This window comes from Drosophila tropicalis, unplaced genomic scaffold (assembly GCF_018151085.1).
Source record: "Drosophila tropicalis isolate 14030-0801.00 unplaced genomic scaffold, ASM1815108v1 contig_593, whole genome shotgun sequence".
NCBI lineage: Eukaryota > Metazoa > Arthropoda > Insecta > Diptera > Drosophilidae > Drosophila > Drosophila tropicalis.
In genome coordinates, this window is record NW_027173070.1 from 2,042,073 (window position 1) to 2,329,096 (window position 287,024).

At 36.7% G+C, this 287,024-nt stretch overlaps 25 protein-coding genes, 4 long non-coding RNA genes, 2 other non-coding genes and 1 pseudogene across 35 annotated transcripts; 15 read left to right on the plus strand and 17 right to left on the minus strand.

Annotated features, from left to right (window-relative positions):
* The first annotated feature begins 5,303 nt into the window (after positions 1-5,303).
* Fatp2 (Fatty acid transport protein 2) lies at positions 5,304-12,514 on the plus strand. The gene is made up of 6 exons (XM_068290348.1): positions 5,304-5,528; positions 6,871-7,055; positions 9,665-9,909; positions 10,297-10,938; positions 11,001-11,202; positions 11,264-12,514. The coding sequence occupies exons 2-6, from the start codon at positions 6,963-6,965 to the stop codon at positions 12,203-12,205; spliced, it is 2,124 nt and encodes a 707-aa protein (XP_068146449.1). The 5' UTR covers positions 5,304-5,528; positions 6,871-6,962; the 3' UTR covers positions 12,206-12,514.
* LOC137577909 (uncharacterized) lies at positions 9,057-9,533 on the plus strand. Its single transcript, XM_068291499.1, has 2 exons — positions 9,057-9,228; positions 9,293-9,533. The coding sequence occupies exons 1-2, from the start codon at positions 9,145-9,147 to the stop codon at positions 9,434-9,436; spliced, it is 228 nt and encodes a 75-aa protein (XP_068147600.1). The 5' UTR covers positions 9,057-9,144; the 3' UTR covers positions 9,437-9,533.
* DCTN3-p24 (Dynactin 3, p24 subunit) lies at positions 12,399-13,352 on the minus strand. Its single transcript, XM_068290351.1, has one exon. The coding sequence runs from the start codon at positions 13,197-13,199 to the stop codon at positions 12,609-12,611; it is 591 nt and encodes a 196-aa protein (XP_068146452.1). The 5' UTR covers positions 13,200-13,352; the 3' UTR covers positions 12,399-12,608.
* A 104-nt stretch (positions 13,353-13,456) lies between these two features.
* LOC137576994 (zinc finger protein 277) lies at positions 13,457-14,957 on the minus strand. Its single transcript, XM_068290350.1, has 2 exons — positions 14,679-14,957; positions 13,457-14,622 (listed from the first exon to the last, which is right to left on the minus strand). Exons 1-2 carry the CDS (start codon positions 14,932-14,934, stop codon positions 13,511-13,513), a joined length of 1,368 nt encoding a protein of 455 aa, XP_068146451.1. The 5' UTR covers positions 14,935-14,957; the 3' UTR covers positions 13,457-13,510.
* Positions 14,958-15,235: 278 nt separating this feature from the next.
* On the plus strand, positions 15,236-22,483 carry l(2)k09913 (lethal (2) k09913). 4 transcript variants are annotated; one of them, XM_068288982.1, is made up of 6 exons: positions 15,236-15,366; positions 16,371-16,574; positions 16,719-16,906; positions 21,028-21,309; positions 21,379-21,792; positions 21,859-22,483. In XM_068288982.1, the coding sequence occupies exons 2-6, from the start codon at positions 16,457-16,459 to the stop codon at positions 22,033-22,035; spliced, it is 1,179 nt and encodes a 392-aa protein (XP_068145083.1). In that variant the 5' UTR covers positions 15,236-15,366; positions 16,371-16,456; the 3' UTR covers positions 22,036-22,483. The 4 variants fall into 4 exon arrangements, with proteins under 4 accessions (XP_068145083.1, XP_068145081.1, XP_068145085.1 ...); XM_068288980.1 differs by having other exon boundaries at positions 15,292-15,439; XM_068288983.1 differs by lacking the exon at positions 15,236-15,366 and adding an exon at positions 15,539-15,554.
* Positions 22,484-23,233: 750 nt separating this feature from the next.
* Positions 23,234-23,315, plus strand: TRNAS-UGA (transfer RNA serine (anticodon UGA)). The gene has a single exon. It is a non-coding gene; the product is annotated as a tRNA-Ser (tRNA).
* Positions 23,316-23,732: 417 nt separating this feature from the next.
* Positions 23,733-23,814, minus strand: TRNAS-UGA (transfer RNA serine (anticodon UGA)). The gene has a single exon. It is a non-coding gene; the product is annotated as a tRNA-Ser (tRNA).
* Positions 23,815-24,560: 746 nt separating this feature from the next.
* On the minus strand, positions 24,561-26,346 carry Fib (rRNA 2'-O-methyltransferase fibrillarin). The gene is made up of 4 exons (XM_068289603.1): positions 26,212-26,346; positions 25,855-26,139; positions 25,640-25,788; positions 24,561-25,377 (listed from the first exon to the last, which is right to left on the minus strand). Exons 1-4 carry the CDS (start codon positions 26,222-26,224, stop codon positions 24,799-24,801), a joined length of 1,026 nt encoding a protein of 341 aa, XP_068145704.1. The 5' UTR covers positions 26,225-26,346; the 3' UTR covers positions 24,561-24,798.
* Positions 26,347-28,979: 2,633 nt separating this feature from the next.
* Positions 28,980-30,653, plus strand: LOC137577145 (tektin-B1). Its single transcript, XM_068290539.1, has 3 exons — positions 28,980-29,324; positions 29,384-29,815; positions 29,874-30,653. The coding sequence occupies exons 1-3, from the start codon at positions 29,113-29,115 to the stop codon at positions 30,529-30,531; spliced, it is 1,302 nt and encodes a 433-aa protein (XP_068146640.1). The 5' UTR covers positions 28,980-29,112; the 3' UTR covers positions 30,532-30,653.
* Art7 (arginine methyltransferase 7) lies at positions 30,594-32,942 on the minus strand. Its single transcript, XM_068290538.1, has 3 exons — positions 32,744-32,942; positions 31,114-32,676; positions 30,594-31,056 (listed from the first exon to the last, which is right to left on the minus strand). Exons 1-3 carry the CDS (start codon positions 32,828-32,830, stop codon positions 30,649-30,651), a joined length of 2,058 nt encoding a protein of 685 aa, XP_068146639.1. The 5' UTR covers positions 32,831-32,942; the 3' UTR covers positions 30,594-30,648.
* A 3,446-nt stretch (positions 32,943-36,388) lies between these two features.
* LOC137577863 (putative gustatory receptor 59b) lies at positions 36,389-37,197 on the plus strand. The gene is made up of 2 exons (XM_068291425.1): positions 36,389-36,973; positions 37,033-37,197. The coding sequence occupies exons 1-2, from the start codon at positions 36,389-36,391 to the stop codon at positions 37,195-37,197; spliced, it is 750 nt and encodes a 249-aa protein (XP_068147526.1).
* A 197-nt stretch (positions 37,198-37,394) lies between these two features.
* On the plus strand, positions 37,395-38,498 carry LOC137577868 (putative gustatory receptor 59b). The gene is made up of 2 exons (XM_068291433.1): positions 37,395-38,279; positions 38,334-38,498. The coding sequence occupies exons 1-2, from the start codon at positions 37,395-37,397 to the stop codon at positions 38,496-38,498; spliced, it is 1,050 nt and encodes a 349-aa protein (XP_068147534.1).
* A 5,759-nt stretch (positions 38,499-44,257) lies between these two features.
* On the minus strand, positions 44,258-44,509 carry LOC137577870 (protein suex-1). Its single transcript, XM_068291435.1, has one exon. It carries the CDS (start codon positions 44,507-44,509, stop codon positions 44,258-44,260), a length of 252 nt encoding a protein of 83 aa, XP_068147536.1.
* Positions 44,510-49,066: 4,557 nt separating this feature from the next.
* LOC137577717 (paired mesoderm homeobox protein 2A) lies at positions 49,067-54,136 on the minus strand. The gene is made up of 4 exons (XM_068291264.1): positions 54,063-54,136; positions 53,776-53,954; positions 50,093-50,298; positions 49,067-49,526 (listed from the first exon to the last, which is right to left on the minus strand). Exons 1-4 carry the CDS (start codon positions 54,134-54,136, stop codon positions 49,134-49,136), a joined length of 852 nt encoding a protein of 283 aa, XP_068147365.1. The 3' UTR covers positions 49,067-49,133.
* Positions 54,137-63,370: 9,234 nt separating this feature from the next.
* LOC137577872 (putative gustatory receptor 59d) lies at positions 63,371-64,888 on the minus strand. The gene is made up of 3 exons (XM_068291437.1): positions 64,016-64,888; positions 63,895-63,960; positions 63,371-63,565 (listed from the first exon to the last, which is right to left on the minus strand). Exons 1-3 carry the CDS (start codon positions 64,886-64,888, stop codon positions 63,371-63,373), a joined length of 1,134 nt encoding a protein of 377 aa, XP_068147538.1.
* Positions 64,889-65,509: 621 nt separating this feature from the next.
* LOC137577873 (putative gustatory receptor 59d) lies at positions 65,510-66,755 on the minus strand. The gene is made up of 3 exons (XM_068291438.1): positions 65,897-66,755; positions 65,721-65,839; positions 65,510-65,662 (listed from the first exon to the last, which is right to left on the minus strand). Exons 1-3 carry the CDS (start codon positions 66,753-66,755, stop codon positions 65,510-65,512), a joined length of 1,131 nt encoding a protein of 376 aa, XP_068147539.1.
* Positions 66,756-68,307: 1,552 nt separating this feature from the next.
* On the minus strand, positions 68,308-71,301 carry LOC137577875 (putative gustatory receptor 59d). The gene is made up of 4 exons (XM_068291439.1): positions 71,178-71,301; positions 69,183-69,352; positions 68,517-68,783; positions 68,308-68,460 (listed from the first exon to the last, which is right to left on the minus strand). Exons 1-4 carry the CDS (start codon positions 71,299-71,301, stop codon positions 68,308-68,310), a joined length of 714 nt encoding a protein of 237 aa, XP_068147540.1.
* A 450-nt stretch (positions 71,302-71,751) lies between these two features.
* Positions 71,752-73,004, plus strand: LOC137577877 (putative gustatory receptor 36a). Its single transcript, XM_068291442.1, has 3 exons — positions 71,752-72,203; positions 72,412-72,793; positions 72,852-73,004. Exons 1-3 carry the CDS (start codon positions 71,752-71,754, stop codon positions 73,002-73,004), a joined length of 987 nt encoding a protein of 328 aa, XP_068147543.1.
* Positions 73,005-81,279: 8,275 nt separating this feature from the next.
* LOC137577937 (uncharacterized) lies at positions 81,280-81,727 on the minus strand. Its single transcript, XR_011032506.1, has 2 exons — positions 81,656-81,727; positions 81,280-81,604 (listed from the first exon to the last, which is right to left on the minus strand). It is a non-coding gene; the product is annotated as an uncharacterized lncRNA (long non-coding RNA).
* An 18,681-nt stretch (positions 81,728-100,408) lies between these two features.
* Positions 100,409-102,656, minus strand: Klp59C (Kinesin-like protein at 59C). The gene is given in 2 exon segments (XM_068289688.1): positions 100,409-102,291; positions 102,293-102,656. Coding segments are annotated over 2 exon segments (1,899 nt in total). The 5' UTR covers positions 102,488-102,656; the 3' UTR covers positions 100,409-100,587.
* A 1,258-nt stretch (positions 102,657-103,914) lies between these two features.
* Positions 103,915-104,692, plus strand: LOC137577589 (uncharacterized). Its single transcript, XR_011032433.1, has 2 exons — positions 103,915-104,052; positions 104,113-104,692. It is a non-coding gene; the product is annotated as an uncharacterized lncRNA (long non-coding RNA).
* Positions 104,693-105,982: 1,290 nt separating this feature from the next.
* Gpdh2 (Glycerol-3-phosphate dehydrogenase 2) lies at positions 105,983-107,546 on the minus strand. The gene is made up of 7 exons (XM_068290635.1): positions 107,219-107,546; positions 106,953-107,159; positions 106,699-106,887; positions 106,460-106,643; positions 106,253-106,406; positions 106,107-106,199; positions 105,983-106,048 (listed from the first exon to the last, which is right to left on the minus strand). The coding sequence occupies exons 1-7, from the start codon at positions 107,435-107,437 to the stop codon at positions 106,018-106,020; spliced, it is 1,077 nt and encodes a 358-aa protein (XP_068146736.1). The 5' UTR covers positions 107,438-107,546; the 3' UTR covers positions 105,983-106,017.
* A 5,322-nt stretch (positions 107,547-112,868) lies between these two features.
* Positions 112,869-115,009, minus strand: LOC137577884 (ficolin-1 pseudogene; annotated as a pseudogene).
* A 5,066-nt stretch (positions 115,010-120,075) lies between these two features.
* LOC137577792 (uncharacterized) lies at positions 120,076-120,622 on the plus strand. Its single transcript, XM_068291338.1, has 3 exons — positions 120,076-120,305; positions 120,363-120,443; positions 120,506-120,622. The coding sequence occupies exons 1-3, from the start codon at positions 120,200-120,202 to the stop codon at positions 120,532-120,534; spliced, it is 216 nt and encodes a 71-aa protein (XP_068147439.1). The 5' UTR covers positions 120,076-120,199; the 3' UTR covers positions 120,535-120,622.
* Positions 120,623-120,998: 376 nt separating this feature from the next.
* Positions 120,999-122,832, minus strand: LOC137577162 (uncharacterized). 2 transcript variants are annotated; one of them, XM_068290558.1, is made up of 5 exons: positions 122,646-122,832; positions 122,515-122,586; positions 121,707-122,105; positions 121,338-121,645; positions 120,999-121,282 (listed from the first exon to the last, which is right to left on the minus strand). In XM_068290558.1, exons 1-5 carry the CDS (start codon positions 122,717-122,719, stop codon positions 121,026-121,028), a joined length of 1,110 nt encoding a protein of 369 aa, XP_068146659.1. In that variant the 5' UTR covers positions 122,720-122,832; the 3' UTR covers positions 120,999-121,025. The 2 variants fall into 2 exon arrangements, with proteins under 2 accessions (XP_068146659.1, XP_068146658.1); XM_068290557.1 differs by having other exon boundaries at positions 122,640-122,832.
* A 2,308-nt stretch (positions 122,833-125,140) lies between these two features.
* Positions 125,141-128,047, plus strand: Klp59D (Kinesin-like protein at 59D). The gene is given in 5 exon segments (XM_068291277.1): positions 125,141-125,423; positions 125,547-125,834; positions 125,898-126,044; positions 126,104-127,263; positions 127,265-128,047. Coding segments are annotated over 4 exon segments (2,166 nt in total). The 5' UTR covers positions 125,141-125,423; positions 125,547-125,584; the 3' UTR covers positions 127,874-128,047.
* Positions 128,048-138,040: 9,993 nt separating this feature from the next.
* On the plus strand, positions 138,041-138,318 carry LOC137577688 (uncharacterized). Its single transcript, XR_011032451.1, has 3 exons — positions 138,041-138,059; positions 138,122-138,190; positions 138,267-138,318. It is a non-coding gene; the product is annotated as an uncharacterized lncRNA (long non-coding RNA).
* An 11,603-nt stretch (positions 138,319-149,921) lies between these two features.
* On the plus strand, positions 149,922-153,866 carry LOC137577236 (RNA polymerase-associated protein CTR9 homolog). The gene is made up of 6 exons (XM_068290641.1): positions 149,922-149,929; positions 150,339-150,371; positions 150,429-151,966; positions 152,020-152,236; positions 152,290-152,747; positions 152,808-153,866. The coding sequence occupies exons 1-6, from the start codon at positions 149,927-149,929 to the stop codon at positions 153,382-153,384; spliced, it is 2,826 nt and encodes a 941-aa protein (XP_068146742.1). The 5' UTR covers positions 149,922-149,926; the 3' UTR covers positions 153,385-153,866.
* Positions 153,867-156,095: 2,229 nt separating this feature from the next.
* Positions 156,096-205,544, minus strand: side-V (sidestep V). Its single transcript, XM_068289492.1, has 14 exons — positions 204,880-205,544; positions 189,904-190,361; positions 171,536-171,671; positions 166,692-166,900; positions 166,351-166,595; positions 163,772-163,844; positions 162,792-162,943; positions 162,523-162,730; positions 162,334-162,464; positions 162,069-162,222; positions 161,170-161,952; positions 159,747-160,046; positions 159,166-159,566; positions 156,096-157,454 (listed from the first exon to the last, which is right to left on the minus strand). The coding sequence occupies exons 2-14, from the start codon at positions 190,022-190,024 to the stop codon at positions 156,855-156,857; spliced, it is 3,513 nt and encodes a 1,170-aa protein (XP_068145593.1). The 5' UTR covers positions 190,025-190,361; positions 204,880-205,544; the 3' UTR covers positions 156,096-156,854.
* A 7,679-nt stretch (positions 205,545-213,223) lies between these two features.
* Positions 213,224-214,716, minus strand: LS2 (Large Subunit 2). The gene has a single exon (XM_068290681.1). The coding sequence runs from the start codon at positions 214,589-214,591 to the stop codon at positions 213,224-213,226; it is 1,368 nt and encodes a 455-aa protein (XP_068146782.1). The 5' UTR covers positions 214,592-214,716.
* A 1,610-nt stretch (positions 214,717-216,326) lies between these two features.
* LOC137578366 (uncharacterized) lies at positions 216,327-217,124 on the plus strand. Its single transcript, XR_011032604.1, has 3 exons — positions 216,327-216,347; positions 216,410-216,514; positions 216,595-217,124. It is a non-coding gene; the product is annotated as an uncharacterized lncRNA (long non-coding RNA).
* A 25,921-nt stretch (positions 217,125-243,045) lies between these two features.
* LOC137577130 (uncharacterized) lies at positions 243,046-244,426 on the plus strand. The gene has a single exon (XM_068290522.1). The coding sequence runs from the start codon at positions 243,189-243,191 to the stop codon at positions 244,104-244,106; it is 918 nt and encodes a 305-aa protein (XP_068146623.1). The 5' UTR covers positions 243,046-243,188; the 3' UTR covers positions 244,107-244,426.
* The last annotated feature ends 42,598 nt before the right edge of the window (positions 244,427-287,024 follow it).

The following is a 287,024-nucleotide window of genomic DNA, read 5'->3' on the forward strand; positions in this document are numbered from 1 at the left end:
CCATGTATATATATATATATGTATATATATTCATCTATATGTATAAATGATATCCGATGGCAACCAGTGAAAAAAGACAACTCCAAGGTATTAAATTATAGTCGACCAGAAAGTACTTAGTAGGGAACTAGAGTAAATATGTATATTAGACAAGGCAATGTCCAGAATACTTTGATAAGGAATTAGGCTATATAACAAATGGATTTCCCTTTCTTAAATACCTAAATTAACTCAAAATAGTCCAAAATGTCTGGGAGGAAATCAGAATTTTAAATTTATTTGGTTTTCCTCATGGTTTCAGACTGTGCCACAAAAGATTGCACCACTTTATAGATATTTGTATACCATAAGGCCAAGAAAGTTCCAACAATCATTTGCAATTAAGAAGAATTTAAGTCGTTAGTCCAAATGCAATCTCAACTTAATTATCAACTAAATACTTAATATAGCTATGACTATGAAGGGAAGTTTTAATAACGAAAGGGCGAATTTGAGGGGTGAAACTCAATTCATTAAGATTTGCTTTGCTTTTGGTATTTGTTAGTATTTACTAGTTAAGTCAACTATCGAAATAAGTAAATCGTTGAATTCAAATTTTGGTTATTTATAGGATTCTTCTTGGTTTTGGAAGAATTAGCCAAATCTTTTGCCACAGAAGTCAATATGGGGAACACAGAGAACTACTGAGAAAATGAGACTGACCCTATCATTGAGAGGATCAATTAACTAGCTTAGTTTCTATTTACAAAATTTACGGTCACGCTTTCGTCTTATATACCCCAACTAGCCAAAAGGGTATTGAAAATGTTTAGATACCCATCGAACATCGAAACATTGATTGCCCGTTGGTGATGTGAGTTTTCCACGCCACGCTTTTCACGGTCGCATCCGTCAATGCCATAGCGTAATCCAAGAAGCCATCATAGAATGTAGGGAAAAAGTACAACATACTAGAAAATACATTTCTCTCTCTCTCTCTCTTTGTTTCTCCCTTTCTCTCTGTAAATCTCAGGGTCTTGGCTGAAACAAATGATTAGGCGTCAGCGAGTCTTCTAAAACTAATCATGTGCCAAGAGCGGAGACATAAAACGACACAAAAACGAAATGCTATACAAAATAATACAGAGTGTGTATCCCTTCTCCAATTCTCTATGGCTGCTCTTTAGTACTTCATTATAGTCACACTAACGATGTTGTTTTAATGATCGTTCGAGCTCGACAAAATCCACTTGACAAAATGCAGGCAGCAGGCAAATGAAAATAAAATAAACTCTCTCGTCCAATACTCAAGTGTCTCAACCGAAAAGGGGCCAAAACTGCAGTCAAGAGAAGTGAAGGGCCTGCGAAGGGTAGCACATTTACCATATACACTCAAATTTATATATATGTATATACTTTTACTTGTATACAATTTCGCAAAGACATTTATGTCTCTTGCATCTGTAAGATGTGTGAAAAAAACGCACACGAACGAATTGAATGTCTCGGGCATATCTTTGGAGCCTTGTTATATAGTACATACAAATATTCAGTGGAAAAAATGGGAAGTGGAAGAAAAAGGGTGCCAAAACTGTTGATAGGCAAGAGCCTATAAAGAATTCATAGGGGATTGTGTGAAAAAACATGTTCGAGAATTGCCATTGAAAGTTTGTGTTGAAAGATGGAGAGCCAAAGTAATAATCAGACAGGTGAGAGATTGAGGAACCCCAAAAAAATCTTCTAAAATTCTTTATTAATGGAAATGTAGGCATCTTGAAATTTAGTTGGCGTTTGACTGATATTCAACCTTATTCGCTAACACCACGTAAAGCAGAAAAAGAAAAACATATTCCCAGTTATCTTTAGAAATATTCATTGTTTGCCTTAAAACATTCTAAATTGCACAAGAAAACAAAAGATATTTTAAGCTAAATTTACAATTGAATATCTTGTATACGTATATATATATATAAGTATATGTCATGGTTGCTTCTAATTTGATTTTTACTTCTGGACATGTAACTCGATCACTCACTTGTTATTCCTTGAAAGGTTCTCAAATTCCCTTCAGATATTGACTCGGAGTAGGCTTATGCAAAGTGTCAAGTGATTGAAATGAAAAGGGTTTTCAAGTCTATGTTATTTTTAACATTTATAAGGATAAGCCGGTTTACTTTATTGCAATCTTCACAGCCAAAACTGGTTGGGAATCACAACTGAAAAATCACAAAAAGATTTGCAAATCTTTTCATACATTTCCTTAAATAAAAACTTAATGATTTCGTCAATTTCACTTACCTAAACTATATTTATTTTTGAATTTCTTATGATTTAAATTAAATTTAATCTGACAGAAAAGTGTCTATTAGGCTACAAAGTATCTTGCAGTCACCAGTAAACTGCTAATTAATGAATTACAACTAGTTAATTATATTTAACAAGGCTTTGGGCCAAAGTTCTTATCAGATAGTTATATATACGAATTGAACTTTTATATATATAAAATGCAAGCTTGTAAAAGCCAATAAAGCTTTGCAATTGTTATAGCGTAACTAATAACTAAAACTCACATTAAATTAGTTGTTTTCCAACTAAAGACTTGTTTAGATAAGAAAGTATTTGCATAAGCAAAGGATAGCTATAGAATTATAGGTCAAAGGAATCTAAATTACTATACTTTAATATGTATATTGAACGTTCTATAAGTTTTTTCCGATTGAATTAAGATTTATCCGTAACTATTGATAAGTAACTATATTTACTATAGAGAAAATCTATAGTTTGTGGATTGATTATAATCATTTAGAGAACTTTTAATTAATCTCTTCTTATATATGAGATCAATCTATTGGGTAAGATTACACAAACCTAGTTACTTTACATTTAATAAAAAAAATAAGTTGTTATAAGATATTTTAAACGAATTTCGAAACCCGAACCCTTACATAATGACGCACAAAAGAGAATTTCACATTCTTTCCATAAAATTTTTATATAAATCTTCATTAAATCTTTAACTTTATCAACTCTTTGTCAGACTTGAAGTTCCCATTGAATCTTATGGACACTTTTTGAGCTGAACAAAACTCCTTCGTATGGTCAAAATATTATGGTTAAAAGCTCTTCTCAAAACCCGTCTTTCAAACAATTTGGCCATTAAAATTTACAAAGTTTTGTGTTGGTTCCTCTGATTGTTTACCAGCCACGTTCACCACGTAAATAAACGCCTCCTATAATAAAAATATATACTGTAATTTTGCAATACGCAATTAACCCCGTTTCATAATAATCTCCGCCATAAGTACTCGTCATATGCATGTATGTATAGGTATATTTATATAGTATATACTACTGAACATTCAGATAACTTAACTCTCTGGCCCACTCGAGACAAATTTCGATTTAGCCAAGTCATGGCAAACATGCGAACAAAATGAACAAATGAAATCAGCATACAAAATTCTGTGTCTTGCACTTGTCTCGTTGGAGTTCATTGGGGCAGAATCGGAGTATTGGAGTCATGCAACGCTTCAATTGCTCAAGTCAACCCAAAGACAACAACGACGACAAGAGTCCAAAGGCAAAAACACGTGTTCTGAATTAAATGCCCTCCCCCTTATACATACACATAGACATTAGAGAATTCTTCTCTATGCGTTGCTTTGTGGTGTCTTGTTGAAATGTTAATGGCCAGCCACAAGGGAAACTACAAACTCGTACATAATAAAATGTTGCATGCTGAACAATTCACGTGTTTGCAAAACAACAGAAAAACGAATGAAGAAAAAAAGTTAAAGTCATTAGATAAACATCAGTGACAACGACTCGGAAATACACTATACAAACTCGTAGTTAGCCCTTGTTTTCAATTTAGCTTATTTTACTACTATCTTTAGGATTGGGGACTAAACAGGTCCTGTGCTTCTATGCTGAGTATGCTATAACAATTTCATCAGTTTATTCAGTGTCAAATCTGCGAGGCCAAATGGAAGGTGCTTTAACTTCTTGTAAGAAATAATCTATAAAAGTTAATAATAATGATGAAGACTATCCAAAAGAGGGAATACATAACAGATCCATGAACTTCAATGAAGGCCTTTAGACATCTGAAATAATGCCTTCTACATATGTATGTAAGGTCTGAGCAATATAAATATGCCCATTTTGGTGAAGAGTATAATAATGGCAAAGCGAAAGAAAATGCAGGGAATACAAATATGCATATAATTGCTGCCGGTATACATTTAATAGCAATGCAAGTACATTTACACTGAAAGAAATTACGTGCTCCATTCGAAGATGGAGAGAGCTTATAAATTAAGTGCTAAATGAAAAGAAAAGTTTAAAAGAAAAAGTTACTATTTATAAAATATGCCCATCCAGAATTTGAAAACTTAAATCACCCTGATGAGTCTATTTCAAGCCCTCTTCTTGACTTAAAAATCATTATTTTGATTTAAAGAAGACTCTTATTTATATGAAGTACTGATTGATTGAAGATATGACTCTGAAAAGAGCCGAAGCGAATTAATTGTAATCAAATGTTCAGCTCATTTATGACTATTTTTGACAGAATTCAATCAGAGGATTCAAATTAATCAGATTAGGGTAAAATGTTGATAGCATTTTGACCCATTTTCTATGCCAGAAATACCAAACTGCTCCAAATATGTTTAGAAAAGAATAGAAAACGAATTCAAATACATATTACAGTGGGCACTCGGTTAGAAACGCTCATTGCATGTAAAATTTCTGTCTCTGTTTAGCATCGAATCAGGGGAAACCCCGTATACACAATATAGTGATCTCCAGTGTGACCGTTTTATCTTTATTTGGCAATAATTTGCAGGTTCAATTAACATTGACTTAAGATGCTATCCTGACTACTATCCTGACTCCCCCTTTTAATGGGTAGAATCCTATTTATTTTCATTATCGAATTGATATACAAATTGTTAACATTCACGATAATACAAATCATATACCTTTATATAATTTACTATTGTTTTTAACAACTTTTATCCAAGTGAAACTTCCTCATATGAAAATGGGAAAATTTGTTTATAGATTTCTTATCGGTCATCTCAGCCCATAGTTTGGATTTGTTACAGTGTACCCACTCTACAGGTTGAGCTTTAGAGCTTCAGCTGTACTTTGCGTGGCTTGACTGTGACGACCTGTTGCTGTCGACGTCGCGACGTCAGCGTCAACGTCAACAGCGACAGCAACGCAGCTTTTGTGTTTATTGTGCGAAGGCTTCAAGCTTCATCTGCTGCTTTGGGCGCAGTCACCGATTTGAGTTGCTGGCCTAAAGACGCGTCCGGCTTAAACACATACGCACACACACACACACACACATACTCAGTGTGTCGGCCAAATTTGGCTTTGATCTTGCCTAAACAATTTTAAACAAATGTTCTAAATGCGTGCAGTGAATTAAACAAATTATACAAAGTGTTGCTCAAAACTCAAATTCATTTGTGAAATTTTTCCTAAATATCATCTTGAAATTTGTTTATATGTGGTGGCTAATTTATAAACAATTTATGGTAATTTCAAGTTAAAAAAACAAAAGAAAGAAAGAAGCTAGTGAAAGTGATGAAGAAGAAGAAGATGAGCCATGACATCCGCATCTCTAATGATGTGAGATTGAGATGATTGTTAATATTAATCATATAGAGAAAGAGATGAAATGGGAGAAAGAGAAAGAGAGAGAGCGATGCAACAACAAAAGAAGTTAACTATGGAATCGCAGCTTCGATAAACTATAAACCATAATAAAAGCGAAAGTGAAATAGTTGAAATTTTTTTTAAACATTACAAGGAATGAAGTTTTTCAAAATGCAATGTCAATGAAAATAAAACTCGAACACGTTCCTAAAAACAAAATTTCAATTATAAAGGGCTAAAATTTTAATTCATTCAATTTGTTGTAATTTTAATGCTAATATTTTAAATTCCAACAATAAATTCATCACAATTTAATAAAAAGTTAAAAGTAATGTAAATATATACAGTCGACGATCTACAAATAGAACCACTAAAATCTTCAGAATTTTTAAGTATTTGATAAAAACTTTTAATTGTTATCAATTTGCTTAAATATTGTTTATAAACAGATTTAAATTTTTAAATTTAATTTTTTAAAAATTTAAAATTTCAATTAGTAAGCATCTACTGCAAATTGAATCAATTATCTATCTATTTAATAATTGGCATTTAGAGAATTGAAATTTATTTGGTGGTAATGAATTAAAAAATGCCTTGAAAATGTTTAAGAGATAAATAATAAAGCGAAAGCTTGAAAGCCGAGATTATATTTTATCATCATCAGTTTTAATATTTAAGATTATAATTAAAATTGAAACTATATACCATTTTAAATCGAAATATAAGTACTTTTTGTAATACAAGTTGCACTGCTTCTGAATTGTTTCCTATCATTAAATTCTTAAGTTTCCCTAAATGTTTTCCAAATTACTTCCTCAGCCATAAATCTGAGTCAATTGCAAGACTTTACGATGTCTTGGAAATAAGTTGAAAATTGTTAGGCATCTAAACAATTTAAATTGCTTGAAGTCCAACACGACAAGTCATCCTCAACCAGTCCCTTAGCCATCCATCTATCCATCCGTCCGCTTGAACAACAAGAGAGACCCCAAAAAAACCATAAAAGAAAACAAAAACCAAAAAGTACACATATAAAAATCTCACCTTGAGCATTCCAAAAGATTTTTTAAAGGTACAAAAGCTGCAGTCAAAACGAAGTCAGGCAATTTTTCTTTTGTGTCATTCAATTGTAAGCAACAATTGCAACTCTCTTGCTCTCTCTCGCTCTCTCTCACTGTCTTTCTCTGGCACCTTTAATTACTTGCAATTTCATTTTGAAAGTAACAACAACAAATCAACAAAAGCTGCTGCAACCGCAACGAACTTAATTGGGCTCACAACAAACACACATACATACACCGAGTTAAGGCAAAATGAGTTCTGCCACTTTGAACGGCGGCAACATCAGCAACAACAACATCAGCAACAACATCAACGCTGATTCAACAGCCTTGAACTCCGCACAGGTAAAAATGACATATGATCAACATTTTGTTGGTTTTTCTTTTATCTACAACAAACAAATAATAATAATACTAGATTTTGCCATATCACAAAACCAGTTTCAAGATTCAACTTCACTCATACATACATACATATTTTTTTGGGGGACTAGGTCTTGGTCTTCAAGTAGAATGCATCTTTGTATCTGTAACTCTCTGCCCAAACGGGTTGAATTATTTTGCCTCTTTATTTTTATTTAATTATACAATTTCAAGTGCTTATTGTTGTCGCATTTTGTTTTTGTTTTTTATGGTCGATTAAGTTTGAAAGTCAAGTCCATGGGCTCAGGTCAGGCGAAATAGGCGAAACAAAATGCTTTTTGCTAAAGCGTATACAGGGACTCACTTCAGTCATGCCGAAGTTTGTATACCCTTACAAGTTTTTTAATTAATTACGAAAAATCTGTAAAAGAGTGATTCTGTAAATACTTATTTTTTGACCGATTGTTCCCATGAAAGATATATGATATAGTCACTCGATTTTAATGAAATTTGGCACAGCCATTATTAGGTGGATAACACTCTCAATAACAAAGTTATTGAGAAAAGTCACTAATAGTAGTCTTGAGATTTCCATGAAATCCTTTTGAACCCGATATATACAGAGTTGCCGTATATGGAAGCTCTGCTTTAACGGCATATGATGAGATTGCATACATTCAGATGGAGGGATCTGACATGATCTATGGTCTCTTCAAGCTGAGTAATAATGAAAGTATATACCTTATAAGGTCGGAGATGCTTCATTCTATGCTTTGCAGCTAATATACCCTCTTTACATGGGTATAAATAAACCCATTACCAAGGTCAAATATACATAGTTCATTGCTGACCCATTAAAATTGATTTTTTTTGATTATTCATAAATATATAGTTTCGATTCGTAATAAAGAGTTTGAAAACAGAAAGTAAATTTGAGAGGATATTTTAATATATTTGCTTAAGATTAATAAAGAAAGTAGTTTTACTGAATACAATCAGAAGTTATATGTATGTACATAAACACATAAAGTGATGACAACTATCTAATATGAGTGGGACTTATGTGAAATTCAATAAGTTTTATAATTTGGCTGAGAACACATAAATATTGCCGTGTTTTGTAAATTTTTCGCATCCGACAGTGGTAATTCAATTCCTGAAACTAAAAAGTGCTTCAAATTGTCCGGTGTGTCTTGTTGATCCTCGCTTAAAAAGAATGTTGAAAGTTGGTAATAAATTTGGATTTTTAATTTTAAGATTCACTTACCCAAAGTACCAAAATTGTTTTCTGAGTTGAAGCCAATTTGCAAATGTGATCTTTTCCTATATTCTATGCCCATAATATTATAATTGTTCTTTTTTTTTGAATGCAAATAATCATTGAATGATTTAATATTTATTGACAGTATTTTTAAGTCTCCTCCAGAACTTTAGACCAATTTTATATTCTGCCGACGAAATCTATGTTCTCCTTTTGAACATTGAATATTTCTTTGGCACCTATTTTTTGTAGTGACTGTAAAAGCCAAATATACTAGATATTGATAACCAACCAATAATTTCAAGAATTATTAGTTAACAAATTGCTTAACTATTTTTTATGCAAATTTGCATTGATTTTCTAAAGCTCAACTAAATTTCAAATCAAATTTGTTATTAAAGAATAGGTATTAGTTATGAATATATGGAATCTGAAATACTTTTACTGGTTAATGATTATTAAATACTTTTTTATAGTTTAGCAATTATCAGTTAAGGAGTGATAACAGATATTAGTTAGTGACTAAATTCGAAAAGATCTCAAGCAAACATGACTAATAATATCATGAACATCTGTCTGATGGCAATTGAGTAAAACAACAAAAGTCAAGATCAAAAGGTGATCATGTTGATCAAGCGTAAATAAGCAAGCAAACCGAAGAGGGTAAAAAATTATTGATTGTATCTAAACATTTGACTTTCCTACACTTTACTGATCAAACTGTCAAAAACCAGTCAAACTAAAATAGAAAAAAAAAAACTTGATTAAAGTTCATAAAAGCCAAGCAAATATTTGGCCCAACGATCCATCATGATGACCAGCAGCGACAGGGAACTCTTGGTGGAAGAGGGCGGAGATTTAGGCCCCCAGGCACGCCTTACACTTGGCCATAAAGTAAATGGAAGGAATTTGGAATGTATCCCACAAATGTATCGTTCTCAAATAATTCTCTTGTTAGATTCTCTTCTTTATGCTGGGTCTGCTATCGGCCCTTACCATTTGTGTGCTCATACGATTGTCCAATAACCTGACCGCCGATGCTGAACACAAGTCTTTGATGCACTTTAAAGAGATCTCGAGTGGTCGACGCTTTGGCAATTAGCATTAATATTATGTATTTGTATTCATATTTTGTATATATGTATACATACTTCCCCCTTTGCTTATCAAGTGTTAAATGATTTGATGCGGAAAAAGTTACGCCGATTTGTTTGTTTTTCAAGTGCAAATTAAACAACTAGCAATTAGCAAAAGATCACGAAAATCGTCTATAGGGGAAAGGGGTCAATGTTTGATCTTGACTATATTCAATATTTGAAATGTTTTCTAGCTCCCCGATGTGGAAAATGCTGTAAACCCTCCTCAGATACCACCCAAAAACAGGAGCAGATGGCGTGTTTGGCTACTTCTGTTTCTCGGACCAGTTTTGACAGCTGGAACTGCTGCTCTTTGGTACTTTCAAGGTCTTTGGTATGGCTTGGGGGCTCTCTATGTCAGTTTGAGCCTTTTGCTGTTGATTAAGCCCGGATTTCGTTGGTTCTACATAGCCGCAGTAACAGGACCCAGAGATACCAAGTAAGTTCCGTTTAATCTGAATTTATAACATTTTAATCAATATTCGAAATTCCATTCCATTCTTTGGCAAACTTCCAAAACTTCCATCCAAAAGTATCCTTGGTACTTAAAAATTTAGACCGAACCAAAATCTCCCCCAAATAAACATGGGAGAAAGCGTAATTTCGATATTCTAAGCCCATTTCCTTTGTAATGCACCAAGAAGGTGCAAGCTAGAGGGAACGATAATATATAGATTCTCTCTGTCGCCTCTTCTCTCAGTCAAAAGTTATATTAATTATAAATCGATGGAAAGCCTTTATATATAGCCCAAATTATTCACATTTCGATGCTTAAAATGTTATCCCTAATTTGTTTGCTATTAACCAATTTGTCCTTTCCTCACAGGGCTCTTATTTCGTATATACGAGTTTTAATGTTTGTGAAACGTCAAGAGCGCAAAAATCTCAATATTGGGGACATTTTTGAGTCGAATGTGGCACGTCATCCGGATAAATTGGCCATTGTGAGTGAGACTCAGCAATGGACTTTCCGTCAAGTGAATGAACATGCGAATCGTGTGGCCAATGTCTTTCATAGTCATGGCTACAAAAAGGGCGATGTGGTTGGTCTCTTGCTCGAGAATCGTCCTGAATTTGTGGCCACCTGGTTGGGTCTATCCAAAATAGGTGTGATTACGCCTCTTATCAACACAAATCTACGTGGACCCTCGCTCCAGCATAGCATCAAGGTGGGTCAGTGTACCGCTCTCATCTATGGAGCTAACTTCAGATCGGCAGTTATGGATATAGCCAAAGATTTGCCAGCTCATGTAGGACTCTATCAATTCAACGATGAGGTATCGACCGCGGCATCAACTGAAGGACTAAGTCAGGGCTTGGCTCAACAATTGAATGGTCTACTGGATGGAGCAGCCAAGGACAAAGTTTCAGCTGGCGCCAATCGAGCTGATCATCATGATAAACTGGTTTATATCTATACATCGGGCACCACAGGATTACCCAAAGCTGCTGTCATTACCCACTCGCGGTGAGAGGATATCATCTCATGTATTTTCCAGACCCTCTTGACGAATTTTGATCTTGTTTTAGTTACTTTTTCATAGCCGCTGGCATACACTATGCTTTGGGTTTTCGTGACAAGGATGTGTTCTATACCCCTCTACCACTCTATCATACAGCCGGAGGTGTGATGAGCATGGGTCAGGCTCTCCTCTTTGGCTCCACCGTGGTTATACGCAAGAAATTTAGTGCCTCGGGCTATTTCGCCGACTGCGCACGCTTCAACTGCACGGTAGGATTAGCTGAAAAGCCATTAAGAGATCTCTGGATACTACAACTTGTGTTTTTTTCAGATTTCTCAGTATATTGGAGAGATGGCACGATATATATTGGCCACGCCAGCAGCTTCACATGATCGCAAGCACCTGATACGCATGGTCTTTGGCAACGGTTTGCGTCCACAAATTTGGCCACAGTTTGTAGAGCGTTTCGGGGTTAAGCAAGTCGGAGAATTCTATGGAGCCACAGAGGGTAATGCGAATATCATGAACAACGATAGCACTGTGGGAGCCATTGGATTTGTGTCTCGTATCCTGCCACAAATCTATCCTATATCCATTATACGTGCAGATCCTCACACTGGTGAACCGTTGAGGAATAAGAAGGGCTTCTGCGAACTCTGTGAACCCGATGAGCCGGGCGTGTTTATTGGCAAGATTGTCAAAGGCAATCCTTGTCGGGCTTTCTTGGGTTATGTGGACACCAAGGCCTCCTCGAAGAAGGTAGTACGCGATGTCTTCAGCAAAGGGGACATGGCTTTCATTTCGGGCGATCTACTCGTCTCCGATGAGAAGGGCTACTTATATTTCAAGGATCGAACCGGAGACACATTCCGTTGGAAGGGTGAAAATGTCTCCACTAGCGAAGTCGAGGCCCAACTAAGTAATCTTGCCGCCTACAAGGATGTGATATGCTATGGTGTGGCCATACCACACACAGAGGGCAAAGCTGGCATGGCAGCCATCTATGATCCAGCCCGGGAAGTTCAACTGGATAAATTGAGTGTGGAGATAACAAAAGTCCTGCCCAGCTATGCACGTCCGCAGTTTTTGCGTTTCCTGCGTAAAATCGATTTGACGGGAACCTTCAAACTGCGCAAGGTAGAACTGCAACAGCAGGGCTATGATCCGGCCACCATCGAGGATGAATTATATTATGCCAAGAGCGATGGCAGCTACGCCCCATTGACGCCAACCGTATACGACAGCATTCAGCGTAGTGAAGTGCGGTTTTAGGCGACTCTCACTCTCTCTTCCCGTTCTCGTCTTTTATTCCTTTTGGGGAAAAATCATACAGGAATATATAAGATTAGCAAATGGAGGACCTCTTTAATGGAAGGGAGGGGAAGTCTACTTTTAATTGATCTTATAGTTCAGTTAGTGGTAGTCTTAACCCTTTCTTAGCCTTAGCCTCTACTTCTTTACGGTGGTGCTATCCTACGGAATCGTTAGATGGCTTAAGCATTTATTATTATTAATGGATAGATTCATTTTATTGTGCTAAGTATTAAATAAGTAATAAAAAATCAATCTTACAATTGGAGGAAAAAATGTCTAAATTTGTTGCTCACAGAAGGAAACTTTCTCTCTCCAATTTAAGGGGAGATAGAAACGTGAAATACTTTTAGATCAAACTTGGTTATTCCTTTACCGGCACATCCTTGGTTAGTTCGGCTTTCTTCTTTTGCTCCATGCGTTGTTCCACCTGCTCCAGGCGCTCACTCATGGCGTCCAGGGATTTGAGTAAGCCAGCTTGGATTTCGCCATAACGTTTCATGGCCAAAATCAGACTCTCCTCAATGAGTTCACTCTGCTGGGCATATTCGCCATTGTTGGCTGTGATCTGTTTCAATTGATCCAAGCACTCGCTGGGAATGCTGCGAAAGTATTCGGCCCCAAGAGCCGGTTCCAATTGTTTAATCCTCTCAAGCTGCTCAGCTTGCAAATGCAAATCGGGAGCCACTGCATTAAGGTAGACTTCTTTGGAGCGCACCTGTTGCTGTTCTTCTAGGAAATTGGGATCCAAATATTTCTCTAGCTCCCCACTCCGCGCCACACACTTTTGGAGCTCTGTGCGTCCAGTGGTGGCTTCACTTAGCATGGAGTTGGCGGAGCACAGGGTATCCACAACATTGGCTGTTTTATCGCTACTCGAGTCGCCGTCTGGGAGGGGCCCCAACACCCGTGTCAGTGCATCAATGCGCTTCTCCAATATATCCAGAGCATCCATAGTTATAGTTTACAATTAAGTTTATTTATTATAAAATTATTAAAAATTAACTTTCTGTTTTGTTGATGATGTCATATGTTCGGGTCAAGTCCGCTTGGAGCGCTGCTGAACTAAATAATAATGCGTTAACAAGCTCAAAATGAGTTAACAGCTGTACAAAGTTAACAGTGCGGTTATATACAGGGTGTCAGAGGATTGAATTTTGAATGGCCACTAGACATAAGATTAAATTGGTTCATCTTAAATCAATCAATTAATTAAAATAATCAATTAATTTAATAAAAAATTACAATGATTCCAATTAAATTGATTCACAATTTAAAATTCTCCAAGGACAAACGCTCCGCATCTTTGTTGATTTCGGCCATACTATCCTCCGATATGATGCGCACCATATCAACCTCCTCTTCATCCGCTCCCGTATCATCCAGGACACACAATACACCATCATTCTCCAAGTAGGGAAAGAAGAACTCTGGTTTATCCCAGTTCGAGCGCCGCCCAATGCCACAATGCAACTCCTGGGTCATGTGTTCCTTGAGTAAATCAAATTCATCGAACTGAAGATCACAGCTAACACATCTCAGCATGCAAATTTGCCTCCTCACATAATTTACAATTTTGACACGTTCATAGAAGTTCAGGGATTTGGTTTCTCTCTCGAAATCCAAATGATGAATCTCATTCATGTGCTGCTTGAGATCCACAAACTGATTGTCCAAATGTGGGCAAAAGAGACATTTAAAGGAATTACCCTCAGCCTCATCATCGCCGGCCCAATCCGACCAATCGGAGTCGTGTTCTCCATCCGAATCCTGGCGAGCGAAATGCTTATCAAAGTCCACACTTCCCTCCTTCTCCACAGTGGAATTGGAGCATTTTCTTCTTGGGGTCTGTCTCTTTTGATGGCCTTGACGGGATTGCTGTGGCTGTGATCCACGATTGTAATTGATGAGGAAATATTTGTCATAGTCTTTGCGATTCGGATTGATGCGTTTGTGACCCTTCTTGCGCATGTGCTCCTTGAGAGTGGGTCGATCTTTGAACGTCTTCTCACAGAAGAGACAAATCAATTTATTGAGATTTTCCTCCAGTTGATTGAGCAGCTCATCGACATAGACCAATTTTTCGGGTTTGCCCACAAGCAGGAAATGCTTATCGAACAGATGATCCAAATAGTCGGCACGTAAGCCCTTGATCACAGTGCGACAAAAGAGACATTCCTTGCTAAAATTTCGATCCGTCAGCTCGTAATGATGGCGTTCCAAAGCAGATTTCAGGCGCTGCTTCTTCAAGCTCTGCCGCAATTCATAGTCCTGCGGCAGGATATCACAAAGCAGATAATATTTCTCATTTTTGGCATAGGTACCATCTGGCAGTTGGTCCAGGAACATGGTCGTACAATATTGCTCAAATTCATGGTCTGCCAAGCAAATAACTTCAATTAGACAAATTTTAATAATTCAGTCTCACACCTACCCTGAAACTTCTTCTCCCAGTATTGCAAATACTCTTCCAACATTGCTATATCTTCTACATCGGCTATAACCAGACGATGCTCCAGATACAAATGGGCTAAGCAATCATCTCGATCTGCTGGAAAGATGTAAACTTTTTCACATTTCAGACACTTGATGGCTGTATTGGCCGATGGTTTAAGGTGGGATTGTTCGCTGGCAGTGGCTTGCAATGATGAACTGCCTCCTGGCACCGAGTCCATCTCCGCGTGTTGCATTCGACTAAACTGAAAAATTTAACAACACAAAACAGCTGTGCTTGCTTAGTGTGACCAAATATTAGGTTTGTGTTAATTAACAGAACCACTATTCTGCTAATTAGCATGCTGTTAACAGTTCTACATTGATACCCATCACTAAAAGAGTATATCTCTCTGGAGTATTGCATTGAAAAACGTTATTTTAGACTTGTTTATAAACAAGAATTATTATTTTTCAAGTCCATTTGCAACTAAATGCTCCAACTCTTGAAAAACATATTACAACTGACTCAATTTCACCATCGCTTCCTGAGAATGACTAATTTAGAGGGTGCTGTCTAGTCGGTCATTTGAATGTTAAACATTTAACAGAGTCTGGGGGTGGAATATAAATTAATACAAATTTTTTGTTCGTCCGCAGACAAAGTAAACAAAAGCACGTTCTTGAGCGTAAGTCTCGCGTTCCGTTCGTTCGATTTTTTTTGTAAATCAATAAAAGGCAAACAAAAGCCACCACGCACAGGTCGGTGGAGGAGAAATCAAAAATTTATTAATTTAAAAAATAAAAAACTCTACTTGCAGCAGCGGCTTTTTAGGCTGTGTGTGTGTGTGTGTGTATATGTATACTACGCATTTAGGTACAAAGTTCATTTTGTGTGCAATGGCCTGTAGTTGTGTTGGTAGAGTTTTCGTTATGTGTGTGTGCGTGTGTGCGAGAGACTGTCTGGGAAGCAGATGATTGCGTTTCGTTTATGCGTTGATCAAAATCGTGAAAAAGTTTCAAAAATTTACAATTTCCAAAAGAATTTCATCAAAACTTCATACACTTGAAATATTTCAGAGGAAAAGTGATTGTTACAAAAAATTTGAGTTCGAATTACAAAACGATAAATTAATAAAATAAATAAAAATCAAGAGAATAAAATGAAGTGGCAAATGTTCAAATTTAATCAAAAAACTTATAGCTTAAATTTAAAAAAAATCTCAAAAATGAGTTAATTGGAATTACAATTAAATAACAGAAGAAATTAAATTATTTCAAAACTTTTTATAAATTTAATGTTTAGTTAGGTGTTGAAAGAATAACAACCTATATAATATTCATAAATTATATTAAATACAGAAATTGAAAATGAATATTGAAATCCAAAATGATAAATTTTTATTGAATATTTAAAGTTAATCTAAATCTACATTTAACACAAACTCTTTAAAGTGTTTACCTAAAAATAAATTTATAATATAATACTATACACATGTTATTGAATTGTTATAACAATTAAAATTACAAATAAACTCAATTGAAAGAGAAAAAAATTTGTTAAATTGCAGTTTATCGATTGATAGATCACGATTTTGGTATACGCATAAACGAATATATTTTTGCGGACGTGGATATTGTTTAAATTAAGAATAAAGCATTATCAATTTGTGTATGTCTTTGGTTTTTGCAGTTTCACTTGTGTCGCCTCTCGCCCGGTTTTAGGCTACTTTGCAATCGATTACAACTGACTAACTAAAAAAAAGAAAGGAAGGAAAAATGGCATACAATTTCTTTCGCACTGCATTTTATGCAACTGCCGGAAAAAAATCAATAAGTTTACCATTTGCTGCCGGTCGAACAGCCGCTACTTTAGCCGTGGGCCTATCCTTTGGCGGTAATAATAATATTATTAATAATCTTTCACCCAGTTTCTCTGTGAATACTCGTTATTATTACACATTAATTGTGTATTGAGTATATTAATGTATTTATTTTTAAATTGATTGCCCCATTAATTGCACCTCCTTCCCTGTCACAGCGCAAAATAGTCGAAGTGCAGCTGTTCCCTATGAGAATGCATTTGCGGATAGTTTCTTTGGTAAGGGGCCGATGATGCAGGAGGGTCTTCTTCGGCCAGCTGAATATCGGGAATTGCAGCGACCCATTTACCGTAATTTCTCAAGCCTGCAAACTCCCATCACCAAGGTGGTGACCCCGACGCAACAAGTAAGCATTTTGTTTTTCGTAATTATCTATCGAACTTATTTACATATTATTGTAATTTTGACCATTTTGCCCCAAATTATATTCCTAATTATATTTCCTAAACTCAATTTATTCCTATTGCTCCTATCTCTCTCCCTCTCTCTGTTTTCCTCTATGCTTGATTTGAGATGTTTGATTATTGATTTCTGAACTTTGTACTTGCAAATTCTGTGTACATATATTAAAACCTTTATAAATTTGTTTGACTACATTGTTGACTAGCCGGCGAACGATTTGTTTCTTAATTGCCCTGTACTATAATTAACCAGTGGCTCGTTTAATGCATGAACTAACCTTAAAATTACTGATATTAAAAACATAACCTTCGTTTGTATTTTTCTTTTATTTACCACAAAAAAATATATATACAAAATAAAATGATTTCATAAGGCTTTAACTATTTACTTTTCTAGCTACTTTAGTTAGAATCTTATCAGCTAAATTAAATCTTTCTTAACTTAATATTTAAGTCAACTTTTCTTTTACAATCCACTGAAAGTTCATTCTCTAAAAGTTGAAACTTCCAGTAATTAGGTTTTTTTTTTTCAAAATAAAATGTTTGAGTCTCGCAATTGTTTAATTGATTTCGGTTTATTTTTAAACTTTAAATTGTAAGGTGACAAATAATACATTTCAAAAAGAAATTTTGCAAATTTACTCATTTCCTGATACAATAAGTCTTTGAATTATTCGATTTTAACTTGATCCAAGTTTTTACAGTTTCCGTGTGCTTTCTAAAAACGTTTTCTATTTAAAATATAAATAAATCTTTGAATTAAAATCAAATTTTGTCAATCCATTTGTTTACAAGAGAAATTAATGGCTTATCTATTAAAGTTTTCTATCAAAACTATTGAAAAAACGCAAGCAAACATTTTCTACTTATAGGAAGTTTTTTGTTACCTTTGGTCATGATGTTGATTTGCCAGCTGTGTTTATAACTTTTTATATATACATACATATATATATGTACAGTTTTATATAGACATATTATCTTTATCAACATGGCAAACAAAGTTGACTCAGCCTGTTACGTGCTTAGATTATTAAATCAACTCGGAATAATGCCTCAGCTGTCAATAATCAATCTACAATTCTAAACCTAAACTTCTATATCTTATCTGATATTTTGAAACGGATAGTTCGGTTTTTAGACTAAATCAATGGCGAATCCTGTTAATTAAGTCTTGGGTATCGGAATCTGAACAGTTTATAAAGGGAAGAAGTTCCAGAGAGGACAGTATTCCACATAATATTGTAATATAATACGAATTGGGAAAGTTTAAGTTTCTAAATGAAGACAACGAATTTCACCCTTACCCAAAATCTACAACTATATTCGCCAGATACTCTTATCATCTGTGTACCATGTACTTAGTTGCATATTGTGATTAACTATGCCATTTGATTTCACCTCAAGTGAATAGAAACTATTTTTAGAATATTTTCATAGAAGAAATCAATTTGTAATTAGAATTTTTAATGAATTTCCGCCGGGTTACAGTAACTTTTAAATAAAGCACTGAATTTGTTAACAAAAACTGAAATCTTGTTGAGAAATGATTTCAATAAAAAACTTTATAAATACTTTTATGGAACGAGAATTTTGAGAATTTATGCTAAAGACAAATTAAGGACGATTCCCCAGAAATTTCAAATTGTTCTTTAGAACAATAGGAACTAAAAAATAAAAAAATCCATATTAAATATATGAATGAGAAATATTTCTCAAAAAAAAAAAAAAAATCACTAAAACTTTGAAAATTGCCAAAACATCGAAAATTGCCTTGTAATGGAAGATTTTTTTATGCTCTTTTAAACATTTTTAAACTCAAACTGAATGGAAAATTTTGTCGCTTAGTTGTCTCCGATGCCTCTGATCTCTTGAGCCACCCTGGAGCAGAGCTTGGCTGCTCAATTGAGGGCAGCTTTTTACGTTTGTTCTTTCTTTTTTTTAGTTTTGCTGTAGTCATAAATCATAAATGACGCTCAATGTCAAGCTTTCATTCAGCATGCGAAGAGCTGAATCTTCCAGCTGAACTAGTGGATCAACCTGGGGGAAGGGGGTTTGGCTTGGGGTTGCACTCTTCCAGTGCCGCAATGTAATTCAATCTGCCGCAGAAAAAACTACAATTCTAAATCCCCCACACTCAAACATTTGTACATTGGAAGATGAGCTTTAGTTCTCTATCCATGATCATTCCATTGGGTAGGTAAGTCACTCAGTCAGTCAGCTAGTCGGTCAGTCGATTTCACCTGTTCTTTATCTATTTTTGTTGTTTTTTCTTATGATTTACAATGTTGGATTTTGCAATTGAATTATTATTATTGGCCATGTTATTGATTGTATTACTTAAGGCCCATCGTCATCTGAAACGTCGTGTGAGTGGTTCAAGTTCAAAATGTCAAACAATAATTCCAAAGAACTAAAGTGAAAGTGTTTGCTCTCCCTCGATTGAGCGTGTGTGTGTGTGTGTAGATGTGTCCAAATTTGAATATTCATACATGTGTATGATATAATATATTCCTGCTAAACTTGTTCTTTGCCTTGACCATTGTCATAATCTGAAAAAGAAATTGCAATATTCTTATCTAATAGATTTGGCTTTGGTCTATCTATGAATCCAAAGTTCTTGACCAGCTGATTATGGTTAGCAACGGCAAAATTTCAAATTCTACGTTCAGTCAACTGCATTTAAGTCAATTTGACGGTCAATCAAGTTGTAACAAACCATTAATTGGAATAATAACGTGTTTTTTTTTAGATAGAAACTAAAAAAGGACTAAAGTATGCAGAATTGCTTTTAAACTGCTTTGAATTTATACTAAACTAGATTTACTTTGAGTGTCTTAAGAGTTTTCTGTGTGAAGAGGCCTTGAACTATCATAAGATCATAATATTGATCTTAAATTCTATAAACTTGATCTAAATCAAGTTCAAAAGAGTTTACAAAGAGGTTTTTTTCCTTCCAGAGTGGCTGATGGATTCTGTTCCTAATTTTTACATAGTTTGGGAAACTCGACATTAAACAACTGTGTTAAAATTTAGCAGTGATTGACAAGTTGGTAAAAGACTTTGTTTTCTTTGAAGTTCTGTTCTATTTGAGTTGAGACGTTTGAAATTTTTAGATCCTTTTTGACATCTCTTTTATCTAATTACTATTATTATCGCTTTCTGTGTGTGTGTGTGTTTGTGTTGGCAAATAAAAATCAAGTGAACTAATTTGCATATAAACCACGCCACGCTTAATCCCATATCTAATCGTTTAATGGTCCGATAAGTTCACAATGATCAGGCCATACGAACAGGTAATATTCAAGTGCACAGTATGCAGATAAGATTTGTAGTTTACCCTGGACCTATCCGAACTATTCATATAAAATAAAACTAAAAACGACTCATTGTCTAGACGTTTAAAGTTAATAGATTATAGAATAGAAGGGTCTAAAAGCTTATCGATTTCAACAACAGATAATGACTACTACTAAACAGTAGAAAGCACTATCTAACGAAGGGCACTTGAAATGGTAACCTTGAGTTTAAATACAATTTGAATCATTTGGAAGAGTATTTCTTTGATTGTCGACAGAATTGTTCTCCTTTTTCTATCAGTTTCTTATTTAAACTTTTCAACTCACTCACTCACTCGTATAAACAAGTTTATGTCCTTTTTTTCTAACACTTTTTACTTAAATAATTGTCTCTTCAGGTAAATTCATTAATTATTTTAGTTAGGGCAGATCTATTTCAACTTAGACACTGAGAAAATAATCTCGTTTAAGAGTTCGGGAGCTGATCTTTAATATGAGATAAAGATGCTAAGGATTGCTTATTTTTTTCTGGTATTTTATAGTTGATTGCATGTTTACCTCTGGTATTAACTGATAAAAGACTAAAAGGCCATCAGTCGCTTGGAAGTCCCTCAATTGCCTGTGCATTCCATTGGTCTTTATCTTAAGTTTTTATAATCTTTCTTTCTTTCTTTCTTTATCCATTAACCACGTCAATAAATAACCACCTTATTTCCTTTATCATTCGAAACTAAAACATCTTAAACAATAATATTTCTTGCATTTTTCAGAGCGCCATGGCTCCAGGACAGAATCCTCGCAATATATCCTCCAAGGATATTACCAAAAATATGACGCTTTACACGACGCACAATGGCGACATTGAAATAGATCCCAAGACATTGGCCTTTAAGAAGCCAACGGGTAATCCTTTGGTTCTAATGATGGCCTGGCTAATGGCCAAGCAGAAGCATTTGAAGAAATATGCTCAGATCTATACAGAATTGGGTTTCGATGTGGTTGTTGTCCATATAACACCTTGGCAATTGTTGTGGCCCGCTAAAGGAACGCAGGTAAGTCAACACAAATATATATATATCATTATGATCCGATATCACTATAACTATATATTTTGATTCTAGGTTGTGGCCGCCGAGACTTTGAAATTCCTAGAGAACAACAAGGCTTATGAGCCAATTGTGATGCATGGCTTCTCGGTGGGTGCCTATCAGTTGGGCGAGATAATGTTGCAGATGTCAAGGGATATGGAACGTTATGGCAGCATACTGGATCGTTTCGTTTGCCAGATATGGGATAGTGCTGCCGATATTACGGAAATACCTGTGGGTCTGCCCAAATCCATATTTCCCAAGAACGCCCGGATGCAGAGTGCATTGAGAAATTATACGCTTTACCATATGAAGACATTCCATAATCAGGCGACCATTCATTATATGAGATCGAGTCAAATGTTCCATTCGACTCTATTGAAGTCGCCAGCCCTGTTCTTTGTCTCCAAGAACGATCCAATCGGTCCACCATCATCGAATCATGCGGTGAGCAATTTACATTTCTAATTGGTTTAATAGTTCTGTAACTAACTAACAAATCCTCATACTCAGGTCCGCGAGAATTGGGAGAGAGCCGATATTACGGTCACTTTCAAGTGTTGGGATCATTCGCAACATGCTGCCCACTTCATGAAACATCGGGATGAGTATCTGCAGATCTTGTTCCAGCATCTGGAGACATCGGGGGTACTCGAGGCCATCGGAGTGCCAAAGAGGGCCAAATTGTAAGCGGCGACTCCTGTGAGACGGTGATATAAAATGCAACGCGATTGATTGATTTTACTCCCTTTTTAGTTTCTAAGTTTCAAAAGATTTCAATTAATATTAGCACATTCATATATATATATACATATGTATGTGTCTGCACCGATTTATATATGTGTGTATGTGCATGTATTTCTGTGTGTATGTGTTTCCTGAGGCAGAATCTTGAAGCGAAAGCGAATCTAGACTTAAGCTATGAATGTCGAAAGTAAGAGGAAAATGCTCTATATTATATATTGTTATATTTGGAGAATCACTAAAAAACATTTAAATAAATAGTAATTTAACGAATAATAAAAAAAAATTAATACTAAAAGCAAACGCTGTCATTTGAAAATATTCGCATTGCGGACGCGATTTTTGAAAGCAATTAATATTATTTAAAATGTTAAATAAATCAAACAAAATCAAATTTTTCTACAATTTATTACTTATTAAGTTCTTAATTGTATATTGAGAGGACCGATTTCTATCTTTTGAGATGAAATCGGCAAACTCTGTGAATTGTGTGAGAATTTTTAACTTTAAATCATTTTTGCTTATTTCGGAAATGTCAAACTTTACAAAACTTTTCCTGTCGTTGTAAAGAAAAGGACTCCTTTGGGTCACTTGCGCGACGTAGTCTAAGGACTTCTGCTTACCACAATAATAAAACGATATCTATGACGAAAGAAAGATTAAACTACAACAAAAGCCGAATATCCCTTAGCATTCCTTAACGGAAATTTTTAAATCAGAAGTTTAAAAGTTATGTTGGTATGACTAGCAGAAAACCATGGAAGGGTATACAAGCGGAAGTTAGTCTGATCTCTAACCAGTCCCTTAATTATATTTTCTCTTCTCTTAGCTCATTGTCAGATGTCACTTAATTTTTAGTTCAAGAAATAAAAGAGTTTCTTTTTTAATAATTTCCTTTATCCCATCTTTAGCCTCATTCAAATGATGTGACCATTGGTCAGAAAGGATGTGACAATTCCCTAAAGACGAAAATATTACAATTTTTAATTTTTCCAATGAATTTTAGTAAATGAGCCCACTGTGCTTCAAACTTGTCGATTTTCGCTTTGATGAAACATGTTGCAGCCAGAAATGTACAACAAACAACAAACAAACCAAGACACTCATATAATCAAATGAGTCATTTGACACGGGAACATCAACAGCAGTTGTGGCCGAGTGGTTAAGGCGTCTGACTTGAAATCAGATTCCCTCTGGGAGCGTAGGTTCGAATCCTACCAGCTGCGAACAATTGGAGTTTCTTTTTTAATTTTTTTTTTGTTTTTTCACATATAATTTTGTAGAATAAAAATCAAATAATAAACTCATTTAAAAGATGTTTAAGAGTTGTAATGCAGTTTTATATTTGTTTATAGTCAAAAGCTGAAGAAATGGTTATGTAGTGTAGATTGCATAGACTCTCTTTATTTAGATCTCCGTGGAGTCCTTTCGAAGTTGGGAGTTTCATTTAAAAGTTAACAGAAACTAAAACAAACAAAATAATAATACATATAATAATAATAATTTTAAAGAATGTAAAAAGATATTATGGCATACAAATCACAAATGATTTCCTGAAACTAAACTTTATACCTACTAACAATTTGAAATTTTTAGTAAAAAATAATTAGAGAAAAAAAAGTAAAAAAGAAACTCTAATCGTTCGCAGCTGGTAGGATTCGAACCTACGCTCCCAGAGGGAATCTGATTTCAAGTCAGACGCCTTAACCACTCGGCCACAACTGCTGTTGGGGTTGGCTGCTCAAAAGACCAACTAGAACTTTCGAGGGTGAGTAATGGGTTCTAACACGCACGAGAGAACAATTGAATTCGAAACCTGTTGCTTTCCATTACTATGTTATTGTTTACAATTTCATTGTTAGAATTAGAATTTCGATTACAATTTATAACGAACTTTTACTATGAAAATACAACACTAATCTTTTGCTTCATAGCTTCTTGAATTGTTTTAAAAACTTTTTAAACAAAAATCAAAATTTTAAATAAAGAATACATATTTTTACTTAAATGTAAATTGGTTTTGTGAGTTTTTTCAAATTTCAGTTTTTCTTGATTTTCGATAATAAAAAAAAAAAACATTGGTCATCCTTGCGATTTAAAATTTCTTAATATAGGTTTCAAAAATATTTTTCAAATTTAAGAAGTACAATGAGCAATTTTCATTTGAATTTGTCATATTAAATCCAAATTTTCTAAGAATTAATATATCCAAAAAGTCGATTTTTAGAAAACAATATTGCAATTTTTGCCCCTTAGAGTCAAATTTATAATCTCAAATTCGTTTTCTTTATTAACCCATTTTCAGAAATAATCAATTAATTTTCAATCTTTTCTAAAATGAAAAACAAAAAAGACAAAGTCATATGAATGGAATTGTAATATTATTTTAATCTAATATTTCAACGCATGAAATCGTCCTAATTTTTCTTAAATGGATTTTCAAAATAAATTTTAAATATATTAATCAGTGGGCAGTTTTTTTTGGGTTTTTGTAATTTTTTTCTGTATTTTTTTTGTACGTAAATTACAAAAATATTTTTGTATTTTTATCATTTAACTTTAAAACTATGGTTTTTGATTTAATAATAAAAGTGAAACTTAATACAAAAGTCTGTATTAGGTAGTAGTAGTAGTAATAGAGCCTTAACACCTAGCCAACTGCATCATCTCTTCCCAAATTTCAAGGAGGGACTGATCCATTATCCCTTTCTACTTGGGTGGTGGCCTGTAGACGCCAACAACAACCGCATGATCACGCTCGTAGGGTTCCAGTGTCAATTGTTCTTGGGGTTTCAGTTTGTCGGCCTGCATCTTTTTGACTTCGGCGGCAAATACCGCTTCGGGTTGGGCTGTGGAATCAATGCAGGATGCCTTAATGGAGATGACAAAGTGGCCACCATTCTTAAGGAAATGCTGAGCATTTAGGGCCACAATACGTCCCTGATCGGGTTGGGCCACATCGGCGAATATTGTGTCAACCATGCCCACTAACATGCGATATTTGTGTGGGTGACGTGCATCCTCAATGATGGGTATAATATTTGTACGTTTTTTGGCCACATTAATCAAATCTCGACCAGAACGATGGGAGAATTCAACGGCATAGACAAGACCTTCGGGTCCAACGACATCAGAGACATGGGAGACGGTTGTACCAGAGGCTCCGCCCAGATAGAGCACCTTTGAGCCAGGTGGCATGTGTATTTTCTCAACGCCTCCCAAAATGGCAGCAGCAAGCTTGGACCGGAAGGGATTCCACACACGGTACTCAATCTTTTCGCCATTGGTCTGAGGAAGAAATAGAGAAAAGATTTAGTTACGGTTAAATTTCTAAAAAGACATCAAAGCAAAGGACGAATCTCTCTCAGTTGTGTTTAGATTTACGCAAAACAAAATGCCATCAGCAACTGCTTCAATGTGCACCCAAAGTCCACAGCAGCTGCCAGATGAAACACATGTTTGCTCATGGCCACATACTGCCATGTTCTGTACCCCTGCGCACAGCTTCATCATTGACTAAGAGAGATCGGTGTGGGGGATGAATGTTTACCTCAACAGAGATGCGTTTCTCGCCATAGACCTCAGAGCCGGGCACGAAATTTCTGGTCACCAAAGCATCTTCCTTGCCACGGGCAATGAACACTCCCTCATGACGATGTGGCTCAATGGTCACGGTCTTGCCGCCCTTGAAACCTCCAGCTGGAATGGAAAAAAAATATTAAGATAAAAAAAAATTTTTAATTTCTTTGTTTCTATCTTGTTTACCTCCGCCGCCGCGTCCACCGCCACCGCGACCACCACCGCCGCGTCCACCACCACCACGACCTCCACCGCCGCGCCCTCCAAAACCACGTCCTCCTCCGCCACCTCCACGGCCACCGCCACCGCCGCCACCACGACCTCCAAATCCGCCGCCGCCACCACCGCGACCGCCGAATCCACCACCGCCGCCACCGCGACCGCCAAATCCACCGCCGCCGCCACCACCACCACGACCACGGAAGCCACCGCCTCCTCCACCGCCGCCGCCACCACCGCGTGGACTAAAACCTAAAAAAGAGACAAGAAATGAGATTTTGCCACTTCCAGGTAGTTCATTTTGGCGATTGAAGTTTCACCCACCTGGTTTGCCCATTATTGTGAGGTTTTTTGGTTTTAATACAAGATTTTATTTCAAAATTCAATTCCTGAGAAGCACGCGGCACAACCAATGCTGTACCCGCAGACGTAAAGAAGAAAAACACGTGTGAAACCCAGGGATGCAACGTAAATTTGAAAATATCGATAGTAGCGCAACAATCGATAAACTAGCACAGATGCTACAGATTAGTTATCGATATTTATGAGCGCCATTCCTTAAATTCAAAAGCATTTTGTTGGCAAATATTAAATTTAAAATATTTTGTATTTATTAAGTGATTTCCAGTTGAAATAGTTTAACTTATTAAAGTTTTCAATTTTCCTCTATCAATGACTCCTTGACAACATATTCATGCCGTCAAAAAGTAACCCTGACAATGACCCCAAATCAACCTGGCAAATCAATATATATTTGCAGAAATTGGAGAGGAATATGCACAATAGAATTTTCGAAAATTTCAATGCGATGGAAGTCTTTATGAATGAGGCTTTTTTTTATAAGCATCGACGAGCTTTTTTTGCCCTCCCTGGTAGGTCTAAAAGATGATGAAATTTTTTTTTACAATATCTATGTATATTATATATGTACGTATTAATTACAGATTGCAATTAAACCCGGACAGGGTATTGAGGAAGCCGAAACCTCTACAAAAAATTTCAGGAGCGTGGATGTGGGCAAAATTTTAACAATGATGGCTGTGGCGCTAAAAGGAGCACAATATACACTAATTTGGTTTGCTTTGTTGTTGATGGCAATCCAATTAATGTTAAGGTGCGAAAACATTTCCTAGAAAATAGGGGAAAGGTCTCTTTGTTTGGGATTACATTCATTTCCAAAATGTAATGACGGGCACATGGGTGACACATTGTGTCACATATACTCCAGGCCGCTGGACATCGAAGACCTGGCAATTATAGAGTGTTGCGATTTCGGTGTTCCAGCGGAACTGAAAGAGTTGCGCAAAGGATTCATTCTTCCAATAAGAAGTTTGGATAAACTTAAAAATGTAAGTGATTACAATTTAATATTAGATGGGATGCTGCAATTAGTTTATATATTAGCAATTAAGAATAATTTTTCTGTAAATAAATGAAAGAATCGAAATAATGGAAATGATGCATTTTGACAAATTTTCCAATGTTCCGAATGACCGAAAAAGTTCAATCTGCAACTTGCGGCGCAACCTTAACCTTGACAATTGTGCAAATTTTTAAAATAGGGCAAAGCAAAAGGTATGTAACAAAAATTTTATAAAATTCTATTCATTCTATTACATTTTTTTACAGACCTTTTACAAAAAAAAAAAAAAAAAAATGAAGAGTGAGGCAATGAAGATTTTCCAAGATGTAAAAGAAGTAGTAAGTAATAAAAATCTAATGTATGTATGTATGTATGTATGTAAATGGAAGCTAGAAGCTAACTTCGGCAATGCCAAAGTTGGCATACCCCTTGCAGTCCTTTGCATTCCCCCTTGCAGTCCTTTGCAATAATTTGTTAAGATTTTGAAATTTCTTTCCCTGCAACTCAATTCATCAATATACAAACAAAACATTAAAATTATTACTCTTTTTCCTACAATTTTTTCCTCTTCTTCGATCATTCCATAAAGTAAAGGACGCCACGCATACACATACAGTGTAGCGTTATGTCTGTGTGTGTGTGCATGCATGTGCAGCGATTATACCAATTTATGTTAACTAAATTTTTTCTTTTAATTTCAGGTGGCCGATCAAAACAAGCTTGTGAGTACCCCCTTGCAGTCCTTTGCAATAATTTGTTAACATTTTGAAATTTCTTTCCCTGCAACTCAATTCATCAATATACAAACAAAACATTAAAATTATTACTCTTTTTCCTACAATTTTTTCCTCTTCTTCGATCATTCCATAAAGTAAAGGACGACACGCATACACATACAGTGTAGCGTTATGTCTGTGTGTGTGTGCATGCATGTGCAGCGATTATACCAATTTATGTTAACTAAATTTTTTCTTTTAATTTCAGGTGGCCGACCAAAACAAGCTTGTGCACCGGATGGTTGGTCTGGCGGAGCTAGTCATGGCCAAGGCCACAGGGGTATGTTTTGAATAAAAATTCATTTTAATTAATTTAATTTGTAATATGCAAATTGTTCTCTTTTTCCACAGATGGCGGTCGTAAAGGAGGAGTTCAAACGTCTGGCTCCAGTGGCAACACAACCACTGGTTGTGGTTGATCCGCCACTGGCTGCTCAACCGGGATGCAACGTAAATTTGAAAAATTCATTTTAATTAATTTAATTTGTAATATGCAAATTGTTCTCTTTTTCCACAGATGGCGGTCGTAAAGGAGGAGTCCAAACGTCTGGCTTAAGTGGCAACACAACCACTGGTTGTGGTTGATCCGCCACTGGCTGCTCAACCGGGATGCAACGTAAATTTGAAAATATCGATAGTAGCGCAACAATCGATAAACTAGCACATACGCTACAGATTAGTTATCGATATTTATGAGCGCCATTCCTTAAATTCAAAAACCTTTTGTTGGCAAATTTTAAATTTAAAATATTTTGTATTTATTAAGTGATTTCCAGTTGAAATAGTTTAACTTATTAAAGTTTTAAATTTTCCTCTATCAATGACTCCTTGACAACATATTCATGCCGTCAAAACGTAACCCTGACAATGACCCCAAATCAACCTGGCAAATACCTTGGAGATCTAAGAGCCCTCAGACAAACAACATTGATTTATATATTTTTCAAACAAGACTTTTTTTCATTCTAGAAAATAGTTTGAGTTGAGGAACAATTCCATATATACAATATACATCTATATAGACTTGTAATTTTGAAAATATTTCATTCAAAAATAGTTTTGATTACTTTTTTGTCGCGTTAAATCATGGCGTTCCATTCGGTGGTTACAATGGAGAAGCCATTGCCTCATATATCCTTGACGGATTGGCATGCTCGAGTCAATCAATTGCGAAATGTGGCCGATGCTCGTCGTACAGATGCCTTTTCCATACGCCATTCTTCGAGGACCTTGCGAAATGAGACCAGAATCGAGTGCGATTGGGCCAACTATGAGACAAACGAAGCTCTAACTGATCGGTAAGGTTTTCATGAGATCGCACCTCCATTCCCATAGTTACTCATAAATGGTCTTGTAGCATCTCGGAGCTAAATCGCTGGCGTGAGATTATCTCGAAAACTTTCGAGCGGATTGAAAGGGAAATCTTTATGCTGCAGGAGGAGAAAGATGCCACGGAACGTGAACTGGAAACATTGGCGGGACCCATATCGGTTATAGCCGAAGTTCTTACCATGCGGGATGGACGCTTGGGCTCTGAGATGACCTACGATGAGGCCGACACGGAAATCAAAAATGAATTGGCCATTTTGGAGAATAATCAACGTCTCTTGGCCGATCGTTGCCAAAAGGCTTGGGAGAAACTGACCCGCCTGGAGGAGGTGCGCTTTAAGATTGGCCTGGAAATTGAGAATAAACTGGAGGCAGTGGAGCTAGATGCATCCCAATTGGCCTTGGATCGCAATTCCGCAAATATATCCTACAAGCCTGATCCCACCAGGAATCCAAAAAAGTAAGAGCCAAACAGTCAAATGAAATTTGTTCTATGATTGTCATTTTTATGCTTGCAGCTCCTGCTCTTATGAGACTTGGTTGGAGCATGTGAAGAATATGAAACAGCTGGCCGAGAATGAGCTGGCCGATACCTATGCCATACGTGAGGCTCTCTTTGTTTGCCGTGAAAAGGCCCGCAATATGCTGCAATCCCAGCAAGAACGTGCCGAGCATACCATCAGGAAACGCATCTTTGAGACCCAACGGGCACGCAATGAACTCGAATGGCAAAAGCTCAAGATGAAGGATGAAATGGAGTTGGCAGTGTGTGAGATTAAGACCCTGGAACAGTCCTTGAGGGATAAAACTGATGCCGTCAAATTGGCTGAGACCCGTCTGGAGAATCGTGCTCAACGTTCGGGCATGGAGTTATGCCTAGATCAGGCCCATGATATGCTCTGCATTGAGGTCGAGAAATTACGCGAAATTCGTCGTCGTCTTATAGCCAAGATTGATGAGAGTCGGGCCAATTATAATATGATGGAGGAGCATGCCCAGAGGATTGACGTAGATCTGGAAAATAAGCAGCATTCCCTGATGACCGATATCCGTGCCTTGGATTTGCGTCAACGTCTCAAGGGTGGTGAATTTGGTCTCAAAATGGCCAATCCCAGTGCTCAGACTGATCGAAATATTGTGCTCACACGCATGGAGAACGAGATACCAAAGAACTAGAGGTGTATCCCCATTTCTCCCTTTGTCCCGTTCCCCCCCAATTGGGTGATGTATTCGTGTAGTTGTGGTTCCAAAATTTATGTGCGTAAAAAATCCAAAAATAAAATAATTGTCTCTTTAAATTGATTTTAAATCAAATTGAAAATTAAGTTCACCCAACAGGGGCTTAAAATCTATTTGCCATTCGACACGGCTCGCGTTGATTGTCCTGCTCTGTGGAAAATGCACTCCCTGGCGCACAAACATGTCCCATTTGACAAATTTGCCAATCTCAATGGGTTGACTTGGTCCAGAGCTTACAAAGGCTTTGGGAGACTCCGAGGGATACAATTGCCAGTCAACCCAAAGGGCTATGCCATTGCATTCTTTGCTCCTGACCAGCTCAATGCAGCCTTGTTGATGCAGTTCCTGATTGAAGTTGGCAAAGTCAACTCGCAGTATTTCCTGTGGTTGAGCCAAGGCACGTCCAGGATATTCCCAAAGCGGTTGAGCTTCGACGGAAGAGACTGCTTTGTCAGCAGAAGCCTAAGAACGAGCAAGAAATAATTAATTAGGGTTTAGTTTATGATTTTATCTTCTTACCTTAACCATTTCATCAAACAAACTCAAATCGAAACCCTCACAATTGCCCACTGGAGCTCTAATCTTGTGTAGATCCAAAAATTCCATGGGTAAGGCAAAGATTCTCGCAGCACATGGTGAAATTTGAGTGCCTTCACTTAGTCTATCCTTCAAACGCAATAACAAAGTGCCAAAATAAAAGTTATCCCAGGGTAAAATGGAATTTATGAAATAAGGTTCCGCAAAGATGTGAGTTAATTTGCTATGATCCTGAACTTCTTCAAGTTTCTCCAGTAGCCTCACATTTTCCAGTTTATTGAATTTGATAAACGAGTCCAACAATCGACGAGAAAGGGAATTTGAATCATATATCTCAACAGAGGCTGCTCCCAGGCCACTTGTGGCCAGGCCCAAGAAACAAGAGTTGCCGAGGACCAAAAATTGGGAATCCTTTGTGGTCGTCTCTTCCAGGTAGTTGAGGTAACGTTTATTACGCAGCGATTGATTCAGTTGACCTATTCGACTGCGGGGATTGATGAGATGCAGGTCGCAAGTGCAATGATGCCTTTCAATGGATTCGGCAGGTTCCTTTAATTGGGCATCAAACCAAAGGGAGTATTCATCATGGTGGCAACTCAGGTAGAAAGTTTCTTTTGTATTGCTTAGGTGGAGGGGTTTGGGTATATAATAAATGGCCTGCATCCAATGGTCCCGCCATGGGATGGAATTTGCTAAAGGTTTGTCCTCGCCTGCAACATGTTTATCCTTGTCCGGGTGAGCCCAAAAGGGGGCACAGCTAAGGACGATTTCACTTTCATGATCCAAATCAATGTCCCACCAATAGAAGACCATATCCGCTGAGCCCGGCTGACTGGCTTGAAGCGGTACAACCTTATTTCTTTGCTTCTGGATGGGTTCCAAGTGCTGTTGGAAATCAAATTCAAATATTTCCACAGATTTGCTGAATAAATGAAAAGATTCAGTTGGCAATTGGGATAACTGAAGATCATGTAGAGCCGCATCGCCCTTGCATTCGTTCAACTGTGATGGCACTCTTAGCAATGTCTCACCATCAAGGTTGGCCATCAGTTTGAAGCCGTTCCATTGTTTGGCTAACGAGGAGGTGGCCACTTGTGCATAGCAACGGGCACGAGCTGGAATGCACAGGGCATCCTTGGTAAGTAACTCCTGATGAGCATGATTGTAGATGCCAATGGCTCCTTCACCTATCAGTTCAGTGTCTAGCAATTCGGCAACGAGAAGGTTAGCTCTCCTGGCCATATCCACACCGATTTGAATCTCTGTGGAACGTTTCCTAATTAACTGGATTTTATCCGCACCATTTGCTGACATAATTTTGGCAGCACAATTGGCCATGGGCAGGAAAGCTTCACAGGCTGTCACTGAGTCGGCTCCCGCTTTCAAAGCCATCATCGACAGGATTCCCGTGCCCGTGCCAATGTCCAGGACATGAACTTCTTGTCCATCGGCTTGCATTCTCTTTATCGTCTTCTTGATGGCCGCATAATACTTTTGATTCCGTTCCCAATCGTGCAGCATGTCGCCGAATCCCGCATTAGCCACCTAAAAGTGGAAGGGAAATGGTTTTGTTTGTGGTTTCAGAAACCGCATGGCATTTGGATTTCGTTACCTCCTGATGATAATCATAGTCATCTGCATTTTCCTGCCAGGTGGCTTGTCCTGTTATGGGATTCCTCACTTGGGAAAAGGAGGACATGGCTCGCCTAAAGCAGAATCGTCTTAAAATTGTTAAATTAATTTTGTATTTTTATTTGTCCCCGCGGCTGACTCTCTCAGCTGTTTTATCTTTCTCTTTCGCACTGCTAGACCACGCCGGCAATAACAAGAAATCGATTAATTGCTATCGATATTTTTATTATTTAGGGTCACATTGATTTTCAAATTTAAATATGACGCCAAAGACGTTAGAGCTTGAACTAGTAACGGTAAATGAGATGATTTGAATGAATAAATTAAAGATATTCAACTATTTAGGGCACTAATTAACAAAGTTTGCTTAATGAAATTAAATTTCCTCTTTGATTTGCTGATGTGTCAACTGTAAATATATATATGTATTTAATAAAAACGATTAAACCTATAAGATTTATGAAGGTCATTTGCCAAATAACTATTAAGTTACAAATTATTATAATTGATCAGTGTATAATCTTAAACAATCTGAATTCGCTTATCAAATCCTAGATAACTGAAAAAATAGATATTCATTTTTAAAAGGTGCAAAATATGTTTTTCAAATAGATTGTAAAGTTTTTTTTCACAATTTGAACCCGTAACATTTCCAACTCTATATTTTCCCTTAAAACCACATAGATCACTAAGAAGAATATTAGATTTGCTTTTTTAAAAATGTATTTATTTATTTTTTTATAATTTCAAACTTTGTTTAAATTAAACTTAGATAATTTGAAGTTAAGTTTCAGTCAACTAAAAATAAGTATATATTTTAATGTTTATAAACTATAAATTACTAAAATCCAGTCTTCGCCGAACTCCAGTCATAAGTTTATGACGATGCCGTGAATCCAAGTGACGACAAAAAATTGGTGTCTCTTCATGGAGCCACTGTCCTTTGATTTCCTCCTTTGTTTCCTTCGTAGTCCTCGACCAGCTTTTGACTAGATATTCCACTAATGTTATGATCAAAACGAATAGAACCATGTAGCTGACATCGAATTGCAGAAACGCTATTGTACCTTCCATTCCTTCCATGGTGTGTGTGTGTGTGTGTGTTAACTCTTTGAATTATGAAACTCGAATGATGTGACAACGATTGGAGTAATGTCTTTATATAGGATACAGGTAGAATATGTTTACAGATTGTACCTGTTTGACCCAGGTAAAGGGTTAATGGGAAACCCCTTTTCGGTAAACAAGATCATAAAACGTTAATCTGTTTGTTTGTGTTCTTCATTTCTAATTAGGTAGAAATTTTGTTTAATTTGCGACATTATATATAGATCCCTTATCAAGATCTAGATATATTGACACGTGACCAGACATGTATCAAGGGAATTCTACTGAACACTTTCAATAATTAGCCAGAGCCATTGGGGCAACAGACTAATGAAAGACATTTAGTTGCCTCTTAGCAGTCTTGCAAAGCGTCAAAATGGTGGGACGTAAACTAGTGTCACTTTATTCGAATTATAGCCTAATTTTAGGCATTACTTCGTATCGGTATTTCGATGGTGAATTTCAGCAGTCTAAACTAACCCGTTATTATGCCTTGGCCATAAACATTTTTACGATCATTTGGTTGCCCAATGTTCTTCTGGACGCAGTGGATTTTATGAAATATTTGAAAACGTTTCCTCAACTCATATCCATTACAATGACCACAAATCTTTATTTTATCGTGATGTATATGGTTGTGGTCTACACGATTCTCTCCAGAGGCACGAGAGACAAAATACTGAAACATGTTCACGAGTTGGGCGTAAAACTCAGGAGAATGAATATAGAAACAAATCCACTTCTTTTAAGGATTTTCTATTTAAAAATGTTTACAGTGTTTTTCTTACACACTGCCAATATATTGGCATTTGGAATGTGGTCCAAACCACGAGCTTGGTTGCCAGTACTCAATGCCATATTCATGATTAATACTATGAATATTTTGGGTGTCGCCACATATGCTTATTTCCTGGCCCTGTGGGTTGTGGCGCGTGGTTATGACTTTGTCAATGGCGAGTTTAAAGGAATTTCAACAAACTTTAAGGATGAGAAAGAGTTACACGATCTTTGGCACATTCGGACTACACTCGATCGTACTGTTCAGAAGATTAACCGAATGTATGGACTTCTGATGTTGGCGGCACGTTTTGATTATTTTATCTTTGGTGTGATCAACAGTTATTGGGGATATCTTTTAATGTCTAGCGAGCCAGTTCCGCATTATATGCGAGCCTTTGGATCAGTATTTTATTTAATACGTGCTGTGGATTTCTTTCTGCTTGACTATATATGCGATTTGACAATGAAATATCAAAGTGAACCGAAACATGCTCTAACCGAAAGGATTTTGGCACCAGAGGTAAGACTATAACGAGTGTACTTAACTTAGTGTTCTTGTAATTCTTAACTGGTTTAAGCAGTAGTACTTTAAAGTCAAAAACAAGACTATCACAAGCTCCTAATGTTTATAGTTTGATAGTTGCATAAGGATTCCTTGAATAACCAATAAATGAACTCTTCTTTTCTGTAAACTCGCATGTAGTTCCCAAGAGGTTTAGGGGTTGGTAAGACTCAGTAGGTGATCATTTTTGCCTTATAATTCGCTACGAAGAGCTTTACGCCCTTGGTCCACTCTAAAAGTGGCAAATTGGAATCCCCAACTAGTTAAGGCTTTGAGTATAGCAAAGCTTTTCTAAAGCCTATAAAAAAGTAAAGTTTCGTGAAATTGAGAGCAAGCAATAACTAAAAGACCTTACACCTAAAGCAGTTGTAATTCCCAACTAGGTTAAGCGTGGAAAAAGTGAATTCTAGAAATGACTGTTTGCCTATTAAAGTACTATGGAGTATCAAGGTTATTTAATTAAGACTATTTTTTCTCCTCATTGCAGCTAAGTTCCTTTGTAATATACGAGACGACTTCTAAGCCAAGTATATCGATATGTGGACTCTTTGAAGTGAATCGTAATCAATGGTATCAAACAATGTGCGCCATATTAACATATTCCATAGTTTTATTGCAGTTTCATTTATATTTGATGGATAAACAACATATTAAAATATAATTGAATTGGGTTCAATCAATAATTACCTGGTTTCAATTGTGTTTATTGATATTTATATGTTTAACCTTGTGAATTTATCTTGCCAACCATCTTCAAGTTCAAAGCTTTTCGAATAATTGCCATCATCGAAGGAATTGAAAGCAGTTTATTGACAGCCACCGACGGTTACGGTTATGAATCCTCGTAAACTCCTGGTAGGATACAATTGGTATTGCCTTTTGCTAGGCCTTACTTCGTACCGCATGGTCAATGGAACATTTCAACAGTCAAGAGTTACGCGAATCTATGCCCCTTGTGTAAATGTCTTAACCATGATAATGTTGCCCGCGGTCTTTTGGAATACTACAAAGTATGTGCAATCTTATCATTGGTTCCCGCGTGTTTCTTTGATCGATTTAACCTCGAAAGTCCTTTACTTGGTGATGTATGTGGGTGTGTCTTATACCATATTATCGAGATGTACTCGTGATGCGGCGCTTATGGAAATTCGAAGTGTCTTGAACAAATTGAGGCAAATGAGGGATGCTCCGAAGTCCACACTGCGATGGCTGTTCTATTTGAAGTTCACCTTTGTAATCTTTATGAATGTGGGTAACTTGTGTACACTATTCCTTTGGGTTCCTGATGGCGATCCGTTTATTTGGCTGAATTCCATAGTCTTTGTCAATGCCATGAATATTATGGGAGTGGCAACATATGGCTACTTTTTGGGTCTTTGGCATATGGCACGAGGTTATGAAATTGTTAATCAACACCTGAATGAAATTTTTCAACGCTCTCCACTAGATGAATGGAAGCTAAATTGCATTTGGTCACTATATATTGGCCTGAATCGAACTACTCAACGCATATGTGGATTATATGGTCTTCAAATGTTGGCAGCTCGTTTCGATTTTTTCATCTTTTGTGTGATCAATAGCTATTGGAGTTATCTAATCAATACCAGTGGAACGGTTAATTTTACTATGCTTATTGTTGGTGGCTCTTTATATTGGGTACGACTTTTCGATTTCTATCTATTTGATTATCTTTGCGATTTGGTCGTACAATACCAAAGTGAACCGAAACATATTGTCAGTGAAACTCAATGGACAAATGAGGTATGCATTAATTAAGAGAAAATAAATATTTTCTTTAAATTTTCAATACTTTCTTTTAGCTAAGTGCGTTTGTTATCTATGCAAATAGTTCAAAGTTGACTATACGGATTTGTGGACTCTTTCAAGCGGATCGCAGGCAGTGGTATAGTTTAATGTGCGCCATAATGTCCTATGCCATAGTTTTGGTGCAATTTCATTTATATTTGAATCGAAAAATCTATTAATAAATGCAGTCAATAGACGTATCTTTGTGGAGGATCTTCATTATGGAGGCACTCTAGCTGATTAAGCGGAACAAGGAAGACATTATTTAGTTAGTTGCCTGCCGCGTTTCAACGAGTTCAGTATGACAACGGTTATATTACGTATTGTACAATTTTATTTTGATTATGCATTTTGGATTGGCATTAGTTCGCATCGTATGAAGAATTTTTGTTATTTCGAAACTTGTTTTACCCGCATCTATGCTTTAATCCTGAATGCCATAACTCTAGTGCTATTGCCTGTTATATTTCTAAGGGCAGCAAATGACATAATGCCATTTTATTTGTATCCAAAACTTATGGCTATTACCGTATACGTGAACTATGTCGTGAATTATGCAGCCATAGTCTATACCTTAGTATCGAGGGTTTATCGTGATAAGGCATTAATGCAAGTGCAGCGTATTATTTTGAAATTGCAACGATTTGAGGTTGATTTTTATAGAAATGAACCTGAAATTAGTCGATTGTTAACTACTCTATTTTACTTGAAATGTTTTACCACTGTGTATCTAAGTGTTAACAGTTTAGTGAGTTTCTTTGAATGGCTGGAGTTTTCTTCTTTGTTGTCTGTTTTGGCCGCATTATTTTTCAATTTTGGAATCAATATATTGGGATCTGCTGTATTTTGTTACTTTTTGGCGTTATGGCGCATGTCACTTGGATTTGAGTGTATCAACCGAGAGATTAATCGTATTATATCATCATCATCGAGTGCTTCGCATGCTGATTTGGTCACACTGCGTCAACTATGGTCTGTGCATGCACAATTGAGTCGCACTGTACTTAACGTCAATCGAATGTACGGTCTTCAAATGCTCGTTGCTCGTTTCTATTATGTCACTTTCACTGTCATTTATGGCTACTGGGGAATTTTCTTTACCTTCGACACGAATGCATCATTTTGGTGGATAATCTATGGTTCCCTAACCTATACTATCCGCACTTTAGACTTTTATTTGCTTGATTATATCTGCGATTTGATAGTCAAGTATCAGAGTCCTCCGAAACATGAAGTTACCGAAGGCAATTGGTTTAAAGAGGTAAACTATTCAAAATATTTATACAACCTTTTATTAAACTGTATTCAATTATAGCTAAATTCCTACGTCATCTATGGGAACAGCAGCCGCATAAGTCTCTGGGTTTGCGGTCTCTTCAAAGTGGATCGGCAACAATGGTTCGAAATGATGGGCGCCGTTTTGTCCTACTCGGTGGTGTTAATGCAGTTTCATTTCTATTTGAAGAACACAAATAAATAGCTTTAAAAAAAAAGAACGAAATATTTTCACAGAAAACTACAAGATGACTTCCTTCCCCTTTTCGCTTGAAGCCAGAGCCAATAATTTGCTGTTCGATAATTTCCAAATGAATGCGTTCGACAAATAAATTTATGCTTTGACAGCGAACTCTCGAAACGTCTGCCAGTGCGCACTCTGTGAAATTTTTAAAACAAAATCACGTTTTGCTGTTGCATACTTTTTGGCGTATGCACATCTGCTCTTTCACAAAAGCGTACGTGATGAAAGTTATGTCATAAACACACACACACACAAACACACAGAGAGACAGCAAGAACTACATAAGGTTAGCAGGTGAAATGGGCAAGAGAGGGCATAAATAAAATGAAATAAAATAAATCAAAACATAATTTTCGCAATAAATTCGGGTTTTTTTTTCCACTACAACAAAGAGCAAAAGCAAATGCAAATCTAATTTCTATTCTTCTGCTACAAATCGTGAAACGTGAATTGAAAACTTTCTTCAACAATACATATCTTAGTGCGTATTATTCAAAAGGTTATGGAACACAATTTGCAATACTTCTTCTGTTTAATTATTTTACTTTTAAGACAGAAACCTGTTCAAAATTAAACTTACCAAACAATTTATATCTTAAATTTATGAACTAGTTCAACTTCTTGTAAGTAGTTTTAAGATATATTCGAGGTGAGAATGATCTAGTCTATCTCCTGGTAGTAGCATATGTTATACACACTTAAGATAAACATTCCATATTTATCAAACTTGTATTTTAAATTATATTATTTACCTACCGATATATAAATTTGTTAAAGCTTAAGCTAACTGCAAACATGTTTTATGTCATAAATCTGAAATACAGATTCAAAAGTGGAAAACGCACTTGTATTGAGTTTTCTAAAAAACTTTGACTTCATCTTTCTTGGCTTCAACTTAAAGCATACTTGTCGTATACGTTATGTTTCTAGAGTGGAACTTGTGCTACGTTTTTTTAAACAATGTATGTAAGTAATTTGAAAAACTAAGTGAAAATCTACTGGAAACTAATCATGAAGTAAGTGTCCAAGGATAAGATTAACTATTTCTTAAATGTTGTTTCTATCAACTGCAATCAGAGAATGAATTTTATTGCAAAATGAAATTTTTTCAAGAATTTCAATTGAGGATTTCCATTTTCAAAAACTAGCATATAAATTCCCCTCATATCAATTAAAACTGTACTCAAAAGTTTAAAAAATTTCGGGTTTTCTTTGGGAATTTCAACTATTTAGTGGTTCTGCTTCTAGAGGAACTAGTTTAGTTGCCATTTAGTACATACTAAAACTAGTTTATAAATGTAATCAAAATAACAACATTTGATGTCGAAAGTTAAATTTACCTTGGAAATGAAAAACCTTTAATATCGGAACTAGTTTTAAAAGGATTTTTAGTTTAAACACCGAATTGCTAAGCTTTAGAGATGTAGAAAAATACATATATTTAAATTATGAATTTTTCACTATTAAACCATAATTTGATGCATTTTCTAATGGAACTAGTTCGCATTTGATTATATCAACAGGCTTTTCAATTATATACCATATCCCCAACACGTCAACACAATTATGTATGTGTGGGTAATAAGAGCAAAGATTTATGTTTATACAATACACATCAAAGACTACGCGTCTAACGGACGGGTTATATACACACATACATACACACGTGCCCGGTCGGTGGGTGTAGGTTGAGTTTAGGTGGGCGTGTCTCGGTCGCTTGACAATTGTCAAAATTGTCGTCATAATTCATGTGTGCCTGTGTGTGTGTGTCTGCTGACGGCAACATTCGAATCGACGACGACAAACCGGTGTGGCATCAATTCAATTGAAGCAAATGCAAATTACGCAATGATTTACATTCCGATTGACATATTTTAGGCGAACAGTTTGCACTCATCTCATCTCCCCCTCCACTCCTTCCTAGGCCACCCACTTGCCGGCCACGCCCTTTACTTGTCGCAAAAATCAAGTGACTTTTGTCGAATCGAAGAAGTTTAGAATTTCCAAAAAATATTGAATATTTTGTAGATAATGAAATGTTGTTACCAGTTTCCTAGCAATTCAACTGTCTTCCATCCATCCTGGGGGAAAAGTTTTATTCTCTTGCCACTTCAATTATCCGCAGTCGTGGAACATTACTCACAGATGCTGGACGAATCCATGGCTGGGAGTACTATGAGAGTCATCATTACTCAGCCTTTCTTATTGGGGTGTCATAAAATTTCTGAACGGACATAAATGCGTTATTATACGTACATATTATGTGCAGTGGCGAGCAATGAAGAAAAGAAACGCATTGAGGGTCCTACCAGAGTCCGAAGCACTTGCAATCTCTCAGGGCCATTGTGCGAGATGTGAACGTGCAACAATGGAAGCCACAGGCCACCACATTGACATGCACATCAAAGGCAGCAGCCGCGACATTGAATGGCCTAGAACCAGGCACCAGACACCAGGCATGAGTCGCCAGGACCAAGAACCAGTGTCAGGACTATCAATGCAACTTTTGAGTGAAGAGCCAGAATATTCGCTGAATAGCTTGACTTGCATTCTTTGCCTGTAGCTTGCGAGGACATAAATTCGAAAAATAACAATATGACCGCCATATCCTTCGGTTCGGTATGTCTCTGCCTCTGTGTGTATGTATGTGTGTATGTGTGTGTGTGTGACCCTAAAGTCAACTCAAGATGGCAACCAAAAGTTTTTTAATGATGCCGCAAAGTCGTTGAACTAAAGTTCAATTTCTTGCTATTGAATTCTGGCCACAATTCTACCCCAAACCCACGACTACTTCAGTATGCAAAAATCAATGAAATGTCACAAGTCAGTGGGGAAATTTAGAAATGCAAAAAAAAATAAAAAATATTAGAAATAAGTTTTCATTTTTACTTTGGTTTAGAAATGGCATATAAAACTTTAAAAGAATGACAGAGAAACACCGATCTTAAGAGTGATGGATAAAAATAAATGAAACTAAGAAATTTCTGCCGCCTTTGTCTCTGATAAATGGTAGTAAATGAAAAAGTCCTCGTCTCAGAGTTGAGGCCTTGATACAGATCATATCAAACTGTAGATTCGCTGCAGGATTCATAATCTAAAATCACAAACTAAATTTTCTAGTTCAATCCAATCCATTTAAATAAATTCTGATTCTTAGAGTCATTGATAGTGCTTTGAAATGAAATGCGGAGTGTAATGGGCTAATGACTATGTTTATAGGAACGACTATAGTCAATTAAAGCAGTTTTTAAAAATATCGTATCCTATTTCTAAAAAGCGTGACAAGCAAAAAAACAAGGTGAAAGTATCCCAGATATCTAATGAAAAACTTGGATACCCTTATCTTTTTTTTGCTCCCTATCGAGCGGGCAGATCAATTGGTAGGTTTCCAATAAAAACCTAACCACAATTTTTAGATACATTTTCCAATGAAACCTAAAAATCTTTTAAAAGTTTCAATTTGTAATATTCAAAAAACAAAAAGGACAAAAAAAAAAAAAACACAAAATGCATTGATTTGGATGGAGTACCATGTGGCTCAGTGGTGGGACGAGGAGGAGCTTGTCTGAGTTGGCAAAGTGAAAGTTCAATTTTGCTCGCAGTAAAAGTTTACTTTTTTAGCCCCTCAGAATGAATATAAATTTTTATTTTTGTTAGAAGTTTATGTATACACATACATATGTATGTACATACATACGTGCATACGTATGTATGTATATATGTATGTATTATTTTTCCAAAAACAAATATCAAAGAAAAGATTTATAACTGTACATCTTTCTGATCAGAAAAGGTTTCCTTCCATTTCTACATACAAAAATAGATAAAAACCAACGAACAGAGCATGAAAAGATAATTCGCCAAAGTCCCGAAGGCTCGCGAAGCGCAATCGATTAACCTTTTTACACATAGACGAGCCGAGCGTTTGTCAAAGCTTGCAAAAACGTTAAAAGATCACCTACACATACGGACACACACAGATACACAAAGATTCTTCAAGCCGAAGCTGCCCGTCCTTTATCTTCAGTTATCTTGTCCCGCTCGACGCGTTCATTTGCTCCGTTTCGAATTTAATTAATTATTTTTTAGTGCGTTTAAAAGTGTTTAATATGGCCAACAAAGTAGATCAGCTTAAAGTGTAAATGGTTCCCTTTCGTTTGGTATTATTTTCATTAAAATCCGTTGGCTCTTTGTTTCGATATAGTTGAAAAGAAAAAGAGTGAAAATATCGTGTCGGTGTGTGAAAATTGATCAATGTGTGGGAGCATTTTCTTCGTTTTTGTTTAGTGAGCGTTAAAATGGGTGTTTTTTTTTGTTTATGTGTGTGCAAAAGTGAGTGAATGTTCTTTGACATTATAAGTGAACTGAAAGATGAGTTAAATTTATAGAAAAATTGTAATTAAATGTGGAAAATGTATGTATGTATGTGGTAAGTGGCTCTGAAAAAAATACAAATAATAAATATGCAAGTCAGTTTTTTTTCTTAGTTAAAGAAGTTTTCCCTGTATTTCACAATTCCTAGCTAACGGTAATAAAGCCTCTCTTTCTTTTTTCTCTCCGCTTGCACATACTTCAACCAAATGTTCCTATCTCTTTCACACCACTTGGACTAGAACTTTAGATATTTGCAGTCCATCTCGCTTGCGCCAATGATCAGCAGACTGCTTGGCAGCAGCTTTATTTGCTACGGCAACGACAGCTAGGAATTCTCTCTCACTGATTTTGGCGCTCTCATTCAATGCGTTCTCTTCGAAAACAGCCGTTAGATTAGGTGGTTGTTGTTGTTGTTTCTTTGGCTTCGTTTTACATTATCGAAGACTTCAAATATTTATGGGATTGTAAAAGGATAACAAACGTAAATTTATTTATAATTAATTAAAAATAAATGTTTGATTAATAAATCTTCATATTATCAATGAATACGGTTTATGGAACAGTCTAAAAGTCAATCATAATATATATGTATGTATATACTTTTGTGTTACATACAGTACTACATAAGTAGAGCAAATTTGGGTTTATTTAGTTTATGTAGAATGATCCTATCACAAAGAGTTAAACCATCCCGGCTCATACATACGTCATTTTGTTTGTTAGCTTTCTCCATATAGAGGGAATATTATGACTGTAAATCTCCGTATCTCTCTTTTTTTCTCCACTGATACTTAAGATAAGCAAAACATCAAGATGCAATTTCTGTGGAATCTCGAAAAGCCAGGATTGAATATTAGATATAACGGCTTGGGACACTTTTGTTTAGCTTTTTATTTTGGCTTAGGATAAATCATTATACCCTTGCAAAAAGGGTATATTAATTTTGGTCAGAAGTGTGCAACGCATAGAAGGAAGCATGTAAAAAATTTGCAAGGGTATACAAACTTCGGCGCGGTCGAAGTTAGGCCCGGCCCTCTGGTTATGATTGTTTTTGGTGCAATCGTAGAGATTCAAATCACTTTGTGAGAGTTTTGGATAGAGGATTCCGGGGCACAGTATTCACTCAAAGACCATCAAAACTTGATGTTTGGTGATAAAGTGCGCACTTTGTTGTATGGAACCAATCAGAGACTTCAGGTAAGACTGCTTTTGTGTTGCCATTTCCTTCTTCTCACTTGCAACCCAATGATGGTAAATGGTAATCAAGGTTCGGATTTTGTAAAATTATTTTATTTAGTTATTTACTTATTGTTAGTAGGTTTATAATTTAGTATTAAACGATTATCTTATCCGAATTGACCGCCAGCATACGATGAGGCAGATGCCTGCGCCTGGGAACCGCTATATCCAAAACTTGGATATCCACCGCCAAAGTATCCCCCGGGATAACCACCATATCCACCGGGATAGCCACCGTATCCTCCAGGATAACCTCCGTAGCCTCCATAGCCTCCATAACCGAACTGAGGAGCCGGCACTGCCTCCAAGAGGCTACTGAATACAGCAATTAATACAATAAACAAAATAACAGCACGCATTTTGCTTTAATAATTTAGATAGATCTTCACAAGTCGAATTCAGATTGTATACAAAACTCTCTTCGGTCATTTCAAAGGCTTTTTTATAGGAAATCTTTGTCAGGCAAAGTTGACAATCTTGTATCGATTCTCTCTAATTAATTCCCCAAATGAATGTGTGAGCAAAAAATAAACAAATGAAAGCTAAAACCCGTAAACAAAACAAAGTAGGCCCCCTCATCGAACAGGTTTAGCCCCTTTTTTGTGTGGGTTATTTGACCTTTTCGGGGATCGGGTTGCTCTCACGCGCTTTTGATTTAAACTTTAGACGCGAAGTTTGGGTTTTGGGGAATCACTCAGCCTGCGGGTTTTTGGTGCTCCATTCTGCAATTGGCACATTAGCATATAATAAAAAGAAATTTGTGTTTATTTTTTATTTCTGTTATTAAGTATATCAATATTTTATTTGTTTTGGTTTTGTTTATACCAGCCATTTGCTTAGTCATACTATAAATAAATTTATGCTAATAATATGCGATCACTAATGCGATTTCTTTGGTTGTTTTTTTTTTTTTTGCCATTTTATCTATATGTTAGCCATTATGTTAGACATGTGGCAAATTATTGATTACAACAAATCGCCTGAATAGGAGGTGGAGGAATTTTTAATCAGGTTTTTTTTGTTACATATTAACATTTGTTTTTTATATAGTTTTATGTCATATTCTGAACTTTGAGCGATGTAATAATTTTATGTAAGTTTCCACAGTTTAAGTTTAAATAGATTTAAAAACTAAGCAAACTTGTTGTTAGTCGATTTACTTAAAAAAATTTGGCTTCTTAGTTCTGAGACTAAATAAAGGGGTACTTGTATCGCTATTTCATAAAGGTTGAACACTGCAATCGATTTACTTAAACAACTTTTTAAAGTGAATCGACCGATTAGAGCTTGAGATTTCGCTCTACCAAATCTATTTTCGGGAAAAATCGATTAGGTTTTCGACGTAGTTCTATACTTACCGTGTATATAAAACTGCTAATGCATTACCATTATTGATCAACATTTAGTATCTTTGTTATGATTTATCAATCGTTGAATCCCTTGGACATTGTGAATGATGGTTAAAATGAGGTTCTATTGGTTTGGATTTTTAAATGGCTTTGCTATCCTCTAATGCCTTAATAGACTTGTAACTCCTTTCTGTGTGTGAAGCAAATTTTACGAAAAATTCCACCCACTCCTTCCCTTCCGTCAAGTTCTCTATAATTAGGTGATAATTTTTGCCTCTGTTAAAAAGCAATTACTTATATGTGAGCCGGAATGACGGGAATGGGGAGGGAGAAAGGAGAACCACATATGATACGAGGGCGCTTTGGGACTCTTGAAATGGGGGGAAATCGTGTCAGATGAAAGGCACAGTGAGTTATGATCTCTTGACAGATTCTTAAGTTCCATGCCGACAATTTGTGATGACTGCATCCTTGTCAAAATGTGTCCACATTGTGATGGATACATTAAACGGAAGAGTAAAAGCGAAATTTATTTATTTGCAACGTAAAAATAGAATTATTGCCAGCGCTGCCAATACAATTAAAATAAAAATATTTCCATTTACCATTGGCCCAGAGCTGCCTCTTTTATTAGCATCGAGGCGATCCTCTAAATTTGCATAGTATAAGGCTGCAAATGTATTTTCTTCTCTCTTTATTGGACTACAATGTGAGATGAGATCTTCGGCCATGTGCAGGGTATATCTCAGACAAGCCAAATGACTATAGCCCATCTTTATAATCCTTGAAGTGCCATCTTTATTAATACACTTGAACACGGACATTGTTAATACTCGCAATGTATCACATTGAGCAACTTCTTCACTTCGGAAAACCAGAAGCAAATGACTGGGTTCACTTTCCATCTGGAAGACACTATATGGTTCACCTTCTATTGCCAATTTGCCACCATATTTTATCATTATGTGTTCAGGATAACTATCCGAACATATTGATTTCCAAGTGCTGGTTAACAGTATTTGACAATGTTCGTTGATTTGGCTTAAAGATGAAGAGAATGCCATGGAAATTTCCGATTAATTAGGAATAAATTTTGCTTTGTGTTTCTTTTAGTTTACTTTAATTTTTTAGATGAAAAGAAAATCAAAGTTTTATACTTTTTAATAATAAACATAATTCAAAATGTTGCAATCGGCAATAGCAAAGGACAAAGTTTATTAAGACAAAAATTGAAAACATTTATCCAACCCTTCCAGAAGAAATCCTCAGTTGGTCGACAGTCGAGTCTGTCGTTTGAACTGGGATCCTCGTTGTTTAATTGCCTAAATGACTTGCCTAGTTAGACAACTCATCTACCGAGGACTGCCAAAAGGAAACAAGTTTTTAAGTCTTTGCCAGCAATATTTTCTTTATGGCCAAGTACTATTTGGACTAGGGTCTTTCTTGTCCCATAATCTTAACATTCAGATCCATGCAAATGTCTAGATCAACCTTCAAGGATGCTAAGGCTAACTCTGTACATTAGTGGACATCCCATACAAATGGCATTCTTATATTTTTATCCCTTTTGCCCACTTAGTTGAGCTATGTGTAAGTGCTTTGTTTGTTCTGGCATTTCCTTTTTGCCGTTTGATTTGACAGGACCTGCTCTCCCTCTCTCTGTGTCCATAAATTGTGTATTTCCTTTATGCAAACTTCTGCAACATGTAGCCTGTCAGCAAATGTCGTCCTTCTCTGTAACAATTTGCCGCATCGCAACAAAAAAAAAAAAAAAAAACTGAAAATAAATAAAACAACCAACAGAGAACAAAACGCATATTTTTCCGCCTCTCCAACTCAACTCAACTTAACGTTGTGTGTTGCCTTTCAAACATTATTGCAATTTTGTAAATATTGTAAAAATGTTTTACTCACATGCACACACACACACACACAGATGGAGGGTAACACACATTGCTCTCTTTATGCAAATTAGTTGCAAAAACCGCCTCACATTCCAAATGTTAATTTACATTTTTTTTCTTCTTACTATTTTTCCTTTGTTTTTTGCTGCTGTCATGTTGGTTGAAAAAGGAATTTTTATTTGCATTTTCAATTTTTACATACTTGTTAACCTTTTGTCTAGGATATGTATTCTCTCATACGTCTCGTCTCGTCCTCTGTCCATATTCCATTTCCTAGCTTTCGGATCTCGGAGCAGGGGCGCATCTGGGATGGCAAACTAAAGGGTTGTCCTCATCTGGAAAGCCTGAATCTCGAGTCATTGGATATATATTTCTCCAAAGAACAGAATAAGACGAAATATCATTTTGATATTACCATTTTGTTCTTAATATTTTAGTACGATTTTAGGTCGATCGTGGAAGATTTTCTGCTCTTCCAGTTAACACGATTTCGTTCAACACCCAAAAGATATCCTTTATTAGATGGATTCCAAGGTTGCTGCATTAAACTTAAAGTTAGCTGTCTTTCATTCTTCTTCATGATATCCTTATAAAAAACTTACTAACTATAAGAGTGTTGCATTTCCTTATAAAGTCTATGAAGTATAAAATCAAGAATGTTCTTTTCTTACAAAAGTATAATTGTTTACTGTTACAGGACTAGTTATCCCGACATTTCCTCAATACCAAAGTCGTCGGAGTAAAGTTTATTGCAAGTTCCTCTAAATTTCATACGGAAGGGAAAGTGTTCACTCTAAATGTGCCTAAAACCTGTATAACCACCCACTTATGGGCTAATGTATTCGGTAAGTGGATAAATGATACATAAACAAACGGTATATAAATAAAGAGTTCCTCTAAAGTCTTTACTACTAGTTTCCACTTCAGACTCTTTGAATGTGATTAAACCCCAAATAGACCCCCCCCTTTTAAATGGGCCACTGTTCTCGGTAACTAGATAGATGCCTTTTAGGTACACACATAAGTATAGTAAAAGAATGTGTTTTTTTTTATTGCTTCTTAAGGGGTTTTTCAGACTTTGGTTGAAATATGTAAAGTTTTTCTGTTTTTCCTTTATGTGAGTGATATCCTTAAGCAAAGGGTGTGTGTGGGTGTGTGTGTATTGGAAATGAGTGCAAAGATACAAAATCATTTGTAGTTTTCAAATTGCGTTGGCAAAAACCATTTTGGCCACACAATCTTAATGTACTTTGATTGCGGCTGCGCCTTTGCCCAACGTTTTGTGGCTTTTTAGTCAAAAGTTTTTGCTTTGTATGTGTTTCTCTTTATTCCTATCTCTCTCTGTGTTGGTTTGTTTGTTTATTTGTCTTGGGCTTTAATTAAGTTTCATTATACAAATTAACACATGCGGGTGTCCTCCACCCTCTCCCTCACACACTTGTCCCTGCCACATGCCCTTACCCTAGGCATGTTTAATTAAATAATTCATTCATATGTTTGTATAATTGACAATGAGTAAATAATTTGAAAAGTCATGTCAAAATCTTGAATATTCTTCTTTCCTGTGTGTGTGTTAAATATTAAACTAATTTATTTAAATTTAATTTAATTTGTCATATAAATATTAGTCAGGTATTAAAAAATTAAGAGAAATGTGTTTTTTCTTTAGCTAATTGAAGTAACCTCTTCTGGGGGTGGGGCCCATTAATAGATTATCATCATAGTCACCATCAGATTGATGGATAGGCATTCTTGGCCGCATAGTTGGCCGCCGCAGCCACACAATAGTTGGAGGCACCAAAGAATGAGCAGACACTGTTGCCACTTGCCCCCGCCGTTGGATTTGCCCCAAAGCTGCCGTAGCAATTCGTATAATTCTGACATGACCGCAACTCTAGAGGACCAAAATTCAATGCATACGCCGCCGCTGCTGCTGCTGCCCCAGAGGGCGGGGCATGGGCGGTGGGATGTGTCAGATTTGGATATTTATGCATATTGCCAGTGGAAGCCGTTGAAATGGGTGCTGGAACCAATTGGGATCCCGCATGGTCCATCAATGGACGAGAGCCGCTCACACTGCGCTCATTGCGGCGAAATTTCGCACGACGATTTTGAAACCAAACCTGTATAAATTAGAGAGATAGATTTAGTAGGATATTCAGATTGCAAAAACAGTCTGATTTACCAAAAATTTTGTAAATTCAGGCATGTGCTGGCTATCTCAATTAATTAGCATTAAGTTTAGGTTTGGCTATGCAATTTGAAGAGTTAAATAAAGCTTAAAGTCGCAGCCGAATCCGGAATGAAACTTAATGTAACTTTCCTCTTAAAGTATATTTCGTGGATTTGTTATTTCAAAATGTTTTGCTTCTAGAATTATTTTTAATGCGAAGTACATTTTAAAATATTTTTCTATGAATCGAAAAGTGGGATTTCGTGGACTGCTTATTGCATAATTTTAGGAGCAAAGTTTTCCCATTTAACAGTCCCAGATCCGCCATTGTTAAAGAAGTCAAGTATTTTTATTTTTTAGGGTTTAACTAATGATTTTAGATGGGAAAAGTCAACTAATTTAGATAATAAAGTTAAGTTATAGAGAATTTAGAATTCTTATCTTTGCCTTAAAACTAAAATCATTTCTCCCAGAGGCACATCGCTCAAATTTTAATAGTTTCTTCGTAAATATTACCTGAACTCTCGCCTCACTGAGATGCACTTTGGTGGCCAGTTCTTCACGTACAAAGGCATCTGGATAATGGGTTCTTTCGAATACTTTCTCCAGGGCTGTCAACTGGGCTGAGCTGAATGTAGTGCGATTGCGTCGTGGCTTTCTTGAGTGTCCCGTTGAGAGATTGTTGGGGTAATCTGTGGCTCCTCCAATGCCGCTACCAACGCCTGTAATAGACAGAAGAAGACCATTAAAGAAAGTATTTTTGACTTTTAGTTGGAATTTTTCGCTGGTAATGCAAAATCTGATGGCCTCGTAAATAATCGATAAGTGCCCCGGATTTCAATTAATTTTTCGTTACTTTTATGGTCGGTGAGATAACAAAAAGACAGAGACAGGGATAGAGCGAGAGCGACATAAAATTTTGCATTCCATTTGATCCTGCCTGGGGTTTGCCTTTGTCTTGTAGTCACTGTAGGAAGGTCATAAACAAATGGCATGGAGTCATAAAATATCTTTTGACGACATTCGATGGCAGCTGCCGCTGCGACATTCAAAAACATACAATAACCAAAATACCTCAACAACAAATTTACGATCTATTAATTAAAGAGTGAAATTTCTCTTGACATTAAGCGGTCATAAGAGCGTTTCAAATTTTCACTAATTGGTTTTTTTTTTTCGGAAAAATCATTCAACATTTGTATTTAAATACATATATATGTATGTATATAGCAAAAGTTTCGGATTTTGTTAATTCCCATTAAATACGTAGCGGTAAAATTGTGTTTTATCCCAATTAAAGATTTTAAAAATGAATAAAATTATATTTCAAATATTTTTAGAGAGCCAAAAGACGAAACAAACATTAACTGAAAAACTTTGTGATATTCTGAGGAAAAAACATCTATGGAGTTTAAATGGGATAATTCTTTAATCATTTTTGAATAATTCATCTGTTTCTAGAATCTTTAAAGTGATATTTAATATTTTTAATACATATTTTAAATTCGATGACTTATATTACTATTTGGATTTAATAAATCTGCAAACTAGATAAAGTGAAACATAAAAATAAAGATCAGGAATTTTCAAAGTGATACGTCTATTACAGTTCGTATCGACTTAATAGTTTTTGTTGAAAAAAGTTCGAAACTTTGATATCGAATTCGAGAACACAATATAGGGAACACTCATATTGTCCTTCATAATATTCGAGCTTCAGTTGGTTAGATAGTTTTTAAAATAACGGTTCCCAAGTCATCAGCTTGAAGGTTGAACTAAATCCAGTCGATTGGCTAACTATTTCCGATTTACTGGCAAGTGTTTGTTAGATTTTCTTTATTTTTGAAATTTGTATATTCCGATGGCTTTACTGGAACTTCGTTTTAGCTTCAGGGTGGCCTTGCCCCTCACATTTGTGGAGCCCGTGTACATTGCTGTGACAAATCTCTTTCCCCAGGCCATTTGTCTCAATTTGTCAGCTGGAGCTGTCCGCAAAGTTTTCAGTTGGAAATTGTGCATCGTCGATCAACACGTCGGAGTTTTTGTAGAATTCCGAAAAACAAAAGAAACAACTGCACCAACTCCACCTCCTGGAAAAAAATTCAACTGCAACTGCAACTGGGTTGTCTCTGGGGAACGAATGGGTGGCTAGATGGATGGATGGTTGGTTGCTTCGATGATAAAAAACGAAAAGATCTTTAATTTGGATTGCCAACGAGTAGCGATAAAAAAAAAGAAAGAAAAACAGTTGCAACCGAAAGGGAAACCTCAATCAGATTTGTGCAACGAGTGTGGGGGGAGTGAGAGAGAGAGAGAGAGAGATAGGATGAGATGATGGGGAATGGAAATGGAGATGGGCATATGTTGTTCTTCTTGTTGTTGTTGTTACCATCCAATGGAGCGACGAAAATAAACACACGCCCAAGCCCAAGCCCATTTAGTAGACACGAGGGAGATACCAGGTCGGTCGGTCGGTCTGTCTGTCGGTCGGTCCATGTCTGGTACTGGTTACACTGCCGTTTTATATGCACCACTTGAAAAATATAGTCACTGGTTTCTCTAGATGGGATCTGCTTCAAAGGCATGCGGCCACTGAGGGAATATCATGTCAGCTTTGATTACGTTTTGTCATGTTGACAATGTTGAAGTGTTGTCGGCTCAGTAGAGGGCTACAAAAATTGAATGAAATAAAAAAGGAGCAGTAGCAGCAGCCAAGAAAAACCACGGAAAGAAAAACTTGGACGAAAACTGTGAAAACGATTTAAATCGAGAGACTTTTCTTGAAAAAAACTGAATACTTGCCTTGAATTTTCACATGGCAAATTATGCAGAGTTGACAACCGAAGCTATATGCATTTTATATGATGGTCAGGAGAGGGAGGGAAGAGGAGAGGAATGAAAATGGAGCTTCGCTTAACCACAAACCGCAAATAGCAAAAATGCATGATGATGACACTGTGCGAGGTGGAGGAGGAGAAGAAGGTGGCCCAGGAGCAGCAATTGGCGGCGGTGGCGCAACGAATGTCGCCCACATCTGGCACCTAAATGTCATATATGTATATATACATACATATATCCTATCCACACAACTATACAATTTTATATATTCAGTATATACATTTATATACTTGCCGATGCAATTTTGTGCGAATAATTTCATAAATTCTCTCAGCTCATTTCGAATGAATTTATCATTTATGAATTAAGCTAAAGCCATCCGCAAAATATCACAAATTCTCAAACTAAATATGAGTGATATGTGTGTGTGTGTGTATTTGTATTGGAGTATATATATGTAGTTGAATAATTCCTATCGAAATTATGCATTTTGTTATGCATATGTATAAGTGGCACACTTAAAGCCAAGTGATGATGAATTTGGTGGCAATGTCAGAGAACTAAAACTTGACAAGACTAAACTGATTTAAAATTTTTAACCATTGTTCTTGTTTTTTTAGGTGGTTAAAGCTTACCAAACTAAAGTCGATCCTTCTATTCGTTGTAGAAAAGTAAAACTTCTGAATAATCCATTTAAAATAAATAGAAAGTGATAGTTAAATTTTCATAAAAACAAGGTTATTGCCTCTAAACTATTTTAAAGGTTAAATCGTGTCACAGAGCCTTGGCGATTAATTTGTTCAGAAGAGTTGGATCTCTATATCGTTTGTAATATATTCGTGGGTTTTTCAGTCATTTTTTTAAGTATTACTTTGTAAAGTCAATGAAGCTAATACTTTAAGAAATAAATTATCTTTTGTGAAAATTCTTGTGTCAATTATAAAAGTTTTAGCAAATTTACACTTATTTAAAATATTACAAACAAGGATTTTATGTAGTCAAAACGGAATAAAGGTTTTGCGATCTATGGTTTCTCTATGTTATAGTCGTCCGATTCAACGCTTAAATAGTGTCATTGCTGATTTAGCTTCGCACTTTGATCAAGAATATACATTTTCATATATGAATATTTGTTACTTTTCAGTATTTGAGATTGTGAATTGTCTTAATATGACCCAATCTAATTAAGGATATTACTTGGTTATCAAAATATTTAGGATTGTATTTACGTCGTGTGAAATTTTGAAAATTATATCTTAGAAACAATAATTGTACCTTTGTTTTAATTAATAACTAAAATACTAATGAAATGCTAAAACATCCCCGGAAGAAGGAACCTTCACTGATTCTGCAAAACTTACCATAGTTATTATTTAATTCCATGGACATTTTGCCTTTGCCATAAGCATCATGTTTCAGTTCAATGAGATTATCGACCGAGAATCGATGCATTTTGTCCAAATCTCTGATCTTGTCACAGCGAGTTTTTAGATAAGAGTCAGAAGGATGTTGTTGTTGTTGTTGTTGATGTTTGTCTTCACTATCGATGATCAATTGATGTGCCACGGATGCTGGATATGTGGCTAAGGCTTCTGGGTCTAAATGGGAACCCGTCGTCGGAGGCGGCACCGTCGGTGGTGGTGGAGGCAAATGGGCCGTCGGGGGATAATAGAAATTCGCAGGATTACCGACGGGTGAAAGCGAATGCTGATAGTTCAACATGATCGATAATTTATTTAATTAAAATTCACTAGAATTTGTTTTTGCCAAGGTTAAAACGCTCTCGTTAATTGTCACTAGATTTAAGATACAATTCAATTCAATTCATTTGTCACTTCAAATTGTTGAATGATTGAATTAAATTCTTTTCATTTTCACTTTCGCCTTCGCTGTTTCGCTCGCTCTTCTTTCAATCTCTTTCGTTGAACTGATCCTGTGTGAACTTGGGTAATTGTAATTGGATTAGCACACAACACATAAACGAGTTAATTACGATAATTGTTGCGACGATACTAAACCGTGCCAAAGTCGTGTGCCCACTGAAATTAGTCTCAAATCGAAAAAAAGAAAAGAAAAAGTCTCCCTCTCAGTTTGGACGACTCTCAGCAGCAGAGGCAGAGGCAACAGAAGCAAAAGATCTTTGCTCTCGTATCAGCTAATAATAGAATCAAAAGATCTTCCCATTGGTTGGATCGTTTTTCCGACATTTTGTGATGGGGGCGTTACCCATCACAGCACAGAGAACAAGGAACATCAACGAATTACTTATGAAATACGAGGTGAAAAGTAGCAACAAGTTTTAAGCATTTAACTAGGCAATAAATATACCAATTAGCTACTGTCAACACACACTAAAAACAAAAGTACTACCAAAAGGACATGTGTGTGCGAGTGTGTGTGCAGGATGTGCTGCAATTTCAACAAACCACTTGAGGACTTCATTGAGAGAGAGTCTTGTTCAGGTTGCATAAATCTTGGCACGCATTATGTTTGTCATCCTTTTTCCGAGTAACAGAAGGAGAGAGAAAGAGAGAGAGAGACGCAATTTCCATAAACCACAACATGTTGTTAATTTTCTGAAAACAAGAAGAGTATGAGTCTGTAGATGGGGATGTGGAAAGATATTGCATAAGCGGAACGTGGGCGGAATCGGTTAGTTAAGTGGCTCATGTACTTCATTTAGTTGACAGGTTCATCCCAAGCAGCTGGCAATTGAAGGTGTTTCCTCATTGGCTTAAGCATTTCAATTAAATGATCAGTTTTAAGGAAAGGAAAGGAAATAGTTTATATTAAATATGTTTTCCATAATTCTTCTTCCATAATTAAAGATGGGACTTTTAAGAAAATCAACTATAACGATCATTAATTCATTTCATTCGTTTCTTTATTCAGTCAATACAGTCCAGAACTGAAGAAATCAAAAAGTACGACTTGTTCGTCAGCTTATGTATTCATTCCTATTGAGTTTTATCTTAATTCATTCGATTTATTATGGAACTAAATGGGTAAAAACTTTGCAGGATTCACCTCAGATAAGTTTCTCAATATGTTAAGCTGAGTCTACGTCCACATGTTAGACTTAATTCAATCTTTAGGTTCTCATTTGACTCCTGCATCTGAAAATCCTTGTGACAAACAAGCAGAAACTTTATGACACAAATTCCTTCTGGCCTGACATATATACTAACGACAAATATCCCCGATGAAACTTAAAGCCAACTACCATCATGCCCACTCATTAGCAGGCAACAAGGTAGTTATTCCTTCCCCCTCTCTCACTGTCTCTATTCGCTCATTACATATCCTTGGCACCCGAAAAACTTCATACTAATATTCTAATACATGGCAAGCCTCCGCCTGGCCATCTACATCGTGTGGCCCATACTCCACACGGTTTTCCTTTCCCAAATTGAGCTGTCACAAAAGTTTATCCAAACTACTTGACACTCCACTACCGTTTTTCACCTGTCCCCCCTTATCCACCTCGATCCCCGCCCTCCTACCGAAGTCATCATCCAAGTGAAGCATAGTGTAGCTGCAGCAGGAAGAGAGGACGAATGCGGCGGCGCCTCCACTAAATTATCTCACGTTTTCGTGTGCAAAACTTCTTGAGGAATGTTGCGGTGTGTATTTTTAATAAAACTTCAAAGTTTTTCTTCTTTTTTTTTTTTTGTAGTTGTAGTAGCAGTACTTGGGCTACTTGGGCGTTTTTCTATGTCTTCCAGACGTTTTTCTTGCTCAGTTTTCTCAAAAATTCTTTGTCACGAAACATTTCTCGCGTGCTGCTGCTGTTTGGGTCTTTGTCTCAGTTTATCCATATAGTAATATGGTTACCCTAAAACACATGGAGACAAAGTTTTTGGCAACAGGAATTTCTTCTGAAAAGTTTAGAATTCGAGCAGACAGTTTTAATGTTGTCAGGATGAGTCTTGTCTGAAAGTAATTGCACATGACATGGTCAGGTTGAAGAGGTTTGCGAAGACAACAAAAATTGTCAGTTATTATTTTTATTCCATAGTCAAAAATTCTGTAGGAGATGGCCGATTAAACCAATCACGTTAAGTACTTGGAACGAAACAGTTATAATTCCCAACTAGTTTTAGAGTTAAGGAAGTTGTGCGCAAGAAGATTATCTAAATCTCGTTCTTCTAGTATTTTCCTACAACAAAATTTAAAAATTGACCCTCCTTCTCCTTTATCCATCTCTCTCCCAGTGTGTACTTTCCGTTTAAGAGTTTTCTATAATTTCACTTTCTGGTGGCAAAATTTTCCTTAAGTTTTTTGACGGCAAAAATTAACTAATAGCCGCAATTAAAAAACTATTTTGTTCTGGTTTGAAATGTTTCCTAGCATATTTCAATTTCCTTGTCGGAACAACAAGCAGACAAGCTACAAGCAATGAAAAATCACAATACAAAACAAAAAACAAAAACAAAAATAAAGAACAAAAATGTATAAGTATGTAAATGGGTAATTTGGGATGTGAGAGGGCGAAAAAAAGGAGACTGTGGCGGTTGGAACCTTTGAAGTTCATGTTGTTTGTCAAGAAAATGAATTTCACTTGACGGCGATTATGTGGCAGCCATTCAAAGTTGCTTGTGCACAAAAGTTTTGCGAAACATTTCCGATGTTTTCAAATATAACAGAGAGGGAGAGAGAGAGATATGGAGAGAGAGAAAATCGAAACTCGAACCACATCATACAACGCACGCAGTGGCAAAGTGGCGGGTGCTGGTAGAAGGGCTTTTGGCGTTCCATTCCAAACGTCTACGTCAAGGGTATTCCTCTAACCCAGAAAAATGCCAAATGCTGCTCTTTGACAGCATAGAAAGAAGAATAGAGGGGAGAGAGAAATAGAGAGGGGAAAGACAGGGCAGGGAAAAGCGAGCAGATTGCGGAAGGGTATAAAACTTTTGCCTAAATCACTTAACAGAAAACAAGTGTTGGCATGTGCCCGCCGACTTCCTATATATGTCCCTCCTTCTTTCCTATTCCTCTGACCAACTCCTCTCACCACCCGACTTGCTGCTATTCTCTCTATCTTTTGGCAGGCAAAAATATAGCAAAACTTGTTTTGTTTTTCAATGAAAACTTTTTCGGTATACCCATTACTTGTGAAGGGTATATCGATGCAAATTCAATTGTTCTTGTTAAGATATGAACTAACAATTTCTATAACGAAGATCACATATTTCTGATCTATAACCGCCACTATTTTATAGGTTCCAACTCCGATTTATTATCACCTAATTCTGCTTTGAATGAACAGAGTAAGTAAAGAAGTTATATACTATTCTAATTTACTAGCTCCTAATGCAGCTTTGTGAGATTCAATGTTTACATTAATGAAAAAGCAAGTTCTACAACATTTTTGAGTATCCATAACAATGTTAGAGACAAAAAGAAACGTGTTGAGAACTTAAACCCTTGCGAAGATTAAATGGAAAACTTTAATGGCTCTATTTTGAGTTGAGTGAAAATGCTTCTCCCAAAAAAGATCTCCAGACTCTTAAAAAACAGACCATGTGATTTTTTTGTGAACGTTTTTGGAATGAGCGGCGAATGCAACACGAAACCTTTAAAAAGTCATAGATATAGAATATTGATGCAATTTTTCTTCAAATTACATTGCTGATTAAATATGCATTCAGGTTTTCTTACTGGGTATTTCAAAGTCCCATATTGAAATGTTTTATTTGAAGGCATATTAAAATTCTTTTTTATTCTGTTCATCATTTGTTTTGAGTGCACTGTTTTATATAAAGCTGAAGAAGTTGACGGCAATGAAATATAATAACAAGAAATAATCGAAAGCAATGTCCGGAAAACTTGCCACGCCCATTTAGCTGAAGTAACAACGGAAGAAATGGCAACTGCCTTCATTTGCCACCCTCTTGACCCTCTTTTCTTTTGTCAGTGCGTAAACAGAAAATCAATTACAATGTGCATACACGCAGAAGAGGAGATAGAGTGAGAGAGAGAGAGGAAAAGTAGGAAAACAAAGAAAGGAACAAAAAAAAAAAAAAGATCCAGAAAGGGGATTTACATTAATTACGGCAAGCAAAAGCTTTTTGACTTTTATTGTGACATAGGCCTGGGCCAACTTTACTCTATATAAAACGTATGAATATTTCATTCCCCACGGATATGGCTATTGGAGGACAAGTTTTTAAAAGCCATGTTAAGAGTCCTGCTCCTTGGCCTGCTCAGATGTCCATTTAGGCACACACACTCACACCGACTCGCACACATACACACCCATACACTCACATGCATTGGGGGCTATTTCTGAGTTGGGTCAGCCATCTGCCAAGCCTTTTCTCTCTAGTTCGAAAGGAAGTTCGATTTTGCTTCCATTTTTGCATAATTTACAGAATTTGCCTTTTCGTCTCATTTGAATTTTTCGCATTTTTTGAATCGCTTTTTGCCTAAAATTGACAATGATGATCAGTTTCTATCTCTAAATTGTAACCTTAAATCAAGGTTTTTGTTTTTGTCCATGGAGAGAAACTCACATGCATTTTAATGCATTTTAATTAGCATTTAGCTCGAGGTCGAACACGTGCTGGCTTCTGTTGCTGTTGCTGTTACTGGTGACCCCCTCAATCTACACCCCAAAACCCAGTTTATCTCTCTTCCAACATCTACATGCAGTTTGTTCGGGAATTGGGATTTATGTTAGCATGTTGCATGTACATACGTCTCGACCCTCTCTCCTCTTCACGACTTGCCCCCGATCGACCGAAAGTACATCATGAGTATGGAGGAAAAAACCGCAGAACACGAAATATACCGCAAATTGTGGTTTTAAATACTCAGCCCTTTATCATCCTTCCTTCCCCCTATACCACAGCCCATCCCTTTTGGTTCCATAGGTATGTGTTCTCTCTAATGGCGCATTTATGAAAATTATGTTTTTAGTTGAATGCATGAAAAACACGAGACAAAGTTTTTCCACCTAGATCCATAAGGGTTGCAAAAGGTTCTGCTAAAGTTTTCATTAGTTTGGTAAAGTAATTTTTATAGAAAACAGTCTAGATAACAAACGGTGCACATTTCGTTTGAAATTAAATCGATCTACTTTGGAAACCTATTGGGTTCTGTCTTTAATTCAACTGTTCGAAAGGTCTTATCAACTTCGTTTTAGTAAAACGCTTGAAATAGCCTGATACCTAGTTGGTTAATCGGTTGGTTAGTAGTCTCCTGAGAAAATCGACAAATATTAAGTCTATAGACATCTACAAAGATAGTTATCTGCTTAATATATAAACTAAAGAATCACAATAAAAGGTTATTTCCCCATACCTGCCAAGGTTTTGACTGCAGTTCTACCAAAATAGGATCACTTGTTGTTAGATATGTATATATCTGCTCTGATACGATTATTTGATCGATAGATATCAAAAATCTTAAATTACATTTCATCCATGGAGACAGATGATTGAGGAAGGAGAACCTTGCTGTTTTTTGTTTCTGTTACACTCATTTCTTGATTGCACAATTTCAATTCATTTCTTGTTTGTTGGTGTTTTTCGTCTTTTCCTACTGGTTTTACTTTCATTTGCTCTTTCTTATACGTTTATGTGTTTGCTTGTGGAGTTGCTGTCATTCAGTCAGCTGCAAAGTCAGCGCCATTTAAATTTCGCTCACGATTGTTCTGAGGGGCGGAATGAATGAATGTGAATAAAAACTACGGAAGAAATTACGCGAATTGAAAATCAACGGATGCGGATGCGGATGTGCGGATCTGGAGACGTAGAAAGACCGGCAACTGTCACTTTTGCAATCAGATGCAATTAGAGCGATAAAATAAAATAAAAAAAAGACGAAAATGAAAATAAAAACAGGTCACCAAAGAAATGACAGTGAAATCGAAAATTGTAACAAGAAATCAACAGAGGAAAAAAGTGCAAGTGCATTTTGAGCTTTTTCTTATCTATGTATGTTTGTCAACTCTAAGAGAGCATCCTTAATCCACTTAGTTGCATTCACTTAAAATCTAGGTCAAGCATTTATTGTTGTTACACAATACACACACACACATGAGTATTGAAACATTCTGTTGACTTTTCTGGCGAAAATTTCATTATTTTAATGCAAAAATATGTTATGTGCGTTTCAATTGGGCCGCCCCCTTGAATCAGTTGAAGCAGAACTCGTTGAGTGATGAATAAGGATTGAAAGACTTGTATGTGTCAATTTTCAGAAATGTAAAAAAGAACATTTGAATGAAGACTTTTGGATACTCTGTAGGTCGTTTTAAGGAGTACAAGGATTACACTACATATTTATAGAATAAAGACACTTGTTATTTTTACGTTTTCCAACATTATCAAATATCCATGTCTAAGATCTAAATGATCTAAATGATTTTAGATGTTCTATTGATTTAACACTTATCGAATAGAATTATCATCTTCCTCTCTCTTAATTTCATCCTCAATTTTGACATTCCCCACTTCTTGTTCTAGTTTTTTCTTTCATTTTATTTTATATCTAATCCTTTATGTTGACTAGGCACAGGCTACACACTTAAATTTCTTTCTATGAAGTTTTCCGATGGACTCTAAAAGATATTGGAAAAAACCAAAGTTGTTTATAATTTTGCCCCAAAGCAAGGCTTGAAAAGAATATCCTTTTATCCACTTGCTCTGTCACTTTCTATATTTAATTTGCGCAATTTTTCGTGTGTCTCTCAATTGAATAGACACTTGGAAAAAAGCTCTTGATATATATATAATGAGTAGGCGTGGCTAGAGTACATTTATTTTTTTTCTCTCTGTTGTCTCAACTCGAGACAGATGAAAAGTTGTTGCCCACCTGGCACATAAATCACCTGAAAAGAAGAATTTTAGGTAACCAAATCGTGAAGAAAACTTAAAACTTTTTGGCGCTATAAAACGAATATTTCATGTGCAAAAGCCCCCATCTCTGGATTAGGCTAAAGTCAGCTAGTCACTTTGGTTTGGTTTGTCGGGTTTTTGGGTTGTGCCAGATAAAATACGGTCCTAAAGCGTGAGCAGATTGTGCATTTTGGGTTTCTGTTTTCTTCTTTTTTTTTTTTTTTTTGGGTGCAAAAGCTTTATGTGCGTTCGCATATAAAAAGGTGTCGGTGTCACCTTGTATACCATTTTATGACAACCTGGGAAGAAGCTAACCCAACCAACCAACCAAACCAGCCACCCAAAACACTACTGCGCCAGTTGCTGCCAATCTGTATGTTCTCTATCTATCTCTTTCTCTCCCTGTACAGGTGTGTCTACATTAAAAGCCATAAAAAATTCATAAAATGCAGTTTGCAAAAAAAAAGTAGAAAAACCAACAACATTTCATGCGGCAGAAGGTACACCACATCCATAAATATGAAACCCAAACGCACACATACACCTCGCATACACACACACACACGTTGATAGAAGCGACAAAAGGGTTGACCGAATACAAAATAAACATAAATTTTAAAGTTTGCAATTTTGAGTTACGAACATTTTGCCCACCAGCCACCTCGATAGTAATCAACGTCATCAACATAATAACTACGATCATAACATTGCCTTGATGAATACATTAAATGGCTAAAGTTTTATCTATCTATGCATATGGTAGGCAAAGTAGGATAAGGTAAAGAGTACTTTACAAGGCTCTTATACATAGTTAAGAAATATTATATGAATGACACTACTTGATTAGTATAAATATAATTAAGAGCGATAAGTTTTCTTAAAGCTGAATGAAAGTGTTTGCAGTGGTAGTAGAATTCGCTTCAGTTTTTAAATAATCAATGAAACGTACATTAAAATGAAACACGAATCATTGTACAAAACAATTCTTAATATTAATTTAAAGAAATATAAAAAGTCTAATCCTTGCAACCTATCTATGTATATAAAGCCAGCTTTCAGCTAAATATAATAATCAAGTAAATAAAGCATAAAATGATATGTCTTCCCTCAGTGTCCTTCTAGAGGCAAAACACCTTTTTTCTATTCTACATTCATGTAAGTATTTAGACAGATCAATGATCAAATTTTAGTACTGAAAAGGCCTTCTCCTTGCAGAAGCCACTTGAGGCATATTTATGTATTGACCTTGCAATTCATTATCTTCCGTTTTAATTGGGCTTTTGAAACTTAAAGTTTGCTACTCAAAATATGGGTTTGGCAGGATTTGACGGTCTATAAGTCATCTCAAAGTCTTCTGACTGACAATTAACAATAACAATTTGCCGCTATTTATGATTGAGCAAATATTTAAAATCAATTATCTTATGCATATATCTTATTTATAATATTTCCTGTCATCAACATGTTGCCTTGAATAATATATTTTGCTAAATTTCTAATCTCAAGTAGTTTCATTTTGGAAATTGAAACGCAACTTTCCCCTTTAGCAGGAAAAATAAAAAATAAAATCAAACATTTACAGTTAACATGTAAGCGACATTTGCCAATTGCTACAAATTGCACAGAAATTATATCAATTTCCCAACGTAATCATTGAAAGTTATCAATTTTACCCTCCCCACCGCCCCATCACCACCATTTGCCCCTTTGCCAACATCCGGCGACGAAGACGATTGAAAAAATGTGAAAAATCAAATATTTATGACATGTTTGAGCAAAAAATTTGTTCTCTTTGGCCTGTGGCGAAAAGCAAACTACAAGATTTCAAATGGGTTTTTTTTCTTCTTTTTTTTTTTTTTTTTTTGGCCATTTTCCATTTTCCCTATTCTCTTCTATGTGCGTCTCTACGTGCGTATGTACAAGTATGTATGTGTGAAATTTTTTTTGTGGAATTCAATTTCATTTTAAGTCAAGTTTTAGAGAGTTCAGTTGTAAATATTTATTCTTTCTCTATGCATTTTTCTTTTTTGCACATTTGCCTTTTTAAAGTTATGAAATTTGTAAAAAGAAATAATTGTGACAATGAGGATACAAATAAGCTTATCTGGCTGGATTACTGATTATTGAGATTTAATATGGCCTTTTTTAGGGCATCTAGCTCGCATTTGTATTGACGATTCTCTATCACAATTAACATGGCCATTTGTTCATGTCTGGCTCGGATGGCACTTGCCTGCAAACATTCCAGTTCTTCATTGATGGGCTTCAGTAGCATTGCTATGGGTGAACTTTTTGGAGGCAACAGTGTCTTGCCATGGCAATTCACCCATTGAGATAATCTACATTAATCCAAAAGGTCTTCAGTCGAAGAAGAAAAAATATATATGCAAAAGAAATAACTTACACACTATCCATTGAAGTTGTTTTGTAGACGATTGTTTTTGTTTTTTGTTGCTCGTTTTGACTTGGTTTACAAAAACAGTTTGATTATAAAGTTCAAACACAACAAGTAACAGTAACTATTTTTATATCCTTTTTTTTATTAATGCTTTAAAAGTGCTCTATATCATATTGTATGAGATAAATTGATGTGGTTAATAAAGTGTTCGCCATGCCTAAAATATGACGCCGTCCAACTGTATAGAGACCCAAGCAATTGATTTCGAATGGATTGCGTACCAATTGTAGCTGAAAGCTCTCAAACTGTAATAGAAGAATCCATTAAGATTAGATTTAACTCGTTATTAATTGAACTCACAGTCAATTCCAGCCGCTCATCCAAGCCCAATGGTAAAGAAGTTCGACTTTGCAATAATCTAACCACTACAGCATGGGCATCCTCAATATAAAGTAGAACTAGAACTGTGATATACTGATCCAAATGATAGAATAATAAACATGGCAGAAAAAGTCCTACAGTCCAATTGGATGTCGGACTATATCTATTCAATCTAAAGCCCATGACCGTAAAGTAGACTGTAGCTACATTAGTCAGGAAATAGGTAAGATTTATACAGAAATACTGAGCACCAAAAACCTTGGAGATACGTTTTATAAGTTCCTGCAATTGAGATTGTCTTTCAGCAATGTTATCCATCTGATCGGCCAGGCAGCAACACTTTGTGATGAATACACCCATTCCATGTGGATTTAGTTGTAAAACGGCATCCAAAATATTACGCAATTCTTCTATAAGCAGAATGTAATGTCCATGTATATTGAGCATTGCAAAATAGTATTGAGTAACGATGACATTGAGTATGGCTGTGATGATCGACATAATGTAGAGTTGCAGACCAATGCCGAATGTAAGACGCTCACCAACTGCACTCAACATGATGAACATTTGCAACAATTCCGAGAGTAGGGCAAAGAGAAACTTATTAAGTACGCCCCGCCGATACAGACGCTCCACATGTGGCCTCTTCACATAGAGTTGATACAGGGCATTAACCAATTTTACAAGCTCTTGCCTTTCCCGCCAACGAAAGAGAATAGTGATAAATACTCCACTGACACGTACAATGCCCACGCCAAGGAAAACATATTGATGCAAATAATTTGGATTCAATAAAACTGATCTTATCCTTTCACCGAACAGATATTGCATGGGTAAAAGACTAAAGATCATTACATTAAGAAATATAGCATATATTGTTGCACTTTTGTCGATGTAGGCTCGTTTGCGTTTCGTATCGATTTTGAAATTAATTAGACCTACGAATCGTCCATAGTTGTAACTAATTCGTAGGCACCATCTAGTCAGTTCAGACATAATAATAAATTGCAACTAAATTATGGTCTAGTGTCATTTGCTGGTGATGACAGGGCCCAACGCAATTGAAATTAAACCCTAATGACGTGATGAGAACCTCTGAGTTACAGATAATCAATAGCTAATTGAGTACATGGCAATTTCACTAATAATACATAAGGGGCTTGGCTAGCCTTTTTACAACTATGACGTATGTATGTATATGTTGAGTAGGTAATCGATCTAGATACTACCATGAGGGAGGCTATCTACTTATGCTTCCAGAGTTGCTTCTGCAGGTTTTTTTGGCGAGAGGCTTTATAAACAATTTTTCCTTTTAAATCTAAAAGTTTCTTCTTTTTTTCTTTATTTAAGAGTCTTTCATATGACTTTATCCAGAAATTTTAGAGTTAAATATTGAGATCTATTTCTTACATGTACATTCATGTATAGTTCTGATAAGTAGGCAACAAAAATTGTGAAAACTTGTTTTGAATTTTAATAGTTTTTAATATCATATTGAATGAGAATAATTGTATTGCTTAATAAAGACGCAATCATGGTGATGACACAGCATCTGTTTAGGTCAAATAGACCCAGGACAGTTATTTTAAGAGGATTACGGGCCAATTGAAGTTGAAAGCTCTCAAACTGTAAGAGAAAAGTGTTGAAAAACCACCAATCTTAAACAATTAAATAGTCTACTCACAGCAGTTTCCAGACGTTGATCCAAGCCAGTAGGATATAGACAACGTTCTTCCATTAGTTTCAACATCTTGTCGTGGGCATCCAAAGTATATAGATGGGCAAATATCACTAACAAATTGTCTATATAATAGCAAATAATGGCACTTGAAATCATGACTAAACCGAAAGGAGATGTACCTAAACCAGAGGCGCTGTATTTAAAGGCACAGAACGTAAAATAGATGGTAGCCACCGAGGAGAGATAATATGTGGAAAATATGCAGAAACTTTGTAGACCAAATATCTTTGACATTTGCTCGACCAAACGCTGAAGTTTTGATTGAGTGACAGCTATTTCATCCAGCTGATCAGCTAAAGCACAACACTTGCTCATAAAAATGCCCACATTATGACGTCTAGCATTGACCTTATTTATTGACCTTATTTCAGAAAGTAACCGACTGAGCTCCAGATTTAGTAGCATATAATGTGCATGGACATGCAACATGCCGAAGAAATATTGAGCCACAATGCTATTTAGCAATGCAGTTAGAAAATACATTAGACTTAAATTTAAACAAAGCTCAAGACTAAATGGTTGACGTTGGGCATCCAATTCGACGAACATTTGAAATAGCTCGGCAAGGGTATCGAAAATGCATTTACTAATCACCCCGCGTCTATAGAGCTTTTTGACTTGGGGCTTTGTCAAAAACAATTGACGAAATCCCCTCAAAAGGCATCTTAGTTCATGACGTTGACGCCAACGACTAAGTAAACTGAGTAGAACACCAACTAAGCGGATTTTCGTCATAATCACGAAGACCTGGACATGCAGACGATTTGCCTGGGCCCAGGCCACATTAATGTTATCACTTCTTAGCAGTTGCAGAGGTAGAAAACAAAAAATAAACACATTAACCAAAACTGCATAAATTGTAGCTTTATGGCTAATCGAAGAACGTCCAGATTGCAAGTCAATCTCAAAATTCAATACACCCATCAGACGAGCATAATAGTAAGAAAAGCGCAGTACAAAATCAACTAGGTCAAACATTGTGGCAAATCGAAATGAACTGAAAGTCACTTGCCTGGGTTCTCTTTATACCCATCAATATATACAAACTACAGAGAAATATTGTCTCCCATTAATAGTTTTCTATTTCGTATTGTATAAGAATTAATGAATGGCTTATGACAGAAAGTCCCATGACTATGCTGTTACTACGATGTAATGTAAATAGACCCATTACAGTGAACTCGAGAGGATTTTTATTAATTGCAATTGAAATTTGTCAAACTGAAAACAAAAATGTTGATGAAATTCGTTAATATAGCTGAACTTTGCTACTCACAGATTCTTCTAGGCGTATATCCAGATTACGTGGGAAAAAAGTACGTTCTTCCATTAGTTTCACCATTTCTGCATTAGCGTCTAGGGTATAGAAAATCATTGAGGCCGTTAGATAAGTATTCGTATCATTCCCGAAGTGGACCAACCCATGACAGCAAATGAATACTTATGGGCGCTAAAGCTCAGGTAGATACTAGCCACAAAAGTGAGGTAATATATGAAAGAACAACAGAAACTTTGCACTTGAAATATCTTAAACATTTGCCTAGAAAGCTTCATTAGATCAAATTGTACTTGAGCTATCTCATCCAGACGATCGGTTAGTGAGCAACATTTCGTCACAAAGACTCCAACACCGTGTTTCTCTTTGGTTAATTGATGACTTTCAGCTAAGATTTGTTTCAACTCATAGTTCAAGAGTATAAAATGACTATGAACATTGAGCATGGCAAAGTAAAACTGTGAAGCCCATGCATTTAAGGCAGATACAAAAAAAGCAGATAAAGAATATTTGCAAAAGTACAGAGAGACTCATATAAGTTCGCATAAAATCATAAGTCACACTCAATTGCAGAATATCGAAAAAAAATGCGCAAATTAATTGGCTAATTACAGCGCGTCGAAACAAACGTTTCACATGGGGTCTTTACATTATCAGACGTCGAAAACCATTGACCATCAGTCGTCGACGCTGATACCAACGGGACCACAGCAAGGCGAAAACTCCTATGATTCGTATTCCAGCCAACAATACAAATATATATTCATGCAGCGATTTTGAGCGTTTCCACATGACACTAACTGAAATTAGATTAGCCAATCACTAGTAACTCATTTTGAGAAGAGGACTTAGTCACACATTGCCCTCGAATCAAAAGTAGGGGAAGAATGCCACAGGTTAAAGTATTTATGATTGCTGCATAAATGGTTACTCCAGTCGTGATATAAGGATCCAGTTCATCCATCAATCTTGAAATTGAGTACTCCAGTGAGGCGGGCATACGAGTAGCTAATCCTTATACACCATTCAACAAGACCCATTGTTTTAGACTGAAAGTTTACTAATGACCCTACACAGGCAATTGGCTTTCGACAATTCATATCAGTTCCTGACAACCTTTATATTTCATTAATGTTGTGATTATAAGGAAAAAGACAATTGATAAAATGATTATCATAACTAGAACAGTTAAAGTGATCCTGGTTTGTTGCTCAACACACCAGAATCTAGGCATTTCTTAAATTATTATCCAAATCAATAATTCTGTATTTCATATTGTATTAAAAACAAGGAATGGGTTATTACAGAATGTCCCAAGACTATGCTATTACTCCGCTTCACCGTGAAGAGACCCATTACAGTCATCTTGAAAGGATTTCTAACCAATTGCAATTGAAATTTTTCAAACTGAAAATAAATTGTTCAATAGTAATTAGTGCATATAATTAATTTTCACTACTTACAGATTTCTCGAGACGCTCATCCAGATTCCGTGGAAATAAAGTGCGTTCTTCCATTAGTTTTACCATTTCTGCATGAGCTTCTATGGTATATAGCATTAAAGAGCCCACCAGATATGTATCTGTATAGTAGGCAATGATGCCACATAAAATTAAGATCTCTCCCAAAGTGGACCACCCCATGCCAGCAAAGCCATATCTATAGGCGCTGTAGCTTAAATAGATACTAGCTACAAAAGTGAGATAGTAAATCAATGTTGTACAGAAACCCTGTACCCGGAATATTTTGGACATCAGTTTAGAAAGTTCTTGTAGATCAGATTGTGTTTCAGCTATATCATCCAACCGATCGGCAAGCGAGCAACATTTTGTCACAAAGACCCCTACGCCTCGACTGTGTTCACTTAACTGATGTGTTTCAGCTAGGATTTGCTTCAACTCATAGTTCAGGAGTATATAATGACTATGCACATTGAGCATGGAGAAATAAAATTGCGAAATGATAACATTGAACACCGATACCAAGAAGTAGACGAAAAATAATTTAAGTGTTGCATCGAGGCTAAGGTAATTTCTCATGAAATCAAAAGCCACACCCATTTGCAGGATATCCACAAAAAAGGTGCAAATAAATTTGCTTATTACCGCGCGTCGAAATAAACGTTTTACATGGGGTTTCTTGATCATTAATCGCCGAAAACCATTGACCAACTGGATCAATCGGCGACGCTGATTCCATCGTGACCACAGCGAGGCGAAGACTCCTATGATCCTTACTGTTGACATCATTACAAAGATATATTCATGCAGCATATTAGACCGCATCCACATGGAACCAACTGTAATGGGTAAATAGATTAATTATGTGAGACCATTTCAATGAGAAGTCTTCTCATACATTGCCCTCGAAACATTGTTAGGGGAACCAAGGCACAGGTTAATAAATTGATTATAGCTGCGTAAATGGATACTCCAGTTGTAATGAAAGGACGTCGTGTTTTGCCATCAATTTTGAAATTGAGTACACCTGTCAGCCGGGCATATAAATAGTTAATCCATATACACCATTCTACTAGATCCATTGTTTAAGACTAAAAGTTGAATAATGGCGATTTCATCAATTGGACTTCATCAAGTTCTATCAGTTCGCGACAATCTTTTAATTTTATTAAGAGTGCAATTCAATAAAAGAAAATTTATATTTAGTATATCATTAGGTAAGCATAGTTATATATTTCATTCATGGGAATAATTAATTTCGAGATAAAATATGTGTGGTAAAAGGTTAAGGTTAATGGTAGAACTGCTAACCGAGAGGTGCTTTGGTTATTTGGTATTGTTTCTATTCTTGGAAAATATTTTGGAACTTCACCTGAAATGTCAATAAAAAAGAGGCTCGAGTTTTCATGTGCTTGAATGTTATAATAACATAATGACTTTCAGCTCATTTGCTTTATGTTAGAGGACTCAAAGATAAGACAGTAAGCGATGTGCTAGACATTTTAGATGACTATATATTTTAAGAATTGGCTAATAATAAAGCGGGAAGCCTAATCGCATTCAACTTACGAAATCAAAAACACTTGCTCAGTAAAAGCATAGTGCCAATTTGACCAACAAAATATATTCCTAAGAATAACCTTAGATAAACGTATCCGCATATGTAGGAACGTAAATCGAGGGCCGGATATATGCGTCCGATAATTGATTGGTAAATCTGGCTAACTAATCATTTAAACCCTCAAGATGTAAACAATGAATAAACTTTAAACAAAGTTGTTCAAGTTAATAATTTTGTATTTCATATTGTATGAGAAATAATGAATGAAGTATAATAGATTGTCCAATGGCTATGCTATTACTACGCTGAACCGTAAAGAGACCCATTATAGTGAACTTGAGGGGGTTTCTCACCAATTGCAATTGAAATTTTTCAAACTAAAGAGAGAAAAAAACAAAAGTTACTGTTACTTTTTAAGTGCACTGACTCATATTCACTACTTACAGACTCATCTAGGCGTATATCCAGATTCCGTGGAAATAAGGTACGTTCCTCCATTAATCTCACCATTTTAGAATGAGCTTCTAAGGTGAATAAGACCAGGGACGCAATTAGGTAAGTATCTAAGTAGTATACCAAAACACCGCTGACTACAAAAAACATTCCAGAATTCGACCAACCCATGCCAGAAAAAGTATACTTATGGGCGCTAAAACTTAGGTAGACATTAGCCACAAATGTGAGGTAATATATCACAGCAGAACAGAAACTTTGCATTCGAAATATCTTCGACATAAGCTTACAAAGTTTCTGTAGATCAGATTGTGTTTGAGCAATCTCATCCAAACGATCGGCTAGTGAACAACATTTGGTCACAAATCCTCCAACACCGTGTGTCTGTTTTCTTAACTGATGAGTTTCGGCAAGAATTTGCTTTAACTCATAGTTCAAAAGTATATAATGACTATGGACATTTAGAATGGAGAAATAGAATTGCGACATGATAACGTTAAAAACTGCTACTAGATAGTAGATAAAAAGAATTGTGAGAAATACTGCCGGAGTGAGGTAAGGTCGAAGGAAATCATAAGCAATGACCAATTGCAGTAAGTCTACAGAAACGGTACTACAAAATTTGCTTATTATAGCGCGTCGAAACAAACGTTTCACATGAGGTTTTTTCATCATCAGACGTCGAAAACCATTCACCAAGTGCATCAATCGTCGACGCTGATACCAACGGGACCACAGCGAGGCGAAAACACCAACGACACGTATTAGAGCCATTGTCACAAAGATATATTCATGCAGTGAATTTGAAGTTTTCCACATGTCACTAACTGAAACGAGTAAGGTCAATTAGACAATTCAATTAGAAACAAGTCTGTCCATACATTGTCCTTGTATAGTTTGTAAGGGAACTATGGTACAAGTTAATAAGTTGATGATAGCTGCATAAATGGTTACTCCAGTCGTGATATAAGGACGCCCAGTTCTTCCATCTATCTTGAAATTAAGTACTCCAGTAAGGCGGGCATACAAGTAGCTAATTCTTATACACCATTCAACGAGACCCATTGTTTTAGACTGAAAGTTTACTAATGACCCCTACACAGGCAATTGGAACCCAACAATTTTTATCAGATTTCTATAATCTTCTGGCAATCTCTTAATTTCAATAAAAGTTTTTTGTTCTATGCAATGTGGAAAAATCCGATTCAGTTTACCATTAGCAGTATGTCTAACCTGATCTTTGTTGAATGGATACTACACATACATTATTATTATTCCCGTTTCATGGGAATTTTGAATTTCCAGATGAATCCGAAAACGGGAAGAGCACGAGTGACCATAATAGGAACTATCTATGCTGTGATAATCAATGGACTGTTCTTCTGCATGTTTCCAGTATTAATTCTAAGATCTTCATTGTTTTTCACTTTATGGGATCGACCGAATCTTATACATCAGTCACTGTTATTGGCCGCATCAGTTTTTCGTATCGGTGGTGTTTATTTGTCTCTGATAATTCGCTGGCGGCGACGACGAAAAGTTATGCGTCTATTTAATGGTTTTTGGTCTCTGTACGTGGCGAAACCTCGTGTGAGGCATCTCTTACGTCGCGGTGTGCTTTGCAAATTTCTTTGTGCATTTTTTCTCGGAATGGTCACAAATGATGACCGGATTAAGTGTGATTTACAAATTTCTAACACCCGGATTGGTGTTCACATTCTTTTCACTTTTTGCCTTGACTGCTTTACTCAATGTGATCATATCCGAGTATTATTTTGCCATGATCAATATACATGCACATTACATATTACTCAATTATGAATTGCATTCCATTCTGGAGGAGGCTCGCTTACTCAGCCTGAAATGCTATTCCCATCGTGGCAGAGGAGGTTTAATGACCCGATGCTGTTATCTGGCCGATCGTGTGGATGAAATTGCAAAGACTCAATCTGATTTGCAAACATTAAATGAACTAATGATTGAAATTTTTGGAGTTCAAGGATTCTGCATAGCTTTCATCTATTATCTGACGACTGTAGCGTTAATATACTTTACCTTCACTGCCGCAAAATCCAACATGTTTAATCTAAAACTATCAATGTGGAGCACTGTATTCACATGCAGTTACATTCTTTTTTACTTTTCCGATGGTTTCTTTGGTGTCTTTATAATGTTTTATGTTTTGGATGCAGATGCCGAAATGAGGCGACTGATGGGCGATCGGACATTGTTGGCACCGAGCCTCGATGAGCGACTAGAAACTGCGGTTCGTATTGGTTTAATAACTGATTTAAGCAGATATTAATATTCATATTCCATTGCAGTTGGAGAACCTTCAATTACAGCTGCTGAGAAATCCATTAAAACTATCTGTACTTCATCTTTATGATGTGGAACGTCCGAGTGCTATGATCATGATCAACTCCGTTGTGATTAATTCTTTATTATTAATTCAATATGATATTGAACATTTTTAGGCACATTTACAATTTTAGTTTAACGAACATTATGTACATAAGTATTTTTGAGCTTCTCAGGGCATTATGAGTGGAATATTTTGTTGTATTTGATTAAAACAAATCAAACTCAACTAGTTTGTTATGTAGAGTTACATTGTAGGGATGTTCAATGTTTGTTTAAAATCGCAAAATATTGATATACGGAATTAATCGAATCTCGATCGAGCAGCTTCTAGTATTCACAAGAGTAGACATCATCTATTAGCTACTTTTATACTCTATCTATAATATAGATTCTATATAGTAGAAACATAGAGATCGTTGATAAAACTTAAAATTCCATACATTGCAAAAACTCGATCAAATCGCTAGATCGATGTTAATGTTATCGATGTAAATGTCGATAACTTGGGAAATTAAGGGTTGTACGTAACTTTCGAAAATCTGTTTAAAGATTGATCTCTTGGATGCTATTTAAAAGATCAAAGTTCATGACATACATATTTCTTTTTTGAACATATTCTAAACCTTTGACCTAAATATATTCGATAGCTTTATCGATTTACATATATTGGAGTGCATTTGTAAATGTCCATTTCATAAAACTTTCAAGTCTTCACAATTATATTAAAGTAGATACATATACATAAGTAGATTCTAAATCCAGTTCATATTTATCTAAATAATTTAAAAAAGAAACTTCTTATTCAAAAGCTAAATACACCTAAAATAATTTTATAAAATGACAACAAAGAGAACTTTTATGCATGTTAAAGGAATAGCTACCCATACATATGTATACATATGTATGTATATGTATACCTTACATGTATTAAAAGGGAGAAATCAATAGAAGAAGAAACCTTGTACAAGGACGTTGTCCTGGTGAATTTCTTTGTTGCTGCTGCTGCCTCCGGATGTCTGTCTGTTCGTGTGGGTGTAAAAGATTGAGAGTGAGTGTGGAGGTGTGTTTTGTGCATGTGTGTGAGGTGCTGTGGGTGGTTATGTGTGTATAGGACGAAGTAAAGCTGTTAAAAACACGACCCTCATAAAATAAACACAATAATGACTGAAAGAACTTGCGGAACACAGAGTCGAACTGAACCGAACCATTCTTCCAGCACACTGTGTCAATGGCATGTGTAATTGCGCCCAAAGCAACCGATAATGGCCATTTCATACAGTCAGTCTTAGTGGCCGGAATGATATTGAGTAGGTGAATAAACGGGATGCCTTTTGTATTGACGATTGCCCAGGCATTTATAACATTCTCCATTCCCTGTTCCCATGCCATCTCGGGGAACTAAGAAAACTTGACACTGACTTGACACTGACAAATCCAGCGACAGGCATCCGACGATGGCAGCATCAATACTTAGCCGCAAGAGCGGCAAAATAAACGAGCTTCCATTCAATTTCCTTCTCTTACTTGCAACTGCAACGGCATCTTGCAACTGCTCTCGCTTTCTATCTTTCTCTCTCTTTGGCTGCTTAGCATAAGTCGCAGTTTAATCCTGCACCCGACAAGCCACAATATGCATTGCCAACTTTGTCAAGAGAAGGGAAATGAAATACAGTTGGAGAGGGGCATTTGAGGGGAGAGCGAAAAGAGACGTAATGCCAATAAGCAAGCAATGACATTTTAGCATAATGCATTGCCTTCTGCATCGTCTACTTGGGTAACATTTTCTGAAGCCAAAACTAACAAGAAAACGACAAGGAGAAGACCCAGAAGACTGAAGTGAAGTGCCTGCTGACATGCTGCAAAAGAGTTTTAGGTTTTCATCTATGTATAAATCTATGTATGTATGTAGATTTACTTATAGACATCGAACATGAATATGCTTGGCATGTAAACATTGATCAAATGTCTGAAAATTTAACTTCAATGAGGGTTATAATGATCTGATTACAATATTTGCAAATTGTATCACTATTTATCTATATTAAAAGGGATAGCACAGAAAGCAATGTAATGTAATAGGCAAAAGTATATTTATTTGACGAAAAAGCAAACAAAATTTAAATAATATGTAATGCGGAATTCAAGTAATGACAGACTGCAATATTCATTGTTATTATTCTCGATTCCTACATTAAATACCAACACTGGCATCCAAACCTGCGGCCTTTTTTTTTCCCCAAACCCCGACACTGAAATCTCGAATAGTTAAAGTACACATTAGGTGGAACGCTTTTTTGACTTCTAATTCTAATCTAGCTCGAATAGTTAGCTATATCATATTGTATAAGAAGTAGAGTGTTTATGATGAGTGAGTTACCCATTGACATCATACCATCACGTCCTATATCAAACAAATTGAGAACGCGTATTCTTGGTTTATTTTTAGTCAATTGAAATTGCAGACTTTCCAACTGTAAGAATCAAACTGAATTATTCACATAGACATAGTGTTTAGCTAATACTCACAGCCGTGTCGAAGCGTTCGTCAAGACAAGGGCTCAATATAGTGCGTTCTTCTAGAATTGAAGACATCTTAGCATGGGCATCCATCACATAGAACAATATATATGTAGTGAGGCAACCATCCGCATAGTGAAAAACTGTCGAAACGCATATCATCACCAGGCCCCAATTCGAAAAACCCATGCCCTCAATGCCATATTTAAAAGTACTAAAAGTAAAGTAGATAGTCGACGCAGTGGTTAAATAGTAGGTGGAGGATATGCATAATCCCTGAATGCCAAAGATTTTTGACATCAGAGTAAAGATGTTGTGCAACTCGGATTCTGTCTGAGCTACTTTGTCAACACGATCGGCTAGATCACAACATTTTGTCACAAATACACCCATTCCGCGATTTCTTGGGGGCCTTTTGATTAAACTTAGAGACTTGGCTTCCGCTATGATGCCCTTTAATTCGTAGTTAAGCAAAATAAAATGTCCATGAATGTTAAGCATGGCAAAATAATATTGCGTTATTATTAGATTCAGCAGAGCCGTCACTATGTAAAGCAAAGTAACACTTAAAGCCACTTCAAACGTTAGATGACTCTTCAAGGCATCCAATCCGACTGCCAATTGGAGAGATTCGGAAACTACTCCGCAAATTGTTTTGCTTATCACTCCGCGACGATATAATTGTTTCACTTGAGGTTTCTGTATATATAAATGCCGCAACGCCTTAACGAATTGCATGATTTTTCGACGTTTATACCAGCGACTGATAATAGTTAGAACAACTCCAATGAGACGTATTGCAGCCACCATTACAAAGACGTATTCATGCAAGAGATTGGAACGTGTCCAAATTGCATGCACCGTCGAATTGGTCAATATCTTTATAGGCACAACGCTAAAGAATAACACATTCACAACAGCAGCATAGATGGTGGTGGTAGTAGTGATTCGAGGACGAGCTGTCTTTAAATTGATTTCGAAATTCATTACACCTATCAGACGGGCATAGAGATAGCTCATCCGAAGCATCGACGTAACCAGATCGGGCATTATTGCTTACTGGCCTCAAATTTCGAAATGACGGCAAACTAGACTAATGACGTGATTAGGGAATTGCGATAGGGCGCAACCTATTTGCTTAATTGGATTGCATTGAAATCAAATCAAGAATGTTTCAAAAACGATTCTCTAATTAGTTGGTAGTTAAAGTATTGGTTTTCACCCCTCCACATTATCATTTAAAGTTTTCTGGGTATTTCAAATTAAAAAAAAAATAATAAACAAACAATTATAAAATTCGTAGTTGTCACACTTTTTCCATAGTACCTAAATTTTGAAAATTAAAGCAATTTCGATATAAAAATCAAGAAAACAACGAAATGTTGACACTATTTGCAAAAGTGCACTTTCACTCTTTCCATTCCTTTTTGTATCCTTGGTACACATGACCTCACTGTGCCGCCACCTTACAAATTGTTTGCGTAAAGTGTGTTAAACATCTTTAGTTCACCATAGTTTAGTTCATAGTTTGACAAACATGCCCCCGATACGAGTAGGCTCCACATACACATACACGAAGATGATGAGGATGATGATGACGATGCAGTTGCAAAATTCTATGAACATCAAATGTTTGCTCAACACTTATTTTTTTCCTTTCTTTTCTTAGCCCGCAGCTGGCAGGCATAAGTAGCGACTAGCGGACGGAGGTATCCAACTGAAACTGAACTGAACTGAAACTGAAACTTTGACGTGCACTCGAGTGCATATTAAACAGCGAAAGCTGTGGCCAAGTCTCAAGTGCCCGAGTCCTTTCCCCTCCACACACTCACTCACTCTCTTCCTCTCACTGTCTTGTGGGCAGACAAAAGGCCAAGTGAAAGGTAAAATTTTGACGTGTTTTTTGTCATATAATAACTTAAATTTTTAGTTTAATTTTTAGGTAAAAAATTGTTCAGATTCCATACACTATTCCAGCCATTTGTCATTCCGTCAAATGCCAGGCAAAAAAATTTGACATCATACAAATTTTTCGCTTGTGCAAGTGTCACAAAAATGTTGAACATTTTGTTTGAATTTGGTATAGATTTTTTTTTGTTTTGCTCTTCTTATTGTTGCAACAAATCAAATTGCCAAATAACAAAACACCAAATCAAATGAAAAAATTGTGGGCGAACACACACACGCACGCACACACATGGAGAGCGAGGAAATGACTACGGAAACGGAAGCGTCAAAATGGTTGAGAGAATTTTTGAATGCAAAAACCCCAACAGAATAAAAAAATATAAAAACTGTTGCATAGTTGTGGGCGGCAAAAAAAATGTATACATACATGCATACATATGTATGTACATATATTCGCGGATGGATAAAACGTATATATTTTGATATTTATTATACATATGTACATAGCATTTGTATGTGGTTAAATTTAGAAGGATGTATTTTTTTTTTTGGTTTAATGAAGTGTGTTAACATTTGATTAAGAGCGATTGCATTGTGTGTGTGTGTGTGTGCATTTAAAACATGGATTTGGTTAAACAAAATATATGTATATCGCTTAAGGACAAATGTTTTTTTATTTGGTGAAATGCGTAAACAGAAATATGATTCGTTTTGACTAAGGAAAGCTTTGCTAAGCTAAGCTTTGTGTTTAGTGGCCATACAAATATTTAAAGTGGTATTTTTAAAATAAATTCGAAATTAAATATAACCAATAATTGAAATAGCAAATTTTGGGACTTAATCTTTATAATGACTTAAATGTTTAAATGTTTAAGCAACCTTCAATCGGAAAAATGTTGTAAAAGCCAATGGGACACTTCGTATTCAAAGGCCGCATAACTCATACGACACGTAGTACTTCATTTTATGTTATCATTCAAATTTATGAAATTAAAAGTTAGATTTAGTTTTTTTTTGTTTTCCTTTTTTATGTGTTGAAGAGAAGAGGTCAAGTATTACTGCCAGATTGTTTCTTTTAAGAAAGCGAGCTTCACAGTAAAGATGTTAAGGTTTTTAAAAGGTTTTAACTTTCAGCTATTTTTTGTTGATTTGAAAACCAAGAAATCTTTTACAAGTTTGTCTATTATGGTTCATATAATGTGAAAAAGAGTTCCCCCAAACGCGAAAATTTCCGGTGGAAAATTGGTAACCAAAAACAGTGGCTCCAGCTCTAACGCTGAGTTTCATTATTCGCCAACCATATTTAAAATTATGGCCAAGACAAAAAATGTTTGTTATTGGGGGGGAAAAAACTATATAAATTTCTTTTTATTGTGCAAAAATGCAATCTTTCCTTATTAATTTATTAAGGCGAATATGCCGAATGATTGCAAAAAACAGAGTAGGAAAAGTGGAGAGTATCAACAAAAAGAAAGAAAGCAAGCAAAGGCAAATGCAAAGTCATTATGTTATACATTTCGCCTAATGAGATTTTTTATGGTGATGATGGCATGTACACACACACACAATCACAGCTCACACACACACATACATATATACAGGACACGCAAACATCTTCTTAATTATTCACAATGAACGAATATGGCATTAAATCTAAAGAGAGAGGGCAAAGCAAGCAAAGTAGACATTTTGACACCTTTATGGCTCAATAAATTTGACCAAAAAGAGAAGAAGTAAAAAGCAGTTCATTAGTAACCCACTGCTTGATTACATTCAAAAGATGTCGAACTCCTCACGTACAGTTTACAATTACCCTTAGCACTATGTAATAGTAAACAAAAACCTAAAAAAAAACATACACACACACATATCCACATAAGGACTCTTTCTCTCTATTGCCATTGGTTGCTTTAGATCCTCTCATGGCTCTCATGTCGACGTCTGCTTATGAATAATGTTTTCATTTCAGTTCCCCGACACGCAATTGCATGTTAAATGCATATGATTCCCCAGTTGCTGTTCCCCCATCAAGCTTGACGGGGGAAAGAGAAACTAACTCGTTCAACTAATAAGCGAAAATTATGGGTTGTAATTTAAGAGGCACTTTTGTCCTTTTTTTCTCTCGTCTCTTTCTTTCTTCATATTTCCTTCTTTTTTTCTTGTCTAGGCTAGAGTTTCTTCAATGTCTAAGTGATTAGACGTTAGTTTTGAGTAAGAGTTAAGCAAACATATTAATTAACGATGTCTGGGACACTTAAGTTAAGTAAAGTGACTCCAAATGGGTAGAATATAATGATGCCAAACGAGACGTATGTAAGAAAATTATGAGTATTTTTGGTAAAGTAATCATTAGAATAATTTTGCTTAGCGTTGTATTTTTGCCAAATTATTTCAGATCAGTTAATATTCCTGGCCCTGTCTCTTCAAACAGAGAGTTTCCTAGCTCCCCATGAGGAAATAATGTAAAAAATATTGTGAAATCCTTTTTTATTTATTGGTATCTTACAACACTGCAACTAATTAAAATTTTGTTAACAATTGTTGGGTTGTCATTGTTTGTGTCGTATGTTCCTTTTCAACACTTATTTAAACACATTTTTAACCAAAAAGTTATTGCTGATGATGCCTTACTTAAAATCAAATAACGCAAATGTTTGGCTTAACTTTATTACGAACCATTTTCAAATTGTATTACTGTAGAGCCATTTCCATTTACTTTTATTTGTATTCTTTTGTGCCACATTTTATCAGTTTGGATTAGGTTTTAGTTTGTAACCTTAACTAACCCTAATACATTGGCATTTCGAGTTTATTTTGAGCAAAAACTCAAATCCAACTCGTTCAATGTAATTGAAAATCGATGTTCTTACATAGTTTATGCTTAAAAGGCGATTACATTAATTTCACACTCCACAAAACAGATGACAAAGTCAGAAAATACAATGCGAGAAAAGGGTTTTTGTGGACCCATCCCCCCTGTTCATCTACTGCTTCTCCTCCACATTTATTCTTTACCCATCCGGTCGTCCTTTAGGCTATCGAACAAAAAAGCTGACAGCTAAAGTAGGAAAGTGGCCAGAAACTTGTTGAGGAAATGAAAACGAAAAGGAAAATGAAAACTCCCACACGAAGCGACATTCGAAAGCCACTCAGTCAGGTGTTAAAACTAATTTACGACAATTTTACCAACAAACACAACAATGCTTCCACACTGCAGTGTTGGATAACCGGCGAGCAGCAGGCGATGTTATGGTCACATCAAGTGCTTCGCATATTTCACACGATGCATGAAAAGGGTCGTCATTTGCCGTCCTGCTTCTCCTTCGATGTCTCCCACTAATGCTTCGCCTTGTTGACCGCAAAGCATTGCAAATCGAATGAAAGCCAACACGTCCGGCTTAGAATTCAAGGATTCCATGGACTCCAGCTGACAACTGATTGTGAGTGTTAAACCACAATCTGATCTGATTTTGTAGTGAATTTTGCTTACCGATGCTAATTTGCTGGTTAAGAACTTTCAACGGCTTTTTCTTTTGTTGATTCTGCAAATTTTGGTCAACAAAAAAAAAAAAAAAAAAACAAAAACCAACAGGAAATTCAAGCGAGCCAAAATTATGCAAGCCATAAGTTATGCAATTCATTATGTATTGAAAGTAATGGCAATTCTGCTGACTCATTGCTTATTAATTAGTTTGTAATTAAGGCAAAGGGCAAGCCCCTTTCTTTAATGAATGCCTCACAAAGGATGAAAAATGTTTCATAAATGCAAATAACATGATGTAAGTGTTGGTAGCCTAGCACTAAGCTACAGTGTTGGAAAACTTTGTTTGTCATCTAGCTTTAGTGATTACAAGTGTTGATAAATGCTACAAATCTAAATCAGTACTGGTTAATTACACTGGAAATAAACTAAAAATAAGTTGATAAGTGCTACTCTATGCCAAACGAAATGTCAGTGTAAAATTTTTGTTCACCGTTCACTTTTTTAATCATTTCACAAAATTTCTTTGCTCACAGTATTTGGTTATCCATCTGAAGGCCCCTATGATTGCAGAAATCACGATCACAGACTTCATTTCTAACAAAGGATTTTCCCATGGTCTTTAATTCTTCCTCGTAGGCCGCCTTTTCGCCACGAATTAAATCCTCCATTTGCTCTTTTCGCAACGATAACGTGATTACCTCAAGTACACGCAATTCATTGGTTATGGGCTTCAAAAGAGCCGAATGGCCATCTGCGATACGTCCTGGATCATTGGTGCCATGACACTGCAACCATTCCTGAACACTTAAAAAATGCGATTAATAATAAAGAAGACCAAGTTAAAAGAAAACTTACAAATTTTTCATGACTGAAAAGTTAAATGTTTTCTGTTTTTTAGTTTTGTTTGTATTTTGTTGTTTATTGACAAAATGAAACTAAACTAAAACAAAGCAATTCGCTTTGACAAATCGATCGAGAGCTGCTGGTATATATCCTTATATGTATGTCTCTGAAAATCTAAGAAAATGAAGGACAAGCAAATTTTGTTAAAATCCCATCATAAAACAGAAAAAAACGAAAACCTTACAAATCCAAATACAGTAAAAATACAACATTTGGGTCACTTTTCCTTGCTTACGTCCTTTAGCTGTCCGTTTTTGGTTTTCTTTTGCCTCTCAGTTTATTTTATGGCAGCTTTCAAAGTTTTTACTCATTGCCTGAGACTCAGGCTGAGACTGTCGAAGTGATGGAACAGAGAGAGAAAAGCAACTGCTGCAGCAGCTGTGAAAACCAGAGCCAAGGTGGCAATAAAATAAATGGCAGCACTTTCGGTTTTACACACACATTCACACACACACACACACACACACACCCCTCACACCCTCTTGTCTTCTGCATTCCACCGAAAAATGGCAATTTGCCGTAAAGGTAGTGGAAACATAGAGACAGAGAGACCGAAAAACGGGAGAAACCTGGAGGCCATATATCAAAAGGCGAAAGAGTAAAGTAAAGCACACATAAACCTGCAAAACTAAACGAACGTGAGATGGTGAGAAAGAGATTTTTAGCCAAGTCTAACCGAAACGAAAACCCATTGGAGTTGTTAGTTGGTTAGTGGTAAATATTTGTGGTATGTATTTTACAGTTGGCCACTGAGTGCTTTACGACTCTAGAACAACTGAAAAAAATAAGTCCAAAATGCACATAAAACAAAAAATAAAAAACAAAAAATAGCTACATAAACAGGAGGAAAAAAAACAAGAAGCCCGATACACTACATCAGGCATTATCTTTCATTGTTTCCCTCAAAAGAAGTGGAAAAAAATATTGACAAAATTTTGGCAAGAAAGAAAAACTGAAAATGTAATTTCTAAAAGGATTACCCAAAAAGGCTTTAAGGCAAAGCCAAAAGCGACAAGGACAACGACGACATGAAAAATGAATTGCCAAGCCAAGAGAAGAAAAGCAAGAGAGTTTTCATTTTTCGCGACACACACACGCACACACACACACTAACTTATACACACATCATCATGCTCATCGTCATCGTCGTTGTCGTCGTCGTCGCCGTCTCGTTGCCGTAAAATATGTGAAAAATGAACGGAAATGCCGCAACGCCGAAGCGGAAATGAAAAATGCACGTAGAAGAATGCCGGAAAATTGGAAAGAAGGGGGTTGAGGCAGCCGTAGCAAACAGAGCGACTGACTGACTATGGAATGAGTGTAAGTAAAAACCTCAAATCAACAGAGAATGCATGAAAAGGCAGAAAAATTCTAAAAAAGTCATTTTCGCTTTTTATACACATGATCCGAAAGTTGGCCTAAAAGTATAGGGTAATTAATGATGAGACGACAGTCATTTCGTTTCGACATCAGCCGAAGCTAATTCGCTAAACTTTTTTTTTGTTTTCATTTGTGATGAGAGTGTCAAAAAAGTGTAATGAAAATTTTCAAATGCTCAAAGGCAGCCAAAAAAGAAATTCTGCTAGTGATTAAGCAAGGTTTGGGTTTGTGATTGGATTGAAACCGGATTGTGATAGGTGTGATAGCATCGCTTTAATGCGTTTACTCAACTATTGTTTAGTTTTAAAAGAAAACACTTATTTGTTTGTTCATTACAACGTATTAACTTTATGAGATCTATTTGTCAATTAAGAAACTGTAGCAAGGTCAAAAAAGGTTCAGCGAAACAAACATTATGAATACTTTCATTATTTCACTTTAAAGTTTAAAGTCATGTTTATTGCTGAGTGTTCTTAGATCATTTTGAAATAGGTTTTTACAGCCGATTTCTTTTGGCGCTTGTTTTTCCCATTTACTATTCCCAAAGCTTTTAGTTTGTAGTGGATATTTAGGAGTTTAGTTTCTTATTCAGCAATAGTGACCCATAAATATTATTCAGTCTAAGAACGAGGTCAGTCTTCAACTTCACACCTTCTTTTAGTTGAATTTATCCATACGCTTGTGCTTTTTTCCTTCATGCCAATGATTCGTTGGCGCGAAAGTTTTTGAAAGATAGTTAAAAGTTTCAACTGTTTTCATTTTCATAGACCGACATTTCTTGTGAAGTTTAACGTTGCAGATGCAAAGTTGCTACGCGTCACGCCCTCATCCCTGACACTTAACTCCTATTTCTTTCTCTCTCTCTCTTGATATTACCTTTTTTTCTGCCTATTCACCGGTTATTGTTAACAATTTAAAAGAGCCTAATTGACGGGCATTAGAATCCTAAAAGAAATAACTTGACAGGGCTCTACGGAAAGTATAAAGCAAAATAAAAAGAGGATTTTCTGGCTTAGAAATCTGCTCAGTAAGTTTGGTTCCTGTTGTGTTGTGTATGTGTGTGTGTGTGTGTATTTTTTTATTCCATTCTTACTTTCTTGCCACTCAAACATTTACAAATATTTTATGAGCACTTAACTTGGGACGCTCTTTCTCTTCCATATACGTATAAAGGGGGCTTGAGAGGGAGCGAGTTGGAGACACGCAATAAAATGTCAACTTCAACCTGTAGGGGACAATGCTGTGGCTGGGGAGGGGTGGAAAAATGCTGCTGCTAACTCAAAAGTTGTTCGTGAGACGATGATGACTATGCAACATGACATGTTTGTTAAACTCTAAATGAAATCAATTTAATAAACTGTCAATAATACAGACGCAGGCATTAGTTAAGCAATACGAGGGCGAGGGGGAATGTGAATGGGGGCAAACGAGTTAAGCACATTAAGCGGATGACAGAGCTTAGTTTAAAGCCAAAATTGAATGAGGCCTTTAAGCCAAAAGCCGCAACAACTGACATTGAATAGATTTCCATAGCATACATTTCTGGGCAAAAGAGCTTTTGACACCTTTCCATATCATATTCCCAAATAATTTTCCCCAATGACAAACCTGACCTTTTCAATATTTCCTTGCTTTGACACGTATCAGAACAGTTTAATCAACAAACAAAGGACTCTATATTTATCAACATTGTATATTTATTTCTGTTTATATTTAGTCGAAACTCAAGTACTTATATTTAGAACTGTCAAAACTCATTTATTACTGTTATAATCAAGGACTACAACGAAATCTCTTTTGTACTTATTACAATTCTTATTAAGAGAACGAATAGCGAGACCTTAATCATAATGGTCTAAATCTATCTTATAGTTTTACACACAAATTATGAAAGATTTTAATTGAATTTTAAAATCTAAAATATTGACAAAATTTAAATTAAAAAAATGTATTTCTTTTTCTACATAAATGAATATTAAAGATCTGCGTCTAAGAATGTAAATTCAACATTGCCTCATAATACCTACTTAACTATTAAAAGAATCAAGTGTTTGAAGAAAATTTTCCCAACGAAAAATCTTCTCCAACTCCTGCGAAGTATTTAAAGTAGCAGGAAGAACATTCATAGCTCTTCATCTAGACCCAAATATGTGGTTGGGTGGCAACATGGCAACGTATAGTACGTTGATATTAAGCATTCTCTTATCTCTCTGGCCAAAAACGTGATACACACACACACAACACATCGATGTGGTTGTGTGTGGCAAAAGGTTTTGCCATTTTTCCAGACCTTGTTGCGATTTCCATAACTATAAATATCGATTACTCGTGCTTGCAGGCATCGCCCCGGAGTGCTTAAAGCTGCCATTGCAGATACACACATAGACACAGACATACGCCCACATAGCTAAGCACATATACATATACACAAACACACACCCACATATGTGTTTAGTGGGTTGGTTGTGGAGGAGAGGGGGAGAAGCACCTTAAGTTAAGGCTGTCATTGTTTTTTCCACCTTCAAATGTAGCTCTTCTTCGTATCTTTGATGCTTTTATGTTTCCATCTATTGCTATTTTCTCTCTCCGTCTTCTTTTACTTTTGCTTACACTTTTACCAGCCTTATTTTTCTCTTTTGACAAATAAATTGACATGCCACATAGCGATAGCGACACAGACACACACACACATACACAGATAAATATTAACAACTGTGAGAAATAGCAACAGAAAGGTGAAGAGTCTGGGTAAAGAGTCTTAATGATATGCTATATACTCTAACTTTGTAGTAGACAGCAATTTTTGCTGAAGAGTTTTTTAAGAGACCATATAATTCGTTTGAAATTCTATCCGTGACATTATTTATAAGCAAATATTATGTAACGCTGTAAAGTATGCTATGGCAAATTAAAGTACTTGCCAAAGGATCCTTTGAGAGCTTTAAAATTCATTTGAAATGCTACCGCTAATACGTTAAAAGCGACAACCTTGAAAAGTTGACTATAATGAGAGCATTGAAGTTCGTTGAAATGCAATCCAAGATACTATTTTTAGTCTGTGTCAGATAACGAGGAAAAGTATGCTATGATTATGTAAAATTTTTCGTGAAGGAAACCATGTAGAGCATTTAAATTCATTTGAAATGTTATCAATGATTCTATTTATGGATAATACAGACGGACGCTGAGAAGTATGCTATGTTAAAATTCGAAGAAAGTAGCTTTTTTGTAAGTTTACTTGAAATTCCTGAGTGAATGGAAAAAAACGTAGTAGTAACGAACTACATAATGTTCCTTTAAACTAAATTTCTCTCTCTTTCTCATTCCACTTCAGTTTCTCTTACTCTCTTTTATATGTACCTTCTTTTTGTTAGAGTATATGAGTAAAATTGTATCGACATCGTCTTCAGTTTAGAGGCGACATTTGAAGGTTGCTTCTGGCATTGATGGTGCGTTTGCTCTCCATTCTTCCTCCAGCCCTTTCTTCACCTGCTCACCTCTCTCATCAACGGACCGTTTCGCCCACTCCCCCTACCGAATGTTCCGCAATGAAAACAATGAAATGTCAGGCACGTACGAAAGGAATTCGTTCGCTTCGACTGCCCTTTTTCCCTTTTCATCGTCCCTTCGTCATCTTCTTTCATTCTTTTCGTCTTCTGGTTGTTGTTGTTGGTTTTATTTTTTTGGGTGGCTTGCGAAATTGACGTGCAACGGGCAGGAAAGAAATAAATATGCCACAATATGTTAACGACAAGTCGCCGTCGCCTTTGCCAACTTCTTCGCCTCCTCTTTCTTCTCCTCCCTTTTGCTATGCCCACCATTAGCAGGTGGAACTACGTGCTAAGTTTTATTCCTGCTGCCTGTAAATAAATATTATTTAAGCGACACTAAAAAATGGCATTCGATTATTTAGCAAATGTTAAGATAAATGGTCTGCAGCATGGCCTGTACAGTGGCAAAGTGTCCGATGGTGGAGAGGGGTCTGTAAAGCGGCGAAGGGGCTTGGTGGCTTACCACACGAATTATGTGCAATAAATGAAATGTAAGAGCATAAATCATTAGATGAGATAGCAGCACTCTCCAACTTTCTCTTTCGCTCCTACACATCAAACAATGGCAGATCCAGCCAAAAAGTATGCAATCATTTTTCAATAAGCTGTATTAGCTTGTCAACCCAACAAAACAGACACATAACACAGATACACAGCAAACACACACTCTCATAAGCATACACACACACATATGCTTGCATCTATGCGTGGGCTTTTTGATTTATCATTGGCAAACAAAAACATTCGAATATTGTCTACTTTATTGCCAACACTTGAGAGTTGTGTGTTCATCTGCCTGTAAACATACACACAGCCACTCCCAGATGTGTATATGTATGTGGTAAAGGTAGTAATATTTAGATCCCAGACCATTCCAGTTTTTTGCTTAGTAAGATAAACTTTAATCTTAATGATTTAACATAATATCTTAATAAGTTATTCTGTACATTGCAAAAATTTTATTTAAATTTGCTTTAAAATGTTTTGTATAGTCCAGATGAAAAAGTGTGTATTGATAAATTCTAAAAATCGTACTTTATTTTACATTAGAAAAATTTGCAGCGAGAAATGTATTTCACATCTGCTTTAACGGTTTTAGTGCATTTTACGAAAGAATTCCATTTTGGGAAAATTTTGTCCGCAAACTATACGAATTTGCAATCACTGACTGTATTGACGTCTCCATGGTAACGCGAACTAAACGGTTTTGACCGCCACCAATAAAAACGAACAGCAATAAACTCTCTGGCTCTCTACAACATAATGGTCTCCACATGTAAACTGGTTTTTAGTCCCAGTCGAGAGCAAAACCGTCGCCTCTAATAACTTTATTAATTACTAAGACTGGACTTTGGGCACAATCCTTGTACAATGTATATGAAGGCAACAGCTGTGGCTCTCGCCGCCTCTTTGCCTAGCATATTAATTTATTCTATTTCGTTTTATGGCTTCAAGTGAATTTGAAAAGCCGACAGTGCTTAAGTGCTCTTACCTACTGGCTTTAGTTTATTTATTTATCGCTTTTACTACTACTCATGGTATATACAAGGTAGAAAGAGTATGAAATTTAAGACAATATTCGCTAAATTTAAAGAATATCTTGCATAAATCACCTTGTCTCTCTCTTTCATTTCAAATCAGATTCTCTCATTATCACCCGTTGGCTTACTACAGACATATGGCCAACTATTTTCTTTCACAAATTGGTATAAATGATAGGGATTAGGAGCCTCTGTTGGTGGTCATAAATAATAAGTTCCAAAAAGCGTAAAAGCAAAGCCAACGCCAGAACGAAAAATAAAAACCCCTAGAGGAAGGCCACAGGGTGAACGCAAAAAAAGTAGGCAATGATTTTTATTAATTGATAAGCATTTGCAACAAGTTGCCTGCCATTTGCGCCTTTGTGTCTGTTTATTTATATTCAACCAACCAACAACTAGTCCTTTGCTAAATCCCTACAGCCAGTCTCTCTCTCTCTCTCTCTCTCGTCTTGTTCGTCCCCGTCCCCGTCCCCGTCTCCTTGCTCACTCTTTCACTTCATCTGTCTGTGTGGCATATTCCCTAAATACTTTTCTCATATTTGAGGTAAGATTTAAGGGCTTCTGCCTCTTGCCATTTATCTGATCATCGCAATGAGATAAGCCAGGTGAACGAAGAAAAAGAGAAAAAAACAAACTACCTCAGAGAGAAAGTAGAAAAAAATATAAACTAAAAGAAGGGGCAAAAAGAAAAGTCTATGAGGTATTTGCAGAGTGCGAAAGGACATCAAAGTAAGTATGCATTTTTTTCTCCTCTCTTTTTTGAATAGGTAAAACAGTCTGACTGGTCTGAATGCGAATTGTGGAAAGCATGAAACTGTAAATACGACAAAAAACAAACAGGATATGGATAAGGATTTACTGAAATAAAGACGACATTTTAAAATTCAAAAAAAATTCAAGGAGAAAACTTTTCTCATACAAAGAGAAAGTTTCCAAAGGTCCCCGATAAGTTGCAACACTTTTTTCTTAAAATTTGCCTTGCCTTTTATTTAATATTAATTACCTTTATTACTTTTACTAACTACAAGAAAAGAAATCTTGATTAATTTTAATTGGTCTATTGTAAGATACTTAATAGAGAAATTTGATTTCATGGGGGTTCTAGTCGTATACGCAATGCATTGAAAACTGAACTTGACTTTAATTTTCATGGTCTTAATATACTTTTCTTACAATGCCTACTGGGTAGAAGGGAAAGGGCGTCTACAACTTTTAGCTTAATTTATGAATAGCAAACGACTTTTATGTTTTGCCAATGTTAACGGTTGACTAATTTGAAAAGCTAACAGCAGCAGAAAAAATGAGAAGAAGAAGAAGAAACTGCTGCATTCTTCAAACTTCGAACGATACTCGAAAAAATATTTTTCTTCCTGCCTGATGTAAGGAAAGTTTTCCGTATATTTTCCCCGTCCGTGTTTTTTTTTTTTTCGTGTAAAAAGCAAACTTTGCTACGCCATCTTATGGCATAAAACAGGGGGCCAAGAAAAATGTGCACTTGTCAGCAAAAGAAAAGCGCAAAGAAAAGAAGAAATCGAGGCTGCACCGAAATCATTAAAAGAAGGAAATGCCAACGTAATTGATAAAGGGAAAAACGGAAAAAAGACGAGCAAGGAGAGACGAGAAGGCACTGGAATATGAGGGTCATGAGGCATTGAGGGAGAATCTTTACAGCGATGACATCGTTAAAAGTCTACCAAGTACTTTCTACTACTGTACTACTACTGTTGACTTGTTGGGGATAGTCAAGTACTTGCCAAGACCGAATTAGTGGCCACAAATTGGCCAACTTCAGAGATTCATTCACAAGAAGAGCAAAACGAGAAGGAGCGAGAGAGAGATTAAAGGAATGTGTGTGATTTACTTTGCCACTTTACTTTTTCATTCCCAATGATATGCAAATGGAAAAATATTTAGTTGCACCACTCCAACGCTCCCTCTGAAAAAAGAGAGTAAAATGGCATTTCTGAGTTATTTCTTTCAACTGAGAAGAAAGAAAGCAAAATAAATGGTATTTGTTTCATCGTTTTTGGAGCATTTCAGCGGGTGGGGAGGTGGAGACTAGGGCGGTAAAACAAAGCAGCCATGAAGCGTGGCAAAAGAACTGACCCAATGTCTTCACTCAGTTCTCAGCTCCACTCCTTGTACCATGCTCCATGAAACCTTTTCCACGGCACTTAAACCAAACTAACAAAAGTTCGCATTGCTTTTATTTGACTTGGTAGAGATGGAGAAGAAGAAGAATAAAAACAGAGAGGGAGAGAGAAAAATACGCTGCATAAGTCATTTGCATAAGTTGCTGTTAAACTTGCCACACCCCATGCTACACTCACCGCACCACCCACAACTCATGCCACAAAATGTGAGAAATTTTTGTTTTCGCAATTGTGCAGAAAAGTGGCCGCTGCATATTAAAAAAAAAAAAAGAAAAGAGAAAGAACCCAGAGAACTGAACGAATGAATATATTTTCTACTTTATTTGGCAGGCGAAACTTTTCTGTTTTTTGACCTCTCTCTCAACCACCACCCCCTCAGCCTCTCCAAATATTTGTTTAGTTCGGTAATATATCTGATTTCTCAGGCATTCTAATTACGTTGGTTTTTCATTTTTGCCTTTTAATCAAACAAAAAGGAAAAAAAGAAATGAAAGACAAGGCAAATAATGGCGAAGAAAACTTGTTTCTTTTGAATATGAAAATCAATAGGTTTCGTTTTTTTTTTATTTTTCCACCATCCCACTCTGACCCCCAAGGGGCAAAACAATAAAATTCAATTCAAGAAAATCAACTTGGTAAATTTGTGTTGAATGAATGCCCTCCGGCTGGGCGAACGAGCATATTGATGATGCTGATGACTGTCAATGCCACGCCCCCTACATATATTCCAAATAAGAATCTATGTACATATGTATACATGGGCCAATGGCTATGTTGTGAATTCAAGTGCAAAGAATGAAAGGAAAAAAAAAAAAAAAAGACAAGACAAATTTATGTGTATGGAAATGATAATATCATTTCGAATATTCAAAGAAATTCTTAAACAGGCCAAAGTGCATACTTTTAGGCATGCATATATTTTAAATCAAGAGCTTTAAACACCTTCAAGGGGCTTAGAATGAGTTTTGATTATGTAATACCAAGAAGTTTCGCAAAATGTTCCTGCAAATACTTCTCCTTATTATCAACTAAATTAAAATGACTTATAAAACAATGAGCTAATCTTCACCATCTCACAGACAGTTTTCTGTTGTTTTATTAGTTGCTTTCTTCATTAAACTTAAATACAAATAAATTATCAGAAACATGAGGCTGACGTGCATTGAAACTCTCTTGTGTATAAGTTTGTTTTCTTCTAATGCTAGTTTTTTTACTTTTATAAATCACTTGGAAAACTTTATTTCCCGCTAATTAAACTTGTGTTAACAGCTCAATTAAAAGCTGTCATATATCCTATACTCTATGGGAGTAATGGCTAGAAAGTTTAAGGTCTCTGCATTCCTTTGTTGCTATGTTTTGTTTCAACATAATATGATAAGATACAAATATGCCCGCTGGACGCTTTCGCTTTCATCACTTGTCAGTGTCAAGCTCAAGTTTCCTTGTGTCTGCATGTGTGTGGTTGTGTGTCTGTGTGTGTGCGTAGAAAAGGGTAAAACAATCACTTCAATAGGGGAGAGTAGAACAACAACAAAGAGAACAAAAAAGAAAAACTTTATGTATTTTTATGTGTTCACATTATTTTTGCTACTGTTTGCACTTTATTACATTTTGACAAACGAAAAACTTTTGCCAACACTTCTAACTCTCCCTTAACATATGAAGATGTTGGTTAAATTATGTTGTTGTACCTCTATATACTTTTATATATATGTATATGTTTATATGTAGTTGTGGGCGTCACAACAAGTGGCAGGCTCGTTAAATAACCAGGAATAAAAAAGAAGCTGGTAGAAAAAGAAAAAGTTTTCATAAACTTCCAAAAAAAGAAGGAAAATGTTTTATTCAATCGCAACTCAAGTGGATTGCCATTTTTTTTTAAGGACTTTCGGGCCAAGGTCTATTTTTTGTACGACAAATTTCAAATTAAAAATAAGTATATTTTTATATTTCAACTTGAGCTATACATAGTCTGAGGTCTCCCTTTTTTCTGTATGCTAAGTTCTTGCCTGGTTTGACTTGCGTTTGAAAGTCACGCGATTTTCTCAAGTTTCCCTCTCTCCCACTCACTCACTCTCTCTCTCTCTTTCTGTTAGTCTGACTTTCTTGAGTATATTTCATTTAATTACTGTTTTGCTCTAGCTCTACTCGTAATTATATTCGTAATTTGAGTGGGATAAATGAATGGCACTGAGCACTAAGGACTCGCTCGGAAACGCTGCTGCTTGGCATTTGGTTATTATTATTATTATTATTGATTGTCCTGCAATGAATACGAACAAAGTTTATGCTAATTGCAAATGGTTTGAGGTTGGCAGACTGAAGAAGAAGAAGCCGCTTATAAATTGAACAAATATTCATGAAATGATTTGCATTGCGAATACGACTATGACTTTGAGTATAGAAAGTTTAACTAAAGTAATTAACTCAAGTTTTTTTTTTGCCATAAATTTTCAATGAATCAAATGTTTTTGGATGCATGTCAAAATTACAAATAAAGAAAAACTTAAATCCTTATAATAAATATGGGAGACACTTTGCATTTCTAGGGATATTATGAAAATACTTTCGTATTTGTTTGTCAGTGAAGAGGATTGACAGTAAATTATAAAGAGAAATAGATAATTGCGCATAAGAAATCTCAAAGAGTTGGTTTATGATTGACTCAAAAAATCGTAAGATTTTCTTTTAAAGGGCAAGACTCTTGTCTTAGTCCGATATTGTACTTGTTCTTGTTTCCTTTAGAAATAAGTCTAGATAAGTTATCATTCAATCTAAAAAGCCTACAAGCACATCCCATACAATAAAAATATATACATATATTCATCCTGCGTATACTAGTTGGACTAGTAGACTATTCCAAAAAAATTTAAGCAAAGTTTTGTACTACCAAAAAAAAGTACATAATGCATACAAATCTGTGTGGTAAGTGTACCCCTGTGATTTTTTCTTTTCGTTTTTTTGGTGGTGGTGGCAAATTTAGTCATTACGTTTGGTCAGAGAGTGCGAAGAAGCAGGAGGAGGAGGAGGAGGAGGAGGAGGAGGAGGTGAAAGAGGTCGAGGTGTAGCATAATATACACAAGCACATATCCTGTATGTCCTGCTGTTGCTGCTTGGGAGCGCATTTGCATGTTGCTTGAGCCAAATACTAGTTGGAAGCTCTACCTTCTTCTTCTTGTGCCCCCAACTTTATTCTGCATTCTTTTTTTGTGTGTGTTTTTTTTTGTGTCATTTTATTTGTGAATATGTATATTTTTCTTTGGCCTGCGGGGAACTGCTACGAGGGGAGGATGGAGAGAGACGAGCAGCAGCAGCAGCAGCAGCAGCGAGTCATGTGTGGCAGACATGCATAATTCAAAACGTGGCTGGGAAAATGTTTGCTCGGCATGGTAGCCACTTTTTATGCTGGTAATTCGACTATGGGGACATGCCTGCCGTCATGTAGGTGGCCCGATGTGTGAGTGTGTGTTTGTGTTAACGCAATTTTCGTTATAAAAAGTCGCCGCCTTTGCTTTTCTTCTGTTTGATATATTTTTCACACAACGTCTGCTTGTTAAATTGTTGGCGGCAATTTCGAGGTTAGCGTGACATACACACATACACACATTACCGGGACGCAGGATCCAGGACCCTCCAACCAACTTTTATGTTTGCAAAGTTCTCTGGGGCTAGTCGCTGCTTCTGCTGCTGTTGCTCCTGTTATAGTTCCTGTTCCTGCTGTTGTCACACTTTGCTTCTGTTTTCTTTTCACACTTTTAACAATTTTTGCTCACTTTTTCTCTTCCATTTTATATATTTGCTACAACAACATCAATTGTTGCCTATGGCATATAATATTTACTGTGGAAAAAAAAGGCAAATTCTCAGTGATTATATAAATGGCTGTTATATTTTTTGTCTTTTTGAGTAATTCTGCATACCCTAAAAAAAATTATTATTGGCAGAGAATATTATTCATATTTCATTGAAAATACATATATGTACCTACATGTGCGAGAAAGTGTGGCTTAAAAAATTGTCACCGAAATTGTCAATATGAATGTGTCAACTTGACATGTGAAAATTGTGTTAAAAATAGCATCAAGAGGGGAAAAATGTATAAAAAGGGTAACAAAATATTAGAAAATAGTATATAAAATTTAAATTTAGACTTTAAACATGCTGGCTAATAAAGTTTTTATACAGTTTCGTCGATTAATTTTGCTCATAAATGTGATGAGACTAGTTATAAAAGACGAACGAAAATTAAAGACTTTACTCAATACTGTATTTAGTTGTTGTGTTTGGTTTTTACATATATAATAAATATTCATGAAGATTTAATCCTACATTATATATATTTAGATTGTCCTTAGGGGAGACCCAAGTTTAGAATTTAAAACTCTATTAATTTGTCCAAAGTCATTTCGAAGCTGATTACTCTCTGAACCGAAATGCATTTCAATTTCTTATATTACCATATAAGATACTAAAGTCGTTTATTTACTTAGTGCCAGAAGTCGACATAAACTATAATGGCAAGGGGAATCTTTTAACCGTATAGCTATCAATATCACTATCAATAAGCTTACCTCTGGATTACCTCTTCTGCATCCTTTCAATCTCTTTATTTTCATCTAGAGCTATTTATTGTTAGTATTTGTCGATTGAGTCCACTATCCCTCCTCCAACTAGTGTTCTTTTCCCATGCATCCTTAACATTGCTCTGAAATTCTTTGAAAAATATCAAAATGATGAAAAGAATGATTTAGAGTTTAAAGATAACCTTGTTTTAATTGACTTTCAGTGGCCTTTGGATTTAAGTGTGCCCTCCTTGTTGGAAACGACGTCTGACAGTGTTGGTTAAATATGCAAAAGTTAAGTTTTATCTTGAGGCATTTTCTTCTAATGTTTTTTCATATTCTGCAACACGCGATCTCGCCATAGTTGTTAGTTGCATGTTTGCCACTTGACTTGACGTCTCAAAATGTGGTGCAAAACTGGGCCAATTTGGCTTAAGAGTTTAAAAATTTACATACAAACAGAAACGCAAACAAACATATATGTATACATCTGAATATTTGTTGCAATCTTTCTCAGGTGCAACAATTTTTAGCTGATTACATTTGTTTTTTTTTTCGTCGTTATCTATTTAATCTGAAATGCATTTTAAAGTTGTAGTAAATGTTATTTATTTGCTTGCCATTGCTGAAGCACTGAGGGGAATTATTTAAACTGTAATTCTCGACATAAATAATTCGCCTCGAGCCATGCCAACTGGAAGGACATGCAGGACAACAGTAACAATGAACAGGACAGCAGAGAGAGAGAGAGCGAAAGAAAGGCAGAGAAAACTTGCAGCTGCCAACAATTTATTGGCTCGAAAATGACAACAATCTGAAGAAGGCAGATGAAGGCGAAGGAAGAAGAGGGCATTGGGCTAAGGAAAAGGAGCAGGACAATTATCATTGTAAACATTTACCAACGCAGATCGAAATGACAAACAACAACAAAACAGAAGAGAAAAACCGAAACGAAGTGAAAATAGTTTGAGCAATTCGAAACAGATTGTTAAACGTAGATAGAAAAAATCGTTTTAAGCGGGATAGTTGTACACACTCTATATTGGTGGGAAAGGGAGAATGGAAACGCTGAAATGTATGCAGAATAATAAAGAGTGGAATGGGGTTTTATTTCAAAGCGAAAACACTACGAAAATTAAATTTTATCCCAAATGATCTTCAGTAACAAGTCTGTCTTTATAAAAATCTACACTACTTCTCTCTGATTTCGAAAGTTTAATTTTGTAATGGCAAGTAATAAAGATATATATACATATATTGACTCTTTGTAAATCTGACTTGTTGTTCTTCTTGTTGTTGTTGAATTGTCTCTGTGTGTCAAGAGCGTTTGTGGCCAACTTCTGGTTACCCATGTAATCTGCTTCTGTGCATCAGGTATCATTCAAATGTTGCACTTATGCTGCAATTGAAACCAAGCCCAATCTCTTGGCTGCATCTCAGCAAGGACTTTAAAGCAAATAGTATTTCCAATCCCCCACTTCTCATACAAAATGAGTTGTTTATTCACCTTTGAATGTGAATGCAAAACTGACTTACATAAAAGACTCACTTATAATACGAGTTCAGGTGTTTAGCTCAATCCCAAAGCTCAGGCAAGTTTTAGTTAAAGCTTGCCAAAGCAACAGGAAGGATTCTATTTGTGCAAACATATGTATGTACATATGTCTATGCTGTATGCTCTTGTTTTAGTGATAGAAGGTATGTATCTAAAGATAACTCTTTCTTGTATTAGAAATTAGTTTGAATAGATAGCAGAAGGTACAAATGTCCAGCCGAAGTAAGTCCAGATATGCTGAGAGTTGATAATTGTCTTGTCTTTTGTCTATCTTTTTGAATTTTATCAAAACGAAAGGAAAATGCGAATAAAATTTGATTTGAAAAGTTTTTCGAATCCAAAGATAATCTTACAAATTATTTAAATCGGTTTTCACTTACTTCATGCACAGTGGAAAGGAACTTATTTTTAGATTGTTTACCAAGATTTTTGATTGACAAATTGATATTGGAGGTGTATTTAATTGCTATTTTTGAACTTCAGTTAGATTACATAGTCAATGTGTTTGTGTGTGTGTGTGCGTGTCTATTCCTGAATCTGAATTTGCCTGTCAAAAATTTAATGTATACAATTTAATTTCTTGTCTTTTGGTTCACTCGCATCGTTAATCAAAGTGTCTTTAATCTCACGTCAAGTTATGTAAATAAACAATTACGAGCATTTATGTCTAAGCACACACACATACACACACAGAAACACACGCATATCTATATGTATGTAGGTGTATATATACGTGAGCAAACACAACACTCACACACACACACACTTACGTAACACGGGCACAAATTTTGTGGCTTAAAGTTAATTCATTTCGCAAAGTGTTTACCTAACCTGGCATTAAAACGGCTAGAAGAGACATACCTACATACATATGTATGTATATGTAGCTGGTATCAACTGCTGGCGTCTTCTCCTGCCATTTCCCCAATTCCTATCTTTGCTTTCATCCTTATGTCCTTAACATCATGGCTACCTACATAAATTCGATAAACATAAACACTCACTCACACACAAATTTCCCATTTTGCCATTTAGCAAACAAAACCGGAAGGAAACGCGTTTCGAATTCGTTCAAGTGCAAACATTTCAATTTGAAACTGATAAGTCACATTAATGTGTTCAGTTAACTCGGCCTAAAACCAGATTTCGAAAGCAGCAAATCTCTTTATATCGATTACTTTTCTCTCTATCTCTCTCTCCAATGCATTTTTGCCTGCTGCAACTTCATTTTTGGGCTACCAAAACTGTAACTGAATCCAAGTGGCAAGTGGCTGAGACCACCAAAAATGCCTTAAGGAAACTTTTTCTTCAAGAGTGAATCGATAGAAGCCTCAAGTCCTTATGCCTGAGTGAGTAATGGGAATGTTGCAAGGCATTCAAAGAGATTGGAAGAGCGAGAATTTGAGATGAAAACTAGAGAGTCAGAGGGAGCTAAGAGCTAAAATAAGGAGTGGCTGAAACGAATCTGGATAGCAATTGAAATTTCAGTTTGACTTGGCAACAAATTAAACCTCAAACATTTTTTGATATATGTATGTATGTATGTATCTTGTTATGTTTGATAACATTTAATGTGTAAATAAGGAATTGTTATGCGTTCAATTTTACTTAAATATCTTCTATGAGAAATAAATATAATGTATTTGGTAATGGCAAGGGGATACATTACAATAACTTTTTGAATTGGTATACTAATTGATTTCAAGCTCGTTGCTTTCTCTTCTACTTCTCTCAATCAAGGTGTTCGAATTCAACAACAACTTATTTCAAGAAGATAAGTTCTCATGGCTTTTTTAATGGTAGCAAGTCCTCATTTGGTTCATGGATATGACATAAAACTGCTTATGTCAGCTTTAGCAGAGTATATGGAGTTATCTCTTAGTCTCCCCCCCCTCGCTCACCATTTAAAAAATATATATACATATGATGATAAACATTCTGACAGCTAAAAAGTTGTGTCATAACACAATTAAAAACTAAAATAACAAAAAAATAGATAATAAAAAAAGAAACAAAACAAAAAAAATTATAGCAAAAGTTGCAATGACTCAGTTATGATGTCAAAACAGTTGCTTTTTAATTAAAAAAAGATTTTTCATACTCGCTCCAACACTTTATGAGCTTTTTCTTTAACTAGAGTTTCACGGTGCGTATGAGCAACGTAACAAAGTAGAAGAGAAAACAGATAGAAAGAAGATAGAAACCGTGGAAAAGAAGGGAAGGAGTATTTTTTATTTAGTTTTGCCTTCTAGTTGATTAAAGTTATTTTAATTGGTTTTTAATGTTAATGGCAAAAGTTGCAAAAACTAACAAAGTTTTGCCTCCCAATACAACCCTTTCTTCCAACCCCCTCTCGCATTTCTAGTCTGTCTCTTTGTCTAACTGTCAGTCCGTCAGACGTTTTGAAAATTGAAATGTTTACCAGAGTTCTCATTGTTGTTTTTGTTGTTGTTAGTCTCTGCAAAAATGCATTTAATTATTTAGCTATTTTTAGTCGAATTTCATTTCATTTTTAATTAATGGGCAGGAACAAAACCAAAATGGGAAAGAGAGGGAGACAGCGGCAGAGTGAGAAGAGAAATAAGCAAAAATAACAAAATGCTTTTACGTATTTATTGGCGGATTTGCGCAAAGTTTTTTGCCTAAATGAAACCAAAAAGTTGCACAAAAGCCAAAGGTAAAAGCCTTTAAGCCATAATTTAATATATTGACACAAAGCTTTGTCGTAAGACGTGTCTTTGCTTCATCATAATCCCCCACCATCTTCCACACCCCCACCATCTCCCCTCAGTCCAAGTAGCGCATATTGTATATTGACAGCTGTCAATGGAGGCGGAGGAGAAGTCCCCTCTTCCATTCTATACAGATAAAAATGAGAGAAAAACTGAGTTGGTAGGGCAACGAAAAGTAAGTTTTCTTCGCCTTCCTTTTTTTTTTTTTTTGGTTTTGGCTTGGTTTGACTTAATGCGCAACTATGCGGAAAATGTTTGCGCTTAGCTTGAATTTAGCATTGACGTGAAATTTTGTTTGTACCAACATGCATATGTATATGTATGTATCTGTGTTGGTTTATTTGACAAGCTAAATGAACTGACCCATCAGAGGCATCCGATATAGATAAATACTTATGAATAGGTAAAGAAATTCTTGGACATCAGGTTAATCATTTAGGGGACCGAAACTGAAACAACAATTGCTCAAAGTCATTTGGTTGGTATCCAAGAAACTTGACCAAAGCTGAAATCTACTCTAGAAGTGAATTGATATTGACAATATGTTTTGGAATGACATTTTCCCTTAAAAAGGATTAGCCATGTTGACTTTGCGCATTTAAAATTTTGAATAATAAAAGTTATTCTTTGAACTTTAAACTTCTAACCTTGAAGAGATATTTAAAGTAGTTAACCGTCAAAATGTTTGGTAAACTATCAAATTTGAAGCATAAACCTTTGGGAAGAGTTTTTATGGTCACAAGCATGCGTGTTAACCTGATTATAATGACCAAAAAGAGCTCACAGCACATTCTTTCAGTTCGAGTCTTAAAGTTCTTCATGAGCGGAGCTCAACAACATTAGGGGTCAGTTTTTTCCATAATTTAATGCTCGGGTATGAGAACAAGACGTATCTTTTGGCCTATCTTAGTCTTCGAAACCCCTATTAGCTCTTGTTCGTTCCTTAGCAAGGTATCAATTAATTACAATTGATTAAAAATAGAAAGATTTAGCTCCTGAATTGCTTGCGAGCCAAGGACGGAATCTAAACTATTCAATTTCTTTGCTTGTTTTTTTTTAGGACACGTATTGTCGACTTACACACCTTTAAGCTGTTGTAAAAGTATGAGAACAATCAAAAATGAAATACAATTGTAAAGATAAAAATATCCTTCTCTGTTTGTCGTTTGTTAAACTCTTCTTGACCCTGAATTATTGCTAAGACTAAATATTCCCGGTCCTTAATTAAACATTTTTTTTCTTACTTTACACACAATACAAATTTTTATTCCATCACTTTTCAAGGTTGTCAATTTTGAGTCAAGTACAATGTGTAAAATGATATGTCTGAATGTGTCTGAAAGTGGTTGTCTAATTGTGGAGTGGACACCTAATAGATTATTTGTTGTAGAAATCGAAAACTGGAAACTCTTACTTTGGTTTATTCTTGGCTGCTGCTCCTTCCTGCTTCTTTGTCTCCTCTGTTAGATGATAGTTATCGGTGACTGCATTGAAATAGGCCAAGTTATCATCTTCTTGGTTGCGATGGTATTTATGTGAGTTCCATTCACTGTATATACCATTGGATGCACTGGCATCTCCATCTTCTGGCAAAGATGTGGCAGATGGTTGTGGTCTAAGTGCTGTTTGAGATGCGGTCAAGTCAGGCAGAGAATTTCTGTGGCTCCATATGCCATTGTTCTCGTCATCGTAATAGACTGAAACCACACGATCCTTGGTTGGTCTCTTGGGTGAAGGGGGTTGGGCCGTGAGTTCTTTGACACGATCTGCATAGCGCAAAGTATTGAGCGTATGCTCAACAGAATTCAAACCAGGAGAGATCATGGCTATCATGCAAGTCTTGACTTTGACGCCACCAATGAAGGAGTCACGCAGCACTTGAGTTAGCTTCGAGCCACGGAAGGGCACATGAGCGGATTGACGACCCAAGGCACGAATGCATTCTTTAAGGGCCAGCAACGACTTATTGATTTCAGCTGCCTCTAGGCGGGTTAGACGATCTGCTGAGCTATTGTCGGCTCCTCGCTCATTTCCCGCCAAATCGATGAGTGAAAATTTACCATGAAGACGATTATTTTTAGAGTAGCGTAAAACTATCTGGAAAACAGCATGGGAGCGTGACGACTTGGCATTGGCTGATGTGTGTCCCGAAGTGCGCACAGTATTCCCCAATTCCAAGAGTGTCAAAACATCGCTGGTATCCTTGACTGCCTTTTCGGTGAGACCTACGACTTGCACCACTTGATGACCATCTTCCAGGACTCGCAATTGTGGTTTGCCTGGCATAAGCAAATCATATACCCTTGAACCATAGATCTCAAAGAAACAACAGGTAACAGTTAGACCCAAACGAACGTATTTGGTCTGTCGCAGATTATCAAAAACGTCAACGGCTGCCATGGCATAGATGCCATCCCGAGGATTCTGTTGCTTGCCAGTGAATTGGCCACCCATTGTATGTGTCTTGCCACTGCCAGTCTGGCCATAGGCAAAACAAGTGGCCATTCCGCCTTCAAAGACATGACGGACCAAGGGGCGAGCCGTATACTCATAAACCATGGCATTGGAGCACTCCTCATTGAAGGTATAATCAAAGCGAAAGTTGTGATTTTCCAGAAACTTGACCAAATTAACATGTTTACGCGGTTCATGCACAACCAGAGAATCCTTAGTAGGCACAGTGATGACATCGAGTTCCCTTTCCCTCTGCTCTTTGTGATTTAATGGACGCTTCCTAACACACACAACAATCTGATGCTGTTTGAGTTGTCCTCGTATACCCAAGCGTAATGGATGAAAATCCATTTGCAATCGATGTAAACGTATCATTCTGGCCAATTCCCAATGAGGATTACCAGGATCTTCATTCTTTTGCTTCTCACGCATATCTCTGGCCAAAGCTTGCTGTTGGCGACGCTTCTCACGCCGCTGCCTCAGGTGATCAATCTGGGCCACGACTACATCTTCGCGAGGCAATTGCCTGGGCATGGCGGTCACAACTCGCGGCGCCAAACGCCGTGGGGCAAATGAACTGCCCCCAGCCTTCAGGCGGGCCAAGGCAAGAGGACATTTTGGAGTAGCTCTAGGAGATATCGAGGCTGTGCTGCACAGGGGGAGCCTCATAAATCTGTGGATTTAGCTTCACAATCGACTCAATGGACAACCCTTTGCCCTGTGTGGCACCGCCTTCGAACCATTCTACAGTAACTACATTATTCGAGCCGCCATCCAGTTTGATAATCCTAGCCAAATGAACACGACCATCGGATCTTTTGATATACACTTCCTGATTGATTGATAACACGTCCATGGAGTAATAAAGAATAAAAGAAAAGAGGAAAAGAAAATTTCAATTGGTCTTTTGGCCTTTTGTCGATTTCTACAACAAATTTAAGTTGAAGCCAGTTTTCTTTGGAAAAAAAATAGTATAAAAAAAATATGGCAAGAAATTATATGGTTACGTTTATTTCACGACAGGTTAGACAAAAACTTTATGATTGAACTATCTAACCTAGTCTTTTCAAAAACTAATCTAGTTATAAAACCATGCAGTTTACCTTATATCAATCGCTTTATTACGACACAAAGGCCGTGCAATCAAGCACAGTGGTAAAAAATATTCGCAATGTAAATAAATTTACGGCATTGAAGTTCTTTTTCAATTTGGAGATAAATTATACAGATATAAATGATTTGATGTTTGAACATATTTTCGGTGAAAAAAATAATTCAGTAAGTTGCATTCATTATTTCCATTAAATTTTCAGGATTCTCTTTCGAAATTTCGTTAGAGTCATTAGAACTGTATTTTAGATATTTCTGGGGTATATGTATGTTGGTATATATTTTTATTATGTGTACATTTGTTTGACCCAAGAAGCACTGTGCAAATTTCATATACATATGTATTTTTGCCTGTGACAAAAATGAAAATACATGCATATGAGGGGCGAGTTAAAGGCTGGTTAAAATGAGAATTCAAAACGAGAATTCGTTCCCGCTCCAAAATACATTTTTGGGCCATGGTCCGACTAAACAAATATGCCAGTTAGGCAAACACACGCCAGTCGACCAGACATGAAAAAGCTACAAAATTTGCATATCAACCAACCAGGCAGAAGCTGCTGCAGCTGCATGAAGGAGGAAGAAGGAGAAAGAGTTGCAGACCAGAACAGAAACCAGGCTTATTTGCCCAATTCTTGTTGCATTTTGAAGGCATTTTTGGCTTTTCGTTTTTACTGATAATTACACGGTAAATTTGCCAAATGTGACGACAAATGGTAAACTGAATGCTAAAAAGAGAGAGTGTGTGTGTGTGCGCGTGTGTGCACCTGGTTTCCTGCCGACTGGCCGACTGACTCAATGACGTTCAGACACATTTCGTTCGCCCCTTCGCTTGAAATAAAGCGCAAGCACTTCAAAAAATAAATAACAATTTGTACGTTACACACGTCTCGGCTTATGCAAACGTATCTGTTCATTTATATATGTTTGTGTAACTGTGTGTGTGTGTGTGTGTGCGAGTGGAGTGCGCCTAAAAGTATACTTCATTTCGTGTTTTACAAGACCAACCATCAACCACACCCAAACCAGTTGGTAAATACAACGAAAGTACTTCGTGCCAGCCAGACTGCCCTGCCTCTTTCTCTCATTCTCTCTGTCACTTCCTTTCTGGTGTTAGTGTTGACTTTGTTATTGTTGCGAAATTGAACAAATTGTGTTAAAACAACAACAACATCAGCTCGAACGTAGTCATAGAGAAATCTATCTATCAAACGTTTGAACTAGTCAATCCTGCCAATCGATGCCTTAAATGCTAATGTAGATTCCGAAATTAATGTAACAATTTATAAATTTTTTCATTGTATTTATGTGGTAAGTTGAGAACAAATTTTTAAGCCAAAACTAACTCTTTCTCCCTCTCTCTATATATAGGAATTAAGGGCGGGCTATGAATAACAGTTAGCCATCATTTGAAACGCCTGAAAAAAAAAAAAAAACGTAAAGCCTTTAACCAAACAAACGGCAAGAGGAACAAAAAAAAAAAAAAAAAAGAAAAACCAGGAAAATTATAGTACAAAAATCACTTGGAAAAGTCCCGTAAAATGTTTCGGAAATTTGTTTACTTTCTAATGGCCACATTTGGCATTGGCCTCGCTGTATTCTGGAGATTCTTTAAAGAGGATGAAGTCCAGACTGTGGCAGATGCCGAAAGCCCAATAATGCAAAAAATTCGTTATATGATGAGCGAAATGTATTACTATTTCCATGAAGATGAGCGCCCTCCCGTGCCAAAGATTAGTGCAAACTTCCTACAACGTGCCTGGGAATATGTGGGAATCTAATAAAACACAAAAATGAAATCACAGAAACAACACAAATAGGAGACGGCAAACACTTTAGAATTTATTCACTAATCTCTTCACTAACGACCAAATATGAATATTATATACATAAGCTCCATTACAATTGCAAAAACGAATTTAAAACAAAATTGTTTACATTAAAATAGAAAGAGTTCACTTTCACCTCCCATCCCGTTCTCTCTCGCCGACCAGCCCTCTTCAATGTAGACAAATAGAGATAAATAAATTCTATATCCATTGTGAAATTATTACTAAGTGAATTATTTATGCAATTCATTTTGTCGCGTGCACAGTTTTGTGACACATTTTTCGCCCCTTTTGGCATAATTAAATCAAAAAATGACAAAAGAGATTACCGCTGATTTTGTAAAGAGGATTAATTCAAATGTACAAAATTATTATATGCAATTTGATTACATTAAAAGAGGCAGATCGAAAGAAAGAGAAAGGGACATGGTGAACAATCAAATCACTTATAATTTATATATGTATCTAGCAGTTACTTAGATTGATTACATATTGTTAAAAGCCCACAAAAGTTTGTTGAACCTGCTAAAGGTAGCGGGTAGTACAGTAAATTCTCACTAAAGTGGATACAAATTGAGCTACTCGGATTGTTTGCTCAAGGAATGCCCATAAAAGCTGCAAGCTATCCAAAATAAAATACTAAAATAATTGTTTACCTATGACTATAAACCCCATGACTTGGATTATTCATAAATCAACTTATGTCAGATAAGAGATTCTATGCATAAAGATATTCCAACCAACAAGACAGACTTATCTCCCTCTGTGCTCTGCCTCGATCTCTCTCTCTTTTTCTCTGTCCGCTGTTATTTCATGATATGTTATTTTTAAAGTACTCCACCTATTTTGTCGTTTTCTACGCACAATAAAGGTATAGAAGATCGCGTTCAAGAGAATTCTAAAAGGAGAATAGCGAATTGACACTGTACTAGGAAGTGTGTCATTCAGACTGCACTCAGGATAGACCGAGTTTCATGTGCGTTTTGATGCTTCTTGTTGTTGCCTGCTCCCATTTCCTTTATTTCAATTGGTAGCACAATACCAAAAACTATTCGATACAGAAACAATAGAATAGAAGGGAAAGCCATGTGGCTTTCTTTTCAGCATCATTCCCTTTTCCATATTTTTTGTTGTGAAGTGAAACCCTCAACAAGTGCTTGGAGCATTTGGGTGCATTCAATGGAGTGCACTCTCCATAAGGAATACTTGAACAAAAAACAAAACACAGAAGAAGTAGAACTAGAAGGAAACGCAGAAAAGACGCATAACAATAAAATGTGCATGGCCTTTGTTTGGGTATTGAGTTCTGATGGGTTTGCGCTGTTTCATTCATTCATTTATTGTGCAAAAGTTCAAGACATACATAAATAACTCGCATTTTCAAACCCCATTTTCAATAATAAGTCTTGAAGAAGAGAAAAATGTTTTTTATTGTTACTAAATTTCATTAGAGTTGAAAAGTATGAGTGGGATGAAAGCTAATGAAAAATAATGAAATCAATATTAATATAGAAAATCTAAATTACATTCTCTTACATATCCTCTCGAGCAAAGCGTAAGGTCTCCACCAAGCGTGTTAGAGGTTGATCACCCACACAGATCTTATAGATGACTGTGAATAATGGGAATCTATAGAAAATATATGAGCTTAAAATCAGAAAAACCTCATGTCAATAACTTACTTATCGGCTAGACCCTTCTTATCAAGCATTATGTGTACCAATTCGGCGGTAACTGGACCCAAGGGTTCATGACCAGCTATCAAAATGTGTTCCAATTCACTCAAAGGTTGTCCGGTTTTGACAAATGCCTCAGCCAATTTGCGATTACGATTGGCTAAACGAACAAAAAGTTAAAAATCTCTAGAGAAAAGTTTAAAAAATTCCTACCATAACAACTGGTAACCAAGTCAGAGATGCCACAAGCCTCAAAAAATGTGGCCATGCGACAACCAGGATAGAAAACATCCACAAATTGAAGAGTCTCCAGAAAACCGCGACGTATAATGCCAGCTTTGGTATTCTCATTCAGTTCCATGCCATCAGCACAGCCAGCACCAAATGCAATGATATTCTGAAAGCCAAAGGACGAAAATATTACAAGCATCCTGGCAGTTTTACAAATTTACCCTTAGGGTGGAGCAAATCTCCACACAATCAGCATCATCTGTGACAACCACACGAAATGTGGGCGACTTGAAAATTTCTTGCAGTAGACGGAAATATTTTTGATCCCGACAACCAATAGTACCCTCTACAAAGTTATCATTGGCTATCTCATGGGCCAAATTGCAGCCCACCAAAACAGAGCAGGGTATCTAAGAAGAAAAATGTAAAGGAACGTTATTCAAGGAAACCAACAGAGAGGGTTCTCTCTCTCAACCTTCAATTGCCTCATTATAATTTGTGAAATCAAAACAATTTGACCATCATCGCCGCGCTCGAAACCTTTTATAAGAGAAACTGCATGAGCCGTGGGCTTGACCTTACCCAGGAGAGTCTTGCAGCAACTGTTCACAAAGGTCGGTGGTATGGCAAAAATTAAAATATCAGCATCTCGAGCTGTTTTGACCACATCATCAACAGCCACCTGAAAAAAGAGATAGCTATTAATTAAAGTAATAACAGCAAATTGTCGTCCTTACTTACAATATTGGTTGGCAATACAAAATCCGGCATATACTTTACATTGATGTGCGTCGTGTTGATAATTTCCGTTAATTTTCGTCCGTCAACTATTTCCTCATAGACATACATATAAACGATGGGCTCCATATGCTGTGAATTGGCCACATTTCTTCCCACATTGCGGGCAATCGTTGTGGCCCAATTGCCAGAGCCGATTATACAAACGTTAATTCTATCCATTTTCGAATCAATGTGTAGCGAGTTTTGTGTGTACGTGTGTGTGGTGTGAGTGTGTCAAAATGTAAATGAATTAAAGCAAACACTAAAATACTGAATGATTGAAATGGAAGTGATAATGTTTTAAATTGAATGATGATAAACAAACAAAAAGCAATTCGCAAAATGTGATCAACGGGTATTCTAATTTATTTTAAAACTAAATTGCGGCACTAAGTTTCAGTCAAAAGTAAAAAGGGACAAAATAAACGTGTTTTTTCAATAGTGTGCTCAAAAGTATTGCTAAGTTTTGAGCCAGTATTGATTCACCGAGGTGGAAAATGAACAAACCATTGGTTTATTTTATTTGTTATACTATTTATTTACTGAGACATTTTATATTGAAATTAATATGGTTTACCATAAATTGTATTCCTTTTGCTCACGTTTTTGCTTTTGCGTTGAATGAATGGCGTTTTCCAGTGTTAGTCATTGCTATTTAACTCTACAGATACATTAGTTATCTGGCATCAACAAAACATTCTAAATGCAAGAATTCAATTTTTCGTAACAAGAGTCTTGTCAGTTAGAAAAGGTAAACAGGAAAACTTAGTGATTTATTGACCTTACCTAGTTGACCCAGTTAACTTTAACTGTTGATTCAAGTTTTAGCTTTACATTTCAGCACGTATCTTTGTTATTTTTAATCAAATTGTAACAAAATTGCATTGTATTGATTTTATTTTATATACATAATTATAATGCAATTGCTTTATAGAAAAACAAAAAAAACTCTTCTGTATTTCAGAGTCACTGTGAGAATGTTAATTCTTTGATTGTATTAACGCAATGACAATAGCCAAATTGGAATAATAGCCAAAAGGGCTTACAGTGGGTCAAAAGATGGTGAGCTCTTTTAAAATTTATTACTATTTTATATCGATTTACATATTCTGATGAAAAACTCACAGAGATATGCGCCAATTTATGTATAGTTTTTTTATTTTGATTGGCCAAATAGGGCTATGACTATCGTATTACCATATTGATTTCACAATTTGACCTTTTCCACTTTAAGCGTCCTTTTCTCTCTTTACTCCAGAGGAAGAGAGAGAGAGTGGGGGTCCAACTCTGTCGGTCCCTTGAAAATAATTGCACACGCATAATTCGACGTAAATATTGCTCGTATATTGTATGCACACACTTATATATGGTTTAATAGTACAAATATATATATATTGATTGAATGCTGGGCAAATAATTCATTTTCAAGGCAAAGACCAGAGAGATAAGCCCCAGTAACTGTAACAAAATAAGAGAAAAAATTACGCATACGTCACGTACGCCAAACTGGCTGGCAAATAATTAACTGTGGCCAGTTCGTTGGCCCTTTCAACTGCGTCTGCGTTTGCTTCTGCTACAGTTTCATCTACTGTGCAGTAAGAAGTTCTGCATTCAGCATTCGGCATTTGTATCCATTCCATTTCATAATTTTCGTATTTATTTTTTAATTACGCCCGCAAGTATTTAACCAACAAAAGTTGGATAAAAAATAAAACAAAACCCAAACTGAAACGAAACGAAACGAAGGAGAAAACAACAATGCGAAAATAAATAAAATATTAAATTGCCAGGCCGAAAGCCAAAGTGAAAGTTCTTCAGCCACTTGTCTCCCTCTCTTGCTCTCTCTCTCGCTCTCTCTATCGTTCTCTGTAAATCAATGTGCAAGAAAGTAAACACTTTTGGAAATTGCACGCCAACGTTGACGGCGATCCCAGCTGCTGGGATCCAGCCAGCCAGCCATCCGCTTGCCGGGCCGTTGCCGTTGCCACTTGCCACCAATCCTCCCCCTTCACGCCGCCATGCACTCGACTATGAAATCAAAATGGATGATGGGCAAAATGAAAATGGAATTTTTAATGAGTTGTGCTGCAAAGGCAAAGGCCAAAACGAACAGTTGGGCAAAAAAACAATGGCTAGTGAAATGACGATACTCATAGATACATATATAGAGAGTGAGAGAGACGGTCAGACGGTCGATGGTAGTCAAGTGGGTAGGTCGAAAACTCTTTAAAGGCGATGGGCATGAATGCAAATTTTAAGATAAAAAAAATAAAAGTAACATAGAAGCAAACTCTTTATGTATCCTTGCACTTGCTTTAACTTAAATCCCAAAAAAAAGGGTCATTAATATAGTTGATCGATGTCTTATGGCATTTTCTCTTGGACAATAAGAGAATCTTCGGTATATATATGCATACGTAAATCTTAATCTCTCAAGTATGTATGTAGTAAATTGAAATACAACTAAAGTTTACTAAGCCGCGCTATAAGTTTAACAGTGATTCTAAAATTCAAGTTTATATTTCACATACTCGTGGTACATTATAAAAAATAAGCAAAAGAAGTAAACTAAAAGAAAACATAAGAATCAAATTCTCACATCTGTTTGCTCAACAAAAAGAACAACAAAAAAAGTTCTTGGCATTAATTTCGGGGTTTTTATTTTTCGCTCTTACATAAAGAGAAAAAAGAAACTTAACATGGGGCCATTTCAGTTTCCGTTTTCTGCACATAAAGTTTTGTGCCACGCATTTTTATGCTTTCTGCATTATATTTGCTCTCTCCTCAACCACCCACTTTCTTTTTCTTTCTCTCTCTCTTCTTAAACACCCCAGCAACTTGTTTATATTTTATTACATTTCGAGCCAATAAAACTTGCCACCTTTTTCCAAAGAAAAACAGATATTTACTTGTATCGCACATATACCTAAATATGGACAGTAGAGGCCATGAAAATAGAACATCTTTGTTACGGTGTATCCTTTCAGGTGGCTGATTCTCAATAAAGTTGGATAAACATTATTTATTATTTATTAAATAATAACCCTAGTTTCTTTCATTATCAGTGCTGCTAGAGTATAAGGCTCAGAAGGAATAAAATGTGTTTCTACTTAGTATAATTATGTCCATATTCAGAGTTTAAAAAAGTTGGTTTTAAAAGTTTTAGGTAAATATCGATTTGTTTTTCACTAAAACTTTACTTAGTTATAAAATAAAAATTGATAAATTACCTTTAACTAAATATGAATATAAATTTGTGACCACTACTGTATATATTCATAACATATAAGCAAACGCCTTTAATTTTAGTATAGGAGTGAGTAGTGAATTGTGAGTGAGTGAGTGAGTGAGTGTTCAGCACTTACTCATATGTTCTGTAATACAAAGTTGAATCGTAAATAAAATTATTCCTTGATTTTGTTCAGCTGAAACGTGTTGGCGCCACACATTCTCTCACACACACACAGACACACCCACACATAGTGGAAATTGGCCAGATGCAAAACTTAATAAGAAATCAAAGCAAAAGGTTGGTAAAGCCAAATATCTTGTAATTTTCATGAGACTTACCATGGGTTTTAATTGTGGAGCGACCATCTCTTGATATAATTCTACGTATAGTTCATGTTTTGGCATTTACGCATCGCTGGCCATTAGATACGGAATGAAGTTGCCTGTCTGGTCTGGTGTTCTCTACTTTAAATGGCATTAAATTACGCGGCAAAGAAAGTTTTGTTTTTCGGTTGGGGGAAGGCCAAAAGTTTAAGGCACTGCGGAACGCTTTTTGGGATTCAAGTGGAAATCAGATACAGCGGTAGGGATACAAAGGCTCCATAGAGAACGAGAGGGCGAGGCGTGTGGCGAGGCCTTAGTCAACTTGTGCTGATTCTGAGTTCGTGCAAAAGGCAAAGGAGGCGGAGAGATGGAAAAATGGGGGCGGGGTTTAGCTTGGGCTGGCCTGGGCTAGGGTAGTTGCAGTGGAACCTATGCAAACTCGTAGTGCTATTGCATGCTAGGGTCTCTGTGTGAATGAAATCGAGATAAACTACTCACAATATTTACTTTTAATTGGAGAAGTTCAAAGAATAAACAAGAAAGAAATGCGGCAGTAAAAAAAGTTTTTTCCGCCCCCCCCTCTCCCCATCTTATCCACTCTCCTGTTGTTGTTCTACTTCATTGATTGGGTTTGGCACATGAAGACATAGAAGAAAGAAGGATATGGGAATGGTTTTTTCATTTTCCCCATTCACGCATACATAGTTTAATCCAAAGCCAAAGACCCAAAATTAATATTCCAACAACAACAGCAAGATTGTTGTTTTTGAATCTAATTTTAAAAGTTCAAAGCAAACTGAAAATGAAGAAGCGTCTGCAATTTTTAGCTTTTAATGTAAATGGTAATTAAAATATATAAGACCAAACGTCTGGCCAAGAAAGTGCCACGGGGCTTGGGTCTAAGTGCGTTGGGGTCACCTTTTAGCTCAGAGTGCTATGAGGTCACCTAAAGTTAATTGGATAAACTGGTCGGAGACGGCAAAATTTGTCAAGAGTTGTTGTTGTTTTTAAGTTACTTATTCAGTTTGAATTTTCTAGATAGATCCACATATAGTAAATAACTATCTCAACTAACTATGCAGACCATTTAAAGTATGCAAACTTTGCCGCCGCCGCTGCCGTCGCTCATTCGTAATAATTCCTGCGGCTTTCAGTACTCCGCATTCATATCTGTTGGCTGGTTCTGTTGCTGCTGCATCATCCTTGGTGGTGACCCAGCTGGGCGAACACCGAAACTGTGTCAACGGAGCCATTTTGCTACTTGCTCCCATTTTAACCATTTCTTTTTCCGCAACGTTGATGGCGACATAAATAGCAACGCTCGCTCTGGGCCTTCCCATGATGATGATCATCCTCATCACCATCATGTGGCATATTCTGTCGTCAATTTCCAGGTAACAGCCGACGGGCTCATAAATGTAAACTTCTTCTCAGCAACATGTATTCTGTGTTTTTTTTTTTTCGGCTAGTTACATGTAATTATGTCATTTGTGCCTGAAGCATGAAAAGAGTATGAAGGATTCCCTTAGGCATGCGTGAAATTTTCCTCTTTTCGAGTTGATTGCCAATTTAATCGGCTCAGCCATTTGGCTTGTATGAAAAAAGTAAGGCAAACAGGCTTTATGATTCTTGTTGTGTAGGGGCGTGGCATATGTTAATGTTAATTTATTTGCGCACTGAAAAGAAAAAATCGTTGGCAAAAGCAAACAAATTTAGATATCTCATGCATATCTTTTTGGCATGTCCTTGTCCTTGGTCCTGCTTTTGCTTCTGCCTCATAATTTGAAAACGTGCTGGGCATATACTTAATGGCTCAATATGTAAAATAAAAAAATTGATTATGTTCTCATATGATTTACGAGTAGAATGAGTTTTGAATATTAACAAAAATTGTGTAAAAAATTTAAACTTCTGAAAATTATTAGGAAAAAAATCCCTAACAGAATGAAAGTTATCATTTATTAAGTTTTGTTGTTCAAGGGTTTTATTAAAACGAATGAAATATACATTAAAATAAGATATAATAGTTTCTGATTTATTTTTGTTTTGCTATGGCTCAACATCCGCATTTGGGTCGCACCATCATTTTCATCGTTTTATAGGAATAGGTCGTACCACGAAAATTATGCCAATATATCCCTTTCTCTGCCATAGAGTTATCATACTTCCCGCGTAATAGTTTCCAAACAGATTGCTGAAAGAGATTAAAAAAATAAATATATATATATACGACAACTTGAAATTAAGCTGCATTATGTAATTATACCTATAAGCACAATCGGTATACCACCAACCACCTAGGCGTTCAAGAGCACAATTCCGACTTGAATGTGAATCGTTATCTTTATCATAAGTCGTGAACTTTTGACCCTTGTGATGAGTTAATGAATCTCTGGCATCTCCAGTAGGGGTTCCTAGTTTCGTCATTTTGTACATAATATTCTCATTTTCAATGTAAAAATCGTCATATTGAGCGAAACGAGTGACCCCATCGAAATCCTCCAAATGAATTTATAATTCATGGGTTTGGGATTTTGTAATGGAATGAAGTTTATCGAGTCCTATGAAGAAATCACCGGACAGGTCTCCGAAGCCTCTTTTGTATTCCGTCCAATTCCTAAAGAAATTCAGGTTCACATTTGAACGACTGGCAATTACAGTCCAACCTGCTCCCGCAATTTTAGCATCGCACAGAACGGGAAACGGATCGAGACCCGGAAGGCTGACATTGAATACCCCTTCTTTTCCAAACTGACGTGGACAGGATGTTAAAATAACTGTTTCATTTACGTCTTTGTTTTCCAGTAAGCTGTTTTGGGGTTTATTTGTATATTTCAATTTATATTTTTTTTTTTGGTTTGTCACAATTTGTATACTCACTTATCATTCGGTGTATTCCTTTTCTCCCTTAAAACTACATTTGATTGAAGTGTACGGCACTCACTAATGGCGAGAAATAGGAATGCAAAATAAAGGCAACACGCTTTCATGGTGGCGGTCGGATTATTACTAACTTAGGTTGGACAATCGCGGATATATGTATGTACATACATTCCCAAAAACCAAGATAATGTTGCATTGAAAATTTTATTCATTTAACGATGACCTTGGCACCAGTCATTTAAAACATTTTTGATTTCGACTCTTGCATATACAGTATAACCTCTATGTAACAAATCTATAGGCAACTATTAGTTTTTCTTCAAGGATCTTAACGCTAAATTCGTTAGGTTGACTCTTCGTTGTAACGATGTTCGTTATATCCAGGTTTCACTGTACATATATATGCTCTCCATGTATACACTAGGGTGTCCCTGACAAACAAAAAAAGTGATGTGCGAAAATTTTAGTCCTCAGTGATCAACATCAACTGCCATTACCAGATGTGTCTTCCTGGGGGAAAGACTTTTATTTTTTAGCATTAATCAATGCAAGCGAAATAACTCGTTAAATATATAACTTTATTTGAAACTAACATCCCAAGTCAGTGACTTAAAAAATAACTTGTATATATGTATATAGCAAAAATGTTAAGATAAAATTGGAATTTCCGCTCGTTCAGCTTGATTCTGTTCTGGAATTTTATAAAGCAAGCGAATTAAATAGTATTTCTTAATTATTAATACAACTTCATGTATTGGGTTGCTCTCGAATACCGCCTTATCACTATATAGCGCCATAAAAACCACAAAATTTTTTAATTTTTGTTTTTTTTTTTTTTCTTTTGCCTAATCTCTTTTTAAAGCAGTTTTAAAATGTTATTGACACATTATCCAAAATATAAAGATATATATAGTATATTTTACTCATCGAAATCTCTACATCACAAGAGCTTGTTTATTAGGAATTGACGTACAACAAATATACTTGTCCTATTGACTAAAAAACTATGTATTAGCAGATGTCATTTCGAATACAATTGCATACTTTTTAGATCAAACTTCACTAAAGAATGCTGGAATCCTTGGCAGCAGGTTTAATTGGGTTTTTGTTACAAATTGTTTTAGTAAACTAACACCAGCAAAGAAAAAAAAGAACCATAAATTAGCCCCGGAAAATACACATGGGAAGAAAAACAGAGAAATGAGCATCACACATAGCACAACGCGAAGCAACATGCTCTTTTCGCTCGAGTCTCCTGTCTTTTTTTGTTTTCCTGAGTTTTCGTTTTTTTTTTTTTTTTTCACCGACCTCCATTTTGCCTGTTTTTCCCTTTCTGCTTTTCACATTTTTCACCATATGCAGCTACTGTTTGCTTAGTTCACATGAAGTCAGTTGTTAAATTGTTGGCGGCATTTCTGAGGTTTGCATTCGCTGCTCACTCACCCACCAACTCACTGTTTGCCATTGGGTGGTGGCACTTTTTGTGGGTTTGCTTGCCTTACATAGAAATATACCATATTATACATATTTCTGCACTCGTGTGTGTTGAAAGTTTTTGGCTTAAATATTTCTTTTAGTAAGTTTTACTTGAAAAATTTTCATGCTTTAAATTTTTATTTTTTGTTCCAAGTTGACTTGAACAATTTCAAGTATCTGATGTGTGTGTGTATGTGTGTGTGTGTGGGTGTAGAGAACATGGTAAAAAGGTCATTATCCCACCTTTATGCCAAGTTATTTATATCGTGTCTAAGCTGTTTTTATCATCAAAGAAAGATGAGTTTTTTACCGTTTTTTTCCTCCCAGCCACAAGACGTTCTACATTCTTAAAGCAAGAACTTCTGACAAAACAATATGATGTAAATTTAATCATTTACTTTAAATCATATTTATTTTTTTGCAGGCGTGCCTAAATGACATATTTATGTAGAGAAAACTAATATACAATCCTCATGACTTTTGCTCCAGAATTATATATAACTTTTGCTCATATTTCACTAAAATAAACTTAAGCAATTTTAACTTCTTTTTGCAAAACGATTTATATATATAGTACGTATATACGTATATATTTCTTCTTTTTACTGCTTATGAATTTATAAGAGAAACTTTTACATTTTCGCAAATCATTTTTAACACCTGCGGCGGGTTAAAGTTCAGTTCAGGGCTTCAGTCAACGTGAAAAACTTTGCAAATTAGAAGCAAGCAAGTTCGCATATTTTGTATTTATATTTCGCTCAACGAACATTTTCATTCAAAATGAGTTAAACGGCTGTGTTAATGCCTTAATAATAGAGCAGAAATCCGAAAAAGGTCCGGAATATATGTATATATATATTTAGGCCATCAGAGCAAAGAAAACCAAGGAGAAGGAGAAAAAATGGAACAAAAACTAAATAAAACATGCTCATGAAAACTTAATGCGTGTCCTGTTCCAAAACCCCCATCGCAACCCCAACTGAGATATGCATGGTGTTAGGTCAAAGTGAACCAGTTGAGATGCTGCTGACCATAAGCAAATGGCCAAAAGATTTATGGCCAAGTAATCGACAGAGCCAATCCCATAAATCGCATACAGTTCGAATGTCAAATGGCAAGCAAAAGCAAATGGCAAATGGCAAAAACAAAGCCAAACAAAAACCTTTAGGTGAAAGTGAACTTTCCCAAACCAAAGAAAACAAAAAGGTTAGCCAATTAAAAGTATTGTTAATTGCTTTTCTTACATAGGTCTGATAACATTACATATATGTATGTCTGTACATACATATACATATCTCTTAGATAAATACATATATCACTTTATATAGAAAAGCCATGTGCGAGGGTTGTTTAAGAAATAACAAAAAGTTAAGAAGGGCTGCTGGAACAGCCCTTTTTGATTTTTCTTGTCTGAAAATCTGTTTTAATAAGTAATAAGAGAACATAATGTTTTCAATGATATATTGTTTTTTTTTTAATTCCATCATCAGTATTTATTGACTCAGTGTTAAAAGTTGTATATGAATTTATACAACCTTCTAGTTTGTAGCTAAATATAGCTGTTTTTGGCTAAAGAAGATCTGTTAAATTTAGAGTTAGTGTTGGAAACGGCTTAAATATGCAATGTGCCTAATTTTGGATAATATTTTAAATACCTTTCGCTTTCATAATACTTCTTCTAAAAACAGATTTGAATGTCTCAATCCAATACTTACATTATAAAGTTTAAGTAGTCAGTACTAAGTTATCTTAATTAACTTAATCAGCTTAATTGGATTTAAAAGAGCACTGAGTTATAATTTCTTGGTCCTATTACTCTACCCATAGTAGAAGTAATTGTGCTTTAACTTTGTCCATACCTACAAGGTGCCCCTCGCGTCTATATATATGTACTTTTGTAGGTATATAAATCAAGCCAGTAAATTTTATTTCTTGTCTAATACATAAGTAAATATTCATTTCGCATTTGATCAAATACAGTAGGTGTAGCTTTATTTTGCTTTAGTTCGAAACCATTGTGAACCTTGACATTTCGGTATTGGCAATATAAATATTCAAATCTAAATTAAGGGACTTATTAATAAATTAACTCAAGAATATAAGTTTTTGGTGTAACATTTTTGGATTCTTCGAGGGTAGGGATAATGAAAAGAGCATTGTTAGAGTTTTAAAAAGTTATGCAAAGAGTTTCAATTGTAATATTTTCATATGTTTCTTAGGAGTTAAACTTTGTCTTTTGTTTGTTTCTTTATATTACTTGTTATTGTGCACCTGGATTTTGTTGATTTTCATGTTCGAATTTTAATGTTTTTCAAATGATACATTATGGGGTTGTTACTCAAAGTTTGCATGTTAATTTAAGCAGGTGCATTTAATGGGTAAAATAGATCTAAGACATTATAAAACTTTTACGTAGGAAATGTGTTTTCTAAAAGTAATTGAAATGGTCGAAGGAAAAAAGGGGGAAATGCAGTTAATTACATATGCCGTTAACAAGAGATAGAATGGCGCAAGCCATTAACAAGGTAACTAACCCTAGGGTTGTTTGCTCAGTTTCCTTCTTTCTTTCCTATCACATTATACAGTTAATTATATAAAAATATATTTGTGTGTATATATGTATTTGGTTGTTTGCTACATAATTACTCCTCAGATTTCATTGTTTTGGGGCCCAAAAACCATTTTGTGGGTCGCGTTGTCGATGTCGATGATGTTGTTCATGTTGTCCATGTGTGACTTTTGGGTTGTAAGAAGCTTTCGTCTTGGCCGCAAACTTGTAATTAATTTGAAAGCAAACATGGTCCTATGATGTGGTTACCGTTAGCCCACACACACACACACACACACACTTAGCTCCTGCTTGTCGTAAAAGGCCAACATATGCAAGAGACGAGAACGAGCGAGTGACTGAGAGTCCCTTTTAAGCTCATTAGAACAAACCATTAAATGGACCATGCCAAAAGCCTCAATTTGACTCCCTCAAAAATTTTCTTAAAAAGGCCCCCAAAATGGAATTTAAGGCTATCGCTTGGCAAATAAATTAGGCAAAGCTGGCGTTAAAATCTGCTTGAACTGACCGCATCACAGCATTCTGCCCCTCCACCCACATACTGTTTAACGCCCACTTCTTGAATTAAACTTTTAAAACTGTCAAAATTATCTTGGGCAAGGCAAAAACTTTTCATTCTCGGCCTTTTGACCAAAACAACACAAATAAAAAAAAAAAAAGATTTACTCTTGACACATTTAATTAAAATGCGTTGAAAAGCACAAAAAATAGATATATATATATATATATACTATGTAGGGGAGATATTTGCACATATAGCCACGTCCATTAAAAGCAAAACTGACCAAATGAGTTTGATGTAACTTTTTTGTTACAACGTAAAAATTGTTTGCACTTTTCTTTTTTTTTTTTTTGTGCTTCTCTCCGAAATGTTTGCAAATCTGCTTGAGATTTGCCAAAAGCTTACGAAACTTTTTCATTATATACCATATATTTGTTTTATTTTTTTCTCTCTCTCGTTTTCGGTCGAAATGTTTTATCCTTTAGTTATTTTATTGTAATTTTCCAACAGTTGAACGAAAAGTTCTTTTTTATTTTTTGGTTTAATAAGCTTAATTTTGAATTTACTCTTCTCTGGTTTTTCAGTGGTTAAAAGGGTATTTTCATTCCATTTTCATTTTGACCAACTATTTAAAGCAGTCAGCTTCAACTGCTCGGTAAAGAGGGTGAAAGTGGAAAGAAAGAGTGTTATGGCGTATACATTCTTTTATGTCTATATGTTCTGTCTGAAAAATTTGTAGTATTCTTTGCATAGATTGAATTGAAAATTTTGCTGATATTTTCAAAAAAGAAATTCCGAGAATATGTAACTGAGGAGAGCTCCTCATTGATATCTTTGGATTTCTGTCATTGACATCAGTTTGCCATAATTATGAGGTTTTTCGTTGTTTGTGTTACATGTCATATACATGACAAGAAAAACAAGGCTAAGAAAACACTACAACACAACGAAAAAGAAGAAGTTGACAAATTAATTGGCTAAACAATTTGCATTGGTATTAATGGGTGTGATTTCTTGAGGCAAAACTGATGTATACACATATAAATATGTATGTATTGTTCATATACATACATACATACATACACATATAACGTAGGTAATTAACTTAATGATAAAGAGGTTGTCCCCAGGCAGCTTTTGTGTTAGTTGTCCGAGAAAGAAAACCTCAAATGACAACACTCATTAGCTTAAAAAGAAAAAACAACAACAACAACTGAAATTGTTTGGCAAATGATGAATATGTTTAATTTCTGCTTTTATTTGTATATATTGTATGACATAAATGACCAGAAGGTCACAGAGAGGAGCAGCAAGAGGTGAAGAACACGACGACTGAAGGGAGATGATATTTTACCCTAGGCACACATTTTTCGTTTTGTCCTGTAATTGCATATTTGACGATGCTTTTGCTGCTGCTGTTGGTGATTATGATGATGATTAAGCTGCTGCTGATGATGATGATGAGCATACATATTACAATTACTAAAATATCCAGCTGTGCTTGCTCACTGGACACTCATCTCTCTCTGTCTCTCTGTTTGATGTCGTCGCCAGAGTTTACTGGTTGGAAATAAATAGAATGCCAAGTTTTAGTGTCTAATTAAAAGCCTCGCAGACAAACTGCCCCCTGTTAATTTATGTATGTCCAACAAGACCAAGAACAAGACCAAGACGTAACTGCTGTAGAGATTGACTGACTGTATGTGTAATTTATTTCAATGTACCAAAAGTATTCATCATAAAAAACATCTGTGGCCAAAAGATTTGTTTAAATGATGACAGAATCAAATGAATAATAAAGTTTACACAGGTAAACCGAAAATCAAAATAGGCTTTGCCAAGTCAGTTAGTTTTCATACAGGAATCACAACAAAAATAAACAACACAAAGTTTAAGAACAAATCTGAAAAGTTAAAAAATTTCGAGTAATTTTCTGCAGTGAACAAATTTTTGTAGTATGGCCGATCCAGATTTCGATGACTTGGATGTAACTACCCCGTCACCAATTGGTGGCTCAAATAATATTAATTTGAATAACGAACGCTTGGACTGCGAGCATCTAGGTAAGTTTTATAAAACAATCAATTCAAAAAACCTTTTCCAAACAAAAATCTATCTAGATGATATCACCGAAAAATGGGTTGATCCGAATAGGCCCGCTTTTGTTACAGTGCTTTTCCGATTTTTTGGCAATATTTTTGGTGAGCTTCAAGCAAAAATAAAACTCAAGAATTTGTCTAATCCTACTTTTCTTTCCTTTCAGTCGACGTCTTCAGGGCAGTTTTCTCCTAAGTAAGAAATTCCTGTGAAATTCCACAATAAACAACATACTATGCCTCCTTAAGGTTTCAGTCTTAATAAATTCACTCGTAACAACATAGTTGATAGTGTTTTACTTATAGCTAGGAGCATACGTTATTGGTGTATCGAGGACAAACCAGTTGAGCTCAAAAATGTAGTGCAAGACATTGAAATCTGCATTTTCTAGTGGCAAAAAACCATTTAAGAAACACACATTACGAAAAAGGCTAGATTGCTGAATAATCGTCACCATTTAGGGTAGGATCACATATTTGAAAATCTAATATAAAAAGGGTCAAGACAAATTTTAAACACTAATCTGGCGAAAAAAAAAACCTAGATTTAGCTGTTAATTTCTTATTTATCAATAACCAAGAAAGATTATTTCGGAACCAAGTACAAGAATCGCAGCTGTCTTGGACTCTTCTAACCCAAGTAAATAAACAAAATTTGTTTTGTTGCTTGTTTTTGTTTTTTTTTTTTTATAGACAATAGATATCATCGTGAACGGGTATACTACAGTAACAACTTCTGCTATCAATTTTCGCTAGAATTTCAGAGATTTCATGGAGAAATTTCTCCAAATTATTAGGATCACGAAAGACATCTTGATCAACAATTAGATTCTGTTCATCCCAGATTTTCCAGCGTCTCATACTTTTGATGACATCGCCACAGAAATCACGTCGTTTACTCTTATGTTTTGCCAGTATTTTGTCAATCTGTTTACGTCGTTTCTCTAAAAAAGAAATCTTGAATTAAAGTTAATCATTTTGAAAATAATTTCAACTTACTTTCGGCTAGATTGGTATAAACTTCCCGAGCCTTCTTATCACGCTGGGATTCCTCATACAATTCAATGATCTTGAACATGCGTCGATCCAGATCTTTGGTATGATGCAATACCTGATCGGGTTGCGGCCTACATAGACCCATAAAGTTGGGCCCGTAATAGGGAACCTCTGTGTAACGGGAATTTAAAGTAAAACGCTGACGTTGACCTCTCACATCGGTCATGCGTTTGGCCATAAATGCCCGCACCCGACCATTGTGAAAGCGGAAGTTCAGACTGGCCAACAATTTTTCGACACGTGAAAGACAACTAAATACGGAGAGAAATAATCATCTACTTCGACGAGAAGTTACCTACTTTTCCGACTTACTTGGAATTCCGTATAGAATAAACACCAGGTATGGAGTGGGTGCGCAACAAATGATGCAATTTGAAGGCCACACAGTTCAACAAATCCTCGGCAGCACCCACCTGCATGCGCCTCAGGCTATGCATATCGTGAACCGTTTGACGTATGAACCAACCACGGAATAGGGCTTGAATTTTAATGGCTGCCTTATGAAAACGTTCTTCTATGCGTTGCTGCAACATATTTTCAATCATTCGAAAATAGGATTTCCTTACCATAGTACCACGCCACCAACTTTGAATGGTAATGGCCGCTTTGGTGCGTTTATTAAACAACTGACGAAAGCGTCGTGCACGCCAGTAGCTTTGTATGGAGCGGGCAGCCTTAAACTGTATATAATCAAAGAGCAGCAATGATGTGCTGGGAATCGACAGACCAGGCATTAAAGGTATAGGAAGAATAAATGATGTTAGCTTTACTTTTGTATGTTACACTAATTACAACTGAAAGTGAGTCAATGCAGGAGGTAGGCAAAATCAGAAAGACCGTTCAGATGAAACCAACCAAAGACTGAATAAAAACTGAGAGGCAAGCATAATAATTAAAAGGTTAAAGGTTAATGTTCGACTGTATAGTAGATGTCATATGGAAGATTATCGAGTTGTGTCTTATTGGGAATTCAAGAATTTCGCAAAAAAGGCGAAGTTATACATATTTAAGCAAAGCATCATCTCAACTGCAAGGCCTCGAATCAGGGGAGAAACGCACAAGCTATCAGAGAATGACTCAAGTGCGTTACTCATACGCCACAGTGGCCTAGCGTACTCACCGTGACAATGTTGACTTTAACGACGAACCATCTAGCTCACTTTCACCTTCCACTATGTCCAAGAAGTCGCTCCTAAAATCATGAACAGGTATAATGTAAATGGTTAAACTTATGCGAACACTCACACGTGCTCCTCACTTGGTGGAACTGTTTGGCGGCGGGTGTTGCACATCATAGCCAAGTTACCCCGAAACATCTTTGACATTGGTGGGGGATGTTGTTTTAAATGTTTTCTGTTGTCTGTATTTTTTTTTTTTTTTTTTTTTTTTTTTTGTTTATTGTTTTTGTGTATAAGGAGAGTCAAACTAAAATAAAAAGTATTCCGAATCTTGACACACGTGACAGACATTTCATGGGCTTATTTCTTTGCCCTTTTGTTTATCATCTTTCGGTCCGTCCCTCCGCCGCATAATAATTTATGTTGGCTCGATTATTTCGGCATAAATCTTTGGCACATTTTAGGCGACATATTTTATTTTGGTTTTCTGTATCAACATGTTACAACAGTCTTATCGCTTGCGCCAGAGCCATATTAAAGGATGAAATTTATGAGGTCCTTTTGTATGCTGCTATGCCAAAGCCTGCGGGCACTTTCCACCCTGAATACAATAAATTTCGTTTCATCTAAAAGTTGCATTTAATTGAATTGTATTCCGGAATATCTATATATCTCTCTCTGTTTCTCTATCACTATTTCACTCTAGTCACGTTCCTTGAGGGGGTTCAGGTTGCGTTTGACCCATTTATGATGACGATGTCCTTGGAATTCTTGAGAGGGTGGCAAGCATCATCTCATTTGGCAACTGTATGTAATTTGTGCCTAATGCTGACAAATGGCAAATTGCATTTGTATGGTCCAAAGGTCAAGTTGCGGTTACCTTCTCGCTGCTCATTCTACTCGACGGATGCAGTTGCGCTATGGCCATAAATTTTATAACATTTTGCTTGCTGCCTTACCCTCAATAGGGAAATGTCATTATGGCAGCGGGGTTAAGAGAGAGTGAGCGAGAGATTCCACTTTAAATGAAAATCAATAATAACCTACATTTCAGGGAATGTAGTAGGTTTTTTTTTTTTTTTTTTTTGGGTGATATACCCTCTTGTCCTGTCCTTTTTTCGCCACACTGCTATTGCTCATTATGCGCCACAAATGAACCACACACAAACAACGGAAATGAGTCGGAAATTCTCATTTATGGCGCCCTTGACGCCATTTGCAGTTGCCACACACACACACACACACACACACACACACACACACTATCTATTCGCCAGGCAGGCTGACAAGTTGGCATTGCTTTCTGATTCCGTTTCTGATTGTACAAGCCATGAGATTTATGTCCTCCCTCCAGATATTGACAATGACAATGATGATGATGATGACGATGATGATACTCTGCTCCTGCTCATGATGTTGGAAATGGACATGGTTGAGGACTCTTTTGTGGTATACCCATCTCTCATTATGACCCAGTCGCTGATATTTGTCTATTGTTTAAGACAGAGACCCAGAAATATTGGGGCGGACAACAGAACAACAGGAAACCTATAAAATATTGTTATCAATGTTGTATGAAAGTTTTCTAAATATTTTCAATATGTTGCTTGAATTTAAAGTATTAAGCCAAAGCAAAAGCCTTTCCTATTCTTTATACCAGCATTTTGGTTAGCATTGTTCCCCATTATGGCCTTATAGAAAATTTCTGTAAATTAGTTTTTACACCTGACTGCATTTCACTTGAGGCAAAAGCAGTTTCATTCTAGTCTGAACCCTCGACAGTAGTTGTACAGCCCTGCTTGTAAAAATATGTCCAGCTTGCGTGTTTTTTGTTATCTATTCGAAAAAGGAGTTTTATTATATCCAAGCAAATTCTTTGACCATTTTGCTTTCAACCCAAGCTCCTGTAATCTAAAACTTTTCACCTTTCGTTTCTGTATGGCAATTCTATCACCTTTACTAAAAATATAATCTTCCTGCTTCAAACGGGCAAAACAATTTTTATACCTCCTTATATGCCCATCACTGTACTTACATGTATGCCTATACATGGGTTGGTTGATCAGGCGATGCGTAAACTAATTTAATCGGCCTGCCAGGCAGCATTCAACCTGGGAATGATTCTTGTTTTTAATTGTAATCCAATCAAAAATGTTTAAGACACGATGTCTGTGTCTAGACTTCAAACTAAGGGAGTCCTTCCATTCGCTGTGTCAGCATCTTAAATTTTCCTTGGGTAAATATTGAAACTGGCAACAAGGGAGATGGTTGGGGAATGGAATGGGTGTAACAACAACAACATTTTATGACTGTGAAAAAAGGACGCCTAAATCTAATTTGAAAAGTACTAACCCGTAACGAAGCATGGCCCATATATCAAAAGCGACACAAACACACACACACACCTATTTCGAGGTATGTGCTTTGGTGTGTGTGATTCTTGGAAGACGGTAAATTTACGAGCTAAGCCCTCCCCCATTTAAAGCAACGCCCCAATAATTTTTTTCTTTGCCCATAAAATCTGTCTAATTTTACTTGAGATATAGACACTAAGTAAACCGAACTTTATCTATCATATAATATGGAATTCTAGATTTACATTTGAAATTGATTTCTTCATTTTATCACACTAAATCAGAAATGAACAATCCCATAAACTCTGGGGAAAAATTAAATAAATAAATAAATATATACAAAAGTCCGATATTTTTTCTTCTTCATTTCGCGTTCCAACAAAAAACAAAAAGGAGTTCTTTATAACCTTCAAAATTGTTTCATCTAAGTGGTTCTTAATTGTTTGCCTTTTATATTTTCAATATTTTCCTTTTTTGGACGAAATTTACTTTTCAAGAAGAGAAAAACGAATCCTAGTTCGAGAAAAGAATTGAGAACAGCAAGCGAGGTCATTTAAGTAAGTTTGAAAAGTATAAAAAAACAATATATCTAACAGATTTTGAGTCGACTTCAGCTAGGGTGTTGAAACATATCCACAAAAAAAAAAAGGCAACAAATTGTACTTTACCACCATAAACAGATACAAAACGCGAAACGAGAGAGGGATATAATATATATATGGAACATTTACCCATCGGACAAACAATAAATATCAAACGTTCGGACGGACGCATACACCAGGTGATTGTTACGTCCAAGAATATCGAACACGATTCCATAACCACCGAATGGACTGAGGGTAAAATCATAAGAGGCAAAGAGATATCCATGAATATTGTATTGGCCCTTAACGAGGGTTTGCTTAAGAACTTATCTACCGAAATGGCTGCAACCACGTTGGGAGCCGGTGTCGGCGAAGCAGCCGTGGGTAAGGATACCGATACATGTCGCAAGTCATTGATTTATAATAATTTTTGTCCTCCTCATGGAGGAGGACGTCTACGTGGACCAGGCAATAAACTACCGCCGCGTCGCAATAGTCTAGCAGCCAGAAAGACTCAATCGATGATTATGACACGTCCAGGTGAAGGGGGTGGTGCTGCACGTGTATCAGAGAATAACACAAAGCAATCAAAGAGTAAGATTTCTAATGTTGCATTCTCCAACTAAGATCCTAGCTAATCCTAATTTAAACAGCTGGGAATCTGCGCTGCTCCAGTGTAGTGCGTGAAGTGGAACGCATGAAGGAAGAACGTGAACGACGACGTCAATTGCAGGCCGAGCAGCGTCAGGAGAAGAGAGCCCTAATGAGACGAGATCCGGGTAATCCCAGATGGGAGGTTGCCTTGATGGTACGTCAATATCGTGATACACTCGCCTTCAAGCCGCTGCGTAGCCTAAGTCCCCGTGGAGCTCGAGTTCAACAGATCACTGTCTGTGTGCGCAAACGTCCGATGAGTCGCTGCGAGCTACACCATAAAAATCTCGATGTCATTTCGGTACCTAGTCCGGACTCGTTGGTGGTGCACGAATTGCGCCACAAGGTGGACCTCACCAAGTTTCTGGAGCATCATAAATTCCGTTTCGATTACACATTCGATGAACAGTGCTCCAATAAGTTGGTCTATGATCACACAGCACGACCCTTGATACGTACAATGTTTGAGGGTGGCAATGCCACTTGCTTTGCCTATGGACAAACGGGCAGTGGCAAGACGCACACCATGGGTGGTGAATTTTTGGGTAAGGTTCAAGATTGCAGCACTGGAATCTATGCAATGGCCGCCAACGATGTGTTCGTTGAAATGGCCAAACCGGAATATCGCAAAATGAATGCCGTGATAACTTGCAGTTTCTTTGAGATTTATGGCACCAAGGTTTACGATCTACTCCATCCGGATAAGCCGATGCTGCGTGTCCTTGAGGATGGCAATCAGCAGATGGTGGTCGTTGGCCTTACCGAAATGGCTGTCACCAAAGTGGATGATGTCCTTGAGCTAATAGAGTTGGGCAACAAAGAGCGCACTTCGGGCAAGACTTCGGCCAATTCTAAATCATCGCGTTCACATGCTGTCTTTCAGATAAGTCTCTACATGGGAGATTCCATTCATGGCAAGTGCTCGTTTGTGGATCTGGCTGGTAATGAACGTGGGGCCGACACCAAGACAGCAAATCGTCAAACCCGTATCGAGGGAGCGGAAATCAATAAATCACTATTGGCGCTCAAGGAATGCATTCGCGCATTGAGTCGCGGTTCTAGTCACTTGCCCTTCCGTGGATCAAAACTCACCCAAGTTCTTCGTGATTCCTTTGTGGGTGGAAAACGTAACAAGACCTGTATGATTGCCATGATAGCCCCCCGGACTGACCTCAGTGGAACACACTCTCAACACCCTACGCTACGCAGATCGTGTTAAAGAACTAATAGCCAAAGATGAGGAAACCGTTAATGCGCCCATGGCCGAGGAGTCAAATGATGTATACGAAGATTTCGATGTGGAAATGGATGACTTGCAAATGGAGGAGAACGGAGATAGTCCAAGATCCAATTTCTCCGAAGCCGAACCCGATGAGAATAACCCAGCGGACGATGGTAATTCCATTGCCACAGTTTCCGATTTCGATTTGAGTACCAGCTGTGATGAAAATATCGAAATGAATCCCGATTTCAGCAATGTGCTGTCGAACAATCGTCCACCGATTAAACTCTCCCAGGTGATGGTACAACATCGTGTGCTCAATGAATATCTGGAGAATTTCGTGCGAAACTTTAAGGATTTGGAGACTCCCTCGAATCAGCATAATCCCCAGCTAAATAATTATTTGGAGAATGCCGATCCAACATTCCATGAGCTCATCACTTTGGTTACTTACACCCGAGACATGATCTTGAATTTTAATTCTCAACGGATTTTATCGACTTTACAGGCCGATCCGAAGACGGATGATAATAATCAGGCCGCCTAAAAAGATAAATAGTAATTTTTCCCCATCTGCTTTATATACATACATATATTTATTTTCTATATATTAGTTTCGTAAGAGTCTCAGACGATGTGTGTGTCTTGAGCTCACAGAAAATTCGATAAACGCAGTTAATAAAATTCTGTTTTTTTGGGGAACCTTAAAATACAACCGAAAGCACCAAAACCCTTGTTCTTCATTGGATCGCTCAAGTTTCACTTTAAGTCACCCAGGTGAAATAAAAAACTTTTGCGCCACTTTTTATATTGCCCAACATGGAGCAGAACACAAAAAAAGTAGTAAGCAACTTGCCAACGGTTTTACCCCTCACTTTCAACCGTCCTGATACAAATTTATGAGCGACCAAAGTGTAATCAAGACTCCAAGAGAAAAGAAATACACAACAATAAAGCAACAAAAACTGAGAGTGGGGGACGGAAAAAGGGATCAGGTTTATTTGTTAACTTGGTTAACTTGCTAGAATTCCCTGTATCAAGAAAAACTGTTAAAAAAAACAACTCCCTTAAACTGCCATAAAGGGCAAGAAAAACTTTAGATAGATACAATAGTTATACAAACACATTGATTTAGTTAGTGCAATTTTCTGATTTCGTTTATTTGCAAGGTAAGCCGTTTAATAGCAATATCATCAAATTCGTTCCAATAAGAATCCTGTATTTCTAGTGGAATGAAGCGTATCCACATTTCATCGAAAATTAACTGATAAAACTGTTGAATGGGGCGATTCGAAATGACGGCAACATTTTCAAAGTTCTTGTGGGTCCCCTGCCTGGTCCAATTGAGTGATCCAGTCATAACAAAGCCTGTTCGTGACCAGAGTCGTGTATACCAATGCTTCTGATCCTGATCCAGTTCTAGAATCCTTGGCTCTCCATCGATAATGGCAAACTTATGATGCAGCACAAATCCCGAGGACTCCAAACGTATTGGTATACCCAATTTAAATAGACAGTATGTAATTGAACCGCGCATACGAATCATTTGGCCATCGGTAACAATTCGCACATTAACACCACGTAGCCAGGCGTTCTCCAGGGCTATATACATATCTATATGCGAGATGGCCAGTTGGGCCACATCAATGGAATGTTTGGCATTATACAAATACCTTATCAGACGATTGATGCGACATTGTTCGCAGTATTTACGACCACAATGAAGTTTGGTATGAATGCCTTCCTCATTATAATTGAATTGCTGTTCATTGAAGATTATAACATCAGCTTGAGCCGGTTCATTGTAGATCCAAAGCCAAAGAAAATACAGTTTGTAGCTGCAACTATAAATCACAGACGCAAAGATTGAACATAATTTATTTATAAAAAAAGGGATTTTAATAAAACTGTTGGTAGCTGTCCTCATTTTTTCTGACGGTAAATGTCAGCTGTTGTTTGCCCTCCAGTGTTGCCAATTAGCTTTGTAAATGACTGATTTGCCATTCTCACTTTGTTAGCCTTAGTTTTGCAAACTAGCCGTGAAAGTTTACAATACTGTTCGCACGAACCTCAGTAATAAAACGCCATATGTGTAGTCAGCTGGCAGCACTGAATTCCCAGGGCTGCACTATGCACATCCAACGAAACGTATCTAATTTGAAACATTGGAATGAAACACTGATGAAAATTGTTTACAAATACTTCGTTAACTTTAAGTGTTTGTGTTGTTCACAGAAAAATATATTTGCCATGAAAAGTGTCAATTCCCATAGTGAAGGGAATGATAATAATGATGATGATGCTACCCAACCGCAATCTGCTGTAGACAATTTCCTAGCTAAATGTGAAATTTTCCCCAGATGCTGCCTGCTGCCTGAAAATTGCAACTAATTCCTTGAGAAAGAGAGAGGAGACCAAAAAGGCGACACCAAAGCCAAATCAGTTACGTTGTAAACTTTTGCTAAACTGAAACTTGTACGAAAAATCCTCCCTCCACACCTCTTTCTCTACGTTTTCCTCTTTCTAGATTTGCAAAAACTTTAAAATTAGTTAAGTTGGAGAAGAAGAAGCCCCAAAGCCAGAAAGAGAGAGAGATACTTACCAATAATCCGAACCGTAAATGTGAACAAACAAATTTATCTCTGCGAATTGCGACTTCTGCTCATGTGATGGCTCACATTTGAATGCAGTGAACGCCGCATTTTGGGCCAACAACTTCTTGGCTTTGATGTGGCTGGCCTCATGGAAAAGTTTTCTTCAAACTTTCAATCAAATTAGTCTATCCTACACTCTCCTGGCCAAAAAAAAAAATTCTGCAGTTTTCTAATAGATGTTAATTATTTTTACTACAAGATACATACATACATAGATACATACTTAGTGTGCGAGAAAGAGGAAGTGCTTAGCTCTTTAGCTAAAAGTGAAAGCACATTTTAGCAATTTGATGCAAGAAGCAAAAGGACAATTCGCTTTTACCTCTCTCTTTCACTGCGGAATGTGTAGCATAACAAAAAAGTAAACTTTGTTGCTTTTTCTTTTTATATATTTTTTCCTTTTTTTTTATCTTGGTTTTCTTTGGTTCTTCTTCTCTTGTGGGTTTAGGATTTTTAGCCAGAGCCAAAGCACTGCAGTGGCAAAGAATTTAAGAGCAGCAGCATCCGACTGAGCAAGAAGAAGGGGGCTGGCGGTGTGTTCAGGGGTCGTCGACGTGATGGGTAAGGGTAACTCGAAGCAAAACACTTAAGTTTTAACCCAAATTGTTGCCAACAAAGCGGTTTGTCTAACATTCTTTTGAGAAAATTTTGTGAAAAAGTGTTTGCAGCCAACGAGACACACACACGAAAAACATACCAGTGTGTGTGTGTGTGTGTGTTTGTAGAGAAAGCTGTGAACACCCAAAGAGTAAACATGGCATCTTATAGAAGGAGGAACTGGTAGCCGAAGCTGAAACAGACCCAGATACTATGTATATCCATGGCTGAGTAACAATAAACGTTTGTGGCAACCCAAAAAGACATGGATATGGTGAAAAATGAATTGCTAAAGGGGTTTCTAGTTGTAAATCAAAAAAATCTAGATTGTTATCAAAAATGAAGAAACCCTAGAGCTCAATGTTGTAAATCGTAGCTCCTCTTAAGGTGTCTTTGTAGGCTAAAAACAAGAATAACAATTGTATCTTTCCATAGATACAATAGCTCTTGGTTTGAACAAAACTCGAAGTCTATTAGTCCTCTATTAGTCGAACTTTAATAGTCGATTTCCAACACTTTAACACTACTTTAAGATTACTATCTGTTAGTTACTCCTTAATGAAATCGTTTTTCTTTTTATTTCGACTCCTTTTGAGTCTACGTCTGCGTTTGTAAATACGCAAAAGCAGCTGAAATGCATTTGTGGAAAAGGAATTTTTCCTTATCCCTTCCCTTTTTTTTAGTGTTTGAAAATGCACTTGTAATGAATTACTTAAGTCCAGTAACTGGATTTCATTTAAGCTTGAAATTGAAAAGTCGCTGCTGTCAAAGTATCTAAAAAGACAATGACAGCAAAAAAAACGTTGGGCTAGATAAACGATAAATGAAATTTCAACTAATATTCCAGCCCTTTGACGATTTCGGGGGCTGGGGTCTGGCTTTTGGGCCCGTCTGCCTCTGCTGCTAGCGACATGTTGACCTTAAAAAAAAATAAACTTGACGTGTTCAAATGTTGCAAAACAACTCGAGGGCTTTCGACTTGAGCACTTTTTTTCATCTCTCTTTCTCTTCTCTTTCCTATTTGGATGCACTACACTCTAACCCGTATTGCCCCGTCCCGGACACACCTTTAAGCCCACTAACGTGTGCTTTTTCCTCCCTAACATTTGGTCTCTGTTTGACGCACATGAAGTGCCGCACTTGAAATATGCTTTTTTGCCTCTGGCCAAAGGCAGAGAGCGATGCAGAAGGTACATAACATAGGTGAGAGGTGTGGAAAATGTGCTTTAACAAGTGTCACTTATGCTTTAGCTACTATGAAATATGCAAACCCTATAAACATAGCCTCCCCTCTCTCTCTCTCTCTCTCTCTCTCTCTCTCTCTGTCTATGTGTGAGTGGAAAAACTATGAGGCATGTTGTTGAGATTGCATTTTGTGGTGTGAAAATGAGTGGGAGGAGGTAAATCAATGCCGACTATTAGAGTGGAATATATATTTAGAGAGGCACAAAAGGATGCCTTGGTATGAGGATGTAATTAATTTGTGCAACGTGACAATTTGAGCGGAAGAGCAAAAGTGAAAATTACAAATTACGTAAAGTCTTTCTCTCTGTGTGCCTCTCCCTTTGAGGATAACCCGTCTTTAAATATAGGCTATATCTATTAGTACAATTCCAAGCCAATTGTCCAAACCAGTCAAAATATGTAATTCTACATCCCTCGAGAGTACAAGCAAAGAGAAACGGAGAGCACGAGCAAGAGCGAGAGAGAGAGAGAGAGAGAGTTAAGGAGTAGCAGATAACCATTTAATATGCGAACCTTTTTCGTGCTTGAAATTTCCGAAAAGCCATTGACCCTTAGGGATTTTGCTATAAATATTAAACCAACGCTTGAAAACTGGCCCAAAATTCTCCTCCCTTCCAGCCAGCCCCTCGACACAAGAAGGCCATGCCCCAAATACAAGCAAGTACAAGAGAATATTTAATATATATTTTATATAAATTTAAGACCGTCAATTCCCTAGACATTTAAATAACCAACTCGCTACTACAAAATGGCTTCTATTAATATTTAAGCCACGTTAAAGAGTTTTGCTTTAAAGCCAACAAAATAAAATTCCTTTTCCTAGAGGTGAGGCATAGCGGAAAGGAATCCTCCTATTAATTAGCATTTTACCGCAATCAAACGTAAAAGTTGGCAATGAAATATTTATTTCTGTAAAATGGCAGCGTTTTACTACTCTGCATCATTACAATCTCCGAACCTCTGCACAGTTTTCCCAACGGGGGAAAAGCTGGGGCTAAGATTAACTCAGATTTAACTCAGCAAGTTAGAGGAAGAACGAATATCTCGGCGTGTGTGTGTGTGTGTGTGTGCTACTTAAATATGTAATTCAATTGGTACTAATCAGAGAGCTGTGCCTTGCCATATTCCTCAGAGGAAAAGACCTGAGATATTATTATTCTAAGGATTGGCTTAAGGGCGTCAGCTAAATTTCCAAGAATCGGTCAAAAGTTGTTGAGAGAAATCTTTAAAAGCAGTTTATTAAACCACATGAAATTCATAATTTTTTGGATTGAGTTACTCCAGCTCAGGTGATTGATTACGTTAAAGTGATAGTTGATTTAATTTCATATCTTTGGATACGAAGATTTCTCTTGCAAACTTTTCTTGAGTAACTAAAGTAGTCAATGTATGAGCTAAGCCTTACCCACTTATTTATCCCTAATCAACATCAACAGGAGAATTACACATTCATATGTCCATCCATTTGTTGGTCTATCTATCTAATCATCTGTCTTTACGACCATTATGCTGCCTGTGGGACCATGGCAGATTGTGCTTAATTGGTGGTTAACCAAAAGCCTTTGGTCAAGTCGATTAAAATATAATAGTTTTCATGCTTCAGCTAAGCTGCTCTATTGTTGTGATCCACTTGGTTTCATTGATTTTTATTCTGCACAAATGAAGGAGCTAACATTTTCATCTTACCCCATTGAGAGCTCTTACATTCAAATAGTCGCCTATAAGACAATTGGGACAGTCTTGCAAAAATGGCAAACATCTACTTTAGCTCACTTGCCTTTGCATACACATAGCGTCATCGTACTTACCCCTTTTATAAGGATAATGATAATCAAGGGTCAGTTATTATTATTCTATAATTTCCCTTCGTTCTGCACATTGCGAAACATTTTCATTTGCTAATTTGCATGGCAAACACTTTGCAGTTTATTTGTTAGCAATTTGCCGCATACTTTTACAAGTTCTTCACACCTTTTACACGGTGTGTTCCTTTTTATTTTTTTTTGCTCCCCCTTTTTGCATTGTTGCATTAACTTAACGAGAATTGGGTCAAATGCGTGGCAAGTTTCGTAAAAAAAAAGAAAAGGGCTAACAATAGAGGGGAATTCTTGTTGGTTTTTTACGTTGTATTTCTTATGCCCTGCGTTGTCACATTCCTGGCAATTCCAGAGTAAAACTTGTGCAAAAGAAAGGTTTTGTGTCACGATAGAGAGAGAGAGAGGAAAGTTTGGAAATTGAAAGCAGGCCTGAAAACGCTTAAAAGCAATTACGTATTCCGGTTGTCATTTTGTTGGCGAACCGGAAGTCATTATCCTGGCAAACAAAGGGCAATTGAGAGGGGGGTTTGGGTTGGGCGACTAAGTCCGCTCTTTCGCTCTATCTTCTTTTGTGTGTTCGTGTGTTGGTGTGTGTGCGTGTGTATGCTCTGCCTCATCGACTAACCACAGAAACAACAAGGCTAACACACCATTACATACATTTACGCCTTCTCCAGCGACAACTTGGATAGGACCTACGACTACCACTACGAGGTTTGTCCTCATTATCGAGTTAATTATGTGTATGGGTGGGTATATCTCTGAGTGTGTGTCTCTGTGTGTGTGTGCGTGTGACCAAAGGTAATTACAGAAACGCTTCCATTCTTAGCAGCTTATTCCTTTGCTCTAACTCACACTCACTCCCCAGCTTAATCTGCCTTCTGCTCCCTCTAAACTTGTCAATGATGTTTTCGTTCTGGGTTTCTATTCACTGGGGCTCCACCTCCGCAATTCTCAATTGAGTTTTGCACCTTTGCCTCATTGTAATTAATTCGCAAGGCGGCTGCCTTAATGATGTGGTTTTTGGGTCTATTTAAGGTGATGAATATCTCTCCGGGCACAGCCTACACAACCCCCCACAATGATTACGAAGCCAATTTATCTATGTTTTTCTTTATGCTGCTTTAAATATGAATTGCTGGCTCAGAAAAGTATGCTATAGAGTTGGAAGCCAAGTTATTGACGAGCAATCCAAATGGTGGCGAAATAGTATGTATTGAATGGTTCCGCACCAGGTAAAGAATATTCTAAAATATGTCAAGCAATGAAAATTGTGATGCTAAGTATTCTCAAAATGTCAAGCTGTCAAAGTGTTGTTCCAGGTGTTGTTCCAAGTATGCAATAAAATGGAAAACTTTTATAAAACTTACCTCTTTTTTTCCTAATGTAGAGTAAACTATTGATTTGAAAAACTAATTCAATATTGGCCCGAAAAAGTATGCTATAGAAATTGTAAATAAATATGTTAAGCAATTTAAATGTGCCCCAGATAAGTATGCTATAGGTTTTGCAGCACAAAACATTTCAAATAATCAAATACTTTTAGATCGCTATCAACAATTCTCTCAATTTCTCCCGTTTGTTCTTTCTCTGTTTCTATTTATCTGTCTCTCCCTGGCCTTGTGCTGTCGTCTGTGTTGTCCTTGATTATTAAAAGGACCCAACTCAATGCTTATCCTGTAGGTTAATTACATTTATCCAAACGCAACTGACCCCGCAGGACATTGACTTAATTTCCCTGGCGTTCTGTTTTTTACCCGCACTTTTCCTCTTCACTTTCTCCTTCTATCCCATATAATTTTTGTTTTTTTGTTCGCCCTTTTGCTTTTTAATTTTTTAATGCCTAACGAAAAACGGGGAAAAACCAGCAGCCAGTGGAAATTGCTGGTAGGTTTGTTTTCTGTTCAGAAAAAAAAGAAAAGTACTGAAATGCTTCCAGCAATTTGGGTAATTTTTTTTTTTTTTTGTACTGTGCTCGTTCAGGCGCCTAAATGGTAATTAAAAAATTGTTGCATCGACACTCCAATGCGTTTGGCTATTTATTTTCTTTAAAGTGAGCTTAAATTGTTGAAATAGATATTTTATATACGACCCGCTGTTTTCTATGACAAATCAAATGCTCACGTTTAAGTTTTGTGGCAGGGACAGAGACAAATCGAATGGCAATACAAAAATATTGTCAACTGTTAGTTGAAAGTTGAAGAGAAACAAAGGAATCAGCGCACGTTTTCGTAGCAGTTTCTATTTCAATGGGTCCTTACATTAGCCAGTTAAGTGTGAGCTGGTCGTAAGCCGCATGGCACAGTTGCCACATTCGCCATTGCAGTTGGCCTTTCCTTCTAATCCTAATCCTAATGCACGCATAAGGGCTAGCAACCGCAACGTGTTATAAAACACAGCATAAAGTTATGTTGTGTTTCTCCCCTCTCTGGATATTTTGTGTTGCTGGCTTTGCTCTATCTCTGGCTCTCTGTCGCTTTGGCCAAAAGTGGCCCATTCAGCCTTGGTAAGCTTAAATATTTAATTTCATTACGTCAGGACTTTGCCACTGAAGGATATAAATACTGCTCTATATAACATTTTTTTCTCTTTTTTGAAAAGGCAGTTTACATTTATATGGCTTGCTTTTCATTGAAGCTTCTGTTAGCTTCCTTTTGATTACACTCATGCACGCTGCTGGATGGTATAAGGGACAAAAGAGCAAAAATAAAAAAGAGAAAAAAAACCTTAGAGAGAGAGAGAGATTTATAATGATGCTAATATGTCAAATGACGTTGAAGGATGAGTGTGCCAAGAGCCTATTTATTCCATGAATCTTTTGCTCTCTTGTCAAGTGAGTGAGAGAGAGAGAGGGGGAGAAAAGATGCACAAAAGTGCAGGTTCATTTTTACTTTAATTGCACTTTTTGCACAAGTAGCAAGCAACAAAACCACATATCCGGACATGCCGGATATTGCCTTCCGCGGAAAACATGCGTGCAAGCCGACATGGCAAAATTTCTACCACAAAATAATGCCAGCGGATATTTGCTCAAAACCGATTAGAATACTTAACACGAACTTCTATTTAAAGACAGCTAGATAAAGATGGAGACAAAGAGACAGGGAGAAGAAAGACAGTCAAGAATTGTGTCTTGTCCTTGTTCAAGTATTTCCTCTCGACTATAAATGCCACGACTCAAACTTTTCAAACCAGTCACGAAGGTGTCTCTTTTTCGTTTACCTGTTTTTTTTTCCGTGCTTTTCGGATACAATTTCATTGTGCAAAAGAATTTCTTTCGGGGCGCCGGTAATAATTTTGTCAATATTATTATTGTTTGTTTTGGCCATAAATGCAAGTTTGTATGTTTTTTTTCCTCTTATTTATTAGTTTTACTTGCTTATTTCGGGTGTCAATGGGGAGGTTACTCGAATCAGTGGGGGGCGGGCGGATTCTCTGATATTGATATACGAGCCAAAGTCATGCAATGCGGCAAATGATAAACAGCCAACGCCTTCCATAACAAATAGACAATATAATGGCAAACAAAACAGGTGAAGAATTTGAAAACGATTTCGATATTTATATATATGTATATAGGACATGGATAAATTAAAACCATTATTACAAAACATGCCATGGCTTAAAGATCTTTAACTTGAAGGAAATACAGCAAATTTGTGATTACTTGAATAAATTCAAGATAAAATAAATTTTATCTTTAAAGTGTCAAGCGCCAAGATCTAAGATTACACTTCGACTGCAATTTATTTGGCTCTTAATATATCTTAGACCATGGGAATCTCGAATCTTGATACCAATTTAAGGCCTTACCTACGAACCTTTTTAAACGTACTTCTAGCCACTAATAAAAGCGAGAAGGATCTATACATAGATAAGAGTATGTAAAGTAAAGACATCAATAAGGAACTTAATACTTAATACTAAATACTTAATACGTAATACTAGAGTAACTTAAATAGGTCTGCATAATTTGTGTTTGTTTTTATGTTTCCCTTCCACTAATTTATACTTAATATTTATAACTACTCTGTGAAATCTATTAAGTTGATGAGGTGCTTTTAATGATAACACTAAAAAGCATTTCTAACTTTATTGTCCATGACTAAATAGTTTAGAGCCCCTTAAAAACACAGTTACCAGAAACCTGTTGAAATCACAGCACTAAAACAAATAATTACACAAACAGATGACAATATTTAACAACTGTTTTTGCTAAAAGACCCCAGAACACAGATATTTGCGTTTTTAAGCAATAAACATTGTATATAATGTGAAAACAAATTAGTCTCTCTAAAACTATTCAAGGAAATAGTTCGATTTGAAAGAAAGTTCTCTCTTTGTGAAATGGAAACTATATCAATTGTAACCTTAAGTAGTCTTAATCTAACAGATAATTCGTCTCAATACACAAATGAAGGTAATTACTTTTACATTAACCAACGAACGATTCCCAATTTGATCAACTAATTTCTTTATTAGCCAATGACTCCAACTATAATATTGTGTTGTCCATTGCCATTGTAACTTGGATGCTGCTTATTTGTCTCAGTGAGAGAAACAATGAGTGAAATGACTAATTTCCGATTCTCTTTGATCGTGGCATTCTATTTTCACTCTATTTCAGCCATGTGCATTTGCTGTTGTAACCATTGGCACGTCTTGAGACCGCCTCCAGCTCATGCAACTCCATTGCAATGTCAATATTCTCAGTCAGAGAATCAACATAGTTCTCTGCTCTCGCTAGAGGATTAGGCCAACAAGGTCAAAGGCAACAGAAAACACAAAGCGACGAAAAAGGACAAAAAAAAAAAAAAAACGCAAATAAACAACCCAAACACACAAAGGACACACAAAGACAACAACGAAAAAACGAACACAAAAATGGCATGCAGCAGCTGTCGGCGATCATCTTTCTCACTGGCTGGGGCCATATGGCCACGTCGTTGCAGCTTTCATTTCCATTTCCGTTTCCGTTAACTTAATTCCACACATACACACACACACAGACAAAAAATTCCATATCTCTTGCTTATTCGTTGTTTAGTTTACTTTTTTTCCACTCCCTCGCTTTCTTTGGCTTCTTTTTCTCCTGTTTCTTGCTTTGGCTAAAAAATATTTTATTACACGAGCGAGAGAGGAAAACGAAAAACTCAGGTTGGGTTTTCATTTCTTTGCTTCCCAAAAAACGAACAAAAAAAAATACTGAAAAGCATCTTTTATGCAAATTTACAATGTCAGGTTGTTGTTGGTTGAGCTGAGGGGAAGTAGAGAAAGGGCGGAGCTCTAACATGACTTCCGCTGCTTAACTGGCTTAATTTCGTAAAGTGAAAAATGTGAAAAAGGAAAAATACTCGACGAGAAATTTAACAAAATAAATGCAACAACTTGCCAAATACCCTGCCACAATTCAAACTTAGATATCCAAAATATGACTAATAAAAGTATAAGTATAAAGTATAAAGAAAACCCAAATACCTCCATTTTTAAAGGTCTGTAAATCCTGATTATTTAATTAAAATATTATAAAAGTAGTTTATCATGATTTGCAATTGACCCAAGGGTTTTGCCTAAAGACGAATTTACAGTACTTAATTTAAATGCATTATTCTATAGTATAAAGATGTTTTCTTCTGGAGATTAATTAAGGTAAACCACCAAGTCCGTCTTTAATTGCAAAATATTTACATCTTAAAGAGTCGAAAATCCTTCATTCCCATATTGACCCTCTGCCTGCAGGGTATTCAAAGGAGAGAAGAAAAAAATCATTTTACTTGGTAGGTAGCTAAGTAAAAGAAGTAGCATAAATAGCAAAGTTAAAGTTCCCCTTTGAAAGATTAAACCGATAACAGAAGAAGATAATGCCATGGAGTGAACCATAAGGGATTAGCCAGTTTAAAGTGTGTATTTGGCAACTCTTTCGGTACGCAAAGTTTCAGTCGGCACCAAATCAAATGTCGATTATCGCCTAGTTAGTTGCAGGGATTTCAAGTTGAGTGGGTCGTGTCTCGGCCACAGTGGTAATGTTTGCTCAGTGCCTGGCACCAAATGCCTATTTCCGCTTTTCCAAACCATTTCTTTCCCCACCATATCCCCCCATCCCTGCGATTCATGTCTGTCTCTCTTTTATTCATTATCGTCGTGTTTGTTTTATGAAGGTCGTTGCCAACAGCCCGCAATATACACCCACACACAGACACACACAAACAAAAGGATTCGGGGCACGCACGCACAGGGAGACCAAGTCGTCATCATTGTCATCATTCTCACCAACATTCAACGGGGGCGTCAAAGGGGCCATTTCTTGGCATTGTGTTCGCTCCCACTCCCAATCCATTCATTCATTCTATCCTATCCACTGGCTGAGCTTTGCTTTTGAGATTTTTAGAAGTTTTGTTTCCTAGTGATATCTTTGACAAATCTCAGGCAGCAAATTTGTCTTGTTGTCCGCTTGTCACTGCCTGCTAATAGGAAGCTAAAGACACAACGAACAGAGAGAAACTGATAGGATATAGGGAGTAGGGGGGAAAGTTGAGGGAAATTTGGTGGAAGGACGGAAATATGGTAACATCATCATAATTTCTTATGACACGAACAGAGAGAGAGACACAAAAAGAAAAAAAGAAAACAATATTATAGAAAGAAGAAATCTGTTGACATTAAATTATGGTGTATTATTGACAGTTTATCAAATTGATTTAACTTTATTGTTGTTGTATTCAGTTGTTCTTGTTGTTGTGTGTTCTATGTCCCCTTTCTATTTCCCTCCATTCTCTGCCCTTTCCCCGAGTTTTGTTTGTAATTTAAGCATCCTTAAGTGCTCATGATAAATGTTATGGCTCTTTCTCTAGTTCTACTCCTTAGAGTAGGAGCTTACTCCCTTCTCATTCTATCCCTCTTTCACCCTCTCTGTGTGTGTACCTAGTTGCGTGTGTGTGTTTGTGCATCAGTGTGAATTTATGTAATGCGCAAAGTTAAAGCATACTTTTGGACTGTGTTTGCTTAATGCTTTTGCTTTGTTTTTGCTGTTGTTGCTGTTGTTACTGAGCTCTCAGGAAAATTTTAGTAAATTTTTAGTTTGTTTGTATAATAAAGTATGTTAAATTAGCTGATGTTTTATTAATTTAAACAAAAAGCTGCCAAAACAAAAGTTTTCTGCCCAAAAAAAGTTTTTTGTTAATGTACTTTATCCTTGAATGGCCGAGCATAACGAGCATTTGCCTGATATATGTATTCATGAGTATACATATATATATGTATATTTATATAATGTATTTGGATATGATAAATGAAAGGGTAGAAAATTGTGCATACGAATGCCTCTAGATGTTGCTCGGTTCAAGGCTTGCATGAATTGTTACATACATACTTTAAAATATAAATGCGAATTGCGCATTATTGTAATACTTTTTATTTAAATAATTCACAAAGTAACAAAGAGAACAAAAATTTATTAAAAATAAATTTATTCCATTGAAAACTGTTAAAAAAGTAACGTTCAAGAACTTTCCAGAGCAATGCACACATGTATTCTAATTGCGTATGTATTTGAACGCATACATCTATCTATCTCTTTTTTGTATTTGAATACTGCGCTTGCCCGACTGAATTACTGGCACGCGCAATTAGTCTCTAATAAACTTCTGAGTTGTACGGACGTGTTACTATTCTTTTATTCTGCCTGCGTTATTCGGGTTGTGCGTCTCCTCCCCCCTCAACAGGTTATGGGCCCAGGACACGGTTTTGAATAGTAAAGTAATGAAGCGATATATTTAACGATTTATATCAGAGAGCATTAAAGCTACGAATAAGTTACGAACTTTATTCTGGAGAAGAGACTCAAAAGACAACATGAGTAATCTGTACCACATCGAGAAGTTGGACGAAAAGAATTATGATTCTTGGAATATACAAATGCGCAGCGTGTTGGTGCATTCAGACCTGTGGGATGTAACGGCTGGAAATTTGCCCACGGTGGAAGGTGTCGATCTCGGAGGATTGGATCGGAAGGCCCTAGCAAGTATTACGTTGAGCGTAAAACCATCGCAATTGGCATACATAAAAAATTGTTTAACGGCATTTGAGGCGTGGACAAGACTACGAGATGTCCATCAGCCAAAGGGACCGGTGCGGAAGGTATCGCTGTACAATAGGTTGCTAAGCTTACGCATGACAGACGGTCAAGATATGCCCAGTTATATAAATGGTTTCTCTGATGTGTTAGATCAGCTTGCAGGCGCCGGTGTACAAATAAATGAGGAGTTACGAACTATCATTTTGTTATCGAGTTTACCATCAGTGTATGAGAATTTCGTTGTCGCCATCGAGACGCGCGACGATTTGCCCAGTTTTGAAATTCTCTGCATAAAATTAAAGGAGGAAGCAGAACGAAAACGTCTAACTGTAACGAAAGAGAATGGGCAAGAGGCATTTGTTGCTATGCAGAACAGAAACAGAAATCAAAATGCACGCACACAGAGAAATCGTTCGCAAATTACTTGTTACAAATGCGGCAGGCAAGGGCATGTCAAAGCACAGTGCGGCAAAGAGAGAGTCGATAAAAAAGAGAAAGAGTACAAATACACTGAGAAAATGGAGAACAAGCAATGTAGCTTGATAAATGCTTTGGAAGCAGAGAATATGAAAAGAGAGAAGTGGTGCTTGGATTCTGGTGCGACGAGTCATATGTGTTGCGATAAGAGTATGTTTTCAGATTTCTCTGTACATGATGAGAAGATCAGTCTGGCAGATGCGGGGTATTTACGTGCAGAAGGCAAAGGAAAAGTCACTATTCGGACTGGAATATGTAAATTAACAATGAACAACGTGCTTTATGTACCAGGGCTGGCAGGAAACTTTATGTCAGTGGCGCGTGTTATTGAATATAACAGTGTTGTACATTTCGAAAAACATATGGCCAAGATCATACAAAATGGTGAATGTATTTTAGAAGCAAAAAAGATAGGCAACTTGTTTGTTTTTGAAGCTGAATCGGAAAATCTTTTTGCTGCTGTCGGAGAAGATGTATCATTGTGGCACAAACGCTTTGGTCATCTTAATTATAAAAGTCTGACGCAAATCGCAAGTAAGGGCTTGGTACGTGGGCTTAGTGTGACCAACTTCGCGCCCAATACTCCATGTAAGACATGCATGGTGAGTAAAATACATGTTCAGCCATTTCCTAAGATGACAGAAAGTCGGTCCAGTGAACTTTTACAATTGGTTCATAGTGATGTCTGCGGACCTTTTGGAACAAAATCACTAGGTGGTTCACGTTATTTCCTAACATTTATTGATGACAAATCTAGGCGAATTTTTGTGTATTTCCTCAAGGGCAAAGATGAGGTTTTTGGCAAGTTTCTGGAGTTCAAGAGTCTAGTGGAGAGGCAGACAGGGAAGAAGCTAAAATGTATCCGCAGTGACAATGGACGAGAATATGTGAACAATGCATTCGATGACTACCTGAAGAAAAACGGGATAGTACGCCAGTTGACCATAGCGTACACTCCACAACAGAACGGCGTTGCGGAACGAGCTAACCGCACTCTGGTGGAAATGTCTAGGTGTTTGTTGGCACAGTCTGGATTATGTGAGGCATTGTGGGCAGAGGCTATATTTACAGCTGTATATCTAAGGAACCGTTCGCCTACAAGCGCACTGACAAACCAAACGCCAATGGAAGCGTGGACTGGCAAGAAGCCATGTATTAATCATCTTAAAGTTTTTGGTTCTGTTGCAGTTGCGCTATCCAAGGGTCACCAGGAAAGTAAATTCCGACCAAAAGGAAAGGAATATCGCATGGTGGGATATTCAAGAGAAGCAAAAGGATACCGATTATATGATGGAGAAACTCGCAAAGTGGTTGAACGAAGAGATGTTCTCTTTGATGAAAGAGATCCCATAGAGCAAACTAATTGTACGACGGTTATGTTTGATTTGCCTGGACGCTATAGGCAAAATGAGATAGCAGATGCAAATCCAGAAATAAATGAAAGCGAGAGCGACGCATCAGAGGGACAGTCTGCTGAATCAGATGCTGACGAGGAATCGTTTCATAGTGCACCTGAAGAAAAGCTTGCACAAGATGAGAGCGAAATGCGGGTAGGACCTGGCAGACCACGAGTAATCAGAACGGGAAAACCTGGACGGCCGAGAAAACAATATAATATACTTGCTTCGATTGTGGCTGGTGAGGTACCAATTCCATCGACCTACGAGGATGCCATAAGTGGACCATATGCATCGCAGTGGCAAGAGGCAATGGACAAAGAGTTTGGAGCTCTGGTAAAAAATCAAACTTGGGAGCTGATAGACCTAACAAACAAACAACGAACAATAGGCTGCAAATGGGTTTTTAGTCTGAAAAAGAATGCGCATGGAGACATTGAACGTTTTAAGGCGCGATTGGTTGCGAAAGGATGCTCGCAGCAGTTCGGTGTAAACTACACCGATACATATGCACCTGTATGTCGATTAGAAAGCGTAAGGTTTGTTTTGGCGGTGGCAGCAGAGTTGGATCTTTATTTACATCAAATGGACGTATGCACAGCATACCTCAATAGCGATCTGGAGGACACGGTGTATATGAGGCAACCCATGGGGTACACAGACAAAAATCGTCCAAAGGCTGCATTACATTTGAAGAAGGCAATCTACGGTTTGAAACAATCAGGAAGGGCATGGAACTCTAAGCTGGACGCTGTATTACGAGATTTGGGTTTTAAACCATGTAGTAGTGAGCCGTGTCTATACCAAAACCATGGTGAAGAAGACTTAACATTAATTCTTGTTTATGTTGATGATCTCCTTATAGCTTGTCGTTCAAAACAGAAGATGGATGCCATCAAAGCAGCGATATCAAACGCGTTCGATTGCACAGACAAGGGTGCAACTGAGCTATTCCTGGGTATGGAGATTCATCGAGACGGTGAGCTTGGGCCTATTACTCTAGGCCATTCCCAATATATCAACGATATGTTGGTTCGATACGGTATCGAAAACTGCAGACCGGCGGTTACTCCTCTTGACGCAGGGCATCAAGTGGCATGCGACAATAAGCAGTGCAAGAGGGTTGACATAGGGTCGTACCAGACTCAAATAGGCGAACTGATGTGGCTGGCTCTAACCACCAGACCGGATATATTGCATTCAGTTGCAAAGTTGGCTCAGCGAAATCAAGATCCGCATTCAGAGCATGAAGCAGGTGTGAAGCACATCCTGCGGTATTTGGCATCAACGATGGATAAAAAGCTACGCTATAAAAGGACCGGCCAAGCTTTTTCTGGATATGTAGATGCCGATTGGGGTGGTGACAAAACTGACCGGAAGTCCTATACCGGCTATGTTTTCTTTTTGGCCGGAGGCCCAATATCTTGGAAATCTGAGAAACAGCGCAGTGTGGCGCTAAGTAGCACTGAAGCTGAGTATATAGCTTTGTCGGCCGCATGCAAAGAAGCTATCGTTTTGCGACGCTTAATCATTGAGCTGGGATGTGGAAATGCCGAGACCCCAACAGTTGTATATGGAGATAACTTGAGTGCCCAACAGTTGGCGAAGAATCCAGTTCATCATTCTAGGACAAAACATATAGATATAAGATATCATTTTGTACGACAAACTGTATCTGAAGGTTTTGTTGAGTTAAAGTATGTTCCGACTGATTTAATGATAGCGGATATTTTAACTAAGAATTTGCCAAAGAAAAAGCATAATGACTTTGTGAATATGTTAAATTTGAGTTAACTTTGTAAACATGGTTGCATTGAGGAAGGGTGTTAAAAAAGTAACGTTCAAGAACTTTCCAGAGCAATGCACACATGTATTCTAATTGCGTATGTATTTGAACGCATACATCTATCTATCTCTTTTTTGTATTTGAATACTGCGCTTGCCCGACTGAATTACTGGCACGCGCAATTAGTCTCTAATAAACTTCTGAGTTGTACGGACGTGTTACTATTCTTTTATTCTGCCTGCGTTATTCGGGTTGTGCGTCTCCTCCCCCTCAACAAAAACTGCAATGCTTTTCTTATTTCTCAAACATAAACAAATTATTAATACTTATAGATAGTTATAGAATTTCGTACCAAAATAAGCATTAATTGACATCCCCAAAAGTATGCAACAGTAATGAAATGCAACCATTTTTCCCCCAGTTTAATAGAATTGTAAATATTTCAGCGCTAAATTGACTTGTTAATAAGTTAGTTAATAACCTACTTTATTTAAATTGAATATCCGGCTTGCAGAGCTTTGGGAATTTTAAATTTTCAGTCCAATATCCTTTGGCATGTTGCTCATCAAAGTATGCAATAATATGTAGAATATTCAGTGGTATTCAGTATAGTTATACAAAGAGGACAATCCCTCACATCGTTGCAGTGTGTGTTTGAGTGTGTGTGTATGTACTTGCCACCCAAGAGACAACAACCCTAGGATATTTGAATTTCTGAATGCGACAAGTTGAATGGAAGGCAAACAAAACGAGAACATGATAAAAGCAATTGAAGAAAATGGCATCAGCTTAACTGATCGAAAGCGAGAATCGTATGCCGTATAGAATAGAACAGAATACAGTGGGCACGGAATAACACACAATACACATCGAAATTGAATGAATGAAATGAAGGAGTTGGAATTGAGTTGAGAACTAATCCGATATTCAGTTGCCAACATGTTGTAAAATATTTACTTTGGTGCTGCCAGCATCTGTTCCATCAAATTGTTCCTTATAATTAAGCCTGGACCAAGTTGAGTGCATATCAAATACATACTACATGTACATCCTTGGAGCACACATTCGGATGCGTCTCAAGTGGTAAGACACAAAAACAAAAACAAAACAACAAGAAAAAAAAAAGGGAAAAAAAATAATCCTTCTACACGTTCTTGCTTGTTTATTAGTCTGTTGCAATGCCTTGACAATGGCTATTTCGTCACGGCCACGTCCTCAAAGTCCTTCCGAAGCTTCCGAAGAGAACTGCAAGAGTGAGAGACAAATGAGTGAGATGTCTCAAGTTTGAAGTGCAGTTGTGCAGAAAGTCAAAAGGCAATGGAAAAAAGAGTTCACCTTGCTGTACTTTTGAAAATTGAAAATAAATATATACATATTTATTTTTCCAATTTTTGCGAATTTTCTCTCTTCGAAAATACTTAAATTTTTCATCAATTTACTTCATAAAATAGGCAAACAGTATTTTCCTGGCTTTTTACGCTTTTCTCGTAGGGTGAAAACTGTTTCAAATGATTAAATCTTGACATTTACTTCTTAAAAACTGAATAGATATTATTTGTGATAAACACATTGCCAATAAGCCACCTAAAAGTAGGCAATCATAATTTAAACAACATTTATACATAACAAAATGTTTTCATAATTTATTCAACAATCTTGACAGTTATTTCTTCAATTATTTATAATAAGCATTTGCCAAATTGTTGGTTCCTATTACTTGACCGTAAATGTTAATTAAATATTTAACTTGGCAAATGTTGATTGACAAAATATTTCGTGTAAAAACAATAATTAATTATTTACAAAATTTGACAGACTCAAGTCAAAAGCCAAAATAAATGTAATCACAATACAAGTAAATACACATATATATTAGATATATAAATATGTATGTATGTATATGTGTGTGTATATTTCTAGAATTTCTCAACTGTTGCAAACTTTTCCACTTGGATCTGGCTTTTGGCAAAAAGTTTCTCTCACTGCTGCGCGTACTGCGTGATTTTTCGACATGCCGACACTTGTTTTTGGGCTAAGTGATTTAGGCAAAAGTTTTCCCCTACTACTTTTAGCTACCTACCCCCTCTCTATGCCCATCCAGCCAACAAAAAAACCTCTGCCATTTACAGTGAGTAGAGAAAGCGGAAATGTTTTGCGCCCGAAAAACTTTTTGTTGTGCATAATCGCTGCTCACCCCAGCGGAAGTTGATCAAAAGAAACAGTTTGCCAACAGTTTTTCGGAATGAATTTTTCACAAATCTGCGCATCCGACTTAGAGATGGAGGAGCGGGAGGTTCCTTCTTCGTTCTTGGTTTTCCTTCAAGTTAATCTAAGTAAATAAAAATCAATAAATTTACTTAGTTTAAGCTGACAACTTCCTGTCATGAGTAGCCCTCATTTTGCCCATCTCAGCCATGTAATGTTTGCGGGAGTATTTATGGAAGATTATGTGACGATTTATATGTGTGTGTGTGTGTGTGTGACAAACACGTGCCTCCTTAGCACGTTCCATGAAGCATGGAGTCCAACTCCTGCCCAGTTGAGTCATAATTCATTTGCATAACATTAACGGGCAACCGGATGCCTGGGCAGGCAACCATAGTAAGCCTTTCCCAAAGTGGGATAACAACTTCAAAGTTTAAATAAAATATGTATGCTAACGAATTAACCGTAAACTGTTTAGATGACACAGGCAATGAGCTAGCGTGTTGAGTGGATAAACGACATAGAGCAAGGACTTGCATACATACATATATCTACTAATTTATGTATCCTCAAACACACACACACTCACACACAAATATCTATATACATATATCCTACTTAGTCATTATATATGTACAAGTGTCCATGCAATTGGGATGAGGTCAACAGCATTTGAATTGCAAATTTCAACTATACGGCATTGTTTTGACAGTCATACGATTTTTGGGGTCAAACGATCAAGATATTTCACATAGAAGAGAGAGAGGTCAATCATTAGGACTGACTATATAAGTCAGTATTACGTGTATCTATATCTATCAAGTCATAGCTAGTTCAATTATATTCTCTTGATATGTTTCCCAGTTATTTACTTACTGTAAATATTTTCTGAGAATGAATGAAGAGCCATCAGGTGGTAACAATACTTTATAGTCATATTGAGTAGGAGATAGCTTGAATCCAAAACTGACTTACTAGTGCCTGTCCTCCCCATTCAATTTAAAGTTAATGCAAAAATCCTTTTCTATTTATCAATTTTGTATGAACAACTATCAGGTAAATAAGACCCTTTGTCAATCTTCATTTCACAAATTTATTTTTAACGCTCTGGCAATTTGATACATGATTTGGATGATATTTCTTATGGATTTACTTCTTCAGCAGAGAGACAACGGGAGCAGCAGCATAGGTGGTCAGAGGAGAAGCGAATGAGGAGTAGACCGAAGGAGCCACATAGGAGGCAGAGTAGACCGAAGGAGCATAGGCTGAGTAGGCACGAGGATAGGCAGCAGCAGCATAGGTGGTAACTGGAGCAGCAGCAGCATAGGTCAAAGCTGGAGCAGCAGCAGCATAAGTGGTCACCGGAGCCACCACATGAGCCTGGGCCACGGCAACAAAGAGAGCAAAGCAGATGAGGAACTAAGGAGATGGAAGACGAGTGAAATTTAATAAGTTGTAGTTGAAAGTTTCTTTTTTTTCTTAAGATCTCCTTACTTTCATTTTGAGTTGAGGTTTTTGGTTTGTTGGTTGTTTGACGAACGTTTGAAGTGCGTTGACTGATGCTTTAGTTCACCCAGACCAAGGTATTTATAGTCCAAAACTCAATGACAGCCAAGAACAAGTTCTTCAGATGCGGATGTTGAACTGGTAGCTAATCTCTCCATATCGAATGGATTAACAATGTTTCAATGTTTGTTATTATTCTGTTTCTTTGTGCCTTTCAGCAAAGTGCGCAATCAATGTTTCATTCCAAACAATTATCGGAAATCGTTGAACAGAAAAAGAGGGAGGTAAGGTGAGGCAACGTATACATATATTGGGTCAAAAAAGGTGACAAGCAAAAAAAAAAAAAAAATAAATAAATACCCATTCAGTGGTGTAAACGAATGTGAAGGCATAGCAGAATCGTCAAACATAACAATAAAACGAAATGTTTATTTATATATAGCACTAGCTCCATAATCGTTGAAAGAGAAATCAGTGTAATTTACGTCATTACAGGTTCCCATGACATTGACAATATGGTGAAGTACGGCAGCAATTTCGATATATGCAGAAATCAAGGTCGTTTTCAGAAAATTTACACATAACATTTTATGTTCGTTTTGTCAGCTTTACAAATGTGTTTAGCTAGTTCTTTTTTTTCATTTATCTTGCAGCTATTTAACACAAATGATGTAGATAATGGAAAATATCCATGGAAACTTATCTCAATTTATTATTTTAATCGCCGAAATACATTGAAATCGATATTTAAAGCATTACCATAAGTTCAAAGTCGGACCCTTTGGTATTTTTTTTGCTTCTAGTTGTGATTCGCTAAAGTAGTTTAGGCATCATAATCTTGGATGGTTAGTAAAGCGCAGTCAACATGCTCCAAAAGGACATCTAGCATGCTTGTTAGAAGGATATACTTATAACAAGAACACTCCTCCTTAAGAAGGTCATTTTAGTTTCTTTTTACTTTTTTTTGCAGGACATAAAGTATACCTAAATTTGAAAAAAAAATTAAATTTATATAAATAATTTAAGGTTCCTTAAGGACCACTGTGCATTTGATATATTATTTGGCTTACTTCAAGTGTATACACAAAATATGGCAACTCTTTTTGACAATTGACAATCAATTAAAACTGTTCAACACTGTTGTCATTTGTGTAACAGTGTGTAGTGTGAAAATAGTGAAAACTTGCAGTTAATATGACTGAAAATAAATCATTGCAAAATATTCATGATCTTCTCTTTGAACTATCCACAAAGCGTCTAAATCTACGCACATGGATACAAAAAGCGGTAAGTGGTCAAGGATAACTTCATGTGAACTAAAGTTAAAACCTAGGTCTTACTTAGTTGCTCTATTACTCGGCCCGTCAATTCGAAAGCTTTGTCATGCTGCTGGAGGCGTCCATTGTAAAGAGTGGAAAATTGTATGTGGGCTATAAGGAAGATCTGATACGGACTTATACCCTCCTGGCGGGTTATTTCACAGGCATGGCCTACCGTGAGACGGGAAATCGACGAGCTGCCTTGCAGGCAAAGATAACCAATCTTTTGAATGCAGCGGAAGAACTGCAACCGAATGATCGTCTGCATTCGGTGGCACGTGCCTATGCAATGATGTTGAGTTCCGGACGCTCACAAGATGCGGATGACGTTTTTCTCAGTATTCTCAAGACCATGCGACATAGTGTTCCCTGTCTGATAGGACGCGGTTGTTTGGCCTACAACAGACGGGATTATATAGGTGCCTTGGGTTACTTCAAGAGTGTGTTGATGCATTATCCACGCGGCCCTGGCGATGTTCGTGTGGGTGTCGGTCACTGTTTTCTCAAGATGGGCAGTGTGGATAATGCTCGGCGGGCTTTTGAGTTGGCACTCGAGTACAATGGTCGTTGTAAGAATGCCCTGGTGGGTATGGCTGTCATTAAACTAAATGTACTGGATAAGCAGGCCCAACAAGAAGCTATTTATCTATTGTGCGCCGCCTATGAGCAATATAATCGTGATCCCATGATCCTTAGTTGCCTGGCCCAACATTTTTACTATGTCAAGAGCTACGAGCGGGTGCAAACTTTGGCGGGGAATGCCATTGCCCACACGGACAGCGCAGAATTACGTGCTCAAAACTTTTTACAAATTGCACGCTCTTTTCATGCAGTCGGAAATTTTGATCGAGCCTTTGAGTTCTACAAAATGTCTGTGAAATCGTGTCCTAATAGCTATGCTCCACCACATTTAGGACTGGCCCAGATGTATCTGCGTCGCAACCAATTGGACAAGGCGATTAATTGCCTACAGACACTACTAAAGATTGTGCCCGATAATTTATTGGGATTGCGTCTGCTCTCTCTACTCTATGTACAAGATAATACAAGTGCCAAGGTGGATGGCGCTTTGGAGTTCTTGAATAAGAGTTTAAGGCTATCTCCGAGACTTAAAAAGGACTATGACATTTGGTTGATTTTCGCCAGGGCATATGAAAACAAAGAGCTCTGGTCACAGACCATTAACTCCTATGAGGAAGCCGTAAGGATCTTTCAAGAAATAGGTCAATGTGTCCCTGTAGAATTACTAAACAATTTGGGGGCATCGTTTATGTATGGCAAACAACCCCAAGAGGCTTTGGTCACCCTTGACCACGCATTGGCCAGAGATACTTGTGAGAGTAAAAGACTTACCATACGCTTCAATCGTGCTCGTGTGCTGGAAGAACTCCACAGAGATGACCTAGCAGAGAACTTGTACAAGCAACTCATAGAAGAATGTCCCACGTACATTGATTGCTACATAAGATTAGGTCAAATGGCTGCCAAACGTCAGCAATATGTCACTGCCATGGATTATTACAAGGATGTGCTTAAAGTGGATAACGATAATTTAACTGCTAGGTAAGTAATAACGATTGATTAGCCCCCACTTTGATTGTTTCTCTCTCTGATAGATGTCTAATGGGCAATCACTTCATGAAGCATGGAATGACCACTCAAGCCATGTATTGTCATAATGTTATCCTTCGTCGACGGGAGACGCGCAGAGACCCTTATATTATGGTTGCAGTGGGAAATGTATGTCTTATAAATGTTCAACGCACTGTCGGAGGCCTAGAAGATAGTACCTTCAAGCGACATCAAGAGAAGGCCATACAGCTCTTTAGAAGGGTGGGTCTAGGACATTACCGAAGCAACACTCACTAAAAGTTACTTTTTTCTAGGCCCTGGAGCAAAATCCTCGAAATCTTTGGGCGGCCAATGGCATTGGAGCTGCTCTGTGCTCCGGAGGTCTACTCAACGAGGGTGAAGCCGTCTTCAAACAGATCTTGGAGTCGAGTAAATATTGCACCCAGAGTCTACTCAATTTAGCCAATGTTTCCTTAAAATTGAAGAAATATAAACAGGCTAGTCAAATGTATAAGCAATGCCTTGATGAATTTTTGCCACCCAAATCTTTGGAGATAATGCAACTTTTGGCCAGATCTCTCTATGAAGGTGGCAAAGCCAAAGAGGCTAAGCTAGTTCTACTTCAAGCTCGTCATGTGGCGCCGCACGATCAACTTTTGCTATATAATCTAGCCTTGACAATTAAGCAATATAGTCTAACGGTCTTTGGTATGCAGAGACCCGACCTAAAAGAACTAATGCTGGCAGAACAGGAACTAAAAGTGGCCTTGAGGTAAATGGAAAACTTTCTTTTTAGCCAATTTTTACTAATGATTAATAAATTTCCTTTCAGGTACTTTGATGGCCTTGTGCCTTCAAAATACGAGCGTCAGGCGCGACATCAGGCAAAAAAATGTCGTGACATTTTGTTGGATTTACCCGAAGAGCTCAACAGAGTAAGGGAACTGGAGCAATTAGATGAAGATCGTGTACGATTGCAGGAGCAACGCTATCAGGAATTGCAGAATCATTTGGAGCAACAGAAAATACAACGACAGGAGGCAGAGAAGCAACTACAAGAAGATCAAACGGCCAAACGCCTTGAAGTCTTAGAACGTACCAAAAAACTCATTAGCAATGTTAATAACGAAATGAAAAAAGTTCCTAAAAAGAACCAAACCAAAAAGAAAAGACACATTAGCAACAATGATGATGATGACGTTGATGAAAATGCAAGAGAAAATCTAGAGAATGAAGAGAACACAAGTCCACCACTTGCGAAAAAGGCCAAAAAGAAAAACACCAAAGAGAAACATTCCAAAAAATCATCTTTCAAAAGTAAAGCCTTCATTGAATCCGCTGATGAGGAAGGCGAAGATGCACCAGAACTAGAGAATCAAGTGGAAAAAAAGTCCCAAGGAAACAAATAATGAACAATCCGACAAAAATCTAATGGATCGCCTTCAGTCCATAGGTCAGCGTAGGCAATTGGAAATGAATAATTTTATGTCTGACCGCAAAGAAAGGGAATCCGAGACACCAGAAATGATTTTGGAATATGTGGAGAGGCTTAAGAAGAAAATGCAAACGAATTCCCAGTAAAACAAATAGATATTTCTCCACCCTCTCCAAAGTAAATACAATTTATAGTTTCAACTAAATGTGTCATGTCTCCCACAGGGGATGAGCACATGGACACACACACACATAAGTAAATTGTTAGATGGATGGAGAAGTTTATGTTTATTTGAATGGCAACTCATGTTAAATAACCGCAGGACTTTGGTCGCCAAGCTCTCAAATTACTATATGAGCAGGGATGAGTGGAATTTGGTGGGGGGCACTTTGTAACTGTCAGGAATCGTCACAAAACGAACTAACAAATAAACGCGAATAAATATATATAAATTTGTGTATGTGTGTTTCATATGTATGTATGTATGTATATGTGCCACTCATTAATATCAATTTATGAGCTGAGACACGAAATTAGTCTGTGACAAGTTTCGCCGCAGGATGTGGACATAACATACTACAGTTCTTCTACAAGGCGTTTCAATGTTCCCCCAACTGCTTCTTTTTCTATTAGGCCCCTACTCACACACACACACACACACATATGTTGCTGTTTTTGGGGTTTCGTTAATTAATTCCAACAAAAGGAGACGACGACGAAAAAACTGTATTGCGTGTCCTGCCAAAAAAAAAAAAAAATGCTTACACAAGCTCATGTCCTGCAGCGAGGTCAAAGGTTTTGTTTATGAATCATATAGGAACAGAAACCAAGCTTCCTCTCCCCCATTTAGCAGTCTTTAAATTATGAATTATTATTTCTGTCAGTGTGAGACGCTAAATTAATTATACCCTATGCAAAAAAGGGTATGTCGAACACCTTGTCTGAAATTAATACCCGATCCACAGGAATAATTAAGCCGTGGCTTTAGACCTGTAGCTATAAAATACTAAACTCTTAGCTAATGGAATCAGCAAATGTAGCTCCCAATGCACATCCTGTTTTCATAACTGCTGAGAATTGCGAATAAATTTCAGATCTATTTCCTCAATAAAGCCTTTGTTTTAAAGTTAAGAAGATTTGAGACCTCCTCTCCTACTGAATTCTGCCGTAACATCTTCCCATTTATGTACATCTCAAATATGGGAAATAAAGTAGAACAGAGAATTGGGAAGATTTTTTATCTCTTCTAAATACCCTCAGTTGTACATTTAAAACCGTTTTTAAGCCATAACTTAGTTAAAATTAAAAAAAAAAACACTAGTTAAAAGGTGTTTCTATAGTGAAAGGTCTAAGTTACTTACGTGCGACTAAAAGTTTCCCCTTTGAAGACAATTTTTTAGCTCTCCATTATTAAAAAGAACTTTTGAATATATTTTTCAGATTTTAGTTCTTTATTTATTCTTTGCACATAATTCTTATTGTTTTTTTTTTTTTTTTTGTTGTAGTTTTGTTTTTATTTTAATTTTTTTTTTTGTTTTTTTGGGTTTGTAGAATTATTTGTATTACACATAAAAACTTTGTTTCTTTTTAAAATTATATTCGATAAAATAAATATATTATAGAATTCGATCTTACAACTCAAATAGTTTCTTGGTTTTTTATAAGTAAATTTCATTTGTTAGTGAGAAAACGCAAAACTTTTGAAAATAATCTTTGAAAATAATTTTGAGAAATAAAATTTATACATACATATACATATATATATAAATTGTATATATTAGTTCAACTCTAATCACTTATATAATAAAAAATTGTATTTCTTTTATTCATTCCATTTCAGTTGTTTTACATTTACAATTCGAGTCACAATACAATTTGATTTTGTCATTTTGAAAAAGCACTTGCAGGTTAAGATGGGGGGATTTCCGAAAAGAGAATGTTGAACATTGAGAAAACTTTTAGTTTGTATGTGTGTGTGTGTGTGTCTGTGTGTGTGAGATTATTGAATTGGAAAATTGGGCGGGTGGCAAATTTTGTTTTTCGGTTTTTACATTTACAATTATATTATATTTGTTTTTGTTTTGTTTTTATACATAGATGTACATACATATATTTGATAAAGTTTTCGACAACAGATTTTATATAAAATTTATTTTACCTTTTTTCTTTCGTTTTTTTTTTTTTACCAAATTCAACAAATGATGCTTCATTATCCATATATATATATATCGATTCCTATGCATATACACACACATTTATAGTATATATATATATATTGATATCGGTTAGATAAAGTTCTTGCCTATTTCAGTTTCTTTATGTTGGTTGCTTGTGCTAGATGTATATTGATTTTAACTATATATATCTTTATATGTACGTACGATTTTCAGATATGCCATATACATATATGCTATATACATATACTCAGGATTCGTTCTTGGGGTTTTTTTGTTTTTTGGGATAGTCTTTTCGTAGATTCAATGTGACTAACTAGTTTAGTTTAGACTACAATTAGTTTTATGTCTAGAATTAATGCTACACAATTAGTTAATTAATTTATATTTATTTTGTATATCTATTAAGCTTAACTCTCAAATTATGTACAAGTTGGTGACTAAAACTAATTCTTGATAGAAGGGCTTTCTCTTGTTCGTGTAGTTGTTTTTAAGTATTTGTTTAAATTAGTTTTCGTTTTTTGTTTTGTTTTTGTTTGTTTTAAGCATAGCTCTGTTTGTTCACTGAAGTGTTCTTTCGCACAAATGTATGTAAGTCAACTAAGTATACACAGTAAATATCAAGTATGTGAAGCAGGCAGATAATTTTCATCTGAAGTGTGCAGAATCGGCATTTTCAAGTTAATTTTTCTTAGACCAAAACCTCAATTTCATTAGCTAACCTCACATGGAATACTTCCCAAGGTAACCTCAATTATACGGTTAGATCTAACCTCACTTTTCAGTAGTTAACCCTACTATTAGTTTCTAACCTCACTTTACCAGCTAGATCTAACCTCATGTTCACATACCTTGATACCAAGTAGAGTAAACTAAGTAAATGCATTAAGTTTGTGTGTGTGTGGTATTAACATCTCTTTAATATCTTTATATATAGTGTCTATATCTCAATATATATTTCTATAATTGGGAGTTTACTTTTAACCGCTTGTTATTTGCATTCTTTTTTTGTTGTGTTTTCTTTTTAGCATCCGGAAGTCTTGTAGGTTTTGAATAATTTGTTGTTTTAGGCTAACAGTTAGAAACAAAAATACTCGTACGCACTGTGCCATCGCTTAACTACTATAATACAGAATCGGATTACCTCAGTTATTATGTGTGTATACATCCCTTAGACAATGGTAGTGCGCTCGGCGCCCAATGTTGTGCACGTACTACTCCCGCCGCCTATGCAGACAATCTGACATTTGATGTCCTCTTTGGGTAACTCTCAGGAGGTCACCGTCTCATAGTTTCCGGCGCCCAGCAGAGAGCCGCCCACACTGAGTAAAGGCGATTGAGTGCCACTTGTGCCACCGACCAGTCCCAAGCCAGTGTAGGCCGCCTGAGCTCTGGGTGAAGTCAAGAGTGATTGGGCAGCTCCAATGGTGATATTCCCGCTGGTCACCGAGCTGGTCAGAGCGGCTGAGATTCCACCGGTATGTAGGCTACCCGGATGTGGTAGAGTATTACAGTTGGTGCCAACTAATCCAGCTCCAGCTCCTACTGCTCCAGCACTGCTATTGGTCTGCAGAGAGCCATTCGATTGACCTCCCAGCAGGGGCATGGTGCAAGTGGTGGTCGAGCCGTAAGGGGAGGTGGGCGAAGTGCGTGTCTCGTAGGCAGGCAAATATGTGGCAGTGGTAGTGGCTCCACCATTGGGTCCTCCAACTGATCCTCGACCCGGAATTCTGGTATAAATATTGGGTGGTGTGCGAGTCGATAGCAGAGGCGGTGGAGCCGTATATATGGGACGTTGGGCAGCTGGTGCTCTTTGCGGCGTATTGTACAAACTAAATGCAGGATTCGTTGTCAGCGATAGTTCACCATACTAGAAGAACGATAAAGGTCAAAAAACAACAAAGACCCATGATTAATAATTAAGACTCCAAGTAAAAGTTTCCCATTAGTTTTTTTGTTGTGCAAAAAAAAAAAAAAAATTTAAGTGGCTGACCAAGCAAGTTTTTATTTCCCCCGTCTACTTCATTTATGTATAATATTTTTGCTTTTGGTTTACTCCTAATGAGCTTGTTAGCACTACATAAGAGAGGAGCGAGGGGCAAACGAACCACAACCCTAGCACAACAACCAACAACCAAAAAAATAACTAAAAACTAAACAAAAGCAAATTTAACTTTTGGCTCGACAGGCAAAAACATTTGCCTCATCAAAATTTGATGTTTGCCCAAAAAACCAACAATGATAAAAGCCAACAGAAACTTCCTCCCAAAAACGAAAACAAAAAAAAAATTTGTTAACTTGTTGACCAGGACAACGTTGGTAAAGCTACATAGAGCAAGGAGACTCTGTAGTTTGGGGTGTGGAGGAGAAAAAAACGAAACTAATTTGTGTAATTTATTTACGGTTTCTGGCTAATTGGCCCCAAAATGTTGCTTAGCAAGGGGGAAAGTTGCAAAAAAGAGAAAAAACTTTTACTTCCTGACCGACTATTGGGAGAAGACTCTCTGTCACTTCCATCCTAGCAACCCATCGTGTCTCTGTCACTAAATCAATTTGCCAAAGTGTCAATAAAGCGTAGATACTAATAATTTGTTGTCCTTATATCTAGAAGGACCTTTTGTCTATAAAGTGTATTAGGAAAAGGTTATCGTAAGAAGCAAATATAGACCTTTCCTGTGGGCTTACACTTGCAGAGAAATTCAAGGAAACTTTTTGTCAATTGAAGCTAAACATGGGTAAACTAAAACAGTTACATACTACACATTGGCCTTTTTATTTAAGTCCTATATATCTATGTAGATGCATGACTAAACTTGCTATAGCCTAGGTTTATCTATAGAATCTTGAATCTTAAAGCCATAGAACAAGTGTTCTAATAAATGTTTTTTAAGTCTAGGTCTGGACTGAAAACTATGCTCTTGAATGCCTTATTGTGAATATAATGGAATTTTTTTTGATTGATTTTGATTTGATTAAAAAATATTTACACTTGCATTAAAATTTATAAATTTTTTCATATACTTTTAGGCTTTCGCATTACGATTTTTAAAAATTCATTAAACATTTTACTTATCGAGAAAAGAATTTCGGCAACTCAAGTATTTTTTGTGTTAATATTTTTCATAAATTGATTTTGCAAAAACTGTCTATAAAAGTTATTTCAAACATTGTTTTTCTCTTTTCAGAAAATAAAACTTGCACCAAAATTGAGAGGGTAAGTGTTTGTTTGACAATTCAAAACATCGACACAACAAATATTTGTTAGGCATGTGAGTGAATTTTCACATTTCGATGAGAAAATGCTTTGCAAGTATTTTTGTCGCATTTAATGTTTGCGGAAATGCTTGAAATGCTTCAAGGCCATCAGGCATTAGTTTTTACCTCTCTCTTTCGGTTTCTACACACACTTTTATTTTCAAGCTACAGCCTAAATGTAGGCAATGTATTTTTCGCTCAATGTTTTTCGATTGGTTGTTTTTTTGGGTGGTTGGGGAAACTACACACAATCAGAATATGCAAATCCATAGAAACCAAATATTCTCTTTCCGTTCTGTGGGTATTTTTTTCTCTCTCATTCTTACCTGTTTGCCAAATGTGGGTGATAGCGAAGGGGGTGGCGGCGGGGAGGCGCTACTAATGCGCGTTGGCGGTGTATACAAAATTCGCTGCGATTCCATATTCAGACGGTCGAATGCCTTTTCCTCCAGATGGAATTCATCCTCGCTGTTGGCTTCCTGCGGCACCACATCCGGATTTTTGTCCTCCAAACTGGAATGACTGCCCATATTCCTGGATAACGGCTCCGCACTACCCTTGTCTGCCTCTGTGGTGGTGGCATCGCCATTGGCATGACGTCCATTGCGCTTGCTGCGAAATTTGATAAAGATCACCACGCAAATGGCCACGAGAAATAGTGTTGCAATAACGCCAACTAAGGCGCCCAGCAGAGGTGTCAACTGCACTAGCACGGCTGTCGAGGAGGCTAAGTGAGGAGAGTGAGAGAGAGAGAGGGAAGGAGGCGGAGGAAACAGAATGAGAGTATGAGAAATTGTGAAAAATTGAATGCCGGTGCAGAAAACAATGGAAAACAACGCCAACAACAGTGAGCGAGGTTTATTCTGCTGAAACAATAGTAGCGCAGCAGCGAACGCTGCTCACTTACCTGTTCGTAGCAATGGCGCTGACAGCGTACGTCCACGTAACCGATAGGCCACCTTGCTGGCTCCCTGGGCATTGACGGCCGTCACCCGGATGACGAAAACCGAATCGCTGGGCAAACGCTTCACTGTGAATTCTGCATATTTGTACGAGGCATTGTAAAGTATCTGGCGATTCAGTTCATCATAGACCTGCACATGAAAATGTTGTGGTATACCCCCATCATAGCCGGGAAAGCATTGTATCTGCAGTGAATTGGCTGTGGCATTGTAAGCCGTGCAATTTTTCACAGATTCGGGAAGGTCTGTAAAAAGAATAAAATTCCAAATAGAAAAGGGAGATGAATTACACGAATTTTAAAAGTAACCCCATTTGTAGCCTCCATTTAATCGGACAGTTCAAAGTGAATTGTTCTGCCTTAAGGTATGCTACATTTAAAGCTGACGTTAACTTGCTTTTAAAACTGTTTAATAATTTAAAATGAAATCAGTTGGCCAGCTAATTGAGTGGAGTCGAGGTCTCGTCATTGTCTTCTTTTAAAAGCTGCTTTTAAATGTTAAGTCATTTCTTAAACTCAAAAAAAATTATATAAAGTCTAAATAGTAGAGACCACTTAATCTTATTGATTTGAGTAGATTATTGTCCCCTTAAGTATGCTTCACTTAAAGCTTAAGTCTTTATTTTTGCAAATTTTAAAGGTAAACTAATTCAGTAGTGTATAGAGAGAGATTCGTCTAAATTGGTTACCCAACCCCAAAAGTATGCTCCAATTAAAGTTCAGGACATTTCTTTACCATTAGCTTGCCATCTCGATTGGCGGCTACGTTTACTTTTCTAGAATAAATGATGTTCCTTTGGAAATTTATTGCATTTGATTATCAGATTATCTCTGAACACAGATGTGCAGCAGGCAGACGAACAAGCACACGCACACGGTGGACATACAAACAAACAAACATGGAGACATGATGACGTTGGTAAACATGGCTTTCCATTGCTGGCAGGGACAACGACTGTCCGTCCGACTGGCCAATGGGACAGACGGATGGACAACCGGACGAACAAACGAACGACAAACAATCGTGACGCGTAAAATTGCCACAGAAAATGCTGCAAAATGTAAATAAAGAGCCGAGATTCCACGCACAAAATGCTTGCCACTTGCTGGGAACGCTTGTGCAATGGTCGCTTCTGCAGCGACGGGTCGTCGACGTCACGTTCAACAATTATCTACTGACCAATGTTTCTACTCTCCCTCCCCGCCATCTGACCGCACTGTGAATTGAGTAAACATGTTCCATGTTGCGTTGAAATTTTTGCACTCGACGCTTCGATGTGAAATTAATTAATTTTTTTTTTTTTATCTTTCAACTAACTGACTGTGTGGTCTTACGGCCCCGACTCCCGCTCTGTTGCGATGGACTCACCTGCCGGTTGAATGTGGTACCAGCAAGGTTGGCTCTGTCCCATCGGACTGCTGGCCACGCAGGAAATGGCACCGAAACTCTCATAGCTTTCCACATAGTAGCTGTAGACATTATGCAATGGCGGCACAGCTGTAGTTGTTGGCATGGCCATGACCTGACGATGATGCTGCTGCTTATGGAGGGCAGCCAAACGTTTACGTTCGGCCAGTTGATGTCCAGAGGATTCACCCAATTGCAGCTGATACTGGGATTGCTGTTGCGATAGTTGTTGTTGCTGCTGCTGCTGCTGTTGTTGCTGTTGCTGAAGCTTCCGTTGGGGCTGCTTGTTCTCCACGTGATTCTTGTGGACCATGTTGGAGTAGACCATTTGGGTATAGGGACCCACACCATCGACAACATAATCCTGATAGTCGTGCTCCAAATTCTCAGACCCATCGGCATAGTCACCATCAGCATCGGCATGGTCGTCGTCGTCCTCGAAGCGTACAGCGGCCATGTCAACAATGCTGGCCACACGACCGTGTCGTCCATGGAGCAGGTGATGTGTGTGCTTCCTTTTACTGCGCTGATAATATCCGGTCTGGCCGGAAGGCAACTGCAGCAATGGCAGACTGACCGCCAGCTCTCGTTGGGGCAGCTCTATGAGTGTCTCCAGCGAGTTGTTGAAGTGCCACTTGTAATTTAGATTATCGAGTGGATTGGCGTCCACCTCGCAGGTGATGTTGATTGTCTGCTTGAGTGCTGCACGTATAATCGTTGAATCCGACTTGCACACAGGCGGATCTGCAATCAAATGGGTGGCAGTTGTAGAGGGTGGCCAAAGTAAGTTACGTTTTGTGGGTTCGGGTTCAAGTGACTGGGAACTTAAGTGCCCTTGTATGGGTCCAACAGCTACTTACATTTGACATCCAAGTAGACCTCATTGCTGGACACGCTGCCCTGGAGATTTGTGGCACGGCAAAAGTATTGGCCATGCGACGATTTTGAGATGCCTTGAAGTACCAGAGTTTGGTTCGAGATGATTATGCCGCGTGAGGAATGCAACTGCTTATCCTAAAGGGACAATGACAATACAAACACAATTAATTAATGATTATTAAATGATAAAGAAGTTTTAAAAGATATTAAAGTGAAGCCTAAAAGTATGCGCTTTTTGGAACTTACATTGTGATACCATTCCACACGCGTGATACCAGGATTAGCCTTGACATCGCACTCCAAATAGACATCGGAACCTTTCAACAAATTATTCGGATCAAGGGGAGCTCCCAGATTGAGGGTAACAATAGGAGCATCTGCAATTGGATTACTTAAAATCAATTTCCCTTTAACCAAAAACTTCAAAAAACTTACGCGTCACATTGAGAACTCGCGAGTCTTTCAGGTAAAGCCCCTGATTACCATTGCCCAAAGTAGTCATAACTGTGGTATGACCTTCTTGCAATTGTTGTGATGTAATGCCGGCATTCAATGAGATGGAACAAACCACCTGACGTTCATTATCTTCCGGCACGGGTATGAGCATCAGCTCAGAGATGGTTGTATTACCATCGGGAGCGGTCTATCAAATAATTTTATTTAAGTCTCTAGAACTACTTTCCATCACTTAAATTATAACTTACCGACTGGGAGGCTCCTTTCAGTATCTGTCCTGCCTTCGACCATATAATATGCGGTGGGGGACGAGCACCAATGGCCGTGCAGGTCACATGGGTGCGAGTGCCAGCGATCACTGCATGATTGAGGCCTTGCAGCAATAGACTAAGTGGTGGAACTACACGGAGGGGGATAAAATGAAATTGAAATGCAAAAATTATTATTATATGCCATGTCCTTTCAAAACTAATTTCCATTAAGCATATCCGTTTCAGTTTATGTCACGCCTTGCACAGTGGCACAAATAGTAATAACCTGCCCTAGCAGGTCCTTTTATATTCTATAAGTGTTAATTTTATGTTTGCCTAACTAAAACAAGGCCTGTCCTCATTTCCCTTCTTACACATTTTTCCCTCAATTTAACATTTGTCAAATTCTGTAACTTTAAAATGGCAAAAAGACACCAGACAGACTACTGTGCCTTGACCATTTCATAGATATTATATCTAATTATAATTTCCACCCACTGCATAACACATATTTTCGATTCCCTAGAGTCCTGTGTGGGGGCCCAACCTGGGCAAGAAAAAAAACATTCAACATTTACGACACATTTTATTATATACCCATCACTGACCTTACTCATGGGACACGGACACCACGGCCAATGCGATTAGCATGCTCCCTTTAGCAGATCCAGTTCACTTTTATAATACTAAATTGGCCTCCTTTCTCCCCCATATAAATGCATAAATGTATGACAAAACTTTAATTACATTAATTTCCATGCTAAAGCCAACAAAAGTCAACCCATTTTTATTCAACCACTCTGAAACGACCTTGAACAAACACAAAAATGTATGGAAAAATCCTTAAAAACCTCGAACGTGGTCTGAACCCAGAACTTTTGGCCTGCATAATTTTTTGTGTGGCAAAATATAAAATAGAATTTTGTAATACAAAACGGGACATGCATATTTAAAAAGGACCGAAAACGGAAACTTACGATTCAAATCCAGGACAACTTTTTTGGTCAAAGCAGGGACCACATGTCCATTGGTCGCCTGGCAGGTGTACATCTGCAAAGAGAGAGAGAGAGAGAGAGAGAGAGCGTGAGAGAGATATAAATTTAATGATTTATGCTTATTACAAGAAATTGGCTTTTATTATTAAGATTAAACACAATATACGATAAAATATCGGGCGATAATTCGAAAACAAGTCGATGATAAATCATCGATATGTTCAACATTCAATTTTAATTGCTTGAAATGTTTGTGAAACACGCACCTCCAAACAAAAGGGCCCCTCCCTTTTCTCTTCGCACACACACACACACTCACACAAAGGCTAATCAATTATGCTGTCAGGTGAAACGGGGGGAAACGTGTATTGGGGTAAGGAACCAATCGAAAGGCCAAGCAGTTCGAGTTCGAGTTCAAAAGGTTGTCGTTTGTATATTAATATCATAAATTCTGTTGCTTGTAATACGATACTTTTTATTGATTCACCAAAAAGAAAAGAATTGTAACGATAGCTAATAAAAATATTTGCATAACTTTGGGGGAGAAATTAAAACGCAGCAGCATTTGCTCTTTCCCTTTCTCTTCCTTTCCGCTTTTCCCCAAAATGTTGCTGGGAAATTAGGTCATAAATTTCTTTTCCATTGCACAATGTGCTTAATATTGAGTCTGGCGTCAGTGAGCAACTGACTGACTGAATGCCCGGGGGGGGGACTGACTGCCTGAAGGTTCGCAGTGGGTCATCGTTGTCTTCGAGGTGTTTATTGAACTGATTTCTTATGTTGTTTAAGCACTAAATTTGAATTGAGTTAAGCACTTTAAATTCAACTGACAGAAGAGAAAAAATTATTGACATGTGAGAATCTATAAAAACATTTCATAATAAATAATTGAAATTTCATAGTGATAATAAAATGTATCACATGGAAATATCAATCATTTACATAGGTCTTCATTGTCTAGAAACCTATGTGAAGATGTCTTCTAAAAATTGGAATGTATTTTTAATGAAATAAAGATGAATAGAAATTTATTAGATCGGTCTAAGAAAAGTATTTAAAAGTCGCAAAGGACTGAAATTTTACTATAAAGTTTCATATCATCAGCTTGGAGCTTAGTCTTAGGTTTTAAATCTACAAATTCTAAGGTTAATTGTTCTAGTAAATAGAAGCAATAGTTCGTTTGGTATATCACATGTCTAACAACTTGGAATGATAGTGTTGTAAACCTAGAGAGAAGTTCAGTGTTGAGTAGTAAACATAAGATTGAATTACAATATTTAAAGTTGTTGTTATACAGTTGTTTAATTAGTTTAAAGATAACCTAACAGGTTATTTAAAACATCACCAAAGAACGACATCTCTTCTAACTTTTGGCATTAAGGGAAACTTTGAACTACCTTGAGCTGTCTTTATGCCACAGATTTCTTCTACCACTATCACTTAAGTGTAGATAACAAAACGCCTAAAAAATATTGTTCAACACCTGTCAAAACTAAGCTTATGCCACTTACTGTAAAAATATTTAATAGATTTTCCCATAAACCAATGGATTATCAACAGTCAATTCCATTTAACACTAGGTGCCCTTTAGGCGGCAGGCACACCTATTTCTAGACCTACCAACATCTAGTTAGTGCCACGCCCCTTGCTAACCAATTAACATGAACAATTCCCTAACTCCCCTATTCAAATTTATTATAGTGGCATGACCTTTTCTGGTTCACTTCTTAACCTATATACACACACACACACTCAAACATGTGTGTGGTAATAATATAATTTATGTATTTTCTGACTGATGAATAACTTCTATTCCATCTTCTTCACACATAATCCTAACGCACTTGGAAGAGGGAGAGAGAGAGAAGTAGAGCATCTGAAGTGAATTTATTCATTTTTCAAGTTGAACTCCCTCTTTTTTCTTTGGCTTTGTTGTGAGTTAATAATTTTTGGTATTACATCAATGAAAGAAGAAGATGAAGGAAAAATATCTAAATGATTTCTGTGGGCCAGCATATTCATTCATTTCACGCAGTTACAATGGACCGACAATTTGTACAAGTGGGAAGTAGCTGGAGAAGAAGGAGCAAGAAGAGGAGGAGAACCCACATCTGAATAGCTGGATTAGCGGTCTAACAATATTGTTCGTTACATGAAGCAAACGCTAAATCGGCTTAGAATCAGAGCAAAACCACCTTCCCGGTCCAAAAGCTGGGAACAATTCCCGATGCAGTCAGCCTGCCAGTGGCTGTGGTTGCTGCATTCATTTCCCAGGCGCTTTGATTTCTATTAGGCCATTGTATGGCTAGGACCACACAGGGAGAGAGCTGCCATTAAAAGAGGAGACGGTCGAGAGAGGGGTGAGGTTCTGGGGGATTGGGGGGAAAATAAATGGCCAGCGGTGAGCAGCCATTATGCTTCGAGTAGAATGAAAGCATTGTTGTTGTTGTTGGCTGCTGCTGCTGCTGTTGACTGTAAATAAGGCTTACGGAAAATTTTCGGTTGTAAATCAACTGCAACTTTGAGTCCGAGTCCCGAATTCCGAATTCTGGTCCACTTACCGTCAATAGATCCTTCCGTTGTATATTCTTCAAATGGAGCACATTGCGTACTGATCCATCCGGTAGAACTTGAAAGGAATCATCAACTAGGGCATGCTCACGCCACCAGGATACACGTGGCGGTGGAACTCCACCACTGGAAAGGCAAGTTAAATTGATGCTATCCCCTTCCAGATAGGGTCCAGCACTTTGTTCTCTTATGGCAGCACCATGATGATCCAAAATGGTCAACTGTGTGGGCGGAACTTTAAAAGACGAAGGAGAAATAAAACACTTTTAAGTCACTTTCTCAAATGGAGATGATGGCCGGGAAGGGAGTGGGGGAGACCCCTTCAACTTACCCAAAACTGTCACATTAATGCGCCAATTTCGCGTTGGTGATTTATGGAAATCAACGCGACATTTGTAGAGCCCAGCATCTGCGGTCTGTATATTCTTGATGCGTAAAGCTGGCGGATTTGTGTCATAGTAGAAATGCGCCTTCTTATTGAAGACATTCTCATCCGCCCAGGGTATGGCCTGATGCAAAGGACGACCACGAGCATCAAAGCTGCAAGCAGAACAAAACATTTCATTCAATTACATTAATTAAGGGAAATAATTCATTTAACTAAGTTTCATTTCCTTAAACTCTATTGAGGTCACCAATGTGTAACTTTTAGCTCCACTTGCCTAGTTTCAAAATAATCAAAAATTCTTTTAACTTTGCTTTTTCTAAACAATTAAAAAGACATAAATCGAAAGCAGTCGAGCTATGTATTAAAACGTTTAACATACCAAACCCAAAAGCCAGCAATTACACATAATAACTATGAAATTTTCGAATACACACCTTCGGGGTAAATAATTTGGTAATGCTAAGATTTCATCAAAGAGTCGATTTGTAGTTACCGTGGAACGTTTTTTGTTTTCAGGGGAATAATTGTTAACATTGAGCTAAAGCCATCGCATTGGCAATTGTTTATACTTTTATATTGTTTGTAATAGTTTTAATTGACTTGTTTCAAAAGAATTTACTAAAATTATAATTAATTATGAGAAGAAGTAGGGTTTAGAATTAACGTTGTTTTGAAAAAAAATATAAATGTTGGTAGAAAACTTAAGAAAAAAGTAACTTAAGTATGTAAATATTCTTTTATAATATGTCAAATTATGAATTAACTTATAGTAACATTTACCAAACTAAACTAAACACTACTTTCATTATGAATAACTCCCAACTTGAACTACTTCAATTCCATCCATCAAGGGTATTGAAAAATCAATACTTACATTTTGGACAATGGATTTTATTTGGCAACAATTAATCGAACAGAATAATATAGACACTCAGACAGACAGACAGAGGCAAATAAAATGTGTGTCAGAATGAAAATTAAATGCACATAAAAAAGCTAAAAAACAAAAGAATGAGGCAAGAGAGAGAGAGCACATTCTGCAGTTAAAATCAGAATACTTAATTAGCTTTCGCCGAAGGCACAAATATCAACAATATAAAACTATTTCAAACTATAGAGAATAGTTTTTTTGTTTGTCTCTCTTTTTTATCTTCTTGTATATGTGTATTTTTGTGATTTTTCGCTGTTTTATTGTTATTACCAAACGTTTTTATTTTATGACTTTGTGCAATGCATTTTGACAAAATGCCGGCATTAAATGTCAACGCCCAAAGGCCACACTATGCCATGGCGTCCCTATTCCCCTCCCCAACCAGCCCACTATGCTCTTAAATGCAACACCAGCAAATCGTAAATAATCTAAAATGCATTTCCAGAACTTTTAGTTTGGCTTTTTTTTTCTCGTTGTTGTGTGTCTTTTTATCTTTACTAGGGCCACTTTGGCGTTTTTTTTTTTAAGCTTTTTAAATGGTTACATTTAAATTGTTTCTCTTTATTTCGGATTTTGTTTGTCTACCCTGTAAAATAGGGCAAGCTGGGTATGCAAGAACTAAGGTAAAGTGGGAACTAGGACTTGACAAAGTAGAAATTGAAGGTCTTGGCACAAGCAGTTAAAAAGAATATAAATAAATACTTTAAATTCTCTCATTTTTTTAGAGAAGGGTAATCTCCTAGTCGTTTCTAGTTAAATGAACTTTTTTAATATATTTTTTCGTTTATTTTTTTATATGCGGTGGCACTTAATTTGATGATACTTGTAAATTTTTAATTTGGTTGCCTTTTATTTGGTTTGTTTCTCTGTGTTTGTCTCCAATTTGCTTGGCTGCTTTTTGTTGTGGTTTTTCCCCTGTTGATGTTATTTCCGATTCGGAAAATATACTTCCATCTCGCCCATCGGTCCCTTCCCCCGTATCTGTTTATGTTAATTCCGCCCTCCCTTTCAGATTATTCCCTTTCGGCTTGTGCGCCTGCAATATTCATTTTATAGTTCGTTTCAATTAATTAATTGATCAATTTAGTGCATGTTGTTTGTCTTCTTCTTTATTTTGTTTTAAGCCGATTTCCGATTGCAGTTTTTTATTGTATTTTATTTTATTTTATTTTATTTCAGAGCATTTAAACGATTTCTCTTTTAGAGTCACTTTATATATAAATAGGGCTAAATGCCCAGAGGGCGCATATATTTATAAATCTCCATATACAACAAAAATTAATTTCCCTAATATATGCAATATATATGTAGTCTATTTAAATAAAATATATAATATTCAATTGGTAACCAACAAAGACTCTCTAAACACGTCGCAAATACGAAATAGTGTTGCAAAACGGAATGAAATTTTAAATAATTGTAAGAAAATCGCAAGTCGTCTTAACTGTTGTTTGTAGGCTTTGATGGGGCAATCTTTCTTCGTTCCAAAGTAAAGTATTAAAAGTCGAACTTAATATTTTCTTGACAATTACAGTTTTTCTTAGTTTTACTTTATTTTTAAATTCTGCAAGCAAATTTTAATTTGTTTAATTATTTTAATAAATTTGTGACCTATAACTTGGTGATATGTTATTACTTGAAATGAAAAGAAAACTAATTGAAACACTTTCTGATAATGAAACCAATTGACTAAAGGGCATTTATATACCCTTTCGATATATAGAAATCGAAGTTGAGAACTTTAAATTCCTTTATGTTTCATGTGTTACTTGAGCATTAATAATTTCTTCTTTTATTGAGAATAATTTACGATCAGAACAGATCATTTGAGATTATCTACGCATATCACAAAAGCTTTTCTGGCAGTAACCCTCATTCTCAATTGCCTTGAATGATTTATCTGTGTATCTTAAGATATATTTAGGGAAATGCACTCCAAAAGACACATATCCCTCTTCCCCTTCCCCCAAGAAATCGTTCCCCAATGTTAAACCGAAAAATGCAAAAGAAAACAATAAGCAGGAGTAAGTGCCTCATGATGGATGGTTATTTGTTAATGGATTTTCAGATAATTAAATTAAGCAAAAGGCAAACTCCAAAGCCCCACCATACCCTCCTTACCACCCCCACTCTTGCTGGATAAAGGTCACTGATTGGTGAATGGTGGAAAGGAAAGGAAATTTTGGTGGAGATGTAGGAGCAATTTCTCATGCAATTAATCTCTCGACCTCTCCACCATCTTTGACCGTGCGTTTTGTTAGGTGAAAACGGCAGAGACAAGAAACACAAATTTATGAAGTGTTGAAAAACAAATTAAAATTGATGGAAAACAATAAAAATAAAAACACAAAACACAATGAAGGAACAAATGAACAGCCAAAGAACAGCAACCGAAAAGAAAGTAAAATGTGAACACATGAAAATTGTTTAGAGGTAAACTTAATGCGGTCATAAAAGCAACACCTCCCCCTCTTTCTCTCTATGCCTTTCTCTTCAATCTGTCTCTCCGCTGCAGTTAATACTAGCGAGTTCATACTGTAGACCAAATGGTAACCACATGAGTGCACATTCAACTCTGACACTTTGACTTGACATAATCGATTTCTACATAGAGCAAAAAAAAAAAAAAAAACGACATAGAAAGAAGGAAACCCAAAACGAAAAACGACATTAAATTTCGAAGGAGAAATACAAAAATCAATTTCTAGTCTACTGCTCGCATCTGTCTCGCCCTTTCTCTCGGCGAGTGATTGCCTTTGAGGAAAGAAAAGTTTACCATCTACCTAACGACTTTAACGACTCCTCCAATGACTACCAACTTGGTGACATTTCCTGTGCGTTTTGGCACAGTGACTTACATATACCTTTATACATATATCTACTCATATCAGTTTTCTTTTGCCTCTGGAGCTTGTTAAAAATTGTTTCGAGTTCACGTTGGTCTCCACCAACATACATAGCACGTAGCTTAGCTTCTTCTGTGTAAGTAATGTTTATATCGTCAAATTCAACATAAATGCCTTACGTTAATAGAATTTATAATGAGCGCACCTACTTAGTCGCCCATGTGAGCGTGTGTGTGTTCGTCTATCTTTCGGCCTGTCAATGTTGCCAGTTTTTCATAATTGGGCGCCACCCCCAACCCATCCTCAAATATTGCACAGTGAAAATATTAAAAAAAAACGTATATACATATATGTATTAATATCTTCCTCCACACTTAACTTTATTTAGGGAGATTCCCTGGGTTTAAATAGAATCTTGTGTGGAGCTTAGCTAACACAAAGTGACAAAATGAGCGTGGGCTGTAGCAAAAAGGGCGAATGCTGGCCAAGTTTAAAGGTTAAATCTCTAAATAGGGTATATATGAAGTGATTTTACAACCACTAACAGATGGTCTCTCATATATTTGTGCTCTAATTGTAAGTTTAACTTAAGTTGCATAACTTGCCAGCATTTATTGTTGTTTATATAACGAAATTTGTATAAGAAAACCTCCTCTGACAGGCAGGATAAGTTCAAAAGGTTAAAAGTGTCCACAGCGCTCTCCTGGCATCCTAGAATTAGATAACTTTACTTTGCCTATTCTAAATTTGGTCTCCTAAGCGATTCCCATTGTATACCAACTGAACTTTACTTCATAACCGTTTGCTTACGATAAATAAAGAATGAAGACCCTTCGCTAAGGGAGGACTTAGATATCCATGAGAGCCACATGTGTTTTGAGAGAGATGGACTCTTTTTTCATTTTTAACAGCTACAATTGTTTTGGATGTCAATTGGCTTCCATTTTCAAAGTGTTAAGTCGTAGCAAGACCCAGATTAGCCTGCCAATATTATGATAGTAGGTACTTACGTATAGATGGGCTTCACATTTCCCTGACGATACCAAATGACCAGCTGAACCTTATCGGCAATCATAGTTCCAGGCATTAGATCACACGGCAAGGCCACCTCAGACCCCATGGCTGTTAGAACCTCCGATAGAGGACCTAAAAAAAAGAGGAAGAAAAGATATCATCAGTTTACTATATGGATAAATGGACAATATGAATTGCCAAGCATGACTTGACATATTTGTGTGTAGTAGGTACATATGGAAATTGATAAAATAAAATTGGATCTAGGTTTGTTTATGGTTATAGGTTAAGGGGGAGGGGTATAGGATGGGGCGGGTTACACTTAATTGAAATATCTGAACTTTGACTTTGGTCTGTGCGTGCCTCGCTGTTTTTTATACGATACTCTCCCGCCCTCTCGCTGTATCTGACAGCTTGATTTCCCTTTGATGATAAAGACTTTGGGGGGCGCTGAAAGGGTTTAAGCGGCATTGTGCGCGGATTCCGACATGGAGTCGTCATCATCGTCATCATCATCATCCACATCCACACACAACGCAGCCAATCGCAATGTCAACGCACAGCGAGAGGTGACGTCGAAGTCGTGTGGCGCCTCACCGTTGTGCGTGCCTGCTGGGCCTTGCCTTTTGAGACCCCACTCCGCCCCCACAATAACCCACCGCCCGCTGTGGGAGAATGGAATATACTCCGCTAGCGGCAATTAGACGATGCTTGATTAGAGATGAGCGAGTGCGATGACAAAAGCATGACTTTAGAAATATTTGAAGCAACCGTTACGTAACTGAAAACATTTGTCCTCTACCCAAGCATCAGACACGTGTTATCAAACCATTGAGAAACCAATGAAAATTCAACTTAAATGTATATGCATTTGTTATAGAAATAAAGATTCCATCGAAACGGTTCTAGGAACTTGATTAATTTCTTGAAAAGAAGATATAGAATAGAACGATTCTTAAACCGCATTGAAATAGGATTATCTTAAGGCATTTCAAAGGGGTAATCAGGGAAAATGTCTTTTGATCCATTTACTTGAATTACATTCAATATTATTCCTAAAGAGATAACTTAACTTTGAGCACGACTTAACCATTTCTCATCACTAATTTGGTCTATCTGATATCGGTTGGGTGTTGGCTCTTCTTCTCATACACATAAAATAATAAAAATACTACTATGTATGACAATCGATGTGTCTTTTAATGCGTGTTGTTGCTGTTGTTGGTGTTGCTTGATTGGTATTTGGTATTTATCAAAACGTTGTAATTATACAAATTATATTTTCCATATTTCCATACGCATTGCAGCAACAACAAAGGGACCAAAAGGGCGTGCCGTACGTGCCCATATATGGTGTATGCTTCCATAACCCCCTTCATGCCCATTCTCTAACGAATCATTTACCGAATTAATGTACAACTTTTTTTCATTTTATTTTCTGTGCTGTTGTGTAAGCAAAGATATGTAAGAGGGGAAACGATTTTTGTTTGCTTTGCTGAGGGCTTTTAAATATATTGGTTAACCTTTATCTAGATTAGCATTATGCTGCTTCTTCGTCTTTTAACGAATTCCTGCCACTGCAATTTAATTATCTTAATGCATTTTCACTCAATTAATTGACCAGGTCTGCCGATATATGTAAGTATGTACATACATACATATGTCTGATGAAAGTAATATGACTTTTTCAAATTTGCATCTGCTGCCAGTTTGGCCAGTTGGCCATTTGGTAGCTCTTGCTCTTGTTGTCGCCCTCATTGCCTTTTTCATGCTCGATTAATTGCCACACAATAAGCTCCAAAATGCCACACACAAACACACACGCACACACAGTGTGCATATGAAATGAAAAATGGGGCTTATAAACTCGGTAAAGGGTATAAATGTTTGCCTCTCTATATATAGTTGCTTTATGTTCAGTTATTTTTAGTTAATTAACATTTATGAATGGAATATGGGTTAAGCCGAAAGTTATTTTCAATCCATTCTCAAAGAACAATGTGCACCTTGGTTGGCTTAATAACTAACATTAACTGGTCTTCAATAGGACGATGTAATTTTAATAACAATTATTACGACTTTTATTTGTTTCCGTTCAAATTCATGTAGAAGTCGTTTTGATGGGTGACGCGTGAAGTTGATTTAATATTCGATTGGTTTGAAGAAATGCATAAACTTAATCTAATATTATTGTTAAAAATTCAACTTGGATATACCAATAAATATGTATAATACTTTATGGCCGATGTTGCAATCACTACTAACAAACTATATTATATAATAGTAGCAATACTTTAATGTGTTATCTTTAAATATTTCTTAGGAAAGGAAACATTTTTTGTAGACTTCAAGATACTATTTGAATTTGAACTTATCACAAATTAACTCTTCTGGAAAATATCTTTGAAAAAGCCAATAGAATAGATAATTCTGAGAGGTTTTGTAAGTTTCCTTCTAAAGAATCTTAAGAATCTCTAGCAATTTACTTGATCTTAGTATATGAAGAATTTCTATGTACATATACTTCTAATGATGATTGTTTGATCAAGTCTTCGGCCCAGACGTTTCGTTAGGTTTGGCTTAGTTGCTTCTTTTTTAGAAAGAAACCTTAAGAAGAACTAAGCAAGAGTTAATATTTTTGGGGTAAAATACTTAACAAAAATCAATATATATTTAAGGAAGATGTTTTATTAAAACTTCACCAAAACTATATCGCATATTTTACCATACTTATTTGCTTCGAATTTAATAACATTTTTTTGGTTATTGTATTGCAGCATTGATCAGACCGGATTTCCGAGCACATCTTACCCATTAGCCTATCAACGGAACAAATCACAAATCCTCTGCCCACTTAAACAAATGTGACGAATGGATGGTAGATGGGGGAGGCGCCAGAAATGATTGCCGCAATTGGAAATGATATAATTCATTGAAGCCAAATGCAATTTGTTATAGTATAGACATCAGGGAGTGAGTACGGATCATATGTACAAATATATTATTTGGGTCAAACAGATCAAAGCGATAAACAAAAATGACTTACAGATGAGGCACACAGATAGATGGATGGAGGGGCAAGGAGATTGAGTTCAATGGCTAATTGCAATCATTGAACAAATGTTCACAGTAAAATAAAAATTATTTCAATGATTCGTGGCGAGATTTTGCAACTGTCTGACACCAAACAACCGAAACTAAAACATTTGACGCTTTGATGCAAAACGGAAATTAGTAGAACCCCCAACCCAACCCAACCCCCCTCCCTCCCTCACTCCCATCAATCTCCTTGCTACTATCGTCCCCAACCCCACTGAAAAGATTTATTGTCACAGGCAACAATTTGGACGGGTTTGATATTGATTGAAAGTGCATTTCAATGTTGTTGTGTGTGTGTGTGTGTTGTCAGATTTGCTACATAGCTATTTTTATTGGCCAAGAAAATCGAGTTATACATTTTCTTGTTGTTTTTTGACAAATTCGTGGGAGCTGTTCTCGCATTTCCATCAGTTTGATGGACATTTTGCTTCTAATGGGGCATGCAACAGAAATTTGTATCTCTTCACGACATGTAGATATAGTTCTATAATTAAGTCAGGCCGGATAAGATGATGTTGTCGCCTCATAATTGTGCCACTTAATGTGGGCGTCAACATGAGATGGACCAAGTTGTTGAATCTCTATCTCTCTCTCTCTCTCTCTCTCTCTCTCTCTCTCTCTGATGGAACATGAATATTATTTGGGTTAGGAAGAGAAAACAAATGCCATTTAGTCAATTTATATACTGGTCACTAAGGGGGAAAAAATTCTTAGAATTTTATTTGTATATTTGTATGCATCTTATGAACTTTTCAACTTTTCTTTTAATTACCAACTGCTGCACCCCCCTCCCTTCCCTGAGTTAAATAAGACCCTAGGCAATTATCTAGTCAATCAGTCAATCTCTCTTTCTATCTGTTCTAATGCATTTTCCTTTCTTAGCCCACTTGCTGCATTATTTATTTATTTTGATTTTCCCTTGCAGCTATGTAAATGAAAATTTGTAATGAAAATATTTTGACAATCCGTTTCTATTTCTTTCGTTTTTACCCTTTCAACTTCGATGTCGATGAGGTAATTATTTAGATCGTTTGTTTGTGCAACGCTGTGGGGGCTTTTTCTCTCTTCTCTCTTGAGTGAAGAAAGCATTTTCCCTATCTATGACCATTTGTTGCTTTTTTTTTTTGTATAGTTTTTTTTTGGAAGCTTTTCGTCGCACACATAAATAAGCAATGGCAGCAACAGCAGCAGAAAGAAGTAAAATTTTGTGGCGCCAACATGAAGCAAAAACACAGGCAGCAAATAAATCAAATGAAAATGTTTATGTTATTTACCATGCAACAGCAAAAACATAACAGAGACATCAAACCCTTTCGACATGGTCGACTTTTGTATACTCTTTTTTTTAAGAATTTGATAGTTTTCATAGTGAACCGAAGGCAATATTTCTCTTACTTTTCTCCAATACAATTAAAGCACATGGACATCACCTATTCCGCTTGTCAAGTTAGGAAATAGAGAAGAGATACACTTTTAAGTCTTTGCTTCTTGTAAACGATAAAAATTCTCTACTCCTTTTCACCTTCTGACCAAAATGAATATATCCTATCTAGAGTAGAGAAAATACTAAAGGGGGAAAGAAAATGTGTGTGCAAGTCCAATAAACGTGAGTGGGGGGCGGAGGGAACGAAAGCTTTGTTTAGCCAAAGGTAAAGTCAATGTCTCAATCATCTTAAACAATTTGTTGACGACAAATTGCCAATGATTTCTTCTTTAGCACTCCTCCTCTGCCCTTCTCACTTGCTATTGCAATTGACTTTGTCGTCGTAAAAATGTGTCTTTGATTTTTTCCTTTTCTCCTTTATTTCCTATATATACTTTCAACTGCCAACTGGCAACAATGTCCGAAACAAGCTCTGCACGTGACCGATGACAATTTGCGAGAAACCGAAAGACCCAAGACCCATTTCAGTTCTTCCTTAAACAACTTGACTCGTTGTCGTCGTTAGTCGTCGTTGTAGTTGATTTGAGCTTTAATATTTCCTGCAGGCGCAATTTATCGAGTTTTAGGCGCCTCCCATCAAGAAAACAGAAACAGAGAGAGAGAGAGGGAGTCAAGTTGAGACGAATCGATTCATAGGCGGAAGTTTCAAATTGCTTGCCACCAAGTCAAAGTAGGGAGTCATAATGTCAATAATGCGATTGCCGATTGCTTATGGCCCATTCCAAGACAGCCAACCCAACCCGCCCACCTAACCATCTTCTTCTGTTAGAAGCTCACCTAAATTAAGTCCAAAATTAGCTAAAGCCATTTCGATGGCCTTTTTGTGGTTTTCCTTTCGGGTGTGTGTGTGTGTGTGTGTATATGTGTTTGTGGCTTTCCTTTAACTGACTTGTAATAAAGTTGTACATTTTGCTGTTGTGACATCGGAAGTTGTAAAATATGGAAAATACTCATGGGTGGTAGAGTCAAAGTAATTTTATTCGATTTTCATTATGCATATATAAGAAGAAGAGGCAGCAAAAGATAAGGCATCAAAAGAATATATGTGTGAGTGTATTTGTGTGTGTGTGTGTGTGTGGGTCGAGATGGTCATCACTTAGAAGTTGATTAGACTTTGGGGGGCAAAAACCATTGGGGAAATTCGACATGGAAATGCAAATTTTCATCTAAAGTAAGTTTAACTTGGGTTAAGTTGACCTCACAGTTTATATGTATAACCAACCTGCCCCACAAAGTAAAAATATATAAATTAAAGTAGGAAAGTCATCGCAACGACTTGACCATACCGTGCATCAAAAAAGTATTTCAATTTCTTGTGAGCAAAACAAAACTTTGTTAAGTTTAGCTCTTAATGTACCTAATACTCACTGTTCATATTTCAAGTGACATAAATTTTGGCAGTATTAATGTACCCATCTTAACCGTATTGCTGCAGGGTATTATAATTTATATATGTATATTATTTATATGAAATTAAACTAGCTAGCTCGTTCTGCTTTTGAGTTACTCCACAAAGGTAATCTATGTTGAAAAATCTCGTGGTCTTGCAGTGAAACTAATTTTATGATGGATTACCTGACCAGCACCATCCCCACACTCACCCTCACCCTCACCATCGTCAATTCCCTCAATCTTTCTACTCTACAGTCAAGAACTGTCGCCAGTTGTGTGAGGTGGTTTTCCACTTATCGCTTTCCCTTTTGCTGTCCATCAAATGCCTGGCCACGCTTATCAAATGCATCGAGCTCATGCAGCGAACCAAAGCAAAGGGCCCCCGCCCCGTCCCCAAACCTGCCATCCCTCTTACCATTACACTAACTCCTTTTTGGCCCCTTAATAGAAACCTCAAAGTGCATTTTGCTTTCTGTTGACATTTGTAAAATGCAAACAGAACACGCAAAGGCGAGATAGATAACTTGAAATACGTACAGAACGGATACGGCGACCCATCACTCAAAGTGATTAGATCATGGCAGGCAGCCAAGGCGGATTGAAATTTAGAAGGAGTTGGAGTTGGAGTAGGAGTACCAACAAAATTCCTCAATTGATAATCAAACAAAAATTCATCGTTTTTTTTGTTTCTGGCGGGATCCATTGAAATTGTTCATTATATGGGAGGCTTCCTCTAGCCGCTCAATTAGGTTTCGATTTTATTGCTCACCGGGAAATGGTATTTCGTTTCGGTTTTTAGGTTCTGGTTATGGTTACTCTTCCGAGTTGTACGTTCTTTTTACGATATTGACACTAGAAATCGTGACTTTTTCATAATGAACGGGATTTACACGTGTTTTTATGGCTCAGGGTCATAAATGGGTTTGGTTTTTAGCCAAGGAAATGCTTTTCACGCATTCTTTAAAGTGAGAGAGAGACGAGGGAGGGAGGAGTGGAAGTTTGATTCTTAATCGCTGTAGGACATGATACTGGAGAATTACCTCTACTCGATCACTTCCCTTTTGACCAGACAGCGAAAAAAAGAAGATATTATGCACAAGAAAATATATAGTATATACATATATAATTTTTGATGGCAACCAATTTGAGCCTGTCATAACAAGAACAACAACAACATCGTCCACCAAAAGAAAAATCGATATATGTAAAAAATGTTTGCATGACTTTAGGAAATTTAGCAAACTTTTTTTTCCTTCAAGTTTTTTTTTTTTTTTTTTTGTTCTTTCGCTCTTCCTTCTCTTGCTTACAAGGGGCTGGCCCCAAAATAAACCTCCATTGATATGAAAAATATCTTTTAAATGCAATAAAGTAGACATTAGAGAAGAGGAAGAGAGCGCAAAGGATGGGAGGCGGGCAAAGACAAGGGGGATAACCTAATCGCGTAAAGGGAGAGACCAAAAATAACAACACTCATAAAATTAATATGATATAATAAAGAAAAATTTGCAAGCTGCCAAAACCATAACGATTGATTCTGAATTATAGCCCAAAGGCAGGCAAAAAGAAAAATCTCCCGAAAATGCTGGGAAAAATCAAGCAAGAAAAACGAAAACCACAAGGCTAAAAGGAAAAAAAGAAAATATGTTTGTTGAGCCAAATCAAATCGCATAAATAACACAAAAACCAAATATGTTTGGTTGCCAGGAATTTTTGGAAAAGGGATTAGGTTTTTTTTAGTGGACACTTGCTTAACTCACACGTGTGTGTATTTCTGTGTGTGTGTGTGTGAGGGAAGAGAAATTAATCATGGCATTGCTGCAGAGCTTTTAAAAATAATAAATACTTCAGCGAGACTATAAAATAAATTACTCAAAATCATTTCCCTATCGGCAAACACACACAATCCAACACAAAGAACCCCAAAAGAGAATAGAATATAGAGTAGAATAGAACTAGAAGTGAATAGAATAGAATAAGAATGTCATGGGATTGCATAGGGTGGGGCAAATGGCTGCGGTGGTGAGTGAGAGGGGATCGTGTCGCATGTTTGGACAGTTTTAACTTTTGGTTTCAGTTTTCAGACATACAAACATTTATATAGATAGATAGATATATGTGCGTGTTCATTCTGCTCTGTGTGTCAACTTCAAATGAAAACGAAATGTCTAGGGAATTTGTAGATCATTAATAACGTTGCAACAACAACAGCAGCCAAAAAAACATTGAGGCCACTTAGGACCGAACGACAAAGAGAGAACGAGAGCAAGCCATGAATGGGCGTACGACCAGAGCATCAGATCTGTTTGGGACCGGCAACAGATTCCCCCGGTACGCGGATTGAATAAAACCGGCCGGAAGGGAAGTGCAGCAGCAGCAGCCGGCGGCAGACACCAGACAAACGGCAGTCAAATAATAAAAATGCCATGGTTGAACCCCGAATGCCAAAAATTAATCACAGCTCAGGGACAATGAATGACAAAATGCCATACGAAAATATAAAAATCATTCCAAATATGGCCCAAAGATCCAAATATAGAAGCATTTACGATGCATCAACAATCACAAAACCGAAATAGTTCAAAATGATTACCAGTTCAAAATTGTTTACTAGGAGATTAAGTCTAAAATTCACTGATTTCAATTTAAACTAGTGATAGTTTGACTAAATAAAGGAGAAGACAACACTTTTAACTTTATGAAACGAAACTTATTTATATTGGAGTTTCTTTCAAGACCTGAAAAACTTAATGGCAAAATGCATAACCAAATAAATCTCAGATGATATGAATATGAAACTAATGACATTTTCTTTTTAATATTTTAATATACATTAAAAAATAAAACAAAAGCCAGAATATAAATATTTGAACAATATTTTCACATGGAATCATGCAACACTACAGAATTGTTTTTGTATTTCCTATTCACTCAAAGTCTAGTCGTAGTCATTTGTAAGATTACTTAATTAGACCGTGAATCCTCCTATATCAATTAGTTATCACATTTCCCCCCACAGCTAATAACCTTTCGTCTTTCATCCGCCATGGGAATCCCCTTAATTGTCTCAACATTTTCATTTTTGTTGCACAGTTTTCAGTTTTAAAGTGTTTTTTAAGATTCTAGTTTATCCATTCCATGGCATTTATAAGCTCTGCAACGATTTATGTGGAATTGAAATAAAATTCATGTGCATATTTTTTTAGGATTTTCATTTCACTTTTCTTTCATCCGCCGGAGTTGTTTTTCCTCCTATGTTGCTGTTGCCCTCAACCATCGTCATCTCTGTCCTAAAACTGGCATAGTAAAAATTCCAATTCGCTTTTTATACCCTTGCAAAAAGGGTATATTAATTTTGGTCAGAAGTGTGCAACGCATAGAACGAAGCATCTCCGACCATACAAAGTATATATATTCTTGATCAGCACGACGAGAGGAGTTCAACTAGCCATGTCCGTCCGTCCGTCCGTCCGTCCGTCCGTCCGTCCGTCCGTCTGGATCAACGCAAACTCCTCCTAGACCGTAAGAGCTACAGAGCTGAAATTTTGCACGTAGGCTTGTATATACTGCAGGCGTTGTATATCTCGGATTCAGCCGGATCGGACCACTATATCATATAGCTCCCATACAAACCCCAAAGTCACGAACAGTGACTTTTCTCAATAACTTCGTTATTTTCTGAGCTATTGTCGTGAAACTTAATATTAGAGAGTTTACTACGCCTATAAGCGACTATGCCAAATTTGATCAAGATCGGGTGACTATATCATATAGCTCCCATACAAACGGCCAAGTCACGAACAGTGACTTTCTCAATAACTTCGTTATTTTCTGAGCTATTGTCGTGAAACTTAATATTAGAGAGTTTACTACGCCTATAAGCGACTATGCCAAATTTGATCAAGATCAGGTGACTATATCATATAGCTCCCATAGGAACGATTGGTCGAAAACAGTGACTTTTGTAAATAACTTCGTTACTTTTAACGCGATTGCTTTTAAATTAAACATTTCTTAATTTAATATATATGTTAATGACTGTGCCGAATTTGATAAAGATCGGGTGACTATATCATATAGCTCCCATAGGAACGATCGGTGGAAAACAGTGACTTTGATCAATATCTTCGTTATTTCCTATGATTGTAGGCCTTTCTTTCTCAAGCTTAAGCCTTTTTAGATAAAACGTTCTTCCACATTGATGGCTAATAGGTAAGGATAGAGTTACCAAAAAAGTTGCAAGGGTATACAAACTTTGACGCGGTCGAAGTTAGCCCCGGCCCTCTGGTTTTTTCTATTATTATTTTTTCGTTGCATTTTGGTCTCTGTCTCTCTCGCCCCCCGCATTCTATCTCTTACCCTCTCAAGCTCTGTGTGTGTATATGTTTTTATGATTTTTTTTTTTTTTTTTGGCGTCGCGGCCACTTCCGCTTGAAGTTTTTTCTTTTTTGTTTTGTTTCGGAATTGAAATGGGCAATGGTAAAATTTATACGTCAGCGCCTCCTCCCCCCCACACACACACACAGTCTGGCTAACAAAAAGGTACCAACATATAAAATATTGCCTTTTTTTTTTTGCTTCACTCCTCCGCTCAGTTTGTTTTTTCTTTATTTTTTTAAATTTGGAGCAAAATGTCAAAAGGCTACACAAAAATTAAGCAAACAAACTATAAAAAACAGATTATAAATCCCCCCATTATAAACATAAGCGATAGGGGGGAAAAAGCTATGGCCATAAAATATGCAAATGAATTGGTAAAGTGAAGGAAAAATAATTCAAGTTAGTCGCCATCGTCTTCGTTATCGCTTGATGTCTTCATTAATTGATGGGTGCTAGATGTAGTCCATAGTTCTCCCTCCATTTTCATTTTCTTTTAAATGGAAGTGCAATGAATTTGATAGATTTGCTTGAATATGCATGAGCCCATAAATTGAAAGTCTATGCAAATTATTACTCTCTGTTTATTATAAATAATATTATTTAATAGATTTTTGTGAATATTTATCAAGGCAACGGCTCATCAATTTTAGGTGGAAGGTGGAACCTCTCTAATTTGTAAATCTCACACATTTGTCAGGCAATGCTGTCATTTTTTTTTCCTTGACAAGATTGATGGTTAGATAATGCTTCTGATAAATCTCCATTATTTGCATCCTTTTATCCAGAGAGTTAATTTGGAGAAAAGCAACTTCTCACTATATATGTATATATGTATGTGTATAGACAATGATTTGATTTTGGCCATGTCATTGTCATCATACCCAATGGGGAAACTGAGCTGAGCTTCCTTCATTTGTCATGACTAGGTAAGTGACTTTGACAGTGCCACACACACACACACACAGACACACTCACACTTACATAAAGGGAAGAAAAATGTTGAGGCAATAAAATTGTCGATTGATTGGCATCATTCGATGGCATTTTAACCAAATCACCGACTCATTCACAGCAGACATTGTCATGGAAATGAGATGCCATTGCTAATGCTGGTGTTGATGATGACAGTTAAGTTAGTTAGTTAGTTAGTTATATGGAGGTGTGATCGTTAAATTGCCCAAGAAAAAAAAACCAAAAACAAATGGAGAACGGAAAACTGACACATTTAACTGAAATTTGAGTTAAAGTTGAAGGTGGCAGTCAATTGATTTAGTAAAAAGCCCTTTTACCATATAAAAATCAAGAGTCAAATTTCCATCATTTCATGGGCTATAAACTAAACTTTATAACTAAAAACCTTATCGATTTAGGCACTAAGATTTCATAGATATTGGCAAGCTTTTGCACTGCAAGTAGAATCAGACGATTGAGGAAGATTTCATTGTATTTTAGTCCGAATTTTGCTTAACTTATCAATCCTTTTTATAGCAAAAGAAGGCAAAGTCCTTTCCTTGGTAAAGTCTCCACGCAAAGAAAACAAAGAAGTTAACTCATTCGGTAATGTAACTTAGGTAAAAGTTCCGACTTTAAAACATTTAAGCATTTCTTTTCCATTTTTGGTTAAATTAAACATTAATTTCAATTATTTTCCAATAACCAATCACCATGAAAAAAAGGGCTGTTAAATAATTTAAGCTCAATCAGATTGCGATGAGGATAACATGTTTGGCTCAAAACCGGCAATTACCTCAATCACTACAAATCCAATATGAAATTATCAGTTGCCACACACTGAAAAAAAATCAAAATCAAATTGAGGCACGAAGGAAACAGGAAGAAGTTCAATTGAACTTATTTTTAAAGCCCAAGTACACCCGCAACGCATCGATCAAAGGATTTCGTATTGATTTTCATGAAAATAGTAAAAGCATTTCAAGTAAAAATAGTAGGTAGCTATGTACAGGACAAGTTTAGTAAGTAAATAACTGAATAAACGGGCAATGGCAACGGCAACGACAACGCCACAAAAACAGAAAATAACATCAAAAGGAAAAGGCGGGAATCCACAACGATGGAGAAGCAATGGAAAATCGCTGCTTATGCCAGGAAGCACTTTCCTTTAGGTCTGCTTGAGCACTAGTGGAGATTTTAGCAACCAAGCAGCAAAACACAGCAGGCTCTTATCCTAAAATTCCTGACTGCCTCCTTCGACTACTTGTTCTCATTCTCCTCCTTCTTCTTCTCATCGTCCTCCATGTGACTTGGTCTATCTTTCTCCTTGTCTCTTCGTGTGTGGTTTTGTGAGGAAACGTGATTTCAGCATAATTCCGTATATCAGCACATAAATGGAGCATGCCAGTGACACAGACACACACACACACACACACACTCAGTCACAGTCATGGCCACAAAAAGGACTCTCAAGCTGGCTGCACTTTTTGCTCATACCAAAAAAGGCATCAATGTACAAGGAGAAAGAGAAATAGAGAGAGTGTCAGCCTAGTTCTTAGCTCGCCTCTACCCACATTTATCAGGTCAAGTACGTTAAAAACGAATGCCAAAAATCTAAGCTCAAAATTTTCGTTCACACAAAACAGAAATGTCTAGGTGAACGAACAAATCTGGGATGAGGAAACCATTATGCCAGGACTCGAGAATCCTCAAAATGAATGAGCTAAATTAGAAGTAGTTGCTAGAAGACAAACTTCAACTATAAGTCGATGCTTGGCAGTGCTTTAAAATGCCATCAATCTATTGATTTATCTGCTTAGACTTTTTAACTGAAATTCAGATTCGAACTAACTAAATGAGAGACAATAATTGCTGAATTCTATTATCTACTTTCTGCTATGACTATTTGTCTTCTATTTCTGTCCAAGTCTTTAATCCTCTGTTTAATTTTCCTTTTATAATTATTATTCTTTATGTTGTCACTTCATTTAGATATAGTTCACAACTAATTTAAGCTAGTTCGTGTTCATGGTTGGCCAAGCGATGTTACCTTGATAGCGCAAATTTTCCAAAATTCATTTCTCATTTCACTTATAGTAAGTTTGTTTGCTGTCGGTTTCTTTTTCAATGATGATATTTCACCGCGCTCTCTAGTGGCCACTCAAAAATCATTGACTGTTCAATTCACAAAATCGAGAATGGCAGTAGAGAAGCCGCCAAAAATGGACAATCCGCAAACCACTATCCAGAGGAATCAGAAATCAGTAACCGAATCACACATTGAGTTGAGTTGGGTGTTGCATTCTGAATTCAGAAATTGAATTGAAGTTTGGGTTATGGTTTTTGACCCAAAACACGGATGGTAACATGAAATTTGAGCGCTTTAAAAATTGAGCCCATTGATTTTTGAGCTCAGCACGGACATCACACACACACACACACATCTCTGCTTGGCATATGTGCAAGAGTATTTTGTATATTTTCCCTGGCTTTTCCGCATTTTCATTCATGCCGTCAAAGGCATAACGCCGCTTCAGCGCCATTTCCCATTCTCATACCCGTTTCCATTCCCAGCATGTAGAAGTCAGAGACGGACATGAAGGATAAAGAGAGGATATACATACATATGTACATGTGTAGGTGAATCTGTGTGTGTGTGCATATGTTGCGGGTGAGTAATTTTTCAAGTATTTCCATGTTCCCAATGTTGTTTGTTTAGCTTCTCCATGGGGGGGAATATATGTATATAAGAAAGGGTCGTCTCCTCTCCTCTCCTTTCTGTAGACTTCTTCATACCTTTTGCATATATTTTTTATGGGAGTTTTCCTTTTTTTTTAACCAATACATATTGAACCTCCCCTCGTGAAATCAAAGATTAAAATGAGCAACGACGAAAGGATCTTTGGTTATTTGCTTGCCCGCTTAGCTGCTGGTCGAGGGTTTTGATTTCATCACCAGCTGCTTCTGTTTTTTGTTGTTCTTCATATTCAGGCTCCAAACACAAATTGTTGTACAAATATTTGAATTCCAAAAAAAAAAAAAAAACGGAAAATGGAAAACTCTACCGAAAAAAAGAGAAAGGAGCATCGCGTTCCCTATGTAAAAACTCTCGCTACGCATTTATTGAATTAATGGATTATTTCTGCGTCAAAACATCTGTGGCTCACTCCCTCTCACTCCTCCTCCCCACACGTTTATTTATATTTACTTCAAGTACCCTCGCTTCCCCAATCCCCCACTCAATGGTCCGTCATATTTTCTCAATTTTTTTCACATTGAATTTTACTGGGAAATTGAAACCAGAAACGTAAATAATTATAGGCAAATTAACATTTTAATCTGTAAAATTGTCTAAAAATTCAAACACAAATGGGCAACAAGAGTCGGAATGCTTCTAACAAGCAGGAAGAACAATTACAGGAGCGTAGTTTGCATATTTGAGGGCAAACTTTAACATTTTTACACTTCTTGGGTGTTTGGACTTATTTTAGTCCATAAGTTAATACCATCGAGTTAAATTAACTTATGTAACTAAACATCATTTTATCTATATAACAAATAACATCTTCCAAATTCTGTCTGAAATGAAAATTCACCCATTTGGCCCTTACTTGGGCCGCCTCTGCCTTGGTTTCCATTGCAGGGTCAACAAGGAAAGCTCCCGCCAAATGCTTTGCATGTTCAAATTACATTAAAAATGAGCAAAAGAAAAAAAAAAAAGAAAATCCAAAACGGCAAAAAAAATGAGCCACAATCACAAACTGTGCTCTCACACAAAACACATTTGGAAAGGAAAAGAAAAACCATGTCAATTTTCTATTCCAATTGGCCAAACACTCGCACACACACACACACACACACAAACACACACTGGGGACTATGCACAGTTGGTAGGCTTGTGTTTTATTTTTTATTACTCACATTCATTCCAATTGTGGCTACTACTATTACACACACTCACACAGACACACAGCCTTACCGACAATTTGGCCAAAAAAAAGGGCCAAAAGTTTTTTCGTTGCCTTTTTTTCGCATTAAAATGCACTTGTTAACAAGTAATTTGTTGGGGAATGGCTAATATTTGCTTATCGCCGTCATGAAATCAGTTCAAACGAAACCCAGTAGGTTGAATATTTGATTAGATAGGGCCGGTGAACGGGGAAGGGGGGTAAGGTTAAAAAGGGACAACGTTTTGTTAGGCAAATTGTTGTCCCAATTGTTTGCAGAGGTTTTGCCATAATAGTTTGTTGTTTCTTTTTCGGCTAATTGTAGGAAATAGTTATGGGAGTTGATCTTAAAGTATGTAACAAGATCCATTTATAATTATGATAATGCTGTCGGAAACTGAGTATATGTATAATCCACTTTGAGGGGGTTGCCTATGCGGCATCTGTAAGTACTTTAGGGTCTAAAGAAAAATTCTTAATCTTTATTAGACACGGCCTGTAAGAGGCCCTCCGAAATGTTAAGTCCCTGCTTTTCATATAACTTTAACACTTGACTTTCCATACGAGACTCTGTTTCTCTTAGTCACACAAAGTACTTGAGAAAACAAATGTATTCTTAAGATACGAATCGACCGATTAATACCCTATAATAAAAGAGAAATACAAAACCAATTTGTTTCTTCCGTATGGACTCAAATGACAAAGAATGTACCCTTATTTCAAATGACCATATAGGGTATGAAAATATTATGTACAGCGTACAAAATCCCCCCCGGGCGCAGGCAAAATCAATTTCAATCAAACAAATGCAACAAACGCCCAGCCCAGACACAGAAACACAGAGCCACAGAGAGGAGTCCCAGACCAAATCCACTCAAGTGAACCAATAAAATAAAATCAAAAAGCAAAAAAAGGAAAAAACAGGAAAAGTCAACTGGTGGAGGGCCTGAAAAATGAATGACGCCGGGAGAACACAGAATACAGAGTTCTCCGAACTGAGAATCGAGAGCAGGGAACAGAGTACAGAGGGAGGGAAAGGCAAAAGAATCACCCTACCCCATCCAAATAAAAGAAAAAAACGAAAACTGAGGCAAAAACTGAAATGAAATGCATGTAACAAAATAATTGAGAATAATCGAATTTAAATCACATTTTGGTTCCAACAATGGCACAATGACAGCGACAATAATGATGATGATGACGACGACAACAACAACAACAACAACAATAATGACAAGTTAGAGGGGTGACAAATATTTTTTTTTTTTTTTTTTTTTTTTTGGGTGTAGAGTCATACAGATGGCACGATTTAGTCTAAAAGTCATTGCCACATGCTGGGACAATTCATTCAACCAATTTCAATCTATCTATCTCTCTCTCTCTCCCTCTCTCTATTCTGGGTTTTTTTCTTCCTTGACGGACTTCCTTGGTAATTAACGCCAGATGTTTGGGAACGACGACCAGGAAGGCAAGGTTACGCCTTTCAAACTAAAAAAGAATTCACTATTACAAAAATATATAGTCCTTATAAGTATGTAATCATAAAATAATTGAAATAATATTAAATAAACTAAACTATTCATGAAAATTCTCTATAATTTCCAAGCAAAGCCGTGAAACACGTAAGAAATTATTCAATTATCGGCCCTAAAAGGGGTGGGAAGAACTTTTTAGTGTCAGAAAATGTTCTATTCTAAATATATTTTGGGTTTCAGTGAAGGAACAATTAGTTCTATTTTTAGTGCAAGTGAAATGTGGTTAAAATAAGCCCAAATGAAGCTTAAAGGAATTCAAACAAAAGGAAATTAAATTAAATTAAGGGAAGCTAAAGGTAAATATGGAATGAGCAAAGCTTTGATACCTAGCAAGTAGGTAGAGGATCTAGATACATAAATACTTGTTAAATAATTATCTAATTATCAATTAAAATAGATAGTAAAATACAGTTTTTAAGTAGTAAACAGGATATTGCTTAATCAGCTGACTGATTCTTCTAATAAAGATTTTGTCTCCTAAGTCGGTTTTTTTTGGTTTTCAAAGGAAAAATAGGTTAAAATGTTTCGATAGGCTAATCAGCCTATCGAATCACATCCAAAGGTCTTAAAACACTCTAAAGCAAATGTTGGTAATATTCTAACAAAGTGTAATTAATAATATGTAATTATAACAATAGCTTTGTTTTATGCTACTTAATCCCATGGCCTGGTCCAATATTCTTCCTTTTGAAACATTCATTTCTCGAAACTCTCTTTATTAAACAAGAATTTAAAGGATTTTGTTTTCATTTTCACATTGCAAAAGTTAATCAGTTTATAATTGGAACAAAGATGGAGATCTAGAGATATTAAATACCAACACAAGGAGATTAAAAGGATATGGCAGAGTAAGAGAAGGGGAGGCTAAGCTACCATTTTGATTTTTTGAAGTATTCTTAATTACATTAAGGGCAATTTATTAACACCCAAAAACAAAAAAAGTTGTCATATTTGAGTGATATGTTACTCCCCTCTTTTCTGTCTAATTTGTTTCCAATGACTACACACACACACACACACACACACCGATTTTGCTTACATATGAGTCCAAAACACATTTCTATATTGGGTTACCCACAAACAAAAACAGAAAACAAGCAAGAAGGAAAAACATTTCAGACCTGTCAAAAGGTTTTCGCTGTATACAATTTTATTTTTTAATTTAACGCTCAATTCTTTCAAACCGAGAACCCGAAAACCTAAACTCTGAACCCAAGAACCCAATCCACATGAATAAACCAGCCAAGCCAACCAACCCCTTGGCAAGAGTTCACCAGAGTGTTAATGTCTAAATTGCGTTCAGTGTGTTGTCAATGTTTGTTGCTGGCTGTTAGAGTTTGTGTTGTTGTTGTTGTTGCTGCTGCTGTTGTTTGGGTAACCCCGCAACAACATATCCAAAACATTTGAACTTGTTTGCTGCGGTTACGCTGTTTATTTTTCAATTGAGGTTTTCACGCAATTCCCTTTACCTCTCTACCTCTCCCATTCCACTGCACTGAATCTCGTCTCTTGCCCCCTGTCAATAATAGCAAGTGAATGTTTTATTTATAACATTTCCGCTGAAAATGCTTAGGAGTAGGAGAAGGTATTTTTGTTTAGTGGGGGGTTGGGACACTTACCTTCATCAGCCGTGGCCGGATGTTGTTCGCCTTGAATTTCCATTATCCGGCTAACCAGGAGAAGGACAACAATAGTTGCAATTGCAACAGTTGCCGTTGCCTCTTTACTCTTGCCGCACATTTTTGCAATTAAATTGCACACAGATTTTTCCGCGTTTTATATATACGTATTTTCGTTACAATTTCGGAAATTTTTCCCGGCTTCAATTGCCGTTTGTTCTGGTTTCTCTTTGCTAAATGGGCCCTGCCTTTGTTTACTCTCCTCTCCCTTTGGTCGATTTTCTTCTTTCGTATTGGTTTGATTCAATCGCGTATAGCTGGTTTTGGTTTTCCACACAGCTTTTTCATAAACTTCTCATTTTCTTCGTTGTTTTTCCCCAAAATGAGGGCTGCCGCTTTTCCAGCAAGATATGTGTAGCTTCTCTCGTTTCAACGCAATTTATGTTCGACATACGCCACTGCAAAATAGAGAAAAGAAGGAAATACATTTTCACGAATTAGTTTTCATTTATGCTGAACAATTTTTTTGCATTTCTTTTTCTTGTTTTTGCTCAATTACAAGATGAACAACGAAATATTGTGTTGCAAAAAGGAGGCAAAGTTTCTGTTGTTAGTACTCTTTCTAAGTGAAAGAGTACATTCGCTGTTGAGGGAAACTTGACTGACTGGGATACCACGGACTCTTTAGAATCTCAGACAAGTTAGTCTATTATCTAAAGTTAGATAAATATATGGAAATTCATTCGATTAGACGATTCGTTTAGACCTAAACTAGGCAATATCTGAAAATGTCTTGACCCATTTATATTGCAAAAAACCACCAAGAATATACTTAAGCTAATATGAATTAAAGAAATGTTTATTTCGAAAGAAGAAGCTCTTAATTCCAGCTTCTTGCCCTCTCGTTTAAATTTCTCCTATGAAATTTTTAATAAAACTTTTGCCCAATTTAGAAACTTTTTCATTATTTTTTGCATTTGGCAATATTTGTATTTACCTTTACTTAAACTAATCAAATGCAAAAAACTGTATGCCCGACGGTTTGTCATAAATATTTAAAAAGCATAACCCGAGAGGGGAATTATCAACTGGGGAGCAATATTTATGATAGATTGCAATAACGACGAGAGCCAGACAAACTTATGGCCAGCTAGTTTGACCAAGGGCCAGTATAAATAATAAATAAATAAATAAATATTGTTGTATTAAATAACAATGACAGTGAATGTGGAAAACTGAGGTAGTGAGTGAGTTGGTGAAAGGGAAGAAATGGTAAATGAACGGCCACCTGGAGGGTTAGAATATGAAAGTAAATTTTTGTCAACCTTTCAACATGCCAAAACAAATTGACCTCAATTTTTTTCATTATATACATACATACATGAGTGAGGGCGAAAAGTTTTGGAGGGGGGAAAATGGAAATGCAGAAGGTAAGCAGAACAACAGCACACACACTAAGCACTCTTGGGGGCTGTCAGTTACAGCCCCAAATGGAATGTCTCGCCAGGTGAAATATAACTTAATATGAAGTAAATACAAAGATTTAAGTAGCAATCAGCTCTCTCGTTGCTGCCTCTAGTTTCCCCACCCTCTTTCTTTCTCTTTCTCTTTCTTTCTCGACTCTATGCTAACAATTTCTGGTTACTTATGTGCTCTAGTTTATTTCCTCTATTTTTCTTGAAGCAATTTCGCAACATTTTGTTTGACTAAGGGGCTTACAGCAATTCTTCTAATACAAATACAAATACACAAGGGCCAAGAGAGCGGGAGAGTGGCAAAGAAGGCGTATGAGGGGCGAAAAATGGGGAGAAGAGCCAAAATGAAGAAGGAAAGTACATCTATACATTGACACTTTCACAGGCCACACAGCTGTCAAGGCGTCAAAATACAGGAGGGTATTCAATTTGGCCCAAAAAACAGGCGAGAGAGAATGGCCATTAAATTGGAAAATCGAAATAAATGAAAATTTGGGATACTAGGAAACTAATTATTGTAGTTCTTTTACTTAGCAGCTTTCTTTTGTAGAGTCTTAAGATTATAGTTGAAATATGCCATAAACATTTAAGAACCCTTACAATTAAATATGAGACGTTCCCTTTATTCCATAGTTCCGCTCCTGTGCCCAAATGTGTAGGCTAAGCGCTGAATACGCAGTGTGCCAACTCATGTTAAAGTTGAGCACCGAGAGTGAGAGTGTAGGGACAATTTTCTGCCAAACAAAAACCCCTAGCAAATGGGATTGGATGATGGTAGCTGTTAGATGGTTAGATGTTGGCATGGAACTGGGCTACAATGCATGAGTTGCCATTCATAATATTAGCGCGCCGAGGCGAGGCAAACAAAGGATTTTCAAGCAGTAGGCAGTTGGCGCAGAGGCTCTGGCTCTGCTTCTGTCAGTAGAGAGGTTTCTTCGTCAGGTCTTAGCTGAACTTGTAGAGAGAAAGAGAGATGGTCGAGGAATTGGTAAATAAAGGCACGACCTGGCAGAAGAGTGGGGTATTATGGTGTTTCTGTCGGGGCCAGCAAACTACACGTGTACGCAAAGCAATCAACAAGCAGGATACGAGCCGAATGAGTAACATAAATAATAAAAACGGAGAGTCGGAGAGTGCCAAAACATTTGTATGAATGATGTCTGAGACCAGGACAAGAACGAGACCAAAAACCGAGAACGGCTCTGGACGACTACGACGCATGAATGGCAAATGGCGAATGGCAAAAACGGCGAATGGCACAAAATGGTTGAGAGACGGCAATTCAAAAGAAAGAAAGGAAGAAGGAGGACCCCCTGCAAGGATGTATGTTGGTATAGAAGGGCGTCGGAGACGTCGTGTGTTGCTTATTTATGCTGTGCCTATTGCTGCCACTTGAGACTACGTCTCCAACTCCAACTACCTAACCATTGCCGACAATTTGGAATCTAGCGCAAATAGAAAATATTTATGTATTATGCAAAAAACGTAATGCGTAGCAGGCCGAGAGATTGGTAAAGGAGGGTGTAAAGGAAACGGCAGGCCAATAATGGAAACCTGTTGGCGGAAAATCTAATTTTCGTAACACCCCCCACAAAGTCGACCTCCAACCTCCCCACCAACCATTCCTCTTAGGAACTCAGCCCACAAACAAATTTTGGAGACGCCTACATCACACACACACACATACATAGGAGAACCCATAATTCAAAGGAGGGCTTCCACATGGTTATTTAATTTGGTTTTACGGTCGAGCCCAAGGAATGAAAAAGTAAGTGCAGGTGTTAAAGATTGTATCCACTTTCCCTCCCCCACAACGCCTCATCGCCGCCATCCCCTTTTGCTCCCTTACACCATCTTGAATGTATGTATGTATATCAAGTGAGCAGGAAATGCTTAAAGATAAGATATAGGTTAAATGTTTGAGGTGGGGGAAAGAGAATATATATTCTTTTCGTTACGCAAAGGTTATCTACAAGGTGTAAACTTTGTAATTTCAGGTAAGAAGCACAAATAAATAAATACAATGCACACACACTTAAGTCTTTAAAATTTAAACTCTGATCTACTTATTCTTAACTGAAAAACATATTTTTCAACTAATGGGAACAACATTAAAAACTAAAAGAAGACCTTAGACAATGATTAAGTGAAGTTCAATCCAAGACCACTTGCGATATATCCACAACTGTCAATATCCTAAAGTAGCCTTTTTCCATTACCTTCAAAAACTTGTGTAACCCTTTGTTTGCCGTTTCTTTCAAAAACTACATATAAGGCCAATTGGTGGCAGAGAAAGAATCGTATGAAGTTTATCAATTTATGAAGTAAACTTCACATATGCAAGGACTCTCTAGCTCTCACTCTCTTAGGGCAAAACTATTTCAATCTCCATCACCAACTAGTTATCCTTTTGCCCAGATGAAGAGAAGGACAGAGACAGAGAGAGAAAGTGTGACTGGACCGTGTTATATTGACAGGCTTGAGGAAGTTTCTTGCTGGGCTGACAGCCAGAAGAGAGAGACAGCTAGAGAGAGAGAGAGAGAGAGAAAGAGATAGAGAGGGAGAGAAAAGATGAAGAGAAAGACTGCAGTAAGTGAAATTAATTAAAAGCGACGAATGGCACTAGTCAAGGATCCCAACTGAGAGATAGACAGACTGTGGATGCCAACCGGACTAGGGACCAGAGACTGAGGGCTAAAAACAGGTTTCACACACACACAGAGAGACAATGAATGGGCAAAAAGATGTCAACACTTTGTTCAAGATGATGACGTCGTTGTTGTCGTCGTCATCTTGCCAGTCCATCCATTCATCTATTGTTGTTGTCATTGTTTCATATTGCTCTCCATGCCCCACCCTATAACCATCCCCATCCCTTTTGGCACCCGCTGTCCGTCCTTGTGCCTGTTTATGAAGTGCCAGGATATCTCCAGGACGAAGGCATTGTTAATAATAGAATGTTACTTCTATTTTTGCTCGTTTCGCGTTACAATCTCCACCAGCAACAGCAATAGCAACAGCACCGGCAACCAGCAAAGAAGACGAAACACTTATTCTTTATTTTGTTTCCACTTGAGTCTGCAGGGAATTTCGCTTTGAAAGAGTTTTTTTTTTTTTTTTCTTTTTGTTTTGTTTTCCTTTTTTTTTTCAGCTTTTTATATTTTTTTTATAATTTTCTTTTTGCACGTAACTTCTGTTTTGCCACTTGAAGCGTCTTTTGGCATCATGATGATGATAATGAAGATCATGATGATGATGATGATGAAGCATTGGCCATTTGAATAATTGGATTTAATATTTAATACTTGCAATTATTTTTGTTTATTTTCTTTTACATAATTGAGAGAAGGAAGATATATGTATGTATGTATAAAAAGCTTTTCCTTCACTTTCCTTGCCTTTTCCCTTTCTCTAATGCAAAACTACACACACACACACACAAAAATTCCAAAAATTGAATGAAAAATTGCTTCTCAGCAAATATTTTTAGGGAATTACATAAAGAAATCTCAGCTTGGTTTGACTTTTTGTGACTCGTAAATATATATTTAATTCCTCTGTGTCATCTTCTTCTAACGAACAAAGCCAACAAATATTTTTAAATCAAACTTTCTACTTCATTTTTGTGTGTCGGAAATGAAAAGAAAATAAATTTAAGTCTCATGCAAAAATTTATGAAAATATTTGCGTTGTCAAAAAGCCACCCACAAAAAAAAATGCAATATTTTAGTGCAATTGTGCATAGATATAGAATACTTATATGTACACACAGATCTGTTTGTTTGTTTGTTTGTTGCTGTTGCATTTTTTAATTAAAAGCAAAAAGCCAATGTGTTGCTCTTTCCCGGAGGGTCCAGGGAGCCTAGAAACGGCGTGGCTGATGGGGGGGTTCGAATGGGGGGGGCAAAAGGACAATGCTCGTAAAATTTCAATGCCAACAATAATAAAATACCATAAAAAAGGCATCTACCCTGTGTATGTGTTTGTGTGTGTGCGCCATATCTATGACAAAAAAAAATTTGTTTATATAATTAGGACACGCCCTGCAGGCGGCGCCTTTTTCTCTTTTGGGTTTTTTGTTTATACATTTTTGTCTTGTTGAAAAAATGAGACAAACAAATTGAAAAGATTTCTTTAAGCAAGGCGACCAAAAAGTACCCTGTAGAATATTATACTTTAATATTCTATATTCTTAGTCTTTCATCAACTTTTTTGTTTAACAAATAGTCAATTTTTACAAAAGTAAACCCATCTCTTTTAGGATGAATGGAAGGTTAGATGCATCTATGTTTTAAGAGCTAAGTATTTGATGATAGTTATCTTTCTCCAACAACTAGTTATTAAATTGTTTGTTTCATTATAATTTCAATGAGTAGTATATTAGTAAAGACTATTAGACTAGGATCAACAGGGATACTAAAAACTTGGAGTTTTAGTAAAAAGGACATAAGAACTACATTATACATAGTTATGGAAGATCTCTTTGACTGCCAAACAGACTAAGTATATTCCATTATCTCAAAAAAATATCAATAAATATCATAAAAGAATCATAATAATCAGAATATATGTACATACAAAAAATTATGTGTACATTTTCTCATAGCGAATATATATAAGAGATATGTTTGATCGATCTAAAGGCCCTATAAAGGTTTCGTATGATAGATAACCTATTTGCCCTGGTCATTAATCCATTTATAGCAATATACAGTAGAATCCGGTTATATATTTTCGGAAGACGTACCTACCGGAGGTCCTTTCATATCAGTTTGTATTGGAGCCAACCAATCACTCATCGAACTTTAGTCGCTATAACCGGACGGACGGTATAAGCGGAGTTGTTATAATCGGATTCTACTGTATGTATATTAAAAACTTCAGAGCAAATCTTTCAAGCTAAGAGTTTGACTTTAGAAATGCCTTTCGATGGAGTTTCATGTCATGTATTCCTACGAATATTTCCTATTAATTCGAATGTGTTTTTAGACTTTCCCTTTGCATAATACGTGACATTTATTAGCTTAATTTTGTGTGTTTTCAGGGATCATTATGGTAAAGCTCTTGACTTAGACGAAAGTAAAGAAAATTTGACTTGATCTTATACCTTAAATGTGTCTCTATATGATAAGTCCAAATTCAGTCCTGTTTAATGCATTAGTGTTAAGAACAAAGAAATCATCTAACTTTCTATTTCTTTATTTGGTATACTTTTCTTTTCTTTTCTGGGCATAGACAAAAAAACCATCAGCTTTAAATTTAACTGTTGTTTCGCTGGGTGAAATGAAATTCCTCAGTCTTTCTCTAGCTCTAGTCGCATCTCACCCACATTTTACGGGGTATAGAAATAATAGAAGAACCTGCGATAAACTCGTGGCAGACTTGTTTTTAAGGCATCCATGGAAGCAGAAAAAAAGTACTGCGTAACGAGCCCAAAGCCAAGTCGCGTCTCACATATCCGCCCGAAAATAAAAGACGTAAAAGAAGGAGGAGGAGGAGGAGGGATGTGCGGTTCCCTTATTTCTTTTGTTACATGTATTATTTTCGTATCCTTGGCTAACAAATGCATGGAAAATGATTTTCAAATGTGCCGCCAGAGACTTGACTTGCTGCGTCTTCCTCCCCACCCTAAGATGGCAGACAGCAGGCAGAGAGAGAGGGAGAGCCAGAGTCTTGGGTTAAGACATGTTTTATTGGCCTCAGTCTTGTTTATATCGTTTTTGACACACACACGCACAAAAAAAAAGACATTTTGGGAGTAGCATTTTCGCTTTGATGCGGTCCAAAGAGGGTGAGAGTCTTTGGGGGGGGCGACAATGGGAACAGTGGTTCAAGTTAGCTGCTGCTGCTGCTGCATTGTGCGGTTACATGGCCTACGCACGTGCCGGGTTCGTTTTGGTTCAACCAAAAAAAAAAAATGCTAAAGTCTGGCAATTCATCTGTAGGAATGTGTGTTAATTGGCGGTCTATGTGACGCCCTCTGCGTGTGTGTGTGTGTGTGCCGACAAGCAGGATCTATGTGGGCTTAAAGCAGTGGGCAACATATTTTTGCCACCTTATTCCTTCTTGTCAACTTAATTGGCCTTCGTGTGAAATTAATTGGATTTTTTGCTAATTTTATATTTGTTTTTTCAATGTGTTTAATTACAAACGAGATGAGAAAATAAAAACCAAATGCGGAAAGGGTAAAAGAGGCTAAAGGATAAAGCCACAGGATAAATTGTTTTCCTTATGGAATTTTGGCAAACTCTTAAGGAGAAGTAAATGAAATAATAGTGAAAGAAATTTAAGTTTATTTGATTAGTTTATTAATTTTTTTTACTTCTAAAACGTCTTAAAACAACAAAATATATTAAAAAGATCTATTTGATTCAATAGAAAATAGTCTGAGCCTTCCTTAACCAACATTCCAGCTAAAAACCTACATCAATTTGCTGTAGACTTAAAAATAAAGTTTATCTTTCTATAATATCAACTTAAATGTTACTAAAACCAAAAATTATAAACCATTATACGGAATCCTTTACCCTTTTGTGTCGTTTTTTTCTTGGCTTCCACTTAAATTTTTCTAGAGTTTCCATGGAAAATTCGTTGGAAAAACATTCGGCCTGTTGGGCATTAATCGCTCAGTTTTTTTACTCTCTTCTTTGGGACAAAAAGAAAGTAATAAGAAAACCACCCAACTCAACCGCCTGACGATGCGTAATGTTTGCTCAGACAAAATAAAATACTCGTACTTAAAAATTTTGTTGCACAGCTGTTTTTGCTTTTTGTTTAAAAACCTTTCATTCTGTTTTGTTATTTTTGTTACTTTAAGTGTTTAACTTTTCTTTTTACCGCAACAACAAAAATAATGAGCCATGGAAAACTTTTGCGTTGTCCTGTTTGTGAAATACTCTTTGCAAAATGTCGAGAATATATATTTTACCCAACACTCGACATAATCGTTCCAATCAGATGTTTTCATCAGACTCAATATAGTTAACTATAATCTGTGTAGATTAAAACATTTAAAATAGATTTTCTTTTAAATTTACAAGCATTTTTATATTGAACTTCCATCAAACAGTTCAATTCCAACATATGAAAAGTGAAGGATGTAAAAGAGAACATTTAATAAAATCGAAATCAACTCCAGAAGATGTGAAAAAGGGTATAAAAAAAAAACACACAAAACGATGCCACAAACCGAAATTATCCCATTCGTTTGGCTTGGGCGGCCCGAAACAAAATATTTTCTCTGGCAAAAAATGTGATGAAGTCGTTTGCCATCGTACACACAAAACAAAATACATACAAATTTTCCTTACCCAAGCGCATGAAATTTAAAATTAAATAAACAAAACTCCCAAATGTGCAATTAAAAAATTTTACAGTCATAACTTTTTATTATGGAGCATAATTCAGTCAGAACGTTTTTTATGCCACAAACAAAGAAACCGACAGAGAACGAGAATGTGAGAGTGAGTGAGCAGGAGAATTGGATAGAGCGTGTTTCCATTTCATTTTGGTCCCTTTTTCCAATAAATTTTCCTCCTTTTGCACGCAATTTCCTCACTTTCACTTTACTCGGTTTCGTTTTTTCTTGCTCCTGTCAGGGTTTCCCTCTTTTTTTCTGCTTTTGGTGTATAATTTCATTTACACAAGCCAAATTACATTAAACCTAACCAAGTTTATGTCTGTTTCATAATTTTTAGTGGCAGGTTTCCGCATATACATATGTATATATATAGTATATATTTTAATATTTGTAGAATTTTTTGTTGCCTTATTTTAGTTTCTTAGATTTTAATCATTTAACGTAAATGCCAGCACGTGAATACTTTTAATTGCAATTTATTTGCTTTCTTTTTATGTTTAGTGAGCTTAATTACAATTTATTATTTTGCATATTTTATATCCTTAGCAAAAGGATTTAAATAGTTTATGTGCAAGTTTTTACTCGGCTTCTTGGATGTAGATTTATTTATTTATGCTCCGGGTCATTCCACTTATCTACTCTAGTTATTTAATTAACTTAGTTCGCATTCAACTAAATAACCTTCTTTCTAACAGAGCTCTATCTTATAATCTCAGAACTAACAAGGACTTTAAAATATCTTTTTCCTTAACAAGTGTTATCTGATCCTTAGATCTTCTTTTTCGATCTGTTCTGCTGTTGGGTAATTGTCAACACTAATTGTCAGTGTAGTAAATGTCAAAAGCAAAGAGTTTTTTATGACTTAACTCCAAGTCCATCCAAAAGATGAAGCACCTTTTGGAGTTTTTATTACAATTTTATTTCACATAGATCATATTCAGTCATCAAAATGCAACAAAGAACCATCATGCGGCATAGAGAAATGTAAGGCAAGTTGTCTTTAACTGCTTCGACTAGGAAAAGACTTTAGTTCATTGCTTCTCTTGTTCTGGCTTACTCATACATTATCCTTGACTCCATTAAGCAGTCTAACAGGAACAACAACAGCAACAACAACCAATAATTGTCGCTTCAACTAATAAATAATGCATAAATATTAAAACCAAGGGGATGAAAACCAAAAAGGAAAGAACTCAACTCAATAAGCAGTAACAAAAAACCAAACAGAAAAGACACTGAGCAAAGAGGACCACAAAAAGGGAGAGTTGAGTAATATCAGGAATAAACTGAAGGCGGGTGAGGCCTGGCCTGGCCTGGCTAGTGGATTTGTTAGCGAGCAACAACAACAACAACCAGAAACAAGCAACAACAAAGTGAGAAAACCGCAGCGAAGAGCATAAAAAATGCATAAAACGAGGACAGAATAAAGTCATAAAGTAAAAATTGCTCAACGGACGGGGATCCTGAAAGGAGTAAATGTATATGGGTATGACAGCAGGAGGGGTAGGTAGGGAGGAATGAGACAAATGTGTTGGTTAATATCGTTGTTGTTGTTGTTGTTGCTGTGCTTGGGTCTTGTTTGAGGTTTCAATAGGTCATAATTCACGCCTAGTCGCCGCTTTTGCCATGTTAGGCGCCAGCCCTCGATGGCAGCAAAGGGACAAGCCGAACTAAAGGAGTGGAGACCGACCCGCACACAAAGCAGTCGACACAGATATAGTATATCAGGAGCTATAGTGTGGGTGCTGCACTTGCAATACATACATAGAATCATATATATATATATGTATGAGGGATGTACATGTATGTGTAACATTTGTGCAGAACCAATATTGATACTTAAATGCAGAACAAGTGAGGTTACTGTTCGAAATTGGCTTGACATATGACTCAAAGCTAACTGGATAAGAGAGAAAATCAATTCCGAAGATAAAGAAACGAATATGTGATACCCCCTTAAACATTAATGTAAGAAGTAGATGATATTTTATGAATGATTAAGCAAGGTAATTCCGATCCTAGTCTAATCTCTTCCCATTGAATGTCACTTTATCTATCACGTGATAGTTATTTAATATTAAGACGTAAATAAAGTGTCTAGCAAGTTTTTGGATTAATTTAATTTTTAATTGATTTTTCCACCTTTATTAAACTTTGAATTGAGGAGACTTTTGTAGTTAGCCTTCAAAAGTTCTTGCTTTGGATTGAAGGTTGTCTAGCAAAAGTTTTATCCAAAATATTGAATATTAGTCAGTGACCAAGCTAATGAGCGAACTTAGTTTTCCTTAAAGTATACAATAAATAGTCCGAGAATTCGCTGTTAAAACATGTGATGAAATTACAATAATAAAAGGTTGTCTATACTCCTAAGTCAGTTTATCAGCCTTTTGCATATTTTATTGGGCAATTTTTTAGTCCTAAATTCGCCTATATATGTATGTATGTATGTGTGTAGTAAATTGTCCATCCTAAACAATAAGCACTTGATACTTAAGTTCCTCAAACGAATTTTAAGCTTTTAGTTCTTGCTCTACCCATTTTATAGTTTGCACATTTTTCATTCTCCCATTTAAAGGCGAAATGGTTAAAAGGGTCTTGGATCTTATATCTGTACTAAAACGAGGGCATACAACCTGGTGGTATTATGTAATCAGAAATCTAATTAATTGATCGTTAAGTAATGTCTGAAAATAGTTGACAATAAATTTCCTTTTAGTGTTTTGCTATCAAATGTCGCGTCTGTGAATAAAAATATGTTTCTATTGTATATGGAAAAAATTTTAAATAACACGCAAGCTTAATTAGTGTAGAATGCATGGGGCGTGGTGGGTGGCGGGTGGAGGGTGGTGAGGAAGGGAGTTGAGCCTTTTCACTATCTTCCATATGAATTATGTGTATGCCACTTTTAGCCATGTAGACACAGACAAAACCACTTTTGGGCCGGGTCGGCACTTTGTGGCCATAATGGAAAGTGCCATTGGCTTTGACTCTCATTTCTTTTTTTTTTTTTTGCTGCGTTACCTGCGTGTGAACAACGAGAAGGTAGACAACCCCTCCAAAAAAAAAAAAAAAAAAGCCTGACGCCAGCCACACCCACCCACTCATTCAGGCTAACCGACCGCCTCTTTTCTAATGGAGAGGATTAACTTTAACCCCCGGTAACAACCAACAGCAACAACAAATGTAACAAGAACAAAAAACAGCAGAAAAAGTTTCCATTTTTCTACTACTTTTTGTTTGTTGTTGTTGTTGTTTTTGTTGCTGCTCCTAAGTGCGGCTCTGACATATGCACAAAAGCACTGGGAGAAAACACACAAAAAAAAAAAGGAAGAAAAAAAACCAAACAAAGCCGAAACAAAGTAAACTAGGATGGCCTCTAGGATGGGTCGGCAGCTCAAACTGGAACCGGAGGCTCTCTTTCTCTCTCTCTGGGACACGCACAGCGCAAACATTTTTCATCGTTAACGGCCATAAAGAAGACAGTAAAACCAAAACCCAAAAGTGGCCGACGAGAGACCGACCAAAACTAATGTTAAAACAAAAACAAACTCAAACACAGCGAACAAACAAAACGAAACAAACAAACAAATTTGCACCAAAATGCATCAGGACCTCTGAGATGATAATGAGATGCAAAAAGGTTAAGGAAGAAGAAGACTAATCTTGTTCGTGGTAATCAGAATGAGATAGAATTAAATTATGGAGATATTGATATCAATTAAAGAAATTGTTAAATTTTAATTATTAAATTGAGCCAAACTTCAATTTGATGCAAAATAAATTTATTTGTTTAATTAACCAATGAAATTCACACAAATTTCCATTTATTTCCATTATTTTGGTTTTCAAAATTAATTTCATCTCATTTGAAAAACACTCTTGCAAAATTTAAAGTTTTGATGACAACAAAATAAACTTTCGAATTAATTATATTATAAATTATAACAAAATAAATATTTTGACCTTTTGGAAAACATTTTCAATACATTTGTACAAAGATAAACAAAAATCGTTTGAATTAAACATGAATGAAATTTCATTCTGTAAAGTGAAAGTCCTCTTCTATTTATTTTGTCATCAAAATATTTTGTTTTCGATTTCTTTAAATATTCTTTTGCAATAAACATTAATAAATCGTTTCTCTTAAAGTTTTTCATGAAATTCTTATTTTTTGGCTAAAGGACCACATCAGTATCAAGGACAAAAAACAATGAAGAAAACTCATTTTCCCTATATTTTCCAAGTTTCCCAAATGACACACACACAAATGAAAAAATGAAGCCAAAATTAATGCAAACAGAAAAGTTTTTCCCTGAGTTGTCCTCCTTCTCATCGTTCGCTGTGCCATCTGCCGCCCATCTGCAGCATATAACTTTTGATATATATGTACCTACATATATATACACAATATTTAGATATAGCTAATTTGCCTCTCAGCTTTAATCTGGTCAAGTAAATTTACAAATTAATTAAAATAACAAACAGCGAGAAGCAGACAACAGACAAAAGCGCTAAATGGGCGACAAGCAACAGTCGGCCAGTGGATCGGTCAAGAACTCACAAAAAAGTCCAAACATACATACATATATAAAAAAGAACCGCAGAAACCAACACCAATGAAACAACGACCACAAACAGAATTAAGGCACTAAAAACACCAAACGGCAGAAAACAAAATGTCAGCCTTTGGGGCCAGAGCAGAGTAGTTGAAAAGGCAATTTTCGCCAGGCATCCCAAAGCCCCTCTCCACTTCGGTTCCCTCCATTTAGAGATGCCGCCACAGGCAAATCCAACAAAAACAAAAACAAAAAAAGGAAGGAAGAAGAAGGACACCAAAATAAAAAAAGAAAAAAACAAAATAAACGGAGCAACGAACAGAGCAGAGCAAAGTCAAGTCAAAAGTGGCAAAAAGTTGACAAAAAACGTGGCAGGAGGAAAGTTGAAAGAAGGAAAAAGCGCGTAGAAAACGCACAGAAACAATAATAATAAAAGTCGACGGTGGGCCAATAGGGTGGCGATGAGGGGGGTAGATGGAGGCGACCTCAGTAAATTATAAATTAACGCTGCAGGCAAAGCGAGGTCAGCGATGGACTTGGTGCTTCAGGTTCAGCTTCAGCGCTTGCTCCCATTTCTCACCCTCACACTCACTCGTCCTTTGCCTTTTGACTTTTGGTTTGTATTTTGGTACTGAACGAAAAAAAAGAACCGCCGGAGTGCACACACGCGTGTCTGCTTTTCACGTGCAAGCCAAAAAACACACACAAAAGAAAGTCGGTCGCGGCACGCGGCATTCACTGACCGCAACGACACAAAGGACGGAGGACGCAGTGGTTCTTTCTCGGGGATGACGACAAGTGACTTGGTTTATAGTAAATTCACTTTGGAGTGAGGATTTCGAAATGAACTTAAGTTAGTTGTGAGTGGTGGGGGGTTTTAGCTGCAGCTGCTACGACCCTATGGCCCTTCGAGGACCATCAAGTTGCTCCGTATAATTGAAAATAAGTTGTGATTTAAGGAGCACAACCAGGGAGGGAGAGGAAGAGAGAGAGTAGAGCTTAAGGGCTAAACAAGTTGTCAGATACCAAGAAACTGGAAATTTTAGCTATCTATATTTAGATAGCACTTCCTATGAAGGCTTTGACTGTCTAGCTAGAGTTACAATAGTTTCAAATTGAAGTGCATTGAGCTGCAAAAAGCACACACGGTTTTTCATTAATTTGGACTCATTTACGTTTTCGTAGAACCCACCACTTGGACACTTGGTTAAGGTCTATTCTTGAAATGAGATGGGGTGGTGGGGGATGAGAAGGGGATCATTACTAGACTTTCTCAAGTTTTTACGCATGACAAATATGCGGGAAACATGCATGTGCCCCCCAACCACTATGCCAAAGAAAAGGGGGCGGAACCCAACACGCCAACTACACTCACTCATAACTCTCCTCCAAAGAAAAAATTACACACCAATTGTTCCATGATGAGGGCGGAGCAGGAGCAGGAGGAGACTTACATTCGACACGCGTGCACAATTAAAAATTTTCATTGACTCGCAACATGGACATGAACATGGACAATTCCCGGTACGCATAATTTTCTGTCGTGAACTTAGAATATTTCAAAATATATTTCAATGCAAATTACTTTGTTGTTTAATCCTTTTTGTAATCCTTGCTATGATTAGAGTTGACTGGAGCATCATCATCATGGGAGACGAAAAGCTAATTTCATTCCATTTTCATTAATTATATCACTAAGCCCCTTTCGATTTTAGTTGGGGGAGGAGCATCAGGTGCAGCAGGTTTCGTAAGCTGCTGCACCAGCAGGAAACACTTACAAAGACACACCAACGCACACACAAACACACACACACACACACACACTGAGTAATACTCGCACTCAGAAAGGACCCGCAAGGACCTTCTAAACTTTTTCGTTTTCTGTTGCTGTTGTTGTTGTGTGCGCTTTCTTATTTCTTATTCTTGAACAATTTAAACGGTTAAAAAACTGTCGCGCAAAGGATGCCAAAGAATCAACGACCAACTAATCGACCGACCAACGCGACTGACCGACCGACCAACCGAAGGGACCACTACGAAGGGACCCTTTTCTCCAGTTTTGTTTTGCTGTTAATTGAGTTTAAAGTGTTTTCTCAACTGGTTGACACTTTTGGGCTACCTTTTTCTTCTTTTTTGGTGGTGTTACGTTTTTTCAAAATTTCTTCTTTTCGCCTGCTTTGATTTCGTTGCGATACGCCGTTTCTTTAGCTATCTATGAGATTGCTTCGTGCTCGACCCGCTTCGCGCTACCACTACGTTTGAAACTCTCGGCAACACTGCGGCATGTTTGCCAGTTGCGCGACGAACTGCAAAGCAATCCACAGCCACACACCGAATGCAATCGACTGTGGATCGTATGTGGCAAGAGAGTGAGAGTATCTGCGCATAGTTGACAGCGGGGGAGTGTTAGAACCCAACAGACTGTTAAGATTTGAATGGATTGGTAAGTGAACAGTTAATGTTGGTTGGAAGGACCTGCGAGGAGTGAAGTTGGTAATCCATACTGAAGTCAAATGTCCTTTAGGAAAACTTTATTAATTTCTTACAATTAAAAATTGAAATCTGAAAAATATTTTGCAATAAATACCTTTCATTTGCTCTCACAGTAATTTATTATGTCTGTGTTCGAAAACCTGACACACATTTAAAATCAGTTCCACAAACAAAGGAATCCGATAAACTGGCACGAGCTCTCAGTCATAAAGAGAGAACGACTGTTAAATGCTTCTCTTATGCTCTTTCCGAAAGTGGATTTCATGTTAAAGTTAACTTTAAATTTGTAATAAACAGAGACATACCAATCTTTTGTATGACTTAGTTAAAGAAAATTTCAAATGGATAGCATAAAATCAAGTAGTAGACTCTCAATCCTATGTTGCACCCTGTGACTGTACACTTAAGTGAGAAAAACACAGAGGTGAATGACACTGCGATCCTGTCGATCGAAACAGATTAACTTATTTACGCTGTTCCACCAGGACTTCACCTCGATTAGAAACTAGAGTTACCCGAACTCCTTGAATTATATTGACAACGCGTGTGATAGACTTTAGAGAAGGTGTTAAATGTGCACATGACTGCTCAATGGGATTCTCAAGCGGCTAGTAAAAACATCCTGTGGGGAGAACCCTCCTGTGAACGACATAGATAGCATTTTAACAGCTTATCTTATGTAGGTCAGCTATTCATATTAAGCGAATCGCTTGTCTAGGTTTTATTAGAGAAAAATACAAAATATGGTCGGACACCACTTCTTGTAGACTTCCAAGACGAAAGCTTGGACTTCTCCTTCTACATTAAAATATTCATTTCCTAATATCTGAACTTTTAAGAATAGTTAGAAAATAGTTATGATCGCCTGAATTATATTATCTCATCATTTGTAATTAAAAGAAAATTTGGTTTTAATGCACTTACAGCTGTTAGTTTTAACCGCGCAGAAAGATCTATCGTTGAAAATCGAGTATATTATAACTATTGTTGAGATTTACTTAACTTCAGAGTTAATGATGGATATACTTGTTTATTGCTTATTTGTGGCACGACTAATTGTAAGATAGAACAACTGGCACTGACTAAGGCATACAAAATTGCCATATGGGCGGCAATAAATTTTGTAATAATTTTTGTATTTTTTTTGGCAATTTTTGTTAAATGTCCAAAATTATATTTCAAATCTAACCAACAGCCTTTTTAACATTCGGAGTAATGCAATCCACAATGTTAAGAGAAAGTACAAAAGAGAAATAATCTGTTAAAAGAAGAGCTAACAGTTTTCGGACTAATGTAATGCTAACAAGATTTGTTGTAATCCCAAGTTAGTTAGAACTGACCTAGCACAATATTAATTGTAGAAAATATGTATAAGTTCATTTCGAAGAGTTTAGTCAAAAATATACTTTCTAATACTAAACTGCATAAATAAGAAAGGGGAACGTCTTTCAGGGTTGCTGAAATGAAGATGGCACCGATTCAAGCGCCTTATTTGGGGAAATATACATAAGAATAAGATACAAAAAGTCCTTCTTAATTAAAGAAAATGTTTATAGTTTGAGAACACTTTTTACTGATCAGGAAACATTAAACAAGACACATTATGGTAAACGAACTTAGTAATCGGTTTCTTTAATGGTCCTATATGGAATCCTTTTTAACCAAGTTGCTTTCTTCTGTCCTTAAATTTCTACCACCTTTTGAAACTATTTTCAATAGTCTTAAAGACTTAATAGAGAACATTGCTCTCTCATTATTACACCAGAGCGAACCCCAAGCCATTAAATACTTATACATAATAATATGGGTATTTATTATATGTACATATACATATAAATACATACATATACATATATGTACATACATATATTCATTCATACATGTTCGTAATAATGGTCAATGAAGTAAAATCAACTTAATTACGTGTAAGTGGCCATATTTAAATATAATCCTGCAGGAAAATCCATTTTTTTTATTGTTCATATATTAATATCCTATATTAGCTGTGGATAAATGGGTATATTAAAGACATGAAGACGTAGGTAACAAGTGGAAGGGGATTTTTGCGATTCACAAGATTATATTTCTATGTTTTTAGGCCCTTACTAATATTAAGTCACGTTAATAGGTCACAACTGGATACTCTTTTTTCCAAAAATTTATTGTATTTATGAAAGTAATTTGCACTTCAATTAGTAGTTGGGGGGTATTAGAGAAGAAGCATTAGAAATATTAGGCAAAGAGTATTCGAAAAGTCGTCGATTCGATTGGCAACTAAATTTTTTGTACATATATTTTTCCATTTCAAGTTTACGCTCAACAGACTCACCCACCGATACAGACAATACACAAAAATCAATGCAAAGGTTATACGAGATTTAAATCGATGGCCACGCCATCATAAAACAGAAGCCTGTTTATTTTTTTTCTGCGTTTCTTTTTTTTCGATTTTAATCTGGACTCTATTCAGTGATTAAATCGTTGAAAAAACCTCGATTTCTCGATATGCAATTTGAATAAAGCAGCGGCAACATCGCCAACATGGCCATCGAAATCGTCGGTTCGAGCGAAATGCGTTTTAAAGTATCAAAATACAATCAAACTCGAAACCAGTGACAAAAGGCAGGAAAAATAACAACGATTTTAATACCAATTAGGATACTTTTTCAGACTTACTTCACTCGGTTTCGACTTTATCATGCTCTCTCTCTGGGGGGGGATGGGGGGAACTCTGCTACTCTTCACTTCAGTTCACTTCGGTAAATGGGATGAACAAAAAAAATAAGAAAAATCAAAAAAAAAGTGCAGCGCCAACAAAAGAAATGAAAACCTGTTCACCTGGGCACGCGGCAGGTACAATAAGAAAAAAACAGAAAATCGGACAGAAAAAAATTAAAACTAAATAAAAGCAAAGAACAGGAGCAGAAGCAGAAGGAAAGGAGGCAGAGGACAGTGAGTAAAGTAGGAGCAGAGTGGAAGATTAAAATCAGAATGACAGTAAACAGCAGCAGGAACAGCAGCAGGCAACGAAATGAAGAGCGAAAGAAAATAATGCAAATTCAGATGGATATCAAAAGTTGAAGTTGAAATGTTCCAAGAGGGAGAATAGTGGGCACGTTAGGGCAGGGCTGGGCGGCGGAGGGAAACGACCGGACACAAAACACAGACAAACGCCAGGACAAATGCCTGCTCTTCTATGGACTTGCAGAGCTGGAAGCTTTGGATTCACTACTTGGGCAGATGAAGAGATGACTATGAAGCATTCATCAAGGCAGAGCATACAAAAAGCAGGGCAAAAGGAATGGAGAGACACATCGCGCATTACACGGCAAAAACTGTTGAGGCCTTCTAGGCTCCTAGACACACTAGACAACGATACGATACGGTTTGGGTCGTTGACCCATTTGATAGTCAACTGACAGGCATAGATAAAGACCAGTGCCAGTGCCTCACTGCCTAGCTGCCTGCCTTGGCCTTCTCCAAGATGCAACGCCCTGAAAATAGTGAAAAGAATTCTATAAAGTTGTCAGTCATCATCCTCGGAGTGACAAGGCATGGAACAAGTACAAAAAAGAATAACAGACTGATAATTAAAAAGCCAGTAAACATACAATACTTAATGTAATACTTATACCTAATCCATAGTAAAATTTATAAATGCCATAAAAGAATATTTTTGGAGGAGGGTTCCATGGTTTAATTCATCCAAATCTTATAGAATTAGACAATGCTGATGAAAAGATTGCAAATTCTTTACAAATGTACTATCCGAACTATGTTTCGGATAATTGAAGTCTAAGATTGATTAAGCCAAAGTATTGGAATTTTGTCTCATATCATCTATACTGAATTACATGGCATTTCAACATGGCATTTTCCTTTAGTCACAACATTCGTTTTTAAACATTTTCTTGAAATCTCAACAATTGAATGGAAATGCCTATGTTTATTTTTTGCCATTGCTGTATTGCAGTGTATTTGTTGCCTGTAGGAAACAAGAAAATTAAGTCAGACATTTAGTTTCGGATTATGGCCAAGTTGCGTCGAAAGTCGAGCATTTCAAGCAGCTTAAATTGTATTTCCATTGTGAATTCCTTCGTCCATGTCTTTTGCTTGTGTGTTTCGGACTTGTATCTTTTCATTTGCTCTTGGGTTTGTATTTTTTTTGTGTGTGTTGTGTTGGGTGTTGTGGAAGTTCTTGTCGGTTTCGGTAGATTATGCATTCCGGACTACACTTAGGTCAACCTGACACGCCTCTTTCTACTGTCCGTTTGTCCGTCCATTTTCATTTTTCCGTTCGTCATGCATTTGCATAGGAAAATAAAAGCCAAATCTCTGTCTTTTCTTTCTTCTGTCAGTGTGTGTGCGTGTGTGTGTAAATTCTAAACAAACGATTTGGTTTTAAATTCAGTTTTCCAAGAGTCAAAGTAGGCGGTAAAATATCAAAGAAAATACTTGAACATTTTTAGGAAAATGTTACAAAATGTTATGTCTTTAAGCCAGCTTTAGGGCCATTTAGAAATTGTCCTTACCCTTAAAAAACTCCAAGCCTCCAAAGCCTCTAAATGTCATTCTTTTGTTTGGTTTTTACACATAATCTGCATTATAATTTCATGGTCCAGACATTTGGGATGGCCGTGGCAACTTTTTCTTCCTTTCTTCAACGGGTTATCGCACCTGTTACATTTCCATTTGTAGGATTTGTTGTTGGTTTGGTTGGCCTTCAGGTGGAATGGCGCTTGATTTTATGACCCTCATTAAATGTCCAGGTCACTGGCAGACTCGACTCGCAGGGTATTTCGCTGTCTTTCCCTTCGGTTAAGAATTTCTTTTGTTTCATTGTAGACGTTTCTGCCGAATGTTAGATTAGGTCATTTAACATGATTTATGAGATGCCGTGATTTAGAAATAAATAGAATAAGTTATTCCCCTATACATATCACACATTCGGCGATTCTATATATCTCTGCTCAGTTGCGTCAATTAAATGGTTGGACTTAAAGATCTCTTTACTTCCTATGAACCATTTGGTTCCTATTTCGCATTTATTATACGGAAAAGGCTCAGTTCAAAGAATAACAAAAAGTGCCGCGGCATACCGTTTAATGAATTTTTATTTGACGAACCCCGGAACCTCCTAGCATTTGAAGAGGGCGGACAAACAGTCGCTCTGACGGTTGGTCGGCCATAAAAAAGGGTTCACAGACGATTTGCTCGAATTAATTGCGCTGCCATTAACGAAGCGAGAGACTGGCACTGGGAATGCGGCGACACATCTTCAGTTCCTCCCACTCCTCCTCCTTCCACTCTAAATTTTTCTTATTTTTTGGGTGTAATTTGTTTTGGCTTTTGTTGTTGATGGGGATTTACACGATTATTTCTTTTGGTTTTTTATTCGCAATATTATTTTTGTTTATTTGGGGGAAACAAACAGGAAACGTTTATTAAATAAGGGTAAACAATTGAAAGAATTGAAAGAGAGTGGAGAGAAGGGGGAAAAGTAAGTATCAACAGGTTCTGTTGATCTGCGGACTTCATATGAAATTCTCATTTCATTTGCATAGTCGTCTCCTAATGAAGTCACTAACAAAACAATAAACAAATTGATCAGATAATATCCGCCGTTGTGGGATCATTAGAACTTGAACAAATTTCATGAATAAACTTGAATGTGTGTATATAGATAGATATTTGGATAGATATGGAATATATATGACTTGTGTTGGCTCTTAAAACATCATTAACCGATTTTTGGATAAGCTTTAAACACGTCTACAAACAGTTAGCTACGAAGAATTCCTACCTCTCTTTCTTTCCTGATTAACAAGTAATTTCATTTAGTTGGCAAGATTCGTTTCTTCCTCGTTTCTCTCACTCTATTTAATGACCATCATCAAGATTACGCCTCTGAATATAGAGATTGTAAGTTATAATTATCTACTACATCATATTCAAATTCTCGCCCTCTTCAATTAAAAATGCATAGAGACTGTATAGAGTTCAATCAACTTCAGGGATTTGATTTCTTAATTTTTTTCTTATCTTAGCTCAGTCGATTACCTAACATAAAAAATAAAAAAAGTAAAGACAAACCGTAAAGGAACAAGAAAACCCTAAAAACCCTAACCTTACCTAAGACACAACATCACAGACACTCAATCGGAGTGAAAAACCAGAAAAAGCAATCAGAGAAGTTGTCTCAGAACCAGATTGAAGCTAATCCCCCCAGATGGGACAGCTGGGGATCGTCATAAACACATTGAAATCAAAGAAACCCTTTTTGTACCCCTCCACAAAGTTTTTCAGGTTGGAATTTTTATTGTATCCGCTTCATTTATGGGCGTTTATTAATTACCCATTTCGAGGCATCGATTTTCAAAAGGCGGCAGCATCAGCTCCAACTCAAGCATCTCTCTTTCTCCCTCTCTTCTTTGGGAATGGAAGCCCAAACCAGGGCGTTGAATTAATTTGTGTCCAGGCTGGGAATGATCCGCACATATCTCGTCGTCTTCGATAAACCGTTTAGTTCGTGGTCGTCGTTGCCGCACTGATAAATTGTCGAAGCTTCTTCTGTCTTCTGGGCTTTCAAGAACAGAAGTTGAATTTCATTATTGATGACCAGAAATAAAGATAAGAGCAGACCTTGAGAATGGAACCTGAGTGCGATAAGAGGTTGATTACTGCGGCTGCTGAGACAAGAACAAGAAGCTTCTTTCATTTTTTTGGTTATTTATACCCTTTTGAGAGGGTGATATAGAATTTATCGCAAGCTTATAAAAACGGAAAAGAAAAGGATTCCGATACCTTGATCCACTTTTCCATTTCTGAGGTTTTATTGATTGCATTCAGATCGGACGACTAAATCATACAGCGAAAACTCCCTTGGTATTGAAATATTATATCGTTGTCGTGAGTTCCAATTGGTAAAAGGGGCCTGTAAGAGCATTGCAAAGTCAGTGCAACGTCTCACCTTTCTGATATTTTTTCGGTGGAAATTGAAAAGGTATTAAAACATTGTCTTTGTCTTGGTTAACGTCTCCTTGTCGTAATGAGCTTGCCTTTTGCTGGAGAAGGTGTGAATATGCCTGAGATAAAGTTAAAAATTTTAATTAACGCTTTTTTTTTTGGGAGTGGTAAAAGACCGAAACAGTGAGAAAGGAGAAGTAGCAAAGGAGCGATAGAGACGGGGGAAAAGAGCCTTGAGCTGCTGCTGGTGTTATTTTTTTCTTCCTCCTTGAGGATTGCCGCTTAAGTCGGCTTTGGCTAATTGAATCGGTGCCAATGGGCAATAGGCGGATCCTGGCATGCCTTTGGAGATGAACGGCAAAGCGATTACTTTAAGAAGATATGCTGGGCTTAGTGAATAAAACACATCATTAAATTGATGTGGAGGTTCTAAGAAAAATGATTAAACACCTTAAGTTTACATTGGTTTATTAAAATTCGTTCTTTTCATATTTTTGGGGATCAAAGAACGATGTGACCACAATGCGTCCATTGAATTTGCGACCACTCAAAGCATTCAAAGCCTTCTGGCAATCCTCCATGGACTCGAATCGAACGAAAACCTTGCCGCAACCAGCTTTTGGCGATTTGCCCACAAGAGGACGTGGAATCTTGAGACCCATCACCTTGCCATGTTTGTCACACTCTTGCTTAATGTCCACACAGATGTCCTCGTATTCCTCGTCGTCCAGTAGATCCTCCGGTTGAACCATATTCAAGAGGCAAAGAATCTCCGTTGCAGCACCCGTATTGAAGACAACAGGAAAGCCAGGAACTTGTAGAACCGAAGCCGGAGATTGGTTAATTGCATGGCGACCACCTGCTATGGAACGTTGTACAATGAGTCTGCGATCACCCAACAACATGCCATTTAGTCCGGCAATGGCCTCCTCCGTTACTCCCGAATCCACATACTCGAAGAAGGCATAGCCCTTGCTGAGTCCCGTATTCGCATCCTTGACCAAATTGAAGCCACGCAAACGTCCAAAAGACAGCAGCAATTCCTTGATCTGACTCTCATCCAGGCAAGTGGGCAGACTACCAATGTAGATTTTCTGCGGCGAATCTGGCACCAAAGTGGACACTACATCGTTCATCGGCATCGGAGTGTAAGATGATGTCACTATGGTATCCGACAAGCCAACGGCCTCCAATCTCACTGGTTGATAATCATGTGGACGCCGTATCTTCAAAGTTTGTCCACGAAAATTGACACCATCGAAGGCAATGGCTTGTGTGGCCTCACCCATGGAACGAAACTCGAGAAATGCGAAATTCTTCTCCAAATTGGTTTGACACGTTAGAACTGGAGTGCCATCTGGAAACTGCTTCAAGCCCAAGGAATGAAGCTGGGTGTTGAAAAAATTCATCATATCATCGTCAGTGACACCAAATGGTATATTGCCCACATACAAACGACGCGCTTGACGCGTTACCATGGCCAAAGCTGGCGATTCTGCTGCTGGCACTATATCCGGAACAATCCTCGTTGCAATCTGTCCACTTGCCTGCATGGCCTTGTATTGAACGGGTGTTAAGTGCTCAAAGCCCAGCGGTGCCTTGTCCCATGATGATGGAGCTCGCTGCTTTTTACCCACCAGCGATTTGGCTGCAGTTAAGGAGCGTCTTGGGCGATGTATCGGTGAACGAGGCAAACGTGGATAACGTGGTGAACGTGAACGGGAACGAGAACGTGAACGGGAACGAGAATGAGACCTGGATGAACGGGAACGGGAACGAGAGCGACTGCGTTTCTCCTTACGTTTCGAGGATTTTTTGCCATTCATACGACGACCCATAGTAAAGAATTGAATTTTTTCCTTTTATTTTTTTTTTTTTTTCGTTTTTTGCTTGCTAAATTTACTTGCAACTTCTCCAAATAGAGAATGAAAAATGGTTAGGTAAATGATTGAATTTGTTAAAAAAAAAATCAAGGCTCACTGCGAGCCTGAATAAAATTTAATTTCCACACAGAACGAGGCGACAAACGACGACAATCGATACTGTCAACCGGTCACAAGGGTGTCTAATAATATGTTCAATATGTCAACTAGCCATGGGGAGAGGAGTGGTTGGGGTGATGGGTGGGTGTTGTTTGGTGGTGACTTAAAGTCAACAAATGGTCACCCAATGTCCGTTCGGTTCGCCCTTCCAATCCCATGGAGCTGCCACTTATGAAATTGAATGTAAACAAAATGGGAGCTCAAATGAACCTCCCTCAAGTGGACATATCTCCGACAATCTATACCCCCATCAAGTCGCCCACTCTCTCTCGCTCTGCATTGACTAGTTGAATGACATATCGGCGCCAAGCAGGCAATTAACATGCAATTGTCATAAATTTACCCCAATGCACAGATTATTAAACATTCATAAAATAAATTACCAAGCAAAGCGCATAAATTCTGAATTGATTTTAACGCATTGTCCAATGAAGGGGAAAGCGGATATATAGTCGAAAGCACCCACAAGAGTCCTGGGAGGGGGACAGGCAGGGAGGTAGAGCTTGAGGAATTTTGTTATTGAATTATAACGATTTCTGGCACATAATGGCCAAAGGAAAAACATAAATTCCTTGCCCGCAAAAGTCGTTCGCCTTCTTCTAACAACAACAATTGCATAGAAATCAATTTCAGAAAAGCGTTCAAGGGTTAAATTTCAGGGCATTGCAGTGAAAAGCATTGTGGGAGAATGGTGCTAAGGGGGTGGAAGGCGGTGAAAATGGGTGAAAGAACAAGCAAATAAATATTGTAAATGCAGCAAGAGACGACTACTCCACTCTAAAGTCAACGCCATAAAATGGGGGGAAAAAGAATCTTGAAGCCAAAGGGGCAGCAGCTATCTATTCTCACCCCCATTCTCCGTTCCGATTTCTCGCTCCATCTTGTGCTTGGGTTGATTTGCCATAAGTAGTATATAGTTTTTCCTTTCTTTCTTTTTTATGGATTTTTCTGTAAAATTGAAAATGGTTGACATAACCAGACACTTATGTCCCGCATACAAAAGCCATAATAATCAAAATCGAATAGTATATTCATATCGAACCCCCCAAAACAAAGAGTTGGGGAAACTTATCGGTTACAGAAATCGATAAATATTAACTTGTTAAGGGCAATAAATTTATAGTTAATCCATGGAATGGAAATTCTTATTATATGGGGAGATTTTGAATGAGAAAACATTTGAGTATTGTTTAGAAATCCTAAAGTTCAAAGGTCAGTGTATCAGCGTTTGAGAATATTTGAAAAGTTTGACACTTAAATTTAATCATAGTAGTCTTAAATATTTACTTCAATATGACGTCTTATAAAAGGCTGGTGTTTTAGGATTAAATTTGATAAATTAAAGTTAATAATTTGAAATTAACAAACAGACGACTGAAATCTGAAGAGATTCTTAGATTTAGTAATACTTTTGGCTCTTAGAAGTTAACTATGTTAGAATATTTAGATTGAAATTCTAAACACTCTATGCTAACTAGTTTTATTAAAGGATAAACATTTTCAAAACAAACCATAAACAAAATTAATCAAATTGTCCAATATTTTTGACCTAGTATGTATAAGTCATTTCATCTTGGAAAACTGATTACTTAAAGTTTCTTTGGATATTTACAGCCTCTTAAACTTCATAATCAAATATAATTATGCCCAAATAAAGCAGATAAAGCTGCTGGCAGGCAATAAGCTAACCAATAACCTTAACGTAAGATTGCATTGCAGGTAAATTTGCATTTGCAAGTCCCTTTCTAAGTTAATCATTTGGCATTTAATCATTTGGAATTCCCTTTGGTATATCCAAGCTCCTTTTCACTTACTCTCTCCAGCTCTATCCCTTTGTCTCGTGGGCAAATTGTACTCGTAATCCCTTTAGTTTTAATTCGCTGGTGCCGTATGCCAAATGAAATGCTAAAGAACGAGGCAGACGACAAAAAAAAAAAAGAAACTACCGACACATATAGACACATGTCCCTTGTATACTATACTATATGTAGTATATTTGTATATTTTATGACATTGCTGACAATTTATGATGCAAATTCCTCACTGACAGCAGCAACAGCAGAGAACTAAAGTGAAGGATGATGGAGCGCTCCACGAGTTGGAGCAGTTTTTGGTAGCTCTTGTAACGACAAATTGTCGAGAAATTGCATAAAAAACGTATACACCAGAAACAACACAAAAATGAAAAGTGAATGGCAAGTGAGTGAGAGGGAAAGAGATGGACAGAGAAGAAGAAATAAATAAATATAAATTGTTATGCTGAAATCTGTAATCTGAAGTAGTTGCGGATGCACTCGAGAGATATATTTATGGATGCAAAAAACAAAAAAACAAAAAACAAAAAGGAAGAAACCAGCAACAAAACCAATGTGAATGCGGGCAAAGGGCAAACCGAATGGCTTTTGTGTTGATTCATCAAAAAAATAAATTGAAATATTCCTCTTGACATATTCACTACAAAACAAAAACAAAACACACAGTACTCTGTTCAATATTTCTTTTTCCCTCAATGTGTTGTGTTTGCTCTGCTGATTTATTTAATTTACTAAAACTAACAACATTTCATATATTTGATAATAAAATCACGTTCACACGCTTACAGGCCGCAAATCAATTGAAACCGATCAAAATCATCAGCATATCAACCTATATAAAAATCTAGAGGGCGAGACAGAGATAAATAGATAGATTGAGAGACAAGCGAGGCAACCGAGCCGATAACCGATAAAACCTCACACAAGTCAGTTCATTAAATTTTCTACTTTTTTTTCCATATACCCTATAATAAGCACGAAGAGAAAGGGTATATTCAAGTGATAATTAAACATCAGAGTCTAAGTATTCATAGAGTAAATATTCATTAGAGTATAGATTGTTTAAAAACTTTTGATTAGGAATGCTTTTTATGTAATGACACTTAATAAAAATATTTTAAAAATATAGAAAGTTAGTTTAAATTACAGCATTTTCAAAATATTCATTACCTTTAGTCTCTTTAAAGCAGACTTGGCATTATTTTGCTTTATACTCCAGTTATCAACTCCCTATATAAATCTTTGTATCTATGTGTCCTACGGTCATCATATTTGGCATACAATCTCATCTACTCTGTAGGATTCGAATACGCACTCGTTTATCCTGAAAAAATTAACTTCCCATTCGAACTTCCATATAAATTTCAAATTAAAGCGTATAATAATAAGAGCCAAATCTATATTTTAGGAAAGAGGAGTCTACAAAATCGTGGATTCTATTCGCTAAGTCAAGCTTTAAGGCATTCATATACATATATCATTTAATCTATTGATAAATGAAGCCTAAGGGCATCTCAAAGTCGTCCCGAAATTAACTGACTCTCTAATATTTTTTCTCCTCCACATGGGGACGAAAAATTGGAAACAAAGTTAGCTCTCCGATTTCGTGGAACGGGTCAAAAACCACAGAACCAAAACCTCTGTTTTGCTGTTGCTACAAAAACACACACACACACACACCAACAACGTGTGCGGTCACAACAACTTTACTGGTTAATATCCCATCATTTCATTTGAAAACAAAAACAAAAAAGTAGCAAAAAAAATTGGTGTGTTGTGTATAACATTTATGAACATTTCAATAAAAATGTTTTGCAATTTCAACAGGATTTTAATATATATGTATACATTTTTTTTTATCAATTTTTGCCAACAAACCGCAGCAAAGCTTACAAAGGGATGAAGCCAAAGGGGAGGGATGCCAGATGCAAGGGAAGTGGAAGGATATCGCGGCTCAAATTGACAGTAAGGGAATGGAAATTTCGTGTGTCAACCCCAATAAAATGGTATAATTAACAAAAGAAATATGAGAATTTTTAAATTCGTTGCCGGCGGTCAATTTCTGTGTGAGTGTGAATCAGGCGAATCGAAATCGGCATGACTAATGCCAATGCAAGTTGTGGGAAGCTAATGGGAATCTATTTACTGTATTATCAAATCATTCCAAGAAAATTGAGTGGTCATAAATTAGGCTTAGCCATGTGTGTAGAGGGAGTTGCTTTAAAAAGGGGGAAACTCTCTCGGTTTAGCGGTTAGGTGAGAAGAACCAGTCGTTTCCACAAACTTTGCAATCATTTGTTTCTACAGTTTTGTGTTTTTTTCTGTGTGGATTTTGTTTTGGCCAACAATCCGGGACAAGAGTAGTGAAGAGATGTCTCTTAAACATGTCTAAAGATATTTTCTGAAGGCAGAGTTTATCCCTTGCCGTTGATTATGGTTGTGAGCTATCGATTACTTTATTGCAAACATCGAAACATCTTTAATTATGATTTCTGAGTGCAGGATTTATCCTTTGATTCGATTGTTCTCGATGTTTTTTGAAAAGTTGCTAGCAAAAGTTACCACGCTCAGCATGTAGTTGTAACTTAACTTTGACCAAGAAGTGTCTTCAAAATGTATTTTATTGCCCAATATGTAATCATTTGTCACATGTTTTCCATTATTCCTGGAACTATTGTTTGTCGTTATCGAAATTCTTTCTACTTTAATCAATTGTAAGTGTTATCAATTCCATTTCTATCTCTAGTGCATTTCGTTCACAAAAATGAGTTGAATATTAATTGATTGCTTGAAAACTTGAATAAAAACCATCGATACAAATTCATATCCAAGGTAATTTTTCTCACAGAATTGAGTTTTGGTCAAAATGGAAAATGTGCTACCATGGCCTCGCTCCCCCTCTCTCTCTCTCTCACTCTCTCTTTACTCTGTTGGTCTTTTGTCCAACTCATTTCCATTTGCTGAAACTTTCTGTTATGAATTTTTATTCAGTTTGATATTGTAGCGAACCACAGCAGCAGCAACAACACAAAAAAAAAAAAAAATTAATTTGTCGCCTTCGTGATTGTTCAAATAAGAACCGAATCGAAACAGGCGATCGAAAAAAGGCCTCATCATCGACATCGTTTGCGTCAGCGTCAGCGTCAAATGTCCGCAGAGCGTTCAAAACAGCGCGCCGTTGCCTGAATTTAAATGGACAAATTAATTGCGTTTGTCAGGCCTTTCGGACAGGTTCTCTGGTCAGCAACAAAAACACATGAATAAAGAATTAATTGGTTTTTGGACACTGAATGAAAATATATATTTAATTTAGCATTAATGGTGTACAGAGATTTCGTTTTAGCATCAAACCGAAACTTCATGGCAAGTGACAATTGATGACCTGGTTATAAATCTCCCGAACAATCATCAAAGAGCCATTAAACAGTAGACGATTCCTATACGATCCTGTCCTATCTCGAAGATCGCATTAAAGTTCGTGTGGACCCCCAAGGAGAGGCGAGGATCGCTTATCGATAATCGTTGGGAATCGTCGACATTAATTATCACACAGTTTGAGATTGAGATTGAGACCGTTCTGAAAAGGGTTTCTTCGTTCGTGTGTAGGTGTTCAGGAGTTTGGGGCACCTGGAGGAGGATCCCTGACTTGACATTTTTATTGTGTCGCCTGGTGAATTAATTGAGGCGCGTTCTTTTTTATTTTTGCCCCAAAATGAAGCCGTTTCCCTGGAATGCTTACTCCTTCTACCTTCAACTACCTCTTCCCTACCTTCCCTTCTATCTTTATTCTACTTTTCGTTTGTTTTTTTCCCTTTATTCAGGCATAGACCACACACATTTACAAAGTCTTTTGAACAAAAGACACGCAGCTCTATTCTCTGTTGGTCTTTACTATTTGAGCCTGCGGGTGACTCTGATTCGCCAATTAATTATAATTGATTAGCAATATTAAACAATAATTATGACAATCGTGATGTTGTTGATGAAGTTTCGTTTAAAAAATAAACCCGCAGACAAATTTTTCTTTCTCTCTCTCTCTCTATAATTTGCATATAAAAAAAGTTAAATTTTTTAATAAATGATAAACGACTTAATAACTTTGGCATTTCCACAGTCATTGGAATGTTGAATTAACGAATTAAGAAACATTTACCATACTCTGCCATATGGGGAGGGTATTTTGGAATTTTTCAGCTGTTTGGATGCAATTATCATTAGTAAACTATAAAATTACATTAAATCTTAAAATTTTCGACGCCAAGTTGTGATGCTAATATAAATAAAGTAAGAAGTTATAATGAAACTGTTTGGAACCGAAAAGAAATCTGAAAAAAGGGAAGCAAAAATCCTTCAACAATTTGGATCATTTTATGATGAGTCAAAAGGAAATTCTAGTTCAAGTTTCTAACTCGGGATTAATGGTGGAATTATAATCAGATATGTTAAATAATAAATAACTTTTCAAAGGGTAAACGATTAAGTGAACATCAATTTCGATTTCAGAACAATGAGAATTTTATGCTAATTTGACTATGGTTTAAAATCTTTTATTAAATCATAATAGTGAACTTTGTAAATTAAGTATATATTAAAAAGTTTTTAGATGATTTATTTATAGTCCTTGAGAAAAACCTAAGTCTTTTTGCGACCAAGTGAATAATAAGATAATAAAGTAGAACAAAACCTACTTACCTTGAGACTGACTTGCTTTCCAATTCAATGGACCACAATAATAGAGCCAACAAAAAGATCAAAAAAGAGAGGGAGAGAGAGAGAGACTTCATACAATCCATCGATTACATGGTAAAATGACACACAGAGCAGCGAAATTGTATTCCTCATTGAGAGAATTAACAAAATTTTGTTTGACCCAGGTCAAGTTTTGTTTTGATGTTGGTCATATGAGATGTGCCGCCTAATGAGTTGAAATCCCCTAGAACAAAGGTCTCTGTGCTTGTGTGTGTGCGTCCCTTTATCCTATGTGACGCCAGAGCAATTTAGCCAGGAAGTTGAAACCTGGATGCCAGATATGATCGAAAATGACACACACTCACACACAATGGGACAGGGACAGGGAAATTTGTGCCTAATTTGAAAGCCAGACCAGTCCACGCCAGACCCGACTCGACCAGGGGGGTTCCAGTTGCATGTTCCATGTAAAATCTAAACAAAAGATTAGCAGCACTTTTGTTGTTGTTGTTGGTTGCTGCTGCTGTTTGGCTGGCTAGTTGGTTGGTGGTTTTTTTTGTCTCTCTGCTTGCCACAATGAAAATGACACGAACGAGAGTTGCACAGTCAAAAGAGCAGAGCGAAAGAGAGATAGACAGAAAGCATGTGCACGCGTTTAATGGGCAGCGGACAAACAGCGGTGCATTGGACATTGGGACACATCGTGGACATTGGCAAACTGGCAAAAACAATTGTCAACAGACGTGGAAACGTGACCAACGAATTTTACGCACAATTTCACTTTATGCCAGGGCAACAACAAAAGACCAACAAAGACCCAGCAGAAAAAGAAAAGAGCCACAGCCAAAAGGAACACATTGAATGGACAAACCAGAGAATACCATTCCCAGCTCTTTGGTCTTTGTGACACATTTATTGTGTAGCCAACCAGCCATACGGAGGCGAATCCAATTAGCCAAAAACAAAACCCAACTGAAGGAAATGCGTTTCTTTCACTCCGCTATTTGTGTGCAATTAAAAAAAATATTAGTTAAATGAATAAATAAATATGAATCATCTGGCTAATGTCGCCATCCTCTGAGCTAATCATACAATAAAAAATGATGGTAGAAAGAAGGCGCCGCCGCCATCGTCTCGAATAGTCGTCGGATCGAGGAGTTAACATTGTTGCCTCCACTTGAAACTTCCGCAAATGGCTAAAAAATAAAAATAACTCATAGTCTCATACAAAAGGCGTTGAGTCTTATGTTATGGATGAGCTAGAGGCTTAACTGATTTGCAGAAAATGCAGGAAAATGAGAATGCATGTGTAAAAGGAGAGGGAGAGCAAGCAAACATAAAGGAGACAGAAGTAAGTGACTTTCCAATGGGCCAGTTCATTGACATTTTCCTAGTAATTTCAATAACCAGATATTATATGGATAGAAAAGGAAACCCATTCAAATAATGAGCTGAATGGCCAAGTGGTTAATTAAATGGTTATGAGGGATTGCCATTAGTTGGCTTCAGTTGTGTGTGTGTGTGTGGGTATGCAAATTCTAGGGAAGTAGTAGAAAGAAATTCAATATCAGATTATGACTTTTTATGAATTTTTAATACAATCCAATATGCACTTACTTCTAATGGTTTGGCTACTAGTTGAAGCAACTCAGTTTAATTCTATTTAAGTTTGTGTTAGGAAATGACAATAGATATGATTAGTTCCTTCCTAAGGAGTTATAGCCTATCCATACTCTATACTTTGTTTCCGGATCTCAAACACTTTCCGGACATAACAATCAATTCCGAACGTAGAACTCGTTCTACACAAAACACGAAACAGGACAGAATTTTCCTAATTTGACTAGTTTGGAAAGTTTCAACTTTGGAGTTTTGAACTGAAAAAATAATCAGTAATCAAGCCAACGCGAATTGGTAAAAGGCTCTTCCAATGGGCAAACTGATATAAGAACTTTTCTCATCAAATCTTCAAACTGTTCAACTGGACCAGCCTTGGATGATCAAGAGATAGACATGATGACTTTGTAAACCTCTCACCATGAAAGTTAGGCCGAATCTGTCTTTTTGAGCCCCTTCCACGATTCCATAATAAGCACTTTGGATTTTGGCTCCATCCTTGGGAATGGATTATTTTAGCATCTCATTACTTAGATTGCAAAGCTCTAACTAAACTACTTAGTTTACTCCAGCTAAGAACTCAAATTATGATTGTAAAATATTTTAGTTTGTCCCATTTATTCTTATGTCCACTAAGATCAGCATAACTTGGAATAATGTACAGTTTAATGCCATATTTTTGAGTGTAATTTCCAACTGTGACAACTTTTTCCAAATCCAATTTCAATGTCAGTTAAAAAGTTTTTGTGTTTTTTCGCATTTTTTTCGGTCCTCGACATGTTTGACCCACTTGGTCATATCCTTTGCTATGCAATCTCCTCTCTCTCTCTGTCTGTCTTACTGTCTATCTCTCTCTTTCTGCTGGGGACAGTTGGCCTGGTAGCTGTTCTCCATCATCTTCAGCATAAAGCAAAATGACACTTGTTTGTCTAAACGCTGTCGCGTGGCGACCTCCAACCTCTGAAGTGACCCCATGATCTCTTCAGCTAAAACAGGAAAAAAAAACAGACAAAACTGGAGGGACTAGAAAACTTGCAACGGCAATGGCACCACCACCAACAACAACAACAACAACAGTTACAGCAGCAAACAAACAAACAAACACGCAACTTCCAACAAGCAACTTTAATGATTTATGAAACCTCTACACATCATAAGCGAATGCGTTTTATCATTTTTTATGCCCTCCGAAGCTAGGAAAAATCTTGAAACTGGCGACGTTGACAAATGACACAAACCAAAAAAAGAAGTTTCAAGTCCAAGCTGCTCTTAATTTTATCCCAGCTCTAGCACGCGCATCCGGCCAGGATGACACTTCCACATTCACTCCTCTCCTCTACTCTGCTCTCCTCTCCAGCCATCATGGAGCCTTCATGGCTGGCGGCCGCATCATTAAATATGCAATAGAAATTCTCGCAATTCGTCTGCTCTCGTAACTTTAGTTTACGTTTTTCTTCTGCTTTTTCGTCTATTTTGTCTTCCCTGTTGCTCCTGTTTTCTTTTTCTGTCTTTTAAAGCATTTGGCCAGGGCCAGTGTCGCATAAATTATTCTGTTAACAAGTTGTGTCAACATCATTATTAACAACAACAACAACAAGAACGACAACTACAACACACATCTCCTCATTGTCGGTCTCTGAAATGTGAGACGCATCAAGTGAAACTTTAGTTTTTTTCTTTCCCTCGCGAGGCCTCACCCTCCCCAACCACTCCATCTATCTGACTCTAATGGGAAACATGTGTTGAGTTTCCTCAACATTTGCAATGGAAATTGAGTTTGAGTTGAATCAAAAAATTAAAGAAACGACACCAAAGAATTGTAAGTTAGTTAATAGAAGTATAAAATAATTTATGGAATGAAAAGTCATGAATTAAGTCAGTTGAAAAATTACTACTTTCTAATATTTGGCATTACATCAGGAGACATGTCTTTAAGCTTCGATGGGAACCAGCTCTTAAAAATTATAAAATACTTGATTTAAGTCAATTCACAATATTTAACATTACAAAAATACGTGGAATTGAGAATTACAATCATTTTTTCTTTCCCTCTGATGGCATTTTACAATACTAATTCATATTTACAAGTTTATTTAAAATTTTAGTTTCAAAAAGTAGTGACGATTATCTGTAGAATGAAATATTTTTGGGAACCAAATTGACAAAATTGTTCGACGTTTAACGAATTTCACAATTTTTCTTCATTTTAAGATCTGGGGCATACTTTTAGGCTTGAATATTGAGGTCTGTGGATTTTTTTAAAGCGTTTAAGTAATTACGTTTAAAAACTTTGTTTATATTTATTTATCTAGTTAATGCTCTGGTCTTTGTCACAATTTAATTTAATTATAAGGCAAAACTAATATTTTTCTTATTGTTAGAGGATTTTTTGTATTTTCGATTACTGAAGATGAATGATAGAAAACTTAAGTTGAAAGACGCTTTAAGAGAATGGACAACACGTGGCACTAGGTGGCCTTTCAAGTGGGCGACTACTGGGTGGGTGGCATGGAGTGTGTTTGTCAGTAGGAGGTAGTAAGCTCAAACGAGTGAAAGGATTGAATGTAGTATATACAGCAAATACCAGAGGTTCTGCAGCTTATAAAGGATTACGTTGCCAGGAAGTAAGTTTATTGTGTGACTGGCAACAACAACATCAACAACTACAAGCAGAGCATTGGGTTTCTGGGGGAACTTGTTACTCCTCACATGCACACACCCAACACACAGACACACACACACACGCTCACACATATTACATGAATCGTAAAGTACACACACGCATGTCTGTCCAGAATCCGCACTTACTTACACCGCGAGTTATATGTACATATGTATACGATTTCTGTGCGTTTGTGTATATATACATATATACATACATATGTATGTATTTATTATGGACCATTCGTCCTTGCTTTTCATGCCAATCCTGGCCAGCCTCGTGGCCAAAGCAAATGCAAAAATTATTGCACAATGTTTTCCATGACGACTGAGTCAAGTTGAGTTCAGCTTCCCACCATCTGCCAACCACTCTTCCCACCCAAACTTCTCTCTGCCCCTTCTCTCTCCTTTCTCCTTTTGCTTTTGTTTTTTCCTCGCACTTCTTTTTTTTTTGCCAGTTTGTCCTTTTTGTTTTGTTTTTATTTGTACGCGTCGTTGCTTCCTTTTTTGCAAAAAAAAAAATGGAATATTTTTTTGAGATTGTGCAAAGTTTTGTTTTTTTTGTTTTTGCTTTTGTTATTGTTGTTGTTGTTGCTGTGACTGTTTGTATGTTTGTATTTGCTCTGATGCCATGATGATTTTTAAGCCTTTGGGCATTTTATTTGTTTAAAATATGTAGAGTAGTGAAAAGCACAAACAAAACAACAAACAAACTAAAAACACATGGAATGAAAATGGCCTCCCATCAAAACCAAAAAACAAGAAATAGCAACGGCTAAAAGAATGCTCTACATAATATTTACAAATTATATGCAAAATACTGAAATTTTAAAGGTTTCAGTACTCTCTTCAGCAAATGTTTTGCGATATTTTTAAAGCTTTTCTAATGAAATTTCATTTCCATTTTAGCTGAATGAGACGCGTTTAGCCAGAAAACTGTCTAAATTTCCGGCTAAATTTTGTTTTTTATTTGCATCTAATTTTTTCTGCCTCTTTAAGGGTGAAGAGGGTTTTTGGCAGAGTTAAAATGCTGCTTAAGATTTATGATACTCAACCCAAATGTTCTTGCCAATTCCCTTACGCGAACTAATAATAGAACTCGTCTTAAAAGAAATGACAGACCAACCCAATAACAAGTGATTCGGGCCGCCTGCAATATCCCCAGGATTTATATTAAGTACTAGATTAAGAAAAATATCTCAAACTTGTTGTTAGGCTCTAATTTAAGAGTAGATTCAACAAATATATATTAAACGTTAAAAAAAAAAAAAAAAAAAATATATGATGGATATAAAAGGATAAATATGCCTTAGATTTTCAATCCTTAGCTGAACGTTGAGTTCGTTTTGTAATCTTGTGAGTGTGAGTAAGAAAGTTTTTAAAAGATAACTAGTAAGTTCTAATGGAATGACATGGACTTAGCAGGTACGACTGATGGTGGACTAGAAACTCTTTTCAAATATCACTTTCGAGTTAAGACATTATTATTATAAACTATGGCCCTCGGCTTAGACGATAACTGAATGCATACACTAACCTCAAATTCGAGCTTTTATTATCACAGATTAAAATATTTTAACTTTATAATGAGTTTTTAAAGTTTAAACAATCTTACAAAACATTTTTTGACCTAAGATCATAGGTTTCGTCTTTCTACTTAGGAATTCCATCTCAAAATTGAGCAAAGTGAAATAGTGTCAATCGATTGATCGGTTTTTAAGAAAAAATACTTGTAACTCGCTCTTTTAACAAGTTTTTTTGGACTTAAAGAAACAAAAGGTAAATTAAAGAGATACAAAATTTAATTTTAATAAGTTGAGTACTTTGGCTGATGGCACATAAGCGAGAGCTACTCTTAGGTTATAATGTTAGGTGATAGGCGCTTCATTATAGAATAAATAATCTAACTACTTGATAGTAAAATGTAAGTTATATTTTTTGCCCGAATTTCGATCTATAGTTTCTGGACTTGAACAGAAATATATAAGTTACCCTCGCTGTACATTCTTGACCAATTCGAAAGGGTTCCTTTCTTTGTATTTAGTCACACACGATTGTCCTTGACGCTTGTTGGACTGACTTTTGTGTATTGGTGAGGTATCTTTTCCCCCTCCCCACTCCATGTTATGTTGGGGCAAGGAATTGTCTTGCCACTTGACCTCGCACAAAGAAATAATATTTGTATTTAATAATGTCAGGGGCACAAAAAGGCAGTTACTGAACTCAGTGAGTTCACAGACTTCATACTTTGCATTCAAGTTACAAAAAAAATTTAATGTAGCCTGTGGCAAGAGCTGGCAAAGGACCTCTCGAAGGACTGACTTCCTTCCTCTCCCTCTGTCTCTCCCTTTCTCTCTCTCGCATGCTGACTATGGCTATGCAAATAACAACAACAACAACAACAACAACAACAAGAGCAAAGAGAACAACGAAATAAAAAACGGGGCAAATGCAAAACATAAAAAAATACAATAAAATTCGAACATGAAAAGCCTATTTAAAATGCTGACATACGAAATGCGCGAAACGACGAAGAGAATAAGAACAACAAGCCGAACTGAAGCCGCTCGACACTTGAGAGCGCCACCGGGCAAGGTGGCTGAATGAATGAACGAACCAATGTGAATGAATAGGGATGGCAGGGGTGACGAGGGAGAAGGTGTGTAGGCAGTCAGGCATCCCAGCCAGCCGAAAGGGGACATTACCATAAAATGAAAACAAAAGGCGGAAACACGGAGATTGGGGTAAGGTTGGGAATACGTGGAGTGAAGGGAAAGGTTCAGGACCTCTTCCATTTTTTTTTTTTTTTTTGCAGCGTAAATATGAAAATTGAGTGAAAATATGTAAATGTAATGAAATATTGTTTTCGCCTTGCGAACAAGGACTTCTTTGCACTTGGCATGCCAACGTCAAGGATTTACTTAGTTACTGTAACTCCCAGTTCACCAATCCATCCACTTGGGTTGCTTGGTTGCCCCACCGAAAAAACCGAAAAAACAAAAATGGTACCGAAACTCGTCGTCGCTGCTCCATTTATCATTTGACTCGCTCTGTGATTTACACTCTCGCTTTTTTCGCATAAGTCTGTATCCCCCCCTCATCGTTCAACCAAACCCGTAGGAGGATGGGTCAGGCAGGAAGGACTCCGGACTCACTGACTGACGCAAAAGTATTGAAGCCGTTTTTGGTTGTGTATTTAAATTATGAAAATTATTCAAACCGCAAATGGAATCATCATCATCAGTTATACGAGTATCTCAGCCCCAAACACTGCGGCATTCATTCATATTATACATATTATTCAACGAGGCCCAAAACATAATCCACAACTGGCAATAAAGGAAAGAGCTTTATTTATGTTAAAATATGTGAACAGATTTCCTATACGCACACACACACACACACACACACTCACATCTGTATTCAATAGATGTATGTATGTTTGATTATTTTGAAGATGACTTGGAGCAAATCCAACAAGTTCTTAGAATGCAGACAATCGGTTTACATCAGAGTTCTTCTTCTTTCAGCAAAAAGTGACGAAGTGTGGCCATTAAATAATGAAATTTATTTCTATTTTAGTGTCTAGTGGAGTCCTCTCCTTCTCTATATATTTTATTAGTTGTTTTAGGACGTCCTAGAAACCTTTTTTGATACTGAATTTGATTTTCTTAGAAGGCATTTTGTGTTCCACCCTTTTTTGACTCGTTTCCTTAGTAACTTTAACTAAGTAAGTTGATAGATAAGGACTTTAACTTGATAATCTATCGAAAGGATAACTAAAATGCAGTACAATTAATGCTTCAACTACTGAATAATGAAAGTATAAGGGTACTGATTTTTCATCCGCACCTCGTTGAAAGTACAAGCTTCCAAGCAAAGTCGATTAGTTGAATTTAGCAACAAGGTCTGAATTTGTTAGTCTTCATAATATGCAAGATTTATCTGCAACTAATTTTAATTGTTTTCTCTTATTTTACAATTTCATTTTCACATTTTGTGCAAGAAAATGAATTACTCGGAATCAACTTGCAAACGAAATACAGAATTCAATCTCAATTGCAATTCTCAGCTGTCAACTTTTCTCAAAATACACAAAGACTTGGGCACTTAAAATGAGAAACCGAGATTAGTACAGAGAGATAAAGTAAATGGCAGAATTTGGACAGCATTGCAGCGACAGAGAAAGAGTCAGGGGTGGTGAGAAAAGGAAAGAGATAGACGAAGTGCACTGACCAAATAAATTAAATGAGTGTTAACCCCAATTCGAAATGTCATTAATAAATCCCTGGTCAAGTCGGAATGTTTGTGCAAATGTTCAGACTAAATGACATTTGCCCAAAAATGTTGGCCCAAACACACACACACTCTCTTACACAGTGTGTGTGTATGAAAAATGCTGAAAATATTTTGTGTGACAGCCTGTAAAAGAGAAAGAGCTAGAGACATAGAGGATGAGAGGAAAGAGTACGGCACAAAATTGCATAGATGAATGTACAGATATTTACTCCTAATGAGTTAATTCAATTAAGAAAACCGCACCGGGGGAGCACCTGGTGGGGGGGTGGAATACGAATGCATCATGATCCCAACAACATTTGACTTGCAATTTGACAGTTTTCAATTAGTCAAAGTGTCATTGGGTCACGTTGATGATGATGACGATAAAGTGAGAGAGAGAGGGAGAGAGAGAGAGAGCGTGTCTGGTGTGGAAAAGAGAGAGAGAGAGGGTCAGACTCCACGTAGACATGTCCGAGCATTGGCTAATGGCGGATGACCAACGACCTTCTCTGTGTACCAAGAGTCTGGCATTCATTAAAAATCATCCACAACGAATTTGAAATTTCCTATATACTTAAGGAAATACTTAATTAATGTAATTGATCAGACCAGATTGTTAGCAAGGGTCTTGAGTTATCCATTTTGAAATGTCAGAGAAACTTCATTTGGGGAAAGTTGTAATAATAATCTTAACTAATGACGTAAATAGTTTTGATTCATATCTCACAGTTTCCATATTATAGACAATCAAGAAATACTTTTAATTTTGCAGAAAAATTCAAATGCCCCATTCATCCACTGGACACTCTACGTTCGGCTGAAAATATTTGTTTTTCAGTCGCTGCCGCTGTCCTAGACTCAGGCTCACTTCAATTAGCCATTGACACAAATGTGAAATAAATAAAAGTGACAGGACAGGACAGGACAGGGACAGGAAACCAGCTAGCCAGTCCGTAGATCTGTCGGTTGGTCAGTCAGTGCCATGAATTTTAACCTAGTGCAGTTTTTGTCAACTCCAAGTAAATAATGCATGAAGTGTTCCATAGAGCACACTCCCATCTCTACAGCCCCCACGGCTTTAGCATTAAAATCGACATTGGCTAATTTAATGAGTTTTTCTTTCCTTTTGGCTTGCTTGGTTGGTTGGTTAGCTGGCAGGCTGGCTGGACAGTTGGTACTTTGCTTGGCCCTGGGCAAAAATAAACACTCGAGCGTTAATGCACGAAATATTTAATTTATACACTTACATTCAACATTCGGTGAAACGTAAGTGGACTAGGGCATGGGTCTGGGACTAAATGTTTTTATGGCCAGCAAAAACGGCAAACGCCAAAGGCGCCAACTTCTGACACGGCCACACGGCCTCGTCTCCGATGGAGGCCTCAGTTGGAGGCTAATAAAAATCAAATATGACCAGGCATCCGTCCGATGGGCTGAGCTGGTCTGGCCTGGGATGGATGGGTGGTGGTGGTGAGGGCAGGTGGATCCTCTGGTAACGCTTTTGAATTATAAGCTGTCAGTTTGATGTCAGTCGGTCGCGTCCCTTTCCGTCGTCTGGCTCTCTAGCTAAGGCCGAAAGTGTTCTAGGGTCCGACAGCACGTGGCTGGCGATAAAGAAGACATTCACAGCACTTTGTTCGAACATTAAGTGGATTTAATGTAAAGTTTATGTTTTCTTTAGGTTACGTGGTCGATTTCCATTTTATTGCCTTAATTAAAAGACCTTTCCTTTCCTTTGCTTTCCCAAAAACATTTCAGCTTCAACTCAAACGATTCCTTCTCGTGTAGTATAATCAACAATATTTATGGCTATTTGAAATATTTATTTTAGCCTTATGCCAAATTTTATGAGTGAGGAAAGGTGAGCAAGAGTGTTTTTGCGTCCCCGTTCACCACCTGCTCCTCTTCATCCCACTTCTTTTATGATCCGAATTGGAAAATGTGCACAAAAATTAAAATCGCATAAATTTTTGATGGTTTCGGATGAGCCGCTTAAAGCGCTGCAAAGAAGAAGACGATGCCCTGACATACCCAAGATAAAACTGTCATTCTATTTTTTATGTGAAACTATGTAAATTGCTTTTTAAATTTTGTGCATTTTAGTTCAAGTTTTTCCTTGACTATTTTTTACGTAACGATCACATAAAGTTTTCACACCTGCATTCACACCTTCAGCTCTCAATGGTGGGTGTTTATTGGCCTAGAGATCAGGCCATAAATGTGACAACGTTAATCGACCACGCAATTTGCAACATCTTTTGCCCAAAAGCCAAATCACATAGAGCTTATCTTAAACCGATAAACACAGAAATAAAGCAAATCCCACTTTCGTTTTCACACCAGACACAAAAATAACAAAAAAAATAAGATCCAAATGGAAAGAGTAAGCACATAAAACGGCTTAAATTTAACTTCCAGAATTCCAATTTCAAATCCAAACCACAAAACATAAAATAAAGTTGAATAAACAAGAGATAATGCCCATCACAATGATGATATGAGGAACAGCAAACACAGAGAGAGAGAGATTTTTAGAGAGTTAGTTGAAGAATTATACAAAATGAATGCGAGAGATGTGTGTATTATACGGCTATAAAACATGAGATTATTGCTCCTAACTCCCATAACCGATATGTTATTAGCTATTGTGTCGAAATGTCGAGAAATCGTACTTTAGTTTATTTCGGTTTATGTGCGTCTTTAATCTCATAAACATTAAAGAATCTTTTAAAGCTTAAAAATCGCTTACAGAAGAAGTTTTTCTTTTATTTTTCTCTTTGACAGTTGAATGAAACAAAAGTTAAATTCATTTTAGGATTAAATTTCAATAATTAAAAGAGTTATCTTAAATATTAAATCAAATATCATTTTTCAATCGGTGACCTTTAAATACATATGTTCTGAATTTAATGTTATTGTCTTGAGGTGCACATTTACCTCTAGAAGATAAGCTCAATGAGAAAATGGAGCTCATTACCTAAGCAAAATCGGTTTGGGATGTTTAAAGGGTTTATAACTAAATGTTACAGGGATAGGTATCGGTACATAAGACCCTTTATTACAAATTTCTCCATCTTCAGTTTATATTTAAAGTTAAAAAATTCAACCTGCCATTAACCTAAAAGGCTTTCACTAGTTAGTTCCAATGAGGCTTAAAGATTCTGAAATATGGATCTTCATCATTTTTTGCTTAGGTAAAAAAAACTTTTAGAATTTGCTTGAACCAAATAAGGTTTCGGTTTATGTGATTCTTTGCTTAAACTTAAACGATTAATAAAAGTTCTACTTACTCAAATTAAATACGGTTTTTCGGGGAAATACTCCTTAGTTAACCAAATCGATTTCTGAAGATGTATATTCTTTCTTTCAACTTTGTCTGCCATCTAGGACACTTCTGATGTAACCCCAAAATCATTAGGTGTGCTCATTTGTCTACATTTTAGTTTTAAGTTCTGAATCTGTTTAACAATTTTTTATTTTATTAAATGATACTTATTTATACATTCAACTCGATATCCGAAAAGGTTCTTGGCTAAGTTGATTCTCTTTGCTTCACATTTAACTCATTAAGAATAAAATTATTCAACTGTTTTCATATGATGATGCTACTTTTTTCAATTTTTATGGCTCTCGTTTAAATATTAAAAGTATTTCATCTTTTGAGCATTTTGGTTACCAAATCCACTTTCCTAGCTGGTAGTAAGATGTTGTTGTTGTTATTGTTGTTGTGTTGAGAAGCATTTTAAAACTTCTCTTGACAACAAGTTTCGGATGCTGTTGATGGTAATGTTGGTGGGTTAGGAGGAAGGGGAGCTGGAACTGTTGCTGCTTGACAGCCCACTTGTCGCTGGAAGCTGCTGAATGCCGCACAGTCTGTCCGACGGTCGGTCGGTCAGAGGTAGAGCTACATATAAATGCAAACATGAGGTTGTAAAAAGCGACGGAAACTAAGTTACCGAAAGCCTTTTTGGACGCACACAGGCAGTTACTCAAGTGCTGGAGGAAGGTAAAATTGTGGTGTTTGGTGGGGGCATCTGATGCTGCCGTTGCTGCTGCTACTTTAAGGCAAACAAAGAAGAAGGTTTACTTCCAAATGAGGGGAGCCTTTCACCACTCTTTCTTCGCTACTCTCTCTCTCTCTCTCTGCATCCGTCTCTGTCTCTTTTTCTTGCTGCCTCTTGGTTGTTTGGTCGTCACTTAATTGCGTAGGTTGGTAGCTTCAAGAGCAACCACTCGACTGGGCACTCACCGAAGCTATACCACTGTCCCCCGTCTCAGCAACTGACGTCTCTCCCTCTCGGTTGCCCAACGTTTCTGTTGTATGTGCGTTTACATTTTTACTAATTTACAACAATTTTCGTTGTACTTGAATATAAAATGCAATCCCTCCCCCCTGTCCCTACCCTCCTATCACTTGAGGGAGAGAGGACTTGGGCACCACAGCGAAAATAAAATAACAAGAAGATGCCAAGGAGCAAACCAGAGCAAGAACAACAATGGCAACAAAATATTTAAATGAGGTTAAGTTACTGTGACTAAAAACGTTCCTCTACCTCACCCTAACCCCCGCTGCTCCCCTCTTTGCCCTCACCCGCGGCATTTTCTTGTGCTTTTTCCGCTGTTTTTTGTTGAGATTGCACAAAAAACTTGTCCAAAAAAAGACCCCTGTATGCATCTTAGGGTTTTCAAATGTGTGTGCGAGTGTGTCTTGTATGCGGGGTTAAAAGTCTTCATGTTTACGTTAATTGGGTCAAGTGTTCCCCATCCCCCCTCACTAACCAAAAAAAAAAAAAACAAGAAAACAAAACAAAACCAGTTAAGATAACAGCGAATTCACCTGCAACACCATAACTTAACCCAGCTGATAGAGGATAGGAAGAAAGAGCTCTTGGTTAGTGTTTAGTTTTAATGAATCACTCCAATTACCAACACCAAAGTAAAAACATTTTCGTTTGCATGTGTGGGAGCATTTTAGTTGAAGAATTATTGGAATTAATTTCTGTTAAATTAAAATTAAGCAAGTCAACACTTAAACTTTTAAGGGTTTGTGATCTGAGATTCTGTCCTTGTAGTTTTGCTTTGAGGGAAGTTTTCGTCAAGTGTAAATATTTTGTAAAGAACTGAAAGAGGAAACCAATAGATCTTGAAAAAGTTTCCATAAAGTGAAAAACTTTCAGAAATATTTGTATTACATTTCAGCTGTGTACAAAATAAAAGAAGCTGAACATTTCGAGAAACTTAGAGAACTTTTATTACACTTTTTCATTTGTCCTTGAAATAAAACATTTAAATTTTTAACATTTTGAGTAAATTTAAATTTTATTAGACCTATGAATCCTTAGATATTTTGAGTTCTTCGACTTTAAAAGATTCATCATATCTATTTTTAGTATGTTGGTGGCACTAGTAATCAATTTTTTATTTCTTGGTAACAGAGTTTAAGACTTTGAAAAATAGCTGGCTAAGGACCTCCTATAATCTGCCTCTTCAATGTAATTCTTTATTGAAACTTCAGTTTTTAAATGGAGTTCTAAGACCGCACAGCTTCTCTTAACAGTGGTATCCTATGTCTGAGTTTGAGTTGAAAAAAAAAAAACACATTTCATTTCATATCTAAGAGTTAAAGACGAAGACTTATGTCGCTCTCCTTTGAATCTAACCAAAGACACACAAATAGCTCTCTGTCTCTGCCTTGCTCTCCATATCCTTCTCTCTCTCTCTCTCTCTCTCTCATACTCTTATCAAATGTTTAATCATCTTTCTAAAAGCGCAAAATCGATAAGTAGCAATTATTTTGTGTGTTTCGGATTTCACACAGTCAGCCGAGTTCGAGTTGAATATGGTGAAATGCCTTCAAATAAAAATGTCAATAGATAATCGGATAAACAAACATATATGTATGCACATATATAGCTATATATCGGCATACTTAACATTATATACCAAATGCTTTTAAATCGAATTTAATAATGAGAAATTGTGCACAGAAATGGCACAAAGTGAATGGTTGGATGGGTGGAGGGTGAAGTATGTAGATGAAGGGTGTCATAAAAGGGGAGGGCACTTAAGCACTTAATGAAATTAAAATTGCTCATAATATTTATTCACATTTAATTTTTTCAATTGGAGCCCACTTGATTTAATTTCTTTTTTCCTTTTTTTTTATGTGAAATGAGATTGCATAAAGCGACAAAAGGAATACGAATCCAGGACACATGGCTTTCGGCTCTCTTTGGTCTCTGGTATGAAATCACAAAAATACTCTCAAGTGGGCGGCAGCAGGATAAGAGGACACTTAATACCCAGGCGTAACTAAAAGTGAATTAAACCAAACCGAAACCAAACCAGCAAACCAACTGACAGACCAACATTTTGTAAGGCATTATTCAATATCCTCCAACAAAATGATATTCACAGATACTCATACATACATAGGTACTTATATACCTACATATTTGTTTGTTTGTATATGCGTATGAACAAATAAATAAATATGCGAAAAATTCATTATTAATAAACAAGTATCTGTAGCTCCTACATACATATATACACACACACACAAACACACATATGTATGTTTGTTATCTGTGTATTTAGTCAGGTTTCACCTCCTACCATTCAGAATAAAATGTCAAAGTCTCAAGCGAAATCAACAAGCGAATATCCTGCGGATATTTTGTTCAACATTTTGTCAGCTTTCGGTGTCAGAGCCACGTAGTTGATGGAGATGGCAGGGGATGGCTAGGATCTAAGGACAGGGTGTGGGAGCAGCATAAAACAAGTGAAACTCTCTGAATAATGAATTGCAATTAGCACAATTACAACAGATTGTCACAACTATATACAATTCGGATTCTACCTACCTACTTACTTATCCCAAGCCAAAAACTTTTGCTCCCCCTTAATGCACGTGTGTGTGTGTGTGTATGCATGTCGAAAATAATGTCATTTCACTGAGTTTTTTATAAGCCAAAAAAGGAATATATATATGTATATACAAAAAACGAAGCATTACAATTTGAATAATTCAGCAATAAGGCAAGCAAATCCATCTAGAGCGAGTCGAGCTGCAAATGCTCTTGATTAACTACAATTTTTTGCAAGAGAGATTAACTAATTGAGAGTTTTTCAACATTTCAAATAATGACTATCACTGGAAATTTAATATACTTTGTCATCCTCTCAATTACAGATTTTTTTTTTTTTTTGCCTAAAGGATTAACTAATTGAACGATTTTTCAGCTTTTTTTAATAGTAGAAAAAGGACTGCGATGATTTGTATAAATTTTTAATGATGTACACATTTTTTTCTAAATACATATACTTTTACTCATTTGTAATTTTAAAACTTAAGAAGTAAATACGTAATTCATTATTAATCATGTGTTTTTAGTGTTCAGTTCAATATTTCAACATTTCTATAGGACTTGTTCTGAATACAAATAATCATTGCTATCTAAAACTTCGGGATCTTAGAAACTTTTCTATAAAAAACATACCACAATTGTTGATATACTTAAAAATAAAAAAGATCTAAAATCAACGAACAGTGCAACTTACAATTGAGTTTTAGAATAGTTTCTTAATCATTAGCAGAGTTGGCTAAGGAATCGACGGTTCTTAGTATAACTATACAGACAACTTGCACACATACCAAAAAATTAATTATCAGCCAACTAACCAAACGTAAGGTTTTAGTGTATTTAGTAGCCAACTTTGTGAACGCCTTCCATATACCCCACCAGTTGATGACTAACTTACAAACTGTTCAGATTCCGCATATGTATGTATGTACGATATGTCGACATATCTGGTTCTAGGGCACATCTGCTCACACTTCTCCTTGCCCCATTCCCAATTTTACCCGATCTCTGCGCTTCTCATTGTTGGCACAAGTTCAGTTCAGGCTGAATTTGCCTCCCAGAGACAGAGTCAAACAAAGGAGGGGCAGGGGCAGGGTGAACAGAACTGGCACAGTGGTCTCTGTTTGCCCCGAAAATCCTGTGTGTCGTTGTTTATGCGCGTGTCGAATTTTGGGGTTACTTGCAAGTCCATTGGGAACATAAATATTTATCCAACGATAAAAGAATTTGGGGAATTTTTCTTTTATTTTCCAGAAAAACCTCTTTCCCCCTTTGCCATGCCTGCCATCCCTTCCGCATCCATATGGATGGGGACCCTCTCCCTTTAGAGCCTTATATAAATAGCACAATTTGACTTGGTTAACCCGAAAGCCAGTTAAATAATGTCGGTTTGGGGGGTAAGAAACTAAATATGTCAAGGGACCCATAGCATAGGTTAAACTTGTGCACAAAATGAGGAAGCAAAATTCATGGAATTGAAACCAATAAATGAACAGCGAGTGGAATTCGCATGGCTTTTTATCAAAATTAAACCGTCTAATAATGTTAGATGTGAATTTTTTGCCTCTCCAAGAACCACTGTCCGACAATTTTCACTCATTTTCCATAAGGTGGAATTGGGCTTGGCGCTTTGGTAGGGAAAAAGAATTAATAAAGAAATGAGAGTGAGGTGCAAGGTTTTGGCCTGCGGCATTTACCGCAAAACAATGAAAATTACCACGAAGATGATGATGATGTTGATGACAACGGGGAGGCATAGGCATCTATTAGCCGAACAGGTAACACCATGGTCTGCTACCTGTCCCACTCTCCTCTGCCTTGTGTCAATATTGACACAGACCTTATCTCTCTCTCTTCTGTTTTTATGACATAAATACAATTTTTCTTGTCTCTTTTTTTTTTTGGCTACTGTCAGCACTCTGTGGCATTTCTGGGCCTTTGTTTGCATCCCCTCGAGTATTTTAGTTTTATATTTTTCTCTCTTCTGTTTTTTGGTTAAGTAGACAGCAAGTAGCAGTGGGGTTAGCATATTTATATATGTATGTACCTACATATATGCATTATATATATCCAAATATGTCATATGTTTACGATTGTATGACACAAAAAAACAAGAGAAAAGGAAAAGCAAACACAAAAATTCTGCACTTGGCTGAACTTTGCTTTTTTTTTTTTTTTTTTTGGATTTTTACTTTGATGTCACTTTGCTTTATTTTGTTTCTGTTTCTGGGTTAGTGGGTAATGCAGTTGTGCTTCTTTTTTGCTTTTAGTGGGGGTAATTCAAATTTTTTTGTGTGTGGTTGGAAAAAGCACATTTTAGACACATTATCTTTCAATTCAATTGATCTGCGTTGGTGGTGTAGACTAATTAATTTCATGGGAAACGTTAACTGAATCAGAAAAAAGTGACCATAAATTACATGAATTGACCATTTGAATACACTTGAAGAAAGAATGGTGTGAAAATAAGGAGAAATCTGTGTGTCTTGTAGTTGAAGTACTTGAAGTGAATTCATCCTACTTTTAAATACATATACATATAAGGGATTTTGACTCATAATTACTTAATTATTATAAAAAGTAGTTAAAAAGGTTTAAAGTTAACAATTGTTACATGTTTAACATACACAGGAACTAGTTTCCACTGATAGTAAGTTACTGATTGCAGAAAGTACCTACTTTAAAGTAAAATAAGTAAGAGATTAAATGAAATTAAACCCACTAAAGTTTTAAACTAATAAATACAATGTCTATAATCATTGAATTCAAATACTTTAAGGAAATTGATCTTATCTTTAACTATCTAACAAAGTAATTGATTTATTGAACTTATTGTCTCTACTGACAATTATTTAAAAAACATCATAAGTTTTGGTACAAGTTTTTTATGAGTTTTTCTGCAAGTGCAGCTAATCGACTTTGGGTTAGGTTCTTTTTTGGGTGCCAAGGTTCGTTTTTCCATGGAAGCTCGCGACAATTTCACACATCAACCAGCCTGTCGGAGTGGCTGGGTGTCTGATTGTCTGGTTGTCTGATTGTCGGGTGCTGTCAGGCTGCCAGGTTGTCAAACTGTCAGAGCTAGTGACTTTAAGTGGCCATAAGGTACGCACATCACGTGGTCCAAGCGTTGCAGGTGTTGGCCGCTAGGTGTCGCCCCAGAAGGACATGATTGGAATTTTAAATGACTGTCACAAAACGAAATCGTTCAAGAAAAAAAAAAGCCGAAAAAGGATCAGCTTACAATTGAATTTGTCGTCCTCTAGCAACCGGATTTGAAAGCCACACCATGATAATGAACCTCAGGTTTCCGCTTTTCTGTAAGTCTGTGTGTTTGTGTGTGTATTGAATGATATTAAACAAGTGGCGATCAATTTGCTTTAGCAAAACTACCTGAACCGCAAAGGCCAAGTGACAGCTTTGGAAACCCTAGTAAGTAGTAAGCAAATGTAAGCAAATCCATGAGCAATTCCTCACGATCTTGGGCGAGACTTGGTATTGCATTTCAATGACGCGACCACATTCCGCGATCTTTTCTTCAATTTGAGTTGAGTTTGAGCTTTGCAAGGTTTCCAAAGATATAGATTTCCATTCTACACTTGGCATTGTTCCAATGGCATGCTCTCTTTCTCCTTAAGCTTTAACTGGTTTTCGTTTGTTTTGTTTTGTGTGGTCGCATTTTGCCTAAATGGGCAAGAGTCTATGTAATCCAATATGATATACCTATCTATAACCATATTTATATGTTTGATGAAGAAAAAACTTAATCAACATTTTCTGACATCATTTCCGTTGTCTTTTGGCCTGGGCCTGTGTGTGCCGACAAAGCGACCACGTTCCAATCTTGTCAATAAATCTCAATATCAAAATATGCTAAATGACCACCCGTATTCCAGACAATATGAGAGGAAAAACTAAAAACAAGAGGAGAAAAAAACAACACATAGAAAAGAAAAAGAGAGGAAAAAAAACACAAAATGCAAATAACTGCACGAATGTGAGAGACGCGCATAAATTTTATCAACTATGCGGAGAGGGGGGGGATGTAGAAGACTATACACAATCCACACTCCAATCTACTCCCCACTCCAAACTCTATTCTCCCCCTTCATGGCACTAAATACATGCCGAACAATGAACCGTGTTGACAGGTTTCTGTTTCGTACTCTTTTGTGGTATGATTGATTTAACCTGAATCGGTTGACAGGTACGAAACGATATGAAACTTATGCCATCGACAATAGGGGAGTAGTATCCATAAGATTGAATTGAAAACTCAACTGTCGATCAGAATACATTTTTGTAGTTTATGCAGAAATGTATTTCTAGATACATATTCATTGAAATTCTTTTGTGAGTTTGTTTCACGTCGCAGCATAATTACATGTCGAATTTTCTTGTGCCACATCCTGAGAGAGATAAAAGATACATTTTGCATAATCATACTTTTCATACCGTTACACTTTAGAACCCATACAACAAAAATGCATTCAATTCTTAAACAGTAGAGACAATAATAATTGTTTCTTGGACAGTTGACCGCTAGCTAGCCACCAGTTAGCTTCCAATTGCAAACAAAGAAGCAACTTACAGCTCCCAACTCCCAACTCCCAAACTCTTAAACTCATGACAACCGCAACGAATGCGAGACGAAATGGAATGAGTTGAGGGGAAATTGATTGACAGTTGAATGATTTAATGAGCAACAAGATAAACGATGCCAGTCTCAGTCTCCGACTCCGACTTCGACTTTGACTTCATCTCCAACTCTGGTCTTGGGGAGTGGACATGGCTGTTGATGCTGCCAACCGCAGTGCCGCAGAGCAGAGCAGCGCAGCGCAACGAAATGAATTACTTATTTTCATTTGAATTTTCCAAGCCACTCACACACAAGTTGTAACACGGCGGTCCATAAAAGATGCTTATCTTTCTCTCTTTGCCCCTGAAGCTACAGTTTGGGGATTCGGATTGGGATTGGGATTGGAGTGGAGTGGGAATGAGTTGGATGGAGGTCTCACTGTGATGTGCATAAGAAACTTTTGGCGGCGTTTCTTGCCCTGTCATCCCAACAATTGACGATGATGACGACCACGCATTTTGTGTCAACTCTTGGGGAAGCCTCCGGGACCAGTCAGACTATTCAAATTCAATATAACACAAAAAAAAAAAAAAAAACACAGAAACAAAAAACATTGAAGCGCAACATAAAAACAAACGAAACAAAAAATTAATGTCTGACGAAAGTTTTTGTTAGAAGATACATACGAATATATACGGATTTTTATACACAGTAAACAAATCAAAGCACACCAGCAATGAAATGTTAGTAGAGATACAAAGTTTCATTATAAAATGTTTGAAAAGACAACTGCCCTCAGTTTGTTCCTGCAAAGTCAGGGATTTCACAGACTTTAGAATGTACTTTGAGCATTAGAAGATGTTACATTTAATATTGAAAGTACTTTTGCAAGCATTTTGATTATTAAAGAAGAGCTTTTTGCTAGAAACAGTCTAGGGAAATAAAATCCAATGACATATCTGCTTTAATAAAATACCTATTAATTTATTATATACCTTTCCTTATTACCTTTTTATAAGATAGTGTTTAGTTTTTAGTCTTTATGGCTAATGAACGATTTTTGATATGATTCAGCTATACAAGAATCTACTCATTTCGAACCGTCTGAAAATCGGAACTGTATAATAGCTTTCTTAACATATTCTTCCAAATGAAGTATTTAAATTGATTGGAATGAAGATTCTTCTAAATATTCTTTCTGTCTGTAATGGACGACACTCAGCTTCATCTCTAGACAACATTTTTTTGCTATTGGGTATATTGGAATTTATGTAGTTAAACTTCTGTTTAATTTCTCATTAAGTGTCTTTACACATAATTAAATTCGATGTGCCATTTAAATATACATAGATCTTTTGTGGCCGACAGTCATTCCCATACTTGAAAATAAATAACAATTGCATTTGAGAGTTTTTAACGTTTTTCCTCTTTCATTTCCCTATCTCGTTAATTTTTATGTCGTTTGCGTGTGACCCAAACCGAACCAAAGACCAAAAGACCAATGTGATCGCCAAAGCCAGATTATTGTAGTCTAAAAGAGATTCCACTTGCCAAGTAACAAGGAAAACCCACACACACTCACGAATAGTCGACAACCTTAAAGTTGAATATAATTTATGTATCGGTCAAATAATGTTTTATGATCTTCACATTCCCATTAGGTCACAAAGAGAGCTACTGCTGTGTGTGTGTGTGTGTGTGAGTGTTTGTGTGTGGGATTTTTCCCCATTTTCCAATTCCCACTTCATTTGAGTTTGTTTGGTTTTTGTTTTCAAGTAAAAATTTGTGATTTATTTTTTTTTATTTTAATTCCGAACGAAAATTATCTGTTAGTTCTTTTCGGCATACCCAAAATTGCAGATAAAATGCTCAAATTCTAGAGATCCATCGAAATGGTATTGAAAATTCTACGTAAATACAATGCACTTCAACAATTGGCCAGTCAAAGGTCCTCCTCCAGTGGACTAGTACGCCGATTGCATGAAAGCAAATGGGAGCGTCAAAACTCTATCCAGAATCGGAAGATTATACCCAAATTGGTGTACCTACATAATCCATGGAAGTATCTGGTAACCAGATTTAATCTATGGAAGTTGAAGTGGCTCTGGGATCGTGAATTTAATGAAACAGAGTTCATCGAGGGCTCCAAACAGGCGGCCATTGTGATGACAGATATCATAAGGCATCAGAGCACAGAACAAATCGGTGACTTTACGACTCCAGTTGGTTTCCAGCAGATCACCAGGGACATGCTATTATCACGTAACGATACTCGTCTTCAGTTGGTGCGTTTCGGGACGGAACATCTACGTCGTGCCATACCCATGAAGGTGGCAACAAGACAGAATTTCGGTAGAAAATATGCTTTCATTGACATGTTATTTGTGGGTCTAAGGAACACCAAAGACTTTGATTCACCCTCCGAAGTGGTTGAGGTCAATGAGATTATAAGACGCATGGACAATGAGCTAAAGACTCCATCAGATATACTGGCAGTGCCGCATCGCATTGTTTTCGCCGAGATATTTATACGGTTTCGTCGTGACTACTCGGCCAATATTGCAAATAATCAGTCTAGCGACACCTCTCCATTGCATCCATTGCATCCATTGCATCCTCCATTGCAAGATACTCAGAAGAAGCCTCAAAATGTACAGAATCCAGCCAACACTGCTTTGCCTCTTACCGGGCGCATCTTGCCGCGATCAGATGATAATGGTTGGTCTGTATCGTTCTATAAAATTCTTACCTTTGATGTCCTCAACTATGATCCGCAGTCCAAGCAACAACAGCAAGCAAATCATAACTAAAGAAATTGTTTAGGCAAAGTCAATTCAATTTTGTAATCTTTTCTTCTTCGTAAGAAGTCAGGTGAAAATTGTTGTTGTTGAGAAGGAGAGGAGAAGAGAAGTGAGGGGCATATCCATTGCCAAAGCTCACACCTTTTCTCGTTGGATGTTGTAATGGGAATCACATTACACGATTTTGATCTTGTTAGTGGGGCCCTCTACGAGCTGTCACATTACATCTGTCGTTTATGGGTCTCTAATTGGTTTCCAAACATGGATCAGGGCTTGGCCTTGGCATGAGCCAACCGTTTCCAAATAAAAAAATAGCCTAAATGAATTTATATACACATGTCATTTCGTGTTTTTCTACATATTTAACATACATTTTTGCATAATTCGTACATGGGTAAATAGTTATACTTATCCCCCCACTCCATTGTTGGTGGCCCCCACAGAGTTTTGAAAATAAATTACAATTAAAAGTCAATAAAAGAGATGATGGAGAGAAATCTCTGAGGGTATCCAAAATGACGCAAGATTTTTCGTCGGTTTTAGAAGTGATAAATCATGTTAATGTTAAAAATTGTTTGCTGGTTTCTTAGAGAGATCTGTATTGATTGATTTAAGGTGTAATGAGTTTCCCAAAACATAATACATAATACATATTATGCTAAAAGTTGTGGACCAGAAGCCTGAGATTAGGAAAATGATCTTGATAAGTAAGAAACATATTCAAATATTATAGTCTTTGATCTTTAAGTAATCTTCCAGATCTTTGATTTTAGAGTTAAGACGGAAAACCAATTCAAACAAGAGTTCAAGCAGAAATAATCGAAAGGTATGGCAAAAGAGCGGATCATATTTTAACCCACTCACTGTGAGATAAGCTTAGTGAAAACTATAGATAACACTTCCTTTGACTAAAACTGACTAAAGGGTGAACCCCTTCAGACTTTTATTTGAAATCGTCTCGTGTTATTTTCAATTAAAAAGCATTTCTTTAGATTACTTGATTACATGTACTCAAAGCTGTTTGCTTAAGTTAAATAAAACCCAAATCCCAAAAAGGAAAAAACGAAAAAATAAGTAAAAATCTTAACATCTAATGGCCAAGGAGCGTAAAACAAGACGCGAAAGGAAAAGAATAACAAGACGCCACAAAAAACAGAAAAAAAAGGAAAACGAGAGAAATAATTTAAATAAGAAAACACAAACAGCTGTTGCAGTTTCTGAGCCAAAGATGGAAATGTGCCAGTCACACTCACACTCACACACACACAGAGTGTTACAAGGAAAAGGGATAATCTCATTATAATGAAACGCAAGTTATGCACGCGCAGTCGGCAGCCGCTAGATGGCGCCAAACCCAGGCGTCAGTCAAGTGTCGCCCGCGCGGCTTAGTCAAGCAACAAGAAGACACAGCTGGTAGCCATGTTCCCCCTACCAAGATTAAGCCCCCATCCAATCCGCCAATCAGCCCCAAGAACCTCCAACCTCACTCCTTGAGCTTGCTTGCCAAACGTCCAAACAGCAAAAAAAAAAAACACGAAGGAAAATATATAAAAGAAAAAAGGAAAATTATAAAAATTTATGTAGACTTTTCTCTTTTCAATCTCGGGACGAGCTCGGTTTGTCCATGTCTAAGATGTCAGCTGGCCAATGCTTAAGTCCAGCCATAAATAAGGCAAGGCGAAAGTTTGAAATATTTACTAAAATTAAAGATGCATTGGGAATACTCTTTCCTACAGATTGGACATGGTATAAACTTAGAGAGAGTGAGGTTAGCAGAAAAAATAAAACCAAATCGTTAGTTTTTTGGAACTGAGAGAAGTGAACTTAAGATCAGACATTGAAAGGGGCATCAAAAATAAAGGTTTTGAACCTAAAAGAAGGCTAGTACCAGGGAAAACTTAATTGCTCCATTACTTGCAAACTTTCCTGCAGGATTCCTGATAAACATTAGTTATAAGATTCTTGAACTCATCTCTTCTTTACCTTTTTAGATACAATTTGTAAAGTGTGTGTTTTTTTTCGTTTCTTGGGTCACGAACTTTAACCCAAAATGATTATAACCATTGCTCCCAGAATTAATTAGACAAATCCAAAAAAGTGAGGCGAAAAATCAGTAAACCGGCTTAATTTCAAACTCATTTGCAAATATTTACACACAAATCGAGAGAGAGAACCCGAATAATAACCGAAAACCCTTAACCCTTTTGGTAACTCGAGTCCCGTGCCAAGTGTGTGTGTGTGTGTGTATGTGTGTAACAGGTGTACACATTGGGTTTAAAAACTTTTTCCCTTTTTTTTTTTTGGCGAATTCTTCTCAAAGATTAATTACAAGTCTGGCGTAATGAGCGGATTTCCGGAGCGTCTTATGAAATGCTTGGCCTCAGTGGCTCCATTGCAACTCACTAGCTCATAATTCTTGTGTGTTTAAATGAAATGAAAAAAATTGAATAAAATTTATGAAATATTTGCGCGATGCGCATAGAAATGTGCCCACCCACCCGCACACACACACACACACACACACACATAGGTCCAATCTCAGTCATGTTGTCGGCGTCCTCCACTCGTTGATCTTCATTAGCGGAGGCACCCGGTTTGCCGGTAAATGTCTTCATTGGAGTCGCCTTCGTCTTGGCCAAAGCTTTAAATTTATGGCAACGCATTTGCGGCCATAACAAAGTCTGGCTAATAAAGCGTCGGCGTTGTCTGTCTGTCTGCCTGACTGTCTGTCCTTTATTAGTTCATTGCTTGTGCACACTTTCAGCCATTCTTTCTCCTGCTCTCTACTCTGCTCTATGTGGTATCCATTTACACTTGGATATTTATCGCTGGAACCTGGCTGAGAGAACGAGTGAGAGAGAGGGACCACCAAAGACCAACCTCCTGCTCTTTGCTTAGTCTTGTCTCATAATTTTTAACGCTAACAAGCTAAATAAGCCATTTAACACAACATTTAAAATGCATATCGTAGCGTATATCAAAAAGGTCATTTCATTTTCATTACATAATCGGTTCGCCATGGAATATGAATGAGCATAAGGCATATACTTGGATACCCATGGAGTACCCACTCTAGACTCTAGAGACACGTGGCATTTGGATTGCAACCTGAGACTTCTTTGGTAAAGGAAACGTTCTTTGGTCCGGTATTGCCTTTTACTTAAGCCCAATTCAATGCCATCATCATCGTAAACATTGCAACATCCTAAACGAGACACCAAAACAAGATTTATGGCATGAGGAACAAAAATCAAATGAACTGTACCCCTAAAAGTGGCAACTGGCGTCCAAAAATTGCCTTTGCCAAAATTGCCACTTGGCGCCATAAGTAAATAAAATGGATCTCCAATGGTTACTGTCAGTATTAAAACAGAATCTGCATAAATTTTGCGTTCGCAAAAAATCGAAAAACGAACAAAAACCGACAAAATATTTAATTTAAAACACATTTTTGACGGGGAGGCAGAACACGAACAGGCCAAAAATGTTCAATACACTTGACAAAAACATGGGAGACTTTTAAACCAATTATATCAAGTTTTTTTGAATAGCTATTGTGGTACGAAGGAAATCATCTTCTTCTTAAGAAGACATCGAGTTGGCTTAAATGTAGGGTTAGATTACTTTTAAGAAAGCCGAAATCTCAGAAATCAGATGACGAAATGAGTTTTCGAATAATTTCGAATAATATGTGGTTTTAAAATGGCTTTTTGGGATTGGAATAAAGTTAGAATATTGGAAGGGCAGTAGACATGGGTCCAGTGTTTGTTAAGGGTACAATTAAAGCTCAGTTTAGTCTAGTAGTTATCGATAAGTAAAACAAGTTAACAGAATGTAAATTTTAATGATGAAAAAATGTATATAATTTTAATAAACTGCAGTCTGACAGTGTAGTGAAGGGAATATAAAGAGCAGCCGAAGGAAAACATAAATAAATCTGAATTTTTAAGTACTCAGAAGGGCTGGCAAGGACTACACACATACACACACACACACACAAACACAGCAACAAGCTCACACTCTCATGCATATGCACACCCATAAAAAAAGCTGTTTTCGACTCAAAACTTTTGTTTTTAAAACTTCTTTAACGGCGTTGTTCCTGTTGTTGTTGTTGCTGTTATTTTTTGTTGGTCGCTTTTTAAAGCTGTTTGTAAAACATGCAATTTCTTTTGGTTTTCACTGCGTTCGATCGGTGTGGCTTTTGGTGGAGTGGGTTGGTTTGGGTTGAGGGGGGTCCGGAGTCTGAAGTTGCTGAGCCACAGCAGCTGCAACAACAAGCGACAAGGACAAAAGCCAACAATGGATTATTAGTGGCACTTAAGTAAACACGGGCAAGGGCCAAAACCAAAAAAAAGGGGGCTGATGGCCCATGGTGGTGGGGGATGGCGGCTATTCAGACGGACGTGGGCGTGGCAGACGACTTATGGCACCACACGAGGATGTGTGTGTGCCCAACCGCCTGCTGCTGCTGTCGTTTTCCCTGATTTATCGCCAAAATGTGGGCGTTTTTAATTAATTTCGCTGCTTCAAGCGGCAGAGCATTGAGCAGACTTCAACTCAACTCATAAAATGTTGTAATAAATATTTAAAATAATAAAAAAAAAAAAACAATACAATTGCAAAACTCTTGATTTGGTTAGGAATTTCGCACTCACGAAAACTCATTTCAAGTGGCCTGACAAGAGCCACTCGTCCAGAATCCACAAGAAATTGGGCAAATGGGTTTTGGTCTTCATTTTCTCAACCTCCTCCCTCTGTTATGGTTTTGAACTCAGTTTAGTTTTTGAAGTAGATGGAGTAGAAGCATTCTGGAGAAGTGCATTGTGTGGTTTTACATACTTTGAACGCAAAAGTGCCTCAAGTGTGAATGAATAAAAGCAACAGCAAACTGCGATTGAGAGCCATCAGGTTTATACCCCAAAGGAGCATTTCAAACTAACACAAGAAACACATATGCACATAAAGTATGTGTGTACAAGTGCTTGAATCTAAGGACATTTTATAAAGAACAATTTTAACATTGTCAAATTGTTTCCCAAAAAAAACCTGCAATTATTTAACAATTGAAATTATTTCACAATTATGCATAAATTATTATTCAATTTGCTAAAAGTCTTTTAAATAAAGTTTTAGTTAGATTTTTCAAAATTTTTGGCATAATTTGGCGAATTTTTGATAATTTTTTTTACATGAAGATTCGATATTAACATTCGAATGTTTTAATTATGGAGCTCTAAGATTATCTGCGCACTTTTTTTTCCAAGTGAGTAAAGGGTATAGAATATCATACCTAACTTCGAGACTGCCTGGCACCGAATTCCCCATGTAAACAGAATTTTTCATTTGGATTTCACTGACGTAATTAAATATGGATAAATACTTGCAAAGAATGTCGATAAAGAAGTTGCCATAAATAGTATATAAATAGATTGATTAGCTTTTAAGGGCTTAAGAAATTCAGCCAAACTTGAAATATCTTATCGAGTTTCAATTTCATTTATCTGAAAGTCTGTCAAGTAAATAGCAATAGCAATTGCAAAATGTTTTTCTTCATTTAATTGACAAAGTTTTTGTTTCGTCTCTTGTTCTTTTTGACTGTGCAAATTTCTTGGTGTGAAAATGAAAAGGAATTTAATTAAGGACGAGTGAGGATGAGTGAGATTTACCTAAAACTAAACAGAAAGTAAATGAAATTGAAGAGTTTTTGCCGGTTGTGGCCTGAAGGTTTGGTTTGCTTTTGCGTTCTTTCGTTGGCCACCACAACAAACAGCTCAGACGTTCCTCAGTTCGTATTATTAAACCAAAAAGTCGAAACGGGAGGCGTGGCGAAATAACAAAAAAGACTTTGAACAAAGCTATGGCAAAAAGGAAATTGCAAACGATGCCACGCAACAAGAACCCGCAAATTAGTTTGGCCGCACCACCAATTCCCCCACCACCAGCAGCAGCAGCACCATCATCACTGCCCTTCGGAAACACCATGGTCCAACCCGCAGCAATGTCAAGCGCATCTTCAGCAGGCAGGCAATACCCAATCCCCAATCTTCAATTCTCCAAGAGCAAGAGCGAAAGACTGAATAAATATGAAAAATATTGCTGAAGAAGCCGAAGGCGTCTTTCCAGGAAACCAGCACCAAACAATAACAATAACAACAACAACAACAACAATCAGCCCTCATAAGAAGGCCCCCAAAGCAGGAGGTGAAGGGGAAGAGGACAGAGAAACAGGGTCTGGGGCAGCATCCCATTTTATCAGTTTGCCGCTTCCTCGTGATACCTTCTTCCCTCACTCTCTATCTCTCCCTCTCTCTCTCTCTCTCTCTCTCTCTTGAGAAATTGACACAAGCCTCGTTCCAAAATCGCCGTCAATGTTGTCGTCATTGTCGTTGGTTGCATCTGCACATCTGCATCTACATCTCGCTCCTTCTCCATATGTGTTCACTTAGATGCCCCACACCAGATAAGCCAAGTGGTCTTCTCCCCCCACCGCCCAATAGCCCCCCCTTTTATCTCTCGACTCTCTGTGTGTGAGTTGTCCGCTCCTTTTTGTTCATAAATTATAATTTTATGATCACGAACATATTCGTGGAATATGTTGGCGTTACTTGCAGCATTTCCATTGTCGCCATCATTGTCTGAGTCTCGGTTTGAGTCCGTGTATGGGTCTGGGTCTGGTCTGCTCCCAGGGGCGTTAAATATTAAAGTGTCAGCGTGTCTCGGGACCCTGAAAATTGGCTGCTTGGCTCGGTTTGTCCACTTTGGGCCACCATTGGGTGTCATCGTTTGTGTTTACACTAATTGAAGAACTCGTCGTGGACATAGTCCACTCATTCTCATCTCATTTCATCCCATCTCTGCACTTCGTCACACTCATCCAACAGACTCATAGAGCGAACGAGTCATGGCCTTAGTGTGGCTGCTGTTGCTTCTGTGTCCAGTTAATCGTAAAAATTCTTTATTGCTTCGACTCTATCCTAGGTTGAAATTAGTTTGTTTTAGGTTTTTGCCGACTGTGGGTTTGGACAGAGCCATCAGAGTGAGTGAGACGGGGGGTGTCTAGGGGGTGTTGGCAATGATGGCCTCTCATCTACGCCTTTATTGAAACTCGTAAATCAATTAAGTCCACGGGACAGCTAAACTTCAGATATTGCTTTATTTATGCCTTTTAATTACCATAGAAATAACATTCTATCTTTTCGAGACTAATCTCAAACTATTAAAAAAAAAATAGAGGGGCGTGGCAAGCAAAATCAAGTGAAATATTATCAAAGCGGAAAAAGTTCTTTCAAATTCAACATTAAACTTCTTCAAACAAATGCCGTCTAGGGATTCAATGCATATAATTTTTGAAACATGTCTTATATATATGTAACAGATCCAACCAATTTCGCATACATATGTATTTATCACCCTCAGATACTTTTCTTAATTTCTGTACATAAAAACACCACGAATTACCATAGAAATATTGATTAATAGTAAAAAGTGACTACATTCTAGATAGTAGTCCGTAGACTTAAGCGCTCCTATCAACATAAGCAGCAAGTAAACTTTGGGATAGAAAACTTAAATAGTTAATTTTATGTTTTTCTAAAGGGTGTATAATTTTAGTATCAACTTTCGAAAGGCTTCTTTTTTTTTAACCCTTGTTTGTTCTCTTTATCTTTCAACTCTTAATGGTTTGTCTATAAGCACTTAAAAATAAAGTAAAGCATCCAAAAACATCTAAACTTATTTTGAAATAATTATTTGAGTTCAATGGACATGAAACCCGCTTTAAATTGTTCATAATTAATTCAAAATGTTTATGTTTAATGTTTTCAATTTCAATTTAAGTTACGTGGAGCAATTAAAGTTTTGCATAGCCATTTTCGCCTTCATTTCGCTCTATAAATTGTGAAAAATTGCAATGCTGTCCTTTTTGGTTTTTCTGCTCTGTTTCTGCACATATTGGTTTATTGCGTTGCATGGTTTTCATTATGAGAAACCGTACAATATCGGCAACACCAACAGCAACAGCAACAGCAACAAACAAATATGCGTTAACGTTTATGTGTTTAATTTGAATTTGCGAAGGCAACCAGCAGCAAACTGTTGGCATTGGGAGCCAAGGAGAAGGAACAGGAATCGGAGCTGGAGGCAATATAATGAACTGTAGCATGCAATAAAATGAAATTTAATATTCTGCGTTCCTTACCACGCGGCTTTGGAGCCAGTCCTTACCCCCGACTCTAATTGGTTCCTTCCGCATAATTGTGCAACAATGGAATAATTTTTAGTACAAACTAAATGAATTTATTGTCCAAATGGGTGGCATTATGTAGCCAATTTTCCACTGGTGAAACACCAGAGAAGAAGGAAAAAATCAATTGTCATTAACCAAAACAAAAACTAAAAATAAATATTGTCGTTCTAGAACTTTTAGTTTCACTTTTCAAAAGAAGTAAGCGAATAAATCTTCAGTTGCGAAAAGTTGGTAGCGACAATCTGGACAAGATTATCAACTCGCATCATCATCAAGCAGTTGCAATTGGACTCCAAGTTGGAGTTTTAGTTGGTGTTGGCTTTTGCGTTGGCGTTGCCGTTGAAGTTTCTAGTAATTCCCTAGAAAATTTGCAGTGGAAAGTTGAAAGCAAATTAGCAACAGCGTCAAAATTGCCCTAGCATGAAAATTAGAATTAAAAGCTGGCAAAAAAACCAAAATAAACTTGCCCCAACAAAAGCAGCAAACAAGAAAATTAGACAGATAGACGGTAAGGGGACAGCATAGAGAGAGAGAGAGAGAGAGAGAGAAGAAAAGTGAGCAAGAGAGAAGACGAAAATTAGCCAAAAATGAAATTAGTATTGTATCTTAAGTGGAAAGCATCTCAAGGCACTAAAAGTGTATTGCCAACAAAATTTGAACAAACTAAATTAAACAAATTAAAATTTCAAAACTTTAAATAGAAGACAGATTTAAGTAGTTTTTTTCTAGTTACTCCTTTGAGTCTTATCAGAAGGACTAACAGTTCAGTTAAACAACGACGAAAGATTCCTCTTTCAAAATTGGTTATCAAATTTTATGTCTATTATTGAACAAAAGTTACTATTCTTTAGCTGATGATGTAGATTGAGTTTTCAATTAATTCAAAGGGCTTTCAAAATTTTATGGCATGAAAATTTGCGTCTCTGGCCACACTTTTCGTAAATCCAGCCCTATGTTTGTTATCCTACTACATTCTACATACATATGTAAAAAGTACTTGGAAATTTTACTTTTCTTTACGATTTTACAAAGATTATAGATTGAAATTTTGAAAAAAATAAAGAAAAAATCCAAAAGTCTTTATCTTTAACCTTATCCGAATGCCTCACTTCATTTAGCAACTGCCATAAAAGATTAAATTTATTTTCATTTATTTTTATGTATAATTTTTTAATCATTTTTCAGCTTCTGGGCGCGCATTGTTAAGGCAAAATTAAAAAATTATTCACATAGCCTCAGAGCAGTTTATTATGGGGCAGAGCGATGACTGCGACGGCAACGTTGGGCGCCGATGGCCAACTGATGGCGATGATGGCCATGGCCAATGGCTTCGATGTGGTCTTGTGGCCAGTGTCTGGATCATAATTCACGCCACACAACAATGCCAAAAAGGATATGGTAAGTTTACGATTCGCATCTATCTCCCTCCCCACCTCTCTCTCTCCCTCTATCCAATTTTCGCCAGAGGGGCAATAATTTAAAATATGCTCTATTATTTATTTAAGCATATGTCAATGAAATTTTATTTATTTATTTATTCACGGCAGCTACAATAAACAAAACCATGGAGTCAGCATGGTTGGCTGTTAATGAGCAAAGGAATTGGACGATTTTTGGGGAGAGTCTGATGAAGGGATGTGGGGAGGGATTTTGCCGTATTGCCGCAGGGTTACCAGCTTCGTTGTTGACGTTAATTGACCGCAACAATTTTTTACCGATTTTCGCTATGTACATATATACATTTTTGTGTGTGTATTTTTTTCCCCCCTGTTTTATTGCAACGTGCAGTAAATTTTAATGAAATTGCTGCCGCCTTTTCGCAGGCGGGGCGTGGCATGGCTGCTGATGCCACTGCAGCAGCTCAAAGTGCTGATGACATGGCTGTCAGCGACACTTCGTGCCGCTTGTTGCATACACAGCGGCATACCAAATAGAGGGAGAAAGGGAATGGGAGAGAGCGAGATGAAAATTATGTAAAAAAATGAAATCTACGAGTTTAAAACACACAACAAAAAATGCAAATGATTGAGGCTTAATTCTGAATACACTGGTATAAGGGATAAGCGAACGAAACGAGCCAACATTCGGTCGACTGCGACTGCGACGGCGACTTCTCTTGCTGGCTGTCATTTTTGATGTCGCTGCATTTATAAATTAATTAAAAATAAATTACTTTATGTTGCATGTCCAATTTCATTAAAGTTAGCAAGGCAGCAACAATAAATAATTATGCACAGAAAACATCAACAAAAAAAAAAAAAATGTGGACAACCGAAAGAAATATTAACAAATTGCCCAAAGGGGGGTAAAGTGGGTGTTAAAGTTTATGGGTTTTTTTATGTCTGTTGAAAGAATTTAAAAAATTTCACGCCATGCAAATTGGTGCAAGGATCGGAATCAGTTAACTAAAGCATGTTCGTTTCAAGTAGAATTTTGATAGCCTAACAATTCGATGAGCAAGTCAAGTGATGTACTAATGTGTATGCATAGTCTAGTTAGATGTTATAGATTAGATTAGATACAAGTTTGCTAATCTCCGTCACATCCCACTTCCCTATCCTGTTGGTTAAGGGCAAGTGCATCACTCTGATTGCATTGAAATTTTCGCACAGTTAATCTTGTTGTGCTGGCCGGCAACAGGTGAACTCTATATAGAATGCCCCAAGATGTACATATATTACTATATGTGCCTGTATAGTTGCCATCATATTTGCTTTCAGCAAACAGATTTGCAAAAGTTAACGTCGCATTAAGGATACAATCCCTGCCCTGGTTCGCATATAAATCCACTTGGTAGACGGCAAAGACCTTCGCGAAATGTTTGCCACTCTCATATATTTTACCAAAGAGCAAAAGAAGGTAGTCGATGGTGGTGGACGGGGGGAAGGGGTGCAAGAGTACTGGGAAAGATGAAGCTGCAACACTGCCGCAGATAAATTTTCATGTTGTCACACCTGCAAGTTGCATGCACATAAATATATTTCTACCTCGAGAGCCGCCAAAAGGAGGTGCCACAATTTCTGTTTCCCTCCATTGCATTGGCGGAGAGGTGACAAGATGGGAAGTGAAGGAGGTACAGAATAAGATATCAAGCAAACAGGCAAACCGATTTCGTATTCAGTTGTCCTTCACCTACCTCGCCCCCATTTCTGTTTGACTGCGAGCGAAGAGGTGTAAGAAATTGAAAGCGAAATATTATTGAAAAGAAGCCTCCCGTTCTCGGAACTTGCCACATTTTATTTATGGCGAATATTTGATTTTCGATTTTCGTGTCTCATGTCTCGTGCTGTTAACGTCGTTCCATGGCATTGACATTTTATTTTTACTCCACCCAAAAATGGTAAAGGAGAGAAGTGGTGGAGAGGGCAGGGCGATGCCTTATAAATATTTGCTTATTTGTGGCTGAGTTTACACAAATATTGAATTGATATATTATGGTACATTCACTCGCTCTCACACCGAGTCTGTGCAACAAGTGACGATAAGATAGAGCAAGATAAGTGTGAATAAGATGAACTGGCTTTCAAGTATGGAAAGTTGTTAACCGAAAACTGGGCCATCAACGAAATAAAAGAGTCGCAATCGACTCGCAGGGAAACTTGCCATCATTATGAGAATTCTCTTCTACCTGCTCTCGTGAACGAATTGCAGAAAAACCAAGTCATTAATATAATTACCATTATGACACTGCAATAAAAAATGGTTAATAAAAAGTTAATTCTGCTTATGACGACATTTTTATACCCTTATATTGTATAGTGCTTAAAATTCTCGTAAAACAACCAAAAGGAGTCAAATTCACTAAATGGCATTTATATTTCTACAGTCTTATTGGCCAATCCTTCACTAGTTTCATTTAGGTAGAATTCCCAACTAGTTAAAGCCTATAATATGTATTAGCCTCGATATGTTAGTCCCAGGTAAAGCAAATACAAATTGCTAATCGGAATTCATAAACCTTCCTTTTATAGAGTATATGGGGTGGAACTCCTCTTTCGTTTCTTAGCTAGAGCAGTTAACCAAGTAGAAATCAATTAGCAACTCTCAGATATATATTTATCTTCTTTCATACTTCATCCTTTGAACTAAAAGTGAAAATCTAGAGAAGACAGCCTAAATGCCACCCAGGAGGATAGCTGTCAATGGAATTGGACCACACACATGAACACACGACTGAAACCAGCAACAAGAGACCAAAACAAGGCTAATGAAAATGAAACCTGGTCACGCACAAAATTCCCCCACCAACATTAACTCGAATATAAAATTATTCAAATGCAACCTTACTATATATATGTATATATATAAATTCAAGTTAATCCGCACAGCTGGATATCTCTTGATGCCTTGAGGGCGCCAGCAATTTCCAGTGGATTTCTGATCTGGATCTTGGGCATAGGTATACTTTTCGTTCTTGTTATTTTCGCTGGAAAAGGCAATGACCAAAAGTTGTTGTTGTTGCTGATGGGCGCCAGCTTTTAATCATTATTAATTATACTCTACCTTAAGGCATATTAATCATTTCTGTGCTTACATAGGCCAGGACCCTCTGGCTTTTAGATAGTCAACTCGGCAGAAAAATGTGCTGAGAAATGTGACTAATTATTACAGGGGCCAGCAGAAGTGTGTACACACTTTTTAGCCTTTTTGTACTTTTTATCAAATCAATTTATTTAAGTTAAAAACATTCATTAAACTCATTGTCATCATTTCATGGCCTCATATATATTATACCAATCTCCGGTCTAGAATTATACGATGTGGCATTCCTATAAACCAAACGAAATGCTTTGCGGGCCAACTTCTCGCCAAGTTTAAGATCCAAATCAGCACTCCATTTTTTCTTCAAATACTTTTCAATTTTCTTAGATCTCGCGCCCAAAGCAGCATATTGGACAGTGGAACAGCCACTAGCCGGATGAAAAGCATTCATATGTAGACCCGTTGAATCCAGACCAGCTATCAATAGTTCCTTTTGGTTTAGCAGCTCGTATTCTTTGTTCCACATCTCGCTAACCTGGTCCATTGTCATCGGAGCGTGTTTGTTTAGCCTGTTTTCTTCCAGTTTCATACAGATATCAATTAGAGGATCACGAAGACTGGGCTCATTTTCAGAACAAAAGCTAGAGTGTAAGATATAAGAAACAGTCATTGTAATAATTCTCAATATTAACTCAATTATTAAAATAAAATTTAATTATTTAGAGATTGAACTGCACTCAATAAATCCTTGAAGAAAATTGTTTAGGATATTACATTTACTTTTATGAAATGGATCTTATAAGAACAAAAGATGGCAACTAATTCTAAGACTAAAGAAGTCTCTCTAAACTGTTAGACAACAAATTTGGTTTTTACTTACTAAATGCCATCGTTCAGGTAAAAAAAACGATGATCCAGTTCATTGATGGCCAAAACAATGCCATTTTTACACACAACTCCAATAACGGTTCTTGATATTTTAGAGCTGAAATCAAAATAATGAAAATTTAATTCGAGAACCACTGAAATGTAAAAAGAGAATATCATCGGAAATCTATTACCTCATCATCGTCTTGTTATCAGATTTCGTTTTGGGAATAAGCATGCTGAAGAATCGCTTCAATCAAATGATCTGTGAAAGAAAACATAATCCAGTTAAACACTTGAGAAAACAAGCCGAACAGAAAGCGCTATGTAAACGATATTTTGAGGGCTACTCCGTAGTTTTTTTTGTGAAGGGTCTTCCCTAACCACACAAAAGTTTGTTTGCAAAGTGTCAAGTCATTGCGACCTCGAGGTAGCTGGCTTGGAATCATGATGATGATATGCATGAGCAGATTAACAGGCGTGTGGACGCGAAAAAGTGTCAACCAACGCCAGGTGAGTGACATGGACAAGATGTTGTTGTTGTTGTTTCTTCTTCTTATGTTATGAGAATGTGTGTGGTCAGCAGAAAGCTAGCCCAACTCCACTTCACTGATAATGATGATGATGATTATGACATTGTCAAGTCGTAAACGATATTGACAGTCCAAGGGTATCCAAGCAAAGCCACCAACGCCCATGATTCCATTCCATGCATAGATTTGCAATACAAAACTTGCGCTTACCTTAGTTGCACCTGCTTTAGTCTTTTTCTAAAAATAGATGCAACCAGTTTTCAGGCAAACACGAGGAGTCCTAGGCACATTTGTATAAAAAGTCACTTTCATTAATTAATCGCCACGATGCAACACGAGGTGACACTCCACGATTCGCTGGCGACATAATCAGGTTGTAAGCAATGCCTTAATTAGCATATCTCCAAGGGAGATTTGCGGTTTAACTTACCTGATTTGTGATTTTATCTCGCAGAAGGACCACTTGCTCTCAATGTTCATCAATCAATACTAATTTTTATTTAAAACAAGTTAAAACGTCAACTTCTTTGAGATTGATGTTGCTCTTGCTCCTTTGCACTAGTTCAGTATTGTAAAAGTCCAAGTAATTGCTAAGGTTGGCTAAGTTTGGGCTTTTTATCTGTTATCGATAACATTGAGTTGATTTCGATACAGCTATAAAAGTGCTATAAAAGGTTTCTGTACCGACATTATCCTTAATGCATATATTAGTTTAGGGTTGTAATTTAAGCAAGATTATTACAAGGTTATTTAAATGTTAAACTACAGTATTGATGAATTAAAATGTTAGTTCAAGACATAAAAGAAAAATAAGTTATATTCTTTTCACACAACAGCATCATTCGATATACATATGTACATACATACAAATGCATGTATGTACATACATATGTAGATATACAATTTTTAATCGGAAGGCGATAATAAATCTTACAACAAAATCCTTTATTTGGAACCAAAGCCTAGTTAGTAATAGTTAGTCCACATCGAATAACAACTCTGTGTTACTATCGAAACTGAAATTATCTAAAGCTCATTACTTAAAATAAACCACATAACTATATTATTTAGTACATGCCTCAATTTCTGATTTTGAATAATCTCTACAGATGTACATATATGTATATAATTTGATACAGAATTCATGGATGGATGTAAAGTTGGCAATGAAATCACTATCAATTAAATCTTCCTTTTAAGCATTTTCCATATTTTTGACAGGGTAAACTGAAACTCATGTTCAAGTTGAATCATCCATGTATGCATATGTACAAAATGCTCGTTGTAATTGAATTTTGCTGGCATTTACAAAACACTTCAACTCCTTTTTGACAAGAGGCTCAACGAGACGACAGCAATTACCATACAATTTGCATGACGTTTATACATATATATTTTTCCTTTTTTTTTTTTTTTTTATTTTGTTATTTTATTTTTGTATTTTTGCCGCTTTAACAAGTGCTTTCGTTGGATTTTGACAGTTTTCAGTCCGTTATCGTCTTCTCGGTTGGCCACATTTTTGTTGAATTCGCATTTCATTAGCTCGTTATGGACCACCTAGGGCCTTTGCTGACAGACCCCTCCCCACAGTCCTCCTCCATGTATTCACCATGCGTCTGTGATAGGCTCAGCTGTGGCTCCAGGTAAAACAAAAACGACAATCAGAAAAAAGAGGGAGAGCGACCAGACCCACAACGAAGCAATTAAGTTGGCAATCGGTTGCTAACAATCCAACAAAAGTCAAAGACAGGCCCAATGGGGCAATTTAAAAACGTGAAAACATAAAGAAAACAAAACAAATTCAAGACCAAAACAAGAAAAACACTTGAAACCCATCAATAATGTCAATCTCAATGAAGTTCAACATATGAATTCTTTTCTTTCTGCAAAAAAAGGGCAACATTTATTTTAGCATTTATTTGTTTTGAACATCATCATCATCATCATTGTGAGGGTCAGCTGAGCTCCTTTAGATGAGAAATTTGCTTATTGAAGTTGGTAGAGAATAGAGCGGGTTGCTTTTGTAAAATTTTGATGGGCTTTAATGTGTTGTTCCATATAAATTGTAGTATCAAGGGCCTTAAGAATAAGAGCTGCTGCACTCAGGTGCATTGTCAGATCTTCTATCTGACAGCTCCCGTTGCGCCACTGTCGATATTGTCCAAGGCTAACCTTGAACTGCTTTTTTGTGTTTGGATAAGAGCAAGTTTCTTGGCCCTCACACTTTCTAGCTCTGTTGGGATGACTTTATCTGATTGAAACTCTTTAGGTCCAATATAAGGCTTTGTTTCTTTGAAGTTTCCGACTCAGAGATGGTTGAATTCTTGACACCTATGACAGCAGTTAATTGATCTTTGCTAAGGACCAACAAGTTCCTGTCTTTGTTTTCATCGGAAAGCGGAAATATTTCTTACTAATATCGGCAAATTCATTGGCGATAAGATTTTACTTATGTATGTATGTACATATGTATGACCTCCACTACAGTTTTGCAGAGACTGCAAAAGTTCCACAAGCTATACAATTCTTGTTATTGTTTCATTCATAAAAAACGACAGCGTTTTTTCCCCAAAAACTTGTCTCTACGGTGTAATTTTAAAGTGTTTATGATTAAAGAGCCTTAAGACCCATAATGGCATCTGGCTGGACTCCCAGACATTGGATACGCCATTCAAAAACAGTGACCAAAAAAAAAGGAAAAGGGACAAGCCCGTCAAAACAAAAGTCTCTCAGTGGTCTCGAAAGTATTAAGCGATGACGGGTTTGCCAAAGAAGCAAAGGAGCGCGTTGATGCCTCCCTGTGATTAATTGAAGTTCAATTATTATTATAGCCGGTTGTTGTTGTTGTTATTGCGTATCTTGTTGATGGCTGATTTTCATCCAGCAAGTACTGTAATTTGTAGTTTTAATCAGGTTTTGGTCTTGTTTATCTTTTGGGTAAATCAAATGATGAATTAAAGTGAAATCTGTTTAAGACTGATTAAAGATTTCTCTCTCTCTCTCTCTTTCTCTCTGCATGATACAAAGAGATTGCTTTCAATTGTAAGCATTCTCCACGCCGAACATGTAAAACATTTTTGTCGATTTTCAGGTAAATTTATGTGCCAAAAATATGCAAAACTCTCCAACTGCCATTCCCTTCCCCACATCTATGACATTGTCGTGACAAAGAGCACAACAGCAACAACGACACCTTCAACAATTGCTTTGGCCATTCAATAAAAATGTAAATTAACTTATCAATTACAATGCCCAAACAACAAATAAACTGCACAGGGTAAGGCAAGATGGCAAGGAGGTGGAGGTTGTATACTAAACGCGTGCCCTTCGTTGGAGGCCAAATACAGAGACTTGCCCTAGAGGGGCACCTCACCTCACCTCCCCGCCCCACCCAAAGTTTCCATCTTGTGGGCACTATGGCACTCGCCTAACGTTTTTCTTATGCAAATGAGGTCAAACAACGTTAAAATATTCGTGCTCATAATTTTTATTTCCGTTATTCAAGTTTCAAGATTGTATTGCACACACTTGCCCAAGAGCATCCTCTGTCTAACTTTTGTTAGTTACAATTTTTTCCCTGGACCAGGTCCAGGCGACATTTCGCCAGTTGGGCGGAAAAAAATTTGCCTTGCTAATAGGCCAAACGTCTGCCATGGTGTCTGCTCGGCTCCTTCATGTCTTTCCCTTCCCTATCCTACCCACATTGCGGGAGAGCGGAGACATTCTGACGCCTGGAATGACATAAGTTACGAGTGCCGTGGGGGCATTTATTTTAATATGAAGCTGATAAGGCCTTTCACTGATATCTAAATTAGACAGAAGCATTGCTTGCCCCAGTAGTGACCTGTGACATTGACCAGGGAGAAAGGGAATGGCAATAGTTGTAGGGTAAATCACCTTAAGAGTGTTTCAATTGATTCCCTGTAAGTCTCTCAACGAGTAGTTAAAGGTGCTTTAAAGTAGGGGTATTCAATATGCAATGAGGGTATGTTTCAAATGATTCTACGATGATTAGTTTTAAAACCAAGACTTTGTAGACACAATTTAAGATGCATTCAACTAGCAGTGTTTGATTAAATTTTAAAGACTAGTAAATAGATATCAATAAATTGAATAAACTTAAGATTTCAAAACATCGACTACAGTTTATATCGTTTGGAATATGTTAATATTGGTTAATCGTTAATAATTAATCCCTCTTAGCTGTATATTCAGTTAGAATTTGTTTAATACCCTTAATCACCCTTTAAGAACACCCATCCTTTGATTTTCACAGCTGTATCTCGTGAATCACCCTATTCAAAAGTTGGCTTCATTGAAATCGTGTTACTCTAATGATGAGACCTTGTTACCCACTCACACACACACACACACTAACACACTCCCAGAGTCCCTCAAATTACTTTGCTGGCCTTTCACACAGAATTGAAGCACTGCAACAGGAACGTAAAAGCATAATCAGAGTGAGAAGGTCGATGGGCCTGAGGGAACTAAGTTGGACCTGGTCATAATGATGATTTTAGTCATGCCACAACGAGCATTCAACGCCCATTCCTCGTTAGTTTGCAGACAAATTATGACCACGACTCCTGTTCTTGTTCTATTCCTGTTCCTGGTGAGCTGTTTGCTGGTTGCTTTTAGTGTTACTGCTGGTCACTACACAAAACATAGAATTCCTATTGCACTGCACACAGATTGTGTGTGTTTGGTTGGCTCGTTTGGCAACTGGCAACTGAGCGATAAACATTTGCGTGATTAATGAAATTTGAGAATAGGCGTTAAAGGAGTTGGCAAAAGGAGCTACCCCAACTGCCATCATGGCTTTCCATAAATAAACAATTAGCTCTGACTTATGGGGGTCTCTCACAATGGGTGGGCAACTGGAAAACGCGCAAAGGCAGGGGAGTGGGTGACCTCCTGTAACTGTTTTTTCCTATTTACCCAATGTACCCCCAACATAATTGACTCGCACTCGGCCCCCAATTAGAATTCGTAAATGCCGCACGCTTTGGCCATTTGAATTTATATTGAAATTTAATTTAATTAATAGACCATGGCCAGAAACAAAAACAAAAACCAATTGCTATTGTTATCCAGATGCCAATGCCAATGTGTGAGTGTGTGTGTGTGTGTGCTTACCCCAGGTGTTGTATCCATTTCCATTTTGGTTTTTATCGCAGCGGGAAGTGTCAAAAAGTCAACTCAATAACTGTTTATTTTACTTGGCATATTTTCAATTTTTCGTTTCCTCTGCATATGTGTGTGTGTGACTCAGTTTAGCTCTCTACATGACGTTAGTTAGTGTCCGTTGTTGTTATTGTTGCTATTGCTGGTCTTTCAACTTTATTTTTACAGCGGCTTATTTATCTTCATGGGGGCTTGGGGGCATTTGGCTAATCAATTTGAACTATTTGGGCATCGAATATAGATACTAGCGAATGCGAATATATGTATATGGTTATTAGGCCACACAGTTAAGACCCACAGAGAAAAAGGGATCATAATGAAAGGTTCGTTTCATGGCTCATACACTTGGAAAAATTATCCATGGAAATGGTAAAATAAAAAAGAAAAAGCCAAGATCCAAGTACCAAATACCAAGATCACCTGACTAGGAATATTTTGGTGACCCCCCCAACGTGATGATTTGAATATCGAAAGGTTTAAAAATTGAGATTTTTGTTTCAAAATAGAATTTCTCATTTTTATTCTTACTAATTTAGGTATAAAACAGAGATTAGATTGTCTTTCAGCTCCCTGGCACTACTTTCGTTGGTAGTTTGAACCAGTTGGGAATTACAAGGTTAAAAAATCTTTCTCTTCTTGACTTTTAAGTTCTTTTTTCTAGAGTGTACGACAATAAAAATAAATCTGGATTGTTGGAAGCAATATATCAGTTTTATAGTAAAACAAAACAACTGTCAGAGTCTCACTCGTTTTTAAGGTCTTGTGAATTTTATAGTTTTCTTAGACATGGAAATAGTTTTTTTGTCCTTGTTATGCAACTTTCGCATATATTTCTAACGATCTCTTTTATCTCCATCTCTGTCTCGGCCCACCTGATGCAGTTGTAGTGGCCGCCGTGATCAATATTCCGTGCTATTCATAACAAAATGACTAAAGGCTACTGCTCACAGTAAACGCCTCCACACACTCCCATAGTGGGCCCATTTGCTACCGTTTAGTTAGATTGGCTTCGGCACGACTACCGACTACCGACCGACCCACCGATCAATTCTCTCTCCAAAGAGGAGCCACCACATAACGCCCACAATTCCCATAGCTTGGCCTATCAATCAATTTCCAGTTGCTGCTGCACTTCACTTGCTAAAGATATAGAGAATACCCTCGGCTCTCACTCTCTGACTGGGGCTCGGCATCTGGGTTTAGGCCTTTGAGCGCTTTTGGTTGTAAAAAATAACAAAAATTTTTCGTTGCGGCATCATTTTTCATATCCGTCAAGCAAAACGCAAAAAGGCCAAAGTCAGATATCCAGCAGAATCAGCGGCATGGAAATCGAGATGCAAACAGAAAGCAGCGGGAAGGCACAACCAAAAAAATAATAAAAAAAAACCAACAAAAAAGAGGATAAAAACCAAAATACTTTTACGGCCAATCGACAGGGATCGTTGTATTTTGCATTTCTTTTGTTTTTACTACACTATCGAGTAGCCACTTTACCCATCCTCCATTTCGATGCACCTCTCTTTTCGTTTCAACTTTGTTTGCCTTTGGTTCATGGTGAATGTTTGTGTAGCGCGAATTTGTTGCAATTTCTCATTGTCAGCGAACGCGTTCGCCGGTAAATTTTGATTAAACGCTCTACGGGAATTCACTTTACCTGGGCACTCGTTGTTGTTTTTTTTTTTTTTTTTTTGATTCCTCTTACATTTTCCACCCATCCCCCTTTTTTGGGGTTCCAGCTGGTGGCCAACTCTTTCATTTGCGTTTTGATAAATGGAGCTCGTTGCTAGGCGATATGTTATGCAATTTAGGGATTTGTTTTCTGGTTGGTGAAAATGTTGATGCATCCTCCCCAAAGAGGTGAAATCAATTTAAAAGGATCGTGGGAATTACTATATTTACTTGCAAAAGGCTTACATTGGCAAAAAATATTAATGGTTATAGAAAATCATCGACATAGCGACCGATTTGTTGGCATAGAAATAGATCTTCAGGTTTCTATTTATGTTATTAATGCTTTCAATCAATTTCGTTCTATAATAGAATATGCAAACACATCCAATAGTCTATGAAATGATAGTCAAAATTTTCATTTTTTTTCTCTTACAAAAGTCTATTAGCAATTTATGGAAGCGATCCCCTCGAACCCAAAAGATGTCGTAGTGCCAGCTGAGCGACCCCCCAGGAGGTCAACAAGGCTGTCAGTATCCCTTGTGCCAACATGTAATATGAATTGTGCCCTGGTTGCCTTATTTATTATTGTAGTTCTGGCTGCTGGTGCGGGTTACTTTTATTTTTATACTTCTGTTCGCTGACTATGAAAGTGAAGATCGTACTAGATACAATGTGAATTGTCGCTACAGAAGTTTGAATAAATGTTAAAGAAAACATGGTTTACTCTTTATCCAACAATTCGTTTTCGGTCCGGTCGCTGCATGAAAAGTTAACAAGAATTGATGTTGCATGTTCTTCTTTTTTCGGCACAGAAACAGAACAAAAAACCCTTAACCGAAAACAAAGCATAAATTTCACCATCTCTGACCAGTTTTACATGCAAGTTGCACTGCTGTCGATATCGGTTCCCTTTCTTCTCGTCCTCCACTACAGGCACCTTCACATGCAGAGCCGAAACCAAGCCAGGCCAATGGACGCGATGTTGCATAAATTTTCAGCCAGCGAATTCAATTTGCGTAACGCGTGGATGCCAATGTGAAGGAGGACGATACACACACACAGACCAGAGAGTTGGAGTATTGAATTGGTTGAACGAAATGTTGTATATTGGAATGGAAAAGGAATGTTCTTTTCGGATAACAAAATTTTACTTCATGCAGCTGTTAAACGGAAAAAGAGACAGGGGGTGGGCGGGGCATTAAGAAAAAATAAAATATTTATTATTTTTGTCGTGACACGCACTCCAAGTCACTCACTTAACCATCTCTATGTGGGTGCAATCAGTCGGCTGACTGGGTCTAATCCGCCTCACTCCTTGACTTTGCATGCAAATCACCTCGTTGAGCTGAGCCGCCCTCAGCCAGCAGCTGCCTCAGTGGGTGGGCAACCGAGACCTGTAGTAGCTGGGCAGGAGACGAGGATCACCCAGTCGGTTGCTCTGTATGTTGTGTCTCCTCTGATTTAAGTTGATGAATTGCAGTTTTCTGCTGTCCCCTTCTATTGACTAAAAGTGGGAGTTGAAGTTGAAGTTTTAACAGTTGCGAGTTGAAGTTGCCAGCTTGCAAGACATAAGAAAACATCAGATAATCTCACTTGAGCTGATTACGTGTGGCAAACTAGATAAACAAAAAAATGTCCATGTTTGTTACTTCATCAAATATGCTAAATACATATGTATTTATTATTTGTTAATCAGATACTGTCGATCAGAACTTTCGAATAATAACGAACAAAATTTCAATTCATTTTCTATGAAAATCCACCCAATACATAATTGAATTTCAATCAGCGTCAAATGATGAATTGTGTTTTATGCTCAATTAGCCGCTGCTGCTGCTGCTGCTGCCCCACAACCAAATCAATGGACGCAACTGCAACATTGGCTGTGGCAACGTCAGCGGCATCAGTAGCTGTAGATGTAGCTTTAGCTGTCGACAGTCGCTAACAAAGATAAATGGCTGAAGCCGCAAAATTGATTTTGGTTGACAGATGAAATGGTTGAGAATCGGGATAGAGCCAATGCAGACCGAAAGAGCGACAGCCAGACCAAGCGACCAAGCAACAGAGTGACCGAACGACATCAACTGCAATAGTTGATAATAAAAATCGAAATCGAAATCAAAATCAAAAGCAAAAGCGAATAAATGTATCGCGGGCTGTTTGCCTCTGAAATGCAATTACGCATACGCCATGGAGGCCCAACTAAAAATTCAAGAGAGTGTCCAGCAGCTTGTGAGACCATAGAGGAGAGGCCGATTGTTAAGAGGCAGAAAGGGGAGTAGGTTCGCTTGCGTTGAGCGGTAGCTGCTGCCAATTGACACTTTGATGCATAAATCAACTTTATTGTTTATTGATTTTTATGTTTGTCTCTCTGACTGCCGTTCACTACTCTTGCATCAAAAAGAATTGCATTCACTTTCTCTGGAATTACGTTACGTGCATAGAAAAATGATAAATCTCTGGTTATATAATTCTGATCCACATTCAACTTATTGTTTAGTGTTGTTTAAGAAACTATCTACCTTTGAGTAAGGCCAACAATTTAGTTTACCAATCAGATCCGAACATTTTTAGGTAATTTTATAGTTTATTTCAGAATCAGTTACATTTTGAAAATATTAAACAACTGCTTCTAGTAAATGAATCTAAGAATAAGAAACTGTAACTCTAAAAAAAACAATAAATTTCTTTACCGATTAGATACTATATCCACAAGATTATAGATAGGTATTCGATTTATTGGAGTTTCTTTAAGGGTTCAAAAGTAATAATTTTAGCCCTTTCTACCATTCTTTTTAGTTATATTTATTTAAATTATTATCCATTTCCTTTAGCTTTTTATCATATAATATAAGCTATTAATTCCATCGGATATATAATCCAATTATCTTAAAGAAGTAAGTTCCTAAACGTATCAATCAAAAGATCAATTTTGTCCAACACTTTTATGAATTAATTTGGAATTCAATAAACAATTTATTTAGTTTCTTAACAAAAAATACATTCTCCATCTTCTGAAAGCTTTCTTAATAATAACTCATTTGCAATTTTCTGTTTTTTCAATGTTTTTAACCACAATGAAATGTGTTTAGGATGGGATCTAAAAAATGTAGTTCTATGGTCTATGGTCTATGTCTTTGTCTATTAAAGATAGTTGCCACTCTGATTCCTTAAATTATATATTATATTACATTGTATATTGAATCTAAAATGAATTATAAAGTTTTAAAACAGTTAAAAATTTAACATACAAGGGTATGCCAAAGTCGTTAGGGCTTAAGTTTACAGTTATCTCTGGGTTTTGTGTGCCATTTTATTAAATCTCGATTCTGGCATCTCTTGAATGGCCACCGCCCGCACAGTTACTCCACCTCCTGGACCGCGTCCTTGTTATTTATTTGAATTTATGCGATTTAAATGAAATTGGTTCATTGTTTGACATCCATTCCGTGAATTCCATATACGAGTTCAGTCCTGGACATGCTCAACAATTCATAAATCGATTAAAGAAGTGTTCAAAAAATGTAAAATAAAATAAAATACAAAAAATGAAATTGTACATATGTATAAAAATGTGCATCTATATACTGATATGTATGTACATACATATTTGTATACGCGTATATATGTCAGACAATAAATAAAATCTGCCCTTGTTTGGTTATCTGCATGAAAAATCTGTGTATATTTTGGATTTCAGTTGTTGTACAATTTCCTTTCCTTTTTTTTTTGTTGTCGTGTTTTTTGTTTTGTGTATATTTTTTATGTTTTTTTTATTCGCTTTTATTATTATTATTGATTGACATGGCAATTTTTGATTTTGATGACTACCGCCATGGTTTACTTGGGATGAGAGTTTGTTATAGCTTTAAGTAATCATTATTTATGTGCAGGGCAATAAAATCGCAAATCGCCAGCTTGTTTCCAGGCAAACATTCTTCATAATTGTTGGTCCAAAAAGTTTTGCATTTCATGTCTTACTTTCACCCATCGCCCCAACGTGGTTGTCTTCTTCCCTATCAATTTACCTGCTCCGACGAAAAGTTTTTGATTGCCCAATTTGCTGGAAGAATGCTGCTCAGCTGCCAGCAATCCACCCACCCACTCCTCCACCCACACCCACACCCAGCTACGAGGCAATTTTTGTCTTAAACTGCTGAAAAAAAAAACTTGAACTGAAACCACTTGAAAAACTAAAGCTGCAAGAACGTTGAGAGGTGACCACCAATGGCTGGACTAGAGCCACATGTGTCTAGCTCGAACTCCTTGCCAGATAATGTGCAACAAAATAAATGGTGAGACTGACAACTTACTTTGGTTTGGGTTAGCCGAGGAAGGAGTTGCACCAGAAGCACCAGCAGCACTTTTCCTGACTGGACGATGACTTTTAAATTGTTTTATTGAGGTGCCAGTGTTGGTCGAAAAGTTTAGCAAGTGTAGAATAAATGAGCATGGAAGTCCATTTTGGAGCATTTCAAAAAAAAAAACTGGGGTTGGTAAACTGAGCAATGGTTATCCGTAGAAAGAGTAGATAGATGAAGTCACTGAATGGTGTGGAGTTTGTTTCTGGTTCTTACGGACAAAGTCAAATTGCCAACACTATTTAACAAATTTTATCACTTATTTGTAATCCATTTGGCTTGCTACTTAAATTTTACATTTAAATGTTCCCTATATAAAATTTTGATTATACCAATATAAGTTTCAATTGAAATCGTTTAACTTAACATATTCTTCTTAGGCACAGCTTAAGATTCAATAAGGCTAATCCTTAATGTAAAAGGATTCAGATTAAGCTTTCAAAATCCTAAATCAACATTTTTTTAGATTTACGTGTCAATTAAAGCCAAGTTGATATTTTATTTTGATTTTTATAATTTCCTATCGTTATCTTAATCTGGATTAGTTAATAAATTTACCATATAAACAAATCACCCTTTCTTGAGGATATCCTAAAGCTGAATTTATGATTTATCTCTGTCTAAAAAGCGGATTCACTTGCCATTTCAAAGCATTGCAACCCTTTGTAGAGAGTGTTGCTTAGTTGATTGGTAAATGAAGATGCAGATGCAGCAGCGGCAGGAAAGGGAGGTCGGTCCTTGGGGCTGTGGAGTTTTCCGTTCACGTCCAGCTTTTATGTGCCCTGTCACCATAATGGTGTTTCCAAACTTTTTGCTGTTGCCTAAGTAGCCCAAGCTTGGCAACTCGCTTCAATATGGCCTGATGACATGTTTTAACACACGCACAACCAAAAGCACACTCAAAGAGGGACTGGCCATAGAAACATGTGCCACGGACCCCAAAAACTGGTCATAAAATGTTGTCCAGGCCAGGAAGGGCAAGCGCGATGACTCTAAGCTGCTGTCAATTGGCATTACCCCAGCAATAGTGGGAGCAGCAGAACAGGAGCAGGACGAAAGCGACACAGAAAGAGAGAAAACTCTGCAGCGTCATCGTCATCGTCATGGCCTCGAGGCAGGAGCTTAAACTGAAGCAATTTTCATGTTGAGCTGTTGTCTGTGTGAGCATGTGTGTGTGTGTGTGTGTGCTGGGAAAGTTAATGCTGTCGCAGATTAAAACCAAAACATAAGCCCAGGCAGGATCTATCACCTGAAGGCAGGACCAGGTGAGGAGTGCCATGCAGCGCCGTGGCATGTATATGGCATGCCTACCATTGTGTCATATTAGCACAAGAGATTTAAGCGATTTCACACACACACAACCCAAACTGCAGAGGAAGAGTCATCCTTTATCCTGCCACAAGCTAAAAGAACATGGGAAAAAAAAACCTCCAACAACTTTCGCCTCCAAACAAAATCGTTGAATTTTCTGTAATCGAAACTCAACCGACAACCAACAAAAAAAAAAAGAAGTAAAATAAAATGCCCATTCATGAGTCCTGGCCAGAAAGTCAAATGGAAAAGCTTTTGAAAATATAATGGGAATTCCGCAGAAAAGTTTTTTCTCTCCTTATTTGACTGCTCTTCAACTTTTATGGCCGCCTCGCAAAAAGAGCGATAGAGAGAGAGAGAGAGGGAAAATAGAAGAATAGAAGATAAGTTCCAATACAAATTAAAATTTAAATGAGCTGCTGCTATTGCTTCGGTTACTGCTCCATCTCGAGCTCCATCTCCCAGCTCCTGCCGCTTGACACGTGACAAAGTTCAACTGGCAATAAAAAATAAAGGAATATATAAAAGCAAAATGCTAGGTCAAAGACTTTTAGATACCCTATATGTCATCCAACAGATTAATATATAGATAGATATTTCGGTTTCAAATCTTTTCCCCTTAACTACTTTTGATGAAGTGTGAGATACTTTAGTATGAATTAAGATCCTTGATTGACGAAATTATCGATTACATTTAACAGATCATATTACAGATCATGGAGATAGAGATTCTTTGATTTGTATCTGAAAAGCATCAAGTGACTAAAATTTTCAGGCTAAGCGTTTAGCCTCGATTGACAATATGAAAGATTCTATCTAAGGTTAACTAGTTCTAGACTTTTTGATTAGTTTCAGTCCTAATCACTTTGATTTCTTTAGACTACCCATCACTTGGCTCAAGGTTATAGGGTAATGCAAAAGCAAGGAATTGAAGGAGAAGGCGTAAAATGTTCGAAACAATTTCAATAAGCGTTTCCTTTGCTGCTAACACACACACACACAGAGAGGACAGAGACCCAAAGTAAGATGAGGGCTAATAATAGAGAGAAAAATCGACGACTGATGCCAGCTGAGCATTAAATTGATAAAAGCAAAAATGTTGCATTTAATTGGAAAAATGTTTTCAATGAATTTTCATTCATTTTTCCCACCAGCACTGAGCAGCATCAGCAGCAAACGGCGGCAGCGCACAAACAAATCGATTCGATTCGATTTCAGTTTGTTTGAAAATATATATACATATATATTTTTTTATATTTGTTTTTGTTTTTATGGTATTTGTATTTTGCGGAATGGTGTTGGGCGGGGGCGGGGGACAGGAGCCGAGGGTATTTTCCCTATGCTGCTATTGTAAACAGTCAGGCCGTGTAATTGAAAATGCCATGGGGCTAAATATTTAATTGTGTATATACTTTTTTTTTGCTTTATTTTTTGTATACAGATTTTTGTTGAAATGATAAGCAAAGAAAATGAGTGTGAAACTATATGTATATATGTATATGTATATATGAAAACAAATTTAAAGTTGCCTTTGGTTTTTCCAATTAACTTTATTTATTATATGGTTAGGTGTGTTATTTATCTATGAAAGTTATTATGTTTTAGCTAGTGAAGGTATATTATGGGTAAATCTTCTTGCATTTTGTGTGGAATGTTTTAACTTGGCTATTCAGAAGTTAATTTTGGCCCTTTGTGCTGCAAGAGACGACCTTTCCGAACCCATAAAGTGAGTCTCTGTAAAATATAGTCAATTCCTTTTAGTTAGCAAGATCAATTTCAATTTTTTATATATTTTTTCCACTTGAGTTTTGAAAACTTTTAATTATTTAAAAAACAAGAAATGACTCTTTGCCAAAGAGTAGAAAATTCAATAATTAATTAACTTTTTTGGCGTGTGTGTGTGTGTGTGTCTGTGGCAAGCATGAGTACCCTTAATGCACTTCATATGCACTTGCATGGTCAACGGTAACATCAACCAAAAAATTCGCATATTTTACAATTCAACTTTTCTGCATTCGAAAATTCTGTTTAGAGAAGCTAGAGGCAATTAAGGCGGTTCCTATGAAGGATGCTCACATTCGCTTGCTTGTCCCCCACTGAACCACTGTCATCTAGCGACCCGTCCACCCACCTATCTCCTGTCATTGCCTTTTTTACTGTGCAGTCAAAAGGCGCTAAAAACGCATTAAAATTAATTATGAGAAACACTGGCCGCCATTTCCATTTCCACTTGGTGGAAATTTCCCACCAGTTTTCCTCTTCATCTCTTCTTCATCTGCCAAACACATGCAGATGATACATTTTTTGCCAAGATTCCATACCATTGCCAGTCTTGCCATGAAAGGTTTCGCTCATATGCACATTTTGGTTACTTTGCTCTGCTCTGCTCAGTTTTCCTGCATCGTCGCTCACTTCAAAGTTAATTATGTTGACATAGTCAGTTTCAGTTATTTCTTTCTTCCAACCCTTTTTTTTATGATGTGCCCCGCCCCACCCCATCACCCACTCTGTATTAAGAATTCAAGCCACACCCCCCAGAGGAAAAAAAAGTGAAAGAAAGGGTTGGAGGAGACGAGGAGTTAAGGTCCAACTGTTGGGTCGGCTGCCAAGATACTCAAATTAATTAAGTTTCGCCTTTGCCAACATGAAGTATACGCCCAGTGTGCCACCTTCCTTTGCCCGTCCCCTTCCCCCTGTCCCTCTCTTTATACAGCTGTAGGGTCTGCGGAGACTTTCAATTTTTTTAAGGTGACATTTGCCAGACGTCGAGAGCGGTCGCCCCTCATGTTTAATATTTTCTAACCGCAGTCAAAGTGGATACGCCCCCCACCCACCCTCACCCTGTGAGGTGTCCATTGACAGCGGGGAGAGAACCTGTAGCTATAAGCTTTTGAAATTTAAAATTAATTGCTCTAGCGCAGTTTTAATTATTAAAAAACTATTGATGGAACTGAAGCTCAAATGAGAAGAAAAAAGAGAAAGTAAAGAGAGCAAAAAGAAAACTAGGGTGAAACTTTTCTACTCAACTGTTGGATTTTTTTCTCTCTGCAAAAACATTCGAGGGGACTAAAAGTCAATCAAAATAAGTTTTAAGCAACAACAACAACAACAACAACAACAACAAGTGGCACAAACACACACATACATATATATATAGGATGCGGGATATTCGAGTGACTTTTAAAAGCTTTTTGTGTTTTTCGAAAACTAATTTAAAAAAATTTGCCGCACATTTTCTTGACTGTCTTTTTTGTTCAAGTTTCTACAAGTTGATTGATTAATTGTTACCAAAAACACAGAAGAATTTATTAACAAGCTGGTAGAAGAATAAAAACTAAATGTAAACTTAATTTAATAAAAACAATCGAATTTTGAAATGAACATCAATTTCTTAAGCTTTACATTGAATACAAATCGATATTAAATAAGATAAGAATAGAATTTTAATTTAAATGTTATTTTCCAACACAATATTTTTCAAAACAGAAAAGATTTATATAAGAGATATATTTCTGATTTGATTTGTTAAAAAATGCAATCAATTGGATCTAATCTAATGATATTATTTCATCATAAGTTAATGTCTAAATGTTACATTATTTTTAACAAATTTTAATACTGTATATATAAAGGTCGTTCTATAAATATTTCCAAAATTACCTTTACCTATAGGATTTAAATACAAACTTAACCCTCTAATGCCCAAGAGTGCCTCAAGACACATATCGATACTTTAGAAAATCATTGATACTGACCATTTTTTAAACCATTTCGAAGTTAATTTATGTTAAAAAGTTTCATTTGTTTATTTCAAACTTACATAAATTTTCAAAATTTTTAAAACAGTTTCAGTGTTCATTGTGTTCATAATTTTATGACAATCGATTAAAAACTCGCGAGCATTAGAGGGTTAATATTTCATGTGTCCAACATAATCGAAAGGACTTAACAATGTACATAGTTCTTAAAGTTTTAGAAGAACTTACTAGATGATAAAAATAATGTTTGTTTTTGTGCTTGCTTCTTAGACCTTCTTCGCCTATTTAAGTGTAATTTAAATTTTAGTCGATCCCACACATTTATTGCCCCTTTTTCTAATCCAATTATACAGCTTTAAAAGGGAAATCCCTCGTATCGGGTTATAAAGTCATTGATCTAACACTCTACAAATTCCAACTTCTTTTAAATTTATTAAAAAATTCTAACTAATACTTTAGCTGATAAAGCAATTATCTCTTGTCTAGCTTATGGGTAAAATTTTTTTTTTCTGCGAAATGCAATTTAATATTTATTATGTCTAGATTTCGTGACCGCGGGCATTGAAATCAGTTGCTATGACTGGGACAGCTGTTCATCCACACAGATCATAAATAATAATAATAGAAAAAAGTGAAAAAACTAAAGGAAAAATCAACAGCAACAGCAACTACAACTACAACAACAACAAATGCACTTTGGACACATATCAGGTTTTTCCTCACATCTGTGTTGTCTCTCTGAGTGAAGTGGCGTGCCACTTTTCGCACTTTTTGCACCTTTCGCACCTCCATTTGCCGTGAAAGATGTGTTACGCTGCCAGCCGGCACTCAGCCAAAATGACAGGCAGCTAAGTGTTGGGAGCACTTCCTCGCTCCCCCTTGTAGCCACACAGACCCAAGCCCCTCTTATGTGTCAGTTGGGCAATTTAAAACATCAACAGCAACTACATTGGCATAATCTTTTTCACATTTTCTTCATTTTTTGTTCCTTTATTTTGCGAATTAGTTGGCAATTGGCAAACAAACACAAACATTGGTTGGCCGGGAAAGACCATAGCCAACTGAAGGAGCAGATTAAGAAAGTGTAAATGAATTCTTAATGAATATTAAAGCCAAAAATGTAAATTTTTATAGTACTCCATTATATAAGCTGTGAATGGATATTAACTTAAATTCTGACTTGCAATTTTCAACCATCAGAATGGAAGCACCTATAATTATTTACTTTTTTTAAATTCAATTAAAGAATCTCAATCTCTGGTAAAAGTTTTACATTTAAAAATAGAAATGGTTTTATAATCCTTATTTTCATAGTTTTCTGATATTGTTGGTTTATATTCCATATATCATGAATGATCACCACGAAAAGAAAGAAAACAATGTTTTCGTAATTTGTTTTAAGATATCAATAAGTCGTTCATATACACAAAATAAATGAACTATAGTCTTAAAACTTCTTATTAACTTACTATCTAAAAGTCATAACTATTTTCGATTTGGTTAAACCTACATGAAAATGGCCTTTTATTCAAATTCCTATCTTAAATCCTACAGATTCGCAGTAATTTAAACTTTTTCTTTCATTTATTATCACCTAATACTTTAGAATATTTCTGTTTGAAGGACCTTTATTAAAAACATTTCAATTTTAAGAATAAGTCACCTTGTAGTCTTTTTACCTGTTTTAATAACCAACAAGTTGTATCATTAGCAGACTTTGCTTTTTGCTAAAGACCTTCCTAAGTTCTTTATTTCACCATGGAAACAATCGGCTCAAGTTGTTTAGGTCATTCTTAGATGAAAACACGCCATTTGACATAAAAAATGGTTTCGTTTTGACACTTATACATACATATATAAGGAAAGTGTAACATGAAAGCGTATACAAACATCGGCTGATCAGAAATAGGCTTAGCTCTCTTCACTTCCCTTATTGTTTGTTACACTACATTGAATCATATTCCATATGGCTTTTCTTTTTTGTGGCTTTTTCTGTTGGTTTAACTACAACCTTTTGTTTATAGCAAATGCCGCAAAGAAAAAAGAACACAAAAGGTTAAATTGTAATTAAAAATTAATAATAAGCGGTTTGGTGTTGTTTTTCCTGTTCTTTCTGTTTTTTTTTTTTTTGTGTCCGAAAAGAAGGGAGCGCATCTGGTTTTCGGCCATTGTAATTATGATGGAAAAGGACTCGGAAATGTGGCCACATGACGGAAGTTATCCTCCGTTCTTTTACGAATCTTTTGTAACGTACAAAGCCTTCACGTAGCCGATGGGCAGCAAAAATTATTGTATCTAATTAGAATGTGCCCCATGGTTCGGCGGCAAAAAATTTCTGTAACTAAATATCTATAACCACGACACCACAAAGGCTTACCAACCATTGCATTCGGCAACTATACGTTATTGTGTGAGGCCTATCTTGGTGTTAACACGATTCATCTGCGGGACTCTTAATGCGGCTAGCAAGACAATCGGCTGGGGTGGTTCTTTGATGAATGTGTTTCACCCACTCACACGTCAGCAACTTTAAATAAAGTCCCTGTGCTAAAACTCAAAATAGGATAGAGAGAAAAGAATAGAAGAAAATAGTCCTAGTGTTGGCTGTATAGGTGTATTTACAGCCGCGCTCTCTACCCACCCTACCATGATTTTCCTTTCAGCGCTAGGGGAAAATCCCAGAACAAACATCCTTATTCACATTAGATTGCCCAAAAGAAAGTTCAGAAAATTACCTCATTATAAAAATCATTATTATTCACTTAAATTAATGTATTCTCACAATCATTCATTTCTTAGAATCTAATATTTCATTCTGTAGTATTCTAAGAACAAAGTTAACTCACATTAAAAAAAAAAAAACCAAAACCCTTCCATAATATATACCTATATAAGAAAATTTACAATTTCATAAATGATCAAAAAATTAATTTGTAATTACTAAAATAATATATATAGCTCGAAACTTTAACGCATATCGATTTATATTCAAAGATAATTAAATCAATATCCAAAAAAAAAAAATATTCTAAATACTCGGCATAATTTCATGAACATTAACTTCTCTTTTTTTTTTTTTTTTTTTTTTTTTTTTTAAACTTCGACCCACTGTGCAAAAGCAAAACGCAACGCTTACATATGCAGCGTATAAAAATTAACCGTTCAATTTTTTTAACTCTTCACATACAAAATGTTTTAATAAAACAATTATGCATATTTATTCACTCTTGCCTTTTTTTTCTTTTGATACTTTTCACTTTTCAGTACATTCTCTCTTTTTTCTTTTCTTTACGCATGATTTTATTTGAAACACATTAGAAGCATATAAAATATATAGAGGGGCAAACGGAGTGGAGATAAGCAACGACAATTGTTTTCGCTTTTGTCTTTGCATTGAATACTCTTGCTTAACGTCTCCGACTTCGCTTTATGATTTGGTAACAAAAAAAAATGTAGTAGAAAAAAACTCACCCTTGTAGCGTCCGACGAAGGCCTTCGAGGAATTGCTGTAGAGGCTATAGATTTAATTTAATTTTTTTGTATTAATTATGTTCACGTTTTTCGTTTCGTTACCAAATAAAGCAATTGCTCATGCTTGTTGTTTAAAATTTTTTTGTTCTTTTATATTTTCACTTTCTCTGTTATAGATTTTTTTTTTGACCTTTCAATTTTGCATTAGATTTCATTTTCTCATTTTTTTGTTTTTGCTCATTTTTTTTTTTTCCATTTTTAGTGTATGTTACCTCGCGACTAAAAAAAAAAAAATTTTGGTTTTGCACAATGGCTCGAAATGTTGCTTTGCGTTTCCTTCTTTGTATGCCCTTTTTTTTTTCACTTGCTTAACTCTTTTTTTTTTTTTTTTTTTTTTTATTACAAATTTATTACTTGTACACTAACTAGCTTTCGATTATAGTATATTACCTAGGTTTAAACAAAAGAAGAAGTTAAAAATTTTCGTTTTCACTACGGCTTTCTGGCTTTACTCTTTTTTTTCTTGATTTTCACTCTGGCTAGACTTTTTCACTATTTTAACTCGGATACAATTTATTCTTTGGGCTGCGTGTTTTCGCTGTTTTCACTTTTCACCGCTTGCCGCGTGTCGTATCGAAATTTGACTGATCAGATGGTCGCCAATGTAATTGCTTCGTCCCCTTTGGTGAATACTTCTTCGCTGCCTGCACTATCCAACATAAATGTCTTGGAATTCTGGCTTTGGCAATCATTGACGCCAAAATTTGGGCTTTACGTTTGTCTAACAAAGAAAATTATATACACATACGTGATAAAATGTGAATGTCGTTAATGCGTTTTTTTCTCTTTTCTTTAGAGCTGTATAATTACCTTCTTCTTATTCAAAGCAATACATTTTAATTTCCTTTTTTTCTTTTCCATCATGAACGAACATACCGAGACTTTGAAAATCTGCGTGCAAAATTTTATTTGCAAAAATTACAAAATTTTAATGATTCAAAGAAAAATTAGCACTTACTCAAGAAATATATCTTTAAATAGAGAACACCAACATCAATGGTTTCTTTTTTTTTTCAATTCAAGCCCAGGAAGGATGGCTTGTATTTACTCGGATTTAAAATTTACTTGGGTTATTTTAACCACAAAAAAAAAATGAAATATTAAATTTTTTTCCACTTCCTGCAAAGGACTGTTCCGCTCGGTTGCCAATTTGAAAAGAATTTATCAAGATCGTTCGCCTATGCTCTATGCCTAGCTTTGATCTTCGTTTAGACCCGAAGTCAATTGTCAAAGTGACATTATCCGCTACTAACATAATGGGAAAAAGAAATGTACCACTGTGGTGAACTTTCTTTCTGCAATCAAGCAGTGCATTCGCGGGTCTTTTAAATGCTGCCTTCCTTTCTTTTTTTCCTATTTTTTTTTTTTCTTTTGAGCTGCAAGTTTTACTCAAGGCACCTCCACAACCACAGACGAATTCTAGAGTTTTCTCGGGGAATTAGTCTGAAAACCTCATTGTTTAATATCCTTGGCATGATATGTTCCTTGTAATTTTCCTTTAAGGTCTTCTAAAACATAATAACAATTCCCTAAACCTTCCCTGACTCTAGATTTCACCCATTGAGGATTGAATTTCGCATTCGTATTTTTCTGAAAATTACTCTGGCTGAAGTTTCTTCTGAATACTTCTTGCCCTATCCTAAAATGAATTTGTCGAGTGCGCAAGTTATACTGCTTGGCGTTTTTATCTGCTGCTGATGCAATTTGCTGTTTTATTTCTTTTCTCAACAACTGCAATTGATCGTCTTTCCTAAGGGGATTAAGTGATTCATCTAATAAATTGAACTTACTTAGTAGACTATAATGAGACCCATGTGTGATCATATCAAAGCCAAAAACTGCATGATATGGAGAACAATTAATGCTCACATGATGACCATTCCGCAGAGCACAACTAATTGCTGGAATATGTTCATCCCACTCTCTATGATCATCGTTAAGATAAGCTCTAATCGCTGCTATGATTGATCGATTCACCCGTTCTGAGGCGTTGGCTTGAGGTGAATACAACGCTGTATATACATGCTTAATACCAAGCTTCGTTAGCCACGCGTTAAATTCGACCGCTTTGAATTGTGCTCCGTTATCGCTCACTATGATTTCCGGAATACCAAACATAAAGAAAATATGATCCTGAAGAAACTCCTGTATTAAACGAGATGTCAACTTCTTCAACGGACAAAGCCAATGAAATTTGGAAAAGTGATCCAAAACTATTACCAACCCAATATGCCCTCGCTTACTGCGTGGATATGGACCGAGCAGGTCTATGTATAACCTTTGAAAAGGACGCATTGAAACTGCTGGCTTTCCCAACGGCGGTTTTAAAATGTAATTCGGGGCTTTGGTAGACTTGCAAATATCACAGTTACGTACATAATCTCTCACTTGTGACACCATGCCTGGCCAATAAAAAAATCTCCTTATTAATTCTAGGGTCTTAGCCATTCCTCCATGTGCTGATATAACACTATTATGAGCACTGCCTATGACTTCAGTCGTCAAGCCAGATGGAATCCACAGTTTCCATCTCGATTCTTGATTTCCTAAATTTCCATCATCATGTTCAGTTCGTATATAGACAAAACCATCTTCTACTCGTATATCTGGATATTCTCCCAGACTATCTAAAAACTTTTTCTTCAAATTCTGATATTCACTATCACTAAAACAGTTGGAATTTAAATCAACACCAGGATAAACTTCTTCTAGTGCACTTATTTCGTCTGAAAACATTCTCGAAAGCGCATCAGGTACGACATTGTCCCGACCTCTTCTATGGCTTATCGTGAACTTGTAACTTTGCAATTTCATGGCCCATCTAGCCAACCGTCCCTTCAAATTAGGTTGCTTCATCAGCCACAAAAGGCTCGCATGATCCGTAATCAATTCAAACTCCTGCATCTCAATATAGCATCTAAACCTGTCGATTGCTTCTAATGCTGCTAAACATTCCCGCTCCGTTACACTGTAGTTTCGTTGAGCTGAACTCAGTTTCTTGGACATAAATACAATTGGTTTTTCTTCTCCTTCATCTGACATTTGAACTAACGTAGCGCCTATGCCGACATCGCTCGCATCGCAATGCACATAGAACTTCCGTTCAAAGTTCGGGTTCTGCAAAACTGGAGCTGAAGTCAACGCGGACTTAAGCTTTTCAAAGGATTTCTGAGCTTGCTCGTTCCAGACAAATTTCCTTTTCGACGACAGAAGCTCGGTGATTGAAAAACTAATATCTGAAAAGTTAGGTATAAATCGTCTATACCATCCGACTACTCCCATAAACGCTCTTACTTGTTTAACTGTTTTCGGAATTGGCCATGACTGAATCGCGTCTGTTTTTGATGTGTCAGTTGAAATTCCTCCATTGCCTACTATATATCCTAAAAATGCAACTTTTGTGACACAAAATTTGCTCTTTGCGACATTTAAAGTCACATTCGCCATTCGAAATTGCTCAGCTAGCTTGGCTAACACAATAAGATGTTCCTCAAAGCTTTCTGATACTACACATAAATCGTCTAAGTATCCAAAAGTACAATATTTTAATTCAGGCGGTATTATTTCGTCCATTAGTCTACACATTGTTTGCGCGGCATTACACAAACCAAATGGCATAACCACAAAATGATACAATGGACGACCGGGTACTGTAAATGCTGTGATTGCTTTTGATTCCTCACTCAAACCAATTTGCCAAAAAGCATCCTTCAAATCTATCTTGGAGATGATGTTAGCTTTCGGTAGTGTTGCGAAAATTCCATTGATGCTGGGCAGTGGATATGCGTCTTTCTTTGTAACCTCGTTAATACGTCGTGCATCTAAGCATAAACGAACTTTTCCCGGTTTAATCACCAAACGCATGGGCGAACTCCAAGGACTATTTGACTTCTCAATAACTCCTAGCTCTAACATTCTATCGATCTCCTGAAACATAACTTTTTCAACCGCCGGTGAAACTGGGTAAAATCGCTGTTTAATCGGGGTGGCATTGCCTACCTCTATATGATGTTGCAGAAGCTTTGTTCTTCCGAGGCCTTGCCTTTCAAAGTCTGGAAATAGACTAATGATTCCGCCTAAACGTTTTTCTTCTTCTGCTGTCAGCGGAAATTTTTCCTCACCGTCTTTCTCTGGTAATCTAGGCACGTTGCTATTTGAAGTTTCAATCGAGGAAATTACACCCGGGGCCAATTTGAAAGCTTTCCAAAAATCTGTCCCTAATACTACCCTATGCTTAATCGAAGGGATTATAAAGAAATTAATGTCCTTCATCTGCTCCCTATATTTTACGTTCAGTTGTATGGATCCAATAACTGTTTGTGGCTGTCCATCAGCCGTTTTTACTGACGAATTAATTTTGCGAAATTTTGAATTGTGCGACCAGTCTATTTTAGCCAGGTCTGCTCCAATGCAACTAATATTTGCCCCTGTGTCTAATAAGCCTAATTCTAAAAATTGTAAAAATGAAATTGAAGCATAAAATCGGCCATCTACGGCTTCATTAATTACTGAACAAATTAACCTTCTTTTGGTATTTCGTACAGCTTTCCAAAAGTTACGCATACGCAAGGTTGAGCGCTTTGGTGCTCTCTTGACGCATGCGACATTACTATCATCAGAAAATATTCTTTCGCGGACTCTTGCATATTCTTTTAAACGTATGTGGTATGGTTTAATTGGATGTAACTTAATATTCTTTCTATTTGTTTGTAACTCTGAAATGTTTTCTTGCTTTTCTTGTTCAGTGTAATTACGATTTAATCTTTTGTGAGCAACATTTACTAAGGGTCCGTCCGCTTGTTGCCATACGGTGGTCCCTTCCGATAGTTTTCCGTCCGATTTGAACATTTTATGCACTGCGGCTTGTATACTCCTTTTGTTCCGCAGCCGTAACAAAAGATAATCCGATCTTCTAGGCACATGTCCCAGCGATGTCCTTCTACGTCACAGTTCCAACAAACCAAAGAATTCGCCACTCGCTGAACTGCATCTACCTCTTTCACCGACAACTCGTCTTCTGACTGTTCTGTGGCGTCTAGTACTGCAGCTACGGATTTGTAAACGGGCTTAGAAAAATTTACACTCTTGATCGGACGCTTAATTAGTGTCTCTCCCAATAGATTTTCTCTTCTTTGTACTAACTGTCGTAGATGTGACACCGAAACAACTGATATATATAACAATGCTTCACGCACTTCCGGTATCAGGTTACGCTGCAACTGCTGCACTAGTCTATCCTCTTCCAATGGAACCGAAAGCCTACTAACAATGGATATTACATCCTCATAAAAATTATCAAATGATTCTCCAATCTTTTGCTTCCTACTTCTTATTTCTTCAAAAATTAAATCATCATCCTTGTTATCACGATATTGTCTTTTGAGTTTGTCACAAAAATCTGTCCATTCTACTTGCGTGATCTCTTTACGGTATCTCCAATACCAATCTCGGGCTTTTCCAGTTAGGAGAATATGTAGGTTCTTACAGACTACTGAAAAGTCTCCATCTAAACTATCCATAGTTAATGCACGCACTCTGTACAAGAATTCTTGCACGGTACTGCCTTTTTGTGATCCCTCGAACTTTATACCCCAACTCTGGATAATCTGTGTAACCTTTTCGCTCCTAATACTTGATGTAGAAATCGGCGAATTTCTGGGTGAAGATTGTGCTCTAGCCTGCGTATTTACTTCTTGTATGCTGGCTGCTGCTTCATTCGTCTGCAAACTCTCAAACTTCTGATTTATAAGATTCTCTATTCTTTCAAACAATCTTTCGTAGTCGACCGCTGGTGCCGATGTACTAGCTGTGGCGTTGACTCTTGTCTGATGTCTCTCTAAATTTTCTGGTTGAGCGCGTTGTACTCTTCGCTTAGGAGGTCTTCCCTGTCTTTTCGCTTTTCGTAGTGGTTCTACCTCTTCTGATGAATTCATCACCGTATTTTGCGGACTAGTGTCATCAGGTATGGCTGACTGTTCTGGACCAGATAAAAGGTGTGCTTGCCTCTGCTGTCGCGTATTATGGACTTTAGGAATTGCCCCTCGTTTTTGACTGGCTGATAACTCAGTTCTAACTCGTACATCTCTAAGGTGGCATAAAGACTTGCATACCGGACACTCTTGATTTGTCGAAACATAAGTAATTATACAATTTCTATGAAATGAGTGCATACACTTTGTCGTTGCCCTTTCGTGTACGTCTGAAATAACTTGTGAACAAATGCTACACACTTGTGATGAGGATGATCGTGGTGCCTCCTCGTACTCTCTATCACTGTGTACCACTGACATTTTTAAATATTCGATAGCGTTATCAATTCAACCAAATGTTAATCAAATTCTTATATTTTTTTTTTTTTGAATAATAATTTTGAATAATTTTTCTTTTCGGGTTACTCTAAGTGAATTCAGGTGTAATAATTTACTTTATCACTAGGGACTACTCTTGAAATCTGCGTTAGGGATGCTATTTTCTTAGCAACAGGAAATAGAAATTTACATAAGTACACTCATATTTTGGGTAGTGTCTTTCTTTTTAAGCGGTTGGGTTAGGGTCACTTGACTCTACATCCCATAGTTCCATTCTCAAAAAAAAAATCATCTTCCCTCTTTTATTTGAGTTGCACCTACATAAATGAATTTAAAAAGGGATTCGTTACCTGTCTTAATATAGTCTCTCGCTATGCCAATTATGATCTGGGGTTGGCTGATTAAACCATTAATGTTCTCACCAATGTCCTGACCACTCACAATTAAGCTGCTACGGGCTATACTAAAAGGGATAACAAAACTAGACTGATTAGTCTATGTACTCTCTACAATAATACTAGCGGTTGCATTATTCTTGGATGATGTTTCAGCCATTTGTCACAATCATAATTCCAGGTAATGCGTATTCTATTAAAGCAAGAGGTACAGAGTCTAGGCTACCATCATGCCTTCGTCTACTCAACACTTTTCAAACCAGAGTCTAGCTCTCGGTCACATGCCAAAAGTTAGTAGTTTCTGCTGTTTTGACAGTTATTGTTTGACTTGGGTTCATGTTGACAGTTAGCTTTAAAGTATTCGGAACAATTAGTAACCTAGTTGAATATCCGGACCAGATCTCTGGGCATCGCCGGAGACGGTAATTCCAATAATAGTTAACTTTACGATTTTAATTGTTGATAGTATAGAATAAAAATTTAGAATGCACAAAGAAATTAAAAGAAGAAAAGGGGTCAATCTACCAAATGAATTATCTACCTGAGAAAACCTTAAGGAGATAATTATCAAATTAGAATCGGGCCCCTCACGTTGGGCGCCAAAAATTACTGTAACGTACAAAGCCTTCACGTAGCCGATGGGCAGCAAAAATTATTGTATCTAATTAGAATGTGCCCCATGGTTCGGCGGCAAAAAATTTCTGTAACTAAATATCTATAACCACGACACCACAAAGGCTTACCAACCATTGCATTCGGCAACTATACGTTATTGTGTGAGGCCTATCTTGGTGTTAACACGATTCATCTGCGGGACTCTTAATGCGGCTAGCAAGACAATCGGCTGGGGTGGTTCTTTGATGAATGTGTTTCACCCACTCACACGTCAGCAACTTTAAATAAAGTCCCTGTGCTAAAACTCAAAATAGGATAGAGAGAAAAGAATAGAAGAAAATAGTCCTAGTGTTGGCTGTATAGGTGTATTTACAGCCGCGCTCTCTACCCACCCTACCATGATTTTCCTTTCAGCGCTAGGGGAAAATCCCAGAACAAACATCCTTATTCACATTAGATTGCCCAAAAGAAAGTTCAGAAAATTACCTCATTATAAAAATCATTATTATTCACTTAAATTAATGTATTCTCACAATCATTCATTTCTTAGAATCTAATATTTCATTCTGTAGTATTCTAAGAACAAAGTTAACTCACATTAAAAAAAAAAAACCAAAACCCTTCCATAATATATACCTATATAAGAAAATTTACAATTTCATAAATGATCAAAAAATTAATTTGTAATTACTAAAATAATATATATAGCTCGAAACTTTAACGCATATCGATTTATATTCAAAGATAATTAAATCAATATCCAAAAAAAAAAAATATTCTAAATACTCGGCATAATTTCATGAACATTAACTTCTCTTTTTTTTTTTTTTTTTTTTTTTTTTTAAACTTCGACCCACTGTGCAAAAGCAAAACGCAACGCTTACATATGCAGCGTATAAAAATTAACCGTTCAATTTTTTTAACTCTTCACATACAAAATGTTTTAATAAAACAATTATGCATATTTATTCACTCTTGCCTTTTTTTCTTTTGATACTTTTCACTTTTCAGTACATTCTCTTTTTTTCTTTTCTTTACGCATGATTTTATTTGAAACACATTAGAAGCATATAAAATATATAGAGGGGCAAACGGAGTGGAGATAAGCAACGACAATTGTTTTCGCTTTTGTCTTTGCATTGAATACTCTTGCTTAACGTCTCCGACTTCGCTTTATGATTTGGTAACAAAAAAAAATGTAGTAGAGAAAAAAACTCACCCTTGTAGCGTCCGACGAAGGCCTTCGAGGAATTGCTGTAGAGGCTATAGATTTAATTTAATTTTTTTGTATTAATTATGTTCACGTTTTTCGTTTCGTTACCAAATAAAGCAATTGCTCATGCTTGTTGTTTAAAATTTTTTTGTTCTTTTATATTTTCACTTTCTCTGTTATAGATTTTTTTTTTGACCTTTCAATTTTGCATTAGATTTCATTTTCTCATTTTTTTGTTTTTGCTCATTTTTTTTTTTCCATTTTTAGTGTATGTTACCTCGCGACTAAAAAAAAAAAAATTTTGGTTTTGCACAATGGCTCGAAATGTTGCTTTGCGTTTCCTTCTTTGTATGCCTTTTTTTTTTCACTTGCTTAACTTTTTTTTTTTTTTTTTTTTTTTTATTACAAATTTATTACTTGTACACTAACTAGCTTTCGATTATAGTA

Bases quoted from the DNA above. Each gene is read 5' to 3' on its own strand.
- LOC137577872 (XM_068291437.1), bottom strand. From the start codon at position 64,888: ATGATCTTTAGTCTTTTACCCATGCAATATCTGTTCGGTGAAAGGATA. The intron at 63,961-64,015 runs GTGAGTTCAATT...CTTCTATTACAG, and splicing joins ATGAGCGGCTGGAATTGACT to TTTGAGAGCTTTCAGCTACA. The intron at 63,566-63,894 runs GTTGGACGGCGT...TGCCATGGCAAG, and splicing joins ATTGCTTGGGTCTCTATACA to ACACTGTTGCCTCCAAAAAG.
- LOC137576994 (XM_068290350.1), bottom strand. From the start codon at position 14,934: ATGCAACACGCGGAGATGGACTCGGTGCCAGGAGGCAGTTCATCATTG. The intron at 14,623-14,678 runs GTAGGTGTGAGA...TTTGCTTGGCAG, and splicing joins CTGGGAGAAGAAGTTTCAGG to ACCATGAATTTGAGCAATAT.
- Art7 (XM_068290538.1), bottom strand. From the start codon at position 32,830: ATGTCCTCCTTTTCCCAAGTGAGGAATCCCATAACAGGACAAGCCACC. The intron at 32,677-32,743 runs GTAACGAAATCC...TTCCACTTTTAG, and splicing joins ACTATGATTATCATCAGGAG to GTGGCTAATGCGGGATTCGG. The intron at 31,057-31,113 runs GTAAGAAGATAA...GCTCGTTCTTAG, and splicing joins TGTTTGATGAAATGGTTAAG to GCTTCTGCTGACAAAGCAGT.
- LOC137577162 (XM_068290557.1), bottom strand. From the start codon at position 122,719: ATGTCAAAGATGTTTCGGGGTAACTTGGCTATGATGTGCAACACCCGC. The intron at 122,106-122,514 runs GTGAGTACGCTA...GTCGATTCCCAG, and splicing joins TTAAAGTCAACATTGTCACG to CACATCATTGCTGCTCTTTG. The intron at 121,646-121,706 runs GTAAGTCGGAAA...CTCCGTATTTAG, and splicing joins TATTCTATACGGAATTCCAA to TTGTCTTTCACGTGTCGAAA.
- LOC137577236 (XM_068290641.1), top strand. The intron at 150,372-150,428 runs GTAAGTGGTCAA...GGTCTTACTTAG, and splicing joins GCACATGGATACAAAAAGCG to TTGCTCTATTACTCGGCCCG. The intron at 152,237-152,289 runs GTGGGTCTAGGA...ACTTTTTTCTAG, and splicing joins CCATACAGCTCTTTAGAAGG to GCCCTGGAGCAAAATCCTCG.
- LOC137577863 (XM_068291425.1), top strand. From the start codon at position 36,389: ATGAGGGATGCTCCGAAGTCCACACTGCGATGGCTGTTCTATTTGAAG. The intron at 36,974-37,032 runs GTATGCATTAAT...ACTTTCTTTTAG, and splicing joins AAACTCAATGGACAAATGAG to CTAAGTGCGTTTGTTATCTA.
- LOC137577792 (XM_068291338.1), top strand. From the start codon at position 120,200: ATGGCCGATCCAGATTTCGATGACTTGGATGTAACTACCCCGTCACCA. The intron at 120,306-120,362 runs GTAAGTTTTATA...AAATCTATCTAG, and splicing joins CTTGGACTGCGAGCATCTAG to ATGATATCACCGAAAAATGG. The intron at 120,444-120,505 runs GTGAGCTTCAAG...CTTTCCTTTCAG, and splicing joins ATTTTTTGGCAATATTTTTG to TCGACGTCTTCAGGGCAGTT.
- LS2 (XM_068290681.1), bottom strand. From the start codon at position 214,591: ATGGGTCGTCGTATGAATGGCAAAAAATCCTCGAAACGTAAGGAGAAA.
- LOC137577873 (XM_068291438.1), bottom strand. From the start codon at position 66,755: ATGTTTGACCTAGTTGATTTTGTACTGCGCTTTTCTTACTATTATGCT. The intron at 65,840-65,896 runs GTACATCTCCTT...GCTATTATATAG, and splicing joins ATACAGCGCCTCTGGTTTAG to ACAATTTGTTAGTGATATTT. The intron at 65,663-65,720 runs GTGAGTAGACTA...TTTCTCTTACAG, and splicing joins ATCAACGTCTGGAAACTGCT to TTTGAGAGCTTTCAACTTCA.
- LOC137577717 (XM_068291264.1), bottom strand. From the start codon at position 54,136: ATGTTGAACTATCAGCATTCGCTTTCACCCGTCGGTAATCCTGCGAAT. The intron at 53,955-54,062 runs GCCTCCACCACC...GATCATCGATAG, and splicing joins TATCCCCCGACGGCCCATTT to TGAAGACAAACATCAACAAC. The intron at 49,527-50,092 runs GTAATATTTACG...TAATTTATACAG, and splicing joins TCAGTGAGGCGAGAGTTCAG to GTTTGGTTTCAAAATCGTCG.
- Gpdh2 (XM_068290635.1), bottom strand. From the start codon at position 107,437: ATGGATAGAATTAACGTTTGTATAATCGGCTCTGGCAATTGGGCCACA. The intron at 106,888-106,952 runs GTTGAGAGAGAG...TTTTCTTCTTAG, and splicing joins TTATAATGAGGCAATTGAAG to ATACCCTGCTCTGTTTTGGT. The intron at 106,049-106,106 runs GTAAGAGAATGT...ATTTTTCATTAG, and splicing joins CGCTTTGCTCGAGAGGATAT to CTTTCATCCCACTCATACTT.
- Fib (XM_068289603.1), bottom strand. The intron at 25,789-25,854 runs GTAAACAAGATA...TTTCCATTCCAG, and splicing joins CGGTGGACGCGGCGGCGGAG to CTGGAGGTTTCAAGGGCGGC. The intron at 25,378-25,639 runs GTAAACATTCAT...TTTCTTCCTCAG, and splicing joins AGAAACGCATCTCTGTTGAG to ACCAATGGCGAAAAGATTGA.
- LOC137577130 (XM_068290522.1), top strand. From the start codon at position 243,189: ATGGTATTGAAAATTCTACGTAAATACAATGCACTTCAACAATTGGCC.
- side-V (XM_068289492.1), bottom strand. From the start codon at position 190,024: ATGTGCGGCAAGAGTAAAGAGGCAACGGCAACTGTTGCAATTGCAACT. The intron at 163,845-166,350 runs GTAAGTGGACCA...CTCTCTTTGCAG, and splicing joins AACGGAAGGATCTATTGACG to ATGTACACCTGCCAGGCGAC. The intron at 157,455-159,165 runs GTAAGAATGAGA...TCGTTCTTCTAG, and splicing joins CACCCACATTTGGCAAACAG to TATGGTGAACTATCGCTGAC.
- LOC137577870 (XM_068291435.1), bottom strand. From the start codon at position 44,509: ATGCGTGCTGTTATTTTGTTTATTGTATTAATTGCTGTATTCAGTAGC.
- LOC137577877 (XM_068291442.1), top strand. From the start codon at position 71,752: ATGTCTAACCTGATCTTTGTTGAATGGATACTACACATACATTATTAT. The intron at 72,204-72,411 runs GTGTGATTTACA...CCATCGTGGCAG, and splicing joins ACAAATGATGACCGGATTAA to AGGAGGTTTAATGACCCGAT. The intron at 72,794-72,851 runs GTTCGTATTGGT...ATTCCATTGCAG, and splicing joins ATGAGCGACTAGAAACTGCG to TTGGAGAACCTTCAATTACA.
- LOC137577909 (XM_068291499.1), top strand. From the start codon at position 9,145: ATGATGACCAGCAGCGACAGGGAACTCTTGGTGGAAGAGGGCGGAGAT. The intron at 9,229-9,292 runs GTAAATGGAAGG...TTCTCTTGTTAG, and splicing joins GCCTTACACTTGGCCATAAA to ATTCTCTTCTTTATGCTGGG.
- LOC137577875 (XM_068291439.1), bottom strand. From the start codon at position 71,301: ATGGCTCTAATACGTGTCGTTGGTGTTTTCGCCTCGCTGTGGTCCCGT. The intron at 68,784-69,182 runs GTAAAACGTTTA...TTCCGGGTACAG, and splicing joins TAATGATCAAGAAACCCCAT to GGTTTCTGTACAACATTGAT. The intron at 68,461-68,516 runs GTAAGTAGTGAA...ATTTATTTTCAG, and splicing joins ATGAGCGTCTCGAGAAATCT to TTTGAAAAATTTCAATTGCA.
- DCTN3-p24 (XM_068290351.1), bottom strand. From the start codon at position 13,199: ATGGATGCTCTGGATATATTGGAGAAGCGCATTGATGCACTGACACGG.
- Fatp2 (XM_068290348.1), top strand. From the start codon at position 6,963: ATGAGTTCTGCCACTTTGAACGGCGGCAACATCAGCAACAACAACATC. The intron at 7,056-9,664 runs GTAAAAATGACA...AATGTTTTCTAG, and splicing joins CAGCCTTGAACTCCGCACAG to CTCCCCGATGTGGAAAATGC. The intron at 9,910-10,296 runs GTAAGTTCCGTT...CTTTCCTCACAG, and splicing joins ACAGGACCCAGAGATACCAA to GGCTCTTATTTCGTATATAC.
- LOC137577868 (XM_068291433.1), top strand. From the start codon at position 37,395: ATGAAGAATTTTTGTTATTTCGAAACTTGTTTTACCCGCATCTATGCT. The intron at 38,280-38,333 runs GTAAACTATTCA...ATTCAATTATAG, and splicing joins AAGGCAATTGGTTTAAAGAG to CTAAATTCCTACGTCATCTA.
- LOC137577145 (XM_068290539.1), top strand. From the start codon at position 29,113: ATGGCGTTCCATTCGGTGGTTACAATGGAGAAGCCATTGCCTCATATA. The intron at 29,325-29,383 runs GTAAGGTTTTCA...ATGGTCTTGTAG, and splicing joins AACGAAGCTCTAACTGATCG to CATCTCGGAGCTAAATCGCT. The intron at 29,816-29,873 runs GTAAGAGCCAAA...TTATGCTTGCAG, and splicing joins CCCACCAGGAATCCAAAAAA to CTCCTGCTCTTATGAGACTT.